The sequence below is a fragment of the Corylus avellana genome, chromosome 3, assembly GCF_965113065.1.
Source record: "Corylus avellana chromosome 3, dhCorAvel1.hap1.2, whole genome shotgun sequence".
Classification (NCBI taxonomy): Eukaryota; Viridiplantae; Streptophyta; class Magnoliopsida; order Fagales; family Betulaceae; genus Corylus; species Corylus avellana.
In genome coordinates, this window is record NC_142492.1 from 35,617,759 (window position 1) to 35,900,269 (window position 282,511).

The 282,511-nt window shown below is 34.9% G+C and overlaps 28 protein-coding genes, 1 long non-coding RNA gene and 2 pseudogenes across 48 annotated transcripts; 16 read left to right on the top strand and 15 right to left on the bottom strand.

Annotated features, from left to right (window-relative positions):
- The first annotated feature begins 1,432 nt into the window (after nucleotides 1-1,432).
- On the top strand, nucleotides 1,433-2,714 carry LOC148587127 (UPF0481 protein At3g47200-like; annotated as a pseudogene).
- Nucleotides 2,715-5,233: 2,519 nt separating this feature from the next.
- Nucleotides 5,234-6,529, bottom strand: LOC148587128 (UPF0481 protein At3g47200-like). Its single transcript, XM_088514499.1, has one exon. It carries the CDS (start codon nucleotides 6,524-6,526, stop codon nucleotides 5,234-5,236), a length of 1,293 nt encoding a protein of 430 aa, XP_088370625.1. The 5' UTR covers nucleotides 6,527-6,529.
- A 6,798-nt stretch (nucleotides 6,530-13,327) lies between these two features.
- LOC132173479 (UPF0481 protein At3g47200-like) lies at nucleotides 13,328-14,621 on the bottom strand (annotated as a pseudogene).
- A 7,979-nt stretch (nucleotides 14,622-22,600) lies between these two features.
- Nucleotides 22,601-26,602, top strand: CPI1 (cyclopropyl isomerase). The gene is made up of 7 exons (XM_059588835.2): nucleotides 22,601-22,984; nucleotides 23,233-23,316; nucleotides 23,731-23,772; nucleotides 24,684-24,794; nucleotides 24,873-25,064; nucleotides 25,614-25,711; nucleotides 26,235-26,602. The coding sequence occupies exons 1-7, from the start codon at nucleotides 22,826-22,828 to the stop codon at nucleotides 26,425-26,427; spliced, it is 879 nt and encodes a 292-aa protein (XP_059444818.2). The 5' UTR covers nucleotides 22,601-22,825; the 3' UTR covers nucleotides 26,428-26,602.
- A 1,901-nt stretch (nucleotides 26,603-28,503) lies between these two features.
- On the top strand, nucleotides 28,504-40,484 carry EMB2746 (RNA-metabolising metallo-beta-lactamase family protein). 2 transcript variants are annotated; one of them, XM_059587601.1, is made up of 17 exons: nucleotides 28,504-28,812; nucleotides 29,330-29,558; nucleotides 29,939-30,062; nucleotides 32,173-32,229; nucleotides 32,481-32,672; nucleotides 32,749-32,826; nucleotides 33,459-33,641; nucleotides 33,783-33,863; nucleotides 34,809-34,874; nucleotides 34,985-35,077; nucleotides 35,849-35,974; nucleotides 36,424-36,537; nucleotides 37,546-37,641; nucleotides 37,721-37,818; nucleotides 37,898-38,400; nucleotides 39,354-39,829; nucleotides 40,003-40,484. In XM_059587601.1, exons 1-17 carry the CDS (start codon nucleotides 28,644-28,646, stop codon nucleotides 40,096-40,098), a joined length of 2,781 nt encoding a protein of 926 aa, XP_059443584.1. In that variant the 5' UTR covers nucleotides 28,504-28,643; the 3' UTR covers nucleotides 40,099-40,484. The 2 variants fall into 2 exon arrangements, with proteins under 2 accessions (XP_059443584.1, XP_059443585.1); XM_059587602.1 differs by lacking the exons at nucleotides 28,504-28,812; nucleotides 29,330-29,558 and having other exon boundaries at nucleotides 29,945-30,048.
- Nucleotides 40,485-41,333: 849 nt separating this feature from the next.
- On the top strand, nucleotides 41,334-42,176 carry LOC132176112 (putative calcium-binding protein CML19). Its single transcript, XM_059588237.1, has one exon. It carries the CDS (start codon nucleotides 41,678-41,680, stop codon nucleotides 42,101-42,103), a length of 426 nt encoding a protein of 141 aa, XP_059444220.1. The 5' UTR covers nucleotides 41,334-41,677; the 3' UTR covers nucleotides 42,104-42,176.
- A 608-nt stretch (nucleotides 42,177-42,784) lies between these two features.
- On the top strand, nucleotides 42,785-48,593 carry LOC132175609 (uridine/cytidine kinase UKL1, chloroplastic-like). The gene is made up of 14 exons (XM_088514244.1): nucleotides 42,785-42,960; nucleotides 43,348-43,439; nucleotides 43,652-43,721; nucleotides 43,826-43,944; nucleotides 44,072-44,168; nucleotides 44,293-44,372; nucleotides 45,385-45,579; nucleotides 45,785-45,868; nucleotides 45,957-46,017; nucleotides 46,116-46,176; nucleotides 47,274-47,367; nucleotides 47,463-47,535; nucleotides 47,984-48,066; nucleotides 48,167-48,593. The coding sequence occupies exons 1-14, from the start codon at nucleotides 42,792-42,794 to the stop codon at nucleotides 48,350-48,352; spliced, it is 1,464 nt and encodes a 487-aa protein (XP_088370370.1). The 5' UTR covers nucleotides 42,785-42,791; the 3' UTR covers nucleotides 48,353-48,593.
- Nucleotides 48,594-48,913: 320 nt separating this feature from the next.
- On the bottom strand, nucleotides 48,914-56,262 carry LOC132175608 (oligomeric golgi complex subunit-like protein). 2 transcript variants are annotated; one of them, XM_059587605.2, is made up of 13 exons: nucleotides 55,729-56,262; nucleotides 55,214-55,420; nucleotides 53,221-53,557; nucleotides 52,478-52,639; nucleotides 52,175-52,274; nucleotides 51,865-52,080; nucleotides 51,668-51,776; nucleotides 51,079-51,279; nucleotides 50,704-50,808; nucleotides 49,660-49,785; nucleotides 49,423-49,557; nucleotides 49,157-49,287; nucleotides 48,914-49,041 (listed from the first exon to the last, which is right to left on the bottom strand). In XM_059587605.2, the coding sequence occupies exons 1-12, from the start codon at nucleotides 56,188-56,190 to the stop codon at nucleotides 49,174-49,176; spliced, it is 2,274 nt and encodes a 757-aa protein (XP_059443588.2). In that variant the 5' UTR covers nucleotides 56,191-56,262; the 3' UTR covers nucleotides 48,914-49,041; nucleotides 49,157-49,173. The 2 variants fall into 2 exon arrangements, with proteins under 2 accessions (XP_059443588.2, XP_059443587.2); XM_059587604.2 differs by having other exon boundaries at nucleotides 48,914-49,287.
- A 1,683-nt stretch (nucleotides 56,263-57,945) lies between these two features.
- LOC132174960 (P-loop containing nucleoside triphosphate hydrolases superfamily protein) lies at nucleotides 57,946-70,816 on the bottom strand. Of its 6 annotated transcripts, none has more exons than XM_088514136.1 (28): nucleotides 70,604-70,816; nucleotides 70,317-70,479; nucleotides 70,071-70,207; nucleotides 69,801-69,917; nucleotides 69,449-69,592; nucleotides 68,907-69,293; nucleotides 68,662-68,819; nucleotides 67,439-67,560; nucleotides 67,232-67,323; nucleotides 66,708-66,954; nucleotides 66,516-66,579; nucleotides 66,013-66,161; nucleotides 65,821-65,888; nucleotides 65,537-65,710; nucleotides 64,682-64,753; nucleotides 62,228-62,329; nucleotides 62,059-62,148; nucleotides 61,695-61,770; nucleotides 61,509-61,602; nucleotides 61,332-61,401; nucleotides 61,052-61,231; nucleotides 60,239-60,361; nucleotides 60,063-60,146; nucleotides 59,798-59,982; nucleotides 59,478-59,613; nucleotides 59,326-59,385; nucleotides 58,706-58,810; nucleotides 57,946-58,628 (listed from the first exon to the last, which is right to left on the bottom strand). In XM_088514136.1, exons 1-28 carry the CDS (start codon nucleotides 70,706-70,708, stop codon nucleotides 58,515-58,517), a joined length of 3,618 nt encoding a protein of 1,205 aa, XP_088370262.1. In that variant the 5' UTR covers nucleotides 70,709-70,816; the 3' UTR covers nucleotides 57,946-58,514. The 6 variants fall into 6 exon arrangements, with proteins under 6 accessions (XP_088370262.1, XP_059442718.2, XP_059442717.2 ...); XM_059586735.2 differs by having other exon boundaries at nucleotides 68,931-69,293; nucleotides 70,580-70,816; XM_059586734.2 differs by having other exon boundaries at nucleotides 68,922-69,293; nucleotides 70,580-70,816.
- A 4,535-nt stretch (nucleotides 70,817-75,351) lies between these two features.
- On the top strand, nucleotides 75,352-78,297 carry LOC132173834 (elongation factor 1-delta). Of its 2 annotated transcripts, XM_059585463.2 has the most exons (8): nucleotides 75,357-75,478; nucleotides 76,269-76,378; nucleotides 76,558-76,674; nucleotides 76,759-76,852; nucleotides 77,113-77,236; nucleotides 77,352-77,465; nucleotides 77,720-77,881; nucleotides 78,063-78,297. In XM_059585463.2, coding segments are annotated over exons 2-8 (699 nt in total). In that variant the 5' UTR covers nucleotides 75,357-75,478; nucleotides 76,269-76,292; the 3' UTR covers nucleotides 78,065-78,297. The 2 variants fall into 2 exon arrangements, with proteins under 2 accessions (XP_059441444.1, XP_059441446.1); XM_059585461.2 differs by lacking the exon at nucleotides 78,063-78,297 and having other exon boundaries at nucleotides 75,352-75,478; nucleotides 77,720-77,889.
- A 1,274-nt stretch (nucleotides 78,298-79,571) lies between these two features.
- On the top strand, nucleotides 79,572-83,021 carry LOC132173833 (elongation factor 1-delta-like). Of its 4 annotated transcripts, XM_059588361.2 has the most exons (8): nucleotides 79,740-79,824; nucleotides 80,850-80,959; nucleotides 81,140-81,256; nucleotides 81,434-81,527; nucleotides 81,788-81,911; nucleotides 82,027-82,140; nucleotides 82,417-82,578; nucleotides 82,763-83,021. In XM_059588361.2, coding segments are annotated over exons 2-8 (699 nt in total). In that variant the 5' UTR covers nucleotides 79,740-79,824; nucleotides 80,850-80,873; the 3' UTR covers nucleotides 82,765-83,021. The 4 variants fall into 4 exon arrangements, with proteins under 4 accessions (XP_059444342.2, XP_059444344.2, XP_059444341.2 ...); XM_059588359.2 differs by lacking the exon at nucleotides 82,763-83,021 and having other exon boundaries at nucleotides 79,572-79,836; nucleotides 82,417-82,586; XM_059588358.2 differs by lacking the exon at nucleotides 82,763-83,021 and having other exon boundaries at nucleotides 82,417-82,586.
- A 1,695-nt stretch (nucleotides 83,022-84,716) lies between these two features.
- LOC132176279 (UPF0235 protein At5g63440) lies at nucleotides 84,717-88,420 on the top strand. Of its 2 annotated transcripts, none has more exons than XM_059588440.2 (7): nucleotides 84,717-84,954; nucleotides 85,657-85,771; nucleotides 86,105-86,258; nucleotides 86,545-86,641; nucleotides 87,351-87,439; nucleotides 87,538-87,606; nucleotides 88,234-88,420. In XM_059588440.2, the coding sequence occupies exons 1-7, from the start codon at nucleotides 84,840-84,842 to the stop codon at nucleotides 88,291-88,293; spliced, it is 699 nt and encodes a 232-aa protein (XP_059444423.1). In that variant the 5' UTR covers nucleotides 84,717-84,839; the 3' UTR covers nucleotides 88,294-88,420. The 2 variants fall into 2 exon arrangements, with proteins under 2 accessions (XP_059444423.1, XP_059444424.1); XM_059588441.2 differs by having other exon boundaries at nucleotides 84,866-84,954; nucleotides 85,665-85,771.
- A 1,019-nt stretch (nucleotides 88,421-89,439) lies between these two features.
- LOC132176280 (large ribosomal subunit protein uL22y) lies at nucleotides 89,440-92,161 on the bottom strand. The gene is made up of 7 exons (XM_059588442.2): nucleotides 92,058-92,161; nucleotides 91,847-91,883; nucleotides 91,486-91,526; nucleotides 90,194-90,424; nucleotides 90,001-90,103; nucleotides 89,840-89,907; nucleotides 89,440-89,663 (listed from the first exon to the last, which is right to left on the bottom strand). Exons 1-7 carry the CDS (start codon nucleotides 92,058-92,060, stop codon nucleotides 89,598-89,600), a joined length of 549 nt encoding a protein of 182 aa, XP_059444425.1. The 5' UTR covers nucleotides 92,061-92,161; the 3' UTR covers nucleotides 89,440-89,597.
- Nucleotides 92,162-92,338: 177 nt separating this feature from the next.
- LOC132176278 (SWI/SNF complex component SNF12 homolog) lies at nucleotides 92,339-95,772 on the top strand. Of its 2 annotated transcripts, none has more exons than XM_059588438.2 (3): nucleotides 92,339-92,432; nucleotides 92,591-94,450; nucleotides 95,438-95,772. In XM_059588438.2, exons 2-3 carry the CDS (start codon nucleotides 92,901-92,903, stop codon nucleotides 95,505-95,507), a joined length of 1,620 nt encoding a protein of 539 aa, XP_059444421.2. In that variant the 5' UTR covers nucleotides 92,339-92,432; nucleotides 92,591-92,900; the 3' UTR covers nucleotides 95,508-95,772. The 2 variants fall into 2 exon arrangements, with proteins under 2 accessions (XP_059444421.2, XP_059444422.2); XM_059588439.2 differs by having other exon boundaries at nucleotides 92,625-94,450.
- Nucleotides 95,773-100,318: 4,546 nt separating this feature from the next.
- LOC132175872 (cytochrome P450 94B3) lies at nucleotides 100,319-102,780 on the bottom strand. Its single transcript, XM_059587949.2, has 2 exons — nucleotides 102,247-102,780; nucleotides 100,319-101,741 (listed from the first exon to the last, which is right to left on the bottom strand). Exons 1-2 carry the CDS (start codon nucleotides 102,727-102,729, stop codon nucleotides 100,701-100,703), a joined length of 1,524 nt encoding a protein of 507 aa, XP_059443932.2. The 5' UTR covers nucleotides 102,730-102,780; the 3' UTR covers nucleotides 100,319-100,700.
- Nucleotides 102,781-111,563: 8,783 nt separating this feature from the next.
- On the bottom strand, nucleotides 111,564-119,428 carry LOC132175943 (SAP domain-containing protein). Of its 2 annotated transcripts, XR_009439473.2 has the most exons (7): nucleotides 119,214-119,428; nucleotides 116,289-116,334; nucleotides 115,821-115,947; nucleotides 115,474-115,544; nucleotides 112,754-112,857; nucleotides 112,449-112,562; nucleotides 111,564-111,850 (listed from the first exon to the last, which is right to left on the bottom strand). XR_009439473.2 is itself a non-coding variant. In XM_059588040.2 (6 exons), exons 1-6 carry the CDS (start codon nucleotides 119,337-119,339, stop codon nucleotides 112,524-112,526), a joined length of 513 nt encoding a protein of 170 aa, XP_059444023.1. In that variant the 5' UTR covers nucleotides 119,340-119,428; the 3' UTR covers nucleotides 112,278-112,523. The 2 variants fall into 2 exon arrangements, 1 of the variants encoding a protein (XP_059444023.1); XM_059588040.2 differs by lacking the exon at nucleotides 111,564-111,850 and having other exon boundaries at nucleotides 112,278-112,562.
- Nucleotides 119,429-125,292: 5,864 nt separating this feature from the next.
- Nucleotides 125,293-129,360, top strand: KING1 (SNF1-related protein kinase regulatory subunit gamma 1). The gene is made up of 6 exons (XM_059587836.2): nucleotides 125,293-125,548; nucleotides 126,430-126,602; nucleotides 127,042-127,206; nucleotides 127,322-127,597; nucleotides 128,024-128,187; nucleotides 128,752-129,360. The coding sequence occupies exons 1-6, from the start codon at nucleotides 125,371-125,373 to the stop codon at nucleotides 129,047-129,049; spliced, it is 1,254 nt and encodes a 417-aa protein (XP_059443819.2). The 5' UTR covers nucleotides 125,293-125,370; the 3' UTR covers nucleotides 129,050-129,360.
- A 3,681-nt stretch (nucleotides 129,361-133,041) lies between these two features.
- Nucleotides 133,042-135,539, bottom strand: EXO70F1 (exocyst subunit exo70 family protein F1). The gene has a single exon (XM_059585608.2). The coding sequence runs from the start codon at nucleotides 135,210-135,212 to the stop codon at nucleotides 133,254-133,256; it is 1,959 nt and encodes a 652-aa protein (XP_059441591.1). The 5' UTR covers nucleotides 135,213-135,539; the 3' UTR covers nucleotides 133,042-133,253.
- A 2,499-nt stretch (nucleotides 135,540-138,038) lies between these two features.
- On the bottom strand, nucleotides 138,039-141,387 carry LOC132175520 (uncharacterized). Its single transcript, XM_059587490.2, has 6 exons — nucleotides 141,142-141,387; nucleotides 140,771-140,941; nucleotides 140,119-140,208; nucleotides 139,814-139,933; nucleotides 139,653-139,725; nucleotides 138,039-138,290 (listed from the first exon to the last, which is right to left on the bottom strand). Exons 1-5 carry the CDS (start codon nucleotides 141,313-141,315, stop codon nucleotides 139,678-139,680), a joined length of 603 nt encoding a protein of 200 aa, XP_059443473.1. The 5' UTR covers nucleotides 141,316-141,387; the 3' UTR covers nucleotides 138,039-138,290; nucleotides 139,653-139,677.
- A 1,296-nt stretch (nucleotides 141,388-142,683) lies between these two features.
- LOC132176627 (snurportin-1 protein) lies at nucleotides 142,684-147,498 on the top strand. The gene is made up of 7 exons (XM_059588888.2): nucleotides 142,684-143,113; nucleotides 143,196-143,382; nucleotides 144,032-144,282; nucleotides 144,975-145,089; nucleotides 145,864-145,956; nucleotides 146,229-146,372; nucleotides 146,952-147,498. Exons 1-7 carry the CDS (start codon nucleotides 142,755-142,757, stop codon nucleotides 147,066-147,068), a joined length of 1,266 nt encoding a protein of 421 aa, XP_059444871.2. The 5' UTR covers nucleotides 142,684-142,754; the 3' UTR covers nucleotides 147,069-147,498.
- A 1,380-nt stretch (nucleotides 147,499-148,878) lies between these two features.
- Nucleotides 148,879-154,189, bottom strand: LOC132175621 (putative inactive purple acid phosphatase 27). Its single transcript, XM_059587620.2, has 12 exons — nucleotides 153,912-154,189; nucleotides 152,532-152,623; nucleotides 151,948-152,014; nucleotides 151,707-151,829; nucleotides 151,524-151,616; nucleotides 151,135-151,264; nucleotides 150,917-150,998; nucleotides 150,698-150,830; nucleotides 149,946-150,151; nucleotides 149,713-149,838; nucleotides 149,302-149,611; nucleotides 148,879-149,216 (listed from the first exon to the last, which is right to left on the bottom strand). The coding sequence occupies exons 1-12, from the start codon at nucleotides 154,110-154,112 to the stop codon at nucleotides 148,911-148,913; spliced, it is 1,869 nt and encodes a 622-aa protein (XP_059443603.2). The 5' UTR covers nucleotides 154,113-154,189; the 3' UTR covers nucleotides 148,879-148,910.
- A 5,121-nt stretch (nucleotides 154,190-159,310) lies between these two features.
- Nucleotides 159,311-160,503, top strand: LOC148587129 (uncharacterized). The gene is made up of 2 exons (XR_015911791.1): nucleotides 159,311-159,450; nucleotides 160,023-160,503. It is a non-coding gene; the product is annotated as an uncharacterized LOC148587129 (long non-coding RNA).
- Nucleotides 160,504-161,865: 1,362 nt separating this feature from the next.
- LOC132173476 (putative inactive purple acid phosphatase 27) lies at nucleotides 161,866-167,695 on the bottom strand. Its single transcript, XM_088514130.1, has 12 exons — nucleotides 167,382-167,695; nucleotides 165,817-165,908; nucleotides 164,984-165,050; nucleotides 164,743-164,865; nucleotides 164,560-164,652; nucleotides 164,177-164,306; nucleotides 163,956-164,037; nucleotides 163,736-163,868; nucleotides 163,327-163,532; nucleotides 163,098-163,223; nucleotides 162,690-162,999; nucleotides 161,866-162,270 (listed from the first exon to the last, which is right to left on the bottom strand). Exons 1-12 carry the CDS (start codon nucleotides 167,580-167,582, stop codon nucleotides 161,965-161,967), a joined length of 1,869 nt encoding a protein of 622 aa, XP_088370256.1. The 5' UTR covers nucleotides 167,583-167,695; the 3' UTR covers nucleotides 161,866-161,964.
- Nucleotides 167,696-175,032: 7,337 nt separating this feature from the next.
- LOC132175884 (putative inactive purple acid phosphatase 27) lies at nucleotides 175,033-179,617 on the bottom strand. The gene is made up of 12 exons (XM_059587969.2): nucleotides 179,438-179,617; nucleotides 179,175-179,266; nucleotides 178,995-179,061; nucleotides 178,768-178,890; nucleotides 178,564-178,656; nucleotides 178,154-178,283; nucleotides 177,468-177,549; nucleotides 177,248-177,380; nucleotides 176,522-176,727; nucleotides 176,304-176,429; nucleotides 175,575-175,884; nucleotides 175,033-175,370 (listed from the first exon to the last, which is right to left on the bottom strand). The coding sequence occupies exons 1-12, from the start codon at nucleotides 179,615-179,617 to the stop codon at nucleotides 175,065-175,067; spliced, it is 1,848 nt and encodes a 615-aa protein (XP_059443952.2). The 3' UTR covers nucleotides 175,033-175,064.
- Nucleotides 179,618-181,913: 2,296 nt separating this feature from the next.
- On the bottom strand, nucleotides 181,914-191,061 carry LOC132174750 (putative inactive purple acid phosphatase 27). 2 transcript variants are annotated; one of them, XM_088514084.1, is made up of 12 exons: nucleotides 190,885-191,061; nucleotides 187,612-187,703; nucleotides 187,411-187,477; nucleotides 187,173-187,295; nucleotides 186,874-186,966; nucleotides 186,454-186,583; nucleotides 185,168-185,249; nucleotides 184,949-185,081; nucleotides 184,125-184,330; nucleotides 183,907-184,032; nucleotides 182,998-183,307; nucleotides 181,914-182,329 (listed from the first exon to the last, which is right to left on the bottom strand). In XM_088514084.1, exons 1-12 carry the CDS (start codon nucleotides 191,056-191,058, stop codon nucleotides 182,024-182,026), a joined length of 1,842 nt encoding a protein of 613 aa, XP_088370210.1. In that variant the 5' UTR covers nucleotides 191,059-191,061; the 3' UTR covers nucleotides 181,914-182,023. The 2 variants fall into 2 exon arrangements, with proteins under 2 accessions (XP_088370210.1, XP_059442394.1); XM_059586411.2 differs by lacking the exon at nucleotides 190,885-191,061 and adding an exon at nucleotides 188,407-188,868.
- Nucleotides 191,062-193,971: 2,910 nt separating this feature from the next.
- On the bottom strand, nucleotides 193,972-199,334 carry LOC132173953 (putative inactive purple acid phosphatase 27). The gene is made up of 12 exons (XM_059585645.2): nucleotides 198,786-199,334; nucleotides 198,302-198,393; nucleotides 198,019-198,088; nucleotides 197,789-197,911; nucleotides 197,560-197,652; nucleotides 197,088-197,217; nucleotides 196,467-196,548; nucleotides 196,252-196,384; nucleotides 195,403-195,608; nucleotides 195,188-195,313; nucleotides 194,553-194,862; nucleotides 193,972-194,380 (listed from the first exon to the last, which is right to left on the bottom strand). The coding sequence occupies exons 1-12, from the start codon at nucleotides 198,981-198,983 to the stop codon at nucleotides 194,075-194,077; spliced, it is 1,869 nt and encodes a 622-aa protein (XP_059441628.2). The 5' UTR covers nucleotides 198,984-199,334; the 3' UTR covers nucleotides 193,972-194,074.
- A 1,679-nt stretch (nucleotides 199,335-201,013) lies between these two features.
- Nucleotides 201,014-205,774, top strand: LOC132173954 (putative inactive purple acid phosphatase 27). Of its 2 annotated transcripts, XM_059585646.2 has the most exons (12): nucleotides 201,014-201,508; nucleotides 202,064-202,155; nucleotides 202,422-202,491; nucleotides 202,596-202,718; nucleotides 202,839-202,931; nucleotides 203,081-203,210; nucleotides 203,305-203,386; nucleotides 203,460-203,592; nucleotides 203,981-204,186; nucleotides 204,291-204,416; nucleotides 204,908-205,211; nucleotides 205,392-205,774. In XM_059585646.2, exons 1-12 carry the CDS (start codon nucleotides 201,320-201,322, stop codon nucleotides 205,695-205,697), a joined length of 1,854 nt encoding a protein of 617 aa, XP_059441629.2. In that variant the 5' UTR covers nucleotides 201,014-201,319; the 3' UTR covers nucleotides 205,698-205,774. The 2 variants fall into 2 exon arrangements, with proteins under 2 accessions (XP_059441629.2, XP_059441630.2); XM_059585647.2 differs by lacking the exon at nucleotides 201,014-201,508 and having other exon boundaries at nucleotides 202,073-202,155; nucleotides 202,382-202,491.
- A 2,735-nt stretch (nucleotides 205,775-208,509) lies between these two features.
- LOC148587130 (B3 domain-containing protein Os11g0156000-like) lies at nucleotides 208,510-208,983 on the top strand. Its single transcript, XM_088514500.1, has one exon. The coding sequence runs from the start codon at nucleotides 208,510-208,512 to the stop codon at nucleotides 208,981-208,983; it is 474 nt and encodes a 157-aa protein (XP_088370626.1).
- A 2,748-nt stretch (nucleotides 208,984-211,731) lies between these two features.
- On the top strand, nucleotides 211,732-212,268 carry LOC148587131 (uncharacterized). The gene has a single exon (XM_088514501.1). The coding sequence runs from the start codon at nucleotides 211,732-211,734 to the stop codon at nucleotides 212,266-212,268; it is 537 nt and encodes a 178-aa protein (XP_088370627.1).
- Nucleotides 212,269-231,704: 19,436 nt separating this feature from the next.
- On the top strand, nucleotides 231,705-239,910 carry LOC132173413 (putative disease resistance RPP13-like protein 1). 4 transcript variants are annotated; one of them, XM_088514723.1, is made up of 7 exons: nucleotides 231,705-231,935; nucleotides 232,554-232,627; nucleotides 233,654-237,466; nucleotides 237,586-237,698; nucleotides 237,785-237,924; nucleotides 238,006-238,132; nucleotides 238,999-239,910. In XM_088514723.1, exon 3 carries the CDS (start codon nucleotides 233,714-233,716, stop codon nucleotides 237,434-237,436), a length of 3,723 nt encoding a protein of 1,240 aa, XP_088370849.1. In that variant the 5' UTR covers nucleotides 231,705-231,935; nucleotides 232,554-232,627; nucleotides 233,654-233,713; the 3' UTR covers nucleotides 237,437-237,466; nucleotides 237,586-237,698; nucleotides 237,785-237,924; nucleotides 238,006-238,132; nucleotides 238,999-239,910. The 4 variants fall into 4 exon arrangements, with proteins under 4 accessions (XP_088370849.1, XP_088370851.1, XP_088370852.1 ...); XM_088514725.1 differs by having other exon boundaries at nucleotides 237,827-237,924; XM_088514726.1 differs by lacking the exon at nucleotides 237,785-237,924.
- A 35,096-nt stretch (nucleotides 239,911-275,006) lies between these two features.
- Nucleotides 275,007-275,483, bottom strand: LOC132173469 (AP2/ERF and B3 domain-containing transcription factor At1g50680-like). The gene has a single exon (XM_059584973.2). The coding sequence runs from the start codon at nucleotides 275,481-275,483 to the stop codon at nucleotides 275,007-275,009; it is 477 nt and encodes a 158-aa protein (XP_059440956.2).
- Between the last annotated feature and the right edge of the window lie 7,028 nt (nucleotides 275,484-282,511).

The window sequence follows — 282,511 nt, forward strand, 5'->3', positions numbered from 1 at the left end:
CTCGTTGGCAACCCCCTTGGCAGTCATTTCAAAGGTGTATTTTTTTTTTTAAGTTTTATATATATTTTTTTGTTTTAATTTTTTATTTGGGGCTATTTTCGCCTTTTAAAGAGATTTAACATCTAAAAAAAAAATATTTCATCCGATTTAACGAGGTTGACTGACGAAATGGAGTTTTTAGTAAGTAAATGGTAGTTTGATATGGTCGGATAGTGAACGTGGTAGTTCATGGGGGCATATTGATAAAGCGTGATAGTTCATGGAGAAAAAAGTAATTACCCCAAAAATTAATTGACAAATACTTCTTTTAGCTTTTTGAGATGTAAAATCAAAGTTTTAATGTTCAATTTTATTAATATATTATTCTCAATTGATAATACTGCTAGTCCATTTTATCTTTCTTGCAAGAAAGTCTATTGTAACTTCTTTATTATTTTTTTTTTTTTTTTGACATGTCCGCACAAGAGGGAAAGTCTATTGTAACTTAAGCTGTCGCTAAAGTTATATATCAAATGAAAAACAAATTAAGTCTCAATTTTGGTCATTCAGTAATAATTGCATATATATGTATGTGGTTTTAAGTACTTTTATTAGAGTTTTAGAAGATTATAAATAAGTGTTTTCCTTTCTTTTTTGGGGAAAGTCCACATACTCCCCTCAAACTACCATCTAATTGATAATGTTCCCCATAAACTTTAAATTGCAACAATATACTCCCAAAACTACTAAAACATTGTCAATGTCCCCCTCATTGACGAAATTACCCTTAGTAAATTTTTTTTAAAAAAATACTAAAATTTCTGGAAAAACCTAAAATAAAAATAAAAAAATCTTTTTATTAGAAAAAAAAATTAAAAATTTTCGATTTTTTTTTTAATAAAAATTGAAAATGTTTCGTTTGTTTTTTTTGTTTTGTTTTTTTTTTTAAAAAAAAATGTTTTCTTTTATAATTTTTAAATAAAAATTTCCGTTTTTTTTTTTAAATTAAAATATTTTCGTTTAAAAAAAATTAATTTTTTTTTTCAAAACATATTTTTAAAAAATCTAAAAAAAATAATAATTTTTTTTAAAAATAAAAATTTCGGTTTTTTTTTTAAAAATCGTTTAAAAATTAAAACAATTTTTTTTTAAAATTAAAATTTCGTTTTAATTTTTTTTTTTTTAATTTTAGGGGTATTTTTGTCATATTGATAAATATATAGGGGCATTTTGATCTTTTTGCTAGCTTTGGGGGGGATATTGATAATATTTTGGTAGTTTGGAGGGTACATTGTCGCAATTGAAAGTTTGGAGGGAACGTTGTCAATTGGGTGGTAGTTTGAAGGGGGTATGTGGACTTTACCCTTCTTTTTTTCTACTTATTATTAATTAAAGCAGATCTCCAGGATATTATTTGGAATTGACAAGAAGCAAGAGTACAAAAGAACATATGATGGCAGAAGCGAGTAGTAGCAATCAAACATCTATCAATATTATAGTATCTTCAATTGAAGAAAAGCTTTGCCAAAAGTCTCTAATTCCATCTAAATGTTCCATATTTAGAGTCCCAGATCTACTACGCGGGCATAATCAAAAGGCTTTTGATCCAGTGTTGGTTTCAATTGGCCCATTTCACCACAGGAACGAGAAGCTGCAACCAATGCAAAACATTAAGTTATGGTATTTGCATTGCCTCCTCAATCGAGCACCAACTAGGGAAGCTTGTTTGATGTGCTTTGAATATAGAAGCCATTTCAAGAATTGAAAAAAAAATGTCGTGCATGTTATGAAGGAAAAATTGATTTTGATGAAAAGGATTTCATAGAGATGATGGTGCTTGATGGTTGCTTTATTAGTGAATTCTTTCGGAAAATTTCGAATGGAGAGGAAGGAGATAATGGAGATCATGCGTTCAATATGCCATGGATGAATTGGCAGCTATTAAATGACCTAAGTCTCCTTGAGAATCAACTTCCTTGGCATGCGCGCGCTTGACTGCTTGTTCAACCTGACCAAATCGCAAACTGAACAAAGTTCCCTACCTAATCTTGTCCTAAAGCCTTTTCCATTGGAACGGTCCACTCATGATAACCTCAAACCTAAGCATATACTTGACCTCCTACGAAAGTCCTTAATTGGAACCTACACAGACACACTGGTTGGCACTATAGCAAGCTTGAATCCAAGGCAGATTCCGTCTGTGATAGAACTTGTGCAAGCTGGAGTTAAATTCAAAGTTGGAAACAAAAAGAAGAGCTTGCTAGATATAACTTTCAAAAATGGAGTGATGACAATCCCAAAGAGGTTTGTTTCAGAGCAGTCAGAATATTTTTTTAGAAACCTTATCGCATTTGAACAGTGATCGAAGCAGTGACTATAAAATGGCCTCTTATGCTAAGCTGTTGGATGACCTTATTAACACCAGCCAAGATGTGGATTTTCTAAAAAAGAAAGGAATTCTAGATCTCTATTTAAGCGCTGAGGAAGCAGAAAATTTCTTTAACAGGCTTTATAGGGATGATCTAGTCGGTGCTAATTTCCTTTACTCAAAGCTCTACGATGATGTGAATGCATATTTTAACCGCCGTTGGAACAAATGGCGAGCAACATTGCAGCGCAACTATTTTAACAATCCATGGATGACCTTGTCTGTCATAGCTGCAATCGTGATTCTAGTTTTTACCACTTTACAAACTTTATATTCTATGCTCGCTTACTATCATCACACCTCTTAAATCAGTTAACGAATTTTACTTGTCTGAGTGTTTGTTTCTCTTAGTAAATAAATCAGATTAAGTGTGGATACTGAAGGTTGCCACATCTGCCTAGGCAACCTTTGTTTCTCCTCTGTTCTTTTCTTTTCTTCGTTTCTTGTATATATATATCTTTGTGTTTTGGTTGGTGACCAATGCATTTGGTGAGTTATCTTGTGTGTATTATATCAATGTCTTTGTGCTACAGTAAAAGGTTCTCTTTATTTTCAAGTCTTTCCCTACTTCAACAATATGCATGCTGACATGTATACCTGTCTTTATTTGTTGAGGAAGTATTATTTTCTTTCCAGTAAATTGTACAAAACTTTTTCTTCATTTGCAAATTGCAATAGCGTCAGCACATTACAAAAAAAATGGGATTTTCTGACGTGGCTACAGTAAATATTTTGTTGCCACGTCAGCAACGTTCTGACGTGTGAATTCTACCACGTCAGAAAATAATTTTCTGACGTGGTACTATTCCCACGTCAGAAAATTATTACAGATTTAGCAATTTCAAAAAATTATATATTTTCTGACGTGGCCGCATTTACCACGTCAGAATTTTTCTGACGTTGGAATATGCCACGTCAGAATTTTTCTGACGTGGGAATGTGCCACGTCAGAAAATTCTGACGTGGCACTGTAGCACGTCAGAATTTTCTGACGTGCCAGGTGTCGCACGTCAGAAATTTTTGACATGCGACACCTGGCACGTCAGAAAATTACCTCGATTGGCCCCCTTTAGGCGGGATTTTGAACTTCATTTCCTCTTTTTATTTTCCCCCTCAACTTTTTCTCACTTGTTATTTTTTACCTCTTCATTTTTTTTTCCCAGCACATTCTCTCTCCTGTCTCAATCTCCCTGCTTCTCTGCAGTCTGCACGGCACCTCTAGAGGATGAAGAAAAACAAAAGGTGAAGGGGAAAAATTGAGAAGCATGCAGCAGATGGAAGAAAGCCGAAGAAGAAAAAGAAAAGGAGAAGAGAAGAAGAAGTCAAAAAAAGAAAACAAAGGAGAAGAGAAGAAGAATAAGATGAAGAGGAGAAGATCGATAAGAAGATTTTCTGGGTTTTTCAGATTGATTTTTTGATTTCTTGATGGTTGGTTTTAATTTTTTGAAGATGTTTTCGGTTTGAGTTTTTGAAAATATTTTCAAAAACTCAAACCATGGTGCAGATCTGCACCATGGAGATCGAAAAGAAGAGGGAGAGAGTGAGAAAATTAAATGGAGAAATGGGAGCTAGAGCTGGAGAAAAGAAGAGAGAGAGAGAATTGAGAAAAGAAGAAAGGGAGTGCCGGCCATGGTGCAGAGAAATGTGTTTCTCTGCACGTGAGGGAGCTGCTGTGCAGAGGAATGCCCAAAAAAATGGAAAATTAAAATTTAATTAATAATCTTTTTAATTAAAAAAAAAATTCAGAAAAAATTTAAGAAAAGAAAAATTAATATTTTATTTAATTTTTCAATTTTCTGACGTGGCAGAACTGCCACGTCAGAAAATATTTCTGAAGTGTGACAAAGTAAAACGTCAGAATTTTTCTGACGTTTTATCCACTCACACGTCAGGAAATTTTTTTTCCTGACATCTATGTTTCTGACAATCGACACGCGTCAGAAACGACCCATCAGAAAAATTTCCTGACACGTCAGACACTAAAAAACGTCAGAAATCTCCTGTCATAAAAAAATTGTTTTTTTGTAGTGGCAAGCCGTGTTGTTTGTTTGTTCACCGACAGTAGTTAATAATAATAATAATAAATAACAACACTCTATTATGGAATTAGACCCACGATCATCTTCACTCTTGAAAGGTACAACGAAAAGAGCAGATGGAAAGATAGAAATTAAAGGGAATAAACAGAAAAAGTACGGTCCGTGCAGAAAACTTGAGCCAAACACCGATTGCATCCAAAGTTACTTTCAATATATGTGTGTTCCTCTTAATAAATAAGCCAGATTAATTGTTGAGGGCACACTCCCTATTTTTAACCGTCAATATTAAGGCTCCGTTTGTTTCAGCGTAAAATAATTTCTGAAAAATATTTTTCATATTTTTTGGTATTTGTTGCGACGAAAAATATTTTCGGCTTGACTGAAAAAGTTTATTTAATTTTCATAAAATAGTTTCGAATTTTGATAATGAAGCCTCCTACCCGAATCCACATCCATCCTCAAAAGAATCAACAGCTATAAAACAATACTAATGCATCAACTTTAACACAAATTTATTTGTAATGCTAGTCGTGATAAATTAACTTTTTTTCATGAAGCCCATCTTAATATAAAGTTATAAAGCTTAAATCTATCATTTCATGTAAACTTGATAATAATAAAATGTATGAGATCCAACCTCTGAGTTGGTCTTCATATATAGATCCACATTTTGCGTCTCTTCTATATAATGCTTAATGCTAGAAAGCAACATTCATTTTGTTTTAGTTACAAATACAAGTGACATAAATATCGCGCACTAAGATTAGCTTACAGCTGCTTAACTGAGCTAGCAGGTGCGTTGATAGTAAGAGAGTATAGAATAAAGGGCTTCTAAAAGGGTGAAAATTAGAATCAATATTGCAGCATTGAGCGACAAGATTGTCCATGGGTTGCCAAAATAGTCGCGCTTCAACATTGCTCGCCATCTGTTCCAAGGGCGCTTACAATATGCATTCACTTCACGATAGAGGTCTGAGTAAAGAAATGCACCAACTGAAGCATCTCTATAAAGCCTTTTGAAGATACTTGCTACGTCCTCGGCGCTTAAATAAATTTTTAGAATTCCTTGGTTTTTGAGAAAATCCACATCTTGGCTAGTTTTAAGAAGGTCAGCGGCGAGCTTAGCATAAGAGGTGACTTTAAAGTCCTTGCTTGGATCACACTGTTCAAATGCAACGAGGTTTCTGTATAAAGATTCTGAATCCTCCGAAACAAACCTCTGTGGGATTGTCATTACTCCATCTTTGAAAGTTATATTGTGCAGGCAGTACTTTTTTCTGTCTCCAACTTTGAATTTAACTCCAGCTTGCACAAGTTCTATCACAGATGGAATCTGCTCCGGATACGAGATTACTCTTGTGTCAGCCGATGTTACTGTGTCTATTCCAACGTAGGAGTTTCGTATGCAATCAAGAATATGCTCATGTTTTATGTTATCACGAGGGGACCATTCAAATGTAAAATAAGAGAGGACAAGATTAGTTAGAGAGCTCTGTTCAGCATGTGATTTGGTCAGTTTGAACAAACAGTCAAGTGCACACCATGGAAGTTGATTCTCGAGTAGAATCAGGTCGTTATATAATCCCCAATACAGACATGGGATATTGAACACGGGATCTTGCTCGTCTCGTTGCACCTGCTTTGAAGCTTTGCGGATTAATTCAATAATAAAACAACCATCCACCACCATCATCTCTATAAACTCATTTTCAGCAAACTCAACTTCTCCTGCGTAACATGCACGACATTCTTGCTCAATTTTTGCAATGGCTTCTACAAAGCAATTCAAAGTAGTTTCCATAGTTGGTACTCGATTGAGGAAGCAATACAAATACCATAACTTAATTTGTTGCATTTGTTGTAACTTCTCCTTCCCATGATGAAATGGGCCAATTGAAACTAACTCGGGCTCGAAAGCTTTTTCATTATGCCTGCGTAGTTTATCCGGGACTCTAAATATGGAACATGATTGTATTGGAGACTTTTGGCAAAGCTTTCCTCGAATCGAAGATACTATTTCTTTTACATCTCTTAAAGTACTAATAGATGTTTGATTGCTACTACTCGCTCCTGCTGACATTTGTTCTTCTGTATTCTTTCTTGGCAATTCGCTTATGAAAGAAAAAAAAAAAAAAAAAAAAAAAAAAAGTTATTTATAGAATTCTAAAAAGTCTACTAAAATTACTTAAAATCATATTAACTTATCCTTTTAAGTTTTAATGTTTCCATGCAATGACTTTTCAGATATCATTTTAGGACTAAAAATAGATGAAGTCTACTTGTTACTTGTTAGTGCTTAATTAAGTTTTTTTGTTTTTTCTTCGGCAAAAAGGAACAACCACCCTAATATCCAAAACCTCGACTTGGGCACAACAAATAAAGGGCCCAAATTTAGTCAGGACGGTAAATTTCAAGAAACCAACATGGTAACTTTGAAGAGAGAGAGAGTACCATTTTGTTCAGAGCTGGAGAGAGAGAGAAGGGTTTTTTTTTTAAAAAAAACCCTCATTGATCGAGTGGCTGATTATTATTGTCACATCACCATAGTCCATAGTTGTATGGTAGTAATATAAGAGTCTATTAAGGATGCGTTTGAAATTGCGATTTCTTAAAAATAATTTGTATTTTTAAAAGATGTCGTGAAATGTAAGGCTTTTGGCATTGCGATTTAAAAATTACTTAATTTAAAATAATAAAAAATTTTACGATTTCTGTAAGCAAGCTAGGGGTGCTTATTTGAAAAAACACCAATTTAAACCAAAATTATGATTCCGCGTAACAAATATTTGATAAAAATTTAATTTTTAACATGTTTTACCAAAAAAAAAAAAAAAATAGTAATAATTTAAAAACACAATTTTTAAAATTACACGTATTAAAACTGCAATTTCAAATGGATCCTAAAGCAATTTGAGTTTCAACTAATTTCAAAAATTTCTCGACACCCTTGAACACACTAAGAAGAAAGAGAAAAAGAAAAAGAAAATAGTAATTATTATTAAAATTATAGCACGTAGATCTGCGTACCTATGCATTTTGATCTGCTCGTCTCCTTTCTGTCCGGATTTCAGCTTGCTTTCAGTTCCAGACCCAGAAAACCCTCCACCCTCAGAAATATTATTAGCTCCCAACGGTTGATCAATTTTGGTTTCAACTTTCATCGTGTTTTCCATGTTTAATGAGGAAGTAGAAACGGAAGACGATGAAGAAGAAAAAGGAGAATGAGGTGTATTTATGCAAGTGAAAAAGGAAGCAAGTGCAGCCGCCGGTGTCCATTCACAACGGCTACGGAGAAATTTGAGGCGTGGAGGCTACTGCATGTACAGAAGACGCGTCCATCGTCAACGATGGACTTTCTTTCTTTTAATTTCTTCTCCTTTTTATGTAATAAATTCCAACTCATTTGACTGAAAACTGTTGGGAATAAAGAGGGAAGGTGAAGTGGGGAAGGAAGAAAAACTGAACCGCAGTCAGTACGTAGCCTTCTCTCAGTCTCCATCTTTCAACCATCTCAATGATGAAGACGTGACTTTAAAGTCCACATCTATTATCATTGAATGATGATGTGACTTTTTCGAGAATAAAGTTTAAGAATTAACTTTGGCTCTGTTTGCCAACCGTGGCACTGTAGCTTAAATAGTGTCATTCTTATTACATGCAGCAAAATTCAGACTTTCAGCAAAAAAGTCTGAATTTTTTTGTTTTCGAAACTTGCGCAGCAAGAAAGTTTGAATTTTTTTTGTTTTTTTTTGTTTTCGAAACTTGCCTAGACTTTTTTTGCTGAAAGTCTGAATTTTGCTGCATGTCATCAGAATGGCACTGTAGTTAAAACAGTGCCATTCTAGCTACAGTGATGTTCCGGTACTGTTGGCAAACAGAGCCTTTGTTTCTTTTTTCTTTCTCCATTCTTTAACAATAATAATTTAAAAACTCAATCCCAAAAGTAATTCTTATTTTTAACTTTTCAAAAATGTAATTTTTTAAAAAATTAATTTTTAAAATCGTATTTATTAAAACTGCAATCTTAAACGAACTTTTAATAAGAATAACACATTTATCTCCAAACAATTATAATTGAGTATTAACTGTATTTGTAAGTTGTTTTTTGTTTTTGTTTTTGTTTTTTTTTTTCAGTTTGTTCTTTGATGAAAATTGCAACTTCTTAATTAAGATAATAAATTGTTTGGATTTTTAGTGGGCTAATGGAAGATTATAGTGTGTTTATTTGATTTTAGTGCAAAAAAAAAAAAAAAAAAATTGAAACTCTTTCGAAACACTAAAGAGATAATTAAACATTGAACCTGAGATGATTTATCTAACAATTGTTTGGGGAGAGTTGTGTTATTCTTACTAAGGGTTCATTTGAGATTGCAGTTTTAATAAGTACGATTTTAAAAATTGATTTTTAAAAAAATTGCGTTTTTGAAAGGTTAAGAATAAGAATTACTTCGGGATTGAGTTTTTAGGTTATTATTGTTGAAGAGTGGAGAGAGAGAGAGAGAGAGAGAGAGAGAGAGAGAAAAGTTAATTCTTGAAATTGTAGTTTTTCTCAAATAAAAAACATACACACATGGAAGATTAAGAAGAAGAATTACTTCAAATTGATTTAATCCAAGTGCAATATTTTGTTTTATTAGGTACTTATAAAATAAAAAGATTTTGTTTATTTTTGCACTGTGTTTGATTCCGTCTAGGGTTTCTATTTAATTGAAAATTTTGTTGCTTGGATTTATCTTTGTGTATCTATGTATAAATTTTTCACCACAGTAAATTGATTATTTTTATGTTTGTTTATCTAGAAAGTTTTTTCGTATTGAAATATAATAGGTATCACACCAATAAGATTTTATGTTTTAATTCATTTGAATATTGTATTGGATTTTTTTTTTTATATTTTTTTTTGTAATTTACTCGGATTTTCTAGCATTTTTTTGAAAGTGTTGAAGAGATTTATTTGATTAATAATATATTGTCTACAAAATAATAAGGCCTACAAAATAAAGATTTCCCAATTATTTCAGATTTTTTTTTTCTCTCTCTCTCATGGATTTAACTTCTTTTTTTTTTTCCTCTCTTCAATTCCCACGTCTCTCTCTCAACTCTTCAAATATAACAACCTCAAAATTAATCTGAAGTAATTCTTCTTCTTAATCTTCCAAGTGCATGTTCTTTTTTCTCTCTCCACTCTTCAACAATAATAGCCTAAAAACTCAATCCTGAAGTAATTCTTATTTTTAACCTTTCAAAAACGCAATTTTTTAAAAAATTAATTTTTAAAATCGTACTTATTGCTTGAGTTAATATATATGCAAAAGTGCAAAATGCAAAGCCCCAAACAAAACCTAACATGGGTAGGAAAATAAATGAGAAAACATAAGATTAATCACGGAAAGTAAATGGAAATATGATGTTTTAAGTATCAAACTATAAAAACTATAAAAGAAGACTATGTAAGAAATTCCATTAAGAGTATGTCTCTTATGTCACATATATTATTGTAATTATAAAATATATATAATTACGGTGTTCTGTGATTTATTCCAATTAAAGCTTATTCTATGAAATCAAATATTCTGAATTAAATTGTCGATTTAATTATTGTGGAACAAGTATTTGATTTCATTGCTGATTTTATTTTGTGGAATCAATTAGCTGTATTAATTATTTATTTGATTTTTATTGCTTGATGGGAGGAATAATTAATGTAACGGCTCTAATTGAGGGTTTCTGACCTAACTATAAATAATGCATGTGTATTCCATCAATTGACACTCACTGGTAGGCATAAGTCAGAAGAACTTCTCAATAATTTTTAGTTTTCTAGTTTGGTTGTTGTGAAGCTGTTCTTCAACTTGTTTGTTCACCGACAGTAGTTAATAATAATAATAATAAATAACAACACTCTATTATGGAATTAGACCCACGATCATCTTCACTCTTGAAAGGTACAACGAAAAGAGCAAATGGAAAGATAGAAATTAAAGGGAATAAACCGAAAAAGTATGGTCCCTGCAGAAAACTTGAGCCAAACACCAATTGCATCCAAAGTTACTTTCAATGTGTGTTCCTCTTAATAAATAAGTCAGATTAATTGTTGAGGGTACACTACAAAATTGGGGCTAGTTTTTGACTAGGGGTTTTTGACGCGTCGTTTTTGACGTTTATCGACCGTTAAAAGGGTAGGTGTCAAAAAACTGGGGTTTTTGACGTGGTAGTATTGCCACGTCAAAAACATTTTTGACGTGTCAATTTTGCCACGTCAAAAATATTTTTGACGTGCTGAATCTTAGCACATCAAAAATTTTTTGAGGTGGCAACACTACCACGTCAAAAATTTTGGCCATTAAAAAAAAATTTTAATTAAAATTTTTTTTTAATTAAAAAATTTATTAATTTAAATTATTTTTCAATTAAAATTATATGGTCAGAGCTCTCTCCCCCCAGCTCTCTCCTCTCTTCTTTTCTCTTTTCTCCATTTTGGTTACTCCCCCCCCCCCCCCCCACCAGCTCTCTCCCTCTCTTCTTTTCTCCATTTTCTTACTCTCTCTCTTCTTTCTTCTTTTCTCCATTTTCCATTTTCGTTACTCCCCCCCCCCCCAGCTCTCTCCCTCTCTTCTTTTCTCCATTTTCTTACTCTCTCTCTTCTTTCTTCTTTTCTCCATTTTCCATTTTCGTTACTGCCCCCCCCCCCCCCCCCAGCTCTCTCCCTCTCTTCTTTTCTCCATTTTCTTACTCTCTCTTCTTTCCTTCATTTTCAAAAACTCAAAACCAAAAAATCTTCAAAAATCAAAAACCAAATAAAAAAATTAACCTGAAAAATCAAAAACCCAAACCCAAAAAATCTTCTTATCTTCTATTCTTCTTCTTCTCTTTTCCTTTTTTTTTTTTTTTTTTTTTTTTTTGCAGATCTACTTCTCTTCTCCTTTTATTTTTCTTCTTTTTCTTCTTCCCTCTAGAGGGAGTTGGCCGGCTGCAGAGAGAAGCTAGGGAGATTGAGAGAGGAGAGAGAGAGAGAGAGAGAGAGAGTTGAGTCTGGAAATGAGAGAAAGATGACCAAAGATATAAAAGAATTATAAAGGGAAAAAAAAAGAGGGAAAGAAGATAGGAAAAAGAGGGAAAAAAGTTAAAAATCCCGCTTTTTTTTTAGTGACGTGTTAACATTTAGCACGTCAAAAATTTTTGACGTGCTAAAAGTTACACGTCAAAAATAAACCATATTTTTTTTTTAAAATATATATATATTTTGAAACAGTAATAATTTTTGACGTGCTGGGTTTTGGCACGTCAGAATTTCTGACGTGCCAAAACCCAGCACGTCAAAAACTCTATCTATATATATATATATATATATATATATATAATATCGTTTATATGTGTGATATATATAATTAAAAGAATTTAAAATAATAACTTTTATTAGCCTTTTGACGTGCCATGCAGACTAATAAAAAATATATTTTATTTATATATGTATATTTCTGATTTAATATATATATATATATATATATATATATATATATATAATCTTATTTAAATTATTATAAATTTTATTTATTTAAATTTTATTTAAATTATATTTACTCTATCATATATTTACTCTATCCAATTAAAATTAATTAGAGAATAAATAAATTAATATTCTAGATGTATAGATAATTAGATGTATCAACTAACCGACCACATATGTTGTGTTTGTCGAGTTCATATGAGGTTTGCGGATCTTATAAAATAAATGTATCAAGTATGTTTTATATATTTTTACAAAATTAATATGACTAGCTATCATATTAATATTACTAGACTGATCAATTTAACATTAAGTGTTGTTTATTACATATTTTTTTATATCATAATTAAAATTATTTTTGATATATATATATATATATATATATATATATAATTAAAATTAATATAAGTTTTTGACGTGTCATGCTTGACACGTCAAAAACTTTTGACGTGTCAAGCATGACACGTCAAAAACTTATAATATATATATATATATATATATATATATATATATATATATATTATCTTATTTAAACTATTTTCATAAAATTTTATTTATTTAAATGTTATTAAAATAGTATTTACTGTATCATATATATATATTTATTCTCTCCAATTAAAATTAATTAGAGAATAAATAAATAAACAAATTAATATTCTAGATGTATAGATATATAATTAAATGTATCAACTAACCGGCCGCATATATTGTGTTTGTCGAGTTCATATGAGTTTTGCAGGTCTTATAAAATAAATGTATCGAGTATGACCCATATGTTTTTAGAAAAATAATATGTGTAGCTATCATATTAATATTACTAGACTGATCAATTTAACATTAAGTGTTGTTTATTACATATTTTTTTATATCATAATTAAAATTATTTTTGATATATATATATTTTCGAAATAATTTCTGAAAAATATTTTTTATATTTTTTGGTATTTAGTGCGACGAAAAATATTTTCGGTTTGACTAAAAAAATTTCTTTAATTTTCGTAAAATAGTTTCGAATTTTGATAATGAAGCCTCCTGCCCGAATCCACATCCATCCTCAAAAGAATCAACAGCTATAAAACAATACTAATGCATCAACTTTAACAAAAATTTATTTGTAATGCTAGTCGTGATAAATTAACTTTTTTCATGAAGCCCATCATAATATAAAGTTATAAAGCTTGAGTCTATCATTTCATGTAAACTGATAATAATAAAATGTATGAGATCCAACCTCTGAGTTGGTCTTCATATATAGATCCACATTTTGCGTCTCTTCTATATAATACTAGAAAGCAACATTCATTTTGTTTTAGTTACAAATACAAGTGACATAAATATCACGCACTAAGATCAGCTTACAGCTGCTTAACTGAGCTAACAGGTGCGTTGATAGTAAGAGAGCATAGAATAAAGGGCTTCTAAAAGGGTGAAAATTAGAATCAATATTGCAGCATTGAGCGACAAGATTGTCCATGGGTTGCCAAAATAGTCGCGCTTCAACATTGCTCGCCATCTGTTCCAAGGGCGCTTACAATATGCATTCACTTCACGATAGAGGTCTGAGTAAAGAAATGCACCAACTGAAGCATCTCTATAAAGCCTTTTGAAGATACTTGCTACGTCCTCGGCGCTTAAATAAATTTTTAGAATTCCTTGGTTTTTGAGAAAATCCACATCTTGGCTAGTTTTAAGAAGGTCAGCGGCGAGCTTAGCATAAGAGGTGACTTTAAAGTCCTTGCTTGGATCACACTGTTCAAATGCAACGAGGTTTCTGTATAAAGATTCTGAATCCTCCGAAACAAACCTCTGTGGGATTGTCATTACTCCATCTTTGAAAGTTATATTGTGCAGGCAGTACTTTTTTCTGTCTCCAACTTTGAATTTAACTCCAGCTTGCACAAGTTCTATCACAGATGGAATCTGCTCCGGATACGAGATTACTCGTGTCAGCCGATGTTACTGTGTCTATTCCAACGTAGGAGTTTCGTATGCAATCAAGAATATGCTCATGTTTTAGGTTATCACGAGGGGACCATTCAAATGTAAAATACGAAAGGACAAGATTAGTTAGAGAGCTCTGTTCAGCATGTGATTTGGTCAGATTGAACAAACAGTCAAGTGCACACCATGGAAGTTGATTCTCGAGTAGAATCAGGTCGTTATATAATCCCCAATACAGACATGGGATATTGAACAAGGGATCTTGTCCGTCTCGTTGCACCTCCTTTGAAGCTTTGCGGATTAATTCAATAATAAAACAACCATCAACCACCATCATCTCTATAAACTCTTTTTTAGTAAAATTAATTTCTCTTGCGTAACATGCACGACATTCTTGCTCAATTCTTCCAATGGCTTCTACAATGCACTTCAAATTAATTTCCATACTTTGTACTCGATTGAGGAAGCAATACAAATACCATAAATTAATTTTTTGCATTTGTTGTAACTTCTCCTTCCCGTGATGAAATGGGCCAATTGAAACTAACTCGGGCTCGAAAGCTTTTTCATTATGCCTGCGTAGTTTATCCGGGACTCTAAATATGGAACATGATTGTATTGGAGACTTTTGGCAAAGCATTCCTCGAATCGAAGATACTATTTCTTTTACATCTCTTAAAATACTAATAGATGTTTGATTGCTACTACTCGCTCCTGCTGACATTTGTTCTTCTGTATTCTTTCTTGGCAATTCGCTTATGAAAGAAAAAAAAAAAAAAGTTATTTATAGTATTCTAAAAAGTCTACTAAAATTACTTAAAATCATATTAACTTATCCTTTTAAGTTTTAATGTTTCCATAGATGAAGTCTACGTGTTACTTGTTAGTGCTTAATTAAGTTTTTTTTTTTTTCTTCGGCAAAAAGGAACAACCACCCTAATATCCAAAACCTCGACTTGGGCACAACAAATAAAGGGCCCAAATTTAGTCAGGACGGTAAATTTCAAGAAACCAACATGGTAACTTTGAAGAGAGAGAGTACCATTTTGTTCAGAGCTGGAGAGAGAGAGAGAGAAGGGAAGCTGCCATTGAAGAAGTTTGCAAAGCAGAGAAAGCTGGCGGAGTGATGTTAAACGAAAACAGAGGGGGCTGGGCTAACGACCTCTGAACGGCGTCTAAAGAGACGTCTGTTTCCTCCTTAAACATTAATGTTCGGTAAAAGAAACGACACAGTTTTGAGTTAAAAAATACCTGATTAATTTTTATTTTTTTTTTAAAAAAAAACCCTCATTGATCGAGTGGCTGATTATTATTGTCACATCATTATAGTCATTTATAGTTATATGGTAGTAATATGAGAGTCTACTAAGGGTGCGTTTGGAATTTTGATTTTTTAAGAATAATTTGTATTTTTAAAAGATATCGTAAAACGTAAGACGTTTGACATTGCGATTTAAAAATTACTTAATTTAAAATAGTCAAAAATTTTGCGATTTTTATAAGCAGATTAGTAGTGCTTATTTAAAAAAGCGCAAATTTAAACCAAAATCATGATTTCACATAACAAATATTGGATAAAAATTTAATTTTTAACATGTATTTTTTTTTTTAAAAAAAAAAGCAATTTCAAAAACGTAATTTTTAAAATTGCACTTATTAAAACCGGAATTCCAAACGAATCCTAAAGCAATTTGAGTTTCAACTAATTTCAAAAATTTCTCGTCAACACTAGCTTGAACACGCTAAGAGGAAAAAGAAAAAAAAAGAAAAAAAAAAAGTAATTATTATTAAAATTATAGCACGTACCTATGCATTTTGATCTGCTCGTCTCCTTTCTGTCTGGATTTCAGTTTGCTTTCAGTTTCAGACCCAGAAAACCCTCCACCCTCAGAAATATTATTAGCTCCCAACGGTTGATCAATTTTGGTTTCAACTTTCGTCGTGTTTTCCATGTTTAATGAGGAAGTAGAAACGGAAGACGATGAAGAAGAAAAAGGAGAATGGGGTGTATTTATGCAAGTGAAAAGGATGCACGTGCGGCGGCGATGTCCATTCACAACGCTACGGAGAAATTTGAGGCGTGGAGGCTACTGTACAGGGGACGCGTCCATCGTCAACGATGGACTTTCTTTCTTTTAATTTCTTCTCCTTTTTATGTAATAAATTCCAACTCATTTGACTGAAAACTGTTGGGAATAAAACGGGAAGGTGAAGTGAGGAAGGAAGAAAAACTGAACCGCACTCAGTAAGTCTTATCTCTGTCTCCGTCTTTCTTCCATCTTCATTAAATGAAGATGCACGTGGGACATGACACAAAGATGTAAAACTCTGTTGTAAAGCGGATAAATAAAGGTAGTTCGAGTAACCTAATGCCTTCTAAATCAACTTAAGAGTTGAATATTATTAATCTGCTTAATTTCATTAATAAACTTCGTCTCTTTAAACAGAGACTTAATAAACATTGTAGATACAAAAGACTAATAGAAATAAACTACTTCTAATGATGACATGTTATCTCGAATGATAACATATTATATCTAATATTTAAATTCTAAATCTAATTTTAAAGTTATCAATAAACATGACTTATTATCTCTAAATATTTTAATCATAAAATACTTCTATTATTAGACTCGTAACACTCTTAAATTAGACCTTGTCCTCAAGGTCCTCCAAATCATCTAACTGATAATTCCTAAAGCAACCACTGATAATTTCTAGAAGTGGACTTGAACTTGATACTTGAGGTCATGAATGTTGTGGGCACCTTGTTATCCACACTGAGATTCACGTGATTGCATAAAGCTATTGCATATTGGGTCTACAATTCATCTATACCAACATCCACGCGTTTGCATGTAGGAACAAATTCTTGCCTTCTTTCTCTGAGGTTGGTAATTGAACTCTAAGAATCATCAAGCCGATATAATATAGTATAAGAGTAACTCTAAATACTCATTTCTCATTTCACTCCTATATTGCTAAGTTCATAATATGACAGTGTCGTCTATCAGTCTTTAATTTTTTTTCATTTTTTAATAAAAATTGATTAAAGAGCTAATGCGCATTGTCATACCAGTCTAGTGATATATGTATGCGATAAAAGATATTTATGTGGTATTACTCACAAATTTTTGGTTTTATTGGCTCATCTAAAATGGAGAACAATTAATGTATGTAAGTTAAAATCTTTGAGATAGTCTGTCTATGTATCGATCGAGCATGCACCACCAACTTCATACATCCACCTTTTGTCTCTCAGCAATAAAACAACATAAAGCACTCTTCATCTTCTTTTAGTTACAAGTATTGGTGTGTGAAAAATGTCATCACATAAAAACACAATCTTGAAAGCGAAACTCAATCAATATGGTTTAGTAAATTTAATACTTTTGTTAGATTTTTGGAACGCTACAAATAATTTTTTTTTTCTTTAATTATTAAAGCAGATCTCCTGTATGTATATTATTTGGAATTGGGAAGAAAAAAAAAAAATACATGATGATGACAGAGAACTGTGGTGAACATTGCATGGAAATAGAAGATGATTATACCGGGGCAGAATTGTGTATAAGCAATCTCACATCTTCGATTCAAGGAAAGCTTCGCAAAAAGTCTCCAATATCATCTAAATGTTCCATATTCAGAGTCCCGCATAGACTACGCAAGGAAAAAGAACGTGTTGAGCCATTGTTGGTTTCAATTGGCCCATTTCACCACGGGAAGAAGAAGTTACAAACAATGGAAAAAATCAAGTTATGGTATTTGCATTGCCTCCTCAATCGAGCACCATTATTTCACTAACCGCAACTGCTAACCGCCTAACGGTTTACGGTTAGCGGTAAACTGTCGGTTAGCGGTTAGTGAAATAGATAACCGTTCGCTAACCGCTTTTTCAAAATTGGGCTTTTTGGGCATTTTTTTTACCCTCTTTTGTTTTTTTGTAATAATGTTTTAATTAAATTGTAGTTATAAGTAATATATTGTTTAATTGATCAATTGAATCAATTGTGATTATCATTGTACATGAATCATATAATTAACTTGTAGACTTATGGCTTATGAGTTATGTCATATTATATATGTATTATTTATTATTATATAATCATATGATTTAATGATCAATTCATCATGTGATATAATGATATCAATTATAGTGATAATATATAAATTACTAAATTTATAATGATAATACATTAATACTTAAACAGTGTTTATAAGTAACACATTGGTCATTGTTTAATCAAATATTAATTACTTAATTTGATATTATACGAATCATATCATTATTGTACACTAATAATATGATTCACTTGAAGTCTTGAATAAAGTGGTTAGCGGTTATAGCAGTTAGAAACCGCCCGCATTGACACCCTTACGTGTTTGGTCGTATTGAACACACTAAGAAAGAGAAGAAATTAGAAAAAAAATATATATATATACTAATTATTAAAAGTAAAGCATGTATGTAGATCTGCATACCTGAGCGTTTTGATCTGGTTGTCTCCTTTCTTTCCTTATTTAACCTTGCTATCAAACCCAGAAGACCCTCCTCCACCTTCAGAAATGTTGTTATTAGCTCCCAAAAGTTGAATTTTGGTTTAAACTTTCATGTTGTCTTTGCTGTCACCATGAAAATAAGTTTGAGGATTTTCCATGTTTAATGAGAGAAGTAGAAACTGATCAAGACCTTGAAGAAGCTGCTCATGATATAAATATTTGGTAGAAACTGATCAAGACCTTGAAGAAGCTGCTCATGATATATATATATATATATATTAAGGTCCTAATATGATAAAACATTAATAAATAATATTTAATAAATCGTTTCATTAATGCTTGCATAACAGTGGAACCTTTAAAAGCAACGACCTAGTGAGTTCAGTCAACATCAGTGTGAATCACAACTTTTTTTGTTTTTGTTTTATATGGAGGGGTAATTACTTTTGTTTTATGAACTATAACGCATTGACACTTTTTTCTCATGAATTATCAATTATGACATCTGATCTCATCAAATTACCATCTTATGACAAAAAGGCTGAAAAGCTCCATTCCATCAGTCAAAGAGATTAAAATTGACGGTTAACGGTCATGTGCAAGTCATGTGTCATTTAAATTTTTTTTTCTTCCACTTTTACCCTTATTTTAAATTGTTTTCATGTGTTGGATTAGTGTTTAAAAGGGTATAAGCGTCATTTTCTCAGTCCAAAGTGATAAACCAAAGTTGTTTATATTCCTTAGCAATTAATAAACCAAAGTTGTGTCTCCATAGCAGAGGATAGAATCTTTATACCTTGGAAGCATTATTGATATGTACACATTGATGTTGATCAAACATCATAAAGACGTTGCAAGACACCAAAGTCGTTTATATTCCTTAGCAATTAATAAACCAAAGTTGTGTCTCCATAGCAGAGGATAGAAGTTGTGTCTCCATAGCAGAGGATAGAATCTTTATACCTTGGAAGCATTATTGATATGTACACATTGATGTTGATCAAACATCATAAAGACGTTGCAAGACACCAAAGTCGTTTATATTCCTTAGCAATTAATAAACCAAAGTTGTGTCTCCATATATAGCATAGGATAGAATCTTTATACATTGGAAGCATTATTGATTCGTACACATTGATGTTGATCAAACATCAAAGAGACGTTGCAAGACCTGAAAAATATTCATTAATGTAGGAGGTCAAAGTTAGGTTCGAGGGACTTGCCAGGCCATCCAGATGAAAAATCTCGCTAAATATTAGCACGCATTAATGTCTTTTGTGTTTTTTTTTTTTATAAAAGATTACGAGTATAAAACTCTTGTGATGTAAAATTTTAATAAATTATAGCATAAATTTATAAAATTACAAAATCATAAAATAGCCGTTTGCAAAACATTGAGAGTTCGTTAAAACAAATTGCGTTCCAATAAAATCCGAACAAGAATTTTAATTTTACATGAGTTGGAGAATATTTTCTCCATATTGGTTTGAAGGAAATTTATGTCATATATATGTGCGTGTGTGTGTGTGTGTGTGTGAGGAATGCTATACATCTCAAATTTATTTTCAAAAGTTGGTTCTCAAATGATGTGTCACCATCTCATAAAATTTATTATTTTGAAAAGTGTGTCACTAACTCATGAGATGATGACATATCATTTGAGAACCAACTTCTTGGGAAACAAATTTGGGATGTATATATATATATATATATATATATATATATAGAGAGAGAGAGAGAGAGAGAGAGAGAGGGGAGTATTGTTACACGAGTAATGTTATGTACCATTTTTTTATCCTCCTAAAATTCTCCTAAAGCTGGAACATGATCCTCTCCAGTCCATTATGAACCGGAGAATATCCAGTTCATGGCTAGGATTTCTAGGAAGAAATCCTATGGCCACAAATGGGACACATATCCCACTAATAAAAATAATAATAAAATATTAGTTTAAATTAATAAAAAAAATTAATGCTTTGATGCTTTGATTCTTAATAAAAGAGAAAATTTTGATGCTTTGATTCTTACTCGACCCGCCCCGCAAAACCCGCGCCTATTCAACCCGTCCCGCAATACCCAAACCCGCTTGGGAACTGTGATTTTTTGTGGGTGACGGGTTGGAATTTCCCAAACCGGCTGGGTGCGGGGCGGGTGGAAAAAAAGCCAATACCCACCACCCCGCCCCGACCCGTGCCCACCCCTAGTCTTGAGGGCAAACACAGAGAACAATGGTTACCAATTTTTTTTTTTTTTTTAATAAAATATAGATATTTTTATTTTTATTTTCTAAATAAAGGGAAACACGGAGGGGTGAAGGTGGTTACCAATTTTTTTATAAGAAAAGAAAGAAAAGTGAAAGTGCTTCCATAATGACGATGAGAAGAGGCTTATTTGGCAACTGTGTGCCCAGATATTAGCTCTCCTTAAAACTTTGGTCACAAACCCAGAGAAAAAGGAAGATAAAAGAAAATTAACGTATGCATGCATGATAGAGTTTTCTTCCAAATTGAGCTGGATGAATTTTTTCAAACTTAGTCTATAAAAATGACATGTGTCACTTGAACATGTAAAAAATACATATTTTTTTAATAGTAGAGACAAAGTTAGAATAAATTTTATTAAAAAATCATGTGTATCTAACATGCTATTAAAAAAAATACATATATCATTTTTATAAATTAAATTGAAAAAAGTTCTTTCAACTCAATTTTTTTTTTAAAAAAAGACCTTTGTCCATGCAATAATCAACCCTATTCATAACATAGGTTAGCATTGTCGAGGGCCATGATCGTGGGTAAATTCCACGTCATCTTGATAAAAAATTTAGTACTCTTATAATTACTCCAAACACAATAAGCATGGTTATCCCACTACTAAAGTACAGAAAAAAAAAAAAAAAAAACAAAAACAAAACAAACAAACAAAACAAACAAACAAACAGTACTTATTGAGTTGAAACACATTAACATACTGACTTTCGAGCCAAACTTGCCTTATTGAGTTTTGACACCCATGCGAGTTTCTTCTACAATTTCACCAGGGTTTTATACTCGGGGAGAGACCAGCGTTTTTTTTAAAACCAAGGGTGGGAAACAAAACTATGAAGGCAATTAATTGGATCTGGACAAGAGAAAATTTAGGCGGGCCAAAGGAGACATATGTTCCCTCTCGAATCCCTCCGGCTCCGCCACTAATCCCAAAAATTAGATTTGAATTTTCAATAATTTATTGTTCAGATTGTTAGACAGGCCTTGCCTATTTGAGGGATGCGGACTATCCAAATTGTTAGAAATCTTTATCCATGCAAATTATTGTTGAATCACTAGGTCTAATGGTCTCTAGACATCTGGCTGCGTCCATATTTTTCATAATATAATTGGAGTAGAGCGCCATGGAGTGGTGGTTAATTAACTGGTAAACATATTTATAGAAGGTTGTGGTTAACATGTTTTATTGGAAGTTTATGTTAAATTACTATTTATTCCAAAAAGTTAAACACAGAAGGATTTAATAATTTAATTTATATTTTAACACTCCCTCTCACGTGTGAGTTCAAATTCTCTTAATAAATGAGGGCTAATACGTAAATTCATTTAGAACTCAAGACCTTTATCTTTGATACTATTTTATATCACCAACATTTTATTTATATTTTAACCGTTTATATGTCACTTATGCAAACTATTACTTCACTCACTAAACAATTAAATTTGCCTACCAAATGTTACTGCTCAATTTACATAAAATACCACGTAAATTTATAAAAGAATTGTAAATTGTGATGAACATGGAAGACTTTCTCGCCCTGAACATGGTGTATTTTATTAAACGATTTAGATTCCTTAATTATCCATAGGTTTGTCTCAGACACCTAGAAAAATGTTAGGGATTTGGTATATCTTATCTTACAAATTAACAATTAGATTTGTGAAAGTCAATAGTAGAATTCATAAATCTAATGGTTGATTTATTAAATTTGTAAGAGAATATTAACAAAATATGAGGAATTTATTTATCTAGAAACAATGAGGAATATACTAAATTCTTTGTTGTTGTAATTGACATGTGGATGGCCAATCATAGGTATCTAGAATCAAATTACAAATCTATACCCAATCAAATGGACTGATTTTGCATTTACGTGTACCCGTCGTTCCAAAAGAAAGCGTGGTAGTTTGGTAAATAATTCCGCAAACGAACCTATTTTCACCGACGCACTCTATCTGTGTGAGTGTGTAGCAGCGTCGCATTCAAGACTCGACATCAGCAAGTCCACGCTCTCTCAGTGAGTCCCAACATCCGAACAGCATTTAAATCCAGATCCGAATACCCAAATACGGGGTGATTTCCACCATCCTCTTCAACTTCTTCATCCCTCTTAATCATCATCAAGGGTTTTTGCCAAATCCCTTATAAAACTGCGTTTGGCTAATGGCTAATGGCGCAGGTGCGGAATCGGATTGTCGTTTTTCCAGCTTATGGCTCGCGCCTGACCCGAGCAAGCGATGGGGCGAGCTCTTCTTCCTCGCCTACACTCCCTTTTGGCTCACTCTCTGCTTGGGAATTGTCGTCCCGTACAAGCTCTACGAGGTTTAATTTGGGCTTTTCGTTCATTGTCTTCCTTTTGGTCCATTTTCAGTCTATGCCTGCTGCTTATAAGTATTTCATTACTTGTGGATTTCAAATGTAGCTGAACGATGCAATTCATTGATCTTAGTTGCAGTTTGCATGTTGTTTAGAATGGTAGTAATGGGGTTGTAATCAAATCTAAAATGGCATCTCTCTTTAAGATAATCTGTGAAACTTTGTGTAAGAGGTATCGTTATGGTAATTGGCAGAGGTTTACAGAATTGGAGTATCTGCTTCTGGGATTGGTTTCAGCAGTTCCTTCTTTCTTGATACCATTGCTATTTGTTGGAAAGGTACATTCTTGATTTTTATTTCCTTTTTATTTTATTTTATAGATAAAATTGAAGGGATCGAGCAAGTTTGAAATGATTTATGGAGTAAAGTATAATGGGATTTTAATAATATTATTATTGACTTAGAATAAACTTTGATGGGCTTATCCAAACTATTTTGTAATCTTTCATTTCCAAAAATCTAATGAAGGCTAAATTAGCTATCACTTGAGCCTTTCATGATTTGTGAGAAGTTGTTGCTATTTAAAGCTTACATTTATTCTAATATCCACTCTGATGCTAAAAGGACTTGAGGAGGGTAATTAGTTGCTCAAAACACGGTTTAGTGGTTGGAATGCCTAATGGAGGAAAGCCTTAGGCCCTATTTATTGTTTATGTGCTCAACTCTTTTCTATCTTCGGAATCCTTTTGCAGGCTGATAGCAGTTTGTCTTGGAAGGATCGTTATTGGGTCAAGGCAAGTGTTTTTATGGGTACCAGTTTGCATATCATAATTATGAAAAGGTTATAGAACAATGGAAGTTGTATTTGGGTCATGCATCTTCCCGAAAATATGTTGTTTTCATATATTATAGTCTGAATCGTTTATTATCAGTTGTGATGGACCTATCTTTTATACAATCTTTCCTGCATATCTGTCGCCTTGAATTGCATGGGATATGAGTATTTGTGTGTTCAATATATGCTTAGCGTGCATTGATACAAACTGGACCATTACTTTGCTGATAATAATTGTGTTATTGTATTATGATAGAAGTTTCAGCCCTTCCTTCTCTTGTGTCTCTCTTATCCATGCTGGCCAGTTGTTGATAGAACAATTTGAACAGAATATCTAAAAGCAGTGTCTTTTTTAAGGTTTTGTGAGATTACCAAGGGAATTCTTCTGTTAAACTCTTTCATTTTCTTTTGGCTTTCTGGAACCCTTATGTCAATTAAATAAATTTATAGCTTGAGCATGAATAGTTCTAATGCAGGGTTAATGGTACTTTCAAGCCCTTTGATAGAGGTAGAGCTTTTAAACATGTGTGGAAAATGAGACGAGAAGGGTGTTTGTATATGGTATTACTATGTGGTAATTTTCAAAGATAAATGTGTGATTGTTGATGACTATTTGCCATATTCGTGGATAGGGAATAATGTTATTAACAGTTAAATACTTTGATCACACTCTAAGCTGGATCGATTTTACTATGTGAACACCATAGCCAGGTTTATACAACCTTTCTTTAACATTTCAATGGTGCTTATCTCTCCTCTGCTTATTATAAAGTTGATCCACTTGCATTGCATCTATGCCTCTCAATAAGTCAAATCTTTTTTGTATGATATCTATTCTTGGCTTGAAACTTAAACTTATTGTTGTGGCAGGCCAGTCTCTGGATTATAATCTTTAGCTATGTTGGGAATTACTTTTGGACCCACTATTTCTTCACAGTTTTGGGAGCTTCTTATACTTTTCCATCATGGAAGATGAACAACGTAAGCCATGAAACAATAAGTTCTCTGTAATTAGATCACATGTTATCATTTCTAATGACTTATTTTGTTTCTTTACAGGTACCACACACAACTTTCCTTCTCGCACATGTTTGCTTTCTATTTTATCATGTTACTTCAAACATTACACTTCGCAGACTACGGCATTCTATTGCTGACTTGCCAGAGAAAGTTCGATGGATGACTGAGGCTGCGTGCATATTGGCTCTTGCTTATTTCATAGCATACCTTGAGACTATAGCCATTTCCAATGTATGTGATAACAAAACTTTTGTCCCATTGCTGTTATCAAGATCTTTCATCTAACCTTACATAGATTCTGAATGCTTGCAAAGCTGGTCTGTGAGTGGATTAAAGGCTAGATAAGTTAAGAGTGATATGGTATTACCAAAGCTTTTTGATATATAGATCTTGCTATTTCTTCAGCATTCAAACTCTATCTACGGCCTTATCCAATGGTATTATGAATCCAAATCAATGGAATATGATTATCATATTAAGAAAACCTTTTCTTGTTACTCGTTTCATTACTATTACCAAGTCTAAAATATGTAGGTGAGCGTCTAAATAAGTCTTCTTTATATCATTTGGTAGAAGTGACGACAAGTAGTGTAACATGATGAAACTCATAAAAATTCTGAAGCTCTAATAAGGTGCAATGTTTGCTGTGATGCACTTTGGTATCTTTTCTCTTTTGGAATGCTTCGTGTTGAAGCTAAGCAAATACTTAACAACACATCGGGGCCATGAATATGTGAAATAAAGCTGTGATATTGATATTTTATGTTAAAATATGTGCAGTTCCCTTATTATGAATTTGTGGACCGGGCATCTATGTACACAGTTGGGTCCTTGTTTTATGCCATCTACTTCATTGTAAGCTTCCCCATGTTTCTGAGGTAAGAATTCAACTGCTAGTCAATTTGAATTATTTGTGCTTTCCTTCTCTTTAATACTTAGTATAATTGCGGTAGCCGATAGACATAGGCATGTCTTCCTTGCTTTGACCCATAAGAGTGCATACTCCAGAAATTTTCCTCTATTCATCTAAAGGGTAAACAATACCCATAGTACAGAATATACCTTACCGTAGCCATATCCATGCAGAGAGAGAAAGGGAAAGTTCATGAGTGTTTTTAACACTGCAATCTCGGAGACCAAAAATGTGATGTAAAAACGTAGAAAAATTTGTGTTTTTAAATTGCAAATTAGGGGATACTTTTTTAAAACGCATGATTTTAAAGGTTAAACTGCGATTTTACCACACTTAACTAATCATGTGTTAAAATTGCATGTTTTAAAATCACTAGTTTTGAAATCGTAAATCCAAATGGACCGAATTATGATTTTACAAGAATATTTATGCTTCTCATGAATCAACACTATATCAGCTTTCCTGATTGCAATCATCTACATGTGCAGAATTGATGAGAAACCTGGTGACCCATGGGACTTGCCCAGAGTGGCTGTTGATGCGCTGGGTGCCGCAATGCTGGTTACCATAATACTTGATTTGTGGCGCATCTTTCTAGGACCTATTATTCCTGTTCCAGATTCAAAACAGTGCCTTCAACCAGGACTGCCATGGTTTCCTGGACATGCCAATGAAACTTGACAGATGAATCTGCACAACAGTGATGCGAGTTAACTTTCCAGCCACAGAAGTAACCAATCTTTGGATTTTCTTCTTGTTGATGCTCTTAACATTTGCTGTACTAAATTAGATCATTGGTTTAACTTTCCATTTCTGGGGTATTTTAGGCATTGTATCATCATGACAAAAAGTGCAATTTTGGAGGCAAAAAGTGTAATTTTTTAAAAGAAAAAAATCGCGAAAAGATATCATTAGTGTGTTTAAAAATCTATAAAAATTTATGCTTTCAAATCACATACAAGTACTTTTTCAAAATGCACGATTTTAAAGACTAAATTCTGATTCTATCATATTTTTAACTATGCTTTTGGAAATTGTGACTTCAAATTGCATGTTATGAAATAGTTATTTTTTAAATAACACGCAAATTCAAAACGGAATCCTAAGTGTAACTGTTGGACTTCAAATTTATGTTTCCTTGATACAACAAGTGGTACCTTACACTTCTCAAAGAGCAAATTCATTTGTCAAGGGCTTAAAAATATATCCAAAGTCACAGGATTGTTGGATACTAGCTTGGTTAAATGTGTAACCCTTATGAATGTAACATGATTTAATTCACTTTCGATTTCCTCAATCCCTCTTAAGCTCAAAGAGAATTATGACAAATTGATATCCAAACACTTCCAGTCAATCAAGAACTTACAGGCTAGAGCACATACCAAAAAGGAAGCTTGTACAACATCATGCAAGAAATTTCACCGGAGGAAGGGCATTTTCCCAATACAATTCATGATTTAAGAACGTATTTTTGGGTAACAACATTTCTCATCTCGTCTTTTAATAAGAAAAATATCATTTTTGTAGCATAAAAATGATATAGAGTAATGCTACTCTTCACACATATTTTAAATGAACATGAATAATATTTTATTTCTTAATCATGATTTAAAGTTTGTGCATCTAATGATGTCAATAGTAGCATGTCTTATAAAAAAATCAAGTATTGTAATATTATGTACACCGTTAGATGTACTAACTTTTAATCTCGATCATAAAATGAAGAGGATTCTATTTATCTATTACGCCTATGTCATAGCAGCAGTTGACGTAACGTCTTTTTAAATGACTTTTCATGTTAACTATTTAAAAACAACAAAAATATAATTTACTTAAAACACACTATGTTCACTCAAACTCCCCCCAGTTTGTTTTGTGTGCAATGCCGATCTCCTTTGCGTTTGCTTTGTCGCCCACTATCCGCTGTCAAGTCTTTCCTCGTGTCCCTCTGCGATAAGCTCTAATGCAACCTTTCGCGTCGGTTTCCGGCCAGCACGCGATCAGCTTCCTTTCGGCTGCCGTTTCCCGCTTAGTGTGATTCTCCGATTTTTTTTTTTTTTTTCTGTTCTGTTAGTTTCCATTTGTTGTTTGTCCTTTTTTTTTTTCTACTCTATTTGCATTTTTGTTTTAGTCCCTTTATTTTCCTGTATGCTTTTATTTCCTTTTTTTGCTTGTGATAAGGCTCTTTCCCCTCTCGATCTGCATGCGTGATGCCCTTTGGGTTATTTGCTATGGTCCAGACTTTTGGGTTGTGGATTGTGAACGTTATCCTGGCTTTTGGGTCAAGGAGGAAAAGTTTTGGTTGGAGGTTTGTCTACCCTTAGTTCCGAGAAATAAGCATTATATATGCATTAATTTGAATCTGTTTAACATAGATCTGTTTTTTAATATGTAGATTAGTCATGGGTTAGTGGATTGGTTTTAGGTCTGGAATGTAATACGTCATCTATGACGCTTGTAACCTCGTAACTTTGGCTATGGTTGCTTGTAAGAGCTCTATGCTGATGATGATTTTTATGGATGAGACTGATATAGATTCTCTTTAAAAAAAAAAAAAAAAATTATATCACCCGTCACAAAATGAGCGTGATAAATAGATGCAAAATAAGGTTATAGGTTTTGCGACATTTTATGTAAACGATGTCATTTGTAAACGACACAGCGTTTGCATCCGATTATCCACACGTGGGTGGGAAAAATATTTCGTCACGCACGAGTTGTCTTCTTCCCAAAAATGATAATCAGAAAGACATTTCTCGACCTTACAAAAATCCACACACACTCAACTCCATTTCCCGCTCCAAGCACAAGCAGCCTCTAAACCCTAAACTCCAACAACAACATTTCTAGGGTTTCTCTCCGCCGTTCCGGAGCTCCGAAACCTCCTCCCGGAACACATGCACTCGGCGTTTCCGGAGGGTTTTGCTACCTCCCAGAGGCCGAGCTTGTCGCCGAGAATGGCTGCTTTCGGTGCTCTTTCGCTATGCCCCTATAGCCTCTTGTGCCGGCCGAACCCTATAAGAAAACGTTCCGTTTCGTGTTCCCTTGGCTCTCAAACTAGCATAGGTAGACCATGCTTCAAATTTACTCTTTTTGTTTTTGTTAGTGATTAAAACTATTTGGTTGCTGAGAAAATGAGAGATGTGAAAAGGCTAAGAAAACGGCATTTATTTATTTTATGCTTGTTTTGGGTTGAGTTTTACATAAAAAAAAATAATAATAGAGAATTTGTGCTTGTTTTGGGTGAGTTGAGATATTAGTTGACAACTTTAAGCTTTGATATTGTGTTGTTGTGTGGAGCGTTTTCTTAGCAATAAACAGAGTGCAAAGCAAATTGATGGAAAAGGTCCATGTACCATGTCGTTGCCTTTTAATGTACTTTGTTTTATTTTTTAATTAGAATTCTGGGTTAGTTTTGCTTCCTCTTTCTTTTACCTTTATGTGGTTGCATATTTGTGTAGATGTTAAATCTGACACGAAGAATTATATTTGGAATTGCTGTATTTGGTTAACATAATTGCTATATTGGGTTATAACCAAGAGCTGCATTTCTTTGGTTTTATGCTGTTTCTTCCCATCTTAGGTACTGGTGGATCTAAAGTACCGCGTAAAAGAGTGGGAAAAAAGGAAGGGCCAAAGAAAAGCATGGAAGACTCGGTTCAGCGCAAGATGGAAGAATTTTATGAAGGGTCTGATGGCCCACCCCTTCGTGTTCTTCCAATTGGTGGCCTGGGTGAAATTGGGATGAATTGCATGCTTGTTGGAAATTATGATCGCTATATTCTGATTGATGCTGGTGTCATGTTTCCAGAGTAAGTCTTTGGACACTAGTTTTCTGTAGTTTTAATTCATGAAGATTTTTTTTTTTTTTTTTGGTGATTACTACATTCTTTTTTGCTAAGTCAAGATTTTTTGTTTCTAATGGAGGTTTTGCCTCTTAAAAAACTAGTTATCCTGTCATAGATTTTGTTGTTTCTTAAAGAATCTAACAGATTTCATATTTTAATCCAAATTGGCGAATACATCCCCTCATTTTTACTACTATTGAAACAGAACTTTCTACATGTAGGATTTAGTTTTCATTTTTGCAGTAGCTTTCGTATTTTCCATTGAAACTTTTTCTAATTGAGCTTCATCAAACACCTAGCTTAAGGGATTGGCCTTGCATTAAATGTCTTAACTTGTATTTCAGCTATGATGAGCTTGGAGTCCAAAAAATTATTCCCGATACCACATTTATCAAAAGATGGAGTCACAAAATTGAAGCAGTTGTTATAACACATGGTCATGAAGATCACATTGGTGCGTTGCCTTGGGTAAAGTTTCATCCTGCTTATCCATCTAAAAGAACCTCCTGCTTCTTGGAAATGATATTTAGCTGAATACTGATGAGTCAAGTACTTGGTTGTTTATCCTGTTAAGTCTGTCAACTTGTTTATCTGAGTGTCTGAGGTGAAGAGTTTGTAATGGAGCATAAAGCCAATTTGTCCCTCATGCATGTTCTATCATTGTTGAACTGAGAGGGTCACTGAATTGCCACTCCCATCTTGGTGAAGGGGTAACATTGGTGCCTTGGCGGATGGCATGCAGTGTGGGCCATTTAAAGAGCTGCACTTGACAACTATTATTCAATGTCATTGTTTAATTGCTGGTCTGGGGCCTGTGTCTTGTTCAAGGAGTAGGCTCCAGATTCATTGCCATTGGCTTGTTGGGATGCCATAGTCATCAAGCTTTAAGGATACGTTTGGTATGGCGCATAGTTTATGTCTCCTGTTTCATTGTCCACCAAACTTCATATAGCTACCATTGTTGGTGCTTTCCTTGCTTGGTGAAATGATGCACCTATGTAAGATAATTGTCACACGTGAAGTTGTGTGCTCTATGTTTGATTTTTTATGTATTGCCCTGTATTCAACCTTTTCCATTGATACTAATCTCAAGTTATTAAACAAAAGAAAAAAGGCTGAAAAAGGATAACTATATTTCCCACTCTCTTTTTTTTTTACCATCGTGTGATGAATATCTGTTAAATTATTACACTTAATATATTTAATTATGCTTTAAAGTTTCATGGCTCTAGTTTCTTTTTCTATGAATAATAATTTAATGAAAAGAAAAGGCAAAGCACTCGTACTCGAAAAGTATACAAGAGAAACAACCACCTCAAAGGTGTCTGGAATCTATAAAGTTAACAAGATCTAAAATATTCGAAGAGGAGAAATTAGAAACATAGGTTGCAACCCAATCCAAGAGAGAACTCAAAGAGAGGCACCAATTCTTTTCTCTCTTGATGCTCCACAATTTCATAGCTTTAGCATTTTTAGGAACATAGGTTGCAGCCAATCCAAGAGAGAACTCAAAAAAGAGGATTTTCAACAAAGCAAATGGGACTTGCAGTCCTCAAAGAGGTGCCAATTCCTTCATCTCCAGATGCTCCACAATTTCATAGCTTTAGCTTTTTCCATATTCTCTTAGTTTTTCTTCAGGTCATTGTAGTTTTGGGTTTTTTGATTTTACAAACATATGTATAATGTCATGTAGGTTTTTAGGTACTAAGTAGTCCCAAGGGGTCGGCTCAAGTGGTAAGAGCCTTGGTCTTGGTAGCATCCCTATTAGGTTTAAGGTTTGAATTCCTTTGGGTGCAAACAATTCCTTGGGGCCATGTCTGCCGGTGAAGCCGGAGTCTTACCCAATTTGTTTGAAGGGGGCATTTGTACCGGTTCGGGGTTTGCCTAACAGGTGTGGGTACAAGAAATGACTCTGCCTTGGAGGGGTTCCCCATCAAAAAAAAAAAAAAAAAAAAAAAAAAAAAGGGGGACTAAGTCATATAATCTTGAAAATCCAGTTAAAGTGCAATCACATGGTAGAATAGTTATTTGTTTTCTATTCCTGGTTAGACTGAATATGAATCTAAAAAGTTAGGTAACTTATTGCTCAAAAGCTTGTATTATCATTTATCAAATTACTTTGTTTTGGTTCTGCCAAATTGCAGTTGAGTGACTCTCAAAATTGCCTTCCAATGCTTTATATTCGTCGGAATATTATCTCAATCTGTTTAGCGTGCATACTGTGTCTACGTTTCCATTCTTTGGATGAGTGACACTCATTAAGTCATCTGAAATGAGTGAGAGAGGTAGTGAGTTTCAAACTGATGCCCTCCAAGTGTGATATAAATGACTCACAAGGTTTCTCAAACAGCCATGAAGGAACCTGAAGTGATCATGCTGCCTCTGGAACTGTATAAGACCAAAAAAACCCTTGAGACGGCAGTTATCTTTTTGTTTTTGTTTTTGTTTTTTCTTCTTCCTTTTTTTTTTAACATATTTTAAAGTTGAATTAGGTTTCTTCTGGGAAGTTCAAGTATTTTATTCTTTATGTGTTTCTGCTGTTACATTTTTTTTAATAGTTCCATTGCTCTCTAAACAGGTAATCCCAGCTTTGGATTCTCGTACACCAATATTTGCATCTTCCTTCACGATGGAGGTACTTGTCAAGGGATTTAATTTCATACAATTATATGAAGGTTGCGCCTTTGTGTTTTTTAATAAATTTGCGTTTACCTATAATAAAAATGTGCACAAGTGTATAAATTTTATGATACGAGTTGCTTTTCAAAAAGTTTCCATGTCAACCAATAATGACATTCCTAATTTTTCTTGTTGTACCTTTAAATTGTGTAGATTTTGTTTATGTTCGTCTTGGTACAGGAAGGTAATACTCTTTCCTTTTAACAGCTTATTAAAAAGCGTCTAAAGGAGAATGGGATTTTTCTTCCATCTAGACTTAAGGTATTTCGAACGAGGAGGAAGTTTATGGCTGGTCCATTTGAAATAGAGCCTCTCACGGTCACCCATTCGATTCCTGATTGTTGTGGATTAGTTCTTCGTTGTGCTGATGGTACGATTCTTCATACTGGGGACTGGAAGGTAAGATTAACTTGTTTGTGAATTTTTCCTCTTCATTACTTTCATTCTCAAGTTGTATAAAAGTATATTTCAACAGATTGATGAAACACCATTAGACGGCAAAGTTTTTGATCGTGAAGCTTTAGAGGAACTTTCAAAAGAAGGAGTGACATTGGTAAGTCACCCGGATCTTTTTTATTTTATTTTTATGTTGATAAAGTGCATACAAAAGGAAATTCATAGAGTTTAACTTTGGGGGAGAGGTAGTGGTTCACCGGGACTAAAACTCAAAAATATTGGTTCTATGTATTTGTTCTGAAAGTAAAATCAAGAGAAGGAATTTCATATTGTCAATGCCCTCAGCTGAGTCATATTTTTGAATCCTAATAAAATGCTAGTGCCTGATTTAGGTCATATGAGGCTTGTATGGTAGCCTTATATCCGGAGACGGCGGAGAGTGTTTTCTGAAAGGAAAAAACATCGTGGGTTGGTCATTTTTCTTTATTTTGAAAATTGTACTATATGTTTCAATTCTCTCTTCAATTGCAGCCTTGAAGTTGGAGGGTTGAGAATGGTGTTTGTTGTTGTTTACTTGTTTTTAATCTGTGTCCATTGTCATGCCCTTGTCTTTGTCAGTCTTTTCCGTTTGATTAATCCATGTTCTCTTTGTGTGTCTCTATATATTGTGGTAATGTGGGTATAATTAAAATGCCATTTCAATTAACAGCATTATTCAAACTACTCACAGAGAAGAGAAGCAATATTTTTTTCTTTTAAATAAAGCAATTAATGTGCATTGCTTTGCAGATGATGAGTGACTCAACCAATATTCTCTCACCTGGAAGGACAACTAGCGAATCTGTAGTGGCAGATTCATTGTTGAGGCATATTTCAGCAGCTAAAGGAAGGGTTATTACAACTCAGTTTGCATCAAATATACACCGCCTTGGAAGTGTAAAAGCTGCTGCTGATTTAACTGGCAGAAAATTGGTTTGTTTCTCCAGTTCCTCTGATGTCAGCAAAATTACTTATCAAAAACAAAAGCAAAAACAAAAAGATGAGAAATCTTAATTTTTTGTTTCCAAGAGAGATTATGTGTCTTAGAATTTGTCACATTATGATTTGTAATAGGTATTTGTTGGCATGTCCTTAAGAACATATCTGGATGCAGCTTGGAAGGATGGAAAGGCTCCTATTGATCCATCAACTTTGGTAATATCACTGATAAGACTTATCTGCCCCTTAGCCTAATTTCTTTTAATTGTGGCTACACTTATTTCTTATGCTTAAAAGTTTGTATTTGGTGTTACACTTAAAGGGGTGAAGAACATCTCAACTCAACCCTGTATCTCAATGAAGTGTGGTCGTGGTTTATCAATATGAATACTTCTTTGCCATTTTACTGCATTTAGGTGCTTTCTAAGACTGGGAGTAATTGATGAAATATTGCATAACTTCTTGACTAAATTACCTCGAATTAAAGAGTACTACTGTTGTAAGCTTCTACTTTGTAATTCCTGTTCACAGGGACATCCTTAGTGCGCTGGTTCAATCCAGCAGGATGGATTTCAAAATTTAACTCTACCTGCGTACATTGAAGTCTCCCTATGTCATTTTTTATTGCTATATCCTTTTTCCATGTCCATTCCCGGATCAAATAAATGAGGCCTTGCTGTAGGTTGACAAGCAATGCAAAGCTTCGTCACATCTTATGAACATGAGCCAACCCAATTAGTTGGGATTAAGGTTTTGTTGAGTTGTTAAAAAGACAAGTCATGTAGGTTTGGGAGTGTAGCAGCCTCGTGATTGATGGCAATTACACACTGGATCTGTAACTTCTGTTTCAACAAAGTTTCAGTTCAAGTCTTTGTCTCTAATAATGGGGAAAGAACAATATTGACAAGATATACGAGTATAAAGTCAATATTGCAGCAGAATCTTGCCAATACACAGTATTTAATATATGCAGGTTGACTCTTTTGATTTTCATCTTGAAATTAATGTTAAAAGTTGATGTTGATCGGCCCTACCTCAAGTTGATGCATCTGTTAGGCTTTCTAGATATACCCTGTATTTTGTTCCTTGTATTGCTTCTTGTTTGACATATAAATCTGCGTCTGCTAATTTTTTGGTTCTGCACTCTTTCTAATATTATAGGTAAAAGTTGAGGATATTGATGCATACGCTCCAAAGGATTTGTTAATTGTCACGACTGGCTCTCAAGTAAGCTATTCTGCATGCCCTTGCACTTGGTGGCTGCCTAGTTCTATAGATGGCATTATTTCTTTTGGACCAATTTTACTGGCATATCACTATGTATCTTATTGTGTCAGGCAGAACCTCGTGCTGCCCTAAATCTTGCATCATATGGAGGTAGCCATTCTCTCAAACTGAGCAAGGAAGATGTAATCTTGTACTCAGCTAAGGTAATAAGATTTGGTAAAATATGCTGTTATTGAAAACCAAATATTATTTTTGTTTATTTTCTGTGTTCTAAATTAATTGAGCTGGAATTTTGTTGATCAACTGAAATCAACATGATTAACTTTCATGTGCAGAATTAATTTTTGAACGTTCTATTTTTTTTTTTTTTTTTTTGCTTTGGGCTTTCCAGTTAAAACTTAAAAGTCCTATTTTGTCAGCTTCTTATCAAAAAAAAATTGTTTTTTATTTATTGAAAATTTTGAAGAATAGAGACTTGAAGATGTTTCTTCTTTGGCTTCTATTAGCTGTTCAATCTTATAACACTTCACCAATTTAAGTTCCTTAGTGGTTAATTGATAGGCCAGAAAGTGTTTAAAAGTACCAAGCATTTTGCACAGATCACTTGATGAAAATGTTTAAAAGACATGTTATGCATGCATCAATGAACTATATTGACCATGTTGACTATGCTCATACTGTGGCAGCTGCATGTAGTTTTGGTTTTAGGTTCAAGTATTGGCCCTCTACTATCTTTTTCGGTGATAAATATTTTGATATAAATTTGTTACAAACCATTTCAACTATAGTATTTAGACTTTTGATCTTTGAGTATTTCATTATGATTACATAAACATCTTTCTTAAATTCATTACATAGTCAAGTCAGAAAAATAATTTTTTTTTTTAACTTATAAAAAAAAATTACATAGTCAAGTCAATAAGTTGCTTATTTATTTATTTATTTTTTTAATTTTTATTTAATTCAACAATTAGGTAATCCCTGGCAATGAATCTCGAGTGATGAAAATGTTAAACCGGTTATCAGAGATTGGATCCTCCATTGTAATGGGTAAGAATGAGGGTTTGCATACATCTGGTCATGGACATCGTGGAGAATTGGTAAGTTTCATTGTCGTTTCTTCAAATTTGGATATTCGTACATTATTATATTTTTATCATTCCATCTTCATCTTCTTAAACATTTTTTTGGTTTCTAATTATAGAAAGAGTAACAGAAAAAATCGAATATCTAATTTTCATGGAATCATCACATCAATCATGGGATCTATAGAGTTCCCCTCAAATGTGAATGGTTACCTATTTTTCATTTTATGAGGAATACAGTACTTATAAAAAAAAAATTATGAGGAATAAATTGTAATGAGAATCAGATGCATGTTAATATGATCACAGGTTAATTTTATGTCCCATGGGTGAGATCTAATCAGGCCTCACATATGTGCAGATGTATTTCCCTTCACTTATAAGCGAGACACATCTTTCTTATTCTTTTCTGTCTTCTATACTTGTGACGAGAAACCAATTAGATATGATACACATTTCTGCAGGAAGAAGTACTTCGAATTGTAAAGCCACAACATTTTCTGCCCATACATGGAGAACTCTTGTTTCTGAAAGAGCATGAATTGCTTGGAAGATCAACTGGTATCCGACACACTTGTGTAAGTCAATGATTTGTTATTATAATGTTTTTATATGTCTAGTCAAGAGATTAGTTGCTTAACATGATGAAAAAGAATGTGAAAACTATGACAGCTTAGCATCTTAGTGTATCGGGCTTCCAATATGATGAGATTGCATTTAATCTTCTCTATGTAAACACTTGGAATGAAGCTGGGACTTGAGCTGGGGCAATGACTTTTCTGCTAGCATGGATTATCTACTCATTTTTTCCTAGGTTGAGGATCATGTTCAACCAAGCTTATCTCTGTTTCATCAAGATCAAGGAGGTTAAGTTATTGGTTTTAGTGACATTGTGTGTTTCTCTCTTGTAAGCTGTAAGCTATACTTGAGAGCTTAATATCGTGCACATGAACATGATTCTTGTGTACCTTTTGTTCTACGTTGGGAGCTTTGTCACACTTCGATCTGATCAGCCCCCCCGGCTGGGAGGGGGAAAACACACAGGTTGGCCACTTTGTTGGCCCAATACATTTTAGTTTGCAGTGACTTCTTGTCATCTGTTACATTGATAAAAGATACCTTTTCTTGTGCCTTTTCTCACTGGAAGTTACAGGTATACGTCAATGTAGCTGGAAATGGCTATATGTCTGTAAATTCTATGGACCCACAAGACAAAGGAATGGTAAAATTAGGATTTAGAACTCCATTGTTAGTGCATGGCTTTAATGTGGGTCAACATGCCCCTCCTCATGTGAGAATATCACATCAATGTGGGAAAACAAGACAAAGGAATAGCAAAATTAGGATTTAGAACTCCATTGTTAGTGCATAGCTTTAATGTGGGTCAACATGTCTCTCATCATGTGAGAATATCACATCAATGTGGGAAAAGAAACTTGTTTTGTCTAATCACATTGGTGCCCAACATGCCTACCAAGATACATGGTATTGGTTAGGATTTGTTTAGTGTTACAACATACACATTTCATGTTGCTACAGATACAATATGATGAAAATATTTAATATGATTCACTTAATTATACCAGGTTATAAAGAATGGGGAGATGCTTGGGGTCTCTCATTTGAGAAACAGAAGAGTTCTTTCTAGTGGTTTCACTTCCCTAGGGAAAGAGAATTTGCAGGTTGGTGATCCTCAACAGTTTTCGTTTATTATGAGAATTTTGTCAAGAACATGCTTATAAGTTAAGGTGTCTATTGCAGTTGATGTATAATGATGGTGATAAAGCCTTTGGTACATCGACAGAACTTTGTATTGATGAGAGACAGAGAATTGCATCAGATGGCATTATAGTGATCAGGTATGCCTTTTGGATATTGCCGTAAAGTTCAGTATCATTATCATATGGATAATCGCATCCTGATAGCTCTCTTTTGCAGTATGGAAATTTTACGCCCTCAAAATGTAGATGGTTCGAGTGAAAATAGCTTGAAAGGGAAGGTAAGAATCACTACAAGATGCTTATGGCTTGACAAAGGTAAGCTCTTAGATGCACTCCATAAAGCTGCTCATGCTTCACTTTCAAGCCTTCCTGTGAATTGTCCTCTAGCCCACATGGAAAGAACTGTGGCTGAGGTATTGAGGAAGATGGTAAGGAAGTACAGTGGTAAAAGACCTGAAGTCATTGCCATTGCTGTGGAGAACCCTTCTGCAGTTCTCGCCGATGAGCTGAATGAAAGGCTCTCTGGCAAGTCTCATGTTGGTTTTGGGATATCAGCGTTGAGAAAAGTAGTTGATGGACATCCAAAAGAAAATCAGTCCGATAGGACACATGCAGAAGTAGTTGATGGACATCCAAAAGAAAATCTGTCCAATAGGACACATGCAGAAGAAGACATTGCCATTAGACATTCAGAGAAACCTTCACAACAAAATTTGGAAGGTTCTCTCTCTCTCTCTCTCTCTCTCTCTCTGTATGTCACATGTGCTGTGTGTCGGTGTTTGCATGTGTGATTGTATAAAAACATGTGAGAATCTTTGCTTGCTGTGTAATGAGTGCTAATAATGTCACTGCTTGGGGGATGCAGTTATGTACCCCGCTAAATTAATAGACATGATTTAATGGGCTCCACTCCAAAATGATGCACAATCACTTCTCTTAATCCACAAAAGTTTTGTCTCTTCTCTATGGGGTTTCATATGTTATTATGTTTTCAAACCCAGGACTTTCCATTAAATTGTTTTTTTTAGCAGAATTATTGTTCATGCCTGCGTATTGTCCACATTACATACATGCCTGTGTGCATACATACATATATATATGGAGTAATATGAATTTAATAGTTTTAGATTGATTGCGAAATTTTAATATTCTATAAATTTTAGAAAGTAATTGAAACGACTTTTGTTTGATACAATAACCTTAACCCTGGTTGCTTCAAAGCCATAGCTCTGAGGACGTTGGCTGGTTAGCTATTCTGGCAGTTTAACCATTTGGCCCATGAGCGATAATACTGAACTAGTGTGGTCTCAACTGTATTACACTTCTTACTGATTGATGCGGTTATCTATGTTCTGCCTGCCACTGGAACTATCTACCATGTAACTGTAGTTAATTGCAGACCTCGCACTTTTAACATGTCCACACAAAAAGCTGGTAATTCTCTTTGGGAGTAAGAATTTGTGATGGGTGCTAGTGTCAACGCTGTGGAATGCAATTGTTCTCTATCTTTGTGGTAGAATTGTAAAACTTTTTTTTTTCCCTTAATTCCGGGCAGTTCTCATTGGGATGTTTTGTCATCATGACCATATGATCCTCCAAGTAAATATTTGTTCTTTTAAAATATTTTGATCTCTAGCATTGATTTTTTTCCCCATCACAATTCATCCATGCAGGTGAAGGTACTGAACTCGAAAGATTACTACTACCTGAGGAAGATACCACAACTTCAAGTTCCAGCTTTGCAGAAGGACTTTTATCCGATTCTGGGGATTCAGATGATTTCTGGAAAGCTTTCATTACATCATCGTCGCCTGTCGAAAAAGCGGCAAAAGCTAACAATGGTTTTGTTGCACGCTCAAAACATGTGTCGCAGGTTGAGAAAGATGGTATTGAAGGTAGTAAAGACGAATCCTTAGAATTGTCAAATGCTCAGCCAGCGTCTTCCAAGCCTGTGAGGCGGAATAAATGGAAACCTGAGGAGGTGAAGCAGCTAATTAATTTGCGTGGGAAATTAAATAGTAGATTCCAAGTTCTGAAGGGGAGAATGGCCCTCTGGGAAGAGATATCTGGAAACTTGTTGTCTGAAGGGATCACACGAAGTGCAGGGGAGTGCAAATCTCGATGGGCATCTCTGGTTCAGAAATACGAGGTGTGTTCACCCTCCTTTTCATTGTTGAAACTTTTGGGTGGCATTTTCATTTTTCACTGGATGGAAGATCAAAATTCAACCTAAACGTGTGAGCATGTGTTCACACTCCCCCTTCCAATCCTGAGTTGATTTTGTTTATTCAACAACTTTTTTTTTTTTTTTTTTGGTGACAGGAGACCAAGAGTGGGAATAAAAGCAAGAAGAGCTGGCCATATTTTGAGGAAATGGACAGAATTTTGTCTGATTTTGATGCAGTGGCAACCAAGTGATGGGCAGAGAAGGATAAAGCCACTTGTACAATTTTTTGGAAGACCCTTTAGCAAGATACTTGTTCTTATAAAATCTGGACAGCAACAACCACAACGAACATCCATCAGAAACATAATCATCATATCATGGATTTACGGAGTGGGTCTCCAGTGACGAACATCGACCAACAAGACCTGAATTAGTTTTGTTGCCGTAAAGCCTCTTCGTATATTGATCAAACGAATAGATGAGAAAGGGGAGAGTGGAATGCTTGAAATGGGGGAATTATTCATTATATATGTTTTAATTTTTCTCCTCACAAATTTTGAAGCTATTTTGTAGCTCTCATTGGTTCTGTAGTCATAATTTTGAGAGTAAGAAAAGTTTCCAAAAATAGCTTCTTCAATGTTGGCTTGCTCACATATAAGTTCTTACTTCATTGAACGACCTGTAGATATATAATAATATAACTTTTTCAACCCAAAAAAGAAGTGTTTTTTTTTTTTTTGCATAAATTTTGTATTGCTGCTACCCCACGTATGTTGGCTTTAGTTTTGTTTTACAGATTTTGCTAAAGCTTTAAAAAGTGAAAAAAAAAAAAAAAAAAAAAGGTAAATAAATTGGACCTTCAGGTTTGGGGCTGTGACAAGTAAGAATGACAAAATAATTTTTTTTTAGTTTGTATCATGCATGTATAACAAACAAGTAACTCTCTTTGCATAGAAAAAAAGAAAAAGAAAAAAGTAACTCTTTGCAAATTTTAATCAATTTTCCAATGGGATTATTGTGAAATTACAAATTTACACGTAAAAATTATATATAAAAAAATGACTGGTATATGAGAGTGGTTCAGTTATAACAAGCCCTTGGTGGATGGTTTGGCCGCTCCTCAATCTGGCTTATAGTGTGGCTAAACCACCATCACATGCTAGCCTATTTTTTTCTTCTGTTTTTTATTTTTATAATTTATAAGGTAAATTTATAATTACGTGGTATACCACATAGAGTTATTTGTCACATTTTAAACCATAATTATTTGTCTAAATCTCAAATTCCATGAACTGATTTACCAATTTTTCCTTGAAAAACGACAGAAAGAGGGAAGAAAATTCCAACCGTTTTGACTTCTTTGTCCGAGAGAGAGTGTGAGACGGAGACAAAAAGTTGGACATTTTCCTGTTTACTGAATACCAGTGGCAGTGGAGCTCAATTATGAGCGTAGAGAAAACTGCTTTTGTTGACCTCTGCTCCAAACTTGTTCTAGACGGTTGAATTCGTCCCTCTCTCCTCTGTTTCTCCGTCTATTCCTTTGATGCTTTCCACACTATTTTCTCATGACTCTCTCAGCAATAGATGCCCCAAATGCCACGGGAATCGGGATTCCTCCTCTTAATTGCTTTCTTCGTTTTGAATACTTTCTTCATATGCATCGAAAACTCACAGCAAGTTCATAGATGGTTCTCACCTTCTGAGCCACGCAGCCTCAAAGGGTATATAAGCATGGCTACAACAATGTTCTGCAGCAACCCAATAGACCAAATTGAATAATTGATCCGTCTTGCAAAACAAGCAATCACCCAACTCATTTTCAACAGTTTAATGAGGAAAGGCGAAGACTTTGAGCGTGTTTTCCAATGCTTCGACAAAGATGGTGACGGGAAAATATCAGCTTCAGACTTGGGGCATAGGCTGGGTCTCATGGGCGGTGGAGATCTGTTCTTGCAGGAGGCCGAGGCTGCAGTTGAGGCATTGGATTCCGACGGAGATGGTTTCTTGGGTTTGGAGGATTTTGTTGGGTTGATGGAAGTTGGGGGAGAGGAAGAGAAGATGAAGGATTTGAGAGAGGCTTTCTCTATGTATGATATGGAAGGGTGTGGGTTTATCACACCCAATAGTTTGAAAAGGATGCTCAGCAGATTGGGGGAGTCAAAATCCATTGATGAGTGCAGGGTGATGATCAATCAGTTTGATTTGAATGGGGATGGTGCTCTTAGTTTTGAAGAATTCAGAGTTATGATGCAGTAATGTTTTTAGGTCTTCCATGTTATGAGTGTTTATGATCCTTTAACTTCACAAGTTTGTAAATTATTTTGTTTAAATTTTATTATCTACACAAATTTTCTTGAGTGTTAATCATCCTCTAATTACGTTGATTTTTATTTTTTTGTTCACGTGATCCTAAGTGAATATTATTTTTTTAAAACTGTTGTTTGAAAAAGGGTAGCCAACATCCAAAAATTCACCAAACCACCATTTTTTTTTCAAATTTATTATTCGTTTTGGACCACCTATTTGATGGTTTAAATAAGACGTATTGCACCGGATCTTGGTCTTAAACTATTAGTCTATATTATATAAAGTATTTGTCATGAAAGGACAAAGTTTTCGTCCAAAATACATATAAAAATTAACATACATTTTGGACACATTAATTGTGAAAACTCCTACTTTTTATCATTAAGATTCCCCGACATTAAACAAGAAAAAAAACCTTCAAATGCAATGACACATCCAACGTTGTAAGATGAATTTATAGATTCTTTTTTCACGTGGTCATTTTAACAACCATGGAAAGAGATTCGCTTGCAGCACACGCTATCATCGTAGCAAACGGTTCTCTTAATTGAAAACCTAAAAGGGAGAATAATATATATATATATAACTCATGCAAGATTCTCGTTTTAACCCAAAAACAAATTAGAGATATAATACAATGACAGAGGAAACGACGTCGCCCACAACAATGGACTACGGGATAGAATCTGCCTCCGGTGCGCACTTCTCCGGTTTGTATCCCGACGGACTTCTCGACCCCTCCACGTCATCGCCGTCCTCCTTGCCTTCCTTGTCGTCTGCACCTCCTAAACAGCCCTTCGTCATCGGTAAGTGTATATATATAATATTCTGAACTTACGACCGAAACCTCGGAGAACACAAACAAAATCGCTGACGTTTTTTTCCTGTCGTTTTCCGGTTTTGACTTTTTTAACATTTAAAAAAGAAGAAAATAAAAAGCTCTGCATGATTGCTGAGAAAAGTGAACGGAAAATTTGTTTTCTCGGCAACCAAACAGATGGTGAGCTTCTTCACGTTCTTGGCACGGATATTGATTCACATGAAGGATACGACTTTAACAACATTTTCTCAGTACCCAAATGGATGAGAAGGAACGAAGCGAGCGATTAATGTGATTTATGCTGCTGTGTCAAACACGGTGACATTGTTATGATATAATTAACGTTTTTGTAGTTTTCTGGAATTCTTTTCAGGGGTCTCTGGAGGTACGGCATCGGGCAAGACGACGGTGTGTGACATGATCATTCAGCAGCTCCATGATCATAGGGTTGTGCTTGTCAATCAGGTCAAGTTTTTGCTTTTTTCTTTAGAATTGCGCGTTTTTAAAAGCAACCCTTTTTCAAATCGGAGTTGCACTCTTAAACAATACATTTTTTGCGATTTAATTTAAAATTATACTTGTTGTTTGTGAAATTACAGTGCCAAACGCACTCTTAATCTTATATGTAGAATATGATTCTTTTAGTTTCTTAATAACTTTTGTTATGACTTTTCTAGGATTCATTCTATCGTGGTTTAACAGATGAGGAATTGAAACATGTGCACGAGTATAATTTTGATCACCCCGGTAAGTTTACCATGGATTAAGAGCTTTTGAGGATTTTAATAGCCGTTGAATGAACCGTGAGTTATTTAAATCAATTTAGTAAAATGTTTATGGTTTATCCATAGATGCATTCGACACAGAACAACTTTTAGAGTGCATTGGCAAGCTCAAATCTGGTCAGTCTGTTCATGTTCCAATATACGATTTTAAGAAACATCAGCGGTGCTCTGAAAGTTTTCGACAGGTATTTCTTTTCTACTATTGGCTAAACAATTGAGAAAATCATTGAATCACTGACTTTTCTTTTAGAGATCTCAATAGAAGGCTAAGAAATATTTTTGATGTTGTTTTGTTTGGTTATACTTTGGCAGGTCAATGCATCCGATGTAATCATATTGGAGGGGATTTTGGTTTTTCATGATCAACGTGTTCGCAACTTGATGAATATGAAGATTTTCGTTGATGCAGGTTTCTTTTAATTACAATCACTTGCTATAAAAGCAGATCGAGACCTGTAATTTTGTAACAATTGAGTTGATATCTGCATTTTTCCTCTCATTGGCTATCTTATTATGCTTACATTTTTATGTAGATGCTGATGTGAGGCTTGCTCGAAGATTAAGGCGTGACACAGTTGAGAGGAATAGAGATATACACTCTGTTCTTGAGCAGGCAAGAATCATTTTTCCTTTTATAAAATGCATTGATACAACATAACTGGAAGTGATGATGTTGGCATTGATAATATCAGAGTTTGGAGATAATTTGGTCATTGAGAAATCTTGTGAGTAGCTTTAGAAAGATAATTAGGTGCTCATTTATTGATGCAAATCCTGCATGCAGAAAGAGCATTGTATGCATTTATGAAGGATTAGAGCCAATACACAGTTGGATGTGAAGATGATGCATATATTTTTTAGGATGGAAAGTGCATCTGCTCATGCATATTTTAGAGTTTTATCTTCTGCAGGTTCCTCTTGAAAATAAAAATGAGAAAAAGGATACCCTGGCTATAGTTTGTTCCAATATTGATTGGGTACAATCAGTATTATATAACTTGTTAAAGTAGCTTTCTCCTGTTTGCACAGGAAAACAATTACATCAATGCTCACCATGTATACATTCATGTAATGGTAATCATTTAGTTACTTTAGAACAAGGTAAAAGGAATCAGACTATTCAAACTGTCTTTTATATACTTATGTTATTTTTAACTACAACAAACAAAGATTAGCCTCTTGGGTTGGAATTGTGCTCTGGGAATCCACATATTCTGCTTTTAGTATTGTTGGAAGCACTGAAAACATAACTTTTCCAGAATGCTCAGTTGCCTTTTGTTTATGTGCATTAGTGTTCAACAATGCATCTAACAGCTTTCTCTTGCCAGTGACATTTTGTTTCTGGTCTCTGTTTCCTGAGTTGGTAGCATTCCCAATTATTGGGTGATAATTGGCTCCGTTTGTTAAAATTCTTGTTTTTTGTCTTTTGTTTTCTCTTCTTAAACAAAATCCTTAACAAACAATTCAAACACAAAAACTGTTTTCACATTTATGTCACATCATAATACTTTTTCAAACCTAAACGAAAAACACCCAACAAAACACATTGACAAACAGAGCTAGTTATTTTTCATTTAATTTTGGGCTTATGAGTATAGTTTCCAATTGTTTCCTGAACTCTGCAGTATTCAAAGTTTGTCAAGCCTGCTTTTGATGATTTTATTCTTCCATCAAAGAAGTATGCCGATGTCATTATACCCCGAGGTGGTGAGAATCACGTTGCAATTGATTTAATTGTACAACATATCCGCACGAAGCTTGGTCAGCATAACCTTTGCAAGATATATCCCAATTTGAATGTTATTCATTCTACATTTCAGGTATTTATCATCACCATCATCATCAAATAATATAGTCTTACTCTATTATGTGATCATACTTTTCATTGGGTGCATAAAGCCTGCTAGGGGAAGCTCAAATGGTCGACTCGTTTGGTTAATACCACGAGATCAACTGTTCGAGTCCTCATTCGACTGATACACGGTTCTTGCGAGGCGGATTTTAATGCTTGGATCTCTTTTACAGATACGAGGCATGCACACTCTAATTCGTGACAAAGAAATATCTAAACATGATTTTGTTTTTTACTCGGATCGTTTAATTCGTCTGGTAGGTGGTGCCTTTGTTTATTTAAAGGACCATTAATTTGTATTCCCTTTGTGTGTAACATAATGCTGAGGACTACTGAATTTTTCAGGTAGTGGAACATGGTCTTGGCTACCTGCCTTTTACAGAGAAGCAAGTAATCACTCCTACAGGTGTGTTTTAAGGGGGAGGGAAAAAAAAGTAGCATACAATTTTTCTATTATGACCCTGTCAGATCTTTTGATGGTTTCTTCTATACCATTTGCTCCAGGATCAATGTATACTGGAGTTAATTTTTGCAAGAAATTATGTGGTGTATCCATTATTAGAAGGTGTGGCCAGAATCCTGAACACTTGGGTTAATCTCAATGCAAATCTTGAACTCTTTTTATGTTTATGTTTTAAATTCCAAATTTTTATGTTTTACATTTGGATATACAAGTTCTTTTTAACCTTTTAAAATGAAAAGTTCTATGATGGTATTACTTGCTAATATCTCTATAATCTTCTGCTTTTCTGTAACTACCCAAGGAAAAGCGCTAGCCACATCTGCGCTATTACCCCAAAAGGACTAGTCAATTTGGAGTTTCCCTAGAATTTATTATAAAGCCCAGTTTCACCTAGTAACTAGACAATGTGGGACTTAGCACCCATGACTATCTTTATAAACTACCCACTCTATGTGGGCTTCTTCTCATCTTCCCAATATGGGACCGGGTGTTATAAACTCCCCCTCTTAAATTCCTGACGTCCTCGTCAGGGCTACGTCATGCAGTGCTCTAATACCACATGGCCTGACGTTAGTAGGTGGCTCTGATACCACTTGTAACGACCCAGGAAAAAGCGCTAGCCACATCTGCGCTATTACCCCAAAAAGACTAGTCAATTTGGAGTTTCCCTAGAATTCATTATAAAGCCCAGTTTCACCTAGTAACTAGACAATGTGGGACTTAGCACCCATGACTATCTTTATAAACTACCCACTCTATGTGGGCTTCTTCTCATCTTCCCAATATGGGACCGGGTGTTATATTTTCAGCCTTTAAGGAAATTATTTTTTATACCTGCAACCCTTTTTTATTCTTTATATGGTCCCAAATCTATCCTGCCCCTAATCCACTTCACCTATATATACCTATACCTCCTAAGTCTATGCCGTCCTTGACCCCTAATCGTGTTTGTGTATTAGGTTTGAGTTGTGTTGACACATGGGTATATAACTATATGGATCAACCATAACCTGATTTATTTACTTAAACGGGTCAGATTTTGCAAACCCCTCAACCACTTACATTGGGTCAAATATTCAAGAGCCTTTTTTCTTGGGGGCCTTTGATATTGGATCGTAGAAGTACTTCTCTTAGTTTGATCCAAGAATTTATAGATAAATTTGTTTCTCATTTTGTTTCCCTAATCGTATATATTTCAGTGGAGAAAGCATGGAGAACGCATTACGTGCATGCTGTAAGGGAATTAAAATAGGAAAAATCCTCATCCACCGTTCTGGTGACAATGGGAAACAGGTGTTAACATATATTTGAAGTGTTTATGGGTTTTTATTATTCAAGTTGAAAATAATTTCCCACAATATACTTCATCTCCTTCCTCTTCCACGCAGCTCATATATGAGAAGCTTCCAAAAGATATCCCAGAACGCCATGTCCTTCTTTTGGATCCAGTTCTTGCTACAGGTGACCACTTCCTCCTTTTACATGCATAATTGCATTATCATCTATACTTGCACTATTCCAACTTATTAGTGTCTAATTTTATTAAGTTTAAGAATCTAGATTCATCTATGAACCCAAGGAAACGAAGTATACTGCTTTCACTTTGTACTTTTCTGTAAGGGTGGTAATTCGAGTTCAGGTCATGTTAAAGTATTGGTATAAGCTATATAAGTCAGCTCTAACCCAACTCATTTAATTAAACAGGTTGAGGTTAACCCGCTAATTTCGTATTGGCTTCATGACTTGTGTCAAAAATTGTAATCTCCTAAATGTTGTGTCGAGGCATGGGTATTTAATTAAACGAATCAAACCCATCAACCTTAACCAGCTAGTTTCGTACTGAGTTCGTATCAAGTAATGTATTTTTGTAGATTTAATATATAAGATGGTTTTGATCGCTTCCTTGTAGGTAAATCTGCTATGAAAGCAATTGAACTCCTTATACAAAAGGGAGTCCCGGAGTCTCGAATTATATTCCTAAACCTCATATCTGTGAGTTAGCTTAAAGGGCTAGTTACATTCCTCAATTTCCATTTTTCAATGTGTACTTATGCATTTATTTATTTATATTAATTTTTGACACCAATTTCAGGCACCTGAGGGGATACACTGTGTATGCAAAAGATTTCCATTTGTAAAAATTGTCACTTCAGAGATTGATGCTGCAGTAGACGAAGAATTTCGTGTGGTACCAGGGCTGGGAGACTTTGGTGATCGCTATTTTGGTACTGATGACTATAGGCTCACCATTGAAGATGGAGAGCCTCTCAGGAATTGATTTGCCGACTATAGGCTCACCATTGAAGATGGAGAGCCTCTCAGGAATTGATTTGCCTTTGTGTTATCAAATACGCACACCCACTAAAATCAAAGTGGTATAATATGATCATATATAACAAAAATGGAAGCCTCAACCTGAGAGTCACGTTATAGTTATAAATTGTTCTTGGATAATATTAAACCCATCTTTTGATTCTTCAATTAGTTGTTATAATATATTTATGAGATGCATCAATGAATTTATCTCTGACCAAGAATAAACATCAACCCAAAATTTGAACGAAGATCGGAAGACATATTGTAGAGGTTACTTTCTAATTTTTATCCATAGGAATTAATCTTTGGGGGAAAAAGTCATGAACAGGTTTTTTACAGTTTATTTTTTGGTTCAACATGCAAAGATGATTGGTTCATATTCCCCCAACTAATAATAATAACGAATTTTAAATGACATGACATCATGTACACCATTAGATGCAACTAATGGCAATAAACATTTTAAAGGGTATATCTTATTTTTGCGGCTAAGCTTCCAAAGCAACTTCGAAACATTTCGATATAATCTGAAATTGAGCTTTCTCCTTTGATTTTTACAGAACATAGACATCATGAACAAACATTAAAACATTTGGTACAAAAATATTCTCCTCAATCCAAGTACTTAAGCCTCTCTACCTTGTAAGAACACTGCACAGAATGTCAAAGAACCAACTATTACAATAAATTTATTTCGTAACAAAATCAACTTGCTGTGAAATTCTTTTTGACTCAAAAGAAAACAGTACATCTACTAGCGGCTTACAGCTAGGTGGCCACGCTCTAAAAAGTAATCATGCTCTGCCTATCTGGAGGGGCAACACACTGCCACAAGGAACGGTATGCCAGAATATTGGCTGCTTCCACCCCGAGGGCAGAGAGGTTGCGGCCGTACTCCTGGTGAAAATATTTATAAAGGAAACTTGTGTAAGTCATCTCAGAAGTCTATGGTTTGCTACCCTGTGACCCATGATTCATGCTCATGCGCACAAGTAAACAGAAATCTAGGATAGCCATACAGATGGTGTTTACCTGAATATCAAGGAACAATTGCATACAGATCTTGTCAGTATCGGACACATTATGATCCGACACATCTGAGCTTGCTCCAGCTCGTCTTTGTGCCCCTTGTCGTATTCTCTGAAGTGAAGACTCTGTTTTCCTAGCCTGGTCATGATAGTGGAAATTTTTAAAAGACAATATTTCGAGGCAAGGAGAATTGTAGAAGAATGAAAATTTTGCAGAAGTAACTAGCATTTAGGTACTAACCACACTGACAAGATCGGCAGCTAATTCATAATAACGACCAGTAATCTCAGTTGCAGCACCAAGCAGTAGTTCGTTCCTAGTTTCCCTTGTCAAGTATGCTGTAGCTCGCTCTCCATCCAAAAGAGCCTGGGAGCAGTCGCTAGTTCAATGTAAAAACTAATAACTCAAAAGTAATTTGCCATATTAACCTGTAACCGTAAAGTTGATATAAAACCTGAAATATAATGCATCATCGATAGATGAATATAGCCAAAGATGAAAGAACTAAGTACTGCCTAATCTGAAAATTTAATAATTCGAAATCTATTTGGATTACATATATCTTTTACCAGTATTGTTCAATCTACTTTTTTTTATAAATAATTTCAATATTGTTAATTAAGCGCAAAATGGCGCAACCCTAGTACACAGAGTAAACAAAAAGAACACCTAATCACTTTTTTTTTTTTATAATAAAGTTAGTACAGTGGTCCACACACCCAGTGGTTTTGATTCTCTCCTATTCTCCCCTGTTTCTTCTACGAATGGTTAAGGTCTTTTTGGGTCTTTCCACATTCCAACATACAAAAAAAGGATATTTCTCAACAGGAGCTAAATATTTGGGGATTACATGCACAGCCTCGCCAAATATTTGCATGCATACCCATGTAATATGCTGAAACTCAATTGTTCTTTTGTAGGTTGTCTAGCTTTTGTCCAGATTCCAGATTTCATATATGTTGGTAATGGTTATTTATGCAAATCATAAGAAGACTGAAGACATATCTAAAAGGTCAAAAATAAAATCAAGAAATGAAAATGATACAGACAAGAAGATGCGAGAGCTTTGCATCCTTAAGACATCAAATATCAAACAAAGCTGACAGTTTCCTGTACTTTCAATAGCATAATTTAGAGCAGTGAATCATATAGTTAGTTTTTAAACTTCGGTAGGAAGGACATAATCAAGGAATCAAGCAACAGTAGATACTCAGATAGAACAGAAAAATATCAAGCTTGGATAAGAAGGGATACAACAGCCATAAACTATAGAGAATTGCATACCTTCAGGGGTCGCAATACAACTGACACATAGGGTGAATGTCTGACAGGAAGAGGTTTATTAGTCATCCTGTAAGTTGCAGTTATTCCCTTCAACTGCCTCAAGTCCTACATTAATTTTCGAGAAGAAATATGAAAAATGAAAAAAGATTCACAAGTCATAAACAGTTTAAAAATATGGAGAAAAAAAAAAAACTCAAATGCTAACAAATGAACTAGGTGGTCAGATAGTTCAAATTTCCCCAATTAGCCAATAAATCAAGTCTATCACCATACTATCACAATCAAGGAAATATTTGAAGCAATAAATAAACAGAAGCACCATCATCACCTTCCATGGTAAAATCAAAAAATATTATTGACAAATTATAAACTTACCTCAACAGACTTCTCAACCAGTGCCTCTATTATTGTATTAATAACCAGAGGTACTAAATCTTTCAATGATCTTCCACCTTGTAAAATGCTTTGTTTTACTGAATCAAGAACATCAGCAGAGCATGAAGACAGAAGTTCAAGTACTCGTTCCAGGTAGCCACCACAAACCTCCTTCACCAGACAATTTACGTCATGAATAATCTGCAAATCCAATAACCTCTATCAATATGCCAGGCTAAGCATCATCTCAAAATTAAACCAATCATAATAAAATCTGTCAATTGTAACTTGAGATCTTTACAGAAAGTAGTGAATTGTCTAGGCCAGTATGAGTAACAAATTGAAGACACCATTAGGGGCATGAAGAAAGGTGCAAAAACAATTTCCATAAATTTCTCTCTTTTCTAGGTTTGTTTTTTTTGAAAAAAAAAAAAAAAAAAATCTGTGACAAGCTATTTTACTAAACAAAACTTCAACACATGCCTACAGGTTGAGAACAAAAGAGCCAAAATCAAAGACTAACATGTTATACATTGGCAAACAAAGGGACGATCATAATAAATGTCGTGAAAAAAGATACAGTGCTTACATAAATAAAATCTTCTGGCACAGCTGAAACAACCCATTCATATCCAGAGCTGGAGCCTGTATTACCCATTTTGCGAGCAGCCAGTCCAGATGACAACCAACTTGAGTATCTAATATATTTCCAAAAATAGAAAATCAATCATTAATGTACAAGCAGAATAGACTGGAAGAAAGTTTCCAAATTCCAATATAACTGACCTTGAAAGAAGCTGCAAAGATAAGCGAAGAAACTTGTCAGTGCAAGAAAGGACAAGAATATCTTCCCTCCAGCAGGATCTCAAGCTCTCCAAAAGAGTAACACTTTGTTTTAAAGTCAATTCAAGAGACTTTCCTTCACCAGAATGTATATTCTGAACAGGCACAAGACTGGTAGCTGTAAGTGCAGAATCTAAAGCCCCTGCTATTTCCTGAAATCTGAAGTAGTTGTAGTTATAAGAGCAGTCCGCATTATTAAATAGTACTTTACCCATTTTATAAGGATATAAACCATAATAGAAGCAGTGAGTACCTCAAAGAGAAATAAACCCCAATGTTCCATTGCTTCATGAACTCAACATAAACAGCTTCTGCTCGAAATTTAGCAACAGCAGATCTGGACGGACAGTACCCTTGCATGACAATTGGATGTCATAACTCAATGAACAACACATGCTCTTATAAGTAAAATACATTTAACATTATGGTCCTAAATAGTCACTTGAGAAATGCATTAATAGATTGTATATTAGTTAGTGTCAAGTTTTTACAATGTTGAAGGCACAATTAAAAGAAGGAATAGTAGGGAGGAGGGAGAGAGAGACTTGATCACTACCTTCTAGATGTGCCAAGAAATCTAGACTTGATTTGTAATTTTTCAAGAATTCCTTGGGTCTTCCTGGAGAAAAAGCACCTGGTTTTCCCTTTTGGACTGCAGAGAGAACCTCTTTAAGGATGGAATTGGCTAAGAAGTCAAACACGTGCAAACCTGAATTTTCTGAACAAACCAACAAACATCAAAAAAGTCAATGCCATTCAAAAACAATAGTAGTGACTCATATATAAAGAAACAGCAATTATTTAACATGCAATATTACATTTTTGTCATATTGGATCCATTATCCAAAGATTGACAATAGATATTAGCAAGACAAACGGATGTTGTAGCCAATAGATATTAGCAAGATGAATGGAGGTCAAAAATGTTTCCAGAGTGATGACGGATATTGCAAACTGTCCCTTATTTAAAAAGAAGTCAATGAGAAAGAAAAGATTAATAGACTACAAGTTAAAGATTGCACCGATCAGAATAAGATAATATAAATTTAAGAAAGACGGGTTTAAACTAAAGACCAATGACTGAAACAATGGATATGATTTTGGCCAGTGACCCTACAAGGAAGACAGGAAGACCCTTAGAACATGGAGTGAGGTTGTGAGAACAGGACTTCTAATACAGCTTAAGGTCTAAAATAGCACCAGATGATGAAAGAATTGTCATAGCCACCCAAATATCAGATATAAAGATTTGTAAGTTGTTGGGAATACAATATTAACACAAAAGACACATGATAGTACCAGTAGAAGAAATTTCCAGTAAGAATTTGAAGTCTTTATCAACACATTGCTTGATTTGCTGATAATCACTCTCAAGCTCATCTCTGGATGATCCTGCAACCACCGCTGACATGTCATGTGGAATAATTTTCTGTATCAATGGAGCCACTATAGTTGAACGAAAAATTTCTTCTGCACTCCTAGTGTTATCAATGGCAGCATAAGCACGTAAACAATTGTAAATTGCATTCGCATCCTGGTGCTCAAGCCCATCTGTGAAACAATGTCCCAAGCTTGCATCTAATAATAGGCTAGCACTCTGAATCCTCTTCTCCATGTTTTCAATGAAAGGCAGGTTCTGTACTGGCATAATATAGAAATGAGATGAGCAAAGAATGTACAAGTACCAAAGAAAGCAACTTTAAGCTCACTGAATTTCCACTACATTTTGCAGGTAAGTGGATACTTTTTTTTTTTAACAAAAATTGCAATTTAACAAATGCAATTTGGGAACTAACAGATAAAAGGAAATGAAGATCCATTTCAAGATATATTGAATCCTTAATATTTGACATTTTAAAACACACTAATATTAGCTTAGCCTGTCTAACAAAAGTTGGCTCCAATTTTTCACATGCCCCCTACAAGAAAACTGAAATCCATTCTCTCCTCTCCTGATAAAGATGCTGAGGCTGTAAAAAGCATATGCATCCTGCCAGCCCATCTAGATCTAACAATAAACTATCACTTCAAATCCCCTTCTCAACATGCTTAAATTATCTGTACTGTTTTAATAAAGAAAGAAGGTATACGATCCTAGGAAAACTATATTGAAACCGCATATCTACTGATAAGGATACATCAATTTCCTTATATAAACATGTAAACATATATAAATAGAGTTATCAATCAACTCTTTCAGGTTATATGTCTGACACACTAACATCCTCGACCCTTTCCTTCAATCGTATACAACACAGCAACCCATGAAACCAACGCACATAAATACAAGTCCTTAACCAACACTTCTTAGACCATATGCTTAATATAGCTGTATATTTTCTCGAAGTTTGAGTCTTGAACAACACAAACAATATCCACCTGAATGGATATCTCGGTTTCTTATTGAGCTCACACAACAAATTTATCTATCCTTCCTTGAACCCTAAATCGAGTCACTTTCCAACTACCCCTCATTAATGACTGCTCTGTTTTCCTTTGGTGATAAGTAGCAAAGTATAAAATTACTCTCTACCTACTCACAAGATAAGAACCCCTTCATTTTCATAACATTCAGAACTAGTTTGCTTATTCTGCCTCGTAAAAGATACTTTCTCAACTTCTCAGTCCTCTTAAATCAACAAAAATGATAAATAGTTTTTCTTCTAGCTGTAAAATGCACATAAAATAAAACCATAACAATTCTACCATTTTCCTTTCCTAAACATCAGTCCTACAGTGAAATTAAAAGACCCTAAGTTCTTCAACTACCTCTCTAGGTTGCTCAGACAGATCAATGTTATTTAAAGCTTGTTGGTGAGAAGATTAATAGTCAAGCTGGTGGATCTTCCACCGCAATATATGCTTTTCATTTTTGTTTTTATTTCAATTTTTATCCTTGGTCTGGCCTGTTATGTTTAGTTATCTTTTTTTAAAAATATATATATATATATATATATATATATATATATATATATATATATATATATATATATATATTTAGCTATCTTGATGAAAAAATAAAAACCATGCTCTATGCAAATTACTAATTCCTCAGCATCTTTGCCCATGCTTTGTCCATAAGAAACATCCTCAATTATAAATGTTGATGCTTGAATGTCATGAGAACTTTATCATGCATATCTTAATAAAGAAATGGGCAGTTGAAAGAAGACCAAATAAAATATCAACTGTATTTACGCTAAATCTAATACAAAAATTGCTGCAAAACATCTCCAAGAACACATGTAAATGTAATAAAAGAAAACTAAACTTGACGGAGAGCAAAAAATACCTGTGCATGAGCAATATAAAATTTCAACCGATTCATCTCACTGGCAATTCTCTCCAAAAGCATGCTTTGAGTCTCTCTGAGATTTGTCCCATTCTCAACTAGTGGAGCAGAAACCCCATTGCTCATAGAATTCCTCTCTGCCAAGTTTACATCCCCATTTGACCAATCAGCAGGCACACTTGGTAGTTCCTTGATTAGTTTCTCGACCTGCACATGAGATAATTTTATTGTAAAAATAAATCAGTAAGAACCTAGATCTGCATAAAACCACAATTTACATCCAAAGCTTTTAAACGCAATTGAACCAAAATCTAAACTGAGCCAGAAACACTCAAATGCAATTGAGTCCAATTCTATATACATTGCTAACTAAACCTTCCAACTAACAAATCACAAATATCATTTTACCTAAACAAACGGGAAGATTAGATATTATGCCAATACGTTCTAAATCCGACTAAGCTCAATTAAGATCCAAACAATCCTAAATCAGTCGCGCATACACAGAGACGTACCTTCGACACCACGTGAAACGTGTCGAGCAAAAGCTCGAGGGTCTCTCTCGCCGACGCGGCCTCCGACCTCTGCTTCAGCCCGTTCTTGAGGGCCACAAGCGAGCGATCCACGGAGCCCCGGTATTGATCAATCTTCTCCCGGAGCTCCACCAGCGGGGCCCGCATGCGCACCACGGCCGCGTCGACGTCGACGAGCTTGGTGCTGAGGTTGACAAAGTCGGCGTAGTCGCGGTTGATCAGGTCGACAAGCTCATGGTGGAGAGCCGCCAGGTGCGCCTGGAGCTCAGATCGGAGCGTATCAAAGGGAACAAAGGTCCGGAGCTCCGAGACGTAGGACTCCGAGTCGAACGTCGCCGAGAGGAAGAGCGAGGGCTTGAACCAGAGCGGGTGGGTGTCCAGAGGGTCCGAAAAGAAGTCCGCCGCCGATCTCGGCGGTGCCTGTACCGATATCAGATCCGCCATTTCGGATTCGGGTTTTTTCTGTATCGTGTTTGGCTGCCGAGAAACTGCCAGTCGGAGCTAGTCTGTTTTGAGTTTTATAGTGTGTCAGTTGTAGTGGACCCGCGTATTATTTTCGCATATATATAATAGTTTTACCTTAACTTTTCTTACTTTTTAGAAATTATAAATACGGATATAATATCGATAAACATTAATATAATAAAATTTCAGCTGTTTAATTTAAAATGAATTACTGAAATTTATGGAATTCTATATGATTTGCTTGAATAGTTTCAGTTTTAACTAGTTAAGACAAAAAAAAAAAAAAAAAACACAAAAAAAACACAAAAAAACACAAAAAAAAACAAAGGGTGTTGATTGAGTATGATTTTGTAGAGAAAATTAGTCAAAAGTTTAAGTTCTGTTTGTTTCGACAGAAAAATAGTTTAAGTTTTAACTAGTTAAGACACACTAAAAAAAAAAAAAAAAATCGTAGTCAAAAGGTTTGGGTTCCGTAAAATGCTTTCCGTCGGAAATATTTTTTTAAAAATAATTTCCTAGAAAATATTTTAAGTATTTAGCGCGTATGGAAAATCACAAAAAAAAAAAATAAAAAAAAAAATTGTATATATATTTTTTCATTTATGAAAATGTCCCGACCAAGTCTTAAAGGTGTCCTAACCGAGTCCCGCAAGAACCCCACTACGACTCACCCGGGATCTGCCCCGACCCTACCTAGACCCTATCGGGACCCGCCGGGATCAACCCGGGACTTTGGCGAGACCCAACAAGGATATTTTCGTAATTTAGTGTTTAATATGACTTTGCGTACACACCAAACATTTTTCGACGTCGGGGACTCAATCGGGATCCCACCTGATTTTTCGTACATGCCAAATACTGAAAAATATTTTTTAAGAAGTCACTTTCAAGGATAATGTTTTCCGTCAAATGAGGTTTTGGGTGGGTCATGGCAGGGTCCGTTAATTTGAGACTGAGATACTCAAACTCAAAAAATGGTTTACGATTTTTAAAAATAGAAACCATTTTTCGAAAATTAAAGAAAAATTTTGGTCAAAAAAAAATTATTTTCTATTGACTATTATTTTACGTCACACCAAACATCCGAAAATACGAAAAACATTTCATGTAAATCACCTTAGTTACCAAACATTTACTTGGCTATACAAGTAATGCAAGACCCAAATTCAGCTTAATAACCAACGGTGATAGGGAAAATATCACCTACAAAATCATTCATATTTAGAACAAATTTTATTTCTCTATTTTAGTCTTAAAAAAAATTATTTTTTTTTTTTTGCAACTTATTTTTTTCAATGCTCCTACAAACATCCCAGTAGACTCACCAAATTTTACTAGTAAAAATAACAAAAAATATTTTTTTTCTATTTTAGTTATCAACTTTTTAAAATCATTTTCAACAGCATCACCAAGCTATCTTTTAGTGGAGTCTACTAACGATGATCGCTCTCTATTTTTGAAAGCCAAACGAACAAAAACAAAACTCTTCTAAAGTAATTTTAAAAATCGAATTTTTGAAATTACCATTTTTTAAATCACATATTGTAAAACAACTAAACCAAATGGACACCAAGTAAATGGAATGAACAGATTAACACCGTCTTAATCACTGGAAAAGCAAGTTTTTTGTAGTGGATCTTTCATCTTCAATCTCAAGTCACCATTATATGTAAAACTTAAATGGGATTTTCTTTGAGCTCACGGTACCAACAGATTCAAGATAAAGAAGAAGAAGAATATGAAGGTAAATAAATAAATAAATACACTTTGCTTCAGCATGAACAAATGGGCCGTACTTGTTTAAAGGAAATCATCCTCCATAAGAATGTTGAGACAAAGGACTGAAAACAGGCTCTACATGCACATATAGATTATACATTCATAAAGCCAAATCATAGTGTGATATGGCGTCTGTTATCACTGCTTATTAATGTTCAATTTCCAACAAACCCATAAAGAACGCCTATAAATATATATGCATAGGGGTCCTCTTTTCTTCTTCCTTTTCTGATGCTGATAAACGTACAAATACAAGTTCCTTATGTTGACAACAAGTTGATGGGGAACAAAACAAAAGCAGTGAAGCCAAGCCACCAAGGCTTTGGAAAGCTTACACTCACTTTATTCCCTCCATCACAAATCTAACTCGAGCGGGGTGGGAAAAAAATAACTTAATACCTATATTTCATTTTACAGACAAAAAGGCTCCCTACCAAGCCCTAAGAAAATAGCAAAATTCACTAAAGCACGAGGGCTTAGAACAAAGAGATGAGCAAAAAATAGCCATTTGTACAGGAAAGCCCTCACATGAAGTAGCTCAGAGCCTTTTTTCTTCTGGAACCCCCTTCACCATACAGCTCATTCCATTGTAAAAGCTCAGTCATGTTCACAGACTCCGATGAAACACTCGCGCATACCTATACCCAGATTTAAAAAATAAAATAAATAAAGAAGTAAAAAAAGTCACATCAATGAATATTTAAGTTTCACTTACCCGTTCATGAGCATATTTGAAGTCATCCATGTTTAAAGACCGTATATCTGCACTGCCACTCAAAGCTGGAGTGGGTCTTCCTTCTGCTAAAGCGGCAGCATGTTCCTGTATGTTTAGCATATTAGATCACAGAAGATTTTCTTCCAGACAGAGGACCTACATCTACTGGTAATGAATCTAAGTGAACAAGCACATGTATTACAATTTTTCTCTCATTCTTCGGTTCACCTTGATTCTGCAGTTACTCAATAAAATGTGTTTTTTTTTAAATAATAAAAAATAAAAAACCAGGCCTTTTGAGTTGAAGCACGTTGGCAATAAAAAGTCGATGTATAAAATGGATTTGGAACCAAATATGCATCGCAGGAGTACAGTATTGGACATTTAGCATTTAATTTTTTGACTTACTTTCCAATTGATGTTTTGAAGGTCATTTTAACGATTAGGTATTTTGATCAGCAACCACATGATATTAGTAAACTAGATTGGCAGGTAAAGATCAGGTTGCAGCTTGTCCCAAATAACTTTGATAACACATCACAAGCAGCACTGATGAGAACACTGTTGAGCAAGAAAAACAAATTGCTTAACTGCTCATTGATTGGATAGAAGATACAAACCTTTTTTTCCTTTTCCAATATCTCTTTAATTGGACGGTGAGCAGCCGTTACACATAGATTCTGCAATATGACAGCAAATATAATGACAGTCACTCCGGTGATTGATAACAATAAAACTGTCAACCATCAATGAAATTAGAAACAAATATCACCTTCAGGTCACTTCCAGAATATCCATCTGTCATATTGGCAATTGCATCAAAATCAACATCTCCCAAGTCCTCTTTTGCCAGTATGACTTTTAGTATCTTCGCTCTGTTTGCTGAATCTGGCAAATTTACCATCAATCTGTGGAAGAACATACAGCATGAAAACGTGGGCATCTGTTATACTTGAAAGTTACCAGAATGTCAAAATGAAATAGCCTAGCACAACTTCAAAAAAAAAAAAAAAAAGCAGCTAGCACAAGACGGTGTGCAAGAACAGTGGCAAGTTTTTTTATGTCCATAAGTATGTGTGAATGATGTTTTACCTACGGGGAAGCCTTCGAATGACTGCTTCATCAAGGTCGAAAGGCCTATTTGTAGCTGCAAGTACCAGAACCCGCTCTGTGTCTTTTGTCCGTAAGCCATCCCAGTTCACCATAAATTCATTTTTCATCTTACGCATGGCCTCATGCTCCCCAGGATTTTCCCTCCGGCCCAACATGCTGTCAACCTATAAGAAAACCAAGCGAAAAAAATATTGAGGATGATTCACAAACACAAATTCAACATGAAAGGACTTAAAAAGCTTACTTCATCAACAAATACAACACTAGGCGCAATTTTACTGGCAAGTGAGAAAACAGCTTTCACATACTTCTCACCCTCACCAAACCACTGCAGTAAGGTCAAAACACAAGTTAAAGTTATGAAATGAAGTTGTGATAGTGATTGTGCCACAGTAAATGAAGCAAATTATCATTGTTAACCTTAGATGTGATGCTTGACATGGAAATGTTGATGAAGTTTGCACCAGCTTCAGTAGCCACAGCCTTTGCCAGCATTGTCTTACCTGTTCCGGGAGGCCCAAATAATAATATGCCCTTGCAAGGCTAGATACAAAAGATATACAGTTAGATTGTTCCTCTAAAAACTTATAAATAAGCTCAATAGCAGCTGCTTATACAAGTGCTCTCCTGCACCACTATCTGTTAAATATGGAAGAGGTATGGAGTGTTGCTTATAGCAAATTTATGAAGGAGAAGCAAGAATCTAAGAGAATAATAATAATAATAAGGGCACAGACATTAGCAGTTTCAAAACCTACACACGTATCTATGTAGATCATGTACTTGTGTGTAGTTATACTTGCAGGTAAATAAAGAAGCTTACAGTGACTCATAATAGATCAAGCATAATTATTTTCGTGCAGAAAGCCAGAAACCCATTATACACACATTTCCAACTTTTCAATGTCACCAGTACTTAGGCAATGATAACACAAGTTCAAAAATGAAAAGAAGAGTGGAAAATCAGCTTCTAAAAAACCATTTAGATTTGATAAGATCACCCCAAAAAAAATTGAAAAAGTTGATCTGCCCATAGAACCCGTTTATGATGGAACTAACATCCTAGGAGCGAAGTGAAAATGTTTCCTTAATTAAAAAATAATAATTAAGCCATAAAAATTTGTAGTAGAAATTATAGATTGAAAGAATTGAACCAATAGGTCAACTAATGTAACTCATCAATATTTAAATAAAGCATCACATTTTCCCTGAATAGAGAGAACATAAAAAAACCTTAGTTAATTGACCCTTGCAAAAAAGTTCAGGCCTTTGTAGAGGAAGCATCACCAACTCCTTCAGCGTATCCTTCACATTTTCAAGAGCCCCAATATCATCAAAAGTAACTCCAATGTCATTGGGTGGAATGACATCAGCTAGAAGCCTTTTCTCAAATTCATTTTCTGTTACAACATCCTGATTTCAGCCCAAAAAATCAGTATGAAGATTATTTAACAGTAGCACCAAAGAAAACTAGTCAAAAGTATAATCTTTTGTGGGAATGTATAATAATCACCTTAAGTGACTTCTTCAAGCTCTTAGATTCATTCTGGATAGCCTGCAAGATTCCAATCCCGTACTGGATGCTGCCAGAATTGCAATATGGCATTACAACTGTGTAATTTCCATCCAATAACTAATATTTCAGCCAACAATGAATGAAAATGATGGCAGCAAACAACCTATCAATTACCTCTCACTAGACAATACAAGCCTTGCATCAGGATCAGCTTCAGGATTCTGCATTAGATGATGGCTTAAAGCCCATCCAACTACTTTCTCTGCACCTGCAATACAAAACAAATAGATTAAAAGATTAAAATAAAACATAGTAAAACTGGCAAACCATCTTGTCTAGATATATTAAAATAGAGCATACTTTCATTCGTAAGTGTTTGGTCCTTAACGCATAATGTCTCAAGTCCTTCACATTCCATCCCACTCCGACCAAGAACCTACACATATTAACTGCAAACATCAGAATCATTTGCAAAACACCTCATTTTCAACCATTGGCTAATGCACAAAGTTCAAAACAGTAAAATATGAACACACATGCAGAATGCTCCCTGTGCATTCCACATACTAACAACCTAAACAAGGTTGTCAAAATTCAACTTTTGTATCGCTTATTAGAAATGTTAAATAACTAAAGTACCTATCTATCAAGTGATTTTAAACTTAGTATTAAAAGCAACAATAATTCTTGATGCTCTAAAATATAAGTAGGGGAAATTGCTCACAGTGCGCAGGTGATTGAGATTTCCTTTCATTTTGAGGGTTTCAGAATCTCGATCCAATTGGTGCTTCCACGAAGCAAGAAGCGCTTCATCCTGCAGAGATTTATAAGTTTCTGCAATATATTGATAAAGCAAAGCCAAGTAACTGATCATAAGAATCCACCACACAGACCTGTGGCATGTGAATGGTTACTTTATTGGGAAAAAGCTTAGTCAGGAGTTTTGTCGATTTCGGGACTTCCTTACCCCTGTCATGCAGTCTTCCGAAACTATCCTGAAAAAATAAAAAGGCAGTAACATCATGCTGCTGTAAATGAAGAATTTATGTCAGCGACTGTGCGACAGCACAATCTCACAATATTCATTCAACAACCTGTACAATAGTCCATAAAAATAAGCTTGTCTATGTGTGAGAGAGAGCACATAGACATGTTTATGTATAGAACTATTTGCATAAAAAATATTATTCTTTTTTTTTTTTATCTATACATAAAAACTAATCAATAGCATAAAAAAATCCAACTATCCAACTTCAACTCTGCATGATCTATGTCAAACACTTTTCGTAATCTCAACCTGCAAAAACTCGGTAAAAACTTGAAGTCAATCCCCAAGATGGCCCAGAGGAACATGGTACCTTTATGTCTTCCCGTTTTCAGAATTGCACTTACAGCTATCAAAAGAGTGTTCTTTTGCAAAACTATAAGCCAAAATTGATATATATTGAATGTGACACGCTAGACCCCCTAGGGTAATTTTATGATGTTGATGTTCTAGTTTTTAAATTTGACACGCAGTAGTTGTTTGCTTAATTATCTCTTTTAATTTCGTGGGTTTAATAGGGGGCATGTTAGAAGGCTGAAAAAGACTTCTAATGGGCAAAAAGTCGATCATTGTTAAGGCTAAAACCTAATAGAATCTGGTCAGGTTTATTTTTCTTCAAAAAGGACAGTTTTCTTAGTTAAAACAAGCCCCAACTGTATGCCAACTCCTGCCTATTTTCTAGGAGTTGTTTCCTACCTTATTTCAAAAAGAAAAAGAGGGCATTGCTGGAATTACAACACACACACACACACACATTAGTTGAACCTTGAGGCCTTAAAGCCTATCTTTTGGCCCAAGACCAGACCTGTCTAGGGGACCTTAAGGTGATTTAAAACCCCTATAAAGACTAGATGTAAATGGTGTTGGGACCCACATTCTAAAGAGCACGAGAATAAGCTCGCATTGCATGATTCATGTGTAGTAAACTGAACATAAATGCATAGTGTGATCATTCAAGAAAATAATCGAACTTAACCCTATAAAGACTAGATGTAAATGCTGTTGGGACCTATACTCTAAAGAGCACGAGAATAAGTTCGCATTGCATAATTCATGTGTAGTAAACTGAACATCCATGCATAGTGTGATCATTCAAGAAAAGAATCGAGCTTGAAATACGAAATAAGTGTCTTAAAGACGAGAAATCAGATCTGCCACTTAGTGTGGAAGCACTGGTTAGAGAGATCAAACAATTAAAAAAATTATATACAAATGCCTTAATGGAAAGTCATTGCTCATAAATGTTTGCTTAGGATGCTAAATGAAGTGTGTTGAATTCTGAAGCTAAGGAACGAGGTAAGTAGATATGACAATACCTTTGCTTTCTTTAAATGTCAATGCCATGCTTTTCTTCAAATTGTTTTCAACATATATGATATAATGTTAGCCTTTATTTGGTAGGCCCCTTTTATGCATCCAATACTATATGTTTGATAAAGTGTTTTAAATGTAATTGATATAATGTGCATGCTTTCGCTATTTAATGAATATGTTATGAATGTGTTACGATGCTTGATGAAAAGTGAAGGAGAAGAAAGACAAGAAAGAAATAGGAAGTAACTGTATGCACCATTATTTATCGAATAATGTCTATATCCTAGACGCAGCTCCACCTGTGGCCACGGTAGCAAAGGACAAATATTTCCACATAACATAAAAATAAATTACCAAGTATAAAGTAATCCATAACCTAAGTAATCTAATATTTCAACTACATTAGGTGTTTTCTTGTACAAGGGTTGCACATCTCTGCGCTTTTAAAAAGTTTGAAATACTCATCAAAAAAAAAATTCATGAAACATTTTAATCATTCTACCTAAAAAAAGAGAAGGTCTTAGATATTACTGATTAACATGGCAGAATACTCAGACACGTGCATTTCAGACTCCAAATTAGTAAAGTGAATATCCTAAACTGCAAACTTTCTTTTTGTCCAAAGAAACACATAACAAAGTCTTGGACATATATTATAATAAACAAAGAAGCAAGAGGAAAAAGAGGAACAATGATAATCTGTCAATAAATATTTCAAAGTATAAAAATCAAGATTAAATTTACGGAAATGCCTCCATAAATGTCGATGCATAAAGAAACAAGAAAATATTAATAACAGCAGCTCATCTTTCTCATAAATAAAAACTTGAAAAAAAATTAAAAATTAAAACTGACAAAAAGCATTGCCATAAAAAGAAAACTGCAAATGACCCTTTTTCTACACAAAGAACAATCCACATTCAAAATAGGCTTGCACAACATTAAGGAAAAATAGGAAGCCATGATGTTTTTGGAGTATACACATTACCGGGAAAGCCAAGTCAAGAAGAGCAGTCTGATTGCTGCCAAATTTCGTGAAAAGCAGACCGCCAGGATGTGACTGCAAAGAAAAAAAATTACACAGTATGATGATCACAATTGTACATGAGGACGCCTAAATAAAATACACTAAAATGCTACATAGAGGTAAAAAATAATTAGCTTCCCCTAAATTCAAGATTTGACCTCTAGTACATGTCAGACAACTTAGATGCTAAGATGGAAGTAGGTCATGTAGCTGAGGCCATCATGGTAGGCAGCAAATAATTGGAGTAGAATGTGATGAGTGGTTCCCCAAGCAGGACCTATTTTCAACTTCCTCTTTCTCTGTCAGACTGGTACACCTGTTAGCCCTTAGTAGGCAGCCCCATACCCATTCCCGTATTTCCATATGCATTTGTACTTCCTCCAGGCATTCCACCTCCTAGACTAGATGGCATCCCACAGCAATTCCTTTAGTGTTAAAACCTACAGTACTAATCTTGTCCTAGCATTAATAAATGATGTGTTGTCAACACTGCTACTTTTTGACCTAAAACCTAATATTCATATCTTGTAAGTTCCTAATCTCATACTGAAAATTTTGCCTGGCAAAAAGAGGGCAAAAATTAGAAGAAATAAGGAATTATTGGTCTAGTGGATAGAAATGGAGCATAACACACTTTTTTTTATATAAGTAATAGAAATGGAGCACAACACACTTCAGACAACAAGATCTGATGGGCCAAAGTGTGCTGCTACACATACAACAAAGACAATTATTTAATACCTCATCTCACATTGCGTTAAATAGAAATGCATCAGACTATAATTGAAGGGAAATTTTAAATCCCCATCATGTTACCTTCTCTTTGCGATTGTCAGTATGAGTGTGAGAACCTATTACGACCACATTATCAGGAAGCTTTTCAAGTTTGCTTTTGAATGTAGAATATGAGTCTCCATTTCCTACCATAGACTTCTCAGCATCTTTCATAAATAGAATGAAAGGTGAGCTTCTGCTTTCGCTAGTTACAACCTGAGAAAAAGATATTATTAAGTCATCAAGAAGATGATGGGAAAAAAAAAAAAAAAAAGAAAAAAAAAGCACAAAACGCCGGGGGGGGGGAGGGGGGGGGGGGGAAATACCTCAAACAAAGTGTTAATAAGTAACTTGTCCAATTCTTCTGAGCCCGTGTCCAAACGAAGATCAGTTACTGAGAGAGAGAGAGAGAGAGAGAGAGAGAGATTCAATATAGAGCAATAGAAAATACGGGAAAAAAATAGTACAAATTGCCAGGTTGAAGCTTGTTAAATGGAGTCACTAAATAGGATTTTTACCATTACAAAAGAATCCATGACCTCCCTCACATTGACCTCCAAGATCAACCCCATCTGGTATGGATTTATCGAACCTTACACCAACTTTTGACAATGGATTCTCCTCAAAAACTAATGCCACCTTTCCACGGCTTCCACTAGATGGGCCCCTACATGTTGTGTTAACAAGCATATTTTAAAGCATGATAAGTTGATAACCCTAAAATTCATCTTGCGCAAAAATAAACCGAATAAATTTAATAGCATCCTAAGTTTAGAGAGAGAAAGAGAGAGAGCGAGAGAGCCTAAGCATTAATTCTCCAAGAGATAAACTCAAGTTCAATTGAAAATCACACACAGATCAAATGGGCAACCATTATCTGGAAGTGAAGCACTCCTTTTTATTTAATTTTTTGTATGAATAGAAATGAAGCACTCCTTAAGATAAGAAGATAGTATAATTCATCAAAAACAAGATAAGAAGATAATATAACCCTAGAAAATTTGATCCATCATGATGTTACCGTGAAGGAGATGCTGCTGGATATAAACCACCCAAAGCTGAACCATTAAATCTTACTCTATCACCTGCACAGTTCATATTTGTACAAATGATGCTGAGGAAAACAAAAGAATATCAAAAACACCTAAAAAGTGGGAGAATAACTGGAAAGCGAACAAAAAGGCATCTCTATATGTAACTAAAAATGAAATACCTATTTTAAACAAGTAATTCTTAGATGTCCCAGAGGCAGAGGGTACAGTTTCAGTCTCCATCTTAGGTTGAGATTCCAAGCCATTAGAAGAAGGTGCATTTGCAGAGCTGGGTGGATCCGCTTCAACTGCTGATGGATCCGTGCTCTTAGCCGAGTCCATGGGTAAAGGACTTTGTTTGGGGCAGTTGCAGGATTTTTCTGCATTATATCCATCCTTCAGCAGCTCTGCTTCCTTTGATGATAAACCCTACAATATGTTTTGTCATTAATATTCCAATTGATTAGTTTAATAATCTCTTATAAAGAAAAGCAAAGCAACATCAAAAGAGAAATTAGATAATGAAAATAAAAACTAAATATAAGTTGCAAGTTGCATCAACTCAATGGACCATGATGAGAATTGGTCACTGGAGCCCCTCAAACAGCAAGGAAAGAGGAAAGCCTTCACTCCAATATAAGAGTTAAAAAGAAACTAGGTACAACGGCAATTCTAATATCACACTCATGAAGGTAATTTATCTTACACCCAAAAATGAATGGCTATCAAATATGAGCAATTTAGCTCCAAAGTAGTTAGCAAGTGCCTTTGCCAACATCTCCTGATATATCTCAGACCCTGTAAAGAGGTTTAAAAAAAAAGTTCAATTTTTTGGAATGAAAACCAATATAGCATCAAAACATTTCTTGAAGATTAAATTTCATTAAAAAAAAAAAAAAAAAACTCCACTGACCTGCAGGACCAGAAAGCAAGATTCTTGGATTCACAGTAGTAAGCTCTGAGGTATACTTTGCATGTTCTTTATGCTTCAAGTGTATAAATGAAGCTGCAATCAGCACATTTTTTGTGTTCTCACTGCAAGAGAGGAAGAAAAAAAAAATTGAAACCACAAGTTACCACTGCATAATTCAATATCACGAAACAATTAACATATCATCTACCAGTCAACAAATGAATATATAAAATAACAGCTCTATTTGATCTAAGTTAGGAAACCACAAAACACCGAGCTCTATCGAATCTCCTTCCATTAGAAACAATAAAATAAACCCTTTCTTCACAAGTTAAAGTAGCACCATCATTTTTATATTTACTCTAGGATATCAGGACTCCAGGCCACCTTAGAGCAATATAAAGTGGTTGTATTGCCTGTTCCATCCAATTATAAGTTAATAAATTTGTTTTTATTCTTGTATCGGAAAAGAACTTAAAACTTTTTTTTTTTTTTTTTTTTGATAAGTAACTTAAAACTAATTATTTGATCAACAAAACGTACACTAAAGGTCAAAAAATAAACAGTTTGACTCGACATAGAGGAATTTTCCATAAGTAACATCTAATGAGTAACAGAGGCCTTTTCAGGAAGGATCTAATACATTTAGAGTTTTTTTTTTTTTTTTCAGAATATTACCCAAGAAGAATGCAGCAAACATGTCATGTTACATTTTCATGACTTACACATTATTATATTCAGAAGTATTTGAGGTACACAGGAAAAGCACAATAGAATTGATCCAACAGAAAATTCCATTCTGCCCTACAAAAGTTACCTTCTTAGTAACCAGAAGACTCATTTCAAGATTAAACGCCATAAGTTATGCACTAGATTTTTTTATGAATAATTTTTTATTAGAAGAAAGGCAAAGCCATAAGTTATGCATTAGATGAGTCCTACATACATAAGACAAAGGAAAATAAACCCAAATCACCCCCCCCCCCCCCCCTTTCTCCTCCCAAAAAAAGAAAAAGAGGAGACTAAATTACATAAAGAAGGGAAAGAAGGCAAAACAAGCCAAAATATAAAGAATTAATTAAAATGGAATTGTATTTTAAACTGTACACGGCACACAGACAAAATTTGGAGTTGAAAAGATATCAAAGTAGAAGAGATCAAGTGAATCGCCAGAGTGTGATACTGAACAAAAATGAACATAGCATATCATGAAAGAATTATACCTCAAGTAGTAAGAGAAGCTGTCAAATGAAACATCTATGTCTCTGCCATCAATAATTCCTGCAGAAACATCTTCTCGAAATGCTGCACACCGCAAAGACATACCCGACGTTGATGCTGGCTGCGTATCCCTCATCCAATCGTTTCTTTCTTCCAAAACCTGTTTACAGATACTTTTGCTCAATTTCAGTGTACAACTAGTTGACTGAGCTAACATCCTGAACAAAGGCCTTAGCAAATCATTCACCCCAGAGAGTTTTACATTGCCTGCCTCTATGCCAGAGTCCGGGTTGCAATCGTGAAGAGAGTTCTTGTTGATTGTTCCAATTTCTGCAGCTTTATCACTCCCACTGTTTGGTGCCGAGTTGCATTCCAGGCCATCAAGCTCAACTTCTGTGCCATCATTAACAACAGATTGAGTAGGTACCTCGGGACCCTGTTGCATTTTAGTGATGCTCTGAGCTGGAGACTTCCAACGTGATATATCTTGTCTCATGCTAGAAAGAGAGGCCAGTATTGAAGCTCCAGCCACGGCTGAAGGATCTCCCGCCCTCCTTTCGAGGTGCAGCAGTTTTCCAAGACTTTGAACCTCTGAACCTTTAACTGCAGCCTCATTCATCAGATGCTGAAAGATCTATGTTCATAAGGATTAAAGAATACACAAACACAGTTATAGACACTCATTCACAGTTAAACAGAAAGAAAGAATATAACACGGACTGGGAAAAAAGGGACCGGGGAGCAGAAAACTCAATTGAAGAACCACCCAAAAACTAAAGAGAAGGATACATAAGCATGGTTTGCCCCGAACACCAACTCATCACCGGAATTAAGCACGCAGCTGCCACCGCTCTTCTTGACATTTGTCCCATTTACTTGCACCGTTCCCTTGCTCCCCATAATATCTAGCACGGCTACATCAACGCCGTCGCGCTGATCATGTCCAGAAATAATGAGTACTCATACTGCATGTACATATTTCTAAGGAGTTCATCTCCAAAAAGACAGAAAACCAATAACACCCAAGTACAATCAGAGTCACACCACGTGTATGTGCTCGCTTGTAAGCAAAACCATGCCCAATTTCGTTTCAATCCTACAAATTTTTGGCCGCGTAATCATATTGAAGCTCAAGATATACCTGCGTGTGCCTGATTCTGCATAGATTCCCACTAACACTCTGATCCTTCAATGGATAATTGCACTGCCTACTTGAACCAATCACGAAGTTCTCAGTGGATATGGAAACGTTTGCATTCTGCGGCATATATTAGAGGGGGGGAAAAAAACACACTTACTACACAGAAAAATTAAACAAATTCAACTCAAACCCAACAAAGAAAAACAGGTTTTATCTATTCCTCAAGCCTACAAAATCAAACCAAGTTAACAAAAGAAATGCTTCTAAAACCTGTCCAGACTGTGATAGGAGCTTGCACCATGGCATCGAGTTCTCGAAGGTCGTCCCCGGATTGGTCCGCTTCTGATAACTACTCCACGACGAGAAAGAACTCCTCGGCTTATCCACCATCACCGCCGGCGAAGCCCCTTCAAAGCCAAACCCAAATCTTAAAAAAAAAAATCACAAATCGAAGCGCACAAAGAGAGAGGGAAAAAAAAAAAAAAACTCTTCAGAGAGCGAGAGAGAAACGCTCACCCTCCGCGATCGGCGTCGCCACGGGCGCGGCCTCGCCCTTCCGCGGGCTCACGGCGTCTCCGGCGATCGGCGCGTTCTCCGACGTCGCAGGAGCGGTGCACGATTCCTTGGAATTCTCGGCCCCCGCCGGCGCCGGCTTCTCCGAGGTACCGCCATTATCGACCTGAAATCGCACAAATCCATCACTCAAAAAGCCCTAAACTCTCAGTCTCCCAAAGATTTCAGCCAAAAAAGAAAAATCGAGGCGTTGAATTTTATTTTACTTTTTCTTTTTCTTTTTTTAACACCTTTTGACGCTTCGGTGACGGAGGTTTATCTTCCGACGACGATGATCTCTTGCTGTTGTTGTTGGTGTTACCGGAGAGAGATCCACTTCTCCTCGTTGAAACCATCCTCCTCTACTTCTCTCGTCTTTGTTTTTTTGTTTCTCTCTTCTTTTTAGCCTTTGTGTTTGAACAAAATGTAATGTGTGTGTGTGTGAGAGACAGAGAGAGAGAGAGGGAGATGGGGGGATAGAATAAGGAGCTTTGCTTTATTATTTATATATTTTTATGTAATTGTTAATTTATGTTTTTTTTTTTTTTCCCCTTTTTTTAATTGATTTGTTTGTGTTCGGTTGGTGCATGGACACTTTGATACCCCTATGTCCGACTTTACGTACGGCGTATGTTAGCCGGTTGTTTTGTGATCGGGCTAGTATACACAAAAAATAAATAATTGTCAATTTTTTTTTTTATGATTAAAGCGCTTGACAAATTTAATTAAATAGGCTGAATGCAATACAAACCTAATATAAAATTTATAAATTAAAGTTAATCTATATAGTCTTACATTTATGCCTTAATATGACACAAACTTAATATAAAAATACAAATTGTCACCGTCTTCAAGGAGTAGCTTAATCAACTGTTGATCACGCTTCATGAAGCTGAGATTTTTAGTTCGAATTCTCATTTCTTTTATATGTGGACATGTAAAAAAAAAAAAAAATCCAAATTGTCACCCCTAATAAAATGTATGACCTGTAAATTCTAATACCCAAAAACTCTTTATTAACACTCATAGAAAATTGCATAGAAAAAATAAATTTCTCTTAGAAAATTATTCGACTCTAACTATTGGATTTGGAGGCTCCCTTCCCTTGTGCAAATATCTGCAACAACAAATTAATGTAACCTAATAATTACTCGGTAAGTATGAGATAATGTGTAATTCTATAAGTTTTTCTTATGATTTTTTATAAATTCTTTTAAGAATGATGCGGCTATTAAAATTGTCATTTGATTAAAATTTAATAATAATCAACCACAAGTTCAATGGTGAATTTAATAATCACATTATTCTTGGAGGGACTCTAAAGAGACATAAAATGGACTTGTAACATTACTCTAAAATAATAGATTATATATTTGTTATATATTATTTTGAATAAAAGACAAGTAAAACCAAAAAAAAAAAAAAAAAATCGTTTTATTTGGCTCTCACCATTCAGTTGTATATAATAAGATCCACATTAAAATATAATTGATTTCTATGTAAATAATGAACTGTTTTGACTTCTGACCATCCGTCACATCTCCTAAACTGAAATGTATTCTAAATTGTATTTGTCTTTAGTGCACTTCTATTTTTTCTCTTTTAATATTATTTACAAATTAAAAAAAAACTTTAAAATAAAAATAAATATGTTGGAGAACCTAAGAGGTGGTCGAGCAAGTCATCAAAAACCTTGAAATAATTAAAAAAAAAAAAAAAAAAAATTAAGGATTTGCCAAATGTAATGGCCGGACCATTCATTAAACAAAAATGGACGAACATAAAGTAAAAGTTTTTATTTAGGTTTGTGATACTTTTTGAAATTTTTTTTAAAGTAAACACATTATCAAATAAATTACCATCATTAAGAGGTAGCTCAATCGGCTGTGAATCATGCTTAATGAAACGGGAGTCACCGATTCAAATCTTTCATTCTCTTCCCTTATTTGGACGTGTAGAAAAAAAAAAAAAAAAACATAAATCACTAACAAAATACTATAAAAGGTAATGATTTTTTATTAATAAATATTCATCCAATACGGAACAAAATATGAGAAAGAATGGTTGTACGAGAATATATAACAACGAGGAGGAGGGTTTGGTTGTCGTAAACCCAATGCGGCAAAGCTGGTGGAAGGCGCAGGGCGGAAGTACCAAAGAAGGGTGTAACCGTTGAATGGTGTTGTTATAGAGGGATTTGAGGGTGACGGGGGGCCTTCGCAGGAAACTAACATAAAACGTTACGGTTTTTGCATGTTTCGTCTTCTTGTACACGTGGGCGTGTGCGCGCGCGCGCTAACATGCGCGTGTAAGCGTAAAATCCCTTTTGCTTTGGACGGGTGGAGTTGGTGAAAGCGACCACATACGGTGAAGCGGGAGTGGTCACTCATCAGTCAGTGAATATATATATGTGTGTGTATAGGCGTACGCTCGCGGTATATTCCAAAACCAACAACTTAATTTACTCTTTTCACCTTACTTGTTTTTATATTTATTTTATTACATGAAAAAAAATCATTTAAAACTCGTAAATATGTTATGAAATGTTTTGTACTATTATTTTTATTACTATTTAATATTTTTAATAAATTAGCGTGTTAATTTACGTGTTATTGTTATATCAGTCATAATTAAATTGAATTTCTTGAAGGCTCTATCTAATTTCAAGTGAAATTGAAAAGATGTTATTTCCCATCAATTTTAATTGTTTAATGGTTAATATTACAAGTGATATAGAAATAGGATCCTCTCTTCAAATCTAGTCTAACAATCCTATTCCAAGTTGGATTTGAGTAAAAACCTTAGTCTAGAGGTGTCAAAAAATACCAAGAAATTGAAACCGGAAAATCGGAGAATCAATTCCGGTTTCGGTCGGAAAAAAAAAAAAAAAAACCGGAGACTCCAATTTCCGTCCGCTTTTTGGCAACCTTTCACTCTTCATCACTTCCGCCTCTCTCTTGCTCTCTCTTTCTTCTTCCTGCTCTCCATCTCTTTCTTTCTCACTCTCTGCTTCTTCATCCTCCTTTTCATTGCTGTCCATCTATTTCTTTCTGTCTCATTCTCTCTGGCTCTCTGTTCTCGTTCTCTCTCGCTCTTTGCTTCTACGTTGCGGCGCAGCCACTCCACCTCCACCTAAACAACTACAATCTTTTTCAGCCACGCCACTTCTGCAAGTGCTGCCGTCGCCTGCCGCTACGGGACCCACGCCATAGAGTCGCTGGTTTTGAGAGAGACAGTATGTTGGGTGATCTGTTTGATTTTTTTTGGTCTGGTGTGTCTGATTTGTTGGGTTGTTTTTATTTTCTATTTGTTTGGTTTTGATATGTTCTGATCTATTTGTTTTTGACATTTTGTTTTATATTTGTGGGGCTTTGTTTTGTTGGAGAGAAGGGGATGTTGGAGAGAGACGAGAGAGATCTTGGGTGATATGCTTGGTTATGATCTTGCTATGAAATTTTGCAGGATTATTTTCTTCCGCTGGTATGGTCGTATGGAGACTTGGAGAGAGACGCGAGAAAGGACAAAGAGAGATGCGAAGAAATTTAAAAATAAAAAACAAATTGGACAAAAAGCTAATCATTTATTTAAAAATTGGCCAACTGTATGGCCCAATACCTAAAATAAGACTATTTAAAATAATAAAATAAAATAAAAAATTCGGTTACCCGGTCCGGATAACTAGGTATAAACAGGGGTATCCGATTCCTGATTTTGGCCAATAACTAAGAACGATGACCCAAATCAAATTCTCAGTATTCCGGTTAGGAATAAAACTACTTCAAATTCAGTCTAACATGCAGTCCTACTCCAACCAAGGTCCAAATCAAACTCTAAATACTCCCAAACTAAGTTGAAGTAGGAGACTTGGTCCAAGTTTAACTCCACCTCTATGCCTATAGAAGCCCAGGCCAGGTATAAATCTAAAACTCAAATATATTGAATTATTGTACATCGGGCATACTATTCTCTTAGATATTGGCTTAGGCATTAGAGTGAGAGCCGATGAGTTATCTTAATTGATTATTGTTTTTGAGTGATTACAGGAGCACAAAGATCGAAGATCAATGACGACTTGAATAATACAAATAATGCGGAGTTCACACCATACATGAAACTATTCCTAACACTATACATTTTGAGTTAATTCATGGTCAATATTTTATTTTATTTATTCTAATGGTGTATTTGATATTGTGTAGTGAATATGTTACCACATCATTTTAAACTTAAAAAAAAAAAAAAATGGTGACATGTCCGCATTAAAAAATAAAAATGGAAGATTCGAACTAGTAACCTCTACTTTATAAATAAATTATACTTGTTAATTTAATTGATTACACGCTATTTGTCAAACATATACTATTAATTATTTTATCAATTATGAATTGTCACATTAATTTATATAAAAAAATGTAGTATAAACATTTTTTACCACATTGATTAATACACCGGTTTATAAGAATTTATAATAAAAGTTATAGTTAAGAGCCTAAATATATGTTTTTGCTCCTAACAATGCTAAGGACTTCGTGGGTAAACATGACTGAACCGCCGAGGACATGATTTTTGGAAGCAGGAAAATACAAAAATAACCATGAGAAATAATTGTGTTAATGGAGGTCCCTGACTATTTACTTAGAAAAGAGACCCGATTGGTGAATTATTGACTATTTACCATTGAAACTTGAATATAAGTTCTATATATTAATCGGTGAATTTTTAAAAGGATATACAAGAGATATGCAAGAGTGTAACAAAAAAAAAAAATCTCTAATGTGCATTAAAATTCATTAAAGCTTTAAAATTACTATTAAATTTATAAAAAATTATTATTAAATTTTAATTCAATAATAATTTTAAAATTACTTAAAAATTTTAGTGAGACCAAAAAAAAAAGAAAAAAAAGGGACATTTAAATACTTTCCCTCATAAAAGGTCCCACAACCTCCGGCGAGGGAATATCGAAAGGCCCTGAAACGCATCGTTCATTCTAACTCGGTGAGTCGCGAAGCACCTGATTACTCTCTCCCTATCACTATAAATCCTCGTCTCTATTAAAGTTTACAAACCCTGGTATATTCAGTCCTCTCCGCGCCTCCCAAACGGTAAACGCACCTCCATCGCTGGTAAGCTCAGATCCATCGTTATTGTGGAAGTTAACATATATGCCCATTTTTTCTAAAGAAACGGTTGGATTTCCAAAGCATATGAAATTGTTTGTAATTGCAGAGATCTCATCGTTTAATGTGTGTTTTGGCAACTGTTTATGCAAGAATATGACGATTTTTCAAGGCCCAAAAGCTATATATATAGTTTTTTTTTTTTTTTGATGAATAAGAATGATATCTTGTACGGAGACTACATTACGCATATATAAGGCTGTGTATAAGGGTATTATTCCATCTGCGATTGAAAGTTTCAAACTTTAGTGTTTTTCAATCAGAATGTAGATATTTGAGCTTAGATCTCTCTTTTTGTCTGACAAAACTGGAAGCAATCTTATGGTCTCTGTGGTAGAATTGATTAATTGTGTACTTTTTGAACATACTATCTTAATCACAGACTTCTAAGCTGCCAATTGAAAATGCTGATTTTAACAGTTTATCAATTCATCATGAATAATAACAAAACAATGAAATAAAGATGTACGTACACGTTTCAGTTTGCTCATTTTTTTGTTTTATTAAGCAAACATGCTTGCTTATTATCTCTTATTTTCTTGTTTTTGATAACATATGTAATAATGGTTGAATTTTTTCGAGGATTAAGTTTGGTTATGTAAGTTTATCCATGGCCTGATTTTGCGGGAGGTCTAGTTAATTTTTCTATACAGTTTTTTGGCCCAGTAGTTTAGTTTAATGAAGTACAGTGGACAAGCACTTATCCTTATATTTTCCTCTGATTATATGCTTGTAGAAGGAATTCTCAAAGTTAGCTACAATGGCAGTCACATTCTATGATGTCAACTCGTCGGTTGGCCTGAAGAAACTTGATGATTACCTCCTTACTCGCAGTTACATTACAAGGTAGGTTTCATTGTGTCACTTTTTTTTATCCTTATCTAAGTGTTGCTTGTCTCGTTCTTCTTGGTCTTGCTTTCTCAAGTCATAATTGAGAAGAAAATGAGAAGCCATGAATAATTATTGCAGTGTTTTGATTTATGGATTAATTATATGGTATGTGAATTATGTCTTGCTCTCTTCAGCTACCAAGCTTCAAAGGATGATATTACTGTATATGGAGCTCTTTCAAAGGCTCCATCAGCTGAATACGTTAATGTCTCTCGGTGGTACAACCATATTGATGCGCTCTTGAGGATCTCGTAAGCTCTTATTAATATTTTTATTGTTAAATTATGAGCTAATTTCCATATTATGTTTCTCAATCCATTTATTTGATTTTGTAGTGGTGTTTCTGGAGAAGGGTGCGGTGTCACTGTGGAGGGATCTGCTCCCATCACTGAGGAGGCAATTGCAACTCCTCCTATTGGTGACACAAAGGCAAGTGCATTCTTCCTTGTTTTGATTGTTCATCTACACATCTTCCTGTTTATGTATTCTTCTGTCTTTGCACCTTTTACCCTACTTTGGGTCAATTGGACGTGAAGTTTATCTTGCTCCTAGACGCTTTCTTGAGGTCAATCTGGGTGTATTTAGTTGACAAGTCTTGACTACCAGTGCTTGCTGTCGGTTTCTTTTAAATTTTAGAGACTTCTTTAAGAGACTTTAATCTCATACTAGATCAAATATAATGCTTTCAGGCTGCAGCTGCTGAGGATGATGATGATGATGATGTTGACCTTTTCGGTGAAGAGACTGAAGAGGAGAAGAAGGCTGCGGAAGAACGTGCTGCTGCAGTTAAGAAATCTGCCAAAAAGAAAGACTGTGAGTTTTATGGCTTGTGTTTATGCTGCTAAGTTGCTTTTAAATATGTTCTATTGTCTTCCCTCCCTCTGGTATTCACACGAGTATTTTTTTTTTTTTAAACTACCTTTATCAGCTGGCAAGTCATCAGTTCTTTTGGACGTGAAGCCATGGGATGATGAAACTGACATGAAAAAGCTCGAGGAAGCAGTGAGAAGTGTTGAGATGGAAGGGTTGTTTTGGGGAGCATGTATGTTTTTTTTCATCTTGATTCTGCTTCTTATTACTTTTGAACTTTAGAAAGGAATCAAACCTTAAGGCTTTGTCTTTCCTCCAATTTTATAGAAATTCTCTTTTCGTCTGGATTTTCCATTAATAGACCATGCTTTTTGTTAATTTAGGACAGTTCCTTTCTCATTTTTCTTGTGTTGTGTTAATCTTTTGTTCTCTTCACAACATATTACATGTTTCTGATTCTGACATTAATTTTAATGCTCGTCACAGCTAAACTCGTAGCAGTTGGGTATGGTATCAAGAAATTGCAGATAATGCTTAGCATTGTGGATGACTTGGTATCTGTTGACGATCTCATTGAGGAACGTCTTACAGTTGAACCAATTAATGAGTATGTCCAGAGCTGTGACATTGTTGCCTTCAACAAAATATGTAAGTAGGGTTATAAGCTTTTTCTCATACTAGTCAATTTATGCCAGAACTGTTTGGTTGCGTAGTGATCAACGAATCACTATGGAATTGCCTGATTTTGTCCACAGAATTCTTGTACGCCTAATTTGCACATTTTCTGAGTGTTGATATCTTGTTCGTCTTTGCCTGATTCTCCTTGCAGAATTGGAGGATACGCTTGTCTGTTTGTTGGTGCGGGGAGGTTGCGGTCGTGAAGGGATTGAAAACCTGAAGTTATGGCTACTCTGTATTTCTCTTTTTGATCCACAAAACTCTATATTCCAATTTTTGTTTGTTGGGACGTGCATTTTTAGTGATTGATTATGCTTCCAGAGAAGCAAATGGTGTCTATTATTACGTAATTTATGATCTTGGTATATGGAATAATGTCTTGACCATATCTATATCTCCTAGCCTAATATCTTGTCTGTATGTGTATTTCTTATCTGACTTTTGCACTATCTATATTCTAGATAGTTTTTGTTACGGTGCCTAAATAAGTTACTATGAATTTAGAATTCAGGCAGGGAATTTCAGTGGATCAGGTTAGGAATTCGAGCAGATCCCGATCCTGGCTACTCTTGGGTATTCTTCAAAATGAGAATGTACAGAATAATAATAATAAAAAGAGTTCATAATCTGTTGGATCTAGTGGCCTAAGGTAAGTGTATTCGACAGAATGCACAATTTGTGGACATTTTGTTCTTGAATCATTTGCAAATTTCTTCAGGATTGAGAAGGGATGGTGATAAAGGAAAGCCAGTTGAAGTGAATGATCACAATATTACCATTGGCCATTCCACAAATGAACGGATGGGATTGCCAACGGTAAATTCCACCATTCGAAAATGCAAACCAATTCAATGTTGGGTAAAAGTTCTAACAATGGCCGATTCCAGTGTCGTGGTGATTAACTTGTATGAATATTGTAATAAAAGTTAAGTACTTGAGCATTTTTCATCTAACAAAGCCTGAAGATAAGTGCTTTGTAGTTTGTATAGAAGATACCGGATGAATATGTTTTTGAAAGCTTAGAAACCTGTTCTATTCAGTCCCTTTTCAGAGATATCCAATCTCTTCTATCTAAATCTTTCATTTGATCTACCATCAAAATCTACCGCAATACCAATGCAATATACTACATTTTTACTTCAAAATTATCTTACAATATTAAATTGGCATATTAGTATTGTAGAATAATTGGTGGACAAAAATGTTGATTTTCATTACTCTTTTACTAAACAAACAGTCTTAAAGTGACATCACTTAAAAGTATTCCCATTCTTCACCTTCCTTTCTCCTTTACCCAATTATGAGAAAAAAAAATAAAATAAAAAAAGCTTAGTTAGAGAAGAAGGACAAAATTTTTCTCCAAATTTAGTTGAAAAAATTTCTTCAAATTTAATGTACTTGTTAACAGGTTTTTATGAAGAAGTTTAGAGGGAGAAGATGAAACTGCTGTATTATTCAGCTTGTTATTAACCTAATACAAATATCCTTATATAGGGTTTGGAAAAGCACACCAGATCTAAGTAGGACAGCCACGTGGGATAAGCTTTTGGGAAAACGAATCAAACCGTTAATATTTAAAATTTAATTATTTTTCCAAATCCAACGGTTGCAAATTAGAGAACCCAAATTTAACCTAAGTATATCATCTCTGATCTCTCCATTCTCTCGACTCTCCTCTCACAGTCTCCACCATCCTCCTCGCCTCCTATCTCTGTTGTCGCTCCCACCACTCCCCCAGTGCCCCCAACAGCAACCACCACCACCACCGCAGCAACCACACACCTCGACGCCTGGCTGAAGCTGAACGGCTCGTGCCCGGTTTCCAGGAACTTGCCGCTGCCAACCCCGCTGTCCACGCCGCTCTCGGAGGCCGTTTCACTCTCGCAGTACGCCGCGGATCGGAGGCGGAGGAGGTGATAAGATTTGTGGGTTTTTTTCCTTCTCCGTTTCTTCTTGGGTGGTGGGTGGTTTGGGGTTTTGCCGTTTGATGTGTTTGTTTGGTTGCCCAGAAAAATGTGTAAATATTTTTGGATAGATAGGTATTGGGGTTTCTGTTTTTTACTGAATTATGGTTTGTGTTTGATGAAATTAGAGCAGAAAAAGTATCTTCGCCTTATTAAACAGATGGGTGTTGGTCTTTCACATAATATTGAATTCTAGGATTGAATCATTTTTGCCAAATGCATGTACATATACATCCCAAAATTAATCGAGCTTGAGCTCGAGCTCGACCAAAATAGATGAGCTCGAGCTCGAGCTCGAACAGGGTTCCAACCCTATCGAGCCGCGCTCGAGCAACATTTCTAGGCTCGTGTCGACGTCGAGCTCGAGCCTGGCCTCAAAGTAAACGAGCCGAGCCCGGACAAGCCAAGCTCGCCCAAGCTCGTGCAATATATAAGGCTGTGTATAAGGGTATTATTCCATCTGCGATTGAAAGTTTCGAACTTCAGTTTTTTTCAATCAGAATGTAGATATTTGAGCTTAGATCTCTCTTTTTGTCTGACAAAACTGGAAGCAATCTTATGGTCTCTGGTAGAATTGATTAATTATGCACTTTTTGAACATACTATCTTAATCACAGACTTCTAAGCTGCCAATTGAAAATGCTGATTTTTAACAGTTTATCAATTCATCATGAATAATAACAAAACAATGAAATAAGGGTTTATACGTACACGTTTCAGTTTGCTCATTTTTTTGTTTTGTTGAGCAAACATGCTTGCTTATTATCTCTTATTTTCTTGTTTTTGACAACATATGTAATAAAGGTTAAATTATTTCGAGGATTAAGTTTGGTTATGTAAGTTTATCCATGGCCTGTTTTTGCGGGAGGTCTAGTTAATTTGTCTATACAGTTTTTTGGCCCAGAAGTTTAGTTTAATGCAGTACAGTGAACAAGCATTTATCCTTATCTTTTCCTCTGATAATATGCTTGTAGAAGGAATTCTCAAAGTTAGCTACAATGGCAGTCACATTCTATGATGTCAAATCGCCGGCTGGCCTGAAGAAACTTGATGATTACCTCCTTACTCGCAGTTACATTACAAGGTAGGTTTCATTGTGTCACTTTTTTTTTATCCTTATCTAAGTGTTGCTTGTCTCGTTTTCCTTGGTCTTGCTTTCTCAAGTTATTATTGAGAAGAAAATGAGAAGCCATGAATAATTATTGCAGTGTTTTGATTTATGTATTAATTATATGGTATGTGAATTATGTCTTGCTCTCTTCAGCTACCAAGCTTCAAAGGATGATATTACTGTATATGGAGCTCTTTCAAAGGCTCCATCAGCTGAATACGTTAATGTCTCTCGGTGGTACAACCATATCGATGCGCTCTTGAGGATCTCGTAAGCTCTTTTTAATATTTTTATTGTTAAATTATGAGCTAATTTACATATTATGTTTCTTAATCCATTTATCGATGCACTCTTGAGGATCTCGTAAGCTCTTATTAATATTTTTATTATTAAATTATGAGCTAATTTCCATATTATGTTTCTCAATTCATTTATTTGATTTTGTAGTGGTGTTTCTGGAGAAGGGTGCGGTGTCACTGTGGAGGGATCTGCTCCCATCACTGAGGAGGCAATTGCAACTCCTCCTATTGGTGACACAAAGGCAAGTGCATTCTTCCTTGTTTTGGTTGTTCATCTACACATCTTCCTGTTTATGTATTCTTCAGTCTTTGCACCTTTTACCCTCCTTTGGGTCAATTGGACGTGATGTTTATCTTGCTCCGAGACGCTTTCTTGAGGTCAATCTGGGTGTATTTAGTTGGCAAGTCTTGACTACCAGTGCTTGCTGTCGGTTTCTTTTAAATTTTAGAGACTTCTTTAAGAGACTTTAATCTCATACTAGATCAAATATAATGCTTTCAGGCTGCAGCTGCTGAGGATGATGATGATGATGATGTTGACCTTTTCGGTGAAGAGACTGAAGAGGAGAAGAAGGCTGCGGAAGAACGTGCTGCTGCAGTTAAGAAATCTGCCAAAAAGAAAGACTGTGAGTTTTATGGCTTATGTTTATGCTGCTAAGTTGCTTTTAAATATGTTCTATTGTCTTCCCTCCCTCTGGTATTCACACGAGTATTTTTTTTTTTTTAAACTACCTTTATCAGCTGGCAAGTCATCAGTTCTTTTGGACGTGAAGCCATGGGATGATGAAACTGACATGAAAAAGCTTGAGGAAGCAGTGAGAAGTGTTGAGATGGAAGGGTTGTTTTGGGGAGCATGTATGTTTTTCATCTTGATTCTGCTTCCTATTACTTTTGAACTTTAGAAAGGAATCAAACCTTAAGGCTTTGTCTTTCCTCCAATTTTATAGAAATTCTCTTTTCGGCTGGATTTACCATCAGCCACTTGGCGTTTGATAAAAACTTTGTTTTCCATTATTAGACCATGTTTTTTGTTAATTTAGGACAGTTGCTTTCTCATTTTTTAATCTTTTGTTGTCTTCACAACATATTATATGTTTCTGATTCTGACATTAATTTTAATGCTTGTCACAGCTAAACTCGTAGCAGTTGGGTATGGTATCAAGAAATTGCAGATAATGCTTAGCATTGTGGATGACTTGGTATCTGTTGACGATCTCATTGAGGAACGTCTTACAGTTGAACCAATTAATGAGTATGTCCAGAGCTGTGACATCGTTGCCTTCAACAAAATATGTAAGTAGGGTTATAAGCTTTTTCTCGTACTAGTCAATTTATGCCAGAACAACTGTTTGGTTGCGTAGTGATCAACGAATCACTATGGAATCACCTGATTTTGTCCACAGAATTCTTGTACGCCTAATTTGCACATTTTCTGAGTGTTGATATCTTGTTTGCCTTTGCCTGATTCTCCTTGCAGAATTGGAGGATACGCTTGTCTGTTTGTTGGTGCTGGGGAGGTTGCAGTCGTGGAGGGATTGAAAACCTGAAATTATGGCTACTCTGTATTTCTCTTTTTGATCCACAAAACTCTATATTCCAATTTTTGTTTGTTGTGACGTGCATTTTTAGTGATTGATTATGCTTCCAGAGAAGCAAATGGTGCCTATTATTACGTAATTTATGATCTTGGTATATTGAATAATGTCTTGACCATATATCTATATCTCTTAGCCTAATATCTTGTCTGTATGTGTATTTCTTATCTGACTTTTGCACTATCTATATTCTAGATAGTTTTTGTTACGGTGCCTAAATAAGTTATTATGAAGTTAGAATTCAGGCAGGGAATTTCAGTGGATCAGGTTAGGAATTCGAGCAGATCCCGATCCTGGCTACTCTTGGGTATTCTTCAAAATGAGAATGTACAGAATAATAATAATAAAAAAAGTGCAAAATCTGTTGGATCTAGTGGCCTAAGGTAAGTGTATTCGACAGAATGCACAATTTGTGGACATTTTGTTCTTGAATCATTTGCAAATTTCTTCAGGATTGAGAAGGGATGGTGATAAAGGAAAGCCAGTTGAAGTGAATGATCACAATATTACCATTGGCCATTCCACAAATGAACGGATGGAATTGCCAACGGTAAATTCCACCATTCGAAAATGCAAACCAATTCCATGTTGGGTAAAAGTTCTAACAATGGCCGATTCCAGTGTCGTGGTGATTAACTTGTATGAATATTGTAATAAAAGTTAAGTACTTGAGCACTTTTCATCTAACAAAGCCTGAAGATAAGTGCTTTGTAGTTTGTATAGAAGATACCGGATGAATATGTTTTTGAAAGCTTAGAAACCTGTTCTATTCAGTCCCTTTCAGAGATATCCAATCTCTTCTATCTAAATCTTTCATTTGATCTACCATCAAAATCTACGCAATACCAATGCAATGTACTACATTTTTACTTCAAAATTATCTTACAATATTAAATTGGTAATTATCTTACAATATTAAATTGGCATATTAGTATTGTAGAATAATTGGTGGACAAAAATGTTGATTTTCATTACTCTTTTACTAAACAAACAGTCATAAGTGACATCACTTGAAGGTATTCCCATTCTTCACCTTCCCTTCTCCTTTACCCAATTATGAAATAAAAAAAATAAAAAAAAAAGGCTTAGTGAGAGAAAAAGAACAAAAATTTACTCCTAATTTAGTTTGAAAAATTTCTTCAAATTTAATGTATTTGTTAATAGGTATGTAGCAAGAAGTTTAGAGGGAGAAGAGGAAACTGCTATATTATTCAACTTGTTATTAACCCAATACAAACATCCTAATATATAGGATTAGGAAAATATCACAATGACCAAATTACTCTCAAATCCTAATGGCTTACTAACCCTAATAACTCTTTTAACAGTATTAAATTGACATATGTACTTAGAGCACTTAATTATCATATGTATCATGCTCTGTTTGCATGAAAATTACGTACTTTCATAATATACGTCAATTTAATAGATCAAGTTAAAATGCTTTAAGGAAGAAAACAACTTTGCCCTAGATAGACATAAAAAAAGGTTGACATTATATAAAGAGAAATAACATCTTACAAATATATCATAACACTGACTTAACAAGGTCTAATACTTATTTGGTTATTAAATATTGCCACGTCAACTTTCTAAAATTTTTATGTGGTATGTAACATTTTTTTTTCTAATGCTATTTAGTCTATTGTTATATGATTGTCGTATATTAAAATTGAAAATGACAGTAAAAATTAGCAATTAATTTTATTTTTTTACAAGTGACGATCCATTGAAATTTTTAATATCATATTATAAAATTATATGGCAGTGTAATAATCTACTAAATAAATAATAAATCTCCTCAAGTTTTCGCCTCCGAAAAACAAGAATCTCCTAAAGTTACCCAAAATAGAAATCCGGATAATATAGAAACGACACGGCCATCGATACTGTTCTCCTTGCCAAGAATAGCCCAGACGACCTTATAGAAGAAGAAGAAGAAGAAGAAGAAGCAAAGAAATGCCGAAGAGAACAACGCATACGTACTCGAGCGAGGACGCGGCTCCGGATGGACCGGACTCCGATCTCTTCGTCTACTACTGCAAGCACTGTGGCTCTCACGTCCTCATAACAGGTTCTTATTCTCTCTCTAATTCTAATTCTCTGTTTGATTCCAGAGAAAACTGTTGGCAAATCAGATGATCTAAACCCTACGCTTCGATTTCCCCCTCAGCTTATTTCTTCTGCTGTCTATCACCCTATGTAATAGTAGTTCTTAACCACATGAATCTGTGTGTGTGACATCACCACGACGTCGGTTTGTTTTTAATAACAATTAACCGGAAATAAGGTCCTTAAAGAGCTCTCAAAAGTTCGTTCTTTATGTGCAGATAATGACCAGGGTAAGCCCAGGTCAAATCATGATTGATTTTCCCTAATTTTTGCCCTAAATTGTATTGCAATTGTGCACTGGCTTTGGATGAAGTTCATTTAGTGTGGTATTGTTATATAGAACAGGAAATTAATTTCGCATTTGGATGATAGGGCTTCAATTATTTCAACATGTTGCATTCCTGCTAACAACGAGAAGTTTCACATGCACTCATTAAGTTCAATATATTACAGTCTCAACACAACTTCAGAGGCAGATTGTATTTGATTAATGTATAGTGAATAGCGGTTAACTATGTGTAGACGCTTTGATACTTTCATTATCTTACACATTGCATCGTCTTCAAGTTTTTTTTTAGATGAATGAGTAATCTTTACGCATCCTTGTAGCATTCTTAGTTTGATCTAGGACATTTGTTCCATACTGAAGCATATTTTTTATAAGATACCCAGTTGCAGAAAATGCCCAAAAGGAAGACTGACAAAGCATATGTGTTAGACAAGAACAAGCATCTTGCGAGGTTGAACATTAACGAGGCAGGAAAAGTTCTCTTGAAACGGTAATTTAATTACCTATAAAGGGTTTTGTGCATTATATTTCTTTTCCAACTTTTTAGATCGATTGAACATTTTGCGCTTTTCCTGAGTTTTTTTATTATTATTTATTTTTATTTTTAAATATGATGTGTATTATTTCTAAACTAATGTAAGTTTAACTTAGGGCTAAATGCACATTCATGTAGTTTATTACAATAGTTATTTTGTCTTGAGATTGTCTACTGAGCACATTATGTTTTTGAATCAATAAGTTATTTGTAATTATCATTTTTTTTGAGTTATTAGTATACATGCATTTAGAGCTCATAGCTATGCTCTGGATATTTCTTATTCAGGGGTGAAGGGAAACTGGAGAAGCAATTCCGTATGAACTGTATGGGTTGTGGGCTCTTTGTCTGCTACCGCTCGGAAGAAGATCTGGAATTTGCTTCTTTTGTTTATGTTATTGATGGTGCACTTAGTACAGTTGCTGCTGAAACTAACCCACAGGTATAAGAAATTGTTATAAAGGCTTATTGTCATCCATCCTCTGTAGGCTTGAATGTAGAAAATAGTTGAAATGTAGACCATTGCTGTCAGTAATTACATTAATCAATAATTTGGAGCCAATAGCCTCGTTAGTGGTGATTTGTAGTCAATAGCTGAGCAACTTGAGTTGCTGCATGCATGTATATGTTCACTTGCTCTGCAAGTGATTCTCAGTCTTAAATTATGAATAAACATATGAATTTACACTTTAAAATCCACCTTATTTACTTTTTGGTGTGTGCTGTAGGATGCTCCTGTTCCACCCTGTATATCACAGTTAGAAGGAGGGCTTGTTCAAGTTGCTATAGAAGTTGAAGACCGTGCCCAACGCTCAGCCATCACAAGTAATGAAATGTTCTCTCATTTAACATGCATTGCTTCTGCAGCAAAAGTTTGAAAAGATTTGATATTTTTCTGGGTAAACTCAGCCATAACCTTTCCATGCAATGGTTTGATCAAATCATCCAGTTGCTGATAATTTAGTTGACTCATAATGTGCATGCATTTTCTAAATTTTAAATTTATTAATCAGTTGGTGCAAATCTAGTCATTGCCTTTCCTATCAAATGGTTTTGAAGTGGTTTAGTCCCTTCTCAGAGGTACATGCCTTGGGTTTAATACTTCAACAATAGTCCTCAAAGTCAACCTGCAAGAGTGGGCCTTTGAAGTGGAAACTTAGGAAAAGACAGTGATCCAGGGACTATTGCTCGATGCGTGTCTGCCCCAAGCATCATTGCTTGGCTTTTATCTCAAATTTCTAGGGCTTGTCCAACATTTTCTTAATGTTGGTGCAGACAACTCATCAACATAATATGTTTTGCCTAATTGGGCGCAAGCTATAGATCTGTGTGTGTATATATAAGTATGCATGTTTGTGTGTGCGCACGTGTTATGTGTATATATATAGGGTTTACAACATCATAATTGTTTTTTTCTGGTAGTCTTGCACATATTACCCTTCAACTTCCTCTGCCCAAAATCTGAACATTTTCACTAATTTATGTTAACAATCAAGCATTGCTCTTAACTGGTAATTCTTATGCTTCATGCCAGGAGTGAATGCTGATGATGTTCGTGTTACTGTGGCTGCACCTGCAGCCCGTGGGGAAGCTAACAATGAACTGTTGGAATTCATGGGCAAAGTATGCCTCCTATTCATCTTAGGCAATGAAGTTGATCCCACATTTTTGTTAACCTTTAAACGTCTAGTTAATCATAAACACATTTCCTTTGTACCCAGGTGTTGGGTCTGAGACTGAGCCAGATGACTCTTCAGAGAGGGTGGAATAACAAATCAAAACTCCTTGTGGTGAGTTAAATTAAATTTTCCTTTGTTTCTATCTGTATGAAAGGCAGAGGTATTAGGTTTTGCTCATTAGATGGTGAGTAATTTCATATTTTTGATAACCGTAGACTTTCTCATGGCTGACATGTTAACACCATCGTGCTGAATCTGTGTCCTACTTTTCAAGATAACAATGCTCCCACCACCCCTATCCTCCATATGGTTTATGCTCGCCCTGTTAATTCAGTTAGGTAGATTCCAATAATCAAGGATAAGAGAGGCAGATTTGCTTTTTTAACCTTTTTTTTTTTTTTTCGCTTATCAAATTAGCCAAATATCACTTTTTTATGAGTAGCCAAAATGCATTAATGGGAAAACAGATGTGCACTAGATATAGGATACACTTTTAACTGCTTTTGTGGTTCAAGGGTGTGTACATATCCCAATAGCAAACAACTGTCTTACCTGGTATGTAGGCCCTTAATGCGACTATAGAAGAGGCTGCATTAGTTGATTTGTTTAAGTTGCATTATCTGCACTCTCTTTTTGTTCATTTTGCCATTTCTGTACTCTATTTTTGAGTGAGGCACATTTTAAGGTTCTTTGCTAAGACGTTATGCCAAGTCTATTAACTTTTGATGATTATATTAGGTGGAAGATTTGTCTGCTAGACAGGTGTATGAGAAACTTCTGGAAGCTGTGCAACCTTGAAGATCCTTTTTGGTGCAAGAGTCTTTGATTGTTTTGTGTTGGCAGTAATGAGCCGTTCTGTAATCCAAATATACCGTCATTCAACTTCATTAAGTTTAATGATTCTTTCTGTCCGTGTGCTTTTTTACCCTAGACATTCTTAAGGGCTTCTGGTTGAATTAATTTTCTGCTTTTATTTTTCCCCCTCCCAAGTGATGGGAGGATTTATTGTGGGGTGGTGTCTCATCAAAATTCATAGGATCTCACCCATCTTTTAAATAAGGTAAGATAGTATTTACGGTAAATAGGCGTTTCAAAGGTGCTCTTAAAAAATCGAATTTTTTTTGTGCCGTAGAAATTTTTTTGGTCACATTTCATGTAGCCTTTTCAATGGCTTAGATATAATTTCAAGATTCTCATGAGAGAAAAATTAAATTTGGCCCATTAAAACAATTACAAGAGATGTGCTCTAGTTTCTTCAGGGCGCTTAGTTCATTTAATCTTATTTGGAACATGAGTTTATCTTTGAGTTAAATAATTTGTTTAATTATTTTTTGAAAAAACTCGAACTTATTTACGAATTGCACAATTAACTTGCTTATTCATTAAATAAAGTAAATATTATGATTATTATTATTTTTTCATAAATTCATACTAATTATTATTGTTAACATTTTATGATTTAGTTAATTAAATAATTAACTTGAATCTCAAATAATCTATTTTTTAAAAATACGTACGCACTATCACAATAATTCAAACTAAAAACAAAAACAATAATTCAAGCTATCTACTATATTAGAAAGACAATTTACGTTCACTTAAAATTCACTAAATATGAAATTAAAATAATATTAAAAATAAAGTTATATATGAATTTATACAAGAATAGCCTATTTAATTTTGTGTTTAAGCTTGGCTTATTTATTAATGCAAGTTGAGTTATACAAACATAAACGAACTAATTAATTTAGAGACCCGAGGGCACCTAAGCCAAATCCAATCCCTTAAATAATTCAAGGGAAATTCTTCTTTCTACTGGGTTGGGGCTAGGTGGTTAAAAGCCCCGAGAAGAACAATTTGTGGTGTACTTTCAACACCATCCGAAATTCCAAGTACTACTCATCAGCACAATGTGAAATGAAACCTTGCCCAGAGGAAGACAAATATTTAAAATGATTTGCATTAAGCTCCCAAAACAAAATACAAGAATCTCTCAAGACAAACTGAGTTTATAGCACTTCATTAAATAAGACAGACAAAAATGTTCTCATGAAATAACTAAGAAAGAAGAACACTGAAAATACGGTCTACAACTCTGCATCTCAAGAAGAAGCACCACTACGTAGGGTTTGAGTCTTTGATTTCTTAGGAGCCAACTGAGTCTCAGGCTGCAAAATTAGTGGAAACATTGAATAATGTCATACAACTTGTGACAAATTTCCAGACTATCATAAACAAGATACAAGTGCACAAGAAAGTTTTTCAAATAAAAGGAAGTACTTTCACACTGAAAAACACCAAGCACATCGATTTTCTTCAGAAAGAAGATATTGTCTCAAATTACCTCTTTTTTGACAGGTTCTTCCTTTTCTGACAAAGTCAATTCAATGTGGCATGGAGATGACATGTACGCTGCCGAAAGAATTTATAGGTAAATATAAAAGTTGACACTAAGTACAGAGAAAAGATAACCCAACGCAGCAATGGACAAGAAGAAGCACTCACGGTTAATTCTTCCATGTGCACGGTATGTGCGACGCCTTTGCTTCTGGGCTTGATTTACCTGGATGTGAGATATGTGAAGTGAATCCACATCCAACCCTTTCACCTAGAGAATAGTTGACAACACGAACATGTGGTGGTTAGCCAACAGAAATGGAACCAAAATAACAAGAATTCAAGTTAAAACATTACAAACCTCGGCATTACTCTCAGCATTCTTCAGCAAATCCAGAATAAACTTTGCAGACTTCGCAGGCCAGCGTCCTTGTCCATTGGAATGGCGGTTCTTAGCTTGTGCCGTTCGCCCAACTCCACGACAAAAGCGCCGGAATGGAATGGCTTGCTTGTGGGCCAAAACATCCTCCAAATACCTTTTGGCCTTGATCAGAGGCAACTTTCGAATTGCAAAGGCTGTCTCCCTTGTGTTCTATATAAGGAGAGGTGAAATGAATCTTAGTACATACACATTAAAAAGACAATAACTCACCAGAAGCAAACAGAATATTATGCAAAGGAGCCATACATGATGTCATAGCTAGTAAAATATGAACCATCATTCCAACATATATAGAACTTAGTGTCAAAACTTCTAGAGGCAATAATTGCATGACAATCAGGTACAAACATTTGTATGCTTTACTGCATCCACTACTCCGCCAAATCTTAAATTCTGCAATTTAAGCTCTATAAAATTAATCAGAACTATCATAACAGCTTCCTTATGCGGCATAACTAAGAAAGAGGGCACTTTAAAATTGGTAAGATGATGGAATGACAACGCTTATTTGTAAAGCCCTAGCCATGTGTTACACTAGATATCACTTCTTCTTATGGCTCAAAGAGGCAGGAAGTTCACTATTCAGGTAACTTTGTAAAATGATTGAACAAGATTCTAGAATGGGCTATGGAAAGTTGCTCGTCTCATTAAGGAAAGCAAAATACCATGGGTACCTAAGACTGCCATTTTCTTTTTCATATCATCACCCAGCAGACTTTAGTTCTCCCTGCTTGATGATGACATTATGTCAGTTCTCACATTCACCTTTTCCCCCCCTCTCCTTTGGTTCTCTCTTTTGTACTCTGGTTAAGGAGTACGTTCCATCTTTGCATTTTTCTTGACATTCCACCATTTTCTAATGAAATCATTGTTTTTTTGGCAGAAGGCAGGAAGAAAGAGGCATTTTTGTGCGAAGATTCATGAAGTAACATTTCTCACCTTCTTCAGAAGACAAGAAAATGGAACTTATTCCGGTAATTACAGAATCAGAATGAGAGTATACCATCTGATAATAAGTTTTTGCCAGAAGAAAACCTACTATCTGATAATAAGTTTTTGCGAGTAGAAAACCCACAGAGGCTTATCCAATAACCATGCAAGTAGGTTTCCACCAAAAAATAACCCCCTTCAGCAGACAATACAAGCAATTATATCAAAACAAACTCTATACAGACAACAGAGATATTTAAGAAAGCTGGCCAAACGGGTACCTTAAAATGAACTCGGAGATCGGATCCTCTTGCTTTGCAGGCTGAAAACACATGACCAGAAAGTAACATGTCAGATTTCCATTGTAGAAAGAGTAGTTGCTTGCAGAACTAAAGGAAAATCAATAATTTTTTAATCTCAAATTTTATTCTGATGTTTAGCCAAAAATTAACAACAAAACCCAACCAAGCTTTAAGAGTATGTACACACTTTTTTTTCATGTACAAGGAAAATGGAAAATTCTACAATCAAAACATAAGCTTTCTTCATTATCCAGCATTTTCTTAGCTACCAAACAAATACCCAAATAAAATTCAATGAAACTAGAATTGAAAGGTGAAAAAAACTTAAAAATCAACATACACTTGGTGGGGTTGTCTGGCTCCCTCGAATACTTCACCTGAAAAGTGAATACAACACATTCAGCGAGAAATCAAGAGCAAAAACCAAAGCTTTTGATAAGTAAAGTTCGCCTTCATTACTATTATTAGCTTTTCCGATTCAGCAAACAAGAAAAGCACTTTCCAAATGCTTAAACAAAGAGAACCAAAAATCGATTAGATGAGAAACTAACCATAGCTTCTGCCTCTGTTAGACGCTGCCTTCCCAAATCCCAGCAAAAATAAGGTTAGAGAGGGTCTCAGAGATATAAGAGGGCTAGTGAAACCCTAGAGGTGACGCTAGGGTTTACGTGTTTATATTGGGTGTGGGCTTGGGCGGGCTAATATTTATTTAGGTTGGTCCAAAATGGAAGCCCATATCTATTCGAATTGGGCTTTTCTCGTTAGAAACTCATCACTCTAAATGAGGGCACTTTCGTCACTCTATCAATTAAAAAAACAAGTGCTGCGAGAAAGAGAGCTCTACCTCTGAGGAAGAGAAGAGAACCACTCTGGCTTCGTTGGCGATCTCTAAGCAGAGAAAACGAGAAGTGGAGCGAAACGGACCGGTAAGAACGTTTCGTTTCTCTTACTCTTTAGCAATTTTTTTTTTCCCTTTTATGTGTATGGGTATGTCTATCATTCATATTCTTTTTCGTAATTAGCTTCGCTTTTTGAATTGAAGTTTAAATTTTTAAGGCAATTTGTTGGGGTTCATTGTGCTCAGCTTATGATTCTAGATCTGGGTTTTGCCTGTGAAGTTAGGGGATTCCTTAAAAAAGGTACAAAAAACGACGCCGTGGGGGAATTCTTTGTTGGAATTCAGGAAATTTCATGGTGTACGCTGAATTTAACCTTTGATTGCTGAAAATTTCGGTTAAAGTTCAATTGGGCAAAATAAAGCTTGGATTTTGGTTTTAGTATGCTTAAATTAGGGCTTCAGGAGGCTTAAATTTAAAGTTTTGTGGATTTTGACGGTGTAGTTTGGTCCCTGAAGGATTGGGATTGTTAGGTTGTGGTGATAGACATCGATTTCAATGAATAATAATAACCCCAAGAAGAATGTTGGGGCGCCAGTCCCTTTTGGCAACTCTGGGGCAGTTCCACAATCTATGCCCGTGAACCACCAACCCCCCCATCTGCTCTCTCAGTCACAAGCTCAGAGCCAAGGGGGGTCTCACTTTCCGGGCCACTTTCAGCTGTCTGAGCCTCAGACTCAGGCACTTGCGTATGCGCAGGCTCATGCTCAAGCCCAAGCTCAGGCTGCCCATGCCCAATTCCAAGCTCAGTTACAAGCTCAAGCCCAGTTGCATACGGGAAATACTAGTAATGCAGGCGTACCAACGCCTTCTGTTTTGACGCCTGGTACTGGGAGTGCGAAGAGGACAGCTCAAAAGCCACCTTCTCGGCCTCCGGGTTCATCCAATGCCAACGCAGGTTCACCGTATAAGACCATGGAGCTGACCCCAGCTGCCCGTAGAAAGAAGCGGAAGTTACCGGAGAAGCAAATACCGGACAAAGTGGCTGCACTTCTGCCAGAGTCTGCTCTTTATACTCAAATGCTTGAATTGGAGGCTCGGGTTGATGCTGCTTTGGCAAGAAAGAAGATTGACATTCAGGAGTCCCTTAAAAGCCCTTCCCGTGTTCAGAAAACACTCCGGATTTATGCTTTCAACACCTTCTCAAATCAGACGCAAACAAGTCCTGAGAAGAAGAATGAAGAGCCTCCTTCTTGGTCACTTAAGATAGTTGGGAGGATATTGGAAGATGGAAAGGATCCTGTGCTTGCTGGAATGATGCAGAAAACGAGCTCTTCATACCCAAAGTTTTCATCCTTTTTCAAGAAAATTACCATATACTTGGACCAAAACCTCTATCCAGATAACCATGTTATTCTGTGGGAGAGTGCTCGGTCGCCTGTTCTTCATGAGGGATTTGAGGTGAAGAAAAAAGGGGATAAGGAATTCACTGCAATAATAAGACTGGAAATGAACTATGTTCCTGAGAAATTTAAACTTTCAACGGCTCTGACTGAAGTTCTTGGAGTTGAGGTGGAGACACGCCCGAGAATTATTGCTGCTATTTGGCACTATGTGAAGGCCAGGAAGTTGCAGAACCCTAATGATCCTTCCTTCTTTGTATGTGATCCACCTCTTCAGAAAGTGTTTGGGGAAGAGAAGATGAAATTTGCTATGGTTATGCAGAAGATATCGCAGCATTTGACGCCCCCACTGCCTATACATTTAGAGCATAAAATCAAGCTTTCAGGAAATTGTCCTGCTGGTAGTACTTGTTATGATGTACTGGTTGATGTGCCTTTTCAATTAGAGAAGGAAATGTCTGCCTTCTTGTCAAACATCGAAAGGCACAAAGAGATTGATGCTTGTGATGAATTGATTTGTGCTTCTATAAAGAAGATTCATGAGCATCGTCGGAGGCGGGCTTTCTTTCTTGGGTTTAGTCTGTCTCCAGCAGAATTTATTAATGCTTTGATTGCTTCTCAGAGCAAGGAGCTAAAGCTTGCTGCTGGGGATGCTAGCCATAATTCAGAAAAAGAGCGCCGTTCTGATTTCTATAATCAACCATGGTAAGCTTCTGTTCTGTTTCTCATTATTTTTCTCATTTTCTGCCAACTGAATATAGTTTTTTGTCCTTTGTTTTTTGTTTTTTGTTTGTTTGATTGATTTTGGTTTTCTTGCTTTGGGTGACTAGCATTTGGTTAGGTAAATAAGAAAGGTGCAAATAATAATAATATATAAGTATTCAAATTCAGTTAGCAGTGTTTCCTTATTAATCTCATAGATTGGTTGATATAAAGTTGTACCTAGCTTTGCCATTGGTTATCTGATAGTAGTATTCTCTGGTTACAAATAGAAGTTCTCCATGTCAGACTACAGAGATCTTTGTAACTTATCAAAATGAAAAACATGAGACAGGTTTGTTACCCACGATCATATCCCTTTCATAATTTTTTGCAGTATAAAGTACCTTGATTGAATGAGTTTTTAAGTTCCTGTTTGAATTTGCTCTTCCTTCAAAAATTATTGCAAAGTAATTATGCTCCCAGAAGATTTTGATTGAGAAAATTGACTGAAAGTCTTATCAAAAAAAATAAAACCGTCTAATGATAGTCCTAATTCTTTGTTGATACTACCATGAAAAAGTTTAGTGGCTTTTCTATTGTACTGAACATGGTTGTGTTGTGTGGAAAGAACCATTTGAATTGCAGCTTAAAAAAGTGTTGTATGCAACTCCCATAACTTGAATGGATCTAGCTCATTCATAAGAAGGTTCCTTGCTGATCACAGTGCTTCATATTAGTGGATGGTGTGTACTTTTAGTTTGCTATGTATACTATCCATTCTAAATAAAATATCACCAATGATAATGTATTTTACTTTAGTCTCCAAACTAGAACAAATTAAATTGCTTTGACTTATGCTATTGCCACAAGGGCTTAATATGACATCAATGTTGAGTTATTTCTTGCGTTTCCACTTGATATCTTCCCCGTTTAAACATTTCTCCCATGAAAAGCAGTTCTCTTAATTTCTTTTTCTGGTGAAATCTTCAGGGTTGAAGATGCTGTTATTCGTTACCTGAACCGCAAGTCTGCTGGAAGTGATGCTCCTGGTAGCACTTGAGTGAGGATTTGTTGAATTGTTAGCATCTGGTTTGCATGTTTCGTGTCAATATTTCTAACATAATCCCCAGATCCTCTTTTTTTTTTTTTTTTTTCCTTCTTATTTGATATTCAATTCTTCCTTTTTCCTCCTAGGAATGTATGAGATGCTCTAGACATAGAAAAAAAAAATTTCTGTGGTTCAGGCTAGTTAATATTATGAAATGTGCTGGTTGCTGGTTCAAGGCTGCACACATGGTTCAATACTGAAAGCCTGGATTGCTTGACCTTATCTTGTCTTTTGGCTCAAGGTTGCTCACATTTGGTTGCTGGTTCATTCAACTACAGAAAACCTTGCCAGTCAAATAACCATGCATTAGGTTGAGTTGAGGTCGATGATACTTGGAACAAGAACAGAGCGTTTTCATGTAAATCACATGCATTTATGTGCCTTGGAAGTCATTTTTAAAATGCATGTGATTCTCACGTGTTTTTTAAAATATATGTGAGAATCACTTTCTTTATTAAAAATGAATACGAGAATTACATGTATTTTGGACACATGTTAGTCGAATAGTTTCGTTACTTATTTTGTTTGACATGAGTGCTACCTTCAACCTCCATATGATATATTCTCCCAATCTTGATCTTAACACGCAATTTGCTCACTGCTGGAAAATTAGGTTCATGTGGCTAAATGACCTTCCATAGTGTCATAATGTCTCCTATTTTCTTTTTCCCCTCCATTTGAGACTTTTCTTAGCTACTGGTATTGTGGAGGCTGTCATGCCCAAACATGGGAGGGAGTTTCTACCTGCACAACGGGTTGGCTCCCTGCTAAGACAGTACTTCACTTTTCAAACAGAAAAGCTTCTCTCACATGCTCCTGTCCAAAGAGGAAGGAGCCAATTGTAGAGATCTCTGTTCAATCTGATATATGGCATGTAGAGTTTAAACTATCAGCTTAATATGTAAAAATAATATACATTTTGAATAATGTCAACTTAATATTTCTTCTAATTCAATTGGAATGAAAACTTTATTCCATCAAATATTTGAAGCCTCCAATAATTCACTTGCTCTACTAATCCCACGTTTACACGTCATCTACTAGGCCGTAGGACAAAATACTACATAGTAGTGCAAGATTAAAGAGTTCCAAATTCTTGTAATGCACAACTTGATGTCTTCAATTCTATGGCTAAAAATAGAGTGAGTTTTGCGATAATCCAGGATTAAAAAAGCTCTAATTGATTTACAAGAAATCTCCTCCAAACAGTATATCAATCCCCTTGGTCCCACTACTTCTTCAATGCTTCACATTGCTTGTCACCTAATTTAATAATGGCTCACAACTTTTTATTTTTTATTTTTTATTTTTTTGTCGTGATCTTGATTGAATGTGGAACTCCCATTTTTCTTTCAACCCTGGAGAGTCAGGAATTGATTTTAGTGTATTGGTTGTGGTAGGAAGAAGAGAGTCTTAGTGCAGTGTTCATATCAAAATCATTTTTTAAAGAAAAATATTTGGAATATTACAACTTTTTTTTTTTTACATATAAATTTATGCGATAATCATCCGTCATGTAATAAATAAAATTTGATAGACAAATTTAATTGTTTAATAGCTGATGTAGTAGTTCACTTGAGTATCATGATAATTATTAATAAAAATTATAATACTTTTCTGTAAATAGGTTTATAATTAGGTAACCACCACTCTATGGTGGGTAATGCTAAAGAGAATGCACGCTAGCCAAATTTTTATTTTTATTTTTTATAATTAAAAATATTTTTTAAAAAAATTTTGGCTGGCGTGCGCATTCCGTGTATCATGACCCCTCCATGGTACTCTACTCCAGTAATATTATGAAAAATAAACGTGCAGCCATTTATTAGGTAGATGTTTGGGGACCATCAAACCTAGTGATTGAACAATAGTTTTCATAAATGGTGATTCAAAACAATTCAGCAATTTGAACAATAAATGTAAAAGAGTTTTTATGTTATCCACTTACCTAAATATGTCTCACGCAGTTTGCATTTATGTTCAAACAGGTAAACTTCATAAAAAATCTCTCAAATTTGCTATAGAGATAAATTTATGATTATTCAGATTTAGTGGGATACTACTTGTTTTTGAGGTTTTTTTTTTTTTTTCTTTTTTCAAGAAAAAAAAAAGAAAAAAGAGTGCTGGGATAGTACTTTAGTGGTGGGATTATGGTTGGTTTTATTTATTTATTATTCTTCAATGCAGGGAAGGGGGAGTGGGACTACCATGGACCATGGTTATCATGTTTGACCTCCAGACGAAAGAGTTTAAAGCCCTGGTCGCATATAGCACAATAGCACATGTGCAAGCAAGTTGCCCAATGCCCATATATAAATATATTGAAGCAATAATATTGCAGCCCTACAGATTCTGGCATGGGCATGTGGGAGATTAGGGGGTGGTTTGGGCGTAGTTTGGTAACCGACGGTTTAGTGATCAGGAATTATAGTAAAAATTGATTGATGTCAATTACGTGAGAAAAAATTAAGATTTTTAGTATGAAAAAGTGAAAATATTTTATTTTGTAGTAATTTTTTATTTAAATAATAGTAAAAAATAAAAATATTAAAAATTAAATTTCTTGAATAAATAGTAAAAAGCTATTGCCAAACGATGCCGGCCCGGAAGTCCTTTGCTGGTGGTCGTAGGAAATTCTTTTGCAGATTTTGTTGGAACACAAGTTGTCGTACTAAACTGACAAGCTTTATGTGTTTCAACTCAAACCACATTAATATATACGTACGTACCAATTGGCCAGCATTTTCACCAACATGGCAACTCCCTCGAGCTTATAAATTTGCATAAAATCAAAATAAAGACAACAATCTTGCAAAATGGTGAGATTTTTGTTTTTTTGTTTTTTTTTTTTCTCTCTAAAAAAGAGATGTATTTTGTAACAAAGAATTGTAAAGGGTAGAGGAGGTCCTACCCACCCTTCGATCTTATCCTTGGAAATGAATGGATCTCCTGTTTGAGAACCCCAATTCCCACACACAAAAGAGGGTGGGGTTTGAGTAGTCCTCAAGAGTCCACATATTCCTTGTCAAACTTAATGGACAAATTAAGGCGCAGTAGTTTCCCAAAGAGTTCAATAATTGATATGCATATGTATCATGTGGTGCCTTACCCTCTTGAATTGATCATCTCCTTCAAATTGCATGAATGGCAATAATATTGTTAACACACTTGAAGCCAATAACTCGATAATTAGGAAGAGTTAGAAACAAGTTTATGCCAACCCTTATTTGGAATTTAATTGCAATTATGTAAAATTAACTTCCATACGAAATACCCAAATCAAAGATTAATTGTGACAAGTGATCATCTATATATATATATATATATATATATATATATATATATATATGCTATCCTTGACTGCCTAGAAGATATGGAAAAGTACTGAAGAGTGCCATTGTATATATTTATTTATGTGTGTATATATGGTTAGGATAAAGTTTTCCTTTAAACCGAGTTTAATGAGTTTTTTCTAATCCAATCTATTAGTTGACATGATTTTTATATACATTTTTAATAGACTAGATTAGAAGAATTTGGAGAAAATTTTTATCCGTACGGCTATAGATCTTGGTGCAAAATGATCATTGTGCTGCCAAAACTATACATATTCTGGTGCTCAGAAAGGAGCGATCGACATTAACAAAAGTAGGCGCTGGCGAAATATGTTGGCGCTCATTTTCCAGCGCATATGGCTGCCTGCCCTGATGTGTCAAGAAAAGCAAACCTTGGTGGATAATTTTATCAATTACCAGTGCTTGTAATTGCATTTTTGACACTAGGGAAAGAAACAAGTGAACAATAAATTAAACGTCGAAAAATTCTCGAAACACAAAGAATTTGTCTGCAGTTATTGAAGGGATGGACGTGGCCACGGGAATAATGTGGAATATGATTTCAACTTGGGATTGGACTTGCTATAGTAAAGTTGTGTTTGTAGAAAAGGGTTAGAAGATATGTTTGAGGAAGGAGATATGTATCATTGCTCAAAAGTTGAAAATATGCCTAGAACATGAAATATTGATCACTCAATTAAATCGTCTATATCATGTTTTTTTCTGGATCGGAACTTCGATTTTGATAGGTTGCCAAATTAAGTTGGTAAAAGTAGACAGAATCTGAATGCAATTCGAAGCACAATATTAGACGTACAAGAATATTGTTGAGAACATTAATATGGAAAGCTTTGATTCATTGGCTGTCTTTTCATAGGATTATAGGTACTAATTAACTGAGCTCCTAAATTAAATTTTTAAAAATATTCATCAAATCAATAGATATCGTGCGTTTGAAAATGACAGACACTATATATAATGATCAGCCTTAAATGAGCTAAACTTGATCAATATTAATTTTTTCTTTGTCTTTTTCTTAAATGTAATTTCCCCACGAAAGACACAACTTTTGTACCCATCTCATGCATGTTTATATCATAAAATACGCAAATAACACGTTCCTTACAAATTCCCCATGAAAATTACCTCAAAATCTTAGACTCGTGAGGTAAAAACCAAAAGCTTTCATCGTAAAAATGACGTCTTTTTTTTTTTTTTTTTTTAACAAGTATATTTCAGAATTCATTGAAAAAATATCAAGAGTATAACTGCTTTTACATCACAAAAAATAAAACTATAATAAAACATAGCAAAATGCTATGAAATTACAAAGTCATAAATACAATCACAAAATTCTTACAACTAAAGTCTATCTATAACATCAATTTCCGCTAATCCATATAAAACTTTAGTTATGAAATTGCTTCGAGCAGACTAAATCTAAGACATGAATAACTTAAATTTTCAAAATGTTAGTGTGCTTATAAAGACCCTTTGGCCTCGGAAGGATCTTAAAATTAATTATATATGATGACAACATTATATTGCAACTATGCAAGCCTAATTTGAAACCCGACCTGTTAGAATTAGAACATATGTTGTTCATGTCTTGTTATGAAACAAGTAAATTCTAGTCTTGACGGATTCAATTCAAACTGAAACTTGACCGAAACCGAACCCTAGTTTCCGATATAATTAAGTTTCAACAACATTCCGAAGCTTGGATTTAGAAATAGAACGTTGGAAAAAGTAGAGTACTGTGGCTTTGGACAAGCCACTAACTTTACAAAGTGCAATGCAATGGTGAATATTAATGGCCACTACTGATCTTACGTACCCTGACATTGAACCCACCGGCCATATGACCAGTCAACAAAGGAACAAAAGCCGGCCGCTTCTCACAAACCGGCCTGAACTCGAACCGCCTCAGAAGCGTAGCCACCACATACTTCATCTGTATAAAAGCCATCTCCTTCCCAAGGCACACCCTCGGACCGGCCTGGAAAACCGGGAACTTGTACGGACTCACATGTTTCAACTCTCCACCCGGTTGATCGTACCACCGGTCCGGTTTAAACTCGAACCGGTCCGTTCCCCAGAGCTCCTCCATCCTCCCCATCCCATAAGGAAAATACGTGACTCTGTCTCCCTTCCCAACCGGAGTCCCGTCCGGCAAAGTGTCGGCGACGAGAGCGTGCTTGGAGTCCCACGCAACGGGCGGGTAGAGCCGCATGGATTCGCACAAGCAAGCCTTTAGAAACTTCATCTCCTTGAGAGCTTCAAAATCCAACGGCTTTTCCTTTTCGCCATCGTTGAGTATCGAGCTGAGTTCGTTTAGAATGAGTTCCTTTTGTGTTGGGTACTTAGAAAGCAACCAAAACAGCCACGTCATGGCCGATGACGTGGTGTCTCGTCCGGCCATGATGAAGCTTATAACCATATCTCTCACCACCTCCTCGTCGTGCCCCGCCAGCAACAACCTCGACAACAAGTCGCCGTCTGCACATTTGTTTTCTTGATCTTCTTCGAGCATTCGCTTCTTGTCTCGTATGATGTCGGCCACAGAGCCATGCACGACGTTGAGCGCCTCTTTGAGCTTCTTTTCCGAGCCTATGTTCAACAAGCGCTTCGTCTTCCACACCAAGAACACCGGTGCCATTGAACGCATGGCGCTTATCTCGGACGCTCTGTCAAAGGCTTTCACAAGCGTCGGCGCCGGGCGCGACAGGTCTAGGCAACACGGGTCTGTCCCCAACGACACCTTACAGATGGTGTCAAACGCAAATCTCCTAAATATCTCCTGCAAGTCCAACATTTTCCCATTCTCAGCAGCCTCTTCAAGCAATGGTACCTGTCACGAGAGTAGAGATTTGAGGTCAAACACTAAGTAAACAGTCTTGACATTTGTTCATTTTTGTCTTTTTCTTTTTTTGCAAATTTATCATTAAATTTGGGAGTCAAAATACCATATATTTATTATAAATTGAAATCCTCTAATTTTTTTTTTTTTTTTTTTTTTTTTAAATTTGAGATTTTCAAATTCATAAATCTTAAGCGTCTAAAATAAATCATATTTTAGAATTTAATGAAGCTATAACTTTCTCATTAAATTCTGAAACATGATTTATTTAGCTTCTTTATTAAATTCTGAAAAATAGTTTATTTTAGACGCTTAGATGAGATAGAGAGTTAATATTCATGAATACAAGAATCTCAAATTTTTAAAAAAATTTATGGGATTTCAATCCAATTTTCTTTACAGAAATGGATAAAAACAATCATTTTCAATAGTAATATAACTGTCTATTAAATATTATTATTTGAAACTGTTATAATAAATGGTGATTTAAAAATACCAGTCGTTGATTGACTTCGTCTTCGAGTGCTTTGACAACGAACTCTCTCAAGGATTTGGTGCTAAATTCATGACTGGCCAATTTACGCTGAGTGGACCATAACTCACCGTCGACGTTGAATATCCCAAAGCCGAGAAGATCCCCGAGGATTTCGGTGAATGGCTTGCCCTTGGGGAAGTTCTTGAAGTTGGTCTTGAGCAGGTACTCCACATTAGCAGGGTTTGCGGTGACGACAGTCCGGCGAGCACCGAGCCGGCGCACCACGATGGTCTGCGTGGGTGACTTGGATAAGATGTCTGTGTACCAGTCCAAAAGGCGCTGGCGATTTTTGTAGAAAGAAATCAGACAGCCAAGAATCGGGTACGAAGTAGGGCCATGATGAGTGGTGGACGATTTGATCATCCAACGATCCTGATGAATCTGAAGGATGAAAGAGAGAAGGAAAAGCCCTAGAGAGATGAAAGCTAGAAGGAAGATGAACATGGTTGAGTGTGTCAGAGTGATGGACTTTTTCGGCAAGAAACTGTGGACCAAAATGAACATATATAGTTGTGTATATATATATATATATATATATATATGTGTGTGTGTGTGTGTGTGTGTGTGTGTGTGTGTGGATGTTAATTTGCTTAAGACACAAGCCAGCTATGTTTTCGGCTACATATATAAATAGCAGTAGGGTTGAGGAGAAAAATATTATGGCACGTGGTTCACGAGCGAGCTTAAATTGGAAATACGGCGTGAGGGGTTGGGTCCCGGTGATATATTACGGCGAAAATACCGTCCACCCTCCCGACATTGGACTTTTCGGGGGTTTTTTTATATAAAAAAAAATATATTATTATTATTTTTTTTATTAATGGGTTCATGTGACTTTTATTTGTAAAAGTTGTAATCGGATTGAGAATTCAACTTAATGCTTGGTTGGAAGTTTGCATTAGTTTTTATTTCTAGTCGTTGAAAGTATACACTGGGCTCTTGAACGCACACTTGGTTAAAAGGTGTAGACTTTTATGAGTAATGATACATTGCACGCGGCGTGCGTGGCACGCCCACGCACGCCAGTGCAAAATTTTTTTTTTTTTTTTTAAAATAATAATAAAATAATAATAAAAAAAAAATTTGTGCCTGGCGTGCATCACTGTTGATGCACGCCAGGCGTGCAATGTATCATTACTCAGACTTTTATAGAGTAATGTTCTGGCTTGACCGACCATAAGGGTCAATTTAGATAAGTAAACTTAGCGCTCACGAGCTTGTGAAATTTGGGATTAGGGCACCGTTTGCCGAGCGCTTCTTATTATTCATCCAAAAAATTCAACTCTCAATATTTTTATTTTTTATTTTTTATTATTTAAATTAAAAAAAGTCACTACAAAATAAAATTTTGTTCACTTTTTCATATCAAATATTCTTACTTTTTTCTCACATTAATTAATTTTTGTTACAGTTTTTGTCCACTAATTATTTATTTTTTAAAAAGAAACCTCATTTGATTGGTGTGGTTATGAATAGTGACTTAACCACTACTCTTAAAACCCAATCATACTTTTGAGGTTTTGCCTTCTCTCTAGAATTCTCTCTTTTTCTTATAGACAACATCAAGAATAATTTCAAGAGGAAAGATCTAGATCTAGATCTTCTCTCTTCCCATTTCACAATAGCAGTGCTCGATGTCTTCTCTGTAGGTTCCACCGATATTCGTTTCTGGCGGGTTACTTTAATCTAGTTTGTAGATCTAAATCCAGATCTAGTCTCTTCAACCTTAGATTTGATCGTCTTTTTCGGCTAAGGTATGTCTTCCAAAGGGATGTCTACAATGTCGTGCTCATCCGCTGCTGCTTGTAGGGTTATTGTTTTTTATTTTGTTTGTCATAGTCTTCGGGTTGATGATAGATTTGTTGTCATGGCCTTCGGGTTGAGGATGAAGTAAATCGGTGTGGGAGCTTAACTTTTACGGCCGAATTTTTAGTTTCTAGTTTTTTTTTTTTTTTTTAATATATATTTGAGCTACCCATATCCTAAATCTAGTCTGCACAATGTAAATATATATGTTCTTTAAATGTAATTGTACATGGGTTAGCGGAAGCTTAAAGTCATTTTTATGACTTTATAATCTTCATAGCTTTTGGCTATGATTTTTTAGAGTTGTGTGCTCTATGATGTAAGAGCTTTATGCTCATTAAATTTCATCAATGGAAGTTCCATATTTCTATAAAAAAAAAAAAAAAAAAAAAAAAAAAAAAAAAAAAAAAAACCCACTACTCTTAAAAATTAGAATTCTACTATTTTGGTCAATTTGAGGGAATAACTGAAAACTTTCAGTGAAATGAAATAGAGTGATTCTCCTAGTTAAAATTGTTTTTGCATTTTTACAAGTGTTTATAGTTTGAATGATTTGCTAATATTTAAAAAACAAATAAAAAAATATATATAAGTAATCATATATTGTCCCTCATACTAAAATAATAATAATAATAATAATAATAATAACTTATGTACTGTCACTAGCAAAGATGGAGGGAGGGGGGACCTGGGTAGGCCATGGTCCCCCCAAAATAAGGAAAAAAAGTAAAGTAAAGTTTTAAGTTTAGTCATTCGGTCTCCCTAAAAAAAATAAAAAAATGGCCTTATTTTTAGATTTTTGGACCATATCCAATAAAAACTTTTAGCCCTATTTTTAATTTTTTGGGCCATACCTATTAAGTTCTTTTAATTTTTGACCCTTACTTTTAAATGTCAACTTTTTAGGTCCTTACTTTCAAATGCTCACTTTTTTTGGCCTTTACTGTAATCTTTCGTTCAAAAAAAACATTCAAAATAATTTTTTTTAATAAAAAAAATTATAAAGAACCGAAAAGAAAATTTTGGTTAGCCCCCTCCCATAAAATTTTCTGGCTCCGTCCCTGGTCACTGGCATAATTGAGCAGTTTGAAAAGCGTGAAGTATAGAAATTAAGATTTTTAGGATATTATATCATATATAATGTCCATATATAATTATTTAAGTATTTAATTATTATTTTTGAACCAAACCATTAAAATGTTATCATATCATATTTATCAATAGTAAAATATAATAATTGATAAAAAAAAAATGTAATGAAATTTTAGGCTATTTAATTTTAAAACAGTGATTAGTATATTTATTTAAAAAATATATTTTTACGACATAAATTTTTAGTTGTTTGTGATTTCTGCCATAATCTTTGCAAAAATTCAATCTCGTACACATAATTAGCTTGGTTTTCATTTTCAACGTGCTTTTTAACTTTTACGGCTTCAGATTTCAGCGCGTACCTCTTACGGCATTCTTATTTTAAACATGCTTCCAAGTCGGTAAAGGCGCACAATGTCTTTCATGTCGCAAGTAAACGGTTTTAATTTTAAAACATGCATTACATCGGACTCATCGAACCGTTTTAATGGTGTCATATCAACAATCGAAAATAAAAAGTATGATATATATATAACATATTTTTTAAGAGTGATGTTACATATTTATATTTTTTATTTTATCGACATAGATATTATTGGGTTTATGTGATAATATTTATTAATTCTTATTAGATTAACTTTTATTAACAAAAATAATTAAAGATGGATAGACATTGTCACCCGTAGTATATGAGTGTTTGAAATTACTCTTTTCCTAATAATAAGAGCTACCATAGCTTGAGCACATTAATTATACCTAATTCTAATTTGCCAAAGTTGCTACTATTTGTTTCCTTAGAAAATTTAAAATGAATTGAAAAATATATTATACTGGCGGGCTCAATATATTTAAGGGCCTTAGGCAAAACTTTAAAATTTGGCCTTATTTTTTTAATATTTAAATATTAATTAAATAATATTTATTTTAATATTGCAGGAGATCTTTACCTAATAAGCACCAATTCCGCACTCAGTGATTTTTTGTTTGAGACTAAAATTACCATTTTGCCCTTACTCTTTGTTCTTTATACTTAAATTAAGAAGACTTATTTTTGTTTTTCAGCATTTACCTAGACTGCAAAATAATCATTTTAACATTTTTGAAATGTGAAAAGTTGAACATTTTAACCTTTTGTAAGGGGCTAAATTTCTGCAAAAGGAGTGCTACACGTCCAAAATTTCCTTCCCAAAAATGAGTTTCCAAATGACCATCTCATGAAATTTATTATTTTGGAAAGTGTGTCACCAACTCATGGGATGGTGACATATCACTTGGGAACTCATTTTTGCGAATAAAATTTATGATGTGTAGCATTTCTCTTCTGCAAAATAACCACAACAGACAAGTCTGTGGGATTCTTAGATTTTTTTTTTTTTTTTCGTTCTTATTTTATAGAGGGTCTCGATATTATAAATAAATAATATTATTTAAAAAAAAAAACATGTTGACTGTTGAGGGCCTCGTGGCCGTTGTGCAGAAGGCCTCCAAATTATAAAAAAAATAATATTGTTTTTTTAAAGCATGTTGAATGCTTTAAGAAAGCATGTTGGGGCATTAATATTATAAACAAATAATAATGTTTTTCTTAAAGTATGTTGAGGGCCTTAAAAAAAAATTTTGGGCCTTAGAAATCTGGGGCTCTAGGCGCCAGCCTAACTCGCCTAGCGGTTGGGCCGGCCCCGATATTATACAACAGAAAGAATCTCAATTAGTCACTCAACTAATCCACTCGTGGTATTGTCTTTTTCTTAAAAATTTAAAAAAAAAAAAAAAAAAAAAAATCCTTAAATTGAATGATAAAGTTTTCTTCCATCCAATTTAATATAATTAAAGTGATGTATGTCTAAAATACATGTGATTTTCATATATATATATTTTTAATATAACAAATTTTCATATGCATTTTAAACAACCAAGAAACACCCAAAAAAAATTGAGAAAAAATAACACTCAAGAAGATTGCTTCTTCAATAAAAATTCTTAATTACGCCCCCGTGTATGGGAGTGGTTCGACCACGACCACCCCAAAGTCAGTTGAAATGAGTGGCCAAAAACAGCTAATAATTTAACAAAAGAAAAAAAAAAAAAAGGAAGTTTTGTCAAACTTATAAGCTCTTAGCTTTTTGTCTTCAGCGTTGCTGCCAAGATGAAGCATTATTTTAAAGGAATGAATAATGAAGGAAAAAAGGTATTTGCATCCTCCTCCTTCGTCAAGTCTCAATCCATTGGAAACGTACACCTTCCAAAGTGACGGGTGTAACGGGGCATGAGCTTCGCCGTCAATTGAAATGAGCACGTGAATGGTTTTGGAGCACGTTTTTGTTTCCCAAAGCGGAACTAGCTAAGCTACCTCCAACTGGATAATCCTACTCCATTCAAATTTCAATCCTACGCATGATAGTACGTACCTTATCTTCTGCCTTTTTACTTCCATGGTCGGCTGCCCGCATTTCTTCTACATGCTTCTGCCAAACACTGGTTTTACGTTTGCGGCATGTCGATGTGTTTGGACACACATGCAATTAATTAAAAACCACCGCCAACAAGAACAATATAACATATCTCCACCCACACGAATTTGCAGATGCACGTACTACTTTAACGTTAGAAAATTCACGTGCATAATTAAACGGTATTTTTTTTTTATATAAAAAAAACATTAACAAAAAATTATTTGGAATTAATATGTGTTTTTGGTGAGAAGGCTAATGAAGATGAAATGCGCAATGAGACTGATGCGCACAGCGCCGTGACGCCAACCTTGTGAAGAAGAAACGACAAGGGTTAGTGAAGAAGCCGTGAAGGTGGTGAGGGTCAGAATCAATGTAAAATTCGTCAAAGATTTGAAGAATATTTTAGGCCTAAAGAGACGAAAGATTTGAAAGGGGCAGCTCACCACCCAATAGGACAATGCCATCAAAATATCTAACAATGGTCACCACCAACCACCAGTCACCACCACCCTTCCGGCTTCATCTTGGGGAGTACTCCGATTCCATACAACTCCTTTTTGCTTCTTACCAATTATAGGGACGCCTTCTCCCAAGAACAATACTAATTTGGCAATTTAGGATATAAGGGGATTCTTTGCCAAAAAAAGCATAGAGGGAGTTCTCTGTCGGAACAGAAAACTCCTTATTCAGGTAAGGAGTTTCTGTCCGGGCAAAGGAGCGAGGTTCTATAGGCTCCCTTCGATCCCCTGCCCAATTACAGAGCGTATAAAGAATTTCCTGAGATCCCAAATTGTAGAGAATGTGGGTCCACTAATCCCGTTGAGATAAAATTTCCATGCTATGCATAGCCTTTAAAGAGAAATGTTAAAAATTATATTTTTATATAATTATCTCATAATATTAATGTGACAGTCACAATTATTACTATTTTTTCTTCAACGAGGACTAATCATGGGGGTTGGTTGGAAGGACATTTCAAAAAAGGGGAAGGCTTAGGTGCGGTAGTGCAAAACTACCGCACCATGCAGTAGTCCAAAACTGCACCATTTGGTGCAGTTTTGAGAAGGAAAAATTCAAAACTGAACCAAACGGTGCAGTTTTGGGCTGGGAAAAAATAGGTTTTTTTTTAAAATATAACAAACAATTATTTAAGAATTAAAAAATATAAAAAACTAATAATTAAAAATATTTTTCATTTTGGCCAAGGGGTGGCTCCACCCTTTTCATTTTTTTTTTTCTCTTCTATTTTTTTAATACTTTTAGTTTTTAAATATTTTTCTTTTTCTTTTTCTTTAAAAGAACTATTTGTTTATTGCCCAAAACTGCACCAAACGGTGCAGTTTTGGACTACTGCATGGTGCGGTAGTTTTGAACTACCGCACCTAAGCCTTGCCCTTCAAAAAATTAGACATTAGAAAAACATTGTAAATATGATGGTAGTTAGAGGGGAATAAATGTAGTTTTTTTCGAGAAAATTGTAAATGGCATGATATCATATATATATATATATATATATATATATATATATATACGGATAGATGTAACAAATAAAATGATTCATCTCAAGTGAAATTGATCAAGAATCGTATTCTCACAAAGGCCTTCTCTATGTGAGTGGTTATTCATGAAGTGCTGAAAATTTTAGGTAGAATTTTTTTTTTTTGGAAAAATATAATTTAGCCCCTCAAACTACCACTCATTTGCAATTTAACCCTTAAATGCTCAAAAAGTAATAAAGTAGCTCATAAACTACCAACCCGTTGTAATTTGGCCACTTGTTAGTCATCACCATCAAATAGGATTAAAAATTTAATATGACGTCGTTTTGGCAATGTTAAGTTATTAAAATGCACTTTTGAAAAAAAAAAATTAATTTAAAAAATTCCTCCAAAACGGCATCGTTTTGAGAAAACAAAATTTAAAAATTAATTTATGGGTGGCTGGGCGGCCACCCTCACAGGCCGGGAGTGGCTCGGCGGCCACCCCCATCTTCCAAATTGAGACTTAAGTCTCTCTCTCTCTCTAGAATTTCCTTCCTCCACAAATTCAGCCATTTTTCCAACTTAATTTTTCCCTAAAATTCTGTTTTTCAATCCCTAAACTCTCTCTCTGTTTCTCTGATTACGCTTTTTGGTTTTTTCTCCAAATTTCCTCTCTCTCTCTCTCTGAATTCCTATAAATTCACTTTTCTTCTTCTTCTTCAGCAAACCTGAGATGCTTAAACTTATCTGTGTTTATCCTGTTTTTCCTGAAAAGCAATTCAATTCCGTGAAATCAATTTTCCTATGTTTTGCTCCAATTTTCCTCTGCGAATGGAGGAGAAGATTACTCATGCACGAAGCTGTTGGGGCTAGGGTATTATCACTTACTAAAAGTGCGTCGTTTTGGTAAGTATAAAGAATTATTATGTCAAGCAATACGACGTCGTTTGGGGGAACTTCTTAAAATTGATTTTTTTTTTTTCTAAAATGACATTTTAATAACTTAACCTTGCCAAAACAACGTTGTATTGAATTTTTCATCCTATTTGACGGTGATGACTAACATAGTAACCAAATTACAACTGGTTAGTAGTTTGAGGGGCTACTTTAATATATTTTGAATATTGATAAGCTAAATTGCAAGTGGATGGTCGTTTAGATGACTAAATTATATTTTTCCCTTTTTTTTAAAAAAAAAAAAAAATCATAAACCATTTTTTTGATAATGCGTCACTCATCACGTAACCAACTAAACACAGCTCTACAGTAAAATTGCATCTTTCTATCCACACAGACGTGATCTCTAAATTAAATCTGCCAAGAAACAAGTGCTTAAAACGATTTCTCAAAAGATACATAAAGAGTACTTTTATATATCATGATTCATGGCAAAAACGATATTGGAAAAGAAGTCATGGAATCAAAGCAAGATTTTGATACGTTGGGTGGCCTCACATTTTTTACAATGTTTTTTTTTAAAAAAAAAAAAAAGAAAGAAAGAAAGAAAAGAAAAAGCAGGCGAAAAGGATAGAGCTCTTCATAATGCGCATGCATATATGGCGGTGTTTTTTGTTGGTTGATGATAGTTGATAGTTGACATTTGACAGCAACTTCTCCCGGGGGCCCAGTTGGGAGTCATGCGTTGCGGGTCCAGAAGCAAGAAGGACCATAACCTAGATCGCGGATCTCAATATAAATACATGTTCTTTGATTTTTTTTTTTTTTTCTCCAAGACGAAAAGATCTCCCAAAAAAACAAAAACAGGTGTCTTCTGGACATGTGACAAGTATGTGTCAATCTTTAGGACCCCAGCCATGACCATGACAAGATGAGAAATCCTCAATTTCACCATCTACATCGAATGCAATTAACAATTCTTATAAGGAAGGTGTGGGACCTATTTACCTTAGACAATTCGAGAGATGTAAGGCTTACTTGCTTTGAGTAGATGAACCCCCCCACCCCGGCTCTTTTTTGTGGGATTGCCCGACTTGAATTGCGTGACCAACAAAACAACAGCGGCCATCAATCCTTAGACAAATTAAATAAAGTCATTAGACCTTAAACTATCCTGAAAGGTGACTCAAATTGTTGTTGTTGTTGATGCCATCTTAAGTGCCCCCAACTGGCAAAATGGAAGATTCGCCCGGATATCCCATTCATCCCACTCGCTTCCTGTGTTCAATTTTGTTATGTTCTCAAAATCCCCCACACTACTAACATTGTAGTCCAAAACCTAGCCGATTGGGCTCTAGAAAACTGTGTTTCAGTCCTCTCTCTCTCACTCATATCCCTTTTAGTCCCTTCCCCCTCTCCCGCTTTGAATAGGGAAAAATAATTAAAAAAAAAAAATTCATTTTTAGTCTCTGAAAATGTAATTTATTTCTTCCCAAGTGGAAAAAAATTTTCACTTGAAAAATAAAATAAAAACTGTCCATTTATGAGCAAAAAGCGCATGAGATTGCTGTCCTATTTCTCAGTTTTAACACGAATACTAAACTTGTTTTGTTTAAAGACAAACTAGGTGCCCTTGAACTGAAGTTGCCCAACTTATACCAAGGGGAAACATGATAGTCCAGCGTCGCTTTGACACTGAATTAATCAAGTAAGGAACTGAAGAAACATATTTAGAAACAAACTAAAACTCTCCTTGAAAACCCACAAAAAAAAAAAAAAACTCTCTTTGAAACGCTGTCATAGTCTCCAACTACATGGCTAGCAAAGTTCTCTATTCTGCAAAAGAAAGGAATTCTCAGACTATAATTCTCGCTAAAACCATAAAAATTAAAACACACACGACAGTACTTTACAACAAAATCAAGTGCCGGATTTGATGTCGACCGCCGGTCTTCCAAAACCAACTCCAATCAAGCTTACCCTCATATGAGTAATTGGATTTGGCCTAGGTGCTGTAAAAAGACTATAACCCAAAGATATATGACTATGGATCATTACAACTAGGAGTGATGCTGCTCCTCTTTCTTTAGACACTTGCTTGACTTAACAATAAAGAAACTTAAAAAAATGCTTTAACCAAGGTACAGGAATATTATTATAGGCAAGTTAGGCAGAAGTGATTGCCCTTCAAACATGGGCAACATCGCATTCTGTCCACTTTGTTTAATTGTCTAGATAAAGATCTCTATGTATTTTTCAAATGTCAAGTGAAGATGCACATGGATTCCAGTTTATACCAAAAAACATTTGACACAGCACAATCATACAAAATAACCCAATCATACAAAATGCAACAGCACAGATTTTCCTTCAGACCATCATTAGTTCCATCATTTGCTAATCCTATATTACATCAAAAAGAACATTAACCTACTTGCTCTCGATGTGTAGACAAGGAGGGCAGATTTGTTCCCCCTCCCCCATCCCTTCTCTCCTTTCTGCCATATGCTTATCCAGTTGCTCCTTTCAAGCGTGCAATCAGCTCATCCTGCATATGTTGATTTCATGAATCAATAAAGGTAGAAGCAGAAAGAAAATGGAAATTTGGACAGTATAATCATCAATCAGGAGTCAGGACATCCCAAATGATGGGATCTGAACTGCCAATGGACCTGGACCACACGCCACAAAGATCCCTTTCTTAGACTATTACGCATAACAAATTGTCTCGATACTTGCCTTTTTTCCTTTAGGGGAAAGATTTCTTGCCTTCAAAAGGGCACGAAGCCTATCCACTGTAAAGGTGTGGAAGTCCCTATTAGATGCTTGACTGTTCGATCCTTCTGCATGTTCAGAGGTGATAAAATTTATGACAAAAACGAATAACAAGATCATTAATGTAATTAGTTACGCATATGTCTATAACACTCCCAACAGATTTAATAATTTGCCAACATCTAAACAATATTGCATCTTCTGATTGATATTGAACATGACGTAGCGGAAGACTAAGGTAACTAATCAAAGAGCAGCGTCTTTGATTCTGCAAGGAGAAGCGTCTTCGTCTTCTACCCAAAAGATAAAACAAGCCCGCAGGCTAAGAAAAAAATAAAACTCCGCAGAGTATTTGAGAGAGAATTCTCTGATTTGATTATAATTCAATTGATTGAGTTTTACATAATAGGCAAGCCTATTTATAGAAGAGAAATACTTGTAGAGAAAGTAAACCTACTTCTAGTAGAGAAAGTAAATCTAATCCTAGTAGAGAAAGTAAATCTAATCCTAGTAGGAAAGTAAACATAATCCTATAGTAGTAGTAAACCTAATCCTAATAAGGAAAGGAAATAAAGTCCTAATAAAATAAAATAAAATCCTAATATAAAATTGACAATCAGCGGGAATCGTGGCAATCTTTCCTTTTGTACTTCCATTGTTTGAGAATAGCTAAAATTCTGATCAAGCGGCGCTGCTCCAATATTATTTTTGATATTTTCTTTATTTTCGTTTTTACTGAAAATAAAGATAAATATCGTCCTACATCAGACACCCCCACTTGAAAAAAACTCGTCCTCGAGTTTTCTTTGGGACATGGCACATGTGGCTCCTCTGAATAAAAGTACTTGGAGAAATCTATATAGATAGAATCAAGACATGATTTTTCCTTTTCGTCTACTTCCACCAAAATTCCTCCAACGATTTCTTCTTGGGTATCATCTTCAACTTCATTGTTTTCTTCAAAAGAATCGTCAATTTTTGTGATGATCGTGATGAGTTGCACCTGTGGTGTAGGTTGCATCTGTGGTAGAGGAAGTTGCACTTGTGGTGGAGAAGGTTGCATCTGTGGTGGAGAAGGTTGCACTTGTTGTGGAGGAGGTTGTAACTGTGGTAGAGGAAGTTGCACTTGTGGTGGAGGAGGCGGTAGCTGTTCCTCCATTGATGTAGTCGTTGGAATCAATGATGGTGGCTACACATATGTTTTCTCTGATGGCAACTCCACTTCTTCAACCAACTTAACATCTTCCACAACTTCTTCACCATAATTAAAATTCTCTTCATAGGCGAAGGGCCTATTTGGAGAGTTATGAAGATGATTATGGACATGACGAAAGTGGCTTACGTCATCCTCACGGAATCGGTCAACATACAGATACCGAACGGGTTCCCTTCGGATCCCATAGTCATCTGGTGGTAGGAACCGGGCATTGAGTAACCGCTTCATCTTAGGCCAAGATGTCACGGGTCTTTTTCCTTCCCTGGATTGAGAGAGCTTCAACCATTCCCACCAAGCGGATGCTCCACCTTTGAGCTTATAAGCCACCAACTTCACCTTCTTTTCTTCCGGAATACACATGTACTCAAAGAATCTTTCTACCTCCATTATCCAGTCAAGGTAATCTTCAATGTGAAGATAACCATCGAATGAAGGGAGATCGTTATTCATCCGGTACTCCCGAGTGTCTCTGTGATTCCAAGGGGCACGCATCTGCCTGCGTTCAAACGACTCCCACAATTGGCGCACCTCCTGTTGCATCATCTGCGCTGTCTGCTTGAGCTCTTGGAATTCGGTTCTCCAAGGACCCTCTGATCGCTTGATGTATCGCTGGTAGTCGGATCTCGAAACAACATCCCTCTCACGAACGGCGTCGTTATAGAAGTTGTTGTTGTAGTATAAGTTGGCCATCGAATCCGGATAATGCCGGCTCGGATACCCCATGAATTTGGCTTTCGAAAGAGCCCCTCCCCTACAAGCGGCGGCGTTGGAGAAGTTTGTCACCGTTGCGCTGATTGGCCATGATCAGGATAAAGCCTGCTCTGATACCAACTGACGTAGCGGAAGACTAAGGTAACTAATCAAAGAGCAGCGTCTTTGATTCTGCAAGGAGAAGCGTCTTCGTCTTCTACCCAAAAGATAAAACAAGCCCGCAGGCTAAGAAAAAAATAAAACTCCGCAGAGTATTTGAGAGAGAATTCTCTGATTTGATTATAATTCAATTGATTGAGTTTTACATAATAGGCAAGCCTATTTATAGAAGAGAAATACTTGTAGAGAAAGTAAACCTACTTCTAGTAGAGAAAGTAAATCTAATCCTAGTAGAGAAAGTAAATCTAATCCTAGTAGGAAAGTAAACATAATCCTATAGTAGTAGTAAACCTAATCCTAATAAGGAAAGGAAATAAAGTCCTAATAAAATAAAATAAAATCCTAATATAAAATTGACAATCAGCGGGAATCGTGGCAATCTTTCCTTTTGTACTTCCATTGTTTGAGAATAGCTAAAATTCTGATCAAGCGGCGCTGCTCCAATATTATTTTTGATATTTTCTTTATTTTCGTTTTTACTGAAAATAAAGATAAATATCGTCCTACATCAGAACAGCTCCATTCATTCTCTATAGCATTTACAGATAGAAATCCACCAAGATATGGATAATGCAGTACAGGAACCATCAGAGCTTACCTTGTCGAGAACTATTTTGAATAGTGGCTCTCTTAGCTGAAGCCCTGCCATCTGCAGCTCTTTCAGCAACCCTGAAATGATTAAATAATGGAAGGTAACCAGACAGAATATGATCAAATTTGCACACCTAGCCGGGTACATATGGAAAAAGGTAGTTCATAAGTCGATGATTCATTGTTAATTTGTACTAAATGCTAATGTCATTTTGTGGCAACAGTGTGGACATGCTATGTATAAATCAAAACCCTCAGGGCAGACATACCAAAAATTTAATAGGAAACACACACTCAAGTAAATCTTATTAAGACAGGTTAAACATTATTCATCTACAAGAGATATAGTGATACCTCTTTCTAGAACTCTCACTTGCAGCTACACCCTTCACATCCTTCGAACTAGAATCGCCCTTCTGTTTCTTAAGCATGAGTGATCTAATCAATATGTTCTGTTGGTTCGTTTTTATCTGTTGGCCATCTGGATGTACAAGAAAGAGAGTCAGAACTTCCACATTATATTAAGATCTATCTCAAAAAGAAGTAAAACAGTATGAAATACAATGGAGACCATCTCTTTCATGAAATCTAGATGTTGATACGTAAATAGTGGGTGAAAACATCACAAAATGAATCAAAAGGACCATAACATAATTTCAGCATATATTATTCCTATTTCTTTCATTTTATTCAATTATATTGATACACTTGCCCAAGAGGGAAACGTCCAACAAATATGATTAAAAAAAAGGGAAAGAAAAAATGAATCCAATGACAGATGTGAAGTCTAATGTGTAGAAAGAAAATAATGGAATAAGAGACCTGGAGGTGATGTGTCATGGTCACAAATATAAATTCGCATCCCGCCCTGCACAAGTTTTTAATGTGTGAACAAAGGTCAATGCTCCTGAAACAAGAATCTAATGAATTTAAAAGGAAGATACATGTAGGGAATGAGGAATTCAGACCAACTATGCAGACAAAAGAACCATATACCAAAAGAAGCAAAAATGTTCAAAATGAATAAAGCATGAATATTTGCTGAAATTGCCATATAAAGCATTAATTTTTAAATTTGTTTCTTTTAGCATTATGCCCCACAAAAACAAAAACACATTGCATGGGAGAAGTTTTATTTGACAGACAAGCTTGATCCAGTTCTGCTTTGCCACTGAACATCAGCCTAGAAAAAGAAGCTAGATACAACAAATAAGGATAAAGTGATCCATTCTAATAGTAACAAGTAGATTTTAACGATTCTCTATCAAAAGGATTTCTGCTATTTCAAACATTTGATCCATGAAAGAACTCATTCATTCAAATAGAACAGTAAACTATTGTCACTGGCAGTAGCTTGGTTGCCTATGCAATGGGCATTGTAGGCAACTCATGCGGCATCGCAGCCGCCTTAATAGAACTCTATCAAAATGGAAAGCATCAACTTCTTTTGGTGATTGGACGAAAGAAGCTGGTATCTTCCCCCAGCACATCCACCAGACCTGAATTACACTATATTCCTAATATATATATATATATATATATATATATATATATATATATATATATATATATATATAATTAATTTCATTGAAAAGAGCAGTGGGGCGCAACCCTAGTGCATAAGATGTATACAAAGATAGTCCCATTAAAGGATAAAAGAAAAAGAAAAAGAAAAAGAAAAAGGCACAGATTCAAAAAAGTTGGAAGAATGAGAAACATTATACGCCCTTGTCCAATTAAAGTGTGGTTAGATCAAAGTGTTCTTGAACTCTTCCTTAGACTCCTCATGATCTTCAAAACATCTTGTATTATGCTCTCTCTCTCTCTCTCTCTCTCCATATGATCAGCATTATGAACAACGAGGCTATCCTCCAAACAGCTAGAACTGAACGACTACCCACCTGACCTCGCCACCGGTCTAACAAACCCTATCATCCTTTGAGCCATAACCTATTGGACTCCAAAGGGGGTAAAAATTGCACTGCATAAGCCTCTTGCCACTTTGCAGTGGAGAAGAAGATGATCTATAGATTCTCCGCTCCTCTTATACATGCAACACCATTCCCCCACTATTACTTCTCTTTTTGAGATTATCCAAAGTCATAAACTTACCAAGAGCCACCGCCCACACAAAAAAGCTCACTCTCAAAGGAACTTTAAATTTTCAAATACTCCTCCAAGGAAAAGAAGAACCCCCAGAAGTAGATAACTTGCGAAAAAACTATCAAACCTCAAACTTCTTCCTCTTTGAAGGAATCCACCGAATACGATCCTCACCATCTTGTCTCCATCTAAGAGAATACAACACCCCAAAAAATGCAAGCCCCAAATCTACCTCCCAATCTTGTACAGATCTTTAAAAAGATACATTCCACTGAACAAGACCATTGGAAAACTGCATATTGTCCATAACCATGCCTCTTTAAATCAAGCAATACTAAATAACTCCGGGAAAGCTTCTTTCAGTGGTTGATCCCTACACCAAACATCATGCCATAACCTAATCTTAGAACCATCTCCTACTTCAAATCTGATAAAATTTGAGGACGCTCCCACCCCTTCTAAAATGTTTCCACACTCCAACACCAAAAGGCCCCTCAACTTTCATAGAACACCTCCTAACATTTAATTCTATTAGAAAGCATATCCCATATAAGCACCAAGTCCAAGTCTATGTAGACCTCGAAAAAAATATTGTCCTCGGAGCAAATTGCTAATAAATCCTTCAATAACAACCCAATAAAAGAACAAAAATAGCAACTAATTGGCTTTAGGACCTCAAAGAATACTACAAGTGGCCGCCAACATTATCCTCAGAGCAATTAGCTAAAATGCAATTGTATCATATTAGATTGGAAGCCGTAAAGCTAATTCTCTATAACTCCAGAAACCACAAATAATCATGGCCTCCTTAGATCCAAAGACTAAACTGCTTCAGGTTCTTGTTGCCAGCACAAAAATGAACAAGTAGAGAAGATGGCCTTCTCTAACTCATCAAGAAGCCTACATTAAATGCCTAACATCCTGATTCATCAAAAAAACTAGCTCGGACAGATGCCATACTCCTTATAGGATTAGAGGGAAAAAAAAAATATACTAAAAGAGATGCAAGCAGAGTTTAATGTTTTTTTTTTCTTTCTAACAATTCTAACCTAAACCAATACCCAGAATAATAGTCAACATTAATCTACAGCCTCAAAGGCAATATGTATTCATTCGCATACTAAAGATGATTACTTCACAAACCATAGCCAAAACTAAACCCATTCTCCCATAATTACTCCAGCGATTTCATATCCAATCTAACCATCGAATTTGCAAAACAATAAACACCAAAATTTTATATATACATATAAAAAAAAAAAAAAAAAAAAAACCTAGCATAAATCATATCTCCAATAGAATCATGAAACAGCATAATCACTGTAAATACAAATACATATGTACATGCATAAATCAACATTGAACCCTAAACCGCCTGTTTGGGTCCCGAGAAAGCATAAATGTAACAAGATTTACATATTTTAGTTTCACAAAATGCAAATATGAGAACATCCACATCCAACTCAAATACTAGCTTCACTATCAGTTAAGCGACAATTTCTATTTCTTTTTCTGTTTTTTAACTTCCACGGGTCCCAAACTTCAAACACTATAATTTCTTAAATTTTCCCTCAATTTGTTTGTTCTCGGCAACCAAACAGAAAATCGAGAAAATCGACGGGTTTAAGGAGACAAAGAAATCACCGGGTTTGACGAGAGGACGGTGGAGGAGAAGAGGCCCCGGGAGGGAAGGTCGGCGAGGAACTTGGAAGCGCCAGAAGCCGTTGGATGAGTCGAATCGGACGGCTGAGAGGACGAGGAGCCCTCCATGGCGCCTGACGTGAAAAAGACCCCTCGCGAAATACAGCAACAAAGCGCGAGTGAATCAAGTGCGTGTGCGACTACCAGTAGTTTTAGTGCACGTTTTCACCACCATGCCTCCGCTATATACACGGGAGTGGACATGCCCGTTTTCCAGTGGTACACAAATTCAGGCAAAATCACAAATACACCCCTCAACCAAATAATATCTTTTGGAAAAAATTAAAAAAAAGCCCCTTAAACTACCGGCCGTTTTTTATTTAGTCCCATAATATTCCAAAAGTGATAAAGTAGCCCTCTAAACTACCAAACTATTGCATTTTGGCAACTCCGTTAATCAAAACCGTCAGTTTGGACGAAAACTGCAAAACGATGTCGTTTTGTTACGGGTAAGTTACTACAATGCCTTTTTATGAAAAAAAAAAAAAAAAAAAATTGGAAAAAATATAAAAAAGCCCCTCAAACTACCAGCCGTTTTCATTTTAGCTCCCAAATGTTCAAAAAGTGATAAAGTAGCTCCAAAACTACCAAACAGTTGCAATTTGGCCACTCCGTTAGTCATTATCGTCAAATATGATAAAAATTTTAAAATTACGTTGTTTGGCAAGGGTAAGTTACCAAAATGCCCTTTTTGGGAAAAAAAAAATCATATTAAAAAAAGTAACCAAAACGGCGCCGTTTTGCTTGAAATGAGGGTTTCCTTACACTTAGGGGTGGGCACGGGTCGGGGCGGGGCGGGTATCCGGATTTTTCTCACCCGCCCCGCACAGTGCGGGTTCTGGAAATCCCAACCCGCCACCCGAGCACAATGAAGAATATCCGCGCGGGTTCGGGTGTTGCGGGGCGAGGTAGATCGGGTCGGGTTTGGCGGGTTGTGCGGGTTGGGTTCTCTCTTCCTCAGATCGATCCTGTCCTTTCTTTCCTCTGCAGGTTTCTTCTCCTCCTAAACAAACACAAGTTACACAACCCCTACATCAAAACCCTTGAATCAAACCTAAACCAAAGAACTTGAAATTAAATCTGGATGAGGAAGAAAAAAACATGAAATCTGGACCAAGAACTTGAGATCTCTTGAGAGAGAGAAAAAAACCTGGATCGTGGTCTAGAGGTGGGAGCGGCGCAGTAGCCGGTGGCCTGAGGATGTCGAGCGGCGGCGTAGACGAAGAGAGAAGCAGACGAGAGATGGAGAGAGAGTCGCTGATGAGAAAGAGAGAACAGACCAGAGAGAGAGCAAGAGAGACCATCGAGAGTAGGAGATGGAGAAACGGCGCAGGAGAAAAGAGAGGAGAAAAGAGAAACGGCGCAGATGTGAGAGAAGAGAGAGAGGAGAAACGGCGTAGGAGAAAAATGATGTAGGGTTAGGGTTTTTTTTTTATACTTAAGTGGGCCTGGGCGGGGCGGGGCGGGTACCCGCAAGGACAAAATTTCAAAACCCGCAACCCGCCCCGCCCCGCACGGGTTGGGAAAAATCCACCCGTACCCGCAAAAAAACACTTAAAATCCGCGCGGGGCGGGGCGGATCGGGGCGGGGCGGGTTTGCGGGTTTGCGGGTTGGGCGGGTTTTTGCCCACCCCTACTTACACTTGCCAAAACGGCACCACTTTGGTAAGTGATAGGAATTAAAAGAAAAAACCCTAGACCTCACGCAGGTGACCCACGAAAAAACCCCCAACCCCAGTTTATCTCTCTCCCCAAAACCGCCGGCCACCATGTCGTTCTATCTCCGATAGCCTGTAAATCTTACCCATAACTCAATCTTTTTATTGTATTTCATAGTATAGCTGTCGGGTCGATGTTGTTTATCTACGAACGTGGTTTTTTTGTTTGATTCCTACAAAGGGTAAGAATTTTTCGGTGGCGCTTCGTAGCCACTAGATGGTGTGGCCGGTGGTGATGGATGGTGGAGGTAGGGGCAGTCGGTTTTGAGAGAGAGAGAGAGAAAGGGGCGTTGCGTTTTTTTCACTTAAGGGAGAAGGTTGCCGGAAATAGAACAACGTAGTGGCCGGCGGTTTGGGGGAGAGAGATAAACTGGGGTTGGGGTTTTTTTTGCGTGAGTTTAAGATTTTTTCTTTCAATTCATAACACTTACCAAAATGGCGCCGTTTGGGTAAGTGTAAGGAAACCCTAATTTCAAGCAAAACGGTGCCGTTTTGCGTGCTTGTTTTAATATGATTTTTTTTTTTTCTAAAATGGCATTTTAGTAACTTACCCTTGCCAAAACGACGTAGTTTTGAATTTTCTATCATATTTGACAGCAATGACTAACGGAGTGGCCAAATTGCAACTGTTTGGTAGTTGATGGGCTACTTTATCACTTTTTGAACATTAGGGGGCTAAAGTGAAAACGGCTAGTAGTTTGGGGGGCTTTTTTTTATATTTTTCCCAATTTTTTTTTTTTCATAAAAGGGCATTATAGTAACTTACCCGTAACAAAACGACATCGTTTTGCAGTTTCCGTCCAAACTGATGGTTTTGACTAACGGAGTGTCTAAAATGCAATAGTTTGGTAGTTTGGGGAGCTACTTTATCACTTTTGAAACATTAGGGGACTAAATAAAAAACAGCTGGTAATTTGAGGGGCTTTTTTATATTTTTTCCTTTTTTTTTTGTAATATTTATTTAAATTAAAGATTTCATCAATATCTTCTTAAAACTACCCAAAAAAAATATATTACAAAATGCCATCCCAATAAAAAAATAAATCGTTAATAAAAAAATAAGAAAAAACTTCACAAAATATCCCTAAATTTTCATGAGTTAAAAATAAAAAAAAAAAAAAAAAAAAGACTCTCAATTTTTGGTATCAAACTTTTAATTTTTTGCAATGTCTTCAATTTGTTATAATGAGAAGTGCTAGGGAGCCAAACAAATGAATCAAGAAAAATTTTCAAACTGACGTGACAGACTGTGAGTGGCAGATAAGAGAGAGAGAATTGATTTTTTTAATTAAAAAACCCTTGCTACTTCAGTTTGAAAATTTTTCTGGGTTCATTTGTTTCGCTCTCTAGCATAAATAGAGATTTTCGGCTGCCAAATTGAGGCAGCCAAGCTTCAGACATTTTGCTTCTTTTTTTTTAATTGAAGAAGATAGATATTAAAGGGGAATCTAAATTTAAGGTATTAGCACCAAATTTGAAGTATTAACACCAAATTTAAGATAATTGAATCCATTTTGGGTGATACCATCCCTAAAGGATTAACTTTTCACCCATAAGTTTTAGTTTTGAATCTAAAAACAAGTTTTGAGGCATTATAAACTAAATATTAACTCATAGAAATTTAACTAACCAAAAAAAAAAAAAAAATTTTTTTTTTTTAATATATGTCTGATGCAATTTGGTAGCATCATAGCAGGACTCCTCTAGCACTTTTCTTGTTATGATAGCGTGAAACGTTAAAACCAATCAAATTGTGATACTTGTCATATTTAAGTCAGTGTCATAATCTGTTAAATTAGTTGACGAAATTTGACTGTTGGGAATAAATTATTTTTTAGCATACCTTATGGACCTTTGAGTTCATTTTGATACCACATGAAGCTAATTGTAAATAAGGTAAACTACAAGGATTAATTTTACATTTTTTACCTTTTTTTTATAAAATAAAAAATGGAAGGATTTAGACTTTGGCATTTTTACAAATTTCGTTAAATCCTGATCAATACTTAAATCTTTGCAATTTTAAATTTTTTTATAATAAAAAATGGGTATTTTTTTTTATAGGATTTAACGGAATGATCACATTGCAAAAAATTATAAGTTTAATGCACTAAATTGAGAGTTTTTTAATTTTTGTAGGTTAATTACAAAAGTGATAAAAGTTCAATGGAATTAAGTGAATTTTTCTCTTTACACACATTCTTGTATGGTCTGTTATCGGTATCTCTTTATAAGGTTATGACCCAATTGTATCCGAGAGAGTGTTTACAATTCTTATACTATAGAGAGTGCCTATCATGATAACATATCCCTATCACCATATTGTCTTTTCCTCGTATAATATTTGTTAAAGTAATGATTACGTGATTAAATTTATTGACAACGTCAAATTATCTCTCATTTAAATTAAATATTAAATGTGTTGGATTTCACCTCTTAAAAGGAAGTTTGAGCCTACACGTGATAGAGAGCGTTAAAGTAATGATTAAGTGATTAAATTTATCTCTTTATATAAGTTTAAGCTTCTGAGATAAGAGGGTGATTTAACAGTCTTGTCTTTTATATATATATATAACTTAGCTTGAGTATCCTAAACTTTGTGATTATTTGATTTCAACCAGTCCAATTGGTAGTTTTAAAAATTTGTATGTAATTCAACTCAAGAGTTTGTGTACCATTTGCTTGATCTTACCAATCGAAAATAGATGTGATGTTGGATCAATCCATATGGTAATATGGATAAATAAGCTATTATAGTTGGGAGGCAATTAAAACCCACTGGGTATACAAAGTAATTATATTTAGTATATTTATGTATAACTGTCATATAATTAGATAATGTGACAATATTTAGACTAAGGATTTTTTTTTTCCTTTAATTATAAGTCCCGATTTAATGACTGATTTTTATCTCCATGCTACGGCATCAAGTTATATGACAACTGTACACGAGTATACTAAATAGCACTAATCGGCCATATAACATATGTATTATTAATGCTTTTTAGATTTTTTTATTATTATTAATTTGAAAACATGTTATGTTGTGACGTAAAGGTAAAAGTAGTTTTTGAGTGTTTTTAGATTATTTTGTGCATGGGAGACTCAATAAAAAAAAAAAAAGAAGTCCAAGGCCAAAAAGATAAAATGTTGCATTTTTTAATTTTAAAATATTAATATAATATATTTTTTATATTTTTAAATATTATAAGATTAATTTAAAAATAAATCTTTTAGCTTTTCGAGATATAAAATTACTAATCAAATTTTCATGTTCAAGTTTTGTTAATATATTATTCTTAATATGACTAATCTATTTTATTAATTTTGGTAAGACGAAAGTTTATAAGTAGGATTTAATTAACTGTGTACTAAAATCAATGACACGCGCGATTAAAACTCATAACAACAACTACTAACTGAATAGCATATAAAATATTAAAAAAAAAAAATTAAAGAACGATAGACCCAAAATTCAAAAGATTATTAGTGATGAAAGAAGATAAGATACAAAATGAATATAAAAAGAAAGCTGGTTGTGCTTCAGTTTGAAATTTTTTAAGATTTTAAACATGCTACATTACTTTTGTTAAAACCCTCGATAATATGTCAAATGGTATCTTCCCATTTTATTTCTTTTTTATTTTTATTTTTTTAGTCTCTAAGAAGTAGTTCAATCGATTGTGAACTATGCCTCCTGAAACGAAAATCACTAGTTCAAATTTCTCTTGAATACTTTTAAAAATAATATAATTATTAAAATCACTGTTATGCTTGTGATTCATTTGATTTTCTAAAATTACTTTTCACTCGATCACAGCCTACAACTACATCCAAGTATGCAACTAGTTAACTGTTAACGGCACGTGATAGCCGAGACTATAATACCGGGGCGGTATCCACGTGTCGTTAACCCACCAAACATAAGTGGCGCCAAACGCGCACGGGTGCGCGTTTGAGTAGCGCACCAGCGGACAACATTAAAATCCGGATAAGACTGTCTCTCTTTCTTTCTAATTCTAAATCAATTATACGTTTATAAAAAAATAAAAAGAGAAAAAGACAAATCGGATAAGCATGGCGAATAGGATGTCACAGACTCAGACAGTTGACGGATCAAGTCCATCACGACAAATGCACTCCCATGCATCACAGCTCTCCACGTGTTCAAAGATTACGCATCACAGAGGTTCAACTCAAAATAAACATTTTCAACCGTCATGATCACTCGTGCATAACAAGTTTTACTACACAGATTATAGATGTCAGTTTTCTTAATTGATATATAGTAATTATTAATGTGAATGATGAGTTAGAGATCCTACGCTTGTCGGATTCAGAGTCTCAGAGAAAGAGAGAGAGAGAGAGAGAGTTTTGGTGTGATGGAGGCGATGGGAGAGAGTCCGAGGAGTGGGTTGTCGAGTCCGGAGGCGAAGTTGGGGATGAGGGTGGAGGATCTGTGGGATGTAATGGAGCCACAGCTCAGTCCCACTGAGAAGCTCAACGCTTGCTTTGAGAGCATCCCTGTCTCTGCTTTCCCTCCGGCTCCTTCAGATAAAGGTATCAATTTTCATATATATATGCATGTTATAATGGTTGTAGGCAAAGTTTGGGAATCATCTCGGTTGATTTTAATATCCCAGCTATTTGGCTGGCTGTCTGCAAGAAACAGATTTTTTTTTTTAGTGTTTTAATTTCTTAAGATGGTTTGTATGAGGAGGTACGGAAGCTTTGAAATAATGGAATGGGGAAAGCTAGTGAAGAAGAGTGACTGTACCTTTGGTATTCTCTGATTGGTCGAGAAACTTCTGGGAGGGCATATATATATATATATATATATATATGTATAATAAAATTCATATTTTGTTGTCTTAGGGAGGAAAAGATAAAAGAAAAAGAAAAACCCGAGCAAGGTAGATTTTTATATGGAAAAACTTTAAGTGATTTGACAGAGAGATCAATAAATAATCCAAAATATAGAATATTATATCCTGTGCTATCGGATAAGATTGATTAGCATATATTTTTTTTTTTTTAAAAAAAAAATTGAATAAAATTCACATTTAATGTTGTTTTAGGGAGGAAAAGATAAAAGAAAAAGAAAAATCCAAGAAAGGTTAGATTTTTCTGTGGAAAAAGTATATCTAAGCTTTTCTGGGTAGCCACCAGATAAATGTAACTAGATGAGATAGAAATTGGTGTATGCTATGCTTTCTTACTAGTTGCTATTGTGGGGTTGCTTTTTATACATTGTTTGCCCATTATCTGTGAATGTGAGGCCTGCTTCCAAAGCTTTTTGAGATAACTGGCTAACAAAAAGAGTATTTATATCTGTATTTGCACTAGATGCAAATGAAGTGCAAATTGTATTGTTTTCTCTATATTCATTATTCTATACCTTTTTTGTTTCCTGTTCTAAGTGTCATGATTCTTGCATCCAGTTATTGAGATAAAATCAGACGCCAGTCTAGCTGAAGCTGTTCAAATGCTAGCGCAGCACAAAATTCTTAGTGCGCCCGTGGTGGATGTTGATGCACCAGAGGATGCCAGTTGGATTGACAGATACATTGGCATAGTTGAGTTTGCAGGAATTGTTGTTTGGATTCTGCATCAGGTTAGCATTCCTAATTAACCTGCATAATTGCATATCTCTTTTGCTCTCTTGAATTGATGACAAATATAAGAAAAAATATATATAAAATATTCCAACATGTTGGTATCTAAGAAACTAAAACCGCTGCGAAATTGGACCTAATGGAACTACTTGACTAATTTGACTTGGATTTAAGCATATGTGAAGATATAATTCTCTCTACTTATCATTCCCTTTGGTTTTTGGAGCAACTAACTGAAGGGTTACTATCTGATGAATTGTTTCAGCCTTTAGGGCAAAGATTGGCCACTATTTCTTGTTGATATGCTAATAATGTGGAGTCTTTTCTTTAGATGCTTTCAGTTCATACATTTAGGATTTGTTTCAACATGAATGTGTAATTCTGACTTGGCTATCTTCAAAGTTCCAAAACTAAAAACATGACTAATGTTCTTGACAGTCTGAACCACTATCTCCCAAGAGTCCGTCCAGTGCAACTGCTTTCGCAGCAGCAGCCAATGGAGGGAATGCTGAAAATGGGTTCCTAGGCCCTGAATCTGCTGCAACAACTTCAGGAAATTTTTTTGAAGCTCTGACTTCTTCTCACTTGTATAAAAACACAAAGGTTTTACTTCTGACTTTTATAACTAGTTTAAGCTTTGTTCCATCCCACTTTGTTTTGCCTTTTTTACTTCTTCCTCAAAAATTCTGAAAACGCTTATGAACTTTTTGGCATACAGGTTCGTGACATTTCTGGGTCATTCCGCTGGGCTCCATTTCTTGCTTTGCAGACATCCAACTCTTTTCTGACTATGCTCTTGCTGCTTTCAAAGTACAAATTAAAGAGTCTTCCTGTGGTTGATTTGGGTGAAGGGAAAATCGATAACATCATCACTCAATCGGCTGTTATTCATATGCTAGCTGAATGTGCTGGGCTTCAATGGTTTGAAAGTTGGGGAACCAAGAAACTATCTGAGCTTGGTCTTCCAGTGATGACCCCTGGTCGTGTCATCAAGGTGCATTTCTCCTCTCAGTTTTTGCTTGTGGACGCTAAGTTTGTTACATATGTCCTCGGTGCATAATGTTTAATCAATGACCCAACGTTTTTTGCTTGTAAAACCATGACCATTGAAGTTCCTTGTGTGTCAAGAGTTCCTGTCTGCAGTGTCTGGAAACATTAGATCTACCTTTGGATTTTATGAATTATGAGGAATTCCAACCTTGTTATATTGTCCTGACTTAGGCCCTACAAAAATGCCCCTACTGTACCAAAATGTTTGGTTGCTCACCCTTCATTCGCTAGAAAATGTCTTTAATCTATGATATTTGAGCGCATTCATGGGCTTCGAACTTGGAATTCACTGGAGCACACTAGAAAGATTGGCCTTAGAAGCATGTTCACATCGTAATAAATTCTCTTATATGCTTACTTTCTTTTGTAGGTCTATGAGGATGAACCAGTGCTCCAGGCGTTTAAGTTGATGAGGAAAAAGAGGATTGGAGGGATTCCTGTTGTTGAAAGTGGTGGTAGCAGGGCAGTGGGTAATATAAGTTTAAGAGATATTCATTTCTTGCTAACCACACCAGAGATCTATCATGATTATAGGTTTGTAGCCAAATTAATTTCTAAAATTGTGCTTCTTTTGTTACTTGTTAAGTCTTATGTTTGACGGTTGAAGTTCTAAAGGGATTAATTAGTGATGGCAGTAGGATAGGTTAATCAGATAATTCAACCTGCCCTTTCCATCCTTAGAGCTAATGACATACTAATAAAACTGATTGTCAAAGTCATAAACAATAAAACTGGTAATGTCGATGCCAATGTGGAACCCTCAACACCGGTGGACCTCCGTACAAAACAAATGTGTTGTAGTTCACCACATCAGAGAAGTGATCTGATGATCCCTTACTATAGATGACATGGGTATTTGTTTTGAGGTCTAGTTATTTCCATGTTAGATGCACATGACAAGCTTATGAATCTGAACTTCTTGTCTGTACTATGCATTAATCGTCGACCACAGCAGAATTCTATATCTAAATGAAAATTAATATAAGAGGATCGGGTTAAGGAAGTTTGCAATTCTATCAAGTTTGTTTTAGGCTCTGGTCCATAGCTAGTGCTCAATCAAGCTGACTTCAATGGTACTCATTTGACATGTTATAACAGATCTATCACAGCAAAGAACTTCCTGACAGCTGTTAGGAGCTACTTAGAGAAGCATCATGAGGTCTCCCCAATTTTGAATGGCATGATTACATGCAAAAAGGACAACACGATGAAAGAATTGATTCAGCTGCTCGACTCTGAGAAGATCCACCGGATATATGTTGTTGATGATGACGGGAATCTGGAAGGAGTGATCACACTCAGAGACATCATCTCGAGGCTAGTACATGAGCCGCGTGGCTACTTTGGTGATTTCTTTGATGGTGTTCTCCCGCTGCCACAAAGCAGCAGGGTTTAAGAGGCATCAAGAATATCATTCTGAATTTCTGATCATTTCCTCACTGGTTGACTTCCCCTCCACCATATGTTCTCTTCTTACTTGTAATAATCTTTGCCCTTGCCCTTTGGTGGTTTTCTTGGAGACTGTCAAATGTGGTGATTGTGGCGTAGGCAAAGCTCCTGTAATTAATTTTCTCCAGTTGAACTAAGCTAACTTTTATGTATATTTTGCTGTGTCGATGAACTTGAGGCAAGGTTTTTTGTATTAGAGTCTTAACAAATAAGCTCCTTATTCGTGACCTTTGTACTCGAATCTTGATATTCCCTGCATATTTTTCTATGGACAGTGGATGTGTTCTCTATTGTAAAACTTCTTCCACGGTTTTCGATAGCCGTCATCAGTAGACTGATCCCAAAAACAAAGCAAGCATTTTGAATCACTTGGGGTTGATATATTTACACATTTCTTGATGATGATCTCTTAAAGGTAGGGTTAATTTTTGACACGATACGCAAAGTTGATACAAACTCAACACAAAATTATTAGGTTAGGATTGAGAGGGATAATCAATTTAATTTAATGGGTTGGATTATAATTGATCTATATAATTTTATTCTCACGTATTGTTATTATTTGAACTCAGCATATGACATTTTGAGCTAGCAATTTTTGACACATGCAAATCCGATGAAACCCTACTATAAAATTAGTAAGTTTATTTTTTATTTTTAATTTATAGTTGATTTATATAATTTTATACTAATATTTTTGACATGCAAATACGAGTGGCTACCCTAGCCTATTTAATGGGTTCGTTCTTGAAAATAAGTATGCTTGAATCAGCAGTGGAACAAGCGGTTTATGATCAGTACTGCTCTATTTCTATGAGAGTTGTTAGGTAAACACACCCAAATCTTCAAACAAATAAAGATAGATGTTGTCTTTCTGGCTATAATGTTGCAGATTTATGTCTCGAGTTTTATTGGTGAATGACATAATTTGTAGTTAAAGGTCAAGTAAGGCATGCATTAGAGGCTTTTGAGGACAAGCGTGGCAGCGGAATCCACAACAAAAATGGACAAAGACGGCCTTTCTTAATGCTCGGATCTGGGTACAGGCTGGTTTCCGTCACTCCCCACGTTAGAATGCCAGCCTTTTCTTTATTGCAGCATGGTGGCTACTCCACTTCTACATTTTTGTTTGGTCTTCATATCAGTTGACGGACATCGTAGTGTACAAAGATTAAAACAAATAACAATACTAATCATTAAAGAATGCCAGCCTTTTCTTTATTGCAGCATGGTGGCTACTCCACTTCTACATTTTTGTTTGGTCTTCATATCGGTTGACGGACATCCTAGTTTACAAAGATTAAAACAAATAACAATACTAATCATTAGTATTGTGAGAGGGCACTCGAGCCCTGCTTTGTTCATTATTACGAGCTTGTCATCCACGGCCTCATTGTTCGTTGGCGATTATCATTTGATTGCTATGTAATTTGGGAAGTAAATCCATGAGGCTATATATCTTCTGAGTACCGAAATTGCCCATGTTTGTTAGCGTCTTTATTTTCTGTTCTCAAAGCCAAAGACAATAATAATAATAATAATAAAGAATAATAATAAATAAATAAACTCCTCAAAACACAACTACTTTTACCGTTATATCATATCAGAAAACTTTTTCAAATCAAAAGCAAAATACACATACCAAAACACATTAACAAACATACTCAGTTTTTGTTCTTTTGCCAAAGATAAATGGTTGGTTGCAATGCTACTTTCACACTCTTCCCTAGACCAGTGAACAAGGCAATAATAACAGCACGAAAGATTGGAGGGAAGGGGGTCCATAAGCTCTGCAATGGCTCATGGTTTGGGAAACAATCATTAGACTGTCGATGTAGCCCTTGCAATAATGGGAAACCAAATGGAGCAAGCAGGTCCCCCCCTTGGGTCAAGTTACATGGGGCCTGAAGTGTAACCAATGGCTAAGAAAGATTGAAGATGGATAAACTGTAACAATAACCTACAAAATTGGCTTGGAAGGTGCATATGTGCAATTAAAGATACATTTTCATTGGACTCCTCAGATGAGATCCACCAGTTTTCAAGACCAAACATGGCATGTTTTTGTGTCACACGAGCTTAAAAGCATTAAGCATGTGGGGTTATGAACTTATGAGCTCCAATCACCTGGATGGAAACGTACCGTTCCGATCAGGTGGGAGTTCGTTACAAGACAAAAGCTATTGGATCAGATCAACCAACAAGGTTGGAATCCACAGACAAATATGTTTGGAGCAACATTCTGATGTGATGTGCTCCTACCAGAATTGAAGTAAACATGAAACTAGATGGAACAGAGGGGCAACATATTCATTACTTTTCTCCTTACCAGCAGCTTTGGGCTCCTTGTAACTTGTATGATTGTCTTTCCTTCTTCTTCTACTTCTTCTTTATCTTGTCTTCTACAAACTATTTTCTGAAAATATGTAGTTTGGTTTCTTCTGACAATTTCTTACATAGATAAATGACAACATTTGACAAGAGGATCCCCTTAGAATTAAGTTTTAATTTCTGAACTTATCCTTAAAGTTGAGTTTTCTGATAATACTGCCTGACTGCAAAAATTTCATCAGTCATCTGGAAATTTCTGAAACAGAACATAAAAAAGCTTCTTTAGATCCAAAGGCCGTAGAAAGCAACTTCAAAAACCTGGTAAGATCCCAATCAACAATATCAACAGCAGCCTGATGGTAGATGCAACTCTAAATGTAATCCCTTTCAAAAACATCAAGTTGGAGATGAAATTCTTGCAAGATGCAAATTCTTGACACCATAATTATCCCTAAATATTATTTCTTATCATAGTAACCATAATATTTAAACGTTCCTCCTGGTGTCTACAAACCTATCAACATCCTTATTCATTAACACCCCCTTGAGATATTTTCTCAACATGGAAAGGGATTGCGCTAGATGTTGCACTTATGAGCCTTAAAGATGCGATATCTGTACACCTTAAGCCTATGATCTCAACACGAAGATGAGTATTGAGTTCTAACATGTATGATTGGTGCGGGTTGAAATTTTGCTGGATGGACAACACTAGAAAATGGATAAATTTGTCATTACAGGTTTTGTGAGCATGCTTAGGAAGCAGAAATAAAATGATGTGATTATTCTATAATCTGAGCCTTAAAGGAAGGAATGACAATCTAGTTCATTTGACATAAGTGAACTTATATATATTGATTCTGTTGTAGGCGTTGAAAATTTTACCCCGAAAAACGTATTACAGGTGTCGTGCTAACATGCGTCTAATATGCTGATCATTAAACACAAAAAGTGACCTACATATCATATCGTATAACATTTTATCTTAATTAGGCGAACCTGTCTTTTCTTCTTCTCTTTCTTGAAGAGCCCTTGACTTGAGTCAGACCACTTCCTTATTGATGCAATCATTGACTATTGTTGCACATGACCAAACCCTCCTAATCTCTCATATCATGTCCTCAGTTAGTGCTCTCTTTTAAATTTTCACAAATGCCTTCATCTCTGATTCTATCCTTCTTGCATTAGCACCCATCAATTCAACCATTTAATATCACAATCCATTAATTAATTAGTATCAATGTAATGATATCTCCTATTTCTGGACTCAAAATAGAATTGATCCGCATTTCAATCTGTCACCTGGCTCCAATCATGCACCAGATATCCCATCAAATTAGACTGAAGAACAGGAAAACTTGATATGTTGTGTTAGTTTCTGTGGAAACCCCATCTTACACAATAACGAGCTTGATTGTTTAAAAGCACAAACACACACTTGGCAAGAGAATTGCACTAAAAAAACTAATATAAAATACAAACATGCCAAAGCAGCGAGTATACAACAAGTAGCTCATACGGTACCAAATTAAGTGGGCCACAAGGTTGTTTCAACGCAAATGGCGATTCATGGGAATAAAATACATGAACCATGGCAAAATCCACACATACAAAAACTAAAATCTATAACACATGTACATAAGTTATTACAGTATATAGCATGTGGGGAGGGAGAGAATTAACATTCATAAAATCCCAGGTTTATCACATTAACAACAAAAATAAAAATCATACAATCAAGCTACACTTAACAGGCGAACTTCTTTCCAACTAGTCCTTGATGAAAGCAGGGGGCATACCTGTTACAAGAGTCCTTTATCCTATGTACTTTTTCTCCTCAAGTGATGTAGAACTCGGGGTGATCCTTCAAACAAATCCAACAAATAGCTCTCTAAATCATCCGCAGTGTACTTTATGTATTTCCCAGCATGTCTTCCGCTCTCTACTTGATTCCCAAACCTCCCCAGAAACGAGCGGTATGCTGGGAGCACCTTTTCCGATATAGATATCCTCAGCTCTTCACGAAGTTGGGCATCTGGAACCTTCCAAGCAGTTTGGACCCTGTAGATTTCCTCAAAGCATGCATTGAAATTCTTAAATCTTTCCTTTAAAGCCACCTTTGCGGCATTACTTGAGCTCCCACCAATCCCTTCATCCTTCAAACAAGACAATGCCTTGCTCCAAGAAGCCCTAAGATAACTTGTTGCATACTGCCGTATCTGCCCACGACGCTTACGAACCCAATTATCACCTAAAACCTCCCCAAGATCCGAATCTTTCACTTTCTGTACTACATACAGAAAATTATTCATCAGAAATATATATTGCAGCGCATTATCCTCATAGAGCTTCGATTTAGCCTCAAGATTGGACTGTAACGAGGATATCAACAACAACAACCTATGGGCCACCGGAGACAGTTTGGAGTCATCATTATCATTATTTTGCAAAGCATCAAACCCATCATCTTCACCACTTTCCAACAGCAAGTTCAGAGTATCACTGTACTCCACAATCAATTTCAAATAATTCATCACATACCGGGTCAGCGGGTGAATGTCACCACTTTGCATCGGTTTCTTCGATGTCTCACTCTGCACTGCATTCTCAAACTCCACAAATGTCCCGCTGGCCGCCTCTCCCAGTCCGCAAAGCACTCCTTTCGCCTCATTGATCACGAATTCATCAGTAACCATTGCTTCCAAGTCCGGCAAAGCGTCCGCCATCACATCATACATGTCCAATATCCTGAAAAGCTTCTCAGGCGACCTTCTCCCAATCGCAACTGCCTCGCCAAAGTTCAACAGCTGCATCACGCAGCCTTTCACGGTCTCGTTGAAGCAAATCTCCTTGATGCCGTCGGCATCATTGAAAATCTGATCGCAGAGGCTTTTCTCACCGCTGACGATAACCCTAACAACAATCTTAACAGCCTGAATCCATTTCTTCATCTTCTCGTCCAAGGAGTTCCACTCAATCTTCTGAACCTCTTCAATACTCAGTTTCTCAATCCCTAGAATTGCAAGACACTCGTCTAAAGCGTCTCGGCGGACGCTGCTATAGGCCTGCACGCACTCCTTTTCGTAGCCAGAGCGAAGCATCCGGTCCGCAATTTCTTTCAATTCATCTACCGCTTTCGCATCGATCAAATCGACCGAAACGTCATCGCCTATGCTTGCACCACGCTCGTGAAACCGCTGCGTGGAGCTACGGTCCTCCTCGCTGAAGCTCTCGAAGTCGTCGTCAACGATTTCGCCGTCGTTGACCGGGAACGAGAGCGTGGTCCTGCGGATCGACCCGTAGAGGCGCTCGGCGTCAAGCGGGACCGTGTTCCGAATCATGATGTGGCGGAACTCGTCCTCTAGACGCGACATCGCCACCTGAATCGCCGTCTCGGCCCGGTCCACGATCTCCGTATCGGACCGGACAGATAGCTCGTCCATGAGGTTCAGAATCTCGTCGACCGCCAACAAGTACTCGTCGGCCTCCTCGTGCGAGTCCTCCCAGTTGAGCGAGTGCCTGGAAGCGTCAACCGAGTTCGAGTCCCAGCGCAGGATGACCTTCTCAGCCGCATCAAACCGGTCGTCCTCGGCCTTCGAATCCTCGCCGTTGATCAAGTTGGAGATGTTGGAGAGCCGATTGTCGAAGCTGGAGAAGATCAAAAGCATGTCCTCCCGCACCTCCTTCGGCGTGTTGAGGCTCTTCACGATCTGCTGCGCCGTGGCCAGGACTCGATCCTCGCCGCCTGTATTGATGCTCGTGGTGGTCGTGGTGGACATTTCCGGTTTTGGATTCTTAGGGTTTTAGTCTCAGAGACAGAAGAAAGGCTCGCAATCGGGAAATTAGGGATTAGAAATTTGGGGATAGGAGTAGGGATAGCGAGACCATTTTCTCTTTCTCTTTATTGGGTTTGCCGTTTGCGTGAGAGAGAGAGAGAGAGAGAGGGCTTGCGTGCGTGTGTATGGGTTTCGGAGGAGCTGACGTTGCCGCTGAAATGAAGAGAAGTGGTGGGAGGGTTTCGGTTTTTCAACAAAAGGATGAAGTGAGTGTGAACGAAGCCGGGGAGTAACGCGCAGGAACTTTCTGACGCGCTACTGTGGACTTTTGAGGCTCAGAGATGAGATTACTTGTAGATTTTTTTCAGATAATTCTATTATTTCGATATAATTAATTAATTAAATTATAATTATCTTAAAAATAAAAAATAAAATGATTTTTGATCCGGACAGAGAAGTTGTGTAGGGTGATGTACCTGGGGTGCCTGGGCCCGCTCGGGTGTGCTTCCATTTGCTTACCTGGATTGGGCCAATGGGCCCTACTCTTGGTACGGTCTGATTCTTATCTTGTATTGGTAAGTGAATAGGTTCTCTCTCTCCTTTTTTTTTTTTTTTTTTTTTTTTTTTTTAAATATATTTATTTATTAATTTAATTTACTATTGATATTTTCTTTTAGAATAAGGAGGAGAAAAAGGATGGAGTGATTGAATCAAGGTGGCTTATGCAATTAATTTCACCTTTCATATATATAGAAATATATATAACAATTTGTACAATGTGGTGGTAGCCCAGACTTTTGCATTATTGCCTTCAATGGGTAGAAAAGCATACTTTGTGTTTTTTTAATGAAAAATAGTGGGGGTAAAGTGAAAGCATGACCACACAAAGACTAGGAAGGAAGGGAGAATAAGGACTCGAATAAACTGACTGAACAACTTTTTTCACACATGGGTTATGGTCATGTTTGGGAAGATTTGTTCAAAACAAGAAAGAAATCAACCAATAACTTTAGGAGATTTTGAGACAAAAAGGAGGAAATCAAATTAATTTGTTAGCTATTTTGGCCAACTCTTTTGAAAAAAGAAGTGTTCTGCATCGTAAACGACCCGTTAGGTTGATAAGTTCTTAACATTATCGTCCGCGTAAACATCCACTTGTCCGTTGGAAGGTTCAATTTAGAATTATGAAGATGCAAACCCACAAATTTGACCAATTCCTAGCCAAAATCAGCCGTTCATTCTTGTGACTATCTCCACAACACTACACCTGTCAAATCATTTACATCATCAACTATAACATGGTTGCTTTCAGATTAGCACCTAAAATAAAATGGTTACACTCAATTAAAAACTACTTGGTGCGTTGGGGACTTTTTAAACTTGATTAGTTATTGATTCAATGCATAAGACAAAAAAAAAAGCAAGACTTTTTAATCTTTAGAATATTTTGGGTAGTCAATCAATCAACCTGCTTAAACGTCAACATATGTGTCTGATTATTCTTTTAGGTAGGGGTGGATAGATTAATCGGTTACCGATTACCGAATTTAACCGAACGTCAGTAATCGGTTAAAAATTTTATACCGATAAGCTTATCGGTCGGTTAATAATTTGTTATTGAAAAATTGATATGACTGATAAGTTTTTTTTAATTTTTAATTTTTTATAATTTTATATTTATTATTGAAACCAAAACGACGTCGTTTTGGTTTTTATTTTATATTGTAGTGGATCAATATAAAAAAAAAAAAAAAAAAGCTTCAATAAACTATTTTAGCAAAAAATATACCAAAAAATAACTAATTTTTAATAAGCTATTTTAGGCTTTAGCCCAACAAAACATATTTGAGCCTCCAAAACAATTAATTTTTGGTCTAATTAGCAACTAGTTAAAAGCCCACAAAAAACCGATTTAACCGACCGGTTAACCGATTACCGATATAACCAATAATTTTCAGTAAAATTTCTAATCGGTAATCGGTTAGGATTTGGTTAATCGATAGCTTATCGGTTATCGACCGATAAGCCCATTAGCCGGACCGATATGACCGATACCCAGCCCTACTTTTGGGATAGAAAATGGATGTAATTAACTGTCGATAATAGTTTTCGAACAAATGATCTCTTCGCTTGTTTCAACAAGTGTTTGGATAGCACGAACAAATAGAAGGACCACAGCCATCTCATACTAGTTGACCGTATTGCCTCTAACCCCAGCTTGCTCGGGTGACCTTAACAAGTGAGAGGCCCACTAGCTCTCAAGCAGCTAATTATGATCGATGATTGTTATATTTTATGACTGAATTGTTATAGTTTAAAATTAGAGATATGTATATTTGTGAATTGTAGTCAAATCATATTAACCAATAAGAAACAACAAATCCCTATCCGGATCATATACCTAATACTTTGATTTTCTATAGTTTAAAGTCACTGAAAACTAGACCTTTTTTTTTTTGTTCTTTTGCTTTTGCTTTTCCTTTTTTGGGTACAATTGAAGCTTGTCTCATTGGCAGAGATGTGGGGTTCAATGGCTCACTGTTTGGGATGAAAAGACCCCAAATAAATATGGCTTTCTTGTCTTGCTGAACAAATGCTTTACAACAGATGATAAAAGAAAACATCATCCCCTACTTTTACCATTGAAAAGAAGGCAAACATGACATATTTATTGTAATATTGCTACTGTCAAGAAGTTTGTGTCATTGGTGCTGAAATTTGTATACTCAAAAACTACTCCTTCCACAGAAATTCGTTAAAATCAGTTACCAGGAACTTTCCTTTGTAACAACGGCTTTTGACATACGGAAAGTGAAAGAGACCATTAACTTCCTCAGAATATTGACATATAATTGCATTGAGAATTTGTCATAAAGAATTAAAGAACCCAGATTGTATTATATACAATTACAGTTTTTCACGTGCCTAATGCTAAACAGCAGGACCTTACACATATTCACTGTTCATCTTTCAACTTGAAGAAACATAGAAGAGGTGCTGGTGACTGCCAGGTTTGAGGTGGATCTGCCTTTCTTGAGCAGCTCACAGGACATGTGGTTGATCAAGATCCATTTCCTTAATCTGCAGTACAACAACAACTGGTATAAGTAAAGCTACTAATACAAAGCTCTCTCTCTCTCTCACCAGACATAATTTTCTATAAGCAGCAAAGCTAAAAGAAGAAACTGCACTATTGTCAAGCATTTTAATTATTGCTTTCAGGAACAAACATTTAACTTTTTCCTCACTCCACAACCATCACCATTGTCATCAACAACACATCTATGCGTGATATCTGTACAATTTTCTTTTCACTTGTTTCCTCACTCCACAACTATCACCACCATCACTATCAACATCACCATTGTCATCAACAACACACCTACGTGTAACATTTGTACAATTGTCTTTTCACTTGCTTCCTCACTCCACAACCATCACCGCCATCACTAGCAACATCACCATTGTCATCAACAACACACCTATGTGTGATATCTGTACGATTTTATTTTCACTTTTCTTTCTCTCTAGTAGTCAAAAAGCATAACCAAATAGTACATGCCAATTATCAATGGTCAGATTAGTCCTCTTCTTCTTCTTCTTTATGCCATTTAGATGTTGATAAATTATAGCTTTCATCAGTGAGTTCTTGCTTTGAAATATACCGTAGACTAGTTATACATATTGTTTTCCATTTTTTTTCCATGTGGAAACAAGTTTTCAACATGGGCTTTCTGTAAAAGGTTAAGTATGGTGTCTGCATAAATATGTAAGAATTCATGGTCTACTATATCTTAGGTAGAGCGTGTTGAACCAGTAAGTCACCAGATATACAACTGCCATTTCCATCTGCTCAGAATACCTGAACATCAATCCATGATCTCTCTTTCCCTCCTCACACTCCCTAACAATTTGCAGGAAGACTATAAATGGGACAGCACGATAGAAGAATGTGCTTTTGGTGCAAGGATATCATACTTAAACTTTCGCTGCTTTTGCAATTATCTCCTTAAATTTAAAAAAACTCTCAATTTAGTGTATCCATCTTCCAATTTGTTTTTCTTCAATTTCACCCTTCCATTAGGATTTTCTGTTAAATCCCAATGAAGGGGTGTCAAAATCCCCAAAATACCCCTCTTTTTTTTGTTTAGGAAAAAAAAAATGCAAGGATTAAGGCGTTGTCAAGATTTAATGTAAAATCCTAATGAAGTGGTGAAATTGAAAAAAAATGAAAGATGAATATACTAAACTGAGAGTTTTTTAAGTTTATGGGTAATTGTAAAAGCGGCGATACCCTGAAAAAGAAAAGAAAAAAGAAACCCCTCAAGTGCCCAAAACACTTAACAAAGTTTCAAGTAATTTGGCCACTTTTATTGACCAAACAACATATACAGATAAATCTAAACCCAAAAAGAGAAAAGAAAGAAAGAGGTCAAGCCATACCACAGAATTCCATGCATATTGTAAACTACACCATGTTGGTTTCTTGGGATGAATGCCTGTTTGAGGTCTCATCCTGCAAAGAAGATGATACTACATATTTAGACAACCATATTTCCACTTTGAAAAATATGTTGGAATGAAGAACCAAAAATGACGCTCACCATGTTAGACAACTGATCTCTTATACAGTACATGGAGCTCAGCATTGTCTGTAGAGTATCTTTAGCTAGTTGGAACTTCACATCCAATTCTCCTGAGTGAGACTGTGCATCATTTTGAAGCTGTACAAAGTGTAATTACAGTCAATAGGCACATAAAACCACACAGACCATTTAGCAAATTTTGTTGTTATCTAAAGTGTTTCATTTTTCTTAGTTTCCAAACGAGCCAGGCCAAAACAAAAAGACATTCATTATAAAAGCCTTCACTACTAAAATTACAAAGGTAGGTGATAAACTTCAGATACCTTCAAGTTGATGACAGCCACAGGGTCGGCCGATTCTGCATCCTGGTTAGCCATATTCCACGTCATTGCCTTCAACCGGGGCAATGTAACCTAGACATTGCTCATATACAAATATGACATCAGATTCTTGTGCGCTTCTAGAATAATGATTAAGCAATTAAATTAAGAAGAAAAAAAACTTATTTAGTCCCTAGGGTTTGTAGTTGTACCAAACGAAATTCTGGATATCAAAAGTATCTTAAAGATCCCTAAGTTTGTAGTTATACCAAAACTGATCTCTGGGTATCAAAAGCATCTTAAAGATCCCTAGGTTTGTAGCTGTACCTAACTGATCTCTAGGTATCAAAAGTATCTTAAAGAGATCAATTTGGTACGACTACAAACCCCAGGGATTAGAATAATTACTTTTTCCTTAAATTAATTATTTTCTATCAGCTTAAAACTCTTGTGATAAGTGATCTTAAGTTTGAAATTTCACTCCACTCTACGTCCTATTCAAGATATAACAAAAATTCCACACCTTGGGGTCAGAGTCTGGGCATAGATGTGGGAAGGAGTGTCAGATTTATAGTAAAGTGATTAAATTCATCACTTCCAAACAGTTTGAGCTCGAGGAAAAGTGTACTTTATTCAAAAATATCAAATATTTTACCTGGTCCTTGAGTAGATCTTCGCGCCATTCTCGTTGAAACTTTTGCAGCAGAAGCGTCAATAGTCTTTGTAGCTCAGGCAATACTTCATTGGGAAACAGTTTTTGGATGTCATCCTTGCCGACATTATCGTAAATACACCTGCGGATCAACATCCGAAGGCACACCAAAAGCTGCGACATAGAAAATTTACAAATATCAACGATACCATACCACTCACAAACGTTAAGACATCTAAACAAAAAAACCTAATCAAACCCGAAATTTTAAGACCAACCCCAAACAAAAAAAAGTAAAGGAATCGTCTAATTTCAAAGTCCACGGTATGTTTATATATTATGTGTGTGTATTGAGAGAGATAGAGTGGGATTACAGGGTCGAGGTCGGAGTCGTCCTGGAGCTGGAGCATTTCGCGGATGACGAGGCGATCGGCGGCGTCGAGGCCGGTCTTTCGGGTTCTCCAAAGGGCTTGAAGAATGTATTCCACCGACTCCTTCGAGTTCGACCTCATCAACAGCGGCAAGTGACCCCACAGACTACGCTCCATCCCCCCCTCCAGGAAGCGAGAATTGAGTTCTTCCTTCTACCCCTTACCGGATTTTCCAGAATAGAAAAGCCGCGACCCTGTTTTTCATTTTTTGGCTTTACTTAAACGATGCCGTTTATGATCCTCACCATGTCTTAACGTTTTTCTTTATGTAAATATTGCAAAAGTTCGTGTGAAAACGGATATTCTCTATTTCATTTATCTTCTTCGTCCGTTTGGGTCTTAACATAGTTCATATTGATTTTAAGAAGAAAAAAAAACGGATGTGAGAATACAAAATAGCAACTTCCGTTCTAATTAGCTCTCTCAATCTCTCATTTACTTTGTTATTGAAAAATTTATGGGGCAAACAAAATATAAAAATAGGCCCGGACATCTCTTTTCCTTAGAAAAATTGGCAAAATTTGTTACAATGCCATGTTAACTTCTATCATATCGTGTTACTTACAATAAAAAATAAAATATAAACAACAAAAACAAAGAAAAAGTAGTAGCCGGGGTGAGAGTAGTTTGACCACTCCAAATGGCCTAATGAGGTGATTCGACCACTCTTTTTAGCTACTCTAGTCCTAAGTGTGGCCGAACCACATATAAAGCTAGTGAAGGTGGCGACCACCCCCATTTCACCCAAGGGGTAACTCAAATATTCCTCAATATATATTTTAATTTTTGGTTTTGGTTTTAATTTTCTTAAATTTTTTTATTGTAAGTAACATATGTCACAATATAATTGGTACTCACGTTGCGAAATAACAAATTCTGTTAACTTTCTAATAGAGGTGTCTAGTCCATAAATTTATTTGTGTTTTTTATCTATTCAAAAGAGTTTTTAATAAAAAAAGATAACCTTAGGCTTTGTTTGGTAAAGGTCTTAGGGATTTTTTTGTCTATTTTTTTAATAAAAATCGATTGATGTGGAAAAAAGTAAGAATGTTTAGTATAAAAAAATTAATTAATTAATTAATTTTTTTGTTTTGTAGTAAATTTTTTATTTAAATAATAATAAAAAATAATTAATATAATATAAAAAATAAAAGTGTTAGAATTTGAATTTTTGAGAAATAGTATCGGCCTTTGCCAAAAAGAGCATTAGAAAGATAATTGAACACTTAAAATCAAGAAGCTAATTGAACATCTGTACTAACTTTGCATTTTTCCATTTTCTTGTAGAGTTGTGATATTTAAAAACGACATAAATTTGCTATTTAATTACATGTATCTCTTAACACGTGAACACATATTTTTGTCTAGACTTTCAAAGTCGATAAGGTTTTGCCGTAACAACAGCAATGTCGCCTAACTCGCCTCTACAGTTACTACGGCAAAAAAAAAATTTGAAAAGGCCAAACGACGACGGTTCCCTCTTTTTCAGTGCATAAAATTGTTAGCGAAGGCCAGACGGCCAATTCCGTAGGAGAGAAGGTGCACGAAGCTACGCCATGGCGCCCCACGATCTCCGCCGTCCGTTCAAAAGACCGGCGATTTCCGATCAGCAGAGGCGCAGGGAACTCTCTCTGCAGCGCCAAGCACAGAATCGCCTCGACGCCCAGCACCACGCCCGCCGCTTAGCCTCCACCCTCCTCTTTCTCCAGCCCCCACAGTCCGACCCCGAAGCCGATCCAGAGCCCGATCCGGAAATCGCACCCGAGCCCGAATCCGAGCAAGTAGCTTCGCCAAGTGAGCTCGATGTTCGGGAAGCCTCGAAGCTGAAAGGGGCCCAAGCTCGGAAATGGTTCGCTAGGCAGCTGATGCTTCCCGAGTGGATGATTGACGTACCCGATCAACTTGCTCAAGACTGGTTCTCTTCTCTTTCTCTATCGTTTCCAATTAATTGATTTTTTTTATTCCTTAATTGTTATTACTTTTTTGTTTGTTTATAGGTATGTATTTGCAAGGCCTTCTGGGAAGCGATGCTTTGTCGTTTCGACTAATGGTACCACAGTTAGTAGATTACGGAACGGTTCAATGCTGCACCGTTTCCCGTCTGCTCTACCCAACGGAGCTAGGACCAGAGACGCTTCAGGCTCTGCCCAATCATACACTATACTGGACTGCATCTTTCACGAGGTATATGCATTAGGATTACCATTCATTTTTCTTAGACCTTAATGTGTCGTGTCGGAAGGTTGTGTCAGCCTTGATACAAAATGTGAGACTTAATATAACATGTCAGATCGAATTGGAGTCAACAATGTAACGACAAAGTTTTTCACCAAACTAGCCTATTAAACTGATATATGTTGTTATTAGAGCGATAGGGATCCTAAACTTATATATGTTCTTAAGGCAATCAGAGGGATTCCTCGTAATTGTAAGAGGCGTCAATGGGGCCTACTTGCCCGAGCAAATGCTCGGACAGGTTGGCCCCTTGCTCGAGCAGGTGGGCTCATCAGGACCTCTAACAATTACCTACTTGATTGCAAGGGGTAGGACATTCCAGGGATCTCCAAATGCAGGAGATCCCAATCTGTTTTTAGAGTACGCATGCATTTTTCACTTTATCAGTTTAATAGACTGTATTGTCAGAATTTCTTTCGACCCAATTTGGAGAAAAACTTTTTTCAGAATGTTATGTTAACTAGACCTTGATATAAGACGGAAGAACAACTTGGGATCAACAACGTTATAGATTCCATTACACGTGAAACTCAAACACATACTAGGTGTTTTCTTTTATTGAAGAGTTTTGTGATCAAATTTGGGTTGTGGATTGCAGGCGGATCAGGCTTACTATGTGATTGACATGGTTTGCTGGCGGGGTTACTCGCTCCATGACTGCGCGGCGGAGTTCAGGTTCTTTTGGTTGAACTCTAAGCTTGTTGAGACTGGTGCTTTTGACCCGCCTTCCCAGTATCATAGGTACAGGTTTAGTCTGGTTCCAGTGTACAATTGTGACCAGTCTGGTCTGTCTGCGGCTTATACAGAACCAGTCCCTTACGTGAAGGACGGTTTGTTATTTTATAACAAGTAAGACCCTTTTCCTTGATAGGCTGGCCAATGTTATATGCTTTGAGTTTCTAATGTTGCATTGGTTTATGAGTAACATTATAGGTCAATGGTGCCTGTAAGTATGTTTTTTCTTTTATGACTTGCTAAATTGAAGAGTTACCTGTTTGATTAGTATTAGGAAGTGCTAGGGCCTTGGTTGGGTGTATATGCTCTTTTGTAGTGTCATTAGGACTTGGTACATGTTGGGGTTCATTCTGGACTGGCATTTAGAGTTAAGTTGATGTTTTTCTTTTCACTGGTTTATTGTGGAGATGTGCAAATTGTTGAACTGTGTCCATGATTGTGCTCTTCGTGCTTGTGATAGTCTTAATTTACTGCTTTCCAGTTTGACCTTATGATTTGGGCACAATAAACCGTGCTAAGGGAGCATATGAGTAACATCTATACATTTCCAGTCACTTTACAGCATGTGTCTATTATCGTTGCTGATTGCAATTTGCAACGGTGTATTAATACATGGTTTTCTCATTGAACCTAATTTTATTATATGTTGTATTTGATCTGTTATGACCTATTCAATTCCACTTTGGGCCTAATGACGTCATGGGTGAGTTGAGGGTTCATATCTTGCTGTGTTAGTTAATTATCAAGCAAAAAAGTGTTTTTTTTTCCTTGTCCTTCCTAATTCCATTTTCATTTTTTTTTCTTAGGCATGCACATTACCAGACTGGAAATACACCACTAGCATTAGTCTGGAAGGATGAGAATTGTAGTCAATATGTCATTGACACAGATAGTAAAGGACAGGTTCCAAGCCAACAACAGGTATCTGGTCATTGAGCTCTGTCCGATCGCATTAACGTTAGAACTTATGAAGCTTGGACATGGATTGTTGACTTGTTTTTTGAACCCTTGTATCAGGATGCCAAACACGGGATCTTGTTTAAAATGTGTTTCTTGGCAGATTTTTATCATGATACACCTCTTGCTAAGTAGTTTATGGACCAAAACTTGTACCTTTGAGTGGTCTATATAAATTGATTCGCTTTATTAATTAGCAATCTTTTGTCCTTTGGTAGTAAACCCCTCGCATTGTTTTCTCTACAGTTTTTCTATTGCATGTTTCGTATTGTATTCTGGCCAGAATGTTTGCACCAAAGAAAAAGAGCACCACTCCTGCCCTCAGATATTGCTTCATGTTGAAATGGATATCACTGATACCGTTACTGTTTTGATGAAACATATTTAAATAAGTTCTGACTTGGGTTAATTCATCGATTGTTCATCTTATTTGATGCTTTGTGATAAGAGATTATTATGTACCTGCAGTCTGGTGGATGGACTTTGATAAACAGTTTTTGTCGAAAATGAAATATTCCATTGAGCTAGGTGATGAACATCAATGTTCTTTTGAAAGTTTGATCTTGTAGCCTAGGTTGGAGAAGATACCATCCAAATTCATTAGATTATGTTCATAAAGCTTTTTGAGAAGTTAAATGTTTGCATAAACCTTATGAAAGTATCTATACACATGTATTATGAAATATAGCTGTATATTGTGATTGGTTGATTATTTATTATTATTTTTATTTTTATCAGGTAGTTTTGGAGCTACAAGATAATGGGAACTTGACTACCTCAGATGAACCTCATGTGGTGTTTGGCTGCTTAGATGGGGACTTTATGCAAAAGGTTTGTTTATTTTGGACTTTCAAATGATGATTAGCCAACTTGGTGCATAATGTGATGAGTATTGGTGTCAACTGATTCAAGTGATTGTCTTTACATACTAAGTGGTTGTAATGCATCCTTGAAAGAGGCTTGAAAATTTTATGCATCCATGTATGGGGGAATTGTTATTTTGGTCAGTGGCAAGATGACAAGTCTCCATATGATTTTCTTCATTATTTTTGTTTAACAAGCCAATTCCTTTACTCTGTTTCTTAAATTTCTCCAATTTTCAGTCAGGATTGTGTTCTGGAAATCTTCTGCGTTTCGCTATCAGTAATGGAGGATTGAGTTTTCTGGATGGGAAGCTTGAGAAGGCTGATTTACATTATCTTGGCAAGTCCAATCGAGCGCGTGCTTTTGCAGATAGTTACTCCAAGGTTGGTAGATATTAGACATTATCACTTACTAAATGTCCTAATGCATCTTATATATATATGAGTACCTAGTCAAAATAGATAACAAATGTCTCACAATTTGCAAAGAAAAAGCAATAATGCTGTAAAACAGTACTTTAAAAACCGTTTAGGAGTTGGCATAGATTCTTACGACTGAACCTTCTGTAAGGGGAAGGTCATGTTGCTGTTGTCCTATTAAGCTTGCTTATCTATGCCCTTTTTGTGTCATGAAAGCGAAAAATTGAAAAAAGAAAGATTGTTGCCTTAACAATGTTCAGCATGTTTGCTCATTGAATATATGGTCTGATGAAAAGATTGGAGGAGCTGTTGTTCCTCAGTTGTTCATTCTCCCGTGTAATTTGTAGTTGGTACTCACAATCCTGCGGCTTTGGTTTCTGGAAATAAATATGTGCATGCCTTTATATAATTAGCTAGTTTCTATATTTTATTAACCCCAAAAGAAAAAAAGAAGCTAGGGCCTCTTCTTGTCCCCGCCCCTTTGTATAAACCAGTTTACTTTAAAAGCTTACTCTTGTGCCTTTTTGGAGTTTACACTTGCAGGTTATGTTCCAGTATATGGCTCGGCATTCTCCTCTAAAAGTTGATGATCTGCTAGCATCTATTAGCTCATCAATTGAACAAGAAAACAAGCCTTCTGATGAGGAGATGGTTGGTTAATGGTGACTATCAATTATACTGATAGGAGTAATTTTTTTTTTTTTTTGTTAGCTTTTGCCTACTAAGGGATCATTGGGGTGCTTCTTTCTCCCAAAAGCTTCAATCACTTGTGTTCGAGTATGGCTTGCCTCCAGGCTCCGGTGAAAAAATACTGAAAAATTTATTGTGAAAAAGTAAACGGTCAAAATTGCAAAATTTGGAGAAAACTCTAGTTTATTTTTTTTCACTGGAGGCAATTTTGATAGTTTAATTTTTCACAGGAGGATCTCTAGTGATTTTTTTACTAGAGGCAACCCAAACTCTAGATGTAGTGGTCGGTTTATATGCTTGTATTTGTATGTAAGCCTTCCTTTTTCAGCAGTGTACAAAGCCGTATGTTCTCACATTTGTAACTTTTTAGAGCATCTATAGCAGCAATAGCCATTTTAGCTACTCAAAAAGTGATATTTTTTTTTTTTTTTCGCCTATTCATTTTTCAATTCAAGTTTCAATAAATTATCTATTTTACTTTCTACTTTCTTTAAATATTATTTTTCATTTTTTTTTTGTTCTATTTTTTCTACCTCTATTTGTCACTCTCGCTCACTCTTCCCTCTCCTCTCTCTCTTCCTCCACAACATGGATGAGCAAACAGGAGCAGAAAAGTTGAGTTAAGAAGACGTGTTAAACTTAAGCCCATCTTGTGAAAGAACTCAAAGACAAAGAAACCATCCGCTTTGGGGTGTTGAGAAGCCGAAAGCTTAAAAATCAACACTGCTGCAAATTGCAGGTTACCAGATTGGAAGAAGTATATCTCAAGATGGCCCCAATCGCATGGTAGCTGACGCATTTGACTTAATCCCAACAAAGCAATAGAGAAAGGAAATTGAATAAGATCTCCCTTGTGTGAGACAGTGAGAGCCAAAATAAATCTAAACAGACTAAACCCATTTGGGAATGAGATCTCAGACTGAGAAACAATAGAGAAAGGAAATTGAATCCAAATCTTCCAACCGGTTCAAAACCCTCTCTCAAATCATGAGTCCAAACCCTCCTGGCTTAGTAGATTGTTCCGGTTTCGGAACTTTGTCTATGTTTACTGCCTCTTTTAGCAGCACCAGTTGCTCTGAAGGCTAAGTCATATATTTGACTCATTCTCAACTTTTCTTAACGGTTGCTATTTCTCGTGTTTTATTTTCTTGTAATTTTCCATTTTCCCTCCTCTCCACTTTTAATAGAAAAAAAATAAAACACATTGCATGTGCCTCAATGTGTTCCTTAAATTATTATTTTTTCAAAATATCTCTATAATTTAAATATTATTATAGATTTGTCTACTCTGTTGGAGATATTTTTAACGCTTTATTTTACCTTTCGAAATTGTTTCTTTAAATACACTTTGGTCCAACAAAATTGTTATGAGGCTCTTAAACTTCAACATTCTCTTCCTATGATTTTCTTTTTATTTCCAATATTAATTGGTACAACATGATTTCTTAAACAAAATCTTCAATTGAGCCTTTTGATATTGGTCGTTTAGTTTAGATGAGGATCCACTACAATTGGCTGTCCAAATTGAATGCCATTTGGCTAGATCAATAGAAAGACGAGTTATGGCATCTACTCGCCCCGAGCGGTCTCCTCTTTGTGGGGCTACCCGAATTGTGTGCAATTCAGGTGCCAATGGTAGGGGATCCCAATTGATGGCTGCCCTATGATAAAAGCTATACAATCTATAATAATATGTCAAAAAAAATAGCCTTTATTGCTTCAATAACAACACAGTTGCATCAGTGGAAGGTCTGATACTTGAGCCTAATTTCATCGGGCATAAGTTTTCCTCGTATAACTTTAAGATACAGATCAAGCAGCCAGAGTGGTGCGTGCACAACTGTCATGTACACAAGCCAAGATATCTTTGTATTCCCTTGAAATGGTGAAGGAATCATATACCTTTCCATCACTACTTTTCTTGTACTCGAAAAGGAGATAAGAGTGATTGAAAGCTGTAAGCTTGACGAAGCCAAAGTCAAGGTCTCTGAAAATGCTCCAGTCAGGTGTTACTGTGCTGAAAGTTGATAAGTGGTGACCTCCCCCTCCAGCGACAACATGAATTGTTCCATTCATGGTGCCTGAATAATGTGACGTCTCTGAATTGACACATTGATTCTACACACCACCAGCATTGACAAAAAGGAAAAAACAATTAGAGACGCGGCATAAAAGTAGGGGTAATAAGACGTGGAGATTTTACCTGGTAAATGGGGCATGTCCTTTCATAGTTATGGACATGGCCGAAAAATGCAATGTCTACCCTGTACTTCTGCCAAAGCTTCTGCAAGTCATCCCTTCCCATTGGCTCTTCAAATGAGCCCTCCTCGGCGTAATACGCATTGGAGGAATATCCAAGAACACGATGAGCAGCAAAGATCAACCATGGTTGTTTCCGTCTATCAGCTGATGCAAGGCAATGCTCAATGAACTTGTACTGTTCTGTTCCCTGCCTCCAATCGTGCTCACTATCAGCTATACAGAAGTGAAACATGCCATAATCTGTTGAATACCTGCACAATATTTCGTCAACATTTTCAAATAAAAAACAAAGGAATGTTGGGAAAATGGACCAAGCTGATCATCTCTTGGACAAGTTATGACAGGAATTTACCAGAACTTAGCTCTGTTCTCAGCAGGAACATAGTACATGGTCTCAGCAAGCACACCGCATTCCCCACCTGAATCTGTAAATTGATAGAAGGATCCAGAATCTGGCCAATCACGTTCATGATTGCCACTGCAAGGTGATCACATAAAAGATTCTTTAACAAGTGTTATCAAGTAACTAATTTCATGTATGGAAGGAAACAAACAATGAACAGTTAATTAGTTAGTTGCACAAACCTTGCAACCATATATGGGACAGTTGATGCAATGGGCTCCACCTGTGCCGTGAATTTGTCCCACTGTGAGACATATCCATCTGAATACGCCATATCTCCTATATGGAAAACTATGTCATAGTTTTTCAAGTCCTTGATGAGTTGGTCGGTAGTATTCAGTGCACCTGGGCTCTTATTACCGTACTCATTTGAACCATCACGCTCAGCCTGAAAAATACAGAAACTCAACTTAGCTACCAACACAGATGCAAAGTGAAGGGCGTGCATATGGGCCTTAAACTCCTAGCAATGGTTCTCAAGCACCCTTCTGAATGCTATTTCCCTTCTAGTTCAGAAACCAGTAGATGACATCTTTTAGAAGCTTCTTTTGCCCCAATTTTGCAAACTGTATAAAAAATTCATGAGCCTAACTCATCTCACAAAACCGATTCAATAAGAGAGGATTGTTCACCCCTTATAAACATGCTCAAGATGTTGTCCACAAGCAATGTGGGATTATTCCTCAACACCATCCCACACTTGTAGGCCGCATCTCTGTCAATCCAAACTCGATGACAGTAGCTACCTAGGATGGGTGTTTCAATTCAAACCCATCTTAAAGAAATTTATGAGCTTAATTCATCTTATAAAACCGGTTATAAAGGAAGGTTGCTCATTCCTTATAAAGTTGCCCAAAGTCTTGTTTACGGACAATGTGACTTTATTAATCAACACCGTATACATTATTTTCATTACGTGAGTACTCAACACTACCTGCCCCATGTCGCCAAATATTATTACACGTTGTAGTGAGTCCTGTCCAGGATATGGGGATGATTTGAAAGAATAGGTTTTGCTCCAGACACCTGAACCATTGGATAAGAAATGACCCATTCTGTAAGTGTACCTGCAATACCATTATAACAATGGTCAACATATATCATCAACACTTCAGGATACTTTTATGTCAAGAAAATGTAACTAAAAACATACACAGCGTTCGGCCACAAATTTTTTAAGAAACTTGTGTGTATAAAACCCTGATCACGCCAGCCTACTGTCCTTGCAGGTGAACCTGCAGAGTTACAAGGAAGTCTCATTATGCAATGAAGTCAAGCACTTTCTGCATCACCAAATGGCTCAAGCATGGTATGATCATAAGGGAAAGTATGCAGTGTGGTAAAATTATTGGTAGATGAAATGAATTATACCACACATGCTGTTCTGATCAACTGTCAATGTTCCAGCTGGGGATCGAGTTTTAGTTTCTCCCTTCAGACCCCATTCCACGAATGGAACAGCTTCATGTATCCCATAGCCACTCGTCCAGGTTACTGTTATCTGCATAACCAGAAGAAGAGTTCATTTAGAAAGCTTCAACAACAGCTGGAGTTTCATGCATTTATAGGGAATTGATTTAAAACCAGAACTCGATCTTATTGAATTTTATCAACTTCTCCTTGCAAACATATTGATTTATGACTTCAAAATATCAAAAAAAAAAAAAAAAAAATGACAAACATGTTGCTTAGGAGTTGGGACCTGATATCCAGTATTTATCAGAAGATTTTACAGGAATCCATAATTTGGGTAAACTTACTTCATCCCAAGATTTCCCATTAGCAAGTCGTGGGTATAGAGGCGCTTTAGGATTGGCAAATGTAATGTAATTTGAAACTGCCACCAGTTTAGGCTGCAATATTCAATAGCATAATATTCAGAAACAGGACACTAACAAGTCCAGTTCAAAGATATAAGAAGAGCAAAAGAGCCAGGGACACACATTTGACAAACCGCCTGAAAAAACAGCAAAGGAGAAATCTGCCCGCTGATTGATCAACTGGAACTTCAAAACCGCTTTGCCTGTTTTTGTATACTCTGAATTGGAGTAATTTGCATACTTGTACTACAACAAAGATATTCACCATCACATATATAGGTTAGAGATTCGAGGAATTTTCCAATTTTAATTAACTGCTACGTACTTTAATCTCAGTTTTTCAATTCAAATTGTACGTACACACCTTTATCGGGCTTGTGCATATATATGGTTCTGCAACTTCATCATTCTCTGGTTTACAGGTTGATGAGCTGCCAATTGATGCAGGCCACTATTCAATTAGACCAGTCTTAATAAAAAATAAAAGGCCATAGCTTGTGATTCCGACATAGAATGTAGGAAAACTTGGTGGCTTTCGACATGCAGCTTATTAAATTTCCAATTCAACATTTAATGGGTAAAAAGGGGCCGTTAAAAGAAATACAAAAACAAATACTCAAGAAACTCGTTTGGAAACAAGTTTTGACGAGAATGTCTTTCTTTTTTTTGAGTTTTTAGGTTTTATCGCAAGTCTCGTCCGAACGAGTAAGTAGGTCTATTCCGACGAGATTGCGTTAGTCGCCAAACTGACTTTATTTCAGTGTTTTATTAGATTTAAGAGTCTAGTTACTATAAATAGTTGTTATGGGGATTATTATTCATTGGTTTTCAATAAGAAACTCTTCTTCTTGAAAAGCCATTGACTAAGTTGCACATTCTATTAAATATTATATGTAACGACTAGCTAGACTGAACAAACTGATCGATAAAGCTAGAGATGTAGATTACTTGAAGTTTGCAGGAGAAAAAACAGCAACCCAATCATCCTCAGAAGGATCTGGGTTTACAAGATTCACTGTCACCCATTCTGTGTCCTCGCCCTGTAATCATATCAAGAAAAACCCACATCAAATACTTAAATTGTGTACGTAGATTTTTGTGTATTACTTTTAATTTAAAACCAATTATACAAATTGTAGTTGATATCCAAGGATGAAGCCAGACATATTTATGGGAAGGGGCCAAATGAAAAATATATTAAAACATGGGGGTCAGTGTACGAATAAAAAATATATTATGTTTGAAGATTAAATTAATATATAAAAAATTAATACATTCAATGTTAACAAGAAAATAAACTAACGAAAAGACATAAAATTATTTTTTTCAAAGGAAAAGACAGAAGATAATAAAAAATATATTATCTTCGGGCCTTGGCAATCTCATATTCTGTCTTCTTCTTCTTCTTCTTCTCTTTCTTTTTCTTTTGAACCCGAAAAAGTAGATCCCAATTATGACCTATATGCTGCTCATTTTTTATTTTTTATTTTAATAAAGATGGAGATAATTACTTCCTCAAATGATTATGATGGTGTCATTTTAGCTTTGCCGAAAATGGGTAGAAAAATAAAAAAATATAGATGAAAAGGGGATCTAGCTAGACCCCTACGTAGAATGAGGCATCAAGAAAACTATATATGATTTCAAATAATGTTCATATAATTGTTAAAAGATGTTTCAATACAAATATTTAAATAATCATTCAATCAATTATATATACACCACTGTTGGTGCCATGTCATGATATATATGATTTACTTCTGGGGTCCATGGCTTCATGCATGTCTACTTTCAGAAAAGATAAGTAAATGATATAATTACAACATTCATGCTTTGCATATATATGAACTGTCAACCAATCTTTGGGTAACACGTGCATGCATGAATATATACATGCAAGTAGAAAAATTATTTGAGGCATTCCAAGTAGTTTTATTATAATCTTTTTAGGGGGAAAATTCACTTTACCTACCGAAATTTTAAGAGTTTTTCAATTTGAATTTTAAAGTTTAAAAATTGGCAATGTACTCATAATGTTTCAAAAATTTTCAATTTAAACATTATGTTACTAATTTTCGTTAAATTATAAGAAAATTAAAAAAAAAAAAAAAAAAAGCCTGAGGGTAATTAGGTAATTTTATAAATTTTCGTCTAATTTGACAAAAATTAGTAACGGGAGGTTTAAATTAAAAATTTTTGAAACATTAAGGGAGTACATTACCAATTTTTAAACTTTGAAGTTCAAATCGAAAAACTCCTAAAACTTTAAGGGATAAAGTGGATTTTTCACATCTTTTTATAAATGGAATGTAGATGAAATATTGGCACCTTCGAGCCGAGAAGGGATGGGCTGGCTTTAATGGAAACGGAGTCTCGGAGGGCAAGCGTGGTTTTATGAATGTTGATCTTTGACAGTGGATGCGCGTCATCTCTTGCCCTGCCGTGAGCCGAAGCCAAGCCCAAAATTTGCAGCCACGAAAGGACGACAATCATCAAGATCATCTTCAACCACTGAGAGCTGTCTTCCATTTCTATTTTCTTTTGTTTTTGTTTTTTTGGGTTAAGAAGGAGTACTGGAAAGAGTGAAGGAATAGAGAGAAAAGAAGAAGGGAAACTCAGCTGAAGATGTGAGAAACCATTAATGGAGGCTTAGGCTGCGTGGGAGAGAAACGAAGACCACTGGTGTTATAAAGGAGCAAAGACCACGTGTTTTTGTTTTTGTTTTTGTTTTTTAAAAGTTTTCTTAATATAAAGAAAAATAATAGTTAATATATATAAGTGCTTGTTGGTTGTTTGTTTGTGTTTTTTTGTTTTGAATAAGAGGTTTCTTCTCTCCAAATCTGCCCTCATGAGTAAGAAGGAATAATTAAGTGTGAGGGGTTATCTCTCACGGCCGGTTTGAAGTCATAGATAGCACTTGATTGTAAGAATTTTTGTTTGTATCTATAACTTTATAATCTTATAGCATGTGGTTATGATTTTTGCAAAGGTTTATGCTTTGTGCTATAAAAGCTTTTTGTTTTGTTTTATTAGAGTTTTATGCTCGTAATCTTTTATCAATAAAATTCTCAAATTTTCGTTAAAAAAAAAATTGTATATTAAAGTAATCTTGAAAAAATTATCAAACAAACGCATCAATTTAAAAAAGAAAGATTTGTATATTAAAAGTTGAAAATGGTTTAACTAAAGAACTACGAATACTTAACAAAGCTGATCTGCTACTTCTAGATCACAAATTTGGGGTCAAAGAATGTGTGAAAAGTAAGAAAATTAAAAAAAAAATGAAAAAGTGAGATAAGTAATATAGTGCGAAAGTCATATGATAATTGATAAACAGAGCCTTCAAGGCAAAAGACATAGCATTTACTGTTCAGTCGATTGACATTCTGCAGTGTCATACAGCAGAAACTATGCCCTTGTTCCGGCTGTTCAGCAACAAACGTAAAAAACAGCCTCTTTCTATAAAAGGACTGAGGTCAAGCTTTTAAGGCCAGACGTTTCTTTTCACATTTGTTGCTGAATAGCTTGAACAAAGGGCATGGCTTGTTCTGGCAAGGCGCTCCTTTTCAGGTGAAGTAAAACAGCACGGGCACGCCAGCTAAAATTTTTATTATTATTATTATAAAAATTATTATTTTCACATATGATAATAAAAATTATTATTTAGATCCACAAGGCTTTAAAAAAAATTATAATAATAATTTTTACTCACTTCAAACAAAAAGCAACGTGTACTTCGTGCCCTGAAAATAAAAGACACATCATAATAAACCCCCAAAGGTCAAGGGTGGACCCCTATATGGGGCACCCCATTTTAAGATGTTCTCCATGATTTGACCATGATTTCGCTTCCACCAAAGACGTGAAGACAAATGATCCATGATTATAGGAATATAATTTGAATTAGATTATTTCATAATCAAGATTTGAAATTAATATGTTTAATGGTGTATATGATTTTATAAGATTATGATTCTCTACAAATTTAAAGAGCGTAGATTTTCAAATTACGAAATTTAGACAGCTTCTTAATATCGAAACACTTGAAAAATGGTACCTATTCATGTTATCGGGACAACTAAAAATAATTTCCATTTCAAAATGATTTTTTTTTTTTTTTTTTTTATCACTTTTGCATAGATTTTTTTTCTTTAGAAAATCAAAAAACAGTTTTTTGTTCAAATGTTTTTTTACAACATAAAAAACAAATTTTTAACTGTAACATGCCACTTTTTTTAATAGGTAACATTTTTCAAGCGTTTCGATATAAATAAATTGCCTATATTTTGTAATTTTCATTTTCCAATATATATATATATATATATATATGTTCATTTTCTCATTTTCTCACAAGAAAGAAAGATGTCTTGTTAACGCTTTTTTATTTTCTTAAAACAAATATTTGTATCTATAACTTTGTTACCTTATAACATGTGGTTATAATTTTTGTAAAGCTTTATGCTTTGTACTGTAAGAGCTTTTTGCTCTGCTTTGTAAGAGTTCTATGCCCGTAATCTTTAATCAATAAAATTCTCAAATTTTCATTAAAAAAAAAAAGTATATTAATGTACTATTGAAAAAATTATCAAACAAAGGCATCAATTTAAAAAAGAAAGATTTGTATATTAAAAGTTGAAAATGGTTTAACTAAAGAACTACGAATACTTAACAAAGCTGATCTGCTACTTCTAGAAACAAATTTGGAGTCAAAGAATGTGTTAATTTTCGATTTTATTCTTAAGACAGGAATTTTCTCTAAGTTTTTCAAAAATTAATGTTTAAGTTCTTAAGTTAATAGAATGGTAATAAATAATTGTTTAAAATATTAAATAAAATATGTGAGAGATGACACTTATCACTTATTGAAGTAGGTTGGACAAGAAAATTCCTATCCTCATTTTTATATTATAAGTTAATTTATTATTATTATTATTATTTGAAGGGATAGGTTAATTTAATTGAAGTTTTGAAGGTTTTACAAGTTTTAAACAATTATCAATGCAAATACGTACACGTGCATTTAAAAAATGAGATAATACGACGTGTCATATATACCTAGTCTCGTGAAATCCGGATCTGTAGAAGATATGACACATGGGACACCACGTCGATGTCTATAATACTTGCACACATTTCAATTTGCACATGCATGTTTCAAATTTTTTTTTTATTTTCTCAAATTTTTTAGTGGTCTTCGAAACTATTAAGTAATTCGACATGCAGCACTAGGGCTTGAGTTTTAAGGAATCTGTTTCTCACCGTGTTCAAAAAAACCCGATCGAACGTGTTTTGCATGTGTAGATCCGGTTTTTTTTTTTTTTTTAAAAAAGATTTGTTTGGAATTATGTTATAGAATTTAAAAAGTACTTTTAGTACTTAAAAAGTTGACATATTTTAAAAGTACCTATTTGCTTTTTTTTAGTCTAAAATAGCCAAAACCTAATTATATATAGGTGATGAAAATTTAAAATCCTTTAACAAGCTCCCGAATCCACGAAAATTTCTTATCAAAACTTTAAAACTTTCTTATATTAATCTTTCACAATATATATATATATATATATTGACCTTTGAAACCCTTGATCTTCAAGAAAGGTTAGCTAGATGTGAGCTTCTCCCCATAGGAGGAGGGATCAGAAGAGGGGGGCATATTTGAGATAAAGCCTTGATAATTCTGCCATTGGATTCTAGGCAAACAGTCGCTTAATTAGGCTGAAGAAGACTCCTTGCTCCTTAGCCACCGGAGGGGTCCATTTTTCAATATGAGGGGAAGATCGAGAGACCTTTCCAATCATGCTTAGATAAGTAGGGATAAGATTTGATGATATTACTTTATTTGACATTTTCAATCCATCAAAACGCATCTTGACAGGTGACTAAGTATATATATATTAATTTTTGTTCTTGTTTTTGTTAATAGATAAAGAACTCAAAAGGTTTCGTGATTGACTGATTGTGATTGAAATCAATCTAAAACAAAAGATAAAGAACAAAATAGAAAAGTATAATTCAGGATTGAAAACTGTGGTTAGTCGTTTATAATTCTAATACCATATTAAATTGCTACTTTGTTTTTTTTTTTTTTTAAGAAAAAAAAACAAATATGGAGATAATTACTTTCTCAAATGATTATCACGATGGTGTCATTTTAGCTTTGACAAAAATGGGTAGAAAAATATAGATGAAAAGGGGATCTAGACCCCTACGCTACGTGGAATGAGCCATCAAGAAAAGTATATATATGATTTCTAATATTCGTATAATTGTTAAAAGATGTTTCTAACACGGTTCCTTTTTGGCTTTTGAGGTTTTAGTGGCTTAGAATTGTAGTAAAAATTGATTCACGTTAAAAAAGTAAAAATGTTTAATGTGAAAAAGTAAAAATATTTAATACGAAAAAGTGAAAGAAAAAAAATTGTTTATAATGATTTTTTTTATTTAAATAGTAATAAAAAGTGATTAATATGATGTAATGTGATATAAAAAATAAAAATATTGATAAAATAAAAAAAAAGTGTAGAATAGTATCAGGCCTTTGTGGCCTTTGCCAAACAAAGCCTACAAATATCTAAATAATTTAATATATATAATCAATTATACACCACTCTTGGTGGCATGCATGGGCTGAAGCCCTCCAAGCCTCATGTTTTCTCAAAAAAAAATTTAAAATGTCCGTACATTTTTTTAAAATTATAAAAATTAGAAGTTTATCTTCCAAAATTTTTAGTGTTTTAGTTTTACCTACAAACTTTAAGTGTTAGTTCCACTCCCGGTGCCGTGTCATGATATCTACGTAGGATTGACAACGTAGGCAATTCGAAAAGTAAATAAAGGTAACTGTCGGCCCAAACAACATGCTTTTGCATATCAGACCAAACAACCCTTTGTTTTTTTTTTATTCTTTTTTTTTTTAATTGAAAGAGGAAAAAGGGTTAAAAGAGATGTTTATTAACACAAACACACAGATACACACATATATATAAACTGTCAGCCAATCTATGGGTACGTACACGTACTTGCATGAATATATACATGCAAGTAGAAAAAGTGAGTCATTATAACTTTTATTATAATTTTTTTTTATAAATTAATGCGAGTAAAATAAATAAGGGTAAATAATTGACAAGTTAGCTATTAACTAATTAAATTGATAAGTCAAATTATTTTCTTAATTATTTTACAAATTATAGCTCGTAGGCAAAATTTGTAGTAAAAATTATAATATAGTTAGCAAGTGTATTTACAATGACCGGATGCCAAGCCTGACGGAGGCTGAAAGGAGAACAAATGGTTAAATATCAAGCCCACCGATCGAAGGCCCGGCAAAGCCACCTCACCTAGTTATCACCGTTTGTTCTCCTTTCAGCTTCCTTTGGTGCAATTGGCATGAGGTGATCACAACAACATTGTATGAAGTAAATACCATAAACCAATATGTATAGCCATATATAGGTAACTAAAAATGCAGAATTGGAAGGAGGACAATCACATTAGAAAACAAAAGGAAAAAAAAAAAAAAAAAACTTGAAAGAGGGAAAAATGAAGAGTGATTGATGTGAGGGAATTGTTATTTTGGTCAGTGGCAAGATGACAAGTCTCCATATGATTTTCTTCATTATTTTTGTTTAACAAGCCAATTCCTGCGTCAGTATGATTTTCCTTAATATTTTTGTTTAACAAGCCAATTCCTTTACTCTGTTTCTTAAATTTCTCCAATTTTCAGTCAGGATTGTGTTCTGGAAATCTTCTGCGTTTCGCTATTAGTAATGGAGGATTGAGTTTTCTGGATGGGAAGCTTGAGAAGGCTAATTTACATTATCTTGGCAAGTCCAATCGAGCGCATGCTTTTGCAGATAGTTACTCCAAGGTTAGTAGATATTGGACATTATCACTTACTAAATGTCCTAATGCATCTTATATATATATGAGTACCTAGTCAAAATAGATAACAAATGTCTCACAATTTGCAAAGAAAAAGCAATAATGCTGTAAAACAGTACTTTTAGGAGCTGGCATAGATTCTTACGACTCAACCTTCTGTAAGGGGAAGGTCATGTTGCTGTTGTCCTATTAAGCTTGCCTATCTATGCCCTTTTTGAGTCATGAAAACGAAAAATTGAAAAAGAAAGATCATTGCCTTAAGAATGTTCAGCATGTTTGCTCATTGAATATATGGTCTGATGAAAAGATTGGAGGAGATGTTGTTCCTCAGTTGTTCATCCTCCCGTGTAATTTGTAGTTGGTACTCACAATCCTGCGGCTTTGGGTTGTGGAAATAAATATGTGCATGCCTTTGTATAATTAGCTAGTTTCTATATTTTATTAACCTCAAAAGAAAAAAAGAAGCTAGGGTCTCTTCGGGTACGTACCCACCCCTTTGTATAAACCAGATTACTTTAAAAGCTTACTCTTGTGCCTTTTTGGAGTTTACCCTTGCAGGTTATGTTCCAGTATATGGCTTGATCGGCATTCTCCTCTAAAAGTTGATGATCTGCTAGCATCTATTAGCTCATCAATTGAACAAGAAAACAAGCCTTCTGATGATCAGGAGATGGTTGGTTAATGGTGACTATCAATTATAGTGATAGGAGGTTTTTTTTTTTTTATTATTGTTAGCTTTTGCCTACTAAGGGATCATTGGGGTGCTTCTTTCTCCCAAAAGCTTCAATCACTTGTGTTCGAGTATGGTTTGCCTCCAGGCTCCGGTGAAAAAATACTGAAAAATTTATTGTGAAAAAGTAAATGGTCAAAATTGCAAGATTTGGAGAAAACTCTAGTGTATTTTTTTTCACTGGAGGCAATTTTGATAGTTTAATTTTTCACAGGAGGATCTCTAGTGATTTTTTAACTAGAGGCAACCCAAACTCTAGATGTAGTGGTCAGTTTATATACTTGTATTTGTATGTAAGCCTTCCTTTTTCAGCGGTGTACAAAGCCGTATGTTCTCACATTTATAACTTTTTAGAGCATTTATAGCAGCAATAGCCATTTTAGCTACTCAAAAAGCACTGTTTTTTTTTTGCCTATTCATTTGAAAAATACAAGTTTCAATAAATTATCTATTTTACTCTCTACTTTCTTTAAATATTATTTTTCATTTTTTTTTGTTCTATTTTTTCTACCTCTATTTCTCACTCCCGCTCGCTCTTCCCTCTCCTCTCTCTCTCTTCCTCCACAACATGGATGAGCAAACAGGAGCAGAAAAGTTGATTTGAGAAGACGTGTTAAACTTAAGCCCATCCTGTGAAAGAACTCAAAGACAAAGAAACCATCCGCTTTGGGTTGTTGAGAAGCCGAAAGCTTAACCATCAACACTGCTGCAAATTGCAGCTTACCAGATTGGAAGAAGTATATCTCAAGATGGCCCCAATCGCATGGTAGCTGATGCATTTGACTTAATCCCAACAAAGCAATAGAGAAAGGAAATTGAATGAGATCTCCCTTGTGTGAGAGCCAAAATAAATCGAAACCCATTTGGGAATGAGATCTCAGACTGAGAAACAATAGAGAAAGGAAATTGAATCCAAATCCTCCAACCGGTTCAAAACCCTCTCTCAAATCATGAGTCCAAACCCTCCTGGCTTAGTAGATTGTTCCGGTTTCGGAACTTTCTCTATGTTTACTGTCTCTTTTAGCAACACCAGTTGCTCTAAAGGCTAAGTCATTTATTTGACTTATTCTCAACTTTTTTTGATGGATCCTATTTCTCGTGTTTTATTTTCTTGTAATTTTCCATTTTCCATCTTCTTCACTTTCAATAGAAAAAAATAAAACACATTGCACGTGTCTCATTGTGTTCCTTAAATTATTATTTTTTCAAAATATCTCTATAATTTAAATATTATTATAAATTTGTCTACTCTGTTGGAAATATTCTTAACACTTTATTTTACCTTTCGAAATTGTTTCTTTAAATACGCTTTCTTTAAATTGTTATGAGGTTCTTAAACTTCAACATTCTCTTCCTATGATTTTCTTTTTATTTCCAATATTAATTGGTACAACATGATTTTTTAAACAAAATCTTCAACTGAGCCTTTTGATATTGGTCGTTTAGTTTAGATGAGGATCCATTACAATTGGCTGTCCAAATTGAATGCCATTTGGCTAGACCAACAGAAAGGGGAGCTATGGCATCTACTCGTCCCGAGCGGTCTCTTCTTTGTGGGGCCACCCGAATTGTGTGCAATTCAGGTGCCAATGGTAGGGGATCCCAATTGATGGCTGCCCTATGATAAAAGCTATCCAAACTATAATAATAAGTAAAAAAAACATAGCCTTTATTGCTTCAATAACAACATAGTTGCATTAGTGGAAGGTCTGATACTAGTGCCAAATTTCATCGGGCATAAGTTTTCCTCATACAATTTTAAGATACAGATCAAGCTGCCAGAGTGGTAGGTGCACAACTGTCATGTACACAAGCCAATATATCTTTGTATTCCCTTGAAATGGTGAAGGAATCATATACCTTTCCATCGCTACTTTTCTTGTACTCAAAAAGGAGATAAGAGTGATTGAAAGCTGTGAGCTTGACGAAGCCAAAGTCAAGGTCTCTGAAAATGCTCCAGTCGGGTGTTACTGTGCTGAAAGTTGATAAGTGGTGACCTCCCCCTCCAGCGACAACATGAATTGTTCCGTTCATGGTACCTGAATAATGTGATGTCTTTGAATTGACGCATTGATTCTACACACCACCAGCATTGACAAAATGAAAAAACAATTAGAGACGTGGCATGAAAGTAGGGGTAACAATTCGTGTTCGTGAGTTATGTTTGTATAACAGAATAAGACAACTCATTCAATTAAATAGGTCAGACCTCTCAACCTTAACTTACTAATTTTGTGTTAGGTTTATGTCGGGTTCACTAGTCGTACAAAAAATTGTTAACCCCACGTAAAAGTCATCTCAAACTTGGTATGCTGAAGTAAGAGCTGGCTAACAAATTCAACAATGCAGCTGGACATTGCTTGAAGTATTATCCTGCTGCTTATGACAGAGGCTCTTGCACAAGAGCATTTTCATATATCTTTGTTCAAACTATACCAATGCAGGCAAATGATATTAATAGTGAATTGTATATCAAAGTGTGCTTGACATTTTACCTGGTAAATGGGGCATGTCCTTTCATAGTTATGGACATGGCCAAAAAATGCAATGTCTACCCTGTACTTCTGCCAAAGCTTCTGCAAGTCATCCCTTCCCATGGGCTCTTCAAATGAGCCCTCCTCGGCGAAATACGCATTGGAGGAATATCCAAGAACACGATGAGCAGCAAAGATCAACCATGGTTGTTTCCGTCTATCAGCTGATGCAAGGCAATGCTCAATGAATTTGTACTGTTCTGTTCCCTGCCTCCAATCGTGCTCACTATCAGCTATACAGAAGTGAAACATGCCATAATCTGTTGAATACCTGCACATTTCGTCAACATTTTCAAATAAAAAACTAAGGAATGTTGGGAAAATGGACCAAGCTGATCATCTCTTGGACAAGTTATGACAGGAATTTACCAGAACTTAGCTCTGTTCTCGGCAGGAACATAGTACATGGTCTCAGCAAGCACACCGCATTCTCCACCTGAATCTGTAAATTGATAGAAGGATCCAGAATCTGGCCAATCACGTTCATGATTGCCACTGCAAGATGATCACATTAAAGATTCTTTATCAAGTGTTATCAAGTAACTAATTTCATGTATGGAAGGAAACAAACAATGAACAGTTAATTAGTTGCACAAACCTTGCAACCATATATGGGACAGTTGATGCAATGGGCTCCACCTGTGCCGTGAATTTGTCCCACTGTGAGACATATCCATCTGAATAAGCCATATCTCCTATATGGAACACTATGTCATAGTTTTTCAAGTCCTTGACGAGTTGGTCGGTAGTATTCAGTGCACCAGGGCTCTTATTACCGTATTCATTTGAGCCATCACGCTCAGCCTGAAAAATACAGAAACTCAACTTAGCTACCAACACAGATGCAAAGTGAAGGGCAACTCCTAGCAATGGTTCTCAAGCACCCTTTTGAATGCTATTTCCCTTCTAGTTCAAAAACCAGTAAATGACATCTTTCAGAAGCTTCTTCTGGTCAAATTTCGCAAACTCCTAGCAATAATTTTCATTATGTAAGTACTCAATACTACCTGCCCCATGTCGCCAAATATTATTACACGTTGTAGTGAGTCCTGTCCAGGATATGGGGATGATTTGAAAGAATAGGTTTTGCTCCAGACACCTGAACCATTGGATAAGAAATGACCCATCCTGTAAGTGTACCTGAAATACCATTATAACAATGGTCAACATATATCATCAACACTTCAGGGATACTTTTATGTCAAGAAAATGTAACTAAGAACATACACAGCATTCGGCCACAAATTTTTTAAGAAACTTGTGTGTATAAATCCCTGATCACGCCAGCCTACTGTCCGTGCAGGTGAACCTGCAGAGTACTTACAAGGAAGTCTCATTATGCAATGAAGTCAAGCACTTTCTGCATCACCAAATGGCTCAAGCATGGTATGATCATAAGGGAAAGTATGCAGTGTGGTAAAATTATTGGTAGATGAAATGAACTATACCACACATGCTGTTCTGATCAACTGTCAATGTTCCAGCTGGGGATCGAGTTTTAGTTTCTCCCTTCAGACCCCATTCCACGAATGGAACAGCTTCATGTATCGCATAGCCACTCGTCCAGGTTACTGTTATCTGCATAACCAGAAGAAGAGTTCATTTAGAAAGCTTCAACAACAGCTGGAGTTTCATGCATTTATAGGGAATTGATTTAAAACCAGAACTCGATCTTATTGAATTTGATCAACTTCTCCTTGCAAACATACTGATTTATGACTTCAAAATATCAAAAAAAAAAAAATGACAAACATGTTGCTTAGGAGTTGGGACCTGATATCCAGTATTTATCAGAAGATTTTACAGGAATCCATAATTTGGGTAAACTTACTTCATCCCAAGATTTCCCATTAGCAAGTCGTGGGTATAGAGGTGCTCTAGGATTGGCAAATGTGATGTAATTTGAAACTGCCACCAGTTTAGGCTGCAATATTCAATAACATAATATTCAGAAACAGGACACTAACAAGTACAGTTCATAGATATAAGAAGAGCAAAAGAGCCAGGGACACACATTTGACAAGCCGCCTGAAAAAATTGCAAAGGAGAAATCTGCCCGCTGATTGATCAACTGGAACTTCAAAACCGCTTTGCCTGTTTTTGTATACTCTGAATTGGAGTAATTTGCGTACTTGTACTACAACAAAGATATTCACCATCACATATATAGGTTAGAGATTCGAGGAATTTTCCAATTTTAATTAACTGCTACGTACTTTAATCTCAGTTTTTCAATTCAAATTGTACGTACACACCTTTATCGGGCTTGTGCATATATATGGTTCTGCAACTTCATCATTCTCTGGTTTACAGGTTGATGAGCTGCCAATTGATGCAGGCCACTATTCAATCAGACCAATCTTAATAAAAAAATAAAAGGCCATAGCTTGTGATTCCGACATAGAATGTAGGAAAACTTGGTGGCTTTCGACAGCTTATTAAATTTCCAATTCAACATTTAATGGGTAAAAAGGGCCGTTAAAAGAAATACAAAAACAAATACTCGAGAAACTTGTTTCGGAAACAAGTTGAGAATGTCTTTCTTTTTACTTTTTTAATTTTTTTAATTTTTTTTTTTTTTTTATTTTTTTTTTTTAAGTTTTTAGGTTTTATCGCAAGTCTCGTCCAAACGAGTAAGTAGGTCTATTCCGACGAGATTGCATTGGTCGCCAAACTGACTTTATTTCAGTGTTTTGTTAGATTTAAGAGTCTAGCTACTATAAATAGTTGTTATGGGGATTATTATTCATTGGTTTTCAATAAGAAACACTCTAGAAGCGGTTTTCTTTCTATTTTACCTCAAAGTAAATTCTTGATTTATTCTTGGTTTTGAAAAGAATTATTAATCTATAATGGTTTGTTTTGCGATCAACAACACCTACACCGATTCAAAACCAAAAATATTCCTTCAATTTATGACTTAACTGAGGAAACTTTAGCCCCACAACTATAATCTCCATTATTTGGGAAAAAAAAAAACTCTACTTCTTGAAAAGCCATTGACTAGGTTGCACATTCTATTCAATATTATATGTAACGATCGACTAGCTAGACTGAACAAACTGATAAAGCTAGAGATGTAGATTACTTGAAGTTTGCAGGTGAAAAAACAGCAACCCAATCATCCTCAGAAGGATCTGGATTTACAAGATTCACTGTCACCCATTCTGTGTCCTCGCCCTGTAATCATATGAAGAAAAACCCACATCAAATACTTAAATTAATATTATGTACGTAGATCTTTGTGTATTACTTTTAATTTAAAACCAATTATACAAATTGTAGTTGATATAAAATATATGTACAACAGATGCTGAATCAGGTTCTTTATTTCTTATTACCCAAAATTTGTTTTCTTGTCCGATAAATTATTAGCCTTTTTTTTAGTCCTGTTGGTATCCAATAGGATGAAGCCAGACATATTTATGGGAAGGGGCCAATTGAAAAATATATTAAAACATGAGAGTCAGTGTACGAATAAAAAATATATTATGTTTGAAGATTAAATTAATATATAAAAAATTAATACATTCAATGTTAACAAGAAAATAAACTAAAGAAAAGAGATAAAATTATTTTTTCAAAGGAAAAGACACAAGATAATAAAAAATAGGGAAATTATATATAAATTCCTTAGGTCAACGTGCCTTCATTAAAAACTCCCTAGGTGTTTTTTTTTTTTTTCAGAAATTGACTCATTGGGTTAATCGAAACTACAATAAACTCTCTATCGTCAAAAATTTTTAACAGCCGTTAGGACTACTCAAAACTTTCCATTTTACCTGATTAAAATATTAATTTTTTTATTAATTTAATTTAAAAAATTAAATCTTAAAAAAAAAAAAAAAAAAAATTGAATGGTGGCCAGGGGTGGCGGCACCGCCACCCTTGGCCACCCCTCCACGCAGGCCACCCCAAACCACCAATGGGGGTGGCCCCAGGTGGTTTGGGGTGGCCGTGTGGGTGGCTCACAGCCACCCCTTTCCACCCATGGGGTGGCCCATACCACCCATGGGGTGGCCCGCAGGCTACCCCAAACCACCCATGGGGTGGCTCGCGGCCACCCCATGGGTGAAAAGGGGTGGCCACGAGCCACCCCAAACCACCTTGGGCTCGCTGCGAGCCACCCTAAACCACCTGGGGCTAGCCGCAAGCCACCTCAGAGGTGGGCAAACCACCCCTGGTACAGCCACCCCATAGGGGTTGGGGGGTGGCCAGGGGTGGCGGTGGCCACCCTTCAATTTTTTTTTTTAAGATTTAATTTTTTAAATTAAATTAATAAAAAAATTAATATTTTAATAAGGTAAAACAGAAAGTTTTGAGTGGCCCTAACAGCTATTAAAAAATTTTGAAGGTAGAGAGTTTATTATAGTTTCGATTGACTCAGGAAGTCAATTTTCGGAAAAAAATACCTAGGGAGTTTTTAATGAAGGCGTGTTGACCGAAGGAGTTTATATATAATTTCCCTAAAAAATATATTATCTTCGGGCCCGAAAAATTAATATGACCTATATGATTTCCCATAAACCAATATGTATAGCCATAGGTAGCTAAAAATGCAGAATTGGAAGGAGGACAATCACATTAGAAAACAAAAGGAAAAGAAGAAATCTTGAAGGGTAAAAATAAGCAATGTAGATGAAATATTGGTACCTTCGAGCCGAGAAGGGATGGGCTAGCTTTAATGGAGACGGAGTCACGGAGGGCAAGCGTGGTTTTATGAATGTTGATCTTAGACAGTGGATGCGCGTCATCTCTTGCCCTGCCGTGAGCCGAAGCCAAGCCCAAAATTTGCAGCCACGAAAGGACGACAATCATCAAGATCATCTTCAACCACTGAGAGCTGTCTTCCATTTATATTTTCTTTTGTTTTTGGTTTTTTGGGTTAAGAAGGAGCACCGGAAAGAGTGAAGGAATAGAGAGAAAAGAAGAAGGGAAACTCAGCTGAAGATGTGAGAAACCATTAATGGAGGCTTATGCTGTGTGGGAGAGAAACGAAGACATCTGGTGCTATATAAAGAGCAAAGACCACCTGTTTTTGTACTTAACATGTGTATCACATTCTTAACTCAATAGTACTAAACAAAATTATTAGTAACGGTGTTTTAGTGGTCTCAATGAAATTTTAAGTAGTTGAGACATCTCATTAGGGCGTGAGCTTGAATTCCGTAATGAAAATTTCCTTACTTGTCTGATTATTATTAGTTGTTTTAAGTTTAATTAATGTTATGATGAAATTGAATTAGGCTATGACTCAACGGGTAAATTTTAAAAGGGAAAATCATGCTTTGAAGCCATAGCTAGCTTTCAGGATGATTTATGCATGACACCTGCTTATATAATGAAGATCATGTTTGGATGAAATAACATATCTCAAACTTAATTATATCACACGCTCAGCCTTTTGAACCAAATAACTTATCCTTCTGGTTAATTTTATGCTTAATTTAGAGAAATGTATCAGAAAAAGTTTTTCTTAAAAAAAAAACCATTGCCCCCACCTTCCGTACTTGTTCGAGCCATTCACAAAGTAGGACTGGTATCCTATGGGAACCGGTGGAGTAGAATTGTTTAAAAAAAAAAAAAAAAAAATTAGATAATTTTGCTCCTGATTGAACAAGGACCGGCTGTCCTCTGGTCCATGTGAATTGGAGGGAATCCAAAAGCCACAAAGTACTGTCTTAAAAGAAAAGTTAACAGTAGCTAATTAATGTCGGTGAAAGATAAATTCCGTACGTATATCATCTGGTCCCAGGAAGTAACGTGGTAAAAATAAAAAAATAAAATTATTATTATTGTAGCCTCAAGCATGTGACTACCTCTGCAGGAAATGACCGTAAATTTAACTGAGTCGACTCACGTCTCGCCAACCGTATCATTTAGGCAGTGTTTGCTTAAGGAACGGAGCAGTACCGTAATGTTTCAGCTACAGTATCAGTACTGTAGATGTACTGAAAAGTCCTCCTTCTATTTTCAAAAGGCTGAAAAGTCCCTCACACAGCCCAATAAGTTGCAGTGAAAGAGGAGCAGTGGGAGAAGCCTACTAGAAGAAGCTGTAGATGCAGTTTTGTTTTTTTTTTTTTTTGTTTCTTTTTCGTCGAAAGAGGAGTTGTGGGAGAAGCCTACTAGAAGAAAAAGCTGTAGATGCTGTTTTGTTTTGTTTTTTTCTTTTTCGTTGAAAGAAGAGAGAAAGAGGAGTTGTGGGAGAAGCATACTAGAAGAATAAGCTGTAGTCTGTAGATGCAGTTTTGTTTTTTTTTTAAAAAAAATTTCGTTGAAAGAGAAAGAAGAGTTAGGGGGGGTGGCTCGGTGGTTTGGTTAGATAGGAATAAATTTCACTGCAGCTTATTGGGCTGTGTGAGGGGCTTTTCAGTACATCTATAGTATTAATACTGTAGCTAGGACAGTACCGTTCCAGTTACAGTACCGCTCTGTTCCTTAGGCAAACACGGTTGAAATTCAGAAATGAATTTGGTGGGTGGAAGAGAAATCAGGAGTAGGTAGGAGAGATAGCATCAGAGATTGAGTTGGCTATCTTTGGATTATTGGTGCAGGAATTCCCAGATCGAGGAACTAGTTTCTCTTAATTAGACGAAATTGACAGCCGAAACTATTAAAGCTGAGGTTAAATTTTGGTTCAACTTTGTTTAATTTTTTAATTAAATTTTGATTGGAGCATAGTCTGACTTGCACAATGAAGGGATAGGCTAAATAGGAAAATGACTCAATAACAATAAGGCAGGAAAGGTGTGAGTTAGATGGTAACAGCTAGGTATTATGTATATTGATCATATAATTAAGAAGTAGGGGGGAATGGTGTATTTATCCTTGCTCAATCAAACAAGGCATGTACAATTATTGGCCCTTTATGTAATTATTGATTTTTTTTGCCGTATTTTTTGTGCCGATTTGTGTCTATATATCTTTTTATTAAAGCTTAATACTTTCTAGCAACATGCTTACCAATTAATTAATGCCTCTAATTGTTCATACATCCTTCTTGGTGGCTGCAGAAGTGGAACAGACAATCTAACTTCTCGTGCTTGCTTTCTTAGTCTACCAGACTACCAGCTTCTTCTAAGGTGCATGCTCTCTTAAATGACATTACTTATTTAAAAAAAAAATATTAATTAAATGATTAAATTCATTATATCTTGTCTGCAAAGCTTTTGGTTAAGTGTTGATTTAACGCTCTTTCTCCCCTTTCCCCTTGATAGCTATTGCTGAAATCAGTATTTTGGTTGGTATTGTTTCATCAATATTTCTCTTCAATGCTTTTCCAGCTGCAAAAAAGCCAAACAAAATTTTCTTATATTGTTTGGCCATGAATTTGTCATTTTCCTCACAGCCGACCCTATGGTAGTGTTTGCCAAGAGGCCAGAGGGTCAAGGGCCGGCACTCTAGCCCTTTTAGGAATATGTATTTAATTGGTTTTAGTAAAAATGTTTTGTGGAGAAAAGTGAACAAATATATTTTATATGAAAAAATGTAAAATAAAAATTGTTTTGTAGTGATTTTTTTATTTGAATAATAATAAAAAAAATGATTGATGTGATATAAAAAGTAGGAATGTTAGGATTAATTTTGAGGCAAAAGTAAAATTTTTTTTTGGATTGAAGAAGAGGCCCGGTACTTTACCGGTCCAGGCCATTGGCAAACACTGCCTACAAGCCACAAGGGCATCATTGCTAAGGGTCTAAGTCTTTGCAGATTAGATGGTGATGACTCTGATGAGACAATCCATCTAAAGCTTAAAGTTAATTATTCATCACCCGATGCAGCTAAAGGAGAATATTATCCATCAACATTACCCTGCTCTTCATGGTACATAATTAAATTACCATGATATGGCAATTAATAGTAACGTACGTGGTTCATTTCTATTTTTAGTGATTTTTTTTTTAATATGTCCACACAATGGAAGGGGGAGGAAAAATTCGAACTAATGACTTCTATTTCATAAGACGTAATTCACAGCCGATTAAATTACTACTCGAGGACATTTCTATTTTTAGTGATATAGCTTAATCGACAGCAAATGCTTTGCCATATGAGCATATATATGGTGGGCACACATCAGTACTATCACTTGAAAGTTAAAACAAAAAACATTTAAGATTGTGAGATAATGTTGGAGCCGAGAAAGGATGGATGTTGTTTGTTGGTTATGTATTGTAAAACGTTAATTTGTTACTGTTAATATATATATAAAATATAAAATACTAAAATATAAAAGAGAAATAAAAGAGAGAGGGAAAGCGGAGAAAGACGTTTGAGCTACATCTTGTCTATTCACAGTGTGAAACAATATTACATAATTCTCTATTTATAGAAAGACAATGAGTAGTAATCAAGAAACCCTAAAGTAGACCTAAACTAATTAAGGAAGAGAATAAACCTTACAATGAAATATAATAATAGAGAATAAAAATTTTCTAACATAAAGAGAAATAACTTATTAATGAAAATATTAATAAACATAATTTAAAAAATATAAAATATTCCAACACCCCCCTCAAACTCAAGGTGTAAATTAAAGGCATTCAAAGTTGATGGTTGGATCAAGGCAATGCCAATGAGAAAGGCTGAAAGTGACAGCCGGAGAAGTTTTTCAAGAAAAAAGATAAAGAAAGAGAGAAAATTTTGTCTAAGGCATGTTTGGAATTGCGATGAAAATTATAGCTTTTGGATAAAGAGCTTTTGTCAAAAGTGTTGCTACTAAAAGTTGTTTACTTGGTAACAAAACTAAAAAGTGATTTTAGTTTAAAAATTGCAATAAAGGACATGTAATTTTTTATTTTTCATTTTACATCAACTTTTTTATATAAAAATGGTTAATGTGAACATTTTTTTATTTTTTTTTACCTTAGTAAAATATTGTAATTGTATTTATTTTTTCATATAAAAACAAAATTTGATCCTTATGCTTTGTTAGCAACTCAACAAAGCATATAAGATTTAAAAAAAAATGTTAAAGTGAGATTAAAGTAAAGAAATTAGCAATCAAAAAGCATGCATTTTTCTATTCCTTGTCTTTCTTGCATTAATTGACTCCTGCCACCAAAAAAAGAAAAAAAGAAAAGAAAAAAAGCATAATAATATCTTATTCCAACGTGTTAAGTGTGAGAGGGAAGAAAAAAAAAGAAAAGAAAGAAAGATCAAAGATGCTAAGATGGCATCCAGAAACGGACTTGCCACATACGATATGGCCAAAAAAAAACAAATGCATCTAATTATTGATATCACAATACAATCCACTTCTGTCCCCTATACTTTTATCTGTAGTGGTGACGTGGATTCGAGAGATATGTTTTTCTTAATTTATTGAAATCTTTATGCATACTTTTGACTAGCAAATTGGACTAAACATAATTTTAAACTTTTAAAAGGAAAAAAATGTGTTTTGTTAGAAATTATAATAAACCTAAACGTCAATTTGATTTTTTTTTTTTTTTTTTTTTTTTCAAAAAAAAAGAGCCTAAAGCACGTTTGTTGCTTTAAAACGTAATGCTTTTGCCCTATAACATAGAAGGTAACTAGCCGAGTATAATTACAATGGATTTGGCTTACAATGGTCAAGATTGAATTTCAAAATTGACCTATTTTGAGAAGCTTTTAATAGAAGAGAGAAAATTAATAAAGATTTTAAGAGATTCAATCTTGATCGTTGCTTAAAATAAAGCATGTAGTCTCCAAGAGATAGCTCAATCGGCTGAGATCACGCCTAATGAAGCGAAAATCACTAATTTGAATCCCTCTCCTCCTCTTATGCGGACATGTCAAAATAAAAAAATAACAATATGTAAGCCGAATCCAATTACAATAAGACAAAAAAATCTAAGCGAACTATACATATTATTTAATAAAATGTTATAACATACATACAATTAAAATAATAATATAATAATAATAATAATAATAATAATTTTTACTCACTTCAAACAAAAAGCAACGTGTACTGCGTGCCCTGAAAATAAAAGACACAATCATAATAGAATCACAAGGGCCAAGGGTGGACCCCTATATGGGGCACCCCATTTTAAGATGTTCTCTTGCTCTGACCGTGATTTCGCTTCCACCAAAAACGTGAAGACAAAGATCCATGATTATAGGAATATAATTTGAATTAGATTATTTCATAATCAAGATTTGAAATTAATATATTTAATAGTGTATATGATTTTATAGGATTATGATTCTCTACAAATTTAAAGAGTGTAGATTTTCAAATTACGAAATTTAGGCAGCTTCTTGACATCGAAACACTTGAAAAATGGTACCTATTCATGTTATCGAGACAACTAAAAATAATTTCCATTTCAAAATGTTTTTTTTTTTAATTTTTTTTTTATCACTTTTGCATAGACTTTTTTTCTTTAGAAAATCAAAAAACAGTTTTTTTACAACATAGAAAACAAATTTTCAACTGTAACATGCCACTTTTTTAATAGGTAGCATTTTTCAAGTGTTTCGATACAAATAAATTGCCTATATTTTGTAATTTGAAAATTTACACTTTCTTTGAAATAGTAGGAAATCATGAATATGATTTTATATTATTTAATTTTTTTTTAAAAAAAATACGTGTCAATAAAATAGATACTCAAATGGACAAATCCTATTTTCCATGAGATTAATATGTTCATTTTCCAATACAAAATATATATATGTTCATTTTCTCACAAGAAAGAAAGATGTCTTGTTAACGTTTTTTTATTTTCTTAAAACAAATATTTTAAAGAGAAATGCTTTATGTCAATATTTTGCTCATATTTCTCTTATAATCATCTTACAAACTAATCATTAAATTTTTGAATTTATGTGAACCCCAAATAAATCAATAGTAGACCCTACAAATCTAATGGCTGAATGTTTATATATATATATATATATATATATATATATATATATATATATATTCCTGTAAATCATGTACCATTTATGATAGAATTTGAACCTTAGGTCAAAAAAAAAAAAAATCCAAACCCTATTTGAACCAATTTTAAATTTACCCTCAATTAATTTTTTTTTTTTTTTTTTTTTTTTTTTTTTTTTTTTTTTTATATATATATAAAAAAAAGTTCCCATTACCACACCCACGTTTATAGGGTTGAAATTTAAAACCGCCTAACCGCAACCGCTAACCGTTATAACCGCTAACCGCCTAACTGCCTAACAACTTTGAAAGCGGTTAGTAAAAACTGCTAACCGCCTAGGCGGTTGCAGTTAACGGTTAGTGGGTTTTGGAAATCCGCTAACCGCTAACCGCTTTTTTTTAAATATAATATATATTTATATTATATATACATATATTTCATATAATAAATAACAATAAGTTGTGAGTTTATGAACTTTTTTTGATTGATTAAAATAGGCTCAAGCTTCAAGTTCAACCATGTTAATTTTTTTGGTTGCTTGTGAGTTTATGAACTTGTTTGTGTTTTATTTTATTTCTATGTGAGTTTATGAACTTGCTTGTGAGTTTTTGAATTTTTTTGAGTTTATGTATAAGACTACAAGTGAAGTGATGATTTTGTTGTAATTTTATTTGTATATTATATGATGTGTAGATTTGTAGAAGGTGACCAACAAGATTTTGGTATATAGCAATTTTTAATGCTAAAATGGCCATGGAAGGGAGAAAAAAAACGTTTAAAATGAGCAAAAAATATGTTTAAAGTAAGCCAAAAACCGGTCCAAAACCGGCTCAAAACCGGTCCAAAACCAGCCCAAAATTAGTCTAAAAAAAAAGCCCAAAAAAGCGGTTAGAAAAAAGTGGTTATCCCAAAGCGGTTAACCGCTACCAGGTTAACGAAGGCGGTTAGTAAAAATTATTAATCGCCTAAGTGATTGCGGTTAGCGGTTTTAGCCTAACCGTTATTTCACCCCTACACGTTTAGTCAGCTCCATCTTCCTTCTCAGACCACGTTCAGATGGACATTGCTCTGTACAGCCAAAATCTGTTCCAGAAGGATATCGTCAAAGTATTGGGAGGATTCCACCGACAAAAACGTTGAGCTCCAATGAAGAGGGTTTGCTTGGACAGAGACAGAGACACACAACCCACGACCACGACCATGAAATTCTCAAAATATTCCTATTTGAAAAAAAGGTGAAAGAAACTGTGACCCACGGCCATGCTTGGTCGTGACTCGTGGGTTGTGGGTCTCTGTCCGAATTACATGCAATTCGGGTGCCAATTGCTGGCTGCCCTATGATAAAAATGGAATTTTATTGATTGCTTTAATAACAACACAATTGCATCAGTGGAAGGTTTGATACTGGCTCCAAATTTCGTCAGGAATAGGCTTTCATCAAACAGTTGTAAGATATAAATCAAGACGCCAGAGTGGTAGGTTCACAACCGTCATGTACACAAGCCAATACATCTTTGTATTCCCTTGAAATGGTAAAGGAATCATATACGTTTCCATCACTGCTTTTCTTGTACTCGAAAAGGAGATAAGAGTGATTGAATGCTGTCAGTTTGCCAAAGCCGTAGTCATAGTCTCTGTAAATGCTCCAATTGGGTATTGCTGTGGTGAATTCTGATAAGTGACTCCCTCCCCCTCCAACGACAACATGGATTGTTCCATTCATTGTCCCTGAATAACGTGACTTCTCTGAATTGACGCATTGATTCTACGCACCCCATCAGCATTGAAAAAAAAAAAAAAGGTTAGAGACATTGCATGAAAGTAGGATGTTGGGTTCAAATTGTATCGATGCATGACTATATAAGTCAACTTTAATCCGACCTATAAATAAACGGGTTAGACCCATTAACCATAATTCACTAAATTCGTTTTGGATTTGTGTGACGAAAGCTGCACATGGACATTTTACCTGGTAAATGGGGCATGTCCTTTCATAATTATGGACATGGCCGAAAAATGCAATGTCCACCCTGTACTTCTGCCAAAGCTTCTGCAAGCCCACCCTTCCCATGGGATCTTCAAATGCGCCCCCCTCGGCATACCAATCTCTGGAGGAATATCCAAGAGCACGATGAGAAGCAAAGATCAACCATGGTTGTTTCCGTCTATCTGCTGATGCAAGGCAATGCTCAATGAACTTGTACTGTTCTGTTCCCTCCCTCCAGTCATGCTCAGTGTCAGCTATACAGAAGTGAAACATGCCATAATCTGTTGAATACCTGTAAAAACAGAGGAATGTTGGGAAAATGGACCAACCTGATCATCTCTTGGGCAAGTTATCACAGGAATTAAACTCCCTTCTAATGTACTAATTCCAGAGGATACTCTTCAGTGTATTCTTGAGAAGGAAGGCTTATTCGTGTTAATGTATTAATTAAATGATTAAATTTACCTGTTTTCTATATGCTTATTTTTGTCGAATACGTGATAATTTATCATTGTTTTAGAACAAATGTCCTAAGTTTGAAACTTGATTCATAAGTTTACTTCATTTCCAATAATATGAAGTTTGTGCCTACACATGGGTAATTTAACAATTTGTGTCAACATGCCTGCACTGCTAAGATTCATCCTAATATTTCAACATGCCTAAAAACATATATATATAAGTTACTGGAAAAACGTATATGCAATTTACCAGAACTTAGCTCTGTTCTCAGCAGGAACATAGAACATGGTCTCAGCAAACACACCGCATTCCCCACCTGAATCTTTAGTTTGATAGAAGGATCCAGAATCTGGCCAATCACGTTCATGATTGCCACTGCAAGACGATCACATAAAAGATAAGATAACAAGTGTTGTCAAGTAACTTTCATGCATGGATGGAAACAAACAATGAACAGTTGCACAAACCTTGCAACCATATATGGGACAGTTGATGCAATGGGCTCCACCAGTGCCGTGAATTGGTCCCACTGTGAGACATATCCATTTGAATATGTCATATCTCCAATATTGAAAACTATGTCATAGTTGTCCAAGTCCTTGATGAGTTGGTCGGTAGTATTCAGTGCACCTGGCTGATAATCACTGTACTCATATGAGCCATCACGCTCAGCCTGAAAAATATAGAAAATCAACTTAGCCACCAACACAGATGCAAATTGAAGGGCAACTCCTAGCAATGGTTCTCAAGCACCCTTCTGAATGCTATTTCCCTTCTAGTTCAGAAACCAGTAAATGACATCTTTTAGAAGCTTCTTTTGCTCCTATTTCGCAAACTCTAGCTATATCAGCTGCTGCCCATCTATTTTTGAAGATTTATTATCTATTAACTCTATTTGTAAAATGTACAATGAATGAAGAACTAGCAAGGTTAGTGGACAGATTCAAGGTGTAACCTTAATCTAGTTCTATGTCTAGGTATATGAGTAGATAAAGAACCTTAAACCATTAAGTACTAGCTGCAAGCTGAAGGGTCCGAAGAGGATTTTACTATAATTTTCTTCCACATTTTACAAAAATTAGTATCACGTGAACTGCTATGTGGTAGTTCATGTTTTAATGGCTACCATGATAAATGTCACATAGACGATTGGCTCGTTTTGTAAATGACTTGTAATAAGTACTCAACACTACCTTCCCCATGTCACCAAATATTATTACACGTTGTAGTGAGTCCTGTCCAGGATATGGGGATGATTTGAAAGAATAGCTTTTGCTCCAGGCAACTGAACCATTGGATAAGAGATGACCCATCCTATAAGAGTACCTGAAATACCAATATAACAACGGTCAACATATATCATCAACACTTCAGGGATACTTTTATGTCAAGAAAATGTAACTTAAAGCATACACAGAGTTCGGCCACAAATTTTTTAAGAAACTTGTGTGTATAAAACCCTGATCACGCCAGCCTATTGTTCGTGCGGGTGAACCTGCAAAGTTAAATGGAAGTCTCATTATGCAATGAAGTCTAGGTTGTAAAAACATGTGCTTATAGTGACAAGAGTGTTAGAATATAGGTTTGCCATATTCAGTTTGATATTTTCCTTAGTGGTGAACGTAGGCATCTAACGCCAAAACACCTGAAAATCCTGGTGTCTTTTCTTTTTCTTTCTCTTCTTCCACTTTACATTTCCATTAACATCTTCTTACAATTTTCTACAAAGATATCATGCTTTGAAAATTAAAACTTACTCATTTGGCTAGATTTTGAAGCATAAACTTTATATTGTATTCTAAGAAAGCATAGAAATGGCCACAGAGAAGTATTATTGATTGAGAAGTGTCTTTCAGCTTTCTTTAAAGGTTACAGTAGAAATCAAAGGACTTAGTGTTCTGATCCAAAATATCAGAAGTAACTTGAGGAACATAATTCATAGCAAATCACAAATGTATTTGAAACCTGATATTGCTTTGTAATTCATAGCAAGCACTTTCTTCATCACTAAATGGCACAAGCATGGTATGATCAACTCGCAATTCATAAGGGAAAGTCTGCAGTGTGGTAAACTTATTGGTAGGTGAAATGAATTATACCACACATGCTGTTCCGATCAACTGTCAATGTTCCAGCCGGGGATCGAGTTTTAGTTTCTCCCTTTATACTCCATTCCACGAATGGAACAGCTTCATCTATTGCATAGCCACTCGTCCAGGTTATTGTCATCTGCATAATATCAAAAGTCTTAAGTAAAAATTCTGCTTGTTATCAGAAGAACTTGGATGAGCATCGTCTTCGTGTCAAAACCAGAAGTACTCTTATTGATTTTAGCAACTGCTCCATGCAAACATACTGATTTAGAACTTACAAAAGATCAAAAATGAAAAAAGAAAAACAACTGAGAATAGAAATTTATCTTTGACAAACATATTGCTTAGGAGTTAGGACCTGGTATCCAATACCCATCAGAAGATTTTACAGGAATCTTTAATTTGGGTAAACTTACTTCATCCCAAGATTTCCCATTAGCAAGTCGTGGGTATAGAGGTGCTTTAGGATTGGCAAATGTAATGTAATTTGAAACTGCCACCAGTTTAGGCTGCAATATTCAATAACATAATATTCAGAAACAGGACACAAACAAGTCCAGTTCAAAGATATATGAACATATTTATGAAGCATAAGAACAGCTAAAGAGCAAGGGACACACATTTGACAAACCGCCTGAAAAAACTGCAAAGGAGAAATCTGCCCGCTGATTGATCAACCGGAACTTCAAAACAGCTTTGCCAGTTTTTGTATACTCTGAGTTGGAGGACTTTACATACTTGAACTACAACAAAAGATATTCACCATCACATAAGTTAGAGGTTCGAGGAATTTTCCAATTTTATATGCTACTTTAATCTCATTTTTTTCAATTCAAATTGTACACACCTTTATCGGGCTTGTGCATATATGTGGTGCTTGCTCTTCAATAATCTCTGGTGGACAGATTGATGAGCTGCCAATTGATGCAGACCAGACTAAGTTGCACATTCTATTCAATCATACTTGTGACAGAAAACGATTAGCTAGACTGAACAAACTGATAAAGCTAGAGATATATTAGATTACTTGAAGTTTGCAGGAGAAAAAACTGCAACCCAATCATCCTCAGAAGGATTTGGGTTTACAAGATTCACGGTCACCCATTCTGTGTCCTCCCCCTGTAATCATATCAAAAAAAACCCACATCAAAGACTTAACCCTGTAGATATTGAAATATCATGAACATCAAAACTTCAATTAATACATCATGAATTTTCAACATCCTTATGAAAGGCACAGGCTTTTTGGATTTTCCCAGAAGAAACTTGTGTAGATTTTTGCCAATGTACCTGCAACCCAAGAACAACTGGATTTGCTTGAATGGAGACGGACTTACGAAGTGCAGTAGTTGTCATTTGAATGGCAATCTTGGACAGTGGCTGTTCCCCATACCCAATAACGTGAGCTGAAACCAAGCTCAAGCTTGCCAAACACAAAACAACCTTCAGGCAACGACAGCCCTGTTCCATTTCTGGGACCGTATTATATGACATATCTCTAACTCCTACTTTATGTTTGGAGGATTTGGATTCCATTTCAGATTCCTCGAATTATCTGTGTCTTTCCGTACGTGTTCGACTTTTTTTATTCATTTTCATTTGGGTTTAAGATTTTCTTCACGTACTAAAAAGGAGCAGAGGAATGCTTGAACAGAGGAGAAGCAGAGAATGTCGGATGAATTGTCTTGTGAGAAACCACAAGACATCAGGGAGCTTGGGAGGCAGCCCCCATTGAATGGAAGGTTTCTCGTCATGGACTCATGGGAGAGTGTTTTTATTTAGTAAGTATTAATATCTAATTAATTACGTTTAATTTAAAATCAAAATATATGTACAACAGAATCAATCACAGATGCGTTAATTATTTCTTATTACCCAAAATTTGTTTCCTTGTCCGACAAATTTGGGGTCACAATCCTTATTAAGGTAATCTTATGATGGTTTCTAGGGTACCACATTTTTCACCATAAATTCCTTTCAAATTAATGTGGCAAATCACTAAAATTGTACATGATACTTAATACGTTTACAAACTTACATGACAATCTACATATATTTATTCTATTAACCAACTATTAAAATGTAAATTGCCATAGCCCATATGATAAGGGTCAACTCTACCATTAGGTGGCCGCCCAAAGCTCTTAATTTAAAATGCATGTTACACACATCATTCTTTATAACCATCTTTCAACCAACTCTTTTTACAAATTCAATGGATCCATTTCATTGGACTTGTGCACTCATTTGGGTCTCACACAAATTCAATGGTGGATTCACCGATTCACTAGATGGAGATGTGTGAAATTATCATTTTTCCTAATTTAATAAGGCCCCCCAGTTAATGAAAATTAAAAAGGATTTCGTTCATAAAAAAATATTTAAAGGCCTAATTATATTCAATATTCTTTAAGTAATTAAGCCCCTAATTATGGTAAAGTAAGTAAAAAAACATTAATATCATTTGATTTTTAAAAAAACTTAATTCTCCAACCTTCCATTCTTTTTGAAATAAGGCAGCATTAAATAATAGAATCAAATAATATTAAAGACATTCTTAAATAAAACCCTTTCTCCAACTTTAAACGTTATATTCTTGGGAAGAATGAACAGAATAAAAATAATACTAATAAGCATTGAGTAGCAATAAGAATTTAAAGGAACAAAAATAAATTTTGATCTCAACCGCCAATCTGATAATGAAAAGTTTGAGACATGGATTAATTTAATATTCAATGCTAATTATGCTACACATGTCCTCATGTGGAGGCACATGCATTATATAGAATTTATTCCAAACATTCAAAATATAGAAATTATGCTGCACAAGTCCAAAGTTCAAAATAAAATGGGAAACAAATTAAATGCTAAGAAGATGACAAGTTTGCAAAATAATATTTTATTCAATAACAAACTCATATCTTTATAAGTTTCCATGTTTTTTTCTCTCTATTTCTCTATTCAAGTCTTATTTAAATTTGAATTATGCTATTCTTTTCCAATTTCATTATTTTTCAGAAACTCACTGTTTGAGGCATTAAAATCATTCCATAGTTGGTAAGTGATTAAAACAAAAAAGGTTTAGTTAGCAAATAGAAATGCTACAACGTCTACTGATGTCCTTTTGGGGTTCTTCTGAGCTAATCTGGCATTTGTTTTTTTTTTTTTTTTTTAAAAAAAAAAAAAAAATTAAACCAAAAAAATCAGATGACTTGGGTGACTTTATTATTTTGTAAGGATTTTTTTATTTTTTTTTATCATATTTTCCTATTTTGGAAACCTGCTTTTTCAAACCAACTGCATCCTGCTCTCCAAACTAAGGGTCGACTCTCATTCTCTCATTCTTCCATTTAAATATTTTTTAAAAAAATATGAAACAAATGGCATGAAAGAATTAGAGGAATTAGAGAAGTTTTAGATTTGCAAATTCGAAACAGAAATGGGGAATGAAACCCTATAAATTTGAGGAATTAGAGGATTAGGGGAAGTTTGAGCAACATACGATTTTTTTTTTTTTTTTTTTTAAGTTTTTAATGTTTTCTTAATTGTAAGTTTTAAGTTACGAATTAATGCTACACAACCGCTAGTTTTGATGAGGAACCATTGGTATTGGAGGTCTGAATTGCATGCCATTTGACCAACACAACAGAAAGGGGAGCTACAAGGATGCCCCAATTGCGTGCAATTCGGATGCCAATTGTATGGGATCGTATTGGCGGCTGCTCTATGATAAAAGCTGTATCATCTATAATAATAAGTAAAAAAATCATAGCCTTTATTGCTTTAATAACAACTCAATTGCATCAATGGAAGGTTTGATACTGGAGCCAAATTTTATCAGGCATAAGTTTTCCTCAAACAATTGTAAGATACAGATCAAGATGCCAAAGTGGTGGGTTCACAACTGTCATGTACACAAGCCAAGACATCTTTGTATTCCCTTGAAATGGTAAAGGAGTCATATACCTTTCCATCACTGCTTTTCTTGTACTCGAAAAGGAGATAAGAGTGATTGAATGCTGTCAGTTTGCCGAAGCCAAAGTCATAGTCTCTGTAAATGCTCCAATTGGGTATTGCTGTGGTGAATTCTGATAAGTGGCTCCCTGCCCCTCCAACGACAATATGGATTGTTCCATTCATGGTGCCTGAATAATGTGACTTCTCTGAATTGACGCATTGATTCTACACAACACCAGCATTGATAAAAACAAAAAGAACAAGAGTTAGAGACATGGGCATGAAAGTAGAATGACAATTCATGTTCACTTGTCAAGTTCGGGTCGTGTCGAGTTATGAGTATAATATTATATAGTTCAATCTTAGACTCATTTAATTAAATTAGTCAGACCCCTCAGCCATAATCCGATAATTTCATGTTGGGTTCATGTCAAAAATTGCTAGCCCCATGTGAAAGTGATCTCAAACTCAGTGCACAGTTTGGAAATTCAAAACAGAAAGACTACAATCTACAATGCTGAAGTAAGAGCTGGCTAACAAAATCAACAATGCAGCTGGGATTGCTTAAAGTATTATCCTGCTGCTAGTGACAGAGGCTCTTGCATAAGAGCATTTTCATATATCATTGTTCAAACTATACCAACGCAGCCAAATGATATTAATAGTGAATGAGAAACTTATTTGTATTCTGGCGTTTATCTCGTATACATTTTCGCTGAGTTGGCATGTTCCATCAACCTTTAATTAAAAAGGAAAAAAAGCATCAATAGTGGATGGAGCATGCCAACTCAGCGAAAATGTACGCGAGATGGACGCTAGAATGCAAAGAAACATTTCTCATAGTGAATTGTATATCAAAGTGTGCATGGCGAAAGTTGCACATGGACATTTACCTGGTAAATGGGGCATGTCCTTTCATAGTTATGGACATGGCCGAAAAATGCGATGTCCACCCTGTACTTCTGCCAAAGCTTCTGCAAGCTCTCCCTTCCCATGGGCTCTTCAAATGCGCCCTCCTCGGCATACCAATCATTGGAGGAATATCCAAGAACACGATGAGCAGCAAAGATCAACCATGGTTGTTTCCGTCTATCTACTGATGCAAGGCAATGCTCAATGAACTTGTACTGCTCTGTTCCCTCCCTCCAGTCGTGCTCACTGTCGGCTATACAGAAGTGAAACATGCCATAATCTGTTGAATACCTGCAAAAACAAAGGAATGTTGGGAAAATGGGCCAAGCTGATCTCTTGGACAAGTTATGACAGGAATTAAACTCCCTTCTAACCAGTTTAACCAAATATAAAAGCACCTACCAGTTCTGTGCTGGAACATCTCAGACATATCAAATACACCATATATGTAGAGATGCTTTTGCTCCCAAAAATGTGGGAATCAAAACCTCACCCCAGGGAAACAGACTGTTGTTAGGTGCTTAGGGTGTGATCTAACACACCAAGTAATATGGCCACTGAGTGACAAAACACTAGTCTGTAGCTAAGTGCAATACCAAGGTTCCTGGGCGAGTTAGTGGTTCTTTTGATGAACCATATGTATGTAATCTACCTTCTTGTGTACTAATTCCAGAGGATGCTCTTAGTGTATTCTTGAGAAGGCAGGTTTATTCGTGTTAACGTATTAATTAAATATAATTAAATTTATCTTTTCCTATCAAATTAAGTTTTTTCAGATAAGTGATAATTTAATATAATATTAGAATAGATGTCCATAGTTTAAACCATTACTCACAGTTTACCCCATTTCAAATAAATATGGAGTTTGAGCCCACTCGAGAGTAATTTACCAGAACTTAGCTCTATTCTCAGCAGGAACATAGAACATGGTCTCAGCAAGCACACCGCATTCCCCACCTGAATCTGTATTTTGATAGAAGGATCCTGAATCTGGCCAGTCACGTTCATGATTGCCACTGCAAGATGATCACATAAGAGATTCTTTAACCAGTGTTATCAAGTAACTTTCATGTATGGATGGAAACAAGCAATGAACAGTTGCACAAACCTTGCAACCATATATGGGACAGTTGATGCAATGGGCTCCACCTGTGCCGTGAATTGATCCCACTGTGAGATGTATCCATTTGAATATGTCATATCTCCTATATGGAAAACTATGTCATAGTTTTTCAAGTCCTTGATGAGTTGGTCGGTAGTATTCAGTGAACCTGGCTGATAATCACTGTACTCATTTGAACCATCACGCTCAGCCTGAAAAATACATAAACTCAACTTAGCTAGCAACACAGATGCAAAGTGAAGGGAGTGCATATGGGCCTTAAATTCCTAGCAATGACAATAATCTTCCACTCAGGGAAAACAATGACATTAACTGCCAATGGGATCAAGAATTTATGATTTGAGCAATAAATATAATGGAATGTAGAGTTTGTTGAAGGCAATGAAGAACAATTTTATCAAGTCAATAAGCCAAAGATAGTAATAGGCACTAGGAAATTACTAAAGTTCAAAACATTGAGCTCGTATCCTGACATTGTCGGTCAGAAACAAAGCTGTTAGTAGATGTGTTAGTGACATTGCCTTATGATTTTCGTTTGGAGCAATGGATTTTTCCTTTCAAAAGGTGACTTTTTTCCCTTCTTTTTATAATTTAATTTTTGGAAAATGCTTGGTATATTACAACTTTTACTATAATTCTCTTACAAACTCACGGGATAGTCCACATTTTATAAAAATGAGTACCACGCGAACTGCTCTTGGCACATGGACTACCATGTTAGTTTGTAAGCAACTTGCAAAAAAAGCTATAGTACCTCTAACAACACTCTTAATACTTATAAATTTCATTACATCAGTACTCAATACTACCTTCCCCATGTCGCCAAATATTATTACACGTTGTAGCGAGTCCTGTCCAGGATAGGGGGATGATTTGAAAGAATAGGTTTTGCTCCAGATATATGAACCATTGGACAAGAGATGACCCATCCTGTAAGTGTACCTGAAATACCATTATAACAGCGGTCAACATATACCATCAACACTTCAGGATACTTTTATGTCAAGAAAATGCAATTAAAAACATACACAGAGTTCGGCCACAAATTTTTTAAGAAACTTGTGTGTATAAAACCCTGATCACGCCAGCCTACTGTCCGTGCAGGGGAACCTGCAGAGTAACAAGGAAATCTCATCATGCAACAGCCCTACAAACACCTTTAATTGAACTATCATAATGCACTGAAGTCTAGGTTGTAAAAACCTGTGCTTATAGTGACAAGACTGGTAGAATATAGGATTGCCATATTCGGTTTGATATTTTTCTTATCAATACATTTACCATAGTTGGATGATTGTAATCAAATTACTAGGATTTGATTACCTTGTTTGTATTCATTTCGCCTACCACATTTCCCCTATAAAATGGGGTCATTTGTATTATAAAAATATCCAAGACAATAAGAGTAAAATGTGGTTAGAACTTTTTATTAGGCCGTTACAAATGGTATTAGAGCCACTTAGTGATGCATCATGTGATATTGTCAATACTGCATGACGTGGCTCTGACGAGGACGTCAGGGGTTTAAAGAGGAGAGTTTATAACACCCGGTCCCATATTGAGAAGATGAGTAGCCCACACAAAGAGTGGGTGGTATATAAGAGATGTTCATGGATGATAACTCCTGCATTGCTTAATTACTAGGTGAAACTGAGCTTTGTAAGGAATTTTAGGAAATACTATAAATTGACTAGTCTTTTTGAAGTGATAGCGCAGATGTGGCTAGCGTTTTTTCCTAATTCATTACAAATGTAGCCCTAAGGGCAATTCCCTAGAGGTGGACATAAGCATCTAACGTCGAACCACCCGAAAATCCTTGTGTCTTTTCTTTATGTTCTTCCGCTTTACTCTCTTTCATTTACATCTTACAATTTTCTACAAAGAGGTCATGCTTTGAAAATAAAAACTTACCCATTTGGCAAGATTTTGAAGCATAAAACTTTATATTGTATTCTAATAAAGCATAGAAATGGCCACAAGTGAAGTCTATTTATTGAGAAGAGTCTTTCAGCTCTCTTTGAAGGTTACAGCAGAAATCAAAGGACTTGGTGTGCTCAGAAACATCATAAGTAACTTAAGGAACATAATTCATAGAAACTCTCAAATGCATTAGAAACCTGATATTGCTTTGTAATAAATAGCTTACTAGTATAACAGTTACTTGTAAAAAAAAAAGTTCATTAGTATAACAGTTAAGTAAATATAAAGCACTTTTGTGATCACTGAATGGCTCAAGCATGGTATGATCAATTTGCAATTCATAAGGGAAAGTATGCAGTGGGGTCAAATTATTGGTAGATGGAATGAATAATACCACACATGCTGTTCTGATCAACTGTCAATGTTCCAGCTGGAGATTGAGTTTGAGTTTCTCCCTTCAGACCCCATTCCACTAATGGAACAGCTTCATCTATCGCATAGCCACTCGTCCAGGTTATTGTCATCTGCATAACATCAAGAGCTCAAGTAAAAATTCTGATTGTATAATATGTATAGATGTCCCTGCAAAGCCCAAACCATAAGAAGAGTTCATTTAGAAAATTTTAATAACAGCTGGAGTTTCATGCATTTATATGGAATTGATTTAAAACAAGAAGTCTTGTTGAATTTTATCAACTTCTACCTTGCAAACATACTGATTTAAGACTTAAAAAGATCAAAAAAAAAAAAAAAAAAAAAGGGGAAGAGAAGAAGAAGAAAAGAAAAGAGGAATCTTTAATTTGGGTAAACTTACTTCATCCCAAGATTTGCCTTGAGCAAGGCGTGGGTATAGAGGTGCTTTAGGATTGGCAAATGAAATGTAATTTGAAACTGCCACCAGTTTAGGCTGCAGTATTCAGTAACATAATAACTTATCAGTACACATGAAGAAAAATTGGTTAATCTGGACGTTAAGAGATGTAGTAACATGAAATGAGTATAGACACTTTCACAGATCTTGGGTGAGAAGAAACAGAACACTAGCAAGTCCAGTTCAAAGATATATGAACATATTTATGAAGCATAAGAACAGCAAAAGAGCCAGGGACACACATTTGTCAAACCGCCTGAAAAAACTGCAAAGGAGAAATCTGCCCGCTGATTGATCAACTGGAACTTCAAAACAGCTTTGCCAGTTTTTGTATACTCTGAATTGGAGGAATTTGCATACTTGAACTACAACAAAGATATTCACCATCACATAAGTTAGAGAAGCAAAAACCAAATTTGAGGAATTTACCAATTTTATCTGCTACTTTAATCTCATTTTTTCAATTCAAATTGTACACACCTTTATCGGGCTTGTGCATATATATGGTTCTTGATCTTCATCATTCACTGGTAGACAGGTTGATGAGCTGCCAATTCAAAGCAAAAATACTCCTTCAATTTATGTATTAACAGAGGAAACTTTAGTCCCACAACTATAATCTCCATTATTTGGTAAAAAAAAACTCCTGTACAAACTGATAAAGCTAGAGAGGTAGATTACTTGAAGTCTGCAGGAGAAAAAACTGCAATCCAATCATCCTCAGAAGGATCTGGGTTTACAAGATCCACAGTTACCCATTCAGTGTCCTCGCCCTGTAATCATATAAAGATTAAAAACCCACATCAAAGATTTAACTCTACATCATGAATAACGAATTCAACATCGTTATGAAAGGCACACAGTTGGTTTAACTTTTTGCCTTTTGATTTTCCAGAAGTAACTTCTGTAAATTTTTTTTATATTTTTATGAGGAAGCTTCACTTTGCTAATCAACAAATCAGAATACAAACAATCTCCAGATAAAACTGGAACTCGGCCGCAAACAGCAGCTCAACTCAAACCCTTTATCTCTACCAGTTAGGCTACAAACAGCTCAACTAAACCAAACAAAACACAGCTCACTACCAACTACCCCATACAATCAAAAGCAAACATTCACTACAGAAAACTTTGGTGAAATTTTCACGCCTTTTATATCAGACAACTTCACTGCAGAAAACTCACAAACACAAATTTATTTACAGAGGATACTATCCTGTAAACCCCATCTGCAACAAATAGCTTTGTTAACAGACGAATTTTTAAACTTCACAGCTCCCATAACACGAGTACGAATCACCCAATCATTCCTTTGTTTCCAAAGATGATAAACCACAGCCCCAAAAGCCAATTTACACAAATTAACTCTAAGACTTCTTGCTACAAAGCAAAACCCATAAATGAAAACAAAAGAGTTGACCATTTATCATTCTCTATTATTATGTTTTGCCATGTGACCATGAAATTAATTTGTACCTGTAACCCAAGAACAACTGGGTTCGCTTGAATGGAGACGGACTCACGAAGTGCAGAAGTTGCCTTGTGAATGGCAATCTTGGACAGTGGCTGCTCCCCATACCCAATTACGTGAGCAGAAGCCAATCTCAAGCTTGCCAACCACAAAAGCACAACAAACATTGTGAAAACCTTTAGGCAACGACAGCTCTCTTCCATTTCTGGGATCGTGCATTGAGATTGGAGGGTTTGGATGCCATTTTAGATTCCTAGAATTATCCGTCACTATCCGTGTTTGACTTTTCTGCATTTTCGTTGGGTTTTAAGATTTTCACGTATTAAGAAGGAGAAGTGGAATGCTTGAACGGAGGAGAAGCAGAGAAAGTCTGCATGAGTTGGAATTACTTGTAAGAAACCTCGAGACTTCTAGGCAGTTTGGGAGGTAAACGCCATTGAACGGAAGATTTCACGTCACCTGATACTAGTATGGCCGGCGGCGGCGGCAACTTTTTGAAGCAATCCGATCCGAGCCCGATATAAATTTAACCTGGTGGAACTGAGATTATTACCGGTTTAATTAAATTGGTTGTATTAGAGTTGACATATATAATTTTATATTCATGTCTCAATAAGGTTTAAACCCGACACTCCATTTAGGGTTGAAAAGTTTTTACACGACTTGCTACACGAACCCAACACGAAATTAGTAGATTATGATTGAAAAGTCTGACTCGTTTAATTAAATGAATTGAATTATAGTTGACATCTATAGTCTTATACCCACACTTCAACGTATCCCAATAACAAGAATTGGCACACTTAGGGATAATCTTTTTATTTATAAATATTTTTTGTATACTAATCACTTGTATAGTTAATATAATATCTAATTAATTACTTGTATTAGTTTTAGTTTGAAATCATGTTATTTATTCCATGATACCCAAAATTTGTTTTCTTGTCCGATAAATTAACTTGTTTTTGGCTGTTTGTTTTTTTTTTTTTTTTATATGTCCACACCAAAAGGAAAGAGGGAATTCGAACTAGTGATCACCGCTTCATGAGGCGTAACATCTAACTGATTGAACTACCTCTTAGGAACAATCGGCTAAATGAAAAGAAAAACAATCGTTTTGCAACTTGATTTTAAGTTTCTTGTATTTGGCTTATATTCTCTTACAAATTTAATAGATTAACCATTAAGTTTGTGGAGTTTATCATTGACTTATGTGGGGTCCACATAAGTTCACAAATCTAATAATTGATTTGTAAAATGAGATTGGCCAAATATTAAAAAAAAAAAATTATTGACCCTTATCATTTCTCTTCTTAAAATGTTTTTTCTTTTAAAATCTATAAAATGGGGGTCACAATCCTAACTAAAATAATCTCATAACCATTTATAGGGTTATTATATTTTTTACTCTAAATTTTTTACAAATTGACTTGGCGATTCACATGGTAAATTATCATGACCACTAAAACGTAAACATGGTAGTCCACATTGTGCTTGTTTAAAATCATCATCACTACATGGCGGACATAGTGATGCAAAAGTTAGCCGGGATAACATCATCTCAACTTCAATAGTGCACATAGTGAAGTAGAAGTTATGTAAAATAAAATCATCTAAATTTCAAGTGATAATTGAATAGAAATATTTTATAATCCATATTAGAGTTTATGGCATATAACAGTATATATGGTGTCACATCTTTTAAAATTTTTAAATGATGTGGCAACTTAGGAACTCTATCTACCTTAAATGCTTTGAAGTCTAATATGAGCTATGAATTGAGAGAATCCTTAGGTAGGCGGGTTTAGAAAATGCCAACTTTTGTTCCTATTTATCCCTATAAATTAATGCGTAGGCAGTCAATAATTGGTAAAATAATTAAGAGCAAATAGTTGAGAAATTAACCATTAATTAATTAAATTGAAAAGTCAAATTTTTTGTATAATCATTTTACGAATTATTATGGACTATCACATCAACTTGTAAGTGAATTTCTAATATTAGAAAATTATAATACCCTTAGGAGCATTGTATGAAGTAAATACCATAAATGATGTAGGACAAACGGGGCGTGTAGAGCACTCTGCTAGAAGTCTGTTAGAAGTTGGCTCGAACTCCGCTAAAAGTCCGCTAGAAGATGGCTCGAGCCAAGTCCAGGCATATTGTTCCGCTAGAAATCCACTCGAATTTGGCTCGAGTGGATCCATCTGATGCAGAATAATTTGAGTGATCTTCAAAATCAATTCCATCCCTTTTAACTGAGTTCTGTCTTGAGTTAGTTCACTTTTAGACATTTGACTTTCCTTAATTTCTATAATTTTCCATCCTTAAGAATTTGTCCATCTATAATTTCTATCCATCTCTTTCGCTACTTCAATAAACCTATATATATATATATATATATATAGCTAAAAATGCAGAATTGGAAAACAAAAGGGAAAAGGAAAATTGAAAGAGGCTAAAAATAAGAAATAATATTGTACCTTCAAGCCGAGAATGAGTGGGCTGGCTTTAATGGAGACGGAGCCACGGAGGGCAAGAGTGGTTTTATGAATGTTGATCTTAGACAGTGGATGCATGGCATCACCTGCCCTGCCGTGAGCCGAAGCCAAGCCCAAAATTTGCAGGCACAAAAGGAGCACAGTCATCAAGATCATCTTCAACCACTGAGAGCTGTCTTCCATTTCTCTTTTGCTTTCTGTTTTTTTTTTTTTTTTTTTGGTGGAGGAGAAGTACTGGAATGGGTGAAGGAATAGAGAGAAAAGAAGGTGGGAAACTCAGCTGAAGGTCTGAGAAACCATTAAGGGAGGCTTAGGAGTTAGGCGGTGTGGGACAGAAACGAAGACCACGTCCACAGGTACTGTATATTATATAAGCAGCAAAGAGTTGGTGTGTGATTGTCTGGTTTTGACTAACAATTATACTCACCAATATTCCCTCCCACGTGTTTTTTTTTATTTTTTTTTATGTTTTTAAAGCTCACGAAATTTCATAAAAAAAATGTTTGCTTTTTATTATAATTTTTTAGCAACTTCCCGTATAGATGTATATTTTATAAAAATGAGTGTCCTGAGACCATCCACATTTTAATTAATGATCGGACTGATAAGTGTGACGTAGACGAATATGTCAATTTATAAAGAATTTGTACCAAAGGGTATATTACCCTTAAGATCATTATTTCATGCGATCGATTTTGGTGTTGGAGGATGTGTTAATTTCCAATTTTATAAGTGACTTAAAATTTTTTGTGGAAAGCATAAATAACAAATAACTTTTTAGTCTGAACTTTCGTTCGAAATTTTGATTAAATAATTTTTTTTTATATTTATATTTTATATTTTTATTGTAGGAGACACATTGTATTATTATTAGTGCTAATATGGAATTCTAACGTTTTATGTCAAAATTTCAAAGGGAAGTTTGGTTTGGAGGGTTATTGTCATTTATATTTACCACAAAAAATTTTAAGTCACTTTTAAAATTCTAAATAATTTATTACAAATTGGTGCAAGCACTAAACAAACAGATTATATGATCTTCAACATATTCTATAATCAACGCATGCAAATTCTAGTATTTTATGTTAAAAGTTTGTGCATTTAATAATGAGATAATACGGCATGTCTTATACAATCCTCAAGAAATCCAAACCGACAGAAGACATGACATATGGGACACGATGTCTATAATAATTATTAAACACTAAATAATAATTACATACGTGTCACATGTTTCAATTTTTTTATGATTTTATGAACATGCATTATTGGACCTAACATATCATATTCATAACTCACTAACACGTAACAAAGAAAAAAAAAAGTTTGTTTTTGTTTATAACAAAGGGAGGTCTTTTCTACTTTTAATTCTAAGGGAGGAAAAGACGGGAAAATGGTAAAAATGCTTTTAAACACAAGGGCTATAAAAAATAGTATTACTCTAAATAAAAAGGTCCAATGATTCTTTGGGGTCTTGACAATTGGAAGAGGCAGTTTTCATCATTTTTAATAACAAAAATGTATTTATTTCCCTAATATTTAAATTCACTATTTTTAATTAGTTTAATTTTTAGGATAATCGGTATTTCAATATGGTAATAAAGTCAAAGTTCTGAGTTTAAACTTTAAACTTTATTAAGGGTGCGTTTGATATTATAATTTCATATACAAAAAGTACAATTTCAAACCAAATCACAAAAAATAAATTGTTTGAGATTGCGTTTTTAAAAAATTGTGATTTGAAAATGCACAATTTTAAAGGCTAAATTACAATTTTAAAAGTCAAACTACAACTGTATTTTTAAAAATCGCATTTCAAATCATGTTTTTCAAAATCGCAAAGTCAAACGGACGATGTCTAACTTCTTGTTATAACTTATACGTATGGATTAATGACAAGGTTACCAGCCGTTAAAAAAGAAAAAAAGAAAAAGATAAGGTTACCAAAGGGGTAGCTGTTAAAGTTTGGTTTAGCTCTTTAAAAGTAATTTTTAAATTTATAATTAGTCAACGACCACCTTATATTTTTTAATCTCTGTTCAACAAAATTGGTTTCTTAAGCTAAAAGAAAACTACTAAAGTATTTTTGACAAGCAGACCATGTGGGAAAAATCTAACATGTGCAACTCAAATTTTACTTATTTTATTTTATTTTTATTTCTAGAAAGATGTGTAACATATTTTATTATATATATTTTTTTTCTGAGCAAGTTAGGTCCTAACTATATTTTATTTATTTTGCGTCATTCTTTTTATTAGTGTTCTTTGAGGCCATCATGCCCACTTTACAACATGTCAACAACCCGTGACAAGCCACTGTTAGAATATTTTCAAATTTAATATAAAGTATATAGAGATATTCTTCTTTTCATTCTCAATACCATCTCTTCCAAGTGCATCTTGATTTTTTCAAAAATAAAAAAATAAAAAAAAATTTAAGGAGAGATGGTCTGGAGATGGTTTGGAGAATGCATAGAAGCATTCCTCAAGTATATATAGTTTTATTTTAGGAACATTCCTTTATGAAAGACAGTAATAAATCTTAAAAGAAGAGAGTCCACCTGAAAAATGAGAAGAAAAAAAAACAAAACAAAACAAAACAAAAACAAAGCATTTAATAATGCCAATTCACATCAATTTATCCATCTTCTAGATTTGCAAATCTTTTTTTAATTTTTTTTTTCTTATTTCTCAATCAAAATCAAAGGAAAGCCCAAGGATATATATATATATTTCAGGAAATCAGGGTCATGGAACCAAGCTAATATCCAGAAGAGGAAAATTCTCAATGGTTTATCTATAAAAATCTTCCCATAGGCCTTTCAGTTTCATGTTCCTTTTGTTAAGAACATTATAAGATGAAATTCCTTTCAAGCCCTTATGTCCACACAAGGAGAGGAAGGGAGATTAGAACTAGTGACCTTCGCTTCATGAGGCGGCCGATTGAACTACCCCTTGGAACACCCCCACCTTCGTTTTAGGCATTATTTCAAAGATTAAAACAATTATATCAATATAAAAACAGGACAGAAGTGATAATATAGCAACCAACTAGCAGGACAGCCAAAAAAAATAAAAAACTATATTTGGCAGCCTATATTAATATTATCATAATATTTTAATAACACAATTCCATCACCTAAGTTTCCCTGAAAGAATTTTAAGGTAGAGTTTAATATGCCAAAGTGGTTGGTTCACAACTGTCTTGTACACAAGCCAGGACATCTCTGTAGTCCCTAGATATGGTGAAGGAATCATATACATCTCCGTCGCGGCTTTTCTTGTACTCAAAGAGGAGAGACGAATGGTTGAATGCTGTCAGTTTGCCAAATCCATGGTCATAATCTTTGTAAAGACTCCATTTGGGTGTCACTTGGCTGAACTTTGATAGGTGGCTCCCTGCCCCTCCAACAACAACATGGATTGTTCCATTTGGAGGGCCTGAATAATGAGATCTTTCTGAATTCACGCATTGATTCTACACCGCCAGCAAATTAACAATATAATATATTAAATACTTTCTCTTCTAAAATAACAAAAAAAATGGAAACTAACTTTCAACAACCCTGCTGCAATGAGCCGATTGATGTATGCATGATGAAAAAAATCTACACATGCATGGATTCATAGATCCTCAAGCTTGTTTGTACCTGGTAAATGGGGCATGACCTCTCATAGTTATGGACATGGCCATAAAATGCAATGTCCACCTTGTACTTCTGCCAAAGCTTTTGCATGCTTTCCCTTCCCATGGGCTCTTCAAATGATCCCTCCAAGCCATAATAATAGTCAGAAGAATATCCAAGGACACGATGAGCAGCAAAGATCAACCAAGGTTGTTTCTGTCTATCTACAGAAGCAAGGCAATTCTCAATGAATCTGTACTGTTCCGATCCCTCCCTCCAGTCATGTTCAGTATCGGCTACACAGAAGTGAAACATTCCATAATCCGTGGAGTACCTGTGCATATTCATAGTTCTTATTTAAGAAATTGGACAAAAAAGCTTTTATAATAGAATTAGAAGGCACTAATCTACAGCAATGATGAAAATAACAGACCAAACTGCTTTGTTTAACTTGTTTGCGGTGGAATAGCTTATTCTTGTGATGACCCATTTCTATGTAGCCTATCTCTTGTGTCTATCACTAGTTCCGGAGGAAACTCTCTCTTTACAACTTAGATATAGAGAGGTTTGTATGTTTGTCTATGTATCTTTGAGAACCATTCACACATTAAGACTACTATAAATACTTAAAACTAATTATAAAGTAGAATGCAACTCACCAAAACTTAGCTCTATTCTCAGCAGGAACATAGAACATGGTTTCAGCCAGCACACCACATTCTCCACCTGAATCCATATGGTTATAGAAGGACCCAGAATTTGGCCAAGTGCGCTCGTGATTACCACTGCAGGAGAAATGAAAAAAAGATTCTTCAACCATAATATCTAAAACCAAACTATGTACAAATGGGTATAAGTTATGGAGGGCACAAACCTCGCAATCATATATGCGACTTTTGATGCAATGGGCTCCACCTGAGAAGTGAATTGGTCCCATTGCGAGATGTATCCATTTGCATATGTTATGTCTCCAATATGGAAAACTATGTCAATGTTTTCCAAGTCCTTGATGAGTTGGTCAGTAGTGTTCAGTGAACCTGGTTGATAGTTACTATACTCATTTGAGCCATCACGCTCTCCCTAAAAGACATAAAAAGAAATGATGATTGCTTTATTTGTGCATCAAGCACAAGAAACTCTATTGACTCAAATTGCCTTTATAACAACAAACACGCACAAACAAACATGTAAATGTTAGGGAAAGCCTAGCATTTAAGTCTTGAATCCCTAGCTACAGTCTAGTTCATCAATCAGAAAATGAAATGGGTCATGCTATTCTTATCCTCCTGGTTTTTCAAGTCGATGAATTAGGTGGTGCCCATCAAACATTCTTCCAATATGGCCTTCTCCAGTAAAAGGATAATATTATTTGCCAACAACATAAGGAGTTTATGATATGGACCAGAAAATGAGAATAATAGAATAAAGAGAATTTGAAAGCAGTAAGGAATGATCTGATCAAGTTAAAAGACCAAAGGGAATGACAGGCCTAGAAAATCGTTCTGGCTCATAAAATCCAACAGTATAATGTCAGATCTCATCACTTCTGCTATATTTTATGTGAGAAGCCACCAAGATGTTATTTGACGTCTTAATTTAAGGATGTCCTGTACTTGGTGTGTAGTTAGGTAACATTGAATTTCTCCTTCCAAAAAGATACGACTAAGTTTATTTTCTTTTTCTTTTTTGTTATAAATTTCTCCAAGTCAATACAGAATAGTACCTTCCCCATGTCACCAAATATTATAACTCGCTGTAATGAGTCCTGTCCAGGATATGGGGATGATTTGAATGAATATAACTTGCTCCGGATAATTGAACCACTAGATAAGATATGGCCCATCCTGTAAGTGTACCTGAAAATAGATCACAACAACCTTCAGGACAGATAGTCATAGAATGGTCTATGTCAAGGAAAAAGAATCTTGAAATGCCTACACAGAGTTTGGCCACAAGTCCTTCAAGAAACTTGTGTGTATGAAACCAGGATTGCGCCAGCCAACTGTCCGTGCAGGTGAACCTACAGAGCAACAAGGAAACCCCTTATGGAACAGACCTACATTCTGCACTAATTGCACTTTTGTATGCAATAGGGTCTAGGTTGTTAAAATTTTGTGAGAGTGATAAGAGTCCATGTTCAAAATCTATTACAAGCCAAGAAAATACACAAATCGGCAACCTAACTATCAAACATAAACTCTTGGACACTAGAAAAAATGGCCACCGTGAGCTGTTATTTATTTAGAAGAGTTTTGAGTATCATTAAAAGACATAAGGAGAAAACACACAACTTGAAGTGTCCTCAAATAGCATAGATAACTAGAGAAACTGATTAACATGCAGTCTTGGATAAGTAGAATTCAATAAGGTATGTTTGATCAGAAACTAGTGATAGAGTTAGTTGAACACTGCAATGAATTGCATGCAATTCACAACTGATGATTGCTTTGTGGTATATCTCATTTAAATTGAGAGTTGACAATCAAGGTACGTTGGATTATAACTAAAATTAACTTTGCACTATGATGCAATCATGAGTAGATGAACTTTGAATCATACCGCACATGCTGTTTCTAGTAAACGTCAATGTTCCAGCTGGGGATCGAGTTGGAAATTGTCGCTTCAGACCCCACTCAACAAATGGAACAGCTTCATTTATGCTATAGCCACTTGTCCAGGTAACTGTCATCTGCATGCTTAAGTTCATATGTCACAACAAGGCATAAACACTAGGTTGACCAGTGAGCATAACATTGACGTTGCAATTCTAGGATTATGGTAAAACGTACTAGCATCAAGCACCTACGGATTTAATATTCATTCAGAGCATTCTGTCATGTGAAATATTATCTTGAAAAGGAAGCCCTCAGTATCAAATATATAGCTTTGAAACTCACATAATAAAAGTTTTCAGAACTTGGAAAAAAAAAGAAAAAGAAACAGTAGATTTAATTTTAACAAATATATTGCTTTGGAACCCAGATGTCCACGAGACTCTTTGATAGGGAAAGATCAGTTAAGATAAACTTACCACATCCCAAGACTTCCCCTGAGCAAGGCGTGGATATAGAGGTGCTTTAGGATTGACAAATGAAATGGAATTTGAAACTGCTACCAGTTTTGGCTGCAATAGTAAACATGTAATTATTAACAAGTCTAGATTGCAGAATCAGCTAGAAGCAACTTCAGAAAGATCTATGTTACAATTATGGTTTGAAAAAAAAAGAAGAAAAAGGAATATTTGTAGATCGTGGACACACATTTGACAACCCGCCTGAAAATAATGCGAAGGAGAAATCTGCACGCTGATTGATCAACTGGAACTTCAGAGAAGCTTTGCCTGTTTTTGTATATTGTGAATTGTAGTTATTCGCAAACATATACTGGGACAACAAATTCAACACACATAGGTTAGAGGAGTGTAAACGAAATTTTTCTACAAGTCACTGCAATCTTAATGTACGATTTACATCTTACACACCCTACACACCTTTATCGGTGCTGTGCATATGTATGGAGTCTGTTCTTTTGGGTCATTTACTGGTGGACAGGTTGATGAACTGCATCAAAATAAAACTCCTTACAATTTCTGCAATGATATATCATGCACAATTTCCTACTTGTGCTGTAATAAATAGGCATGATTTTTGGTACCTCAACTATAGTTGCAACAATATTAAATGAACTTGATAATTTGTATTCCATTGAACTAAATTCAATTAAAAATAAAAACAAAAAGCTAAATAGTTCATAGAGACAGGGATGAACAATACTTGAAATTTGCAGGAGAAAAAACTCCAACCCAATCATTTGTGGACGGTTCAGGGTTTACAAGGTCCACCTTTACCCATTGAGTGTCCTCCCCCTGTAATAATATACATAAAAAACACATTACAAAACTTTGCACCTCCAAAAAGGGTCAAAATATGATGATCACAGAAATCCAATGCAGTATCCAAACTATTATAGATTCAACAACCGTCAAGGTTATAAAGAAAAACCCAATTAACAAAGACAATATATTTAATAAATGGAAAATCATAATATGCAGCCAAAAAAAAAAAAAAAGAGTAAATTTTGCAACCATCATCTCATTGGTGCACATATGGTGCCAAATAGTGGTCATAAGTCTAACACAGTAAAATTGCTGGTTTTCTATGAATGAGCCAAGTAAGCAGTCCACAAAAATATTATAACAGTAACAAAACAATATCAAATTGCAATACCATTGAGCATATAGTGTATGAAATTTGTTACCTTTAAGCCGAGAAGGGAAGGGTAGGCTGTAATGGAGGAGGAGTCATTGAGAGCACGAGTGGCTTTGTGAATGGCAATCTTCGACAATGGCTGCTCCCCAGAGCCATTGTTATCAGCCGAAACCAAGCCAAGGCCGAACCCCACAAATCCCAAGAATACCAAGAGGAGCAATAAGCTCTTTTTCAGTTGTAAATCCATATTTGGACCTATAGCAGAGATCTCTGAAGCCAAAACCCTTAGATTTTGTCGTTTGTATTTTTCCTCTTCTTTTTGGGTGTATAAATAGATTCAAAAAGTTTGGATAGTGTTTGAATCCGAATAGGATTCGATTGAGATCTCCAGGAATTATTCAAGTCTTTGATTTCTTTTCTTTTCTGGGTTTTCAGTTTCATTGGTTAAAAAGAAGTAATAAAGAGACAGAGAAGCAAAGAAAGTCGGCTTGAGATTTAAGAATCCAACCGCCAACTTTCTCTTGCTCCTTCTCACTCCTTCAACTCTGTCACTGAGTCGACGTAGGATTTTATGCAGAGGAGTATAGATTACTAGATCCTGCGTGATTATCTTCGGATTAGAAGATAAGGAGTGGGCATAAAGCAGTTTGTCCCGGCACGTGTCCTACAGTATCCAGAGTCCCACATCGCCTACTCCGAAAGAAATCGAAGAAAGTATAAGAAGTGAATCTTAATGAATTTGGTTTTTTTTTTTTTTTTTTTACACTCACCAAGTTGTAAAAAGGTTTTACGCCTAAAAAATTAAATTTTAAATTTTAAATTAATTAAATAGTTAAATTTAACCTTCACTCTACCCCTCAAAATTCAAATAATTGTTTTGCAAGGATAGAATAAACATCAGATTATTATTTTGTTTTTTTTAATGAAAATCTTACACGATATATTTTTTTTTTAAAACAAATAAAGCTTGACTGAGCCATTGATTTTCGTTTTCTAGTGAGTTAATTTTTAGAAAGAGGCTAAACTTATTATTTTACAACTTATTAACACTCGTCGTCCACATATAATTGAAAAGTATTAAATATTTTTTAGTAGTTCGGGTACAATTTAACTAAATTAGAAATGAGTCCCGTTAGAATTGGAGTATGTGTTATTATGGAACGCGTGTCGCTGCCGACGATTCAGTTTCAACTCAATTGGACCCAAGCCCAACTCCTCATTGAGATCCACAAATAGAAGTAAAATCAGTACTTCCTCTGTCAAACCCCCGATGAGGTAATAAAGATGGGCCTAATTCCAAGCCCTGCAAAACATTGAAGGGCCATAAACGTAGACCCAACCCAGATGAGACTCAATGTTTATTGCCACTTCATATCATGCTCATGGCCCATGGCCCATGGGATTATCCCAAAATTGTTTTGTTTTGTTTTGTTTAAAACTTATGGCCTGTTTGAGATTGCGTTTGAGCGGCCTAAAGATGTTTTTAATACTCAAAAACTCATTTGAAAAAAAATTTGTGTTTGGAATTGCGATTTCGCAAGAATAATCTGCGTTTTTAAAAGATATTATAAAACGTAAGACGTTTGGCATTGCGATTTAAAAAACACTTAATTTAAAATATAAAAAAAATGTGTGATTTCAATAAGCAGAGTAGGGGGTGCTTATTTGAAAAAAAATGCGAATTTAAACAAAAATTATGAATTTGCATAACAAATATTTAATAAAAAAGTATTTTTTAATATGTTTTACCAAAAGCTTTTACGATTTTAAAAAGTAACGATTTCAAAAACCTTATTTTTAAAAATGTTATTTTTAAAATTGGACTTATTGAAACCGCAATCTCAAACAGGCCCTTTAAGAGTGTTGTCGGAAATAGAGTACATCCTTAAAATATCTTTATTTTTTGGTTGACTCTAGTAAAAAATAGGAAAAATATCTTTCCTTTCACATGGGACAATAAATACGCAACCTCCGGTCCGGCCTTGGATTATCAAATACGATGGAGACTTCTTGGTCAACTATTGAGGTTTGGCAATTCAACATGGAAAATCCACCTTTTTTGCAAACAAATTGGGAAATCCAACACTTATTTTTTCTTTTCAATAACATTGAACACAATCATTTGTTAACATCATTTTTGTTAGGAAAACATATTCATAGATTACTTGCTCTTCCTTTATATTTTGATAATTTTCCTAAAAAATGTTTAGTGATAGCATGAGCTAATTAAGGGGCTTTGAAATAATTTCATTTAATTATATGAAATACAGTGATCTTTTGTTCTTTTCATCTTTTGTATGAACACAATAAAAGAAAATTTGTGTCTATTGTTCCTCTCTCTGTCTCTCTTGCATAATTAACAATTAAATTTGATAAATTAGCATGCCGAATATTCTGGGTGTCTTTGATATAATGACTAGTAAAAGTCAACATACAGCCTAGTTGACAAAGTATAGCGGAAATAGTAAGAAAATGTGAAACACAGGATTGCCTAGTTGGCCGGCTTAATTGAATTTGAGGAACTGAGAGGCTGAGACTTCAATGTACAATTGTTGAGGTTTGAACTGCTTGGTTACATAACCTATGGAGAGCTTCTTCTTCGTGTCCCTGAAAGTTGCACTGATATTGTTGTTGGTGCTGCACTGTGTTGCAGCTCATGGTAGACATGGAGTTGGGGAGCAGCCACTATCCAAGATTGCCATCCACAGGGCTCTCTTTGCGCTTCATGATAATGCTTCTATCAAAGCAGAACCAGCCCTTCTTGGCACCAAGGTAACACACACACTCTCTCTCTAGCTTTCTCTTTCTTTTCAAGAATCAAATTGAAGGTGAAGTGTTAGAAAGAATGATTCACAGATAAAAGAATGGATTTGTGTATCAATTCTATTGCTTTTTGGTATTATGTTTATGGGGTACTATCTCATGTTGGTGTAATGGCCATTCATCTATCTGCAGTGTCAAATTGTTGGCCTGTCTATGGCTTCAATGTCACATCAAGATGGGTAGATATATTATGTTCATATTATAATCTAGAGCAAGATTCATATGATATACTACGTTTATTGATTACAAAGACTTCCATGCATAAACATATTGTTTTGGGGTTGTGTAGATCTGATCTTTGACTACCAGCTTTCAGTCAAGTGTCTCTTTCTCTCTGTAATTTTATATAGAGTTGAGACATAGCTTATAAGCAGGTCCCACCTATTTACATTGCAGAACACTCTGTGGTACCTGGATCATATATTTTCCCCAAAGATACAGCTCTTTGTTCTAAACAAGTTGATTTAATATAGGATTAGTGATGTCTGACTGATTTATGCGCAGGGGGAAGATTCTCAGTGGGTCACAGTGGAACTTGTGTGCCCTGACCCTTCTGGAGATGATTGGGTTGCAGTCTTCTCTCCAGCAAAGTTCAAGTAATGTTTGCATTACTACCTCTTATGAATTTCCTTGCTGCTCTTTCTGTACTTAGTTTGACTGCTTGGAATGGAAGATTAAAATTCACAAATTTAATATTAAACAAAAAACTTGTATTCCTTATTACTTGGGGTTGGCTAGCTGCATCAAAACATAGGACCATAATCATGCACATCATTGTTGATGACTGCATAATGTTAGGATTCTTCCATGTATATTTTTTAGAGCTTGTGGATTGAAGTTATGTCATCATGTACAATGGCAGCTCATCTACTTGCCCACCTGGTGATGAACCAAGACAACAGGCTCCAAATATATGCTCAGCTCCAATAAAGGTAATTATTATTGCAATTTATCCTATGTTGAACTCAAGTCGATTTTGAACCATTTGCATTTGTCTTTTCTAACCAATTCCATAATGATTGTTTTTCATTTTCAGTATATGTTTGCCAATGAATCCAACTCTGGGTACACAAAGACAGGGAAAACATCTTTGAAATTTCAATTGATCAATCAGCGGGCAGATTTTTCATTTGCATTATTCTCAGGCGGTTTGTCAAATGTAAGTCCTTGTGTTGACCTGGTGCATTGAGTTTATATCTTTTAATATTCAAATCCTAAATCATTCAGAAAAGCCAAGGAGACTTCCAGTGTAGACTAAGTTTGTATTCCTGTATTTCAGCCAAAACTGTTGGCAGTTTCAAATATCATAAATTTTGCAAATCCAAAGGCACCACTTTATCCTCGCCTCTCTCAAGGGAAGTCTTGGAATGAAGTAAGTTCATTATCTTTTTTCTTTTCAAGCATATCTAAATTCTTGATACACTAATCTAAACAATATTGATGATCACTTAAGCATTAATTCTGTTAGTGTCAATCAGAAGGTAAATTGTTTAATGTAAACATTGTTCTGCTATTATGCAGATGACAGTAACCTGGACAAGCGGCTATAACGTTATTGAGGCTGTACCTCTTGTTGAATGGGGTCTTAAGGGAGAATCTCAAACTCAATCCCCTGCTGGAACATTGACTTTTAAGCGAAATTCCATGTGTGGTATGATCTATGCCCTCCTCTAATTATTACTGGGAAAGAAAATTCACCAAAGAATATGAAAATAAAAATTAAAGTTGTGCTCTTCATTCTGCAGGTCCACCTGCACGAACAGTTGGATGGCGTGATCCTGGTTTCATTCACACAAGTTTCTTAAAGGAATTGTGGCCAAACTCACTGTAAGCATCATAATTAACAAGTGCTTAGATAGTTGTTCTGTTCCCAAGGCTCTTATGATGATTGTTTATTCAGGTACACTTACAAGCTAGGTCATAGGTTGTTTAATGGTACCTATATCTGGAGCAAGTCTTATAATTTCAAGTCATCACCATATCCAGGGCAGGACTCATTACAGCGTGTTGTGATATTTGGTGATATGGGAAAGGTATTATTAAGAGAATTGAGTTGTAGAAAGTATAATAAATGAGGAATGAGCTGCCTTCTGCTATTAACATTGATCTCCATATATACCTTGAAAGATATAGTGTGTTGTCTTTTCTTTTTGTTCTGTCCTCCAAGTTATCAAGATTAATACTATATCATTGGTGAACAACATGCATCAAGCAATGTCTTCCAAACCATGCCCTTTAAATTCAATAGTACCAATTTATGAGTGAAACTAAGAATAAAAACCATTATTCAAATATTCAGTGAGTCCATAATTTTTATGACATTGAACTGTTCCATGTACTAGATAGGAGATATTATTCTCTCTTTTTTTTTGTTTTTCACTTGTAAACAAAAAATATTTACACTTTGTCCACATGTTTCAGGCTGAACGTGATGGTTCAAATGAGTACAGTAATTATCAACCAGGTTCACTCAATACCACAGATCAACTCATCAAAGACCTAGACAACATCGACATAGTTTTTCACATAGGAGATATCACATATGCAAATGGATACATCTCACAGTGGGACCAGTTCACATCACAGGTGGAGCCCATTGCATCAACTGTACCATATATGATTGCAAGGTTCGCTTGCTTGCAATATTGTCCTTGCTGCTTTGCTTGTATAGCTATGTTTTAAGCATAAAACCCCTGCTATCTTTTGGACCTTACATGTAGTACTTCTACAGTGGCAATCACGAACGCGATGCACCGGGGACAGGATCCTTCTATGACTCTAATGATTCAGGTGGTGAATGTGGTGTGCTTGCTGAGACCATGTTTTATGTTCCTGCTGAGAACAGAGCTAAGTTTTGGTAAGTAATGTCATCTCTTTTTTGGCTTATCAACGTTTGGTAAGCAACTGCATTATCTCGAGTTGGTAATTGGGGGGAGTAGAGTGTTGGATTTAATCAGCTCAAAATTTTACAAATAGGATTTAGAGTCTGTTTAAGATTGCGTTTGAAAAATAGAGCTTTTAAGACAAAAATCACTTTTTGGCAAAAGCTTCATTTTTAAGCTTTTGTCAAAAGTGCGTTTTAGCCATTTTTAAACTTTTTGAACCCTTAAAAACGCTTTTAATTTTTTTACTAAACGACTATTTTTTTCTTCAACCGGACTTTTTGAGTGTTAAATGCACATTTGGGCCCCTCAAATACAATCCTAAACAAGTCCTTAAAGTGTTTTATGTGGCAGAAGAATTACAAGGTTGATTAATTTCTACAAGAGAGAATGAGCAAGTAGCTTGTGTTAAGGCCAATTTCCAAAATTCCCTTTGAATTTATTGTTGATTGGTATCTGCATGCAGGTATTCAACAGATTATGGCATGTTCCGCTTCTGTGTAGCTGACAGTGAACATGATTGGAGGGAGGGTTCTGAACAGTACAAGTCCATCGAGAATTGTCTTGCAACAGCCGATAGGCAGAAACAGCCATGGTTGATCTTCATTGCTCATCGTGTTCTTGGTTATTCCTCCACATATTGGGAGGATGGCTCATTTGGGGAGCCCATGGGAAGGGAAAGCTTGCAAAAGCTCTGGCAGAAGTACAAAGTGGACATGGCTTTCTTTGGTCATGTCCATAACTACGAGAGAACATGCCCCATATACCAGGTATATATGGACAAGACAAGTTAAAATTTTACTAAATGAAACACCCCAAAAAACAGACAATACTGTGAGTAAAGGGTCCATAACAACTCATGTTCTAAGTATTTCCAAATGAACAAGTTCTTAATTACCATTGATTGCCATATCTGTTGATCACTTGATGTTTATGTGGGGGTGATGCAGAACCAGTGTGTGAATACAGAAAGATCCCACTATTCAGGCACAGTGAATGGAACAATCAATGTAATCGTTGGAGGGGGAGGGAGCCACTTATCGGATTTCGGACCGGTTCAGACCAGTTGGAGTCTCTACAAAGATTCTGACTTTGGCTTTGTCAAATTGACTGCATTCGACCACTCATCTCTTCTCTTGGAGTACAAAAAGAGCAGTGATGGAAAAGTGTATGATTCCTTCACCATTTCAAGGGACTACAGGGATGTGTTGGCCTGTGTACACGATGGCTGTGAACCAGTCACATTAGCTTCATGATTCAAATGTAATTTATCCCTAAATGCTTTGCTTGTGAAAGAACATGATCCCTCCTTATATAATGCAGAAAATGCTTGAGATAATATATCTTTTACTGCAAATTTCCGTGACATTAATACCTTCAAATTTAATTGTTTAGGTCCTTAGGAGCATATTCGTCCCTTCCAACGGCTAGAAAACGATCAAAACTTCATCCCTACATATTAATCCCTTCCACTGTATTATTCATATTGCTAGACGTATTGTGCCTAATTATGTTAATTAATGGGGTTTCAGTTTGGAGGAATTGGAGAAACTGCTTTCCCAAATTTTCTGAAGTGTTCTAACCCACGTAAATCATCAGTGGTGTGTCCCTGAACTATGTCAATTAAAATCTAAAAATCCAACGGTCAGGATGCTAATGATCATGATGGCTTGGAACGAGTTAAGCTAACCAGCAGAGTAGGCCCCCATTTTGATCGGTTAGGATCTGTGCACAACAGTACCTCGAGTCCCAAAAAACACGTCACGTTACTTGATGTGATATAAGTATAATAAATGATATAAAAAGTAGCATTACTTTTAGGTCAAGCGAATAAATGATGACGCATGGTAAAGCTTGAGTCAATATTCGGCTCTCAAGTCGGGTATATTTCAATGAATAGCAATGCTTAGCTTAAAAAACCCAAATAGAGAAAAGAATTACTAAGTAACACACTTTTATTTTATCTATATTTTATTGGGTTGATACGGTAGTTGTAAAAGAATTTTGCGTATATCGTGGGCTGGCCTGTCTCATAATCATTCAAAACGGAGAAATTAGTGACGACTTTAGAGACACGTCAAAATTAATACTTGCTTCATGAGAAACACACAGCCGAAAGCTTATAATATATATATATATATAGAGCAAATGTTCTTCTATATATGAGTGTTCAAAAATATTGGAAAGCTTATTTCTTTACCAAGAAAGCCAAGTTTTTGAAGGTCTTTCTTAAATATTATTATAGTAAGACTATAAACAGTCCGATTAGAAGTTTGTTTCTGGCATGGCTGATGGCTCCATTAAAATAAAGGAAAAATATTTACAACGGTTAAAAAACAAAACATGTAAAACAACATTGCATTAATTCAAAGATGTGACTTTCCTTAGTCCATTCCATACAAACCAATGGTGTACAACTTTATTATAATTACAACAATATATCTAAAGCATCACAATCAACTAATTAATTTGACTGTTAAAATAAATTAAAAATGCCGTCCGGCCAAGAAGTTCAAAGCTAGGTTAGAGAATTTCCATTCGGTTTGACTAGTTGGAATTTAAAATGGAAATTAAAAAAATTGCATCCGGCTAAATAATTTTGAAAAAAAAATTGTTAATTGTTGACTCATCAAATGTAAAAACTAAACATTTTTTTTACTTTCTAACATTCGTTCTTCTATATCTCAATAAATAACAAAGAATAAAAAAATAAATAAATCAGTGAGAAAAAAATATGTAAAAATGGAATAATGAAAGTTGATAACTAAAATAGAGAGTCTGGTCAATATAAGTGCTTTGGAAAAGTTGATAATTAAAGTAAAAATAAAAATTAATTAATTTTTTTTAAAAAAAAAGGAGAGTAATTTTTTAGCTACAATATAATAGAAAAAAATTGTTGAATTGAATGTGAATGCTCAAAGTTGTATGAGCCAACTATATATATATATATATATATATATATATATATATATATATGTCACGTTTTGTCTTTATAATGCTTTTTTTTTTTTTTGTTCTATTCATCAATAACAATTAGGGAGTTTTCAAGGCATAACTCAATCAGCTGTGAACATGTTAGAATTCTCCTTCCGTTATGTGGACATGTAAAAAAAAAAAAAAAAAAAAAAAAAAATAGTATTACAAAGGAGAATCTTTGTCACTCTAATCCTTAAATAATCAAGAAAAATAAAATTTTGGAGCATGTTTTTAAACACAAAGTACCAAGCAATTCATTTTGCAATTAATTATGCACAATAGTTGTCACATTTAAAGACTTCAAGGCCGTCCACTTTTCAAAGAGAAATAAATGCTAATGGAAGTTAAGTGGTAGCCACTAGCCGACCATCCACACACTTTATTGTCTCTGTATTTTTTTTTTTGAATATGAATTGACAAAATAAAAATAAATAATATGATGTTTTTAGTCATTTTGATTCAATTTCAATTAGAGCATGTGTGTTGTTACTAAACTATAAAATATGAATAATTATTTTATTTTGCTCCCATCTATTCTCAGTAATAATTATTTCATTTTTTAATGGAATACACATTTTGCAAATCAAACGATCTCTTAGCATTTTTTCCATTTAAAATATGTCACATCGGTTAATGTAAAATGAGTACGATAAATGAGTGTAAAGATCGAGTAACATTACTCTTTAATCAACTTTAGGTTCATATATCATTAGCGCTTCTAAATAATATTATTATCTTTTGCCAGATCGAGTTAGTGTATAAAATTGCTATGGCTTTGCTGTCCCTTTCAATACTAAGAAAATTGCTATGACTTTGCCGTCCCTTTCAATACCAAGAAAATTGTTATGGCCGCTGTCACTTTCAACACAATTCTTAGTGAATTCTTATGGTTTCCGCTCTATATATATATATTCGCCTATACCTATAACCATTCAATTAAACCTTAAAGAGTGTTCTGTTTATCTGTAAGATTTATATGATTTGATCGCATTGGGATAGAATTTGTCAAACTTTTGTTTTTGTTTTGTTTTTTTTTTTTTTTTTTATGTGTTTGTCTTGACATTGTAAATCAGCCCAAGTTTGACGTTGGCCATGGCTGCAAGAGCAGGAGATACATCCTCAGGTGGCATATACCCTGCATGGCCTCCTTCATGTGAAGGTCATGGAAACACTGAAGAAGCATGTCCCAAATGCATGTACATGAAGTATGAGCCCGAAGAAGTGTTTAAGAAGATTTTGACACCAAGTGACGTAAAACAAAAAGGAAGCTATAGGCTTCATTTAGTGAAGCCACCTAGAGCCAAATTCTGCCTCCCAGCAAATGGAAGTGAAGTCATTGTCTATGACGTTCAAATGAAGCCCTGGATAATGGGCTTTCGTACAAGTCGTGGAAGCGCTTTTCTCACCCGAGGGTGGAGTCAGTTTGCTCAGGCGAAGCAGTTAAGTGAAGGAGATTCAATAACCTTTTATGAGCTGAATTGCAAGAAAAGGACAGGGAAAAGGGTGTTCATGATTGGAGCCTCTCGCAAAGAATGTATTCAGATTCTTGGAACTCCAATAAATTAGACAATTGTTTTGTTTTTAGCCTCAAGGGTGCATGGGAAAAGTTTCTCTCAAAACCTACTTTGTTTTTATTTAATTTGTAAGCAACTTTGTCTTTTGTTTGTTATGCGGCGTCATGAGTCTCATTTTTATTGTATAATTGGATAAAGGTTTTCCTTTCTTTTGAGCTCAATATTATTGTAATAAAGTGAATATTTTATCTGTGATTTCTATGCATCTTCTGTTTTTATTTTTGCATATTTTAGCTCGGAATGCATGCATGTGCTCATATGCATGTATTCTTCTTCAAACATGATTTTGCATGAATTTATAGTAAATTAAGGTTGTATTGTCCCCGGCATCAGTACTCAAAACGAAAAAATGAAAAGAAATGGTGATGGTATATAAAGAAGCCCTAACCACCAAGGTGGTAGTCGAGATGGTAAAGCAGCCGGGTAAATCCCCCCCTCCAGGGGCACGAGTTCGAACCCGCTTGCGGTAGTAGTGCGTGCTCAAATCTGGGCTTTACCAACTCGCACCTTTGTGGGGCTGTGGTGACGGGCTCGCCGCTTAGGCAGTAGCTATGGCTCAAACCGGACATTCCATGGCGAGGGGGGGCCCCTATGGTCACGCCCAGAGGGGGAAATCTACACTGGTCGCCCCTCCCCCCTCTTTTTAATTAGAGAAAAAAAAAAAAAAAAAAAAAAAAAAAAAGAAGCCCTAGGCATGATGATTACATGTGATGAGAAAAAAAGTACGTACTGATGCTTGGAACCCTGCATCTCCGTACAACTAGCTAGTTCTTTATATACGTACTATCAGCATTTGGTTTTTGGTAGAATTGAAACTCAATTTAATTACTAATTTGGTATTATGTTTTTGCCCCTTTTTATTTGTTTATTTATTTTTCTAATCAAATGCGGATGTTTTTGCCCCATTGATTGAGATATGTTGTAAACTAAGTGTTTGTGACATATATACCTGAGTGGTTCTGTGACGTTAGACTTGATTTATCAAGTCAATGTCGGGCTCAGCAATATATTTCTTGTCTTTCTTGGATTGCTTTTGGAGAAAAAGAGACTTTTTTTCACCGACTTGAAGACTTTTTTCTCACCGACCTCACTCCCTTAAATATGATTTAATTATTTTGTCCACAAAACTTCCAATTGGTGTTTAAAAGCTAATAGACACGTATCACGGTTGGCTTCATTGATTTGTTGATTGAGATGTACGGACGTGATTAGAGCCGCAACTATTGACCCAATTAAGGTTAATTTGCCACGCGTCATTCAAACGATTGATCTACTCATCTGGCTTCTTGCTATACTCATCTTGTATTTAATGAACAATTTTATAATATATAATCAGAGGCATCTTTATGCTACTCATTCATGGTTGCAGTGCAAAATGTTCCCTATCTTCAAGCATTGAAATTTTTAAGATCTTTCTTTTCTACTTTGATATGGACAAAGAATCTTCTTCTTCCATCAATATTATTTTCATTACAAATATTTAAAGTTTATGTTTCTAACGGTCCATATAATATTAATATTGACGTACGTTTTTAAAAAAAATTTAAATAATGTAGCATTATATAAACCGTCAATTACAATATATAACTTTAAATCCAATTTTATTTTGTAGTCTCCATGTATCCCAAACTCAATCATTGTTGGAGAGGATGGTTAGGTTTTGGTGAGGCGTAAGGAGAAGGATTCTTGGATAGCATGGATGAATTGGAAAAAAATAGGCATGGCAAAAGAATGGGATGGATTGGGGTTTAGGGACCTTGAAATGGTCAGTCTTGCTCTCCTAGCTAAGCAAGGTGGAAGTTACTACGAAGACCCAATTCTTTGGCGGCAACCATTATAAAGGAAAAATACTATCCGCAAGGAACTTTTTTGGAAGCCAATTTAGGCCAAAGACCCTCGTATGTGTGGAGAAGTCTCAGGACCGCTAAGCCTCATTTAAAGGAGGGCCTAGGATGGAGAGTGGGGGATGACCTCTCAATCCGTATTGGGGAGGATAGGTGGATCCCAAAGACCTTGATTCACGAAATTCAATCCCCAGTCAGAGTGCTTAACAGAGAGGCGAGGGTGAGTGAGCTTATAGATTTTGATACAAACTGGTGGAACACAGAGCTGGTACACAATGTCTTTAATGCTGATGAAGCAAAGGAAATTTGTGGCATGATTGTATGTCCAAGGAGCAGAGCTGACAAAATGGTATGGGCGGGCACAAAGGATGGGGAGTTTACGGTTTACAGTGCTTACCATATGGCCAATGAGGGAAGTATAAGGGATGAAGGAAGCTGCTCAAATACACAACAACTGCGAATGCTTTGGAAAGGAATATGGAGCATTAAAGGGGCAAGAGTGGTGAAGACGTTCATGTGGCAAGCCTGCAAAGACATCCTGCCGACGAAGGAAAGACTCTTCAAGAAACACATCACCCCAGATCCTCTATGCCCCATATGCAGGCAGGAAACAGAAACATTGGGGCACATTCTGTGGAGCTGCCAATTAGCAAAAGACGTATGGATTGAGTGCTCCCCTCAAATCCATAAGTGCACCAGTGACGAGGTGGAGTTCATTCTAGTGGTTGAGAAGTTACTGGCAAGGCTGGACGAAGATCAAATGCATCTTGTGGCTACAGTTGCGACACAGATATGGTTGAGGAGGAATGCAGTGATTTCAGGGGTGACTTTCTTGACCCGTCCCCCTTAATGCGCATGGCAAAAGCCCAAGTGGACGCCTGTTCGGAAGATGAACAATGCCAAAGGCTCAAAGCAGAAGGGAAGTGGCACCCAAAGGACCTGTCAATGTTGGCTGGCTGAAACCTCCTTGGGGGACAGTGAAAGTCATTTGGGACGCTACAGTGGATAGTTGGCGGGACAAGATGGGGATAGGGGTTATCATTCGAGATCATGCAGGAGAAACAGTTGCCATGATGTGTGCCAACAAGGGATATGTTACAGACCCTACACTGGCGGAAGCTCTAAGTGTGTGGCAAGCAGCAGATCTTGTAAGGCAACTGGATATGCATAGAGTCACTCTTGAAGGGGACGCTCTATCAATTGTCCAAGCCATGCAAAAGGAAGGAGAATGCTGGAGTGCTTTCGGCCAGGTGGTAAATGACGCGAAAGAGATGATGAATAGATGTCAGAGTTGGGGAGTGCAACATGTCAATAGATCTGCCAACGAAAGTGCCCACCGCTTAGCAAAGATAGCGCTCATGATGGATGAGAACAGACTCTGGAGAGGACATTTCCCTTCTTGTATCCAGGATTATGTTTGTACAAAACCTTAAGTTTTCTTTTGAATGAATGATGAGTACCAATTAAAAAAAAAAAAAAAAATCTATAATGATGTTCTTAGGCTCTTAGCGCTGGGCGCAATAAGAGATTTGGCCCAAGGCCAAAATGAAGGGAGAGGAGATTGACGGTCAGGATTTTGCGATTTGGGCCGGATCTCTTTTTGTAGTGGGCTTTGGGTTCATTACTATTATCGGCTTATCGCTGTTTTCTGTTGCCATTGTGTTGTTGTTTGGGGGTTCTCCTTCCATGTATTGTTTGTGTCGTTTTTCTTTATTTAATATTTTATCTTTGCCTAGGAGAAAAATATAATATTTTTTTAGATAATTCTATAATCTACCATCTCTGAAAGATCTTTAATTTTCTTTAATTTATTAATATTTAAATTATATACTAAGATAAAAAAAATATTATTTATTTCTTAAAAATTATAAAAATAACATTTTATAAACAACCCTAACTTATCTGGGATTGAGGTCCCCACAAAGGTATTGTAAGGGCCGCTAATTTTTAAAATTGTGACCACTTCTTGAAAATGAACGGTCATAATTTTGACATGTCATCCATTTTGATAAAAAAATAATAATAATAGAAAATGATTCTTTAGGCCATTCATGCACTCAAAGATGTGGCTGCACCATTATTAAAAAGTCTTAAGGGGAGTCAATATCTCCTAGAGTCTTGAGGGGTGCTCGATTGCCACTTACCTAGGGAGGGGCAACCTTAAAGAGTAGGAGATTGATCAACTTTCGGTGAGGGGATGCTGCCCTTGGAATATGATCGAGGGGCAGTCTGCCACCCCTCATCCTCTATATATATATTATTGCCTTTTTCTTTTTCTTTTTTTTTTAAAAAAAAATAAAATAAAAGTCGTGCGTAAAAGTATAATTTTACAACAAACTGAGTCATCTGCCTTACTATATACTAATCGGTCATTGGTTGCGGCATGAATCTAACGATTTATATCAAACAACCAACCAAAATGATCATTTTGAACATGTAACGTAGTGTTGGGCTAGAGATTTAAAAAGATCAAGAAGATACTTTGAATCTTTGATACTTTAGGGACTAGATTGCAAAAATTACAAACTTCAGAGCCTAAATAAGTAATTTTTTCTTTCATATTTTACTTCTTTGTTAGTAATTTATTTATTTCCTTTCGACCTAGCTAACAAAATTTTTATCCCAACGTACAATTCTAACTCGTATATTGAAATATCCATTGAGAAATCAGATCAAAAAGATATATATAGAACGTACATTAGGGCACACCATATATAGGGGAGTCCCCCAACAAACCCGCACACACAGAGCTAGAGGGAGAACAAGACAACAATAATTAATTAAAGCAACAAACAAGCCATGCAAGGCCAAGAACACAAACGGAAAACTGACAACCTGAAAATACAGCAACACATTACAGTTGCAAAAATAGTAAAACATTGGAAAATAAACCAAACCATTAGGGTCTGGTCTTTGTCAAATCTAAACTACGCTTGCCAAAATTAGCTCATCATCAATCATGAAGAAATTAACTTGCCCTTGTTCCACTGTTGCACGTGTACTTCTAAAATTTGATATTCTGTCCTTTCTTTCACGAACAAATCGTCTCCACCCTCCCATGAGAATTGAGATGTCATCTTTCACCAGTGGTGTTTTTCAAATCCATCTTCCAGGAAGTCATAGAAGAGAAGTTTGATTGGAGTCGATCCGTTGATGGGGACAGACTTTGGAAACATCCGACGGCGGTAAATAGAATTTTTTCTAAATCATTCCGTGACAACTCCTTCTTGATTGAACAGCAGTTCACTCTGAAAATTGCTACGCACGTATAATATTCCATAGATGCGTCTCCTGGTATTGCAGCCATAATTTGGTCGACCGATCGATCTCACTTCCTTCCCAACCTCTAATTATTATATCAGAGGATAAAGAACGAAGTGAACTTAACGAATTTTTCATCTTTGTACCAAATAAGAAGTCAAACAACAAATCGAAAAGTGAACTTCAAAAATTAAGAAAACTGCAAAGAATGAGACCGTAAATTAATGTTTTAATTTAGTACTAGGAATCTTTTGTTGTAATAGAAATGTCATGAATGAAAAAAATTAATTCATTCTTTAAAGGAATCAATTATAAATTTAAACAAAAATTGAATGTTGCAGAAAGTCAAACTTAACAATTTAAATTATATATCAAGATGAACAAAATTTTCCTTTAAATTGGGTCGGATGAAGTTCTTTCAACTTAATCTATAGAACTTACATGTGTCTAAAATGCTTACAATGTTTACATGCATTCTAACACAGTCGAGAGGAAAACTTTGTCCTATCAAAATATCCATGATCAAAAAATCAAATTATATAAAACATTAAAGAAAAATAGAAAAAATCTTACTGATAAACAGAAAGTATGGGTGCTTTAACCGCCCGCTAACCGCTAACCGTTATAACCGCTAACCGCTTAACCGCCTAACCGCTATAACCGCTTTAACCGCTTAGCTGTTAGCGGTTATTGGGTTTACTAACCGTAACCGCTAACCGTCTTTTTATATAATATATTTTTATAATTATAATTATAAAAATATTTATACATATAACATAATCACTTTATCATTAAATCACAATTTTTTTTAAAAATAATTAAATCACAATTTGAGTATTAATATATTATCACTATAATTTATATGATTATATCATATATTCACTTGATCATTAAATCACAATTTTTTTTAAAAATAATTAAATCACAATTTGAGTATTGATATATTATCACTATAATTTATATGATTATATCACATGATCAATTGATCATTAAATCATTTGATTATATAATAATAAATTATACATATATAATATGACATAACTCTTAAGAATACCAATTCATACTAATACAACAATTAAATATCTAGAGACTTATTTCCAATGTATGTTATAAACTTATAAGTCTATATATGTTATAAGTCTATATAAGTCTATATATGCATATGAATAATATAAATGTATAATATCAATACTTAATCATATGATTCAATGAAAATTCAAATACTTTATTCAAGACTTCAAGTGAATCATATTATTAATGTACAATGATGATATGATTCGTATAATATCAAATTAAGTAATTGACATTGGATTAAACAATGACCAATGTGTTACTTATAAACACAATTTAAGTATTAATGTATTATCATTATAATTTTAGTAATTTATATATTATCACTATAATTGATATGATTAAATCACATGATGACTTGATCATTAAATCATATGATTATATAACAATAAATAATACATATATAATATGACATAACTCATAAGTCATAAGTCTACAAGTTAATCATATGATTCATGTACAATGATAATCACAATTGATTCAATTGAATTAAACAATATATTACTTATAACTACAAATCTACAATTTAATTAAAGCATTATTAGATACTTTAGGAATTTAGGATTTAGGAGTTTGAACATTACCATTTACCATTAGATATTAAGTTCAATTCAAAGAAAAAAGATTATAAGTAAATATGATAAGAATTTAAATAATTAATCATATGAATCATATCATATAATTTAATGAGACTATATGATTATATAATATCAAATTAAGTAATTGACATTAGATTCAACAATGTGTTACTTATAATCACAATTGAAGTATTAATGTATTTTTTGAACATTTTTTAGAAAAAGAAATTTAACCATTTTTTTTTTAAAAAAAAAAAAAATTAACCATTTTTTGAACAATTTTGAATTTTTTGAACCATTTGTAACAATTTTTTAAAAATTGTTACAAATTAACCATTGATGAAGTTTTAATGTTTTATTTGTATCATTTAATGTTTTATTTGAACTTATTTTATATGCTTTGTGTTGAACTTTTTTTATATATTTTTTTATATGTTGTGACAGTTGTCTGAATTCTGAACTTTTTTTTGTATGTTGTGTTGAATTTTTTATTTTTTATTTTTTAAAAAAAGTTAACCGGTTATGATTTAATATTTAAGGAAATTTTTTAAAGTACAAGTAAATATAAATTTTGGGTCAAATATTTTTGATTTTTCAATATTGACTCTTTTTATAGCAATTGGGCCCAAGAAGATATTAAAAATACAAGAAAAAAAATGAGGGTAAAAAAAAGCCCGAAAAAATAAGCCCAAAAAGCTCTAAAGAAAGCCCCAAAAGTCCAAAAAAAAAGCTCAATTTAAAAAAAGCGGTTAACGGGTGGTTATCTATTTCGCTAACCGCTAACCTCTAACCGCTAGGGGGTTAGCGGTTGCGGTTAGTGAAATCTACTAACGGTTAGTAGTTATTGCCACTAACCGCTAACCGTAACCGCTTTTGCACCCCTAACAAAAAGCTTCTTTAGACATACAATTTCCACCAACTTGAACGACAAGACACGTGAGGTTGTTGTAAATATGTTTTCATTGCTTAATAATTTAAAGTGTGTACAATGTAAACAGCCATTACAAAATAAAATGTATGAAATATTTAAAATAATGTTTGAAATATAAATGCAAATTCAAAAAATATGATCTACAACAATAATATTTAAACCAACACAAATCTTCACTATGTTCGTTGGTTGAATGTTGATGATAGTGTTGCAGATCGATGAGATGAGTCTGGAGAGTTGTTCTTCAATATTGTCAAAAACAAATGAGCATGTGAAGTCCAAACAATCAAATTTATATTTAATTGGCACATTGAATTTTCTGGTGGCTTCGGACTGTGGAAGAGAAGACTATTGTTGGCATTCTCTGCTTTACTGTGTTCATTGAAGTGACTTATTAAAAAAGAAAAAGTCGGTGGATGTGACACTTGCCATTCTACTTTGTTTTTTTTTTAAAAAAAAGACGTAAGAAAGAAAAAATAAAAGTTATTTAAGGTTGGTTTGGCTTTGGACAGTTATTGTTTGGTGGACATGAACGGTACAAAAATTAATTGATTAATGTAAAAAAAAAGTAGGAATATTTGGTATGAAATATGAAAAAAAAATATTTTGTAGTGATTTTATTCAGTGAATAATAATAAAAAATAATGAATGTGATGTAAAGAGTAAAAATGTTTGAAATTAAATTTTTTGGATGAAAATAATAAGAGGCTCTTGCCAAACCGTGCCTTTTCTCATATTTCTTTATGCTCATCTTCTAAAAATTATTTATCAGATAATTTAGATTTGTAGGACCTACACGTGAAGATGTCTTTACGTGTAAGTCCAACATGCAATTTTTTTTTTATTATTTAAAAAATGAGAATGAAAAAAAGACAAAAGAATAATATATATATATATATATATATATATATATATATATATATATATATTTGTTTTTAAAGGTTATGGTATCTGTCTTTATGTAAATTGTACCATCAGGTGTGGTTGTGGTACCATGCTCATCATTAGTAAACCAACCAACAAAAAAGTTCGTTGGCGAAAGTTAATAAAAAAAAGTACGAAGTCCATACCACAAATATAAACAAGCAACGAGTCAAAGTTTACACACATGTAATGGTACATTGCATTGTGTCCCTTTCAATGGATCTCGTGGGTTGGTCCGAATTAAGCTTGTTTTTTAAAAGTCGAAAAGGACCAAAACATATGGGTCCCATGTTAAAATAACACTATCTATTATCTAGTCCATCACTCTATGTAGATTTAATAACACATCTTATTAATTACTTTCCAAAAAAAAAATGGTGTTGAAGATTATGTGTACGTCATTTAATAATTTAAGATTAAATATGTTCTAAAATACATTACTCTATTGCTTTAAACAATTTTGACTTCTAATGGCCTACCACACTCTAATTGACACTGAATATAATTAATGCTTAAGTGATAATGGCACTCTTTGCATTAAATTATAGCTAGAAATTTAAGTGATAGCACTTTTTGTAACTGTTCTTGGACCTCTGGATTGACACTTAGCCAGTCAGAATTTTTTTTTTTTTCAACTTCATCACCTCATCTTGCTCCAAAGATTCTAACACAGAAAAGTACCTTGAAATTGATATATACTTGACTTATGATATTGTCCGAGGATCTTCCTTAGAAGTCACTGTAATGATATGTTTTTCTGTTTGTTTTTTTTCTTTTTTACACAAACAAAAAAATTGTGTTGCTCAAAAAAAAAAAAAAAGTCCACAAAATTTGTTGCGCGCAGCTGCTTCAAGTCCATCGCATCTATGCTATTAGAAAGGCAATGATCATGTTTTGTAATGATTATGGCTTTGATGAGGTGAAGTGGCGGCTGGCCAATGGAGTAAGGAGGAGAGTTTCACATCTTTTGTAATTTAAATATCAAAATTAAAATATAACTATTTCAATTTTGTGACACGATGAAAGCAAATTCTACTAGACTTATTAGCACTAGAAAAATAAAAGACAAGAAGTAAATTCACTCATGTTTGGGTGTTTGTCAAATCTACTCCAAAATGCTCAACACTTGTACTTTACTTGTTTTATATAAATTCAACTTTGAATGTTTTTTTCGCAGGTTGTCCTCGTTGATTCTTGTATTTATAAATGATGACTTCGTTAACTTTATAATTAGCAAGCAATTCCCTCCACTGTCCCTTCAAATAATCTTTGCCAAGAACAAATTCCTTTTTTCCGCCTTTATATTCCAACGTAATGTTCTCATCTTTTGTATAGCCAAAAAAAGTGGTAGCAGTATCTTTTGGTATTGACACTTTACATGATCCCTCTTTTATAGGCTGTCGCAACTTAATAACAATATTGCTTCCTCCGGATGTTCCAGCCTGACCTTGAGAACTCATATTTGAGCTTAATTAACTGCTCTTCTTCTTGTTATCGTCTCTAACGTTTAGTGTTTTGCACTCTAATCTTTAGTCGAATGTTTTGCATACCCTTAATGAAAAACATTAGCTCTATTTATAGAGTTCAGGGTCCACTTACCCCAACTAATCATTTGGCTTTCTTTAGATTTCGTGGGGTCATTTGAATTTTCTAAACTCAGAAGAATGTATTAGCCACCACAATGTCGTTTTACTGTACATCAAAAAGACAAAAACAAGAAAAAGAGTAATTGCGTTTAATGGTTGTCACTTTTGTTACCTTTTATGGGGTCTAATTGGTAAGTGTACGTGTCAATACCTTTTAACTCAAGTCAAAAATATTTTTAGTGACCTTTTTTTTCTTACTTCTTTTTTCGATAAACATTTTTAGTGACTTTTAAGCCGACAATTGTGATTTGTGCATAATATATAGTTCCGATCTTCTTTGATTTCACTGGCCCTTCACACTTTTGTTTGCCTTTTGGCTAAATCAAGTGTCTCATTCGTCAAAATAAGGATGTAGATTGCCTTTCAACCCAAGATGATTAAGTTGGAAACTTAGCTCACTGCCTAATGCCAACGCCACTAACCATGCATGCCTGTTGCTTTCTCTAGATTCTGTGTGGTGATTCGAAGCTTCTAAAGTATAAAAAATATCGATGAAATCCGTCTAAGAGCTTTAATTAAGAAATTGTGAAGTTGATTAATAAATTCAACATCCATGCATAAAAAAAAAAGTATTTTGTTTGTATATAATGCATAGCTTTTATAACCTTTTGTCGTGTCGCGGTCTTTTTCAGAGTAAGTAGAGTGTGTGTCGGTAGCAGGTGTTTTAGTGCTATAGAACACATTATTAATAGTCAAATATGCCGTTAATGACGTAACACAACTAGAACGTCAAGTCCGTACCACATGCAAATAGTTAGGTAATGATTGTTTGTGTCTTTTTTTGACACAAACAAACAAAAGTCTGTCGCATCTGTTGCTGCCCTTGCATCTAGTTTACGTGTACAAGTGTTGCGTTAATTCATGACCTACCAAATGGATGAGACAATTGTCCATTGTCGTTCTCCTTTGATTTATTGTTGATCCATCAAGAAGCGGTAACTTTGGTGGACGCTATTGCTCTTCAATTTTTATTTTCTTTTTAATATTTTTAATGTTAGACGAGTATCCGCGTGCGTCCACTTTGGTGAACGCTATTGCTCTTCAATATTTTTTTTAAAATTTTTTTTAATGTTAGATGAGTATCAACGTTGAAGTAGATGCTGATGAACTAGTATTCACGTCCACTTCCGGTGGACGCTATTGGTCTTTACCTTTTTTTTTATTTTTTTTTTAATCTTAGATGAGTATTAACGTCCACCAAAGTGGACACTGATGAACTAATATCAGCGTCCACATCTGGTGGACGCTATTGCTCTTTAATATTTATTTTTATTTTTATTTTTTTATGTTAGACGAGTATCAACGTCCACCAAAGTGGACACTGATGGCCTAGCATCAGCGTCCATTTCTGGTGGATGCGATTGCTCTTCAATTTTTATTTTATTTTAGTCATCAACCTCCACTTTTGGGTGGACGCTATTGTTCTTCAATTTTTCATTTTTATTTTTATTATATTAGATGAGTATCAGCGTCCACTAAAAGTGGTCACTTATATGAGATGTCATCAACGTCCACTAGTGATTTTGTATTTCTCGCTAGTCCATTAGCGTCCACTGTACAGTAGACGCTAATTAATACTAAGCATTATGGTTGACTATTAGCGTCCACTAATGAGCACCTATCTGCGTCCACTTAGAAAGAAAAAAAAATGGATGCAGATAAGGTGCTCATTAGCTAATAAGGTCGCCCCTAATGATTCAATTTCTTGTAATGATTCGTGTATGTATTAACTTTATAATTTGCGTGCATGGGTAGAGTCACGTCATGACTCTTTATAGGTTTTGTGGGGGTGGACATGCAATGTTCTTGTAAAGCAAGATCATGAAAGGTCTTTACACTTTTTGCTATTTTTTCTCCAAATTACCAAATGGGTCCCCAATCAAAAGCAAGATCATGAAGTAGAATAGTCAAGCTGAATGCAATGAAAATAATATATGTATAATTAATTATATCAAAATTTTAGCTTGTATATTTACAAATACAAACGTGGGATGTAATCACATCACTTTCATTTTCCAGATTTGATTATAGAATATTGAAAGTTCTGCTTTAATTAATTAATGTCTTGAAACAAGTAGTATTATATATGGTGGATATTAGTTCTAATATTTTTCATTTGTCACAAGTCCGTTCTAATATTATATATGGTGGATATTATATATTAGTTCTAATATTATATATGGTGGCTATTAGTTCTAATGATTGTTGTTTTTTGACACAAACAAATAAAAGTCTGTTGCATCTGTTGCTGCCCCTACATCTAGCTTACGTTTACAAGTGTTGCGTTAAGTTATGACGTTCCAAATGGATGAGATAGTTGTCGTTCTCCTTTGATTTATTATTGATCTATCGAGAAGAGGTAACTTTTGGTGGACACTATTACTCTTCAATCTTTATTTTCTTTTTATTATTTTTAATGTTAGAAAAGTATCAACGTCCACTTTGGTGGATGGCATGGATGCTGATGAACTAGCATCATCGTTCATTTCTGATAGACGCTATTACTCTTCAATTTTTATTTTTATTTTTTATTTGCCGTGAGTAGAGCCACAAATATTGACCCAATTAAGGTTAATTTGCCGCCGGTCATTCAAACGCTTGATCTACTCAGCTTGCTTCTTTATGCTACTCAATTTATATTTTAATGAACAATTATATAATATATACAATCAGAGACATCTTTTTGCTACTCAATTTATATTTTAGTGAACAATTATATAATATATACAATCAGAGGCATCATTATGCTACTCAATTTTTATTTTACTTTTTAATTTTATTTTATTTTTTGAAAATATCTCATATATTGATGAAAATCAAAGTACAAAGCTTATACAACAAAGCTAATGCAACACAAGCTTATACAACACAGCCAAACCGACTGGGACTTCACCAATCTGCTAACCTATGTCAAATGCAAAATATTCCGTTACAACAATAGATCTCCATCAGGCAAATACCAGCTAAACATAGGAAAAGCCCATCACAAACCAGGTAATTAATAGGAGTAAAACCCATACACCGAACCTAAACCCCACAACCCAAGGTCAGGGGACAAAACTCACATGGACAACAAGTCCTTATTGAAAACAGAAAACAAAAAAAACAAAAAACTTCCCAAACTGCAATGGAGAAGCACAGTATCATAGACATCCTTAGGAAGACGCACCAAGGCAAATTAGGATCTAGATCTAGAACTACAAACAGTCAACATAGATCTAAAAAACCCTGCCGAAATGGAGACTGGAAGAGACCATAGAGAAGACATCATGTACTGCTACAGGAGAAGAGGAAGAGGGAAGATCTAGAACAAAACTAAATCTTCCCTCCTAAGGATTTTAAGTAAGCTTGAAGGAAGAAAGAAAAAAATGAAAAGTTTCTAGAGAGAAGGCAGAGCCTCTCTCTCTCTAGAAACTGTCGGCAGAGATATTTTATTTTATGCTACTCAATTTATATTTTAATGAACAATTATATAATATATACAATCAGAAGCATCTTTATGCTACTCAATGTACTCATCCATAAAAAAATAAGAGGCATCTTTCCCCTCCCCCTAGTACTCCCCTCTTCATTCCTCCCTCTTTCTTTCTTTCTCTCTTTCTTTCTTTCCTTTTTTTAATTTTTTTTTTTTTCAGTTTATTTTTTTAGTTTTTTCGACCAATCCATTTGATCCGGCCATCCCTTTATTTATGTTGAGCTGCCTCCGTCTGCCCTCCATCGTGCGTTACTCTTCGTCTCCCCGAAATCGGTTGGGCTTTAGATCTAGTTTTTCAAATTTTGATCTAGTTTCCTTAACTGATTTCTCTCAACCATGCACCAGCCCACTATGCTCTTCGGCTCCTCAGCTGCCCATTAGCGCAAAACAGCTCCGTCTCGTCCACCACGCGCAAGCCAGTGCACTTTACCTCCCTCACTTCGGCTGTTGTAGCTATTTGCTAGCTTATATATATATATATATATATAGAAGGGTTTAACTTCTCCTTATATCTACTTTCACGAGCAATCTTTGGGGTAAATTTTTATTCTAGTCATTGGGTTGAGGATGATTAGTTTCAGTGTGAGAGTTTTACTCCCATGGCCGAGAAAATAAAAGTTGGAAATATGTGCTACTTATGTATTAGATTGAGTCTGCCTAGAGCAAATCTGTTCTATAACTGAAGTTTGGACATAGGTTAGCGAATGTTGAAGTCATAAATAGGACTTGATTATAAGATTTTTGTGTTTGTTTTTATGACTTTGTAACTTCATAGCATTATCTATGATTTATTAGAGCTTTATGCTTTTTTTTTTTTTTACATGTCAACACAAGCGAGGGAGGAGGATTCGAACTAGTGACCTCCGCTTCATTAAGCGTGGTTCCAGCCGATTGAGCTTTATGCTCTTGATTTTTTTCAATAAATGAATATGAAAGATTTCCATAAAAAAATATAAACCATTAATTGCACTATATAACTTTAAATCCAATTTTATTTGGAAATTGTAATCTCCATGTATCCCAATGCAATAAAAGTGGTCTTTTTTTCACAGCTCTTCTATCATTGTTGGAGACATCATGTACATGATGTTCTTAGAGCTGGGCGCTATAGGAGATTCGGCCCAAGGCCGAAATGAAGCGAGAGGAGATTGACGGTCAAGATTTTGGGATTTGGGCCGAATCTCTTTTTGTAGTGGGCTTTAGGTTCATTACTATTATCGTTGTTTTGTGTTCTCATTGTGTTGTTGTTTGGGGGTCTCCTTCCATGTATTGTTTGTGTCGTTTTTCTTTATTTAATGTTTTATGTCACTTTTATCTTTGCCTAGGAGAAAAAAAATAATATTTTTTTAGATAATTCTATAATCTACCATCTCTGAAAGATCTTTAATTTTATTTAATTTATTAATATCTATTTAAATTATATATTGAGATAAAAATAAATAAATTTATTACTTAAAGGTTTTAAAAACAATCCTAATCTTATCTGGGATTGAGGTCCCCACAATTCTTATGAGTTGCAAAGGTGTTTTGAGTGTTAGTATGACTATTTAATTTGCACAAAGCGCCGTAGATTAATTCCGCTGTATATCTGAAATTGTTCACCTCTAACACAATTCAAATATACTACTATTTAAGTGTTTTCCCTTTCATTTTCTCACTATTAGGAGAAAAATAAACTCCATTAATGCTTAAGCATGATTTGGAAAATTGAATTCTTCTTAACGATAATCTGGGCACATTCATTCTTTATGGAACTTGATCTAAAATGATGACAACCTTAAGATTGAGAAAGCCTGTTCTTTTGCGGATGCATTCATTTTACAAGTTATTAGTAAAGCTAAATGTTACATGATGTTTTTGGCTGATGAACATAATGTTTTTAAGTACAATCAATCCTTGGTATATAGACTTTTTTTTTAAAAAAAAAAAAAAAACTTCACTTTGCCCTCCAAACTACCACTCTTTTTGACTTACCCCCCTCGAACTTCAAACTCTCCCACTTTGCCCCCTTGAACTTTCAATTTCTATTACTTTGAACCCCTCTGTTAGTTTTAAACGTTAAAATCAAATTCGTTTGATTTTTATGCCCATTTTACCTTTACCCCAAAACTACACCATTTTGGGCTCCACAACTATAACACCCACCCCGTCGTTTTGGGCATTAAAATTATTATTATTTTTTTTTTAAAAAAAAAAAAAAAAAGAAAAAGAAAAAGAAAAAAGCAAAATATTAAAATAATAATTATAAAAAAGAAGAAAATCGGAGCCACCCTCTTGGCCAAAATGGAGTGGCCGGACCACCCCATTTTTGGCCAAGGGGGTGGTTAGAGCCAACCCTCATGACCAGTCTAGGGGTGGTCCGGCCACCCTCAAAAGGCCAAAAAAATTTGCAAATGGGGAATGGGTTTGGGCTTTTGGAGGTGGCTGGACCACCCCCAAGGGCCTAGGGGTGGTTTCGACCACCCCTACCGGTCGTATGAGGTGGCCAAAACCACCCATAGGCCCTTGGGGGTGGTCCAGCCACCCCCAAAAGCCTAAACTCATTCCGTTTGCAATTTTTTTTGGTTTTTTGGGGTGGCTGGACTACCTCCTTAGCCATAGGGGTATGGGGTGCCGAAACCACCCCCCATGCCCTTAGGGGTGGTCCAGCCACCCCTAAAAGCCAAAATTCATTCCATTAGCAATTTTTTTATTGGCTTTTGGGGTGGTCGGACCACCCTTTTGGCCATGGGGGTGGCTCTTCCACCCTAGACCGGCCATGGGGGTGGCTCCAATTTTCTTCTTCTTCTATTTATCATTTTTTTTTTTTTTTTATATATATTTTGCTTTCTTTTTTTTTTTAAAAGGAGAAAATCCACTTTACCCCCCTAAAGTTTCAGGGGTTTTTCAATTTGATCCTCAAAGTTTAAAAATTGGCAATGTACCCCCCTAATGTTTCAAAAATTTTCAATTTAAACCTTCCGTTACTAATTTCCGTTAAATTTGACGGAAATTTTTTAAAAAAAGCCTGAGAGTAATTAGGTAACTGAGAAAAATCCACTTCACCCCCCTGAAGTTTCAGGTTTGAACCCCAAAGTTTAAAAATTGGCAATGTACCCCCCTAATGTTTCAAAATTTTTCAATTTAAACCTTCTATTACTATTTTTTGTTAAATTGGACGAAAATATCTAAAATTACATAATTACCCTCAGGCTTTTTTTAAAAAAATTTCATTCAATTTAACGAAAATTAGTAACAGAAGGTTTAAATTGAAAATTTTTGAAGCATTGGGGGGGTACATTGCCAATTTTTAAACTTTGGGGTTCAAATTGATAAACTCCTAAAACTTCAGGGGGGTAAAGTGGATTTTTCCCTAGGTAATTTCATAAATTTCCATCCAATTTGACGGAAATTAGTAACAGATGGCTTAAATTGAAAATTTTTGAAACATTAGGGGGGTACATTGCCAATTTTTAAACTTTGGGGTTCAAATTAAAAAGCCCCTAAAACTTCAGGGGGGTAAAGTAAATTTTTTCTATTTTTAAATAATAATAAATAATTTTAATGCCCAAAGCGATAACGTTTTGGGTTGGGTGGGTGTTGTAGGTTTGAGGCTCAAAACGGAGTAGTTTTGGGGTGAAGGTATAATGGGCATAAAAATCAAATGAATTTGATTTTAACAGTGAAAACTAATGGAGGGGTCCAAAGTGATAGAAATTAAAAGTTCAAGGGGCAAAGTGAGAGAGTTTGAAGTTCGAGGGGGTCAGTCAAAAATGCTGGTAGTTTAGGGGGGCAAAGTGAAGTTACCCATTTTTTTTTTTAATTATATAAGGAAAATGGTTACAGGGGATCCTTCCTATTCTTGATTCAAAAGAAATACAGAATAAGCGATCCTAAAAATGAAAAAGGGGTGGGCTCCCCCACAACAGACAAAAAACAAACTAAAACAATACTGAAATAATTACAAAGGGTAGGAAATGAGTCAAACAAGTGACCTGGTCATCTCAAGAGGCCGCACAAAGCGGTAACAAAAGTAAAATGGGCACAAATTAAGGCGAACCTATCTGAGCCTCCACTTGGAACCAGCAACATCCACCAGAAGGTAGATGAAGCAAAAAATGCACTGTCAAAGTCTGAATCAAGGACTGTAGAAGAGAGTGGTACTAACACAAATTCAGTTACAAAAGTTTCCACACCTGGATCTAATCGATACAACACAAGGAGACAATAACCCATAACCAAAAAGAAAAAAAAAAAGAAATAAACAAAACAACTAGCAAGAAGCAACAACAGCTGGGGCATAGAAGATGGAGCTCACTGGACTGCGCGTGGGAGACACGCTCCGGCGAGTGGGGCTCACGCGCGGCACACGGTGGACGGAACTGTGCGAGGATGGTGGTGACAAAATGCTGGGATGACGGCGACTTGACGAGCACAGTGGATAAGCGCGTGGGCGAAAGAAACTGGTGGAATAGAGTAGATCTAATTTTAAAAAAACTAGATCTAGAAACACCAATAGCTCTGGGAAGAGGACGAGCAGCGCGACAGTGAGCATGGATGATGGTGATAGAGCGACGAAGGTTAAGCGAAGGGAATGGAAACGACTGGAGCTTCTAGTCTAGTCGGGAAGAACTTAAAAAAGGGCAAAGAACTTGATGAAAAACAAAGGAAGAAACGAAGAAAGAGGGGAGGAGAAGAGGAAAAAGATCCATTCCTTCTCCCCTACAAACCCTCACGAAAAAGTGGAAAACCCTCATCGAGGAAGTGGAGAACCCTCAAAAGGAGGTGGAAAATTTTTCTAGTTGGTATAGACATACAATTGCATATACTTTTCTTTCTCAGGAGATGAAATTTTTCCACAAACTTTCATATATATATATATATATTCAAAAGGGTTAAATTGACTTTACCTCTCTGAAGTTTTAAGGGTTTTTCAATTTGAACCCCAATGTTTAAAAATTGGCAATGTACCCCCTAATGTTTCAAAAATTTTCAATTCAGACCCTCTGTTACAAATTTTCGTCTAATTGGACAGAAATCATCTTACGTGCATCTCATGTGGGATTTTGATGCACTCTATTCCAATTTTGCCTTCATTAAAACCTATAAAATTACGTAATTACCCTCAATTTTATAGGTTTTAATGAGGGTAATTTTATAGGTTTTAATGAGGAAAAATTTTAAAAACATTAGGGAGGTACATTGTCAATTTTTAAACATTGGGATTCAAATTAAAAAACTCATGAAACATCAGGGGATAAAGTGAATTTTCTCCTATTCAAAACCCAAACTTCAATTACAATTTTACAAATAATTGTGAATCATTATAATCTATCTACTCAACTATGATTTAGCATTGATGTTGCCTTCATTCATCTTCCTTCATTTTCTTTTATTTCTTCTATTGCAAACAAGATCACATGAATGAAGCCTCAGTGGGAGGAGTGCTTCTCTCTACCTTCCTCCAAGTGTTGGGGATTTTTTTTTTTTTTTTTGAAAAACTATTATAATGTGACATAAATGTACAAATAATTTTGAGTATTTTGTGTTTTGGATTATTAATGTTTTTATTTTGAAAACAAGAAAGAAAAAAGAGAAAGAAAAATTTACCAAAATGGCTAATTTAACGTAATAAATTTAAAACTCGGAGCCCATTTATTTAAAATTTATCTTAATTATCATATTTTTCTTCTACTCATTTCCATACAAGTGAAGACTTGGGCTCTTCTAGTTGACTAGTTCTCACCTTCCATGGCATTTACCTCCCAAGCTGGTGGTCTACAGACTACACTACACACCAGCTCCTCAATAATGGAGGCGTTAAAACATCACTTTCCTGATTTCCATTTTCTTTGATTGATTACTCTAATTCAATCACCACATTCAATGGACCAACGAATCCAAAGCTCACCCATAATTATGTTGGAAATGGCACTTCTTTATGCTATTACTTACTCAAATAAAAATTCTTTTATTGATTTTAGAGGTTTCTTACATATTATGCCTTCTCATTTCTTAATGATGGAATCATCATTGTTTAGCAGTTATTTTGATTGTTAATTGGAAGAGAATGTGCAAAGATAAAGAATTTTGTTTATTTTAAAAATGAAGAAAAGGTTGTTCTCTGTTTCCTCTCAATATTTTAAATACAATGATATATCTGAATATATTTATAAGGAAACTTCATATAAACTTTTGTCACTTAGGTCCAATGGATTAATTGTCTTAAGATAATGAAATTATTGGATGAGATACCTTTGCTTCTTCCTCTCAAGTAAGATAATGTAATGTATCTGTCAACATGCATGCGTAAGCTAATTTGGAATAAGATACTTATAAGAGGAAACTTCACTAAGCCCCTCTAAACTCCTGGCCGATTTTGCAGACTCCCCTCTGAACTTCTAAATCTCTCATTTTGAACCTTTGAACTTTCATTTGCTCTCACTTTGGACCTCTCTGTCAGTTTTCAATGTTATATTAAACGGTTTGACTTTTTTATACCTATTATACCCCCACGTTAAAACTACACCGTTTTGGATTTCAAAACTACAACACTCACCCAGCCCAAAACGATGTCGTTTTGGGCATTAATTTTTTTATTTTTTATTTAAAGCAAAATATTAAAAAAAAATGAAAAAGAAGAAAAAGAAGAAGGGAGAAAGATAAGAGCCACCCCCTTGGCCAAAAATGGGGTGGTTTGGCTAGCCAACCCGATCTCTTTCTCCGTTTTTTTTTTTTTTTTTTTAATTTTAATTTTTTTAATATTTTTCATATTCATTTTTTTTAAAGAAAAAAAAAATTTAATGCCCAAAACGGTGTCGTTTTGGGCTGGGGTTGGTGCTGTAGTTTTGGGCATTTTCGGAATTTCAAGTGGGCTGAGTAAGGGTATAATAGGCATAAAAAGTCAAATTGTTTGACTTTAACGTTGAAAACTAACAGAGAGGTCCAAAGTGAGAGAAAATAGAAGTTCAATGGTTCAAAATGAGAGATTTGGAAGTTCAGGGGAGGTCTGCAAAATCGGCTGGAAGTTCAGGAGGGGGCTTAGTGAAGTTTCTCCTAATTATAATGAATTTAATAATTTAAGGGGAAACTTCAGAAAGCCCCCCATGAACTTCCAGCCGTTTTGAAAAACCCCCCATGAATTTTCAAAACTCTTACTTAGGCTCCCTGAACTTTGGTTTTCTCTCACTTTGAACCATTTTAATGTTAAAGTCAAACAATTTGACTTTTTATACCCATTTTGCCCTTCCCTAAAACTACGTCGTTTTGTGTCTTAAAACTACAACATCTACCCAGCCCAAAACGACGTCGTTTTAGGCATTAATTTTTTTTTTTTTTAAAAAAAGCAAAATAAAAAAATAAAAAAAGGGGGGAAATCGGGGGTGGCTGGAGCCACCCCCTGGCCGATCTGGGGGTGGTCGAACCACCCCCATGGCCAAGGGGGTGGCAGGACCACCCCCTTGGCCAAAAAAAGAAAAAAAAAAGAAAAAGGGGATGGGGTGCATTTGGGGGTGGCCGGACCACCCCCAAGGGGCTAGGGTGGTTTCGGCCACCCCATACCGGCCGTATGGGGTGGCCGAAACCACCCCTAGCCCCTTGGGGGTGGTCCGACCACCCCAAATGCATGCCATCCCCCCCTCCCCCTTTTTTTTTTTTTTTTTTTGGCCTTTTGGGGGTGGCCGGACCACCCCCAGACCGGCCAGGGGGTGGCTGAAGCCACCCCGGTTTTTTTCTTCTTTTTTTGTTTTTTGTTTTTTTTGTTTTTTATAAATAAATAAATAAAAATTAATGCCTAAAACGACGTTGTTTTGGGCTGGGTATGTGTTGTAATTTTAGGATACAAAACGACGTAGTTTTGGGGAAGGGTAAAATGGGTATAAAACATCCAAAACGACGTAGTTTAATGTTAAAAAGGTCCAAAGTGAGAGAAAACCAAAGTTCAGAGGGCCTAAATGAGAGTTTTGGAAATTCAGGAGGGGTTTTTCAAATTGGCTGGAAGTTCAGGGGGGTTTTCTGAAGTTTTCCCATAATTTAATTAATTTCCTCATTTCTTTTAGTTAGGGGAAACTTCACTTTAGCCCTCTAAACTTTCACTTGATTTTACAAACTGCCCTCTGAACTTCGAAATCTTTCATTTTAGACCCCTTAACTTTTAATTACTCTCAATATGGACCCATCCGTCATATTTTAAACGTTAGATGACGTTTATACCTTTGGCTTTTGTATAAAATTTGAACTTTTAAAACATTTTTTTATTTAAAAAAAAATGAAAATAAAGGACATTTTGGTCATTTTTTGTATTTTTAACGGCTAAAATTAACGGAAGGGTTATAATTGAGAGTAATTGAAAATTCAGGGATCCAAAATGAGAGATTTGAAAGTTCATGGGAGGTTTGTAAAATCGGGTGAAAGTTTAGGAGACCAAAGTGAAGTTTTGCCTTTAATAATTTAATTAATTTGCTCATTTCTTTTAGTTATTAGCCGACTAATTTGACCCATATCTACTGTAAGAAATAGGATGCTCATCTTAGGCTTAAAAAGAATAAATTTATTGAAAATAATTTCTCCACCACTTCTAGTCTTCTTTGGCGTGAAATTGCTGTGCTGTTTACAAGCAACTTCCTTGATTGCCTTTGATTTCTTCCCTGACAACCAATAGAAATCATGGCTGAGATGTTGATGAAAAAAAAAAAAAAAAAAAATTATAAATTTTTAAGTAAAAATTTGAAGGGAGCCCCTAGTAAAAATAAAAAAGAAAAAAGAAAAGTTGTCCAGATTCCAACCAGCCCAGCAAAATCCAAAAATGTACCCCCCTACAAATTTTTTATTATCTCTACTCTCTACTAGACTAGAGAGGACTGGCTGGACTGCAATGTCCAAAAAAATTTTAATAAATAAAAAAATAAAAAAAAAATACAAGTTTTTTCTGCTTTCCGCTCAACACGCAGTCACCATTTTGTCAACCAAAATTTGTAAGGCACGCTGCACAAGGGGAAAGGAGAAAGTTTGTTTTTTAGACAAATCTCAAATCTTACTCAAATCACTTTCTCATCTCACCCAACCCAAACCCAAAGAAAAAGAGAAATTTTTTGTAGTTGAAGAAATACCAAAGGCAAGAGAAGCACACCAAGATCGGTTGTACATCCACCGATCTGCTGATTGCTGTACATCCACCGTCGTCTTCGGCCCGCCATGACGCCGTCCACGCACGACCAGCAGAAGTGAACAGGGCATCGTGAGTTTCACTCTCTTCTCTGTAGACTATAGCCTCTAATGTTATTTATGCTTTGAGAATCGAAGCTTTTCTAAAAGAAATAGCGGTAGGAACGGTGACACCATTTTTGTTGGCTTGAGGCGTGAAAGGTGAAATAAGACTTAGACTGTGATTCTGTGATTTGTGAATCTGTGATTTTGTGAAAGAAGGTGTGGCCGTGTGTCAGTGTGTGGGTGAAACACTAAACAAAAAAAACACAAAATAAGAAGAAAAAAAGTTGGGTCTTGAATCTATGTGTGGCCGTGTGTCAGTGACTCAGTGACTCAGTGTGTGGGTGAAAGTGAAACACTAGACAAAAGAAAAAAAAAGGGTGATTCGTGAAGAGTGGTGATGAAGAAAGTAATTTGTCATTATCTTTAATTTTTAATTGAGAAAATAAATCTTTCTTTCTAGAATTGCTTAGGGAAAAAAAAAATTGTTGAGATAGTAGCGGGGAAATAGTCTTTAAAATTGTTTTTACTTTTTAGTCTTTAATTGATAGTAAAACTCACAAGAATATTATTGCTTTGAAAAAAAAAGAAGACAATTTAATTATAAACAAGAATATTGCTTTAATTATTTGTTTTTATTGGTTTGCAGCATTGTTGGACTAACTCCTTTTTGTGGTCCGTGTGTTTTCAAGAACTTCTTCAAGATAACTAATTCACTAAAAGGTAGATTTTTCTTAGACACTTCTAGCCATTTAATTATACTTAGTTTATTTCATGAACTGGATATTCTCCAGTCCAAAATGGACTAGAGAGGATCTTGTTCCCAATCAAATTAGGATCATCTCCAGTTCATTTGAACTGGATAATATCCAGTTAGCTAGTTATATTATAATTATATTTTTGTCCATCAAAAAGTGAAAAGATGAAAATACCACTCTAATATAACTAACTAAATATTATTTGAACTAGAGATTATCATGTTCAGGGCAATCAAGCCTCCATACAAGAATGCATTAATTAGGTTCTTTGACAAACCAACAATCACAAAATTGAGGGTTTTTATACAATAAAAGGAGCTGCCGGCCCCTTTTTTATTTCAACAAATTCACTCAATTTTAGTTAAGGAAGAACATAATAAAAATACTAGCTAGATTTATAATTCTTGTACAACTAATTGATGTGATTGAAGGGTGTTAAATTTTTTTAATAATTGATATAGCTACAATCGCATACGGACAGATATCAACAATTTATATATATTAAAAAAAAAAGTCATAAAAATATAGGTCTAATATAGACTAACTAGACCTTACCAATTCATCTCTTAGCCACACCACCTTTATTGTCAGGAAATATGTCTCTCCATTTTAAGTAAAAGAAAGAGACGGAGATGAATTGTTTTATGATAATGATTTAATATTGTTGCATCTAACGGTATAAATAATGTTACATTATAAATTGGGATCTTCAAATTTCTATTTCTATTTTTTTTTCCAATCGCTTGTTAACAAGTTGGACAATACATTGTAAAATAGTTAATATAAAATTCACCTGTTTTTGAGTTTTTGTTTTTTGTTTTTATGTATTTTATGAAAAAAAATTGTTGGTTAATGTTCTCTGACTTTTTGGATAAAGCGAAAAAAAGAAAAAAGAAAAAAAGTTAGCAAACAAGTCCTAAAGCATTTACTTTTTGGGCCCATCACTCCCGTTGGTTGTTTCCCTTATATGTTGTATAAACTGGTGTAACAGGCAAAACACAATTCCGTAGCAGCCTTCCTTCATTTCCTTTGGACTTGCAAAGAAGCCAAAATGGATGAGGTTGCAAGCCTACTTCTCTCTCCATTTTTCCAAGTATTTTTTGAACGAATGGCATCAGGGGAGTTCCTTGACATCTTTCGGGGACGAAAAGTCATCGAGGGACTCTTACATAAGTTGAAGATATCATTGCTGTCCATGAGTGCACTCTGTGAAGACGCGGAGGAAATACAACTTACAAATCCTGCTGTGAAAGAGTGGCTCAATGAGTTGAAAGATGTTGTCTATGATGCAGAGGACATCTTTGATGAGATAGCTACTGAACTCTTGCAACGTAAGTTGGATGCTGAATTTCAAACCACTGCAAGTAAGGTACGAAACTCCATTTGTACTTCTCTTAGTCCTTTTGTTAAGGAGGTAGAGCCAAAGATAAAAGAAGTACTAGACAAACTAGAATATTTAGCAAGACAAAAAGATGCTCTAGGTTTGAAAGAAGGTGTTGGAAGAGAATCATCAAAAAGATTGCCCACGACTTCTTTGGTTGAAGAATCTGATATTTTTGGTAGGAATGATGATACGGAAAAAATAATAAACTTATTGCTCTTAGATGATGCATGTGGCAATGAAAATCTGAATGTGATTTCCATAGTCGGCATGGGGGGAATTGGCAAGACCACCCTTGCTCAGCTAGTATACAAGGATGAGAGGGTGAAGGAGCATTTTAACCTTCAAGCATGGGTTTGTGTTTCAGATGAGTTTGACGTGTTTAAGGTAACGAAAACAATTCTAGAGGAAGTGGGCTCGTCTACTAATGATGATATTAAGAATCTAAATCGGCTTCAACTTACATTACAGGAGGAATTGATGGGGAAGAAATTCCTACTTGTTTTAGATGATGTATGGAACGAGAATTATGCTAATTGGAAGGTCTTAAGTGGTCCATTTAAATCTGGGGCACAAGGAAGTACGATCATTGTAACAACACGCAATGACAGTGTTGCATCAGTAATGCGCACTGTTTCAACTCATTATCTCGACATGTTATCAGAAGAAGATTGTTGGTCACTAGTAAAACATTCATTCCTCGATGGCAAATTTGATGCACGTTCAGAGCTAGAAGTAATAGGTAGACAAATTGTGAAAAAGTGTGAAGGTTTACCTTTAGCAGTCAAAGCAATTGGGAGTATCTTGCGAACTAAATTAGATGTTGATGAGTGGGAGAAGATATTGAAGAGTGAATTATGGGATTCGCCAATAGACTACACAAACATTCTTCCTAGTTTAAGATTAAGCTACAAATACCTTCCCTCACATTTAAAGCCATGCTTTGCTTATTGTTCAATATTCCCAAAGGGTTATGCATTTGAAAAAGATCACTTAATCTTATTATGGATGGCCGAAGGTTTATTGCCAGAACCTAGAAACAAAACAATGAAAGAAGTTGGTGACGATTATTTTTGTATTCTTGTATCAAGATCATTATTCCAACAATCATGCGGTAATAAATTAGGTTTTGTAATGCATGATCTTGTCAATAATTTGGCAAATTTTGTATCTGGGCAATTTAACTTTAGGCAGGAGGGTAACAAGACGCGTCACTTGTCATACTTTAGAACAAGATTTGATAACTTCAAGAAGTTTGAGGCTCTTTACAAGGTTAAGCGGCTGCGCACCTTCCTGCCATTAGAATTTTCCATAAGAGACAACAATTTAACTAAAAAAGTACCTCATGATTTATTGCCAAAGCAAAGATATTTACGGGTACTCTCTTTGTCTCACTATGAGAATGTGACTAACTTGCCTGATTCAATTGATAAAATCAAACAGTTACGTTATTTGGACCTTTCTTTCACTGCAATTAGAAGCTTGCCTAATTCCCTGTGTAAGTTGATCAATTTGCAAACACTCAAGTTATCATGTTGTGACAAACTTGTTGGATTGCCAAGGGATATGCGAAAACTCATTAATCTACGACATCTTGATATCACCGGAACTAGATTAATAATGGAGATGCCGATACAATTGGGTAGACTAAAATATCTCCAAACATTGACTACATTTATAGTCAGCAAAACTAGTGGGTCCTGCATAGGAGAGTTGGGAAATCTTACAAATCTTCGAGGAAAGCTTGCTATTTTGAATCTTCAAAATGTTGTCTCTTCTACAGATGCGTTGGATGCATGCTTGAAGGAGAAGAAACACATTAAGGATTTGGTGTTGAAATGGAAAGCTGATACTGATACTGATGTTTTAGAAAGTCAAAGAACTATACTTGACTGTCTCCAGCCTCATTCAAATCTAGAAAGTCTTACAATCAAATATTATAGCAGCAAAAGCTTTTCAGATTGGGTAGGGCATCATTCATTCTCTAATATAGCATCTCTTTATCTATACGATTGTAAATATTGCTGCAGCTTGCCACCACTTGGGCAGCTACCCTCTCTGAAAGACCTTTCTTTTATTCAATTTGATGAAGTTGTTAAAGTGGATCGTGAGTTTTATGGCGATGGTTCTTTTTCAATTAAGCCATTTGGAGCCTTAAAAGTTCTAAGATTTGAGCAAATGTCGAAGTGGGAGGAATGGTTAAGTGAAAGTGGAGATTTTCCTCTTCTTCAAGAGCTTTATATATATGACTGCCCTAAGCTAACAAGAGAGTTGCCCATCCATCTTCCTGCCCTAATCAAACTTGAGATCACGGAATGTCCGCTACTGGTGTCTTCACTCCCAAGGGCTCCTTCTATATGTCAATTGAATCTAACAGGTTGTAATAAGGACCTGTTGAAGGATTTGCCAACCAAAATACAGATTCTCAAAGTTGGAGGATTTGATGCACTAGATTCCCTAGCCATTGCAATGAAGGAGTCCAGCTATTCTCTCCAAGAGTTAGAAATCTCTAACTGTTCCTCACTTTCAATGGGTGATTTACCATCTACTTTAAAATCCCTTTCCATCACAAACTGTCAGACGTTAGAACTTCCGATGCACCAAATCTTTTCATCCCTTAAAAAATTGCGCTTGCAAAATATTAATGATTCTTTCAGGTCCTTCCCATTGGACTTATTCCCAAACCTTTCTGATATCTTTATCTTTGGGTGTGAGCATTTGGAAACTCTTTCAGACCAACTTGGTCTTGATTTAATGATCTCGCACGTACGAATCATAAATTGCCATTCTTTTGTATCTTTTCCAAAAGGCGGATTTCGTGCCTCCAAACTTACATTGCTTTGGGTCTGGAGTTGTGGTCGTTTGAGGTCACTGCCTGATAAAATGCACGTACTCCATCCATCTCTTGAGGAATTGCAAATAGTTGATTGTGAAGAACTTGAGTCTTTTCCTGATGGTTGTTTGCCTTGCAATCTGAAATCGGTTTCCATCACCGATTGCTACAACCTCGTTGCTGGACGAATGGGATGGGGTTTGCAAAAGCTCCCATTTCTTAAAAATTTGTCTATTTGTGGTGAAAGGGGAGATGTGGAGTCCTTTCCGGAGGTGGGATTGCTGCCCACCAGTCTGACTGCTCTTCAAATAAAGAATTTTCCAAATTTAAAATCTTTGGATAAGGGGCTTCAACAGCTCATCTCTCTTGAAGAATTGCTGATGGATAACTGCCCTATGCTCAAGCACATGCCAGAAGAGGGCTTGCCTGACTCTGTTTCTGTTTTACGGATCGACGATTGTCCTTTGGTAAAGAGACAATGTCAGAGGAAAAAAGGAAAAGAATGGCGCAAAATTGCTCGCGTTCACCTAAAAATGATGGATGATGAATTGATTGAATGAGCTAAAAGTTTAGCAAGAATCTCCACTAAGGTACATGCTCTTTTTTTTCTTTTCTTTTTTTTTCTTTCTAACATTTCCTCTCTTTTATAGGTTTCTCTTTGTTTTATCACTGTCTAATTGTTTTCCCTTTTGTTTGATTAATTGTGTAGAAAATGTTTGATCAACAGAATTTAGAAGATCTAAAAGCTCGATTATGACTACACAAAGCAGATGCGGGGGTATAGAATCTGTGGCGCCACTCCTCATATCATCTAATGCACATGTATGTGGATTTTCTGTTTCAATCTACTGTGAATGTTTTGTTATTTATGTATTGGTTGAAACATTTAGTTATTTTCTTATGAATAGGTACTCAAAGACTAGTGATGACCTGTTGAACTTGTTGTGTAGTGCCAAATCAAGATTCCGGGAAATTTTTCCGAGTTTTTATTTTCTTCGGCTGTGTGGGATCTGAATTACTCTTAAAATGTGTTTTCTTCTCATAGCTGGTATGCGGGAAAAGGTGTTTTCTTCTCATATCTGTATGAAACTTGTTGAAGTGGCTGATGGTTTGTGTTAATAAATTGCAGGTTGCCTACTATCTAGCCCGTTCTGAAGTTAGTGTGGTTATGATGCTTTCAATTATCAAATTTTTGAGATGAGAAACTATAGCTGGGGTATTAACGGGTGACATTATCTGCTGACTAAACAATGCAGGTGAGTTTCCAAAGGTTATTCCTTTCTTTCTCCTTAAAGAGTTTTTTTTTGCTTTTTTATTCTCTCTTTATTGTTTTATTTTTAGTCTAATAAAATATTTACCTTTTTACAAAAAAAAAAAAAAAAAATCATTTAGACTATTTTCTCTCTCTCTCTCTCTCTCTCTCTCTCTCTCTCCCCCCCTCTCCCAAGAAAAATAATTGTGATATTCTTAGAAAATAGTTAGAAATAGGGAAAAGTGGCAGGAAAATTTTCTTTGCATATTAAAAAAAAAAGTTATATGTACATTCTTGCTTTTGAAGGCCCTATAACGATCTTTCTCAGAATTAGTATTCTTCACCTATATATAATATATGTTGCCTGTCATTGAACAAGGGGTATTGGGATGTTCAACCGTGCCAGTTATATTCCATTTTATCTTCGATTCTTTCAAAACGAGTTGTAAAGGGACTTCTTCATGCTATTACTCAGTTAAATAGATTTATTTTTTTGATTTTAGAGGTTTTTTAGATATTATGCCTTCTCATTTCTTGAGTGGAGTCACGAGTAATGGTTTGGATAATCTCAGTTGATCATAGGCTTGTAGATACCAATTATTTTGATTGTTTTTAATTGAAAGAGAATGTGCAAAACAAAGGAATTTTCTTTATCTTAAAATTGAAGGAAAGGTTGAGCTCTGTTTTCCTCTGCTGTTGTTGCACTTCGTTGTCATCTGTCATGCATTTCTGCTGGCAGTTTTCTTTCAATATTCTAAATAGAATGATATATCTGAATATTATAAACAAAACTAGCTACATACTTTTGGTGTAACCCTCCATTTGTTTTTGTTAATGAATGCTCGTTTGTATGCAATGTGAGCATACCAGGAGCCAGGAGAGGGATTTGATATTGGGCGGCAAGGGAGGAAGGGTCTTAACCTCAGATGTCTTATTACAGTGAAGATTGAAATTGTACCAACCAGATAATGGCAAGCTTCAACAGCTTCCACAGTATACGCCTTGTTAGTTCTTGTTGGCTAATTGCCTAATTCGGTGATCACTCCAAAGCACCACCAAGACTCATCCACTTTGCAAGGCCGTCAAGTTGATTTCTTCTCCAATCCTAGTGGCCGTCCGGACATGGAGCTAAGCTGTCCGGACGTGGAAACCCGAAAGCTCCCCAAGCACTAGCCGTCTGGACGACAAGCTCCCCTGTCCGGACGGGATTTCCAGGGAGCCCATTTTCTATCCTCCACAAGGCCCCGTCCGGACCGGCACTTACCTTGTTCGGACATCCCGTATGTATTATGCCCAAAATGTGTTTTTTAGTGGGTTCGGATCTAGGGTTTTGTATATTATATAAATGCATTCTTATAAAACTGGAGAGGTACAAAATTTCACCCCAAGTTTCATGAGAGGCTGTGCTTAGAGAGAATTTTTGTGCGAGCCTAATCATTCCTCTTAGAGGATTATTTGATAGTTTCATTGTGCTTGACTGAGTAGTCTATCGGGGGAGTCCCGTTAAGAAGCATTACGTTGAAGGAGATTGTGAGCGAGGAGACGAGTTGGAGGCTTGTCGATCTTACAGAGCCAAGGTCTTCTTGCATCGGGTTGTAAGTGTTCCTAGTGTCTGTAATCTCTGAACATCTTTCTGATAGTAATTTCCTGGGTTTGGTTGCTCCGGAGAAGTTTTACTTTTAGAGTATTTTTTAAAAGGTTTCCTCTTTGTCACTAAAATCCTTATGTTTGATTTTACGTATTTTGGTGATTGTTTGCTCATGATTAAATATCTTTTAATTCCGCATATTGTGTGATATTTACCCTGGTAAGCGTTTTTCACGCCTACTTGTGATAATGAAGAGGATAAGAAACAGAGTTTCACCAACAACCAAAATTGAAGATAAACATGCCTCTATTATGTAGCAGATAGCTTTCTTAGGAGATTAAGATTGATCATGCATGTAAAGTTCAAATTGTTTTTGTTTGTTGCGATAAACTCAGGGTTGTTAACAATTGTAATCATCTTTAGAAGAGGATAAATGATTTAAAGCATGGAAATGTTGCTAGCTCAGAGGATCAGATGTTCAAACGTATTGATTGGGAGATTAGAACTAGCAGGAGTTGGGAAATTTGCTGATTCTAGTCTAAACAGATCCCCCAGCTGTATAGATGGGGATTTCAAGATTGTATCTTGTGTAAGTAAATGTTTTGGCTGCTGCATTTTTGTGCAGCTTGAGTTCTGTAAAGGTGAGGATTTTTCTGTAGTTGTTCTCTTGAACTTTTGCTGTTCGAGTTGATTTGTTAGCTTGGTTTGCAGCAGTGGGTTTGTATCTGTTGCTTATCTGCTTTTTGCACTAGAGTCTAGGGGTGTAAGTAATTTCTGTTTCCTTTCTGAATGGTCAAAATAGGATCGACTTCTTTGGTATCAAAGCAAAAGATAGCCCTCACTCTGATTTTGCTCTGCTTTTTTTACCTTCCTCTTCCTTCATTTTCTTTCAGATCTTCCCTTTCAAAGAAAGTAATAATTCAAATTTTCAGATCTGGGGTGGCTGCGCAGGCCACCCCAGATGGGGGAGGGGGGGGGGGGGGGGGGGGGGGGGGGTTGGGTGGGTGGGTGGTGCTTAATTGATTTGGTGCAATAATCCTATGTGGCCAATTCCTATTGGTGAGCACAAAGGAGCTGGTTTGTAGAAGTTATCCTCAACTCTAAATCCAATTTTATTTGAAATTGTAATCTCCATGTATCCCAATGCAATAAAAGTGGTCTTTTTTTCACAACAACTATCATTGTTGGAGACATCATATGTACATGATGTTCTTAGGCTCTTGGCGCTGGGCGCTATAGGAGATTTAGCCCAAGGCCAAGCGAGAGGAGATCGACGGTCATGATTTTGGGATTTGGGCCGAATCTCTTTTTGTAGTGGGCTGTGGGTTCATTGCTATTATCGCTGTTCTCCTCCCATGTATTCTGTGTGTTTTTCTTTATTTAATGTTTTATCTTTTGCCTAGGAGAAAAATATAATATCTTTCTAGATAATTCTATAATCTACCACCTCTGAAAGATCTTTAATTTAATTAAATTTATTAATATATAATTAAATTATATACTAAGATAAAAAAAAAAAAAAATTATTTATTTCTTAAAAATTATAAAAATAACATTTTAAAAACAACCCTAATCTTATCTGGGATTGAGATCCCCTCATAGGTATTGTAAGGGCCCCTAATTTTTAAAATTGTGACCATTTATTTAAAATTTGACATGTCAACCATTTTGAGAACAAAAAAAAAATTCTTTAGGCCATTCATGCACCCAAATATGGTGGCAGCACCATCATTAGAAAGTCTTAAGGGTGGCCGACAACTCTTAAAGTCTTGAGGGGTGGTCGATTGCCACTTACCTGGACTCCTGACCTTATATATATATATATAAAATAATGTTATAAGTTTTCCTAAAAGTCATCCCAAATGTGATGTGACTTTTAAAATCACCGTTGAATTTGAGATGTGATTTATTGACTTTTGATCTATTGATAATTTTAAAAGTCACATCACATTTGGGATGACTCAAAGAGGACTTATAGCATTACTCACACACACACACACACACATATACATATATATATATATATATATATATATATATATATATATATATATATAGGGTCTGGTCTTTGTCAAATGATCTTAAACTAAGCTTCACAAAATTAGCTCATCACCAGTCATGAAGAATCTTGCATCTATTCCTCTGTTGCAGGTGTACTTATAAAATTTGATATTCAGTTCTTCCTTTAACTTCCTTTTATGAACAAATCGTATCCACCCTCCCATGAGATGCCATCTTTCACCAGTGGTTTTTTTTCAAATCCATCTTCCAAGAAGTCATGCCATGGTCATAGAAGAGAAGTTCGGTCGGAGTCCGTTGATGGGGACAGATTTTGGAAACATCCGACAGCGGTAAATAGATTTTTTCTAAATCATTCCGTGACAACTCCTTCTCGAACAGCAGTTCACTCTGAAAATTGCTACGCACGTATTCCAGAGATACATCTCCTGGTATTGCAGCCATTGTCGATGGATCTCACTTCCTTCCGAACCTGTAATTATCATATCAGAGGAAAAAGAACGAAGTGAACTTAACAAATTTTCGATCTTTATACCAAATAAGAAGTCAAACAACAAATCGGAAAGTGAACTTCAAAATTTGAGAAAACTGCAAAGAATGAGAGCGTAAATTAATGTTTTAATTTAGTACTAGGGATCTTTTGTTGTAATAGAAACGTCATGATCGAGTGAACTCTAATGCCCTTTCTGTCTGATCGAGCAAAAAAATTTCTAAGAATTTGTATCCAAACCCAAGACCCTAATAACCTAGTAACAACTATTGTCTTTTCCTAGTTTATTCATGGAAAAAGCTTACACACATAATGTTAAATTCGTTATTATTTTTATTTTCTTTTTGGGGTAAAGGGTTCGATCAAATCATTGGCTCTCGAGAGGGGCATACACTCTAAGGGTCAATTTGGAATTGTGGTTTTAATAAGTGCGATTTTAAAAATTACACACACACACATATATATTTTCTATTTTAGATATATTTTAAAAATGCAGATTATTCTTGTGAAATTGTAATCTCAAACGCATCCTAACGAACCTAACACCCTCTTTACCTCGTACTGAAAATATGAGTATGAAATACCCATCTTTTATATTAAATCCATGCAATAGTTATATATAGTTAACTGACAACCAATGCAAAACCAAAACATGATATACTTGGAACAAAAAAATTAAATTCATTCTTTAAAGGAATCAATTATAAATTTAAACAAAAATTGAATGTTGCAGAAATTCAAACTTAGCAATTTAAATCATATATCAAGATGAACAAACTTTTCCTTTAAATTGGGTTGGAGAAAATTCCTTCAACTCAATCTATTAAACTTACATGTGTCTAAAATGCTTGTAATTTTCACAAGCATTCTAACACAGTCGAAATGAAAACTTTGTCCTATGAAGATATCCATGATCAAAAAATCAAATTATATAAAACATCCGTGAAAAATAGAACAAAATCTTACTGATAAACAGAAAGCTGCTCTCTATGCTTAATTAGTTGAACAATTGACAGCAAGTGTACGAGATTCATGTATGCTAGGGGCCAGGGGCATATATATATATATATATAATAGACTTAAAAAGGTTTAATTAGATTGACGCAACCTAACGCCACTACTTGTACGAATTAACTTTATACTTTTACGTGCATGGGTAGGGTCACATCATGACTTTTTATAGATTTTGGGGGGTGGATTTGTTTGATAAATAATTTTGTTTCAGTTTTAGTTCGATATTGTAGCAAAAATTGATTGATGAGAAAAAAAAAAGTAAAAATATATATATATTCTTTTTAAGTGAAAAAAGTAAGAATATTTGATATGAAAAAATGAAAAAAAAATTATTTTATAGTGATTTTTTAGTTTAAATAATAATAAAAAGTGATTGATTTAATATAAAAAGTAAAATAATATTAAAAAAATGAAAAAGTTAGATTTTTGTACTTTTGTCTTTGTCTTTGCCAAACCGTTTACCAAACGGTGCAGCAATGTTCTTATAAAGCAAGATCATGAAAGGTCTTAACACTTTTCGCCAAATTTTCTCCAAATTACCAAATGGGCCCCAATCAAAAGCAAGCTCATGAAGAAGAATCGTCAAGCTGAATGCAATGAAAATAATATATGCATAAACTGTTTAATTAGTCCAAGTAAATTACTTAACCCAAGTAATTAAATCAAAATTTTAGCTTGTAATCACATCACTTTCATTTTCGTTTTCCAGAATTGATTATAGAATATTGAAAGTTATGCTGTAATTAATGTCAAAAAAAAGAAAAAAAATCTTGAAACAAGTAGTATCATATATGGTGGATGTTAGTTCTAATATTTGTCATTTTGTCGTGAGGCATGCATTATAGCGTCGACAGCTCAGGTTAAACCCCGAACATTCAAGTCGGTAGGGACAGGTAGTAGCTAGGGATGATCTCATGCATCCTGGTTACGTACGTACTATGCATGATGTGATCAATCAGGGTGCATGAGATCATCCCATCCACGTAATTATGATGATGATTTCAGAATGAGATCATCCCGTTAAATATCTTAGAAAAAAAAGTCAAAAAGTCAAAATAATAACCAACCACATCCACTCGACTGAACCAATTAGAAAGATGCTTTCTTCTAGACGTCGGCGCAGGTCGTGTGGTGGGTGTACTTGTCGGACCTTTCGAAATCGGCGTGGGCCTAGCTAACATTCAGTCGAATGATCATATGCATATGCATACCCTTTTTTAAGGTTTCGTGGATGAATGATTACAACACTCAACGTACGGGCTCATGCAGTAAAGTTTTTTCTTTAAAAATAAATAAATAAATAAATTCTTCTTTAATTTCTTACTTACCCTGCAGCTTGATCTATAATTAAAGATAAATGCTACGGTTGCTTTAGTGTTTTCATTGTTCTATGTAAATATAATTTAAAAATAAATAAATAAATAAATAAAAATGCATCAATCTCTAAAAAAAAAAAAAAAAAAATGTAATATTCACTTGGAACCTAACAAACTCTTCGTAATTAAACTTGCCCACTACAATGAGTGTACGTGGTTGGTGAAAATGAGGAATTTGTTTGATACTAATTAAAAAGAGATATGCTATAATGTAATAAAAATACTACTTTTGGCCCATAAAAGTTTTAAGTGACAAAGGATCACATGCTCCATTAGTGGGTGAGGCTACAACAATTACGAATAAGGCCTATAATTTTTTACCACCTAAGACTTAATTTTATAGGCCAAAAATAGTCTTTTTATCACACTAAAGCATTTCTCAATTAAAAAAAGGTGTTTGGCTCCCTGTTGCACCTACATTCGCCGACTTGCATGTATGGCTTCATAGAATTTGCGTCGACATGGTTGCACTTGCATCACTCGAACACTCAATCAAACAAGAGTAAAAGAAATCTAGCTCTATTAATTGTACCGTACGTAACTCATTCCGTCCCCACAACAACTAGCTACAAGACAATAAAGAAGGCAATCTAAGTGAGCATTTGTAATCTCATGCTAAAAGTATTAATTAGCTAAAGCCGCCCGCAATTTCCAATCCTATCAACTTTTCATGGCCCACACCATCCTCTTTATAAATGCACATGTTTTGCTCCAATTCTATCTTGTGTTTATCTTCTAAGCTCTCTCATTACGAATTCTTTTAGTAAAAACAAACTCGTCCGAAAAGAATGGAACCACCACCCGCCCCGCCTGACCATATCAGGAGAGTCTTTCAAGAAAGGGGGTTCACGGAGCTAAGGTTCTTCGCTCAAAAGCGGTTAATCCAAAAAGATATTTGTCTGAACAATGACAGCTTGGATATCGAAGATGTGACAAACATCCCACACTGGACCCCCGGAGAGCAGGCAGAACTGGACGGTAGAAGGGGCATCCCGGTGACGCTAATGAATATTGAGCTGTTAGATCGGAACCTAACTCTGAAGAAGAAACCAGGGAATAGCGCCTTATCATCATACATGCTGTGCAACGGCTGGAACGGGGTCAAAAAGGAGAATATTATTACTACTCCTAATCAAACTAGGCTACAGGTCGGTCAGATAGTGCGACTATGGTGGTGCCGGAGACTAGAAAACAATGAGTTTTCTGTTTTTGTACAAGTGGTGGCCATTTAAAGCAGATCTAGAGAGCGGAGGAGAAGACGGTGAGAGTAGGTCAAGCCGTCCATGCATAGCATATATATATATGTGTGTGTTTCTATATAGAAGAGGTGGCAAGGAGGATGGAAGTCGATGGATGCAGTACTATATATATATATATAGTGGATATGTGACTATGTTTTAGGGGCTTTAAATGATTTATGTGTTCGGCTAATTTTAAGATTTCGTTCTATATATTATTGAATGAGATTTAGATTTCTTCAATTATCCTGTTTGGCAAACATACTTTAAGTCGTTGCTAATAACAAAGTATCGAGTGGTCACCGAATATACTTTCATTAGTGACGATTATGCTGATAATGTGTTTTTTTTTTTTTTAATAACATCACTCACCCAATAATATTCATGGTAGAGCCAATCTTCTTTTTTGCTTTTGATAACTTCACTTACCCACTAATATTTAACCACTTTTGCAATTGTATCTTCAAAGTTTAAAAGGTTGCGTTATTTGGAGAGTAGACCGGTAGGTGTCTTGACAAAGATTCTGACTTTGGCTTTGTCAAAGTGACTCCATTCGACCACTCATCCCTTCTCTTGGAGTACAAAAAGAATAGTGATAAAAAGGTGTATGATTCCTTCACCTTCAAGGGACTACGAGGACATGTTGGCCTGGAGCAATGTTATAAGTCTATGTTGTATCACTTTAAGAATGATGTCATTCTTAAAATTACTATTGGTTTTGTGATTAATTATTATTAGATTTTGATCAAATTGTGATTTTAAAAGCAACTTTATTTTTTGAGTGATACATGAGTAACTTCTATAATTACTAGCTCGTTTGGCCTGTATACTCAATTAATAGTGGTGAACTAGTTACATAATTAATTAACTTCGTGATTCAATGTAATTTATCCATGTATAATTTACTTGGGAAAGAACACAATCCCTCATTATTAATGCAGTAAGGGTGTTACTATTAGAAAAAAGACAAATTATTGAGATGCTGTAACTTTTACTACAATTTTTTTTGCACACTGATGTATCAGTCCATGCATCACTATTACGCTAACCCCCAATCAAATTTAATTGTCTAATACTTAACATGATAAATGTCACATAGATATTAAAAATTATAGTATTCATAGCATAACTCATTTTTGGAATTACAAAATATGAAGAAGATTATGAACTTTGGCGCCTGAGTTTATGTCCCTTTTTTATTATAAGAAAAAAGAAAGAAGTTGTCTTTTTACACGGGAGTGATAGATACCAATAACTTTATCACAGTTTCAGACATCATATGTCTACGTACATGATATCTCGCGCAATGCTATAGATGTTCTTAGGGCCGGGCGCTATATAAACATCACACCAAATCCATAGTTGATGCTCAAGAATCATATCGTTTGTACCCATGTATATCATTCCAGCCTTGGAGCCGAATTTCTTGTTGTACAGGGCTTTGGGTTCATAACTATTATCACTGTTTCTTTTGTGATTGTCTTATTGATTGCGTACATTTTTCTTCATTTAATGTTTGGGGTAATTTCACTTTAAAACCTCAAATTACTACACGATTTGAGAATACCTTCTAATAGTACAAAACCCCTCAATTTAAATTCATAAACTTTCAATTGCAGTCAATTTAAATCACTCCGTCATATTTTAAACAATAAAAGTAATACAATAACATTTATACCCCTCACTTTTTTAAAAAATTTCAAATTTAAGCTTAATTCAAATTTTTTTTAAAAACAAAAAAGTAAAAAAAATAAAAAAGGGTTCAAGGTCTGGCCTCGTGACCTATGGATCAAAACCTGCTGTACCTAGGAGTGAAAAGGCAATTTTTACTAACCCCCTCTTAATCGCTAATTACCGGGTGAAGGTGAGACTACGTATTTGTACAAATAACTAATAATGGCAAAACAAAGAAAACAAAAAAAAAACACCAAATGTTACTTGTTGTAAGCGAGGCGAAGGTGAGACTACCACGTGTACAAATAGCGAAGGAAGTGGTCACGTGGGTCAATGATTAGCACTCAATGGAAGGGGCAGCGTGGGGCGTGGTAAACAAAACATCGGACAAACCCCGGGCCCACCATGGTCGGCTGAATAAGACAAGATTGAACTTTACCGATGTATATAGCCTTTACTTTTGGAAGATTACTGGTCCACGTGGAAGCGCACAGAACCAGTGCTGCGCTTTTGATGTCTTATTATTGTGAATATTCCTCATGAAAGACAAAAATATTCTTATTTGTACTTTTTGTCGTGATCACATGCATAGTGATAGTACATTCCAAATTTTCAAACAACGTAAAAGCGTGCAAAAGATCGAACCACCTTCTCTGGTGAAGGCCGCAAGCCACCCCATTAATACTGTTTTGTTCAGGTGCAAGAGAGCATAGAGTAAGGGACCAGGTACAATAACCACTGAAAAGGGATCCTTCATATTTAACGATTCTAACCAAGAACAGATTGGGTGATCTCCATTTATCACTGCATTAAAGGTAGGAAAAATGTTACACATATTTTTAAATACACATTTTTTGATGCAATAGTTAAAATTATCATTAGATTTTAAATGAATTAGACGGTAATCTTCACTGCTACATCATAAAGTGTACATTTAAGAATAAACACTTGAAAGTAAATGTAAGATTCCTATAAAGGTAAACTTCTGTTTGAATGGTTGATTTGGCAAAACTTTTATAGAATGTTAATTACTTTTCGGTTGTGAAGCACTTATAAAGCTAAAAGGTTGTTTTGATTTTTTAAGTATTTTGAGTTCGTCTTTTTGCAGCACTTTTTAGGACAGCATTTTTTTTTAAAAAAAAAAAAACAAAAAACAAAAAAATAAAATCATATACAAATAACTTAAACCCAAAGCAACCATAAATTACTTTATTTTTATGCCTCAAGTTCAATCCTCATCACCAAAAACAAAAATAACCCTTAAAAGTTTAGAATTAGGGGAAACTTTAAAAAGCCTTCCTGAACCTCCAGCCGTTTGGAAAAACTTCCCCTGAATTTTCAAAACTCTCAATTAGGCCCCCTGAACATTGGTTTTCTATCACTTTGAACCCTTTTAACGTTAAAGTCAAACAATTTGACTTTTTATACCCATTTTACCCTTCCCTAAAACTACGTCGTTTTGTGTCCTAAAACTACAACACCTACCCGGCCCAAAAGGACGTCGTTTTAGGCATTAATTTTTTTTTTTTTTTAAAAAAAAAAAAAGAGGGGGGAAATCGGGGGTGGCTTCAGCCACCCCCTGGCCGATTTGGGGGTGGTCAAACCAGCCCCATGGCCAAGGGGGTGATCCGACCACCCCCTTGGCCAAAAAAAAGAAAAAGAAAAAAGGGGGGGATGGGGTGCATTTGGGGTGGTCCGGCCACCCCAAATGCGCCCCATCCCTCCCCCCCCCCCCCCCCCCCTCCTTTTTTTTGGCCTTTTGGGGGTGGCCGGACCACCCCCTTGGCCAAGGGGGTGGTCCGGCCACCCCCAGACCGGCCAGGAGCCACCCCGATTTCCTTTCTTTTCTTTTTTTTTTTTTTTTTTTTTTTTAATTTTGCTTTTGCTTTTTTTTTTTTTTTTAATATTATGCTCAAAACAACGTCGTTTTGGGTTGGGTCGTGATGTAGTTTTGAAGCCCGAAACGGTGTAGTTTTGGTTGAGGGTAAAACAGGTATAAAACGTCCAAAACGACGTAGTTTAATGTTAAAATGGTCCAAAGTGAGAGAAAACCAAAGTTCAGAGGGCATAAGTGAGAGTTTTGAAAATTCAAGGGGGGTTTTTCAAAATAGCTGGAAGTTTAGGGGAGCTTTCTGAAGTTCCCCCTTAGAATTATTTTATGATGTTCGCATTGTCCACGGGTATGTTTATATTTTTTATAGGCAGATATAGTTAATGGTTATTGGGTAAGACATATATAGGGGTCCCAGGCCGAAGCAGATCTTTTCAAGAATGATTAACCTAAATCAGATTAAAATAATGAATTTCAAAATATTAAACACAGGTTAAAGACGTTGTACATTGCATGTAGGGCACCGCATTATCTTCTCAATTTCCTATAAGATCTAATGAAAAGAAGATTAAGTTATAGACATGCTATACTGATTTTACTTTTTTTGGGCAAGTAGTTTTGAATAATATTAATTATTATCTTTAATTCCTAATAGAACTTATAATTAAAGAGAGCCTCAAACAACTAAGATGGTTCGGCTTATGGCCTACATCCACACATTCAAAGTCTTTTCATGGCTACATTTTTCCTTGATATATTTGATGATGTACAATACTCTATTTATAGAGAAAGAGTATGAATGTTACAAGCATTTTTTTTTTTTTTTTGACATGTCCACACAAGGGAGGGGGAGGGGGGATTCGAACTAGTGACCTCCGCTTCATGAGACGTGGTCCACTGCCGATTGAGCTACCCGTTGGAGACCATGTTATAAGCATTTCTACTTCTACATTAACATCAATAAACTTAATGTATCATTTGTAACTCTTGACTCTTGAGTTTATTGTAACTTTTGACTTTTGAGTTCTTTGTCTTTTGAGTTATTGTAACTTTTGTCTCAATAATTCCAATTGCCACGTCCATGAAAGAAAAAGTAAAGACCTTATGAAATACAATCCACCGTGCAATTTCATTTGACACAATATTCTAACAATTTTTTTTTTTTTCTAGTAACAGAAACTCCAGGCATACATAATTCAATGGCGTCGACCAACAACAGTATTGGTGGACAATGGCGAAAACAGAGAAAACAAAAGAGTACAAATTGAGATCTTATTAGTGTACTCATGCATCACATGCGTGCATGATTGATGGAGTACTTCAAACAGCGTAAAATTTAAAGCAACTGCAGAAGAGAGGCACCGATCATGTCCTCATCATGATCCTTAATTAGTTCTCTGGAGAAGAAGGAATCTCGTTGAGATCAAACCCAACTTGTGTCTGTTCAATCCTGAAGAGTCTTTCCCCTCCTTCGTGCCCCAGCTCGAAAAGGGTGATGGTATCGCCTATTCCTAAGCCCTTTTGCCTAACAAATTCGCCCCATTGGCTGTCGAGATAATTTTTTCCGTTTCTTGTAATAAAATGCATGATCCAACTATTGTCCATTTCGGCGTCATAAACAGTCACTTGATCTTCATTTGCAACACCGAATTTTTCAGCAAGCTCGATAGGTAAATAGACTCTTCCTTCTTTGATGTCACTTTTCGTGAGAACCTTTGGAAACTTCCATGCACTGGCTGAAGTTGAAGTTGATGTTGAGGCTTCTGATCCTAGAATGAATTATTACGTTAATTTGAAGAATTATAAGAACAAGTGACTTTTTTACGATAGTAGAGGTCCTACTTAGGGCATTAAGGTTAATATTGTCTTTTCCTATTTTATTCAAGCAATTAAGAAGATTAAGTACGTAATATCCAATTAATTCATGCTCTTTTTTCAAAAACAAAAACAGACAAACTCAAACAGTCTCGTACAACATTCTACAACTATATAACCTGTTAAGATTGTTAAACAGATTAACTTGGTATGGAGGTAGAGTTTAGTATGGCCAAGGGCCAATAAATTATGTTGCTAAGATACGATATGCAAAAAAAAAAAAAAACACAAAATTTATCTTATAAATTATTTTTTTTACCTTCAATTATTATTTTTATTTTTATTTATTTATTTATTTTTTCATATCAGTTGCATGGGGTGGCCATGGCCTATATGGGCCACCCCTTCCTCCATCCCTCCGTCCCTTGGATATAACAATTAGATATATGAAGATAATCAGGCTTCAATATAATTTTAACTATTTCCATCAAAATTGTTAAGCAGAGAAATTATTTAAATTGAAAAGGTTTAAAAAATGAAAAAAAAGGTATTTCCTTTTTTGAATTGATGAAGGTTGCTTTTAATATCTTTTGTGGTAGTTGTATCTAATCAACTTTATCATAGTCGGTAAGCGTACGTGTTATAGAACTCATCAATTTTGTCGTTAACGATCGAAGCTGCAGCAATTTTTGTTCTCAGTTGTTGGTGAACGTACATATGGTCGAAATTGTCAACAATCAGAACATTCTTAAACTGTTGGGTCCCACAAGATCTTTTCAAATTTAAGACCCTACTTCACAGAAGATTCTCTGGAGCTGCCGCGTCGCACGTGCACGTTACTGTCATCCAGATTGAGTTTGAGTTTCTCGCTTAAGACCCCCATGCTTCACGGAAGACGCAGAAGATTCCGTGTGGTTTATGCGAGGCATGTTTTTTCAAAGTTAGAAGGCCACCACTTGTCAGAAACAAATGGGTCCCAGCTATGCCGAACAGCAGGTCTGGATTTCATTATTTATGAGAAAGAAATAATTCCAATAATAAATATATATACATATATATATATATATAGAAAAGTGGTTGATTTAATTAATGCATACATCAGTGTGCTAGATTCAAGAATTTATTTTAATAAGGTCAGAAATAAAATATTAAAATATAATAAAGCTGTGGCCTATAAAATACGGCTCACTGTTTGGATATGAGAATTTTCTTCACGGGCTTCACAGCCATTAGCGATGAACAAGCATAAATGAAAAATTTTGAGGTAACTTAGTAGGTAAAAAGTAGTGTAAAATACACTGTCTTTTAGTTTACTCTGATTTTTTGGTTGAACTAAATCTTATAGGGGCTAATGTGTTAAGGATATGAAATTTATGTTTATTTTACAAGAGCTAATAGAAAATTAGTGCATAAAAATATTTTTTTAAAAAATTTACTAGGGGCAGCGCCCCTGCGTGTATCTGCCGCTGTACATCAGTACATTAGGGCATGTGAAGGACCTACAAAATCAAGTAACATGATAACTCCCTAGTCCCTTCTATGATAAATCATATATTTAATGCATACATTTGTAATTGACAAGTGGGTCAATGATTAGGACATTCAACCGGAAATTCTAGCAGATATTGCCCACAAGTAGTAATATGTTTTTCTTTTTCTTTTTTTTTTTCTTTCTTTTTTAAGGTTTAAACTTCTTTAATTATATATATATATATATGCATACATTTGTAATTGACAAGTGGGTCAATGATTAGGACATTCAACCGGAAATTCTAGCAGATATTGCCCACAAGTAGTAATATGTTTTTCTTTTTCTTTTTTTTTTCTTTCTTTTTTAAGGTTTAAACTTCTTTAATTATATATATATATATATATATGTTATACTTGTTGTGTACTCCGAATAAGGGTTGGTGAAAAGGGGCAGCGTGGGGCTTGGTGCACCAAAAATCACACAAAAATTGATTGACGTAAAAAAAGTAAGAATATTAAAAAAAAAAAAAAAAAAAAAAGGTGAAAAAGTAAGAATTTTGATAATAAAAAAATGAAAAAAATGTAGTTTTATAATTATTTTTTTATTTAAATAATAATAAAAAATAATTGATGTGATGTAAAAAAAATATATATATATATATATATATATATAAAATAAAATAAATAATATCGAATCAAAATCGTTTAGTAAAGGCCACCGTAAAGTTTAAATAAAAAGTCTATTTAACAGTCTTGAATATACCAAGATTATTGTTATATATATACCAAAACAGTCGCATCAAGCGCTTAGCAAAGCTTGCACGGATAGCTACAATTATTGTACGATGCAGTTCTGTAGCTAGATGTGACAGTCTTCTATAAATATAATTTGGCAAGGAAGCTGCTGGCCTCACTCGGCAAGAACGGCAAGCACTTAATAACAAGCAGTCAAGCAGAAGCCAATATTTTGTTTCTCTTGTAAGTTTTTGTCCGGCCATCATCTTTCTTTTCTCAATTTAATTTTAATTTCACTTCTAGCTTGCTCTGTGGTTTTGCTTGTTTGTTATTATTATTATCATCTGAATTGTCGCTTAATTGTTCTTATTCCTCCAACATGATAATTCATCCTAGGATTGGGATCGGAAGCCTCAACATCGACTTCGGCAATGGCTGCAAATTTTGTCCGTCGACGGATGTTTCAGAAGAAACTCTCGGCAAGTGACATCCAAGAAGGAAGAGTCTATTTACCAAGCAAGCTTGTTAAAAAATTGGGTCTGGAAGATGGTACTGAAAGAGTGGTTGTTTTTGACGTTCAAAAGAATTCCTCGACAATGAATTTTTGTATACGTCGTGATCGAAGAGCTTTTCTCGGCAATGGATGGCGCGACTTTGTTGAAGAAAAAGGGTTTAGAAAAGACGATATCGTCACCTTTTATGTGTTGAGGCCCCTAGGAGGAGGACGAGGAATAGGGCCAACACACTTCCAGATCATTAGGCACAAGGCTACAAGGACAGCAGTAGGCCGGTTTGATCTCAACAAGCCTCCTCCTCCAGAGGGAAACAAGGGTGTAAGAGGATTTGATTTCAACCATCCACCTCCTCCAGAGAATTAGGGCGATCTCTCTCTCTATCTCTCTTCTGCTTTTACGTTGTTTGAAGTTCATCATGCATGTGTAATGTGTTGATGTGTAGACTATCTTTGCTCTTTTGTTTTCTCTGTTCTGGCTCTTGTCCTCCAAAATTGTTGTTGTTGGATGCCATCCATTTGAATAATTAATGTAAAGCTTGGGGCTGTTTGTTACTTTTATAAAACAATATATTATTATTACTTTGTCCTATTAGAATATTGTCTCAAATATTAAATTGCATGGTGATACATATATATATATATATATATATATATATATATATAGTAATAATTCATACGGTCTTTACTTTTTCTTTCAATAGATTCTGTGGAGGTGATCACTGATCCGTGCATGGCATGTTTTTTCAAAGGCGCCCACCTTGGTTGGAAACAAATGGGTCCCAGCAAGAGAGTATATCCATGTGCCAGTAGTACTAGCTCAGACGATCATAGCCGTTATTGGACAATTTTCAAATAAATAAAAAAACCCAAAAACATTTACATCAAGAATTTAAGCATTCTAAAAACCTGTTTGGAATTGTGTTTGAATGACCTAAAAGTTCATTTAACACTTAAAAAGTTCGTTTGAAGAAAAATGTAGTCGTTTGATAAAAAAATTAAAAGCGATTTTAAAGGTCCAAAAAGCCTAAAAATAATCAAAAGACACCTTTTGCAAAAGCTTAAAAATAAAACTTTTGTCCAAAGCTCTTTTTGACTTAAAAAATCTATTTTTCAAACACAATCTCAAACAAACTCTAAATTATTGAACATTAAAATAATTCTCGTCACATGTACACCAAGGAAGTACGAAGTCTTTTTGACGCACACAATTTACAGACAAGCAAAAGTCAGGTGCATCCATTGCTGCCCCAAAGACCAATTAAAATATTAAAACCCTTTTCAGTCAAATTAAAATTAAAAGACATTTTTAAATTCAAAACTTTTCTACACCACAAAGCACAACATCCTGTTTAAAATATACTAAATTTTAAATATGTCACCTTTTTAATAGGTAATATTTTTCAAGCAGTTGAATGAAATAAATAAATTAAATTTATATAATTTTAAAATTTACAATTTCTTTAAAGTTGTAGGAGATCTCATCATTACATAACAAATTACAAAAGTTTGTTAGTTAAATCCTCTAATAGTAAACTTTTGTTCATTGGTAATTTTAAAAGATGTTTTTTACTTTTTGGTTATAAAAATTAAAGTAGTTAATTTGACTTTGTTGTAACACACTTTAATTAGGACAATTTTTTTTTTTTTAAATTTTTTTCTATAACAAAAAAGCAAAATCATCAACAAATAACTTAACACAAAGCAATCATAAATTACTTTATCTTTATGTCTCATCGCCCAAAGAATAAAATCACCCTTGAAGTTTTTTAACAAACTACCCTTTTTTCTTTTGAATGATTTTATTAAAAGCTTATTATTTTGATACACACAACACAAACAAACAAACAAATAAAAGTCCCCTGCAAAGTCCAAATCATACGTTTCAAAGGTATTGGCTTAGACGTATGTAATGGACTGATACCGGTGGTACGTGCGCCAAAAGATAATCGAAGATATTTGTATTTACACAAAACCATAAGGGTCCCATGGCTGAAGCAAATCTTTCCTAGCATGGACCTAAATGAGATTAAAATAATGAATCAAAACATTAATTAAACTTGAAGATCATTGCAATAAGACAACCCATCTCTGCGAGCCATAGACATACCAATATATATATATATATATACCCTAATTATTAGTTTTATAGAGACAAGAATTTTGGAATACCCATGACTTTGAATCTTCATATTTTGTTTTTCCTTGCTTCTTAACTTGCTGGTCCGATGTGAATTGTGAAAAATTTGCGTCAAATGCGTTTTGTTTTTCCTTTTATTGAAGTGACAAAGAAGTGTGAATCTGTCGTGCGTAAGTAATTAATATTTTAGTAATTCACTAAAATACGAGTTTTCCTTGACCCGCGGTGCAATCATTGAGAATATGTTGTGGCGGTGTGGCAGGACCATTAGAAAGTCAAAAATCATGTTCCGCAATGGTTATGGCCAAATGAATTAGGAGGAGAGCTAATGATTTTCTATAATTTTAGATAATGAGGTTATTTCTGATGATTTTCTATAATTTTAGATAATGATTGTTTGTATCTTTTTTGACACACACAAACAATCAAAAGTTTATTTAATTGTGATAAGAAAAAATAAGTTTAATAATTTTAATACTTTAACATTTATCTCACGTGTGGCAATATGTAAATTTAATAATTGTTATGCAAATAAAAAGTTTTTTTTTAGGGGTTTAAACTTATTTAATTAGACATAAAAATGTTGTTCTTGTTAATGTTGCGTACTCTGAATAAAGGTTGGTGAAAAGGGGCGCAGCGTGGTGTGTGGAGCACAAATCATGAGACAAACCCCAACATGGTCGGCTGAATAAGACATGATTGAACTCTACTTTTGGAAGATCTAACTGGTCCACATGGCTGACTAAGACAAACACCGCCATTATCCTATGCTCTTACTTGTACGATGTAGTTGTGTAGCTAGATGTGACACACTGATCAGAGTCGTCTATATAATGTACATTGGCATGGATGCTACTTAATTGTTCAATCAGCAAGAGCGCTAGCCAATATTTTGTTTCTTATTCTGTCTTTGAATTTGTCACTTAATTATTCTTATTCCTCCGGCCTGATAATTGGGGGATCGGAAGCCTCAACATCGACTTCGGCCATGGCTGCAATGTTTACGAAGATTCTCTCGAGAAGAGAAATCAAAGAAGGAAGAGTCTATTTATTGACCGAACTTACTAAAAGATTCGGTGTTGCGAATGGAGGTCAAGTGACAGTTTATGACACTCCAATGAACAATATCTGAAACATGCGTTTTATTAAAAAACATGGAAAAAATTATCTCAACGAGCGTCTTCATCCAAAAAACTAAGGATCTCGAGGACATGAGATGCCTCACTTCTGCAATTGCATTAAATTTTACGTTGTTTGAAGTCCATCATGCATTGGATGCATGAGTAGAAACCATCGATTTGTACTTTTTTTATTTTCTTTGTTCTTGCAGTTTGTGACTTTAATAAAACAATATATTATTATTACTTTGTTCTATTAGAATATTGTATTATTTCTTTGTAATTCATAAGGTCTTTACTTTTTGTTGGAGAAAAAATATCTCACTCTTTGTTGTGCACAACTCATCATTACGAAGCTTTTTGACACACAATTTACAAACAAAGAAATAAAATATTAAATACACTTTTCAATCCAATTATTATTACTATTATTATTAATTTACTCTGATGATCATAAAAAACTTTACAGCTTACGTGTAAGTGCGGTGTGAAGTGATCGGTCCCTTGACGTCTCTATTGTCATGGTTAACATGATACCTTTTCAAGGGGTTCGATATTGCAAAAAAGGGCCTGAATTCATATTATTTTAAAATTTATAATTTATTTTAAATTGTATGAGATCTTTATCCCATAATTAGATAACAAATTACTAAAGTTTTTTGGCGAATTTAGAAAGGCATCAAAAGCGTGGAACTAATACGAACTCTCTACCATGAATGCTAACGAGTCTTGTTCAGGCAAGAGAGAGCAAAGAGTAAGGGATTGGGAACAAAAACCACTGAAAAGGGGTCCATCATAATAAAGATTAATCTAACCAGGAATAGACTGTGTGATCTCCATTGATCAATGCATTAAAGGTAAGAGAAATGTTATATACACTTTTAAAATGTACATTTTTTTATGCGACAGTAAAAATTATTTTTAGATTTTGAATAAATTTAATGATGATCTTCATTATCACATCATTATAAGACGTACATTTAAGAATAAATAAAGGTAAACTTTTATTTGAATGGTTCATTTGGCAAAACTTTTAAAAAATGTTAATTACTTTTTGGTTGTGAAGCAATATAAAGTTAAAAGTAGTTTTAAATTTTATTTTATTTTATTTTTAAAAGTAGTTTTGCAACACTTTTTAGGGCAATTTTTTTTTTTTTAACAAAAAAAAAAAAACTCATAAACAAATAAACCCAAAGCAACCATAAATTACTTTATCTTTATGCCTCATCACCAAATATTAACCCTTAAATTAAAGTTTAGAATTATCTTATTATGTATACCCTGTCCAGGTATGTTTATATTTTTTATAGGCATCTATAGTTAATGGTTATTGGGTTAGACATATGGGTCCCAGGATCTTTGCAAGCATGATTAACCAAAGCAGATCTTTTCAAAAGACTAAACACAGGTTAAAGACGTCGTACATTGCATGTAGGGCCCCACAATATCTTCTCGATTTCCTATAAGATCTAATGAAAAGAAGATTAAGTGATAGACACGCTATACTGATTTTACTATTTTTGGGCAAGAAGTTTTGGATAATATTATTATCTTTAATTCCAATTGCTACGGCCATGAAAGAAAAAGTAGAGACCTTCTGAAATACAATACCACAATGCAATTTCATTTGACACAATATTCTAACAATTTTTATTTTATTTTAACACATAATTCAATGGCGTCGGCCAACAACAATATTGGAGAACAACGGCGAATACAGAGAAAACAAAAGAGTACAAAACGAATCTTCTTAGTGTACTCATGCATCACATGCATAATGGAGTAATTCAAACTGTGTAAAATTTAAAGTTAGTGCAGAAGAGAGACACTTCATGTCCTCATGATCCTTAATAATTAGTTCTCTGGAGAAGAAGGAATCTTGTTGAGATCAAACCCTACTTTTGTCTGTTTAATCCCGAAGAGTCTTTCCCCTGTTGCTCCTCGGTTCCCCAGCTCAGAAAAGGTGATGGAATCGCCTATTCCTAAGCCCTTTTGCTCAACAAAGTCGCCCCATTCGCTGCCGAGATAATTTTTTCCATCTCTTGTAATAAAATGCATGTTCCAAGTATTGTCCATTTCAACGTCATAAACAGTCACTTTATCTCCATTCACAACACCGAATTTTTGAGCAAGCTTGGTTGGTAAATAGACTCTTCTTTCTTTGATGTCACTTTTCGTGAGAACCTTTGGAAACATCCATGCCATGGCTGAAGTCGAAGTCGATGTTGAGGATTCCGATCCTAGAATGAATTATTACGTTGGAGAAATTATAAGAACAATTAAGTGACAAAATAAAAATATAAACAAGCAAAATCACATACAAAGCTATAAGTGATATTAAAAATTGAGTAAAAGCAACCAACGATGGAGGAGTTGGCCGGAGAAAGGTTGAAGGTGTTGGACTGGTAGTTGGGGGAATTAAAAAAGTCGATATATATTGCCTGGCACTACTTTTTTACGACAATAGAGGTCCTACTTAGGGCATAAAGGTTAATATTGTATTTTCCTATTTTATTCATGAAAGAAGATTACGTACGTAATATCCAATTAATTCATGCTCTTTTTTCAAAACCAAAAACAGACGCACTCGATCACCCAGCCTCGTACAGAAAGGACGACCCATCTTTTACATTAAATCCATGCGATAGTTATATATAGTTAACCAGAATTCAATGAAAAACCAAAACATCTATGGATTAAAAAAAAAAAAAAAAAAGATCTTAAGCTATTCAGAGAACGAATCAATTGCAATTCTAATACAAAAATTTGACGTAATAGACATGTACGTCAAGATATCCATGGAGAAATCAGATCAAAATATCAAATAATGTAAACACATGTACAAAAGATAGAGAGACTCGTACCAGATATATACGAAGTGCACTCTAATCTTTAGTTGAATGTTTTGCATACCCTTAATGAACAACATGAGCTCAATTTATAGAGTAGAGGCCACCTCTACCCCAACTAATCATTTGGCTTTCTTTAGATTTTGTGGGGTCATTAATCTTCTAAAGTCAAAAGAATGTCTTGGCCACCACCAAAGTTTGGTCACAAGCAAAAGGGTCCTTCGGATAGAGTTCAAAATTGTTAAACAGATATAACAATTAGATATATGAAGAGAATTAGGCTTCAAAATATTTTTAATTATTTCCATCAAAATTGCTAAACAGAGAAAATATTTAAATTGATGAAGGTTGCTTTTATTACCTTTTCAACTTTATCATAGTCGGTAAGCGTACGTGTTACACAACTCATCCTTAGACAAGCAATTTTGTCTTGCTAATTAATTATTAGAACATTCTCTGAAACTACCGGGTCGCACGTGCACGTTACTGTCATCCTGGTTGAATTTGAGTTTCTCGCTTAAGACCCCACTTCACCGAAGATACAGCCTGATTATGTCTTGCTAATTATTAGTGATACGTGAAAAAAAAATTATTAAAATAATCCTATTCTCTAACGGTTGATGAGTTGGTGAAGTGGAGGCTGGCCAAGTGAGTAAGGAGGAGAGAGCTAAGTAGATTCTGTGGGTTTATGCGAATTGCGAGGCATGTTTTTTCAAAGTTAGAAGGCCACCACTTGTCGGAAACAAATGGGTCCCAACTAGGCCGAATTCAAAACACACTTGTTGGCCTCTAGCTAGAACAGTATGTTTGATTGATGTGAGAAAAAAAATAAGAATATTGTGTATGAAAAAGTAAAAAAATTTGTTTGTACTGATTTTTTATTTGAATAATAATAAAAAGTGATTAGTATGATGTAAAAAAGTGTTAGAATTAATTTTGAGAATAATAGTATAAGGCTCTTTTTTGGACCAGAGCCCATTTTTTATGAGAGAGATCGAGAGTAAAGTCAGAGTAAAGTCAAATAAAATTATTGGCTATAAAGAGATCAATTCCAATAATATATATATATTAAGAAATTAAACTCTAACTGCTTGTCGGCTAGTTCTTACATTGGAAACAAAAAGTGGTGGATTTAATTAATGCTTACATTACTGCATGTGAAGGACCTAAAAAATTCAAGTAACATGTCAACTCCCATCTATGATAAATCATATATTTAATTCATACATATGTAATTGACAAGACTTTCATGGCAAAAAAAAAAAAAATGCTAGGATGTGGGTCAATGATTAGAACATTCAACGGCAATTCTAGCTGATATTGCCTACAACTAGTAATATGTTTTTTGTTTTTTCTAGGTTTAAACTTCTTTAATTAGACATCAGAAGGCCTTGATTGTAGTTTTATTATATATTGTTCACAATGTTGTTGTTGTTGGATGCCATTGAATAATTGATGTTAGGCTTGGAGCTGTTCGTTACTATTATGAAGCAATATATTATTATTACTTTGTTCTATTAGAATATTGTCTCAAATATTAAATTGCATGGTGATATATTGTAATGTAATACATAAGGTCTTGACTTTTTCTTTCAATAGATTCTGTGGAGGTGATCCGTGGCATGTTTTTTTTCCAAAGGCCACCACCTTTGTTGGAAACAAATGGGTCCCAGCAAGAGAGTATATCCATGGGATCAGGATATATTCAAATAAAAATAAAAAATAAAAAAAAATCCGAAAACATTTACATCAAGAATTTAAACATTCTAAATTATTGAATATTAAAATAATTTTCGTCACATGTACACCAACCAAGTACGAAGTCTTTTTGACACACAATTTACAAACAAACAAAAGTCAGTTGCATCGATCCATTGCTGCCCCAATACCAATTAAAATATTAAAACACTTTTCAGTCAAATTAAAATTAAAAGACATTTCTTAATTCAAAACTTTCTACACCACAAAGCACAACATCCTGTTAAACAATATTAATTAAATTTTGGAAAAACTTCACTTTTGGATTCCTGAACTATCAACCTTTTGGACATAGTCTTTTCGAACTTCAAAATCTCTCCCTTTGGACCCCTTTATTATTTATGAACAACTCAAATGGTTTGTATTTTTATGCCCATAATACCTTCACCCAGTCTACTTGAAATTTTTAAAACACCCCAAAACTACAGCATCCACCCCGTGTCGTTTTGGGCATCTATTTTTCTTAAAAAAGAAAAAGAAAAGGCAAAATATTAAAAAAAAAAAAAAAAATCGGGGTGGTGGGACCAAAATAGAGCCACCCTTTAACCAAAATAAGGTGGCGAGCCTCCCAAAAAACACAAAAGAAAAAAAAAATAATAATAATAAAATTCTTTCTCTCTTTTTAATAAATCAATGGTGTACGTATCTACCTTTATCGAAGCAGGTAAAGCTTGTGTCGGCAGGTGTATGTGTTAACTCATCACTAGATAATCAATTATATATGTAATCTGTGGGTCATGAAAGCAACTAGCTCGTCTATCTTGTATTGTAAAATTGTTTCAAATTTCGGTGCAAAAAGGTCACATCACAACCGATTGTGGTTGAACAAAACTTTACGTGTTGGCCTGGGGTTACTTGTTTTCTTCTAGGCATAATTAAAGCTTGTTTCGGATGCGTTTGAAAAATAGAGATTTAAAGTCAAATAAAGTTTTTGGGTAAAAGCTTTATTTTTAAATTTTTGCTAAAAGTACGTTTTGGCTATTTTTAGGCTTTTCAGACCCTTAAAAGTGCTTTTAATTTTTTTTACCAAATGTATACTTTTTTCTTCAATCGAGCTTTTTAAATGTTAAAAGCACTTTTAATATCCTCAAACACAATCCCAAAAAAGCTCTTAAAATCCTTAGAATTTTGGAGGCATGCTCAGATATATAGTGGGGTGAAATACCACTGTAATGAAATCTTCAATAATTTGTTGTTCAAATTATTACTAGATTTATATATGCTCAATAGATAATTGAAAAGTTTAAAATTTATGTGGATAAATAATTTCATATGAATTCTCTTCTACTGTTTAAATTCTCTCATATGTTAAATCAACAGTTATCCCAAAAGTTTAAGTTGATAGAAAGAGATAAATTTAATCACTTAACCATTACATTAACACACTCATTTTTAATAAGTGAGGCCCAATATATAGAATATTTAATTTAAATGAAGGATGATTTGATGGAGTCAAGATTCGAACCTATGACTTTTAGCTCTGATACCATATTAAATCACTAGTAATTCCAAAAGTTTAAGCTGGTAGGAAAAGATAAATTTAATCACTTCATTATTATTTTAACATTATAAAGTACAATTTTTGGGTGATGCTGCAATATTCATCCAAGCCCTACACAAGAAAGCCACCTAACCCACCAATTATATGATCAAACTTTATAGTTTTAGTATGGTCCCATCTATTGCTTTGTATACTTTTTATTCCTTCTGTTCTTTCATGGGTTATACTTTTTATTCATTCAATTTTCTATGTGTATTTTGCTTTTGATTCATTCAAGTGAGTACGACCTTTTTATTTAAAGTAAACATAATTTATTTTGAACAAATTTATTGGAATAATGTTATATACTATACTATTCTTATACTATTTTGATGTGTCGTCGTCAATCAAACCTTGAAGCTTATTTAATGACCTTCTCATCTTTCCTTTCAAAAACGTCGAGACTCTTTTCACCTTTTATGTTAAGTCAACCCACTTTTCAAATCAAAACACAAAAAGCTCATCTTAGTGATGAAAAAACTTTTGTTGCCTTGGCTAGACGGCTTACAATGGTATTTATCTTATCTTTTTCTTTTTCTTTTTAAGCCAAAGGTATCTACCTTTATTATAAGCGTGTGTGTCGGCCGGTGTGATAACTTATCACTTGATAATCAATTATGTGGAGTCATGAAAGCAACTAATTATTTGATATGTTTGGCAAAGGAGTGAGCTTGAGAAAGTAGACTAAAATTATAGCAGATTTGATTGATGTGATAAAAAAAAAAAAAAAAAAAAGTAAAAGTAAAAGTATTTTGTATAAAAAAGTGAAAAAAAATTATTTTATAGTAATTTTTTTATTTAAATAATAATAAAAAATAATTGATATAATATAAAAAATAAAAATATTATGATTGATTAAAATTTTTTTAAAAAAAATTTTAGGTCTGGTTCACTTTCAGTCCGGTCCTTTGGTAAGTGGTGCCTAATAACCAGCTCTTCTAACCCATACTGTTGTAAAAGTGTCTTTCAAATTTCAGTGCAAAAAGGTCGAATCACAACCAACCAACAAAAGGTTCGTTGGTAAACTTTAATAAAGACAAGTATGAAGTCCATACCACGGATAGTAAAGAGTCCGAGTTTACGTGTAAGATTCAGTGGTGTGGGTCCGAAGCTTGTTTTCATAAAGGTGTTGAAGATCAAGCTTTTAACTAAGGTTGCGTTTGGTCCTTTGTTATAAGTCAAAATTGTTTAATGCAATGGAGTAACGTTATGTATAATTTATTTTAGTTCGAATATGTGTGGTTGAAATAATTGTTTAATGCAAGCCCACAAAATTTGTTGGAGCTGCTGCGGCAAGTCCATCACATCTATATGCTATTATTTGAAAGTCAAAGATCATGTTCTGTAATGATTATTGCTTTGGTGAGAAGTAGTGGGTGGCCAAGGGAGTAAGGAGGAGAGTTGAATATTTTTGTAATTTATATACCAATAATAAAAGATAATTATTTCAATTTTATTTGTGACACAATGAAAGCACTTTCTGCTAAATTTCACACCAAGAAAATAAAAAGACAAGAAGAAGTAAATTCACTCGTGTTTGTCAAATCTAATCCAAAATGCTCAACATTTGTCCTTTACTTGTTTTATGAAACTCCAACCATGAAGTCTCTTTCCGCAGGTATTCTTCCTCGAGGTTGGATTTTATTAAACGTGATGGTAACTCCAACACTCAGCTTAAAATTATTCGCCGTAGCGAATCGACGCCACTCTCCTTGATTGAAATAATATTCGTTGCCATTTTGGCAAAGATGAATTTTCTTGGGCTTACCACCGGCGCGAGAGTTAGTCAGAGACACTTCAACATCTTTCCTTCCATTTGAAGGATAGCCAAAAAATCCGGTAGCCTCTGACTCTTCCATATACACTGTATCATTATTTATATCAGCTTGAGTCAACGTCTTTGAAAAGGAATTATCTCCGGTTCCAGCCATTGCAGAAATTAAATTTGAGCTTAATTAACTGCTCTTCTTCTTCTGATCCTCTCTAACGTTTAGTGTTGAGTGAATAAATAGCAACACTCAATGACATTATTTATAGGTTTAGCCAAAGCTACTGTATATACTTTACAGCATGGACATGGGTCACATGCATCGCTTTCAATAGATTCCATAAGGCAATTGTTAACTCATCAAAAACAAAAAGACAGAAACAAGAAAAAGAGTAGTTGCATTTAATTGTTGTCACTTTTGTTACCTTTTATGGGGTCTAATTAGTTAGTGTGTCAACACCTTTTAACTCAAGCCAACAATTGTGATTTATGTATAATATATAGTTCAGATCTTTTTGACTTCACTGGTACCTCAGACCTTTGTTTGCCCTTTGCCTACATCAACTGCATGTTTCTTCGGTCAAACTAAGGATATAAGTTTAAAAAGATTTAAAATTTTGAGCTGATTTAGTTGGAAACTCAGCTCACTACCAACCCCACTAATCATGCATGCCTGTTGCTTTTTCTAGATTGTGTTGTGATCCTAAGCTTAAAAAGTATCAATGAAATCCACCTAAAAGTTTCAATTAAAAAATTCTGAAGTATCCTTCAAAGTTTGGTTAATTGATTAATAAATTCGGAAACATGCCTAAAAAAGTATTTTGCATATAAGACCTACTTAGGACCTGTTTTAGATTACGTTTGATGGGTTTGAAAGTGCTTTTAACACTCAAAAAATCAATTTAAAAAAAAATACTTGTTTGATAAAAAAAATTAAAAACACTTTTAAAGGTTTAAAAAGTTTAAAAATGACTAAAAAATACTTTTGACAAAAATTTAAAAATAAATCTTTTTTGTAAAAACTCTTTTTAACTTAAAAATTCATTTTATCAAATGCAATCCAAAATAAACAAGCTCTTAACCATTACATAATCCAATAATACCTACGAATAGTGAAAGAGGTGGGTCAATGATTGGAACCCAACGGAAAATCTTCCAATTATTGCGTGCTACAAAAAAAAAAAAAAAGAAAAAAAAAAAAGAAAAAGAAGGGTTAGTGAAAAGCGATCGCGTGGGGCTTGGGGGCGACAAACCCCACCATGGTCGGCTGGATAAGACATGATGAACTTTATTGATGTATATTTTGTCCACATGCGTGTTTCTCTTACTTGTACGGATCTTAGGTGCTACTGCACTCTATATATTGTTAATATTTAAATATTATTAACAAGTAAAATATTTTAACTTCGTTTTGTAACACAATTTTTATTTTTATTTTTGTTATTATTATTATTTTTTATTTTTTACAACAAAAAAGCAAAATTATCAACAAATAACTTAAACACAATGCAACCATATAAGTTACGGGCATAAATTTCCTCCAAATCGGTATGGAGAAAATATTTTTCAACTCATATAAAATAGTGTCAAGTATCTTTAAATATTTAAAAGACACATTAAATTTAGTCTAAATTAATAAAATATTAAAATGATCCTATTTTCTTACAGTTGTTGAGTTGGTGAAGTGGAGGCTGGCCAAGTGAGTAAGGAGGAGAGAGCTAAGTAGATTCTGTGGGTTTATGCGAATTGCGAGGCATGTTTTTTCAAAGTTAGAAGGCCACCACTTGTCGGAAACAAATGGGTCCCACTTGTCAGTCTCTAGGCTGAATTCAATACACACTCGTCGGTCTCTAGCTAGAACAGTATGTTTGATTGATGTGAAAAAGTAAAAAAATTTATTTATAGTAATTTTTATTTAAATAATAATAAAAAGTAATTTGTGTGATATAAAAAATATTATGATTAATTTTGAGAATAATAGTATAAGGCTTTTTTTTGGACCATCGACAAACAGAGCCCATTTTTTATGAGAGAGATCGAGAGTAAAGTCAAATAAAATTATTGGCAATAAAGAGATCAATTCCAATAATATATATATATTAAGAGATTAAACTCTAACTGCTTGTCGGCTAGTTCTTACATTGGAAACAAAAAGTGGTGGATTTAATTAATGCATACATTAGTGCATGTGAAGGATCTACAAAATTCAAGTAACATGTCAACTCCCATCCATGATAAATCATATATTTAATTCATACATATGTAATTGACAAGACTTTCAATTATATATTGCCTACAACTAGTAATATGTTTTTTTTGTTTTTTCTAGGTTTAAACTTCTTTAATTAGACATCAGAAGGCCTTGATTGTAGTTTTATTATATATTGTTCACAATGTTGTTTTTTGGATGCCATTGAATAATTGATGTTACGCTTGGAGTTGTTCGTTACTATTATGAAGCAATATATTATTATTACATTGTTCTATTAGAATATTGTCTCAAATATTAAATTGCATGGTGATATGTTGTAATATAATACATAAGGTCTTGACTTTTTCTTTCAATAGATTCTGTGGAGGTGATCCGTGGCATGTTTTTTTCCAAAGGCCACCACCTTTGTTGGAAACAAATGGGTCCTAGCAAGAGAGTATATCCATGTGCCAGTACTACCTCAGACTCATAAGCTATGTTTGGGGAGAGCGTGGCCCGGCACTGTAGCTGGAACGGCACTGTTCCAGCTACAGTGCCAACTGACACGTGGCGTCAGAAATTGATTTTTTATCTTAATTTTTTTTTTAAAAAACAAAAAAATCAAAAAATTAAAAAAAAAAAAAAAAGGGGTTGGGAACGCTGGGGTGGTCGAAACCACCCCCAGCCCCTTGGGGGTGGTCCGGCCACCCCCAAAGGCACCGGTTCCCTTTTTTTTTTTTTTTTTGGGCCAAGGGGTGGCCGGACCACCCCCTTGGCCACGGGGGTGGTTCGACCACCCCCAGATCGGCCAGGGGGTGGCTCCAGCCACCCCCTTGGCCAAAAATGGGGTGGTCCGGTCACCCCATTTTGGCCAAGGGGTGGCTGGAACCACCCCAGCGTTCCCCACCTTTTTTTTTTTTTTTTTAATATTTTGATTTAAAAAAAAAAATTAAGATAAAAAATCAATTTCTGGCGCCACGTGTCGTTGGCACTGCAGCTGGAACAGTGCCGTTCCAGCTACAGTGCCGGGCCACGCTCTCCCCAAACATAGCTATAGTGGTTATTGGACAATTTTCAAAAAAAAAAAAAAAAAAAAAAAATCCAAAAACATTTACATCAAGAATTTAAACATTCTAAATTATTAAAGATTAAAATAATTTTCGTCACATGTACACCAATCAAGTACGAAGTCTTTTTACTTATAAAAAAAAAAAAGTACGAAGTCTTTTTGACACACAATTTACAAACAAACAAAAGTCAGTTGCATCGATCCATTGCTGCCCCAATACCAATTAAAATATTAAAACACTTTTCAGTCAAATTAAAATTAAAGACATTTTTTAATTCAAAACTTTCTACACCACAAAGCACAACATCCTGTTTAAAATATATTAATTAAATTTTGCAAAAACTTTACTTTGAATCTCTGAACTATCAGCCTTTTTGACATACTTTTTTCGAACTTCAAAATCTCTCACTTTGAACCCCTTTGTTTGTTTTAAATGTTAAACTCAAATGGTTTATATTTTTATGCCCATAATACCCTCATCCAGTCCACTTGAAATTCTAAAAACATCCCAAAACTACAGCACCCACCCCTAGCTCAAAACAATACCGTTTTGAGCATCTATTTTTTTTTTTTAAAAAAAAAAAACAAAAGAAAAAGAAAAGGCAAAATATTAAAAAATTAAAAAAAAAAAAATCATGGCCAAAATAGGGCGGCGGGCCTCCCAAAAACACAAAAGAAAAAAAAAAGAAAAAAAAATTATTTCTTTCTTTTTAATAAGTCAATGGTGTACGTATCTACCTTTATCGAAGCAGGTAAAGCTTGTGTCGGCAGGTGTATGTGTTAACTCATCACTAGATAATCAATTATATATGTAATATGTGGGTCATGAAAGCAACTAGCTCGTCTATCTTGTATTGTAAAATTGTTTCAAATTTCGGTGCAACAAGGTCACATAACAACCGTTTGTGTTTGAACAAAACTTTACGTGTTGGCCTGTTACTTGTTTTCTTCTAGGCACAATTAAAGTTTATTTGGAATTGCATTTGAAAAATAGAAATTTTAAGTCAAAAAGAGTTTTTGGACAAAAACTTTTTTTTTAAACTTTTGTCAAAAGTGCGTTTTGACCATTTTTAAACTTTTTTGACCCTTAAAAGTGCTTTTAATTTTTTTACAAAATGAGTACTTTTTTCTTTAAACGGGCTTTTTGAATGTTAAAAGCACTTTTAGTATCCTCAAACTCAATCCCAAAAAAACTCTTAAAATCCTTAGAATTTTGGAGGCATGCTCAGATATATAGTGGGGTGAAATACAACTGTAATGAAATCTTCAATAATTTGTTGTTCAAATTATTACTAGACTTATATATGCTCAATAGATAATTGAAAAGTTTAAAATTTATGTGGATAAATAATTTCATATGAATTCTCTTGTACTGTTTAAATTCTCTCATATGTTAAATAAACAGTTATTCCAAAAGCTTAAGCTAATAGAAAAAGATAAATTTAATCACTTAAACATTACATTAACACACTCATTTTTAATAAGTGAAGCCCAACATGTCGAATATTTAATTTAAATGGAAGGTGATTTAATGGAGTCAAGATTTGAACCTATGACCTTTAGCTCTAATATCATGTTAAATCATCAGTTATTCCAAAAGTTTAAGTTTATAGGAAGAGATAAATTTAATCACTTAATCATTAGTTTAACATTATAAGGTACAATTTTTGGGTGAGGTTGCAATATTCATCAAAGCCCCACACAAGAAAGCCACCTAACCCACCAATTATATGATCAAACTTTATAGTTTCAGTATGGTCCCATCTATTGCTTTCTATACTTTTTATTCCTTCTTTTCTTTCATGGGTTATACTTTTTTTTCATTCAATTTTATTTGTGTATTTTGCTCTTGATTCATTCAAGTGAGTACTACCTTTTATTTCAAGTAAAAATAATTTATTTTGAATAAATTTATTGGAGTAATATTATATACTATATTACTATTATACTATTCGACAATCAACATTTAAGCTGATTTAATGAACTTCTCATCTTTACTTTCAAAAACATCGACTCTTTTTACCTTTTATGTTAAGTCAACCCACTTTTCAAATCAAAACACAAAAAGCTTATCTTAGTGATGAAAAAACTTTTTTGTTGCCTTGGCTAGACGGCTTGCAATGGTATTTATCTTATCTTTTTCTTTTTTAAGCCAAAGGTATCAACCTTTATTATAAGCGTGTGTCGGCAGGTGTGATAACTTATCACTTGATAATCAATTATGTGGGGTCATGAAAGCAACTAGCTATTTGCTCCCTCAATTTGCTATGTTCGGCAAAAGAGTGGATTTGAGAAAGTGGACCGAAATTATAATAGATTTGATTGATGTGAGAAAAAAGTAAGAATATTGTGTAAAAAGGTGAAAAAATTTATTTGATAGTAATTTTTTTGTTTGAATAATAATAAAAGGTAATTGATATGATATAAAAAATAAAAATATTAGAATTGATTTAAATTTTTTAAATTTTTTTTAAGTATGATCTACTTACAGTCCGATCCTTTGGTAAATGGTGCCTAAAACCAGCTCTTCTAACTCATACTGTTGTAAAAGTATCTTTCAAATTTCAGTGCAAAAATGTCAAATCACAGCCAACCAACAAAAGGTTCGTTGGTGAACTTTAATAAAGACATATGAAATCCGTACCACGGATAGCAACAAGTCCGAGTTTCCGTGTAAGATTTAGTGGTGTGGGTCCCAAGCTTGTTTTCATAAAGGTGTTGAAGATCAAGCTTTTAACTAAGGTTGCGTTTGGTCCTTTGTTATAAGTTAAAATTGTTTAATGCAATGGAGTAACGTTATTTATAATTTATTTTAGTTCACGTCACATGTGAATATGTGTAATTGAAATAATTGTTTAATGCAAGCCCACAAAATTTGTTGCTCGGAGAAAAAAAAAAAGGTCCACAAAATTTGTTGGAGCTTCTGCTACAAGTCCATCACATCTATATGCTATTATTTGAAAGTCAAAGATCATGTTCTGTAATGATTATTGCTTTGATGAGGAGAAGTAGTGGGTGGCCAAGGGAGTAAGTAGGAGAGTTGAACATCTTTTGTAATTTATATACCGATAATAAAAGATAATTATTTCAATTTTATTTGTGACAAGATGAAAGTACTTTTTGCTAGATTTTACACCATAAAAATAAAAAGACAAGAAGAAGTAAATTCACTCGTGTTTGTCAAATCTAATCCAAAATGCTCAACACTTATCCTTTACTTGTTTTATGAAACTCCAACTATGATGGTTAATATTCCTCCTCGAGGTTGGACTTTATTAAACGTGATGGTAACTCCAACACTCAGATTAAAATTGTTCGCCCTAGCGAATTGACTCCACCCTCCTCGATTGAAATAATATTTGTCACCATTTTTGCAAAGAAGAATTTTCTTGGACGTACCGCCAGCGCGAGAGTTACTCAGATACACTTCAACATCTTTCATTCCATTTGAAGGATAGCCAAAAAATCGGGTAGCCTTTGACTTGTCTATATACACTGTACCATCATTTATATCATCTCGAGTCAACGGCTTTGAAAAGGAATTATCTCCGGTTCCAGCCATTGCAGAATTTAAATTTGAGCTTAATTAACTGCTCCTCTTCTTCTTCGTCTTCTTCTGATCCTCTCTAACGTCTAGTGTTGAGTGAAGAAATTGCAACACCCGAATGACATTATTTATAGGTTTAGCCAAAGCTACTGTATATACTTTACAGCATGGACATGGGCCACATGCATCGCTTTCAATAGATTCCATAAGGCAATTGTTAACTCATCAAAAACAAAAAGACAGAAAAAAGAAAAAGAGTAGTTGCATTTAATGGTTGTCACTTGTGTTACCTTTTATGGGGTCTAATTAGTAAGTGTGTCAACACCTTTTAACTCAAGCCAACAATTGTGATTTATGTATAATATATAGTTCCGATCTTTTTGACTTCACTGGTACCTCATACCTTTGTTTGCCCTTTGGCTACATCAACTGCATGTTTCATCGGTAAAAATAAGGATATAAGTTTAAAAAGATTTAAAATTTTGAGCTGATTTAGTTGGAAACTCAGCTCACTACTAGTTTGAGTTGATTTAAAATATTTTATCCATACCAGTTTGGGAGAAATTTCTATCCATAAATTACTTTATCTTTATGTCTCATCACCCAAATAAGAAAACCACCATTAAAGTTTATAATTTTAAACAAGCTATCCTTTCTCTTTTGAATTATTTTATTAATGCGTTTTTATATGTCCGCCTGTCAGGTATGTTTGACACGCACACAACACAAACAAACAAATAAAAGTCTCTTGCAAAGTCGTGATCATATGTTTCAAATATATTAAATTATTATTGCCTTAAAGTGTGTTTGAGATTTTGTTTGAAAAATATAGTTTTTAAGTCAAAATGTGCTTTCTGGACCTTTTTACTCTTAAAAGTGCTTTCTATTTTTTTTTACTAAATGAATACTTTTTTCTTTCAAGAAATTTTTTAAAGTGTTAAACGCTTTTTTTTTTTTTTTGGGTAACAAAACACATTTTTAAGCACCTCAAATACACACTTAAACAAGCCGTTAACATGATGGTCCAATGGTGATGGTGATGGTGATTGTGACGGTGGTGGTATGCCATTAGATAACCAAATATATATGTATATTTTCTAGGCAGATATTCAATGGTCAATGGTTTGGACATGTATTCTAACCACTTGCACAAAAGCATGTGGGTCCATAGCCGAATCAAATCTTTTAAAGCATGAACCTAAATGAGTTTAAAATAAAGAATTAAAACATTAAACACAGTTTTTCTCCAACTAAATTACCTAACGTACCGTCGTACCACCCCAAAAAAAAAAAAAAAAAAAAAACACAGAGCAATTTTTTACGTAATTATTGCATCTTACTTGGTCGTTTTATTAATATCATGCATCTTCGGCAGCAAGAACTTATCCACAAATCAATTTTTTTTTACCTCAACTTAACACTATAAATTTTGTCGTCAAATTTGAAGATCATTACAATAAGACAAACCATAGTCTACTAGCCATATATATATAATGAATTAAACCCAAATTATTCGTTTTATAGAGGCCAGGAATTTGGAATACCCATGATTTTGCATCTTCATATTTCTTCTTTCCTTTCTTGTTAACTTTTTGGTTCGATGTGAATTGTGAAATATTTGCTTGATTGCATTTTCTTTTTCCTTTTTTGGAAGTGTGAATCTCTCGTGCGAATTCAAGTAATTAATACGTGAACTAATCATTTTAGTAATTCAATAATCTATGAGTTTTCCTTGATCGACCTGCGGTGCTTTCATTGAGAAAATGTTGTGGCGGTGCATGGCAGGGCCATTAGAAAGTCAAAAATCATGAATTAGTCAATGGTATATATCCAAGCAGGTCAGTGTGTGTGTCGGCCGGAGATTTAATTAAGTAAATTAGACAATCAATTATGTGGGTCATGAATTTGATAACCAAATCTTGTACTGTTGTAAAAGTGTCATTCAAATGTCGGTGCAAAAAGGTCTGATCACAACCGTTGTGTTTCAACAAAATTTTGGTGGCTTCACGTGTAGGCCTGGGGTTAATTGTTTCTTAGAATCCTCAGAATTTGGAGGTGTGCTCAGATAGTGGGGGACATACCACTAAATTTGGATTTTTCAGTACATGTCTTCTTTTGTTGTCTTTTTTTATTTTTATTTTTATTTTTTTATTTCTTTGGGTGCCTCGACATTCTTAAGCCACCATCAGATTATGTCAAAATTTATGATATATTAATACAAATTCATGAAATAATATGCAAATTAATTAGACGTTCTTAGTTGGACTACTGCTGATCTTACTGGATTAGTCTCCACGTCCACGTGCGTAAAGATTAGAACTGAAAGTGACTTCAATGCTACGTAGTTGCCATTCTGCTTTTTGCTTTTAGCTTTTCAAACCAGTTGCAACCGGATACTCTTGAATATACCTCATCAAATTCATCATATGATTTATTTTATTAAATATTGTGAATGAATACGACAGCCCCAACCAAAAGTCAGTGGCCCATGATCATGTGATTGAGTTTGACATTCTCAAATAAGACCGAAGGTACAACCTCTAACAACATAATTATGCGCTTAATTTGTCCATGTTATTGTCATCTACATAACGCCAAAACATTTGTTTTATAGCTAGGTACATGTGACTGCATGCATATACTCATAAGTGCACTAAAATAATTTGGGCTGTGTTTGCCAAATGACTTGAAAAATGAAATGGATTGAAACTGTAATATATTTTGTGTGAAAAAAATTAAAATATATATATATATATATTGTAGTGCTTTTTTTATTTAAATATTAATAAAAAATAATTAATGTGATGTAAAAAATAAGAATATTATGATTGATTTTAAGAGAAATAGTGGAACATTTTTTTGAGTCCTTTAACAAACACAGCCTTGTTGCTGATGCTGGAAGTCCATCACATCTATATTATTTGAAAGTCAAAGATCATGCCAACCTGATATCTTTTGTAATTTATATTGATAATTAAAGATAATAATAATATTATTATTTCAATTTTGTGACGTTATTTAACAAGCTGACATGACTGCTTATATTATATTTTTCATATAATATAACAGTTTTACAATTGATAAATAATGAAGCGTGTGGTTAATTGGATAAAACATAACCAAGTCAAACCAAACCCTCAGGATTGGGTCCTTGTCAAATCCACTCCAAAAAGTTGAACACGCCCATTACAAGTTACACCAACCATGATGGCTTTCTCCTCCATTCCTCTTCGAGACTTGAGTTCATAGAACGTGACGGTGTCTCTTTCACTTAGCTTATTCACACGGGCAAATTGGTTCCACCCTCGGGTGAGATAATATCTGTCACCATCGCTGCGAAGACGAATTGTCCAAGGCTTCTTTTCTTTGTCATAGAAAATAAGGTCCACTTCAACGACTCTGCGCTCGTTTGAAGGACAACCAAAAGCTCCGAGGAAGGATTTGGCAGCATCCGACTTGGGTATATAGACTCTTTGACTTTCTTCGATGTCACTACGTGTCAATATCTTTTGAAACACCTGTGGAGGCCTGCTATGTACACATTTTAAACGTTTTTCTCTGTCTCCATCAGAACCTCCACATACATGATCTCCTCCTCCTGCTCTTTTAGCCATTGTGGAATTCAAATTTGAGCTCAACTCCACTTCTTTCTTATGATCCTATGATCTTCAAATCAGAGGAAAAAGAATCTTACAGATGGACGGAACACAGCCTAATGTTGCGTGGTTGAATAGCAACACAAGAGATCCTATATATATATATATATATATAGAGCAGTTGACTTTGTACTGTCTAATCGCCGCAATAATATAAAACTCGACAAGACTTTTCAGTAGGGTTGGTTCGAAGCATGATTTTTCAAGACAATTTCCACCATTTTGTACGTCTAAAGAAGACAATACATGTGTGGTTGTTGTGAATATGTTTTCATTGCTTAATAATTTAAAGCGTGTACAATATAAATGGCCATTACAAAATAAAATCTATGAAATATTTAAAATAATGTTTGAAATATAAATACAAATTCAAAAAATATGATCTACAACAATAATATTTAAACCAACACAAATCTTCACTATCTTTTGTTGGTTGATGATCGTGTTGGAGATGAGATGAGTGTGGAGAGTTGTGCTTCAATATTGTCCAAAACAAATGCGCATTTGAAGTCCAAACAATCAAAATTTATATTTAATTGGCACGTTGAGTTTTCTGGTGGCTTCGGACTGTGGAAGAGAAGACTATTGTTGACCTCTGCTTTACTGTGTTCATCCAAATGACTTATTAAAAAAGAAAAAGTCGGTGGATGTGACACTTGTCATTCTCCTCTTTTAAAAGACATAAGAAAGAAAAAACATAAAAGTTTTTTATGGTCAGTTTGGCTTTGGACAGTTATTGTTTAGTACTGGAGACAAACTGTAGTAACAATTGATTAATGTCATGAGAAAAAAATAAGAATATTTGGCATGAAAAAGTGAAGAAAGAAATATTTTGTAGTGATTTTTTTTTTTATATGAGTAATAATAAAAAACTATTGATTTGATGTAAAAAATAAAAATGTTTGAAGTTAAATTTTTTGGACAAAGAATAAGAGGCTCTTGCCAAACGGTGTCTCTTCTCATAATATTCTTGCATGAATTAACTTTATACTTTACGTGCAAGGGTAGGGTCACGTGATCACTCTTTATAGATTTTGTGGGGTGGACATGCAATGTTCTTAATTGTAAAGCAATTAAGATCATGAAATGTCTTTACACTTTTCTCCATTTTTTCTCCAAACTACCAAATGGGTCCCCAATCAAAAGCAAGATCATGAAGTACGTAGAATCGTCAAGCTGAATGCAATAAAAATAATATATGCATAATTAGTTATATCAAAATTTTAGCTTTTACATATACAGATACAAACGTGGGATGTAATCACATCATGACTTTCACTTTCCAGATTTGATTATAGAATATTGAAAGTTCTTCTTTAATTAATTAATGTCTTGAAACAAGTAGTATTATATATGGTGGATATTAGTTCTAATATTTGTCATTTGTCACAAAACGCAAGGGACTATAAATGATGTAATCAATCAGGATGTATGAGATCATCCCGTCCACGTAATTATGATGATGATTTCATGTACGTAATCACATCCCGTTAAATATCTTAATAATTTAATTTTAATATACATATAAGAGGATGCAATATGACCAAAAAAAATAAAAAGAAATAAAAAAGATAACCAAACACAACCTGTTGTTTCACTCGACTGAACCAGTTAGAAAACTCAGTGGCTCCCAAACAAAGATGCTTTTCTTCTTACGAAAGAGAAAACGAGATGAAAATTCATTAATTCTAGACGTCGGCACAGGTCATGTGAAGGTGTACTTGTCGGACCTTTCCACATTGGCGTGGCCCTGGCTAACATTGAATTCGAATGATCATATGCATACCGTTAGTGATCCCCTGGGCGAAGGCCACCTAACCCCACTATACAATCATGCCGCTTTCTTTAGGTTTCGTGGCACATGTAATTTTAAGAGAAAACTTTACTTAAGATCTATGAATTATCACTCGTTTTGAGAATATCTTCTCAAATTTAAAAAAATCTCAATTTTACCTCATTAACTTTCAATTTGATGCTATGTATTCCCTCCGTTATTTTCTGAACGTTAAAAGTTATAAAATACCATTTATACTCCTATCATTTTTATAAAATTCTAAACTTATACTTAATTTCAAATTTGTTAAAAAAAAATTGAAGGGTAATTTGAATTTTTTAGTTGTTTACGTTAGGGTTTAATGGAAAAAATTTGCGGAAGGGAATCAATTGGATCAAATTGAAAGTTTAGAGAGTGAAATTGAGAGTTTTTAAAATTTATAAAGTCTTGTCAAAATGCGTGGTAGTTCAAGAGATACGTTTACTTCTTTAAGATCTTACTTACTATGGTTGGTGAAAAGGAGGAATTTGTTTGATGCTAAGAAAGGTGTTTATTAATGTCTTTCACCGACTTGCATGCATGGCTTCATGGAATGTGTGTCGACATGCATGGTTGCACTTGCATCACTCTAACACTCAAACAAGTGTAAAAGAAATCCAGCTAGCTAGAAGACAAACTTGTACCTAACTACCTATGCATGCATGGGTGAAAGTGAGGTCTCCCCACGTCAATTATTGCAAGAAATGGATTCATCTTTATTAATTGTAACTCATCCGTCTCCACAACAACTACACGACAATAAAGAAGGCAATCTAAGTAAGCATTTGTAATCTCATCCTAAAAAGTATTAGTTAGTTAAAGCCGCCGGCAATTCCCAATCCTATCAACTTTTCATGGCCCACATCCACCTTATAAATAGATCGATGTCTTTGCTTCTATCAATCTATCTTTTATGTTGTATGCTCTCTCATTAGGAATTCTTGTAGTACGCCGAAAAGAATGGAGGCACCTCCGGCTATCAGGAATACCCTCGAAGGCATGGGGTTCACGACGCCAGTGCTCTTCACTCAAAAGAGGTTAGAGCGAAGTGATTTAAGTCGAAACCATGACCGCTTGCGGATCCAAGATGATCAAGTTCATCAAAACATCCAAATCTTCAACGGCAATGAGAACCAAATACTGGAGAATGGCATCCAGGTAAGGCTAATGTGTTCGTCTTCAATATCATTGGAGAATAACCTAATTTTGTAGAGGGTCGGCGCCTCATCATACGTGTGGAGGAATGGCTGGTACGAAGTGGCCAAGAATCAGTTTGATCCTAGTCTGCTGGTGTGTCAGAGAGTGCGACTCTGGTCGTGCCGGAATCCTCAAAACGTTCTATGTTTTGTTGTTGAAGTATTGAATTGAATGCAGATCTAGAGAGTAGGGGAGAAGACGGTGAGAGTGGTTCAAGCCGTCCATGCATTATATATATATATATGAGTGTTTCTATATAGCCATATAGGAGTGGTGCATGGCAAGGAGGATGGAATTGTCGATGCATGCAGTAATAGTGGCCGGATACGTACACGTGACTATGTTTTAGGGGCTTTGTTTTTTTTTCTTTGACATGCCCACACAAGGAAAGGGGGATGGAGGATTCGAACTAGTGACCCCCGCTTCATTAGGTGTGGTCCACAGCCGATTGAGCTACCATTTCGGGACTAATTTATGGGCTTTGTTTGATTTATGTGTTCGACTAATTTAATTTTATGATTTCATTAATTCTATATATTATCGAATGAGATTCAGGTTTCTTCTATTATCCTGTTTTAATTAGGGGCAAACATGCATGCGTTGATTTCCTGATTATTTTTTCAGCCAGTTTCCTTCAAAGTATGCTATGAAGGAAGAGAGAGAGACACGTGATCGATAATTCATGATCATCTCGGCAGAATACTCCTTCTATGCATGCATTAACACCCGTTTCACTTGTTTCCTAATTAATAAAGAAACTGTATAACAAATTCAAACACATAACCCTTTTCTTTTATCTTTCACGTTCGCCAACTTCAACAAAATTTATGTATGCAACACATACCATTCCTACTACTCCTTTCCAGGGATTTTGTTTGTCGTCTTAAATGCCCAATATTTCCTCATCTAGCTCAGAAAATATTTGTCACTTAAAAACTTTCCAATAAAACTTTCGTTTGGGAAGTAAACGGACGTGCCTCTCTTCTTTTGACATATTTTATAAATGTTCAGGGTCCCACTTTTTTATATAAGTGTTAAAAAAAAAAAAGGATTACGGAGGCGAGGGATCATTATATATATATGAGAGACTTTAAGGAAGAGACTAAGAGAGATTTAAAAAATTAAAAAAAGGGTTTTTTATCAATAACATTTTGTCATAGCTAAAAGTCGAAAAGTCACTAATGATTCTTATTGTTGACAAGTCGTCTAATAAGTTGTCACAAATGTTTTGTCATTATTTGTCATCATATTATCGTCACTAATAATGACACATCATTAGCGACAACAAAAGTCATTATTGTTAACGTTTAAGGTCGTCGTAATAACTTCAGAACTCAAAATAATATGTTGTCATTGATAATGTTCAATGTCGCCGCTAATACTTCAAAACCCAAAACAGTCGTTACTTTATCATCATCATAACAAAGTATGAGGGACGACTTTAAGTTGTTACTGATAATTACAAAGTATCAATGACGAGAGGTTGCTGAATATACTATCATTAGCAACAAGTTACACAATAATCACCGATAATGTCTACGTTTTTTTTTTTTACAAAAAAAAAGGCCTATTGCTTCCAGTTTTTTTTTTGTTGTTGATATCTTCACTTACCCATTCAATCATATCTTCTAAATTTAAAAGTTGCAATGTCGGGTTGAAGAAAGGAAGACCCACCTGAGTGATCAGTTCGCTTCCTTTTGAACGATCGCTGAAAGCAGGGGGGCATAACTTGGGAGCATGTTCTTCCCTCACGCACACTCTGTAGCTTTCGTCTGACTCACTTTTTGACAAAGACTTCCGAAACATCTCTTGACGCACACAACGCCTACAGGGTTTAGTACTCACGCGCGCATCACCCACATCTAAATTTGCAGCCATTGTTGAATTCAAATTTATATAACCTTTATTTTTTTTTTGGGCTCTTGGGATGTAGGGAGTGAATCTGATGGTAGTTAAATTCAAAGTAATGTAGAGAGTTTATTATAACTATAATAATTGGGTGTTTTGGAAAAAAATTTTGAGATGAGAAATTATTATTATTTTTTTAAAAAAAGTGTTGACTTTATATAAAGGTTAAAAGAGTTTTGATTTTTTTTTTCTTAGTTATAAAAAAGTAAAAAAAGTTGTTTATTATAAATTATAAAAATAAAAAGTTTGAATTTTTTGATATATAATCGTGTAGGGTCCGACATGATCTTCTCGATTTCCTATAAGATCTTATTGCCATCCGCCATGAAAAAGAAAGTTTCCACAAACGGTAGCAATTTGATTGATGTGACAAAAAAAAAAAAGAATGTTTTGTAAAAAAAAGTGAAACAAAAATATATATATATGGGTCCCATCGCGGAAGCAAATCTTTTAAGCATGCACCTAATTCATGAGATTAAAATAATGAAGCAAAACATTAAACACAATTTTCTCCAACTAAATTACCTAACCCAAACCTATTACCACAAAAAAAAAAAAAAACAAAACAAAACAAAACAGTGCTTTTGTTTTTTACGTAATTATTGCATAATTAATTACTTGGTCGTTTTAATATCATGCATCTTCGGCAGCTAGAACGTATCCCCAAATCAAACTTTTTTACCTCAACTCGACACTATATAAATTAAATAAGACAACCCATAGTAGTTTGCGAGACATAGACAACCCATAGTAGAAGATTCAAATTTGCTCAAAAGCAAAAGGGTCCTGCGAATTGAATAGGGTTAATTTTTTTGATTGAAGTATTCAGTACTCCAGGTAGCTAGCTAGACTATTAAGTGAACTTTGAGTTTTAAAATTGTTTGATTAATTACTTATGAAAAAGTTTTGGTTCGTCACTTGGTCCTTAGGGTGCGTTGAGAAATCCAACTTAAGTTAACTTAGACTAATTAACGAAGATATAACAAAGATATATGAAGATTAGGCTTCTTGTTTTTGGGTTATACTATTTATTCACTCTTTTCTTTTTGGGTTATACTTTTAATTCATTCAGTTTAGCTTGCATATTTTGCTCTTGATTCTATAAAGTTAGAACGAGCTATTATTTCTAGTAAACAGAATTTATTTTGTATAAAGTTATTGGAGTAATGCTATATTAATTAGCATATCGCTATTTTATATATATATATATATATATATATATATATATGTGTGTGTATATATGTATGTGTGGCATTTTCATATTTATATCACATAAACACATTTTTTCAAAAAAAAAAAAAAAAAAAACTTTTGTTGGCTTTCAATGGTATCTATCTTTTTTTTAATAAGTCAAGTCAATGGTATATCCACCCAAAAAAATAAAAAGAAAAATAAAAACTTTTGCTAGCTTTCAATGGTTTCTATCTTGGGTTAATAAGTCAATGGTATATCTACCTTTAACGATTGAAGCAGGTAAAGCTTGTGTCGGCTGGTATGTTAATTAACTCATCACAAAAGATAATCAATTATGGTCGATCCTGTACTCTTGTATAAGTGTTTCAAATTTCGGTGCGAAAAGGTCACATCACAACCGTTTTGTGTTTGAATAATTACGTGTCGGCTTGGGGTTACTCAGATAGTGGGGCAAAATACCACTGTATTGAAATTATTAATAGTTTGTTGTCCAAATTATTATCAGATTTATGCTCAATAGATAATTGAACAGGTGGAAAAATAATTTCATATGAATTCTTTAATAATGTACTGTTTAAATTCTCTCATAAGGTACAATTTTTGGGTGATGTTGCCACATTCATCGTAGCCCCACTCAAAAAATAAAAAAAATTGTCGTGCGTATGGACCAACTTTTCGTGCAAGTGAACCTGAGTAGTGTTTGTTAGAACACTGGCGTGCTTGAACACCGACGCGTCAGAAAATGCTGACGTGGCAAAAATCATGTACTGTTTGCCACGTCAGAAAATAGCAATTTTTTTGTAGTGCGTTATATATATATATATATATATATATATATATATATATATATATATGAGGATGCAATATGACCCAA

Coding starts and splice junctions, on each gene's coding strand:
- LOC132176112 (XM_059588237.1), top strand. CDS start 41,678: ATGAGGAAAGGCGAAGACTTTGAGCGTGTTTTCCAATGCTTCGACAAA.
- LOC132173476 (XM_088514130.1), bottom strand. CDS start 167,582: ATGGAAGACAGCTCTCAGTGGTTGAAGATGATCTTGATGATTGTCGTC. Junction 165,051..165,816: donor TTTTCACCTGCAAACTTCAA/GTAATCTACATC, acceptor ATCAATTGGCAG/CTCATCAACCTGTAAACCAG. Junction 164,307..164,559: donor ATGGGAAATCTTGGGATGAA/GTAAGTTTACCC, acceptor CTGGTTATGCAG/ATAACAGTAACCTGGACGAG.
- LOC132173954 (XM_059585646.2), top strand. CDS start 201,320: ATGGAGAGCTTCTTCTTCGTGTCCCTGAAAGTTGCACTGATATTGTTG. Junction 203,211..203,304: donor TAAGCGAAATTCCATGTGTG/GTATGATCTATG, acceptor TTCATTCTGCAG/GTCCACCTGCACGAACAGTT. Junction 204,187..204,290: donor GTACCATATATGATTGCAAG/GTTCGCTTGCTT, acceptor GTACTTCTACAG/TGGCAATCACGAACGCGATG.
- LOC132174960 (XM_088514135.1), bottom strand. CDS start 70,708: ATGGTTTCAACGAGGAGAAGTGGATCTCTCTCCGGTAACACCAACAAC. Junction 69,918..70,070: donor TCCTATCACAGTCTGGACAG/GTTTTAGAAGCA, acceptor TATATGCCGCAG/AATGCAAACGTTTCCATATC. Junction 65,889..66,012: donor TCATGGATTCTTTTGTAATG/GTAAAAATCCTA, acceptor TCTCTCTCTCAG/TAACTGATCTTCGTTTGGAC.
- EXO70F1 (XM_059585608.2), bottom strand. CDS start 135,212: ATGTCCACCACGACCACCACGAGCATCAATACAGGCGGCGAGGATCGA.
- LOC132173469 (XM_059584973.2), bottom strand. CDS start 275,483: ATGGCTAAAAGAGCAGGAGGAGGAGATCATGTATGTGGAGGTTCTGAT.
- LOC132175609 (XM_088514244.1), top strand. CDS start 42,792: ATGACAGAGGAAACGACGTCGCCCACAACAATGGACTACGGGATAGAA. Junction 43,440..43,651: donor GGGTTGTGCTTGTCAATCAG/GTCAAGTTTTTG, acceptor TGACTTTTCTAG/GATTCATTCTATCGTGGTTT. Junction 43,945..44,071: donor GCTCTGAAAGTTTTCGACAG/GTATTTCTTTTC, acceptor ATACTTTGGCAG/GTCAATGCATCCGATGTAAT.
- LOC132175608 (XM_059587605.2), bottom strand. CDS start 56,190: ATGGCGGATCTGATATCGGTACAGGCACCGCCGAGATCGGCGGCGGAC. Junction 49,558..49,659: donor CTGCCGATCTTGTCAGTGTG/GTTAGTACCTAA, acceptor TATCATGACCAG/GCTAGGAAAACAGAGTCTTC. Junction 49,288..49,422: donor AATTGTTCCTTGATATTCAG/GTAAACACCATC, acceptor TATTTTCACCAG/GAGTACGGCCGCAACCTCTC.
- LOC132175621 (XM_059587620.2), bottom strand. CDS start 154,112: ATGGAAGACAGCTCTCAGTGGTTGAAGATGATCTTGATGATTGTCGTC. Junction 151,830..151,947: donor TATGCACAAGCCCGATAAAG/GTGTGTACGTAC, acceptor TCTTTGTTGTAG/TACAAGTATGCAAATTACTC. Junction 149,217..149,301: donor GGACATGCCCCATTTACCAG/GTAAAATCTCCA, acceptor GGTGGTGTGTAG/AATCAATGTGTCAATTCAGA.
- LOC132176627 (XM_059588888.2), top strand. CDS start 142,755: ATGGCGCCCCACGATCTCCGCCGTCCGTTCAAAAGACCGGCGATTTCC. Junction 143,383..144,031: donor TGGACTGCATCTTTCACGAG/GTATATGCATTA, acceptor TGTGGATTGCAG/GCGGATCAGGCTTACTATGT. Junction 145,957..146,228: donor ATGGGGACTTTATGCAAAAG/GTTTGTTTATTT, acceptor TCCAATTTTCAG/TCAGGATTGTGTTCTGGAAA.
- LOC132174750 (XM_059586411.2), bottom strand. CDS start 188,604: ATGGAAGAGAGCTGTCGTTGCCTAAAGGTTTTCACAATGTTTGTTGTG. Junction 186,584..186,873: donor AAGGCAAATCTTGGGATGAA/GTAAGTTTACCC, acceptor GATGTTATGCAG/ATGACAATAACCTGGACGAG. Junction 183,308..183,906: donor GAGAATAGAGCTAAGTTCTG/GTAAATTACTCT, acceptor TTGTTTTTGCAG/GTATTCAACAGATTATGGCA.
- LOC148587128 (XM_088514499.1), bottom strand. CDS start 6,526: ATGTCAGCAGGAGCGAGTAGTAGCAATCAAACATCTATTAGTACTTTA.
- LOC132173834 (XM_059585461.2), top strand. CDS start 76,293: ATGGCAGTCACATTCTATGATGTCAACTCGTCGGTTGGCCTGAAGAAA. Junction 76,379..76,557: donor ACTCGCAGTTACATTACAAG/GTAGGTTTCATT, acceptor TGCTCTCTTCAG/CTACCAAGCTTCAAAGGATG. Junction 76,675..76,758: donor GATGCGCTCTTGAGGATCTC/GTAAGCTCTTAT, acceptor TTGATTTTGTAG/TGGTGTTTCTGGAGAAGGGT.
- LOC132175943 (XM_059588040.2), bottom strand. CDS start 119,339: ATGGAGGGCTCCTCGTCCTCTCAGCCGTCCGATTCGACTCATCCAACG. Junction 116,335..119,213: donor CCGTCCTCTCGTCAAACCCG/GTGATTTCTTTG, acceptor AAACTTGTGCAG/GGCGGGATGCGAATTTATAT. Junction 115,545..115,820: donor AGTGAGAGTTCTAGAAAGAG/GTATCACTATAT, acceptor TAATCATTTCAG/GGTTGCTGAAAGAGCTGCAG.
- LOC148587131 (XM_088514501.1), top strand. CDS start 211,732: ATGCCAAAGGCTCAAAGCAGAAGGGAAGTGGCACCCAAAGGACCTGTC.
- LOC132173413 (XM_088514723.1), top strand. CDS start 233,714: ATGGATGAGGTTGCAAGCCTACTTCTCTCTCCATTTTTCCAAGTATTT.
- LOC132175884 (XM_059587969.2), bottom strand. CDS start 179,617: ATGGAACAGGGCTGTCGTTGCCTGAAGGTTGTTTTGTGTTTGGCAAGC. Junction 179,062..179,174: donor TTTTCTCCTGCAAACTTCAA/GTAATCTAATAT, acceptor ATCAATTGGCAG/CTCATCAATCTGTCCACCAG. Junction 175,885..176,303: donor GAGAACAGAGCTAAGTTCTG/GTAAATTGCATA, acceptor CTGTTTTTACAG/GTATTCAACAGATTATGGCA.
- LOC132175520 (XM_059587490.2), bottom strand. CDS start 141,315: ATGGAGCGTAGTCTGTGGGGTCACTTGCCGCTGTTGATGAGGTCGAAC. Junction 139,934..140,118: donor TGGCTGTCATCAACTTGAAG/GTATCTGAAGTT, acceptor CACTTTGTACAG/CTTCAAAATGATGCACAGTC. Junction 139,726..139,813: donor GAGATCAGTTGTCTAACATG/GTGAGCGTCATT, acceptor TCTTCTTTGCAG/GATGAGACCTCAAACAGGCA.
- LOC132176278 (XM_059588438.2), top strand. CDS start 92,901: ATGAATAATAATAACCCCAAGAAGAATGTTGGGGCGCCAGTCCCTTTT. Junction 94,451..95,437: donor GATTTCTATAATCAACCATG/GTAAGCTTCTGT, acceptor TGAAATCTTCAG/GGTTGAAGATGCTGTTATTC.
- LOC132173833 (XM_059588359.2), top strand. CDS start 80,874: ATGGCAGTCACATTCTATGATGTCAAATCGCCGGCTGGCCTGAAGAAA. Junction 81,528..81,787: donor CTCCTATTGGTGACACAAAG/GCAAGTGCATTC, acceptor TAATGCTTTCAG/GCTGCAGCTGCTGAGGATGA. Junction 81,912..82,026: donor ATCTGCCAAAAAGAAAGACT/GTGAGTTTTATG, acceptor TACCTTTATCAG/CTGGCAAGTCATCAGTTCTT.
- LOC132176280 (XM_059588442.2), bottom strand. Junction 90,425..91,485: donor ATCTCCGAGTTCATTTTAAG/GTACCCGTTTGG, acceptor CTCCTTATATAG/AACACAAGGGAGACAGCCTT. Junction 90,104..90,193: donor ATGCTGAGAGTAATGCCGAG/GTTTGTAATGTT, acceptor ACTATTCTCTAG/GTGAAAGGGTTGGATGTGGA.
- CPI1 (XM_059588835.2), top strand. CDS start 22,826: ATGGCTAATGGCGCAGGTGCGGAATCGGATTGTCGTTTTTCCAGCTTA. Junction 23,773..24,683: donor AGGATCGTTATTGGGTCAAG/GCAAGTGTTTTT, acceptor TTGTTGTGGCAG/GCCAGTCTCTGGATTATAAT. Junction 24,795..24,872: donor CATCATGGAAGATGAACAAC/GTAAGCCATGAA, acceptor GTTTCTTTACAG/GTACCACACACAACTTTCCT.
- LOC132173953 (XM_059585645.2), bottom strand. CDS start 198,983: ATGGATTTACAACTGAAAAAGAGCTTATTGCTCCTCTTGGTATTCTTG. Junction 197,653..197,788: donor TTTCAGGCGGGTTGTCAAAT/GTGTGTCCACGA, acceptor TTACTATTGCAG/CCAAAACTGGTAGCAGTTTC. Junction 196,549..197,087: donor TACTAGAAACAGCATGTGCG/GTATGATTCAAA, acceptor GTTGCTCTGTAG/GTTCACCTGCACGGACAGTT.
- LOC132175872 (XM_059587949.2), bottom strand. CDS start 102,729: ATGTTCATCTTCCTTCTAGCTTTCATCTCTCTAGGGCTTTTCCTTCTC. Junction 101,742..102,246: donor ACGAAGTCAATCAACGACTG/GTATTTTTAAAT, acceptor CTCTCGTGACAG/GTACCATTGCTTGAAGAGGC.
- KING1 (XM_059587836.2), top strand. CDS start 125,371: ATGGAGGCGATGGGAGAGAGTCCGAGGAGTGGGTTGTCGAGTCCGGAG. Junction 125,549..126,429: donor TCCGGCTCCTTCAGATAAAG/GTATCAATTTTC, acceptor TCTTGCATCCAG/TTATTGAGATAAAATCAGAC. Junction 126,603..127,041: donor TTGTTTGGATTCTGCATCAG/GTTAGCATTCCT, acceptor TGTTCTTGACAG/TCTGAACCACTATCTCCCAA.
- LOC132176279 (XM_059588440.2), top strand. CDS start 84,840: ATGCCGAAGAGAACAACGCATACGTACTCGAGCGAGGACGCGGCTCCG. Junction 85,772..86,104: donor GGAAAAGTTCTCTTGAAACG/GTAATTTAATTA, acceptor TTTCTTATTCAG/GGGTGAAGGGAAACTGGAGA. Junction 86,259..86,544: donor CTGCTGAAACTAACCCACAG/GTATAAGAAATT, acceptor TGTGTGCTGTAG/GATGCTCCTGTTCCACCCTG.
- LOC148587130 (XM_088514500.1), top strand. CDS start 208,510: ATGGCTGCAAGAGCAGGAGATACATCCTCAGGTGGCATATACCCTGCA.
- EMB2746 (XM_059587601.1), top strand. CDS start 28,644: ATGCACTCGGCGTTTCCGGAGGGTTTTGCTACCTCCCAGAGGCCGAGC. Junction 33,642..33,782: donor ATTTAACTGGCAGAAAATTG/GTTTGTTTCTCC, acceptor GATTTGTAATAG/GTATTTGTTGGCATGTCCTT. Junction 37,642..37,720: donor TAGGGAAAGAGAATTTGCAG/GTTGGTGATCCT, acceptor TGTCTATTGCAG/TTGATGTATAATGATGGTGA.